At 44.2% G+C, this 279,422-nt stretch overlaps 18 protein-coding genes and 1 long non-coding RNA gene across 33 annotated transcripts in view; 11 read left to right on the plus strand and 8 right to left on the minus strand.

The window, feature by feature from the left end:
- RND2 (Rho family GTPase 2) overlaps positions 1–15,348 on the plus strand; it is a 15,868-nt gene extending 520 nt beyond the window's left edge. The window contains exons 3-5 of the mRNA XM_005531488.2: positions 9,911–10,020; positions 13,077–13,211; positions 13,938–15,348. Coding sequence (XP_005531545.1) covers positions 9,911–10,020; positions 13,077–13,211; positions 13,938–14,186 — 494 coding nt within the window. The 3' untranslated portion in view covers positions 14,187–15,348. The remainder of the gene's footprint in view (positions 1–9,910; positions 10,021–13,076; positions 13,212–13,937) is intronic.
- A 17,129-nt stretch (positions 15,349–32,477) lies between these two features.
- Positions 32,478–52,298, minus strand: BRCA1 (BRCA1 DNA repair associated). Of its 5 annotated transcripts, none has more exons than XM_088067911.1 (22): positions 51,977–52,298; positions 51,474–51,573; positions 50,976–51,029; positions 50,549–50,629; positions 49,943–50,031; positions 48,908–49,053; positions 47,960–48,062; positions 46,994–47,039; positions 46,380–46,522; positions 42,588–45,929; positions 41,870–41,955; positions 40,152–40,330; positions 39,806–39,972; positions 39,010–39,326; positions 38,294–38,381; positions 37,846–37,923; positions 37,336–37,376; positions 36,672–36,755; positions 36,234–36,288; positions 34,967–35,040; positions 34,509–34,569; positions 32,478–33,486 (listed from the first exon to the last, which is right to left on the minus strand). In XM_088067911.1, the coding sequence occupies exons 2-22, from the start codon at positions 51,551–51,553 to the stop codon at positions 33,383–33,385; spliced, it is 5,418 nt and encodes a 1,805-aa protein (XP_087924037.1). In that variant the 5' UTR covers positions 51,554–51,573; positions 51,977–52,298; the 3' UTR covers positions 32,478–33,382. The 5 variants fall into 5 exon arrangements, with proteins under 5 accessions (XP_087924037.1, XP_087924038.1, XP_087924034.1 ...); XM_088067912.1 differs by having other exon boundaries at positions 47,960–48,059; positions 51,811–52,298; XM_088067908.1 differs by having other exon boundaries at positions 51,811–52,298.
- A 353-nt stretch (positions 52,299–52,651) lies between these two features.
- On the plus strand, positions 52,652–71,035 carry NBR1 (NBR1 autophagy cargo receptor). Of its 5 annotated transcripts, none has more exons than XM_005531490.3 (21): positions 52,652–52,825; positions 55,049–55,111; positions 56,412–56,430; positions 56,811–56,833; positions 57,646–57,840; positions 58,353–58,427; positions 59,497–59,714; positions 60,721–60,885; positions 61,360–61,566; positions 62,214–62,373; positions 62,894–63,181; positions 63,602–63,754; positions 64,217–64,292; positions 64,611–64,721; positions 65,509–65,691; positions 65,813–65,947; positions 66,266–66,626; positions 66,909–67,006; positions 67,533–67,602; positions 68,305–68,410; positions 68,802–71,035. In XM_005531490.3, exons 1-21 carry the CDS (start codon positions 52,667–52,669, stop codon positions 68,973–68,975), a joined length of 3,039 nt encoding a protein of 1,012 aa, XP_005531547.2. In that variant the 5' UTR covers positions 52,652–52,666; the 3' UTR covers positions 68,976–71,035. The 5 variants fall into 5 exon arrangements, with proteins under 5 accessions (XP_005531547.2, XP_087924200.1, XP_014115658.2 ...); XM_088068074.1 differs by having other exon boundaries at positions 68,805–71,035; XM_088068075.1 differs by lacking the exon at positions 52,652–52,825 and adding an exon at positions 54,626–54,646.
- A 727-nt stretch (positions 71,036–71,762) lies between these two features.
- DHX8 (DEAH-box helicase 8) lies at positions 71,763–86,055 on the plus strand. The gene is made up of 23 exons (XM_005531491.3): positions 71,763–71,891; positions 72,884–72,969; positions 73,568–73,640; positions 73,977–74,062; positions 74,658–74,767; positions 74,859–75,170; positions 75,462–75,606; positions 76,065–76,268; positions 76,597–76,684; positions 77,012–77,109; positions 77,613–77,760; positions 78,063–78,244; positions 78,642–78,836; positions 79,034–79,219; positions 79,702–79,912; positions 80,231–80,412; positions 81,089–81,229; positions 81,463–81,618; positions 82,390–82,527; positions 82,941–83,069; positions 83,884–84,080; positions 84,222–84,401; positions 84,894–86,055. The coding sequence occupies exons 1-23, from the start codon at positions 71,780–71,782 to the stop codon at positions 85,111–85,113; spliced, it is 3,579 nt and encodes a 1,192-aa protein (XP_005531548.2). The 5' UTR covers positions 71,763–71,779; the 3' UTR covers positions 85,114–86,055.
- Positions 86,056–88,449: 2,394 nt separating this feature from the next.
- Positions 88,450–102,051, minus strand: ETV4 (ETS variant transcription factor 4). 4 transcript variants are annotated; one of them, XM_088068156.1, is made up of 12 exons: positions 101,704–102,051; positions 101,534–101,627; positions 101,379–101,426; positions 97,901–97,954; positions 96,050–96,161; positions 95,386–95,532; positions 94,815–95,056; positions 92,937–93,011; positions 92,771–92,839; positions 92,227–92,399; positions 91,146–91,247; positions 88,450–90,501 (listed from the first exon to the last, which is right to left on the minus strand). In XM_088068156.1, the coding sequence occupies exons 1-12, from the start codon at positions 101,746–101,748 to the stop codon at positions 90,280–90,282; spliced, it is 1,383 nt and encodes a 460-aa protein (XP_087924282.1). In that variant the 5' UTR covers positions 101,749–102,051; the 3' UTR covers positions 88,450–90,279. The 4 variants fall into 4 exon arrangements, with proteins under 4 accessions (XP_087924282.1, XP_014115606.1, XP_087924281.1 ...); XM_014260131.2 differs by having other exon boundaries at positions 92,227–92,396; positions 101,534–101,630; XM_088068155.1 differs by having other exon boundaries at positions 101,534–101,630.
- Positions 102,052–121,391: 19,340 nt separating this feature from the next.
- MEOX1 (mesenchyme homeobox 1) lies at positions 121,392–126,807 on the minus strand. Its single transcript, XM_005531493.2, has 3 exons — positions 126,354–126,807; positions 122,335–122,507; positions 121,392–121,514 (listed from the first exon to the last, which is right to left on the minus strand). The coding sequence occupies exons 1-3, from the start codon at positions 126,805–126,807 to the stop codon at positions 121,392–121,394; spliced, it is 750 nt and encodes a 249-aa protein (XP_005531550.1).
- A 2,036-nt stretch (positions 126,808–128,843) lies between these two features.
- Positions 128,844–143,483, plus strand: LOC106628628 (uncharacterized). Of its 2 annotated transcripts, XR_015774648.1 has the most exons (4): positions 128,844–129,133; positions 131,881–132,147; positions 136,638–136,739; positions 139,899–143,483. It is a non-coding gene; the product is annotated as an uncharacterized LOC106628628 (long non-coding RNA). The 2 variants fall into 2 exon arrangements; XR_001332037.2 differs by lacking the exon at positions 136,638–136,739.
- A 2,903-nt stretch (positions 143,484–146,386) lies between these two features.
- On the minus strand, positions 146,387–158,289 carry SOST (sclerostin). Its single transcript, XM_005531494.3, has 2 exons — positions 151,125–158,289; positions 146,387–148,193 (listed from the first exon to the last, which is right to left on the minus strand). The coding sequence occupies exons 1-2, from the start codon at positions 151,342–151,344 to the stop codon at positions 147,772–147,774; spliced, it is 642 nt and encodes a 213-aa protein (XP_005531551.1). The 5' UTR covers positions 151,345–158,289; the 3' UTR covers positions 146,387–147,771.
- A 149-nt stretch (positions 158,290–158,438) lies between these two features.
- On the minus strand, positions 158,439–168,822 carry DUSP3 (dual specificity phosphatase 3). Of its 2 annotated transcripts, none has more exons than XM_005531496.2 (3): positions 168,665–168,822; positions 163,057–163,283; positions 158,439–159,684 (listed from the first exon to the last, which is right to left on the minus strand). In XM_005531496.2, exons 1-3 carry the CDS (start codon positions 168,706–168,708, stop codon positions 159,479–159,481), a joined length of 477 nt encoding a protein of 158 aa, XP_005531553.1. In that variant the 5' UTR covers positions 168,709–168,822; the 3' UTR covers positions 158,439–159,478. The 2 variants fall into 2 exon arrangements, with proteins under 2 accessions (XP_005531553.1, XP_005531552.1); XM_005531495.3 differs by having other exon boundaries at positions 168,636–168,822.
- A 17-nt stretch (positions 168,823–168,839) lies between these two features.
- Positions 168,840–175,068, plus strand: LOC102107133 (ras-related protein Rab-18-B-like). The gene is made up of 7 exons (XM_005531497.3): positions 168,840–168,995; positions 169,083–169,138; positions 169,259–169,320; positions 170,826–170,898; positions 171,855–171,973; positions 172,846–172,912; positions 173,727–175,068. The coding sequence occupies exons 1-7, from the start codon at positions 168,931–168,933 to the stop codon at positions 173,900–173,902; spliced, it is 618 nt and encodes a 205-aa protein (XP_005531554.1). The 5' UTR covers positions 168,840–168,930; the 3' UTR covers positions 173,903–175,068.
- Positions 175,069–175,446: 378 nt separating this feature from the next.
- MPP3 (MAGUK p55 scaffold protein 3) lies at positions 175,447–198,284 on the minus strand. Of its 2 annotated transcripts, none has more exons than XM_014260198.2 (19): positions 198,208–198,284; positions 195,300–195,404; positions 193,955–194,073; positions 193,399–193,476; positions 191,330–191,410; positions 190,657–190,797; positions 189,650–189,731; positions 188,746–188,831; positions 187,235–187,309; positions 186,080–186,276; positions 184,412–184,476; positions 183,231–183,251; positions 181,459–181,500; positions 180,842–181,006; positions 180,067–180,147; positions 179,675–179,768; positions 178,831–178,939; positions 177,878–177,997; positions 175,447–176,950 (listed from the first exon to the last, which is right to left on the minus strand). In XM_014260198.2, exons 2-19 carry the CDS (start codon positions 195,322–195,324, stop codon positions 176,771–176,773), a joined length of 1,761 nt encoding a protein of 586 aa, XP_014115673.2. In that variant the 5' UTR covers positions 195,325–195,404; positions 198,208–198,284; the 3' UTR covers positions 175,447–176,770. The 2 variants fall into 2 exon arrangements, with proteins under 2 accessions (XP_014115673.2, XP_087924047.1); XM_088067921.1 differs by having other exon boundaries at positions 175,447–176,953.
- A 4,028-nt stretch (positions 198,285–202,312) lies between these two features.
- On the plus strand, positions 202,313–213,806 carry LOC102107505 (G protein-activated inward rectifier potassium channel 1-like). The gene is made up of 3 exons (XM_005531499.3): positions 202,313–203,186; positions 209,643–209,859; positions 211,712–213,806. The coding sequence occupies exons 1-3, from the start codon at positions 202,536–202,538 to the stop codon at positions 212,281–212,283; spliced, it is 1,440 nt and encodes a 479-aa protein (XP_005531556.2). The 5' UTR covers positions 202,313–202,535; the 3' UTR covers positions 212,284–213,806.
- A 1,884-nt stretch (positions 213,807–215,690) lies between these two features.
- On the minus strand, positions 215,691–218,710 carry LOC102103033 (acrosin-like). The gene is made up of 5 exons (XM_005531557.2): positions 218,625–218,710; positions 218,263–218,475; positions 217,210–217,475; positions 216,789–216,934; positions 215,691–216,375 (listed from the first exon to the last, which is right to left on the minus strand). The coding sequence occupies exons 1-5, from the start codon at positions 218,708–218,710 to the stop codon at positions 215,818–215,820; spliced, it is 1,269 nt and encodes a 422-aa protein (XP_005531614.2). The 3' UTR covers positions 215,691–215,817.
- A 4,558-nt stretch (positions 218,711–223,268) lies between these two features.
- On the plus strand, positions 223,269–227,597 carry LOC148182461 (ubiquitin carboxyl-terminal hydrolase 42-like). The gene is made up of 12 exons (XM_088067898.1): positions 223,269–223,413; positions 223,849–223,920; positions 224,017–224,140; positions 224,287–224,354; positions 224,513–224,583; positions 225,142–225,224; positions 225,472–225,583; positions 225,963–226,103; positions 226,316–226,416; positions 226,798–226,868; positions 227,201–227,440; positions 227,533–227,597. The coding sequence occupies exons 1-12, from the start codon at positions 223,269–223,271 to the stop codon at positions 227,595–227,597; spliced, it is 1,293 nt and encodes a 430-aa protein (XP_087924024.1).
- Positions 227,598–228,614: 1,017 nt separating this feature from the next.
- Positions 228,615–233,958, plus strand: LOC148182462 (ubiquitin carboxyl-terminal hydrolase 17-like protein 6). Its single transcript, XM_088067899.1, has 12 exons — positions 228,615–228,756; positions 229,183–229,254; positions 229,351–229,474; positions 229,621–229,688; positions 229,847–229,917; positions 230,473–230,555; positions 230,803–230,914; positions 231,294–231,434; positions 231,647–231,747; positions 232,129–232,199; positions 232,532–232,956; positions 233,755–233,958. The coding sequence occupies exons 1-12, from the start codon at positions 228,615–228,617 to the stop codon at positions 233,956–233,958; spliced, it is 1,614 nt and encodes a 537-aa protein (XP_087924025.1).
- A 4,258-nt stretch (positions 233,959–238,216) lies between these two features.
- Positions 238,217–242,561, plus strand: LOC148182463 (ubiquitin carboxyl-terminal hydrolase 17-like protein 6). Its single transcript, XM_088067900.1, has 11 exons — positions 238,217–238,361; positions 238,792–238,863; positions 238,960–239,083; positions 239,230–239,297; positions 239,456–239,526; positions 240,082–240,164; positions 240,412–240,523; positions 240,902–241,042; positions 241,255–241,355; positions 241,737–241,807; positions 242,140–242,561. The coding sequence occupies exons 1-11, from the start codon at positions 238,217–238,219 to the stop codon at positions 242,559–242,561; spliced, it is 1,410 nt and encodes a 469-aa protein (XP_087924026.1).
- Positions 242,562–247,219: 4,658 nt separating this feature from the next.
- On the plus strand, positions 247,220–254,553 carry LOC148182464 (ubiquitin carboxyl-terminal hydrolase 17-like protein 6). Its single transcript, XM_088067901.1, has 14 exons — positions 247,220–247,244; positions 247,821–248,024; positions 248,452–248,523; positions 248,620–248,743; positions 248,890–248,957; positions 249,116–249,186; positions 249,742–249,824; positions 250,072–250,183; positions 250,563–250,703; positions 250,916–251,016; positions 251,398–251,468; positions 251,801–252,225; positions 253,024–253,111; positions 254,414–254,553. Exons 1-14 carry the CDS (start codon positions 247,220–247,222, stop codon positions 254,551–254,553), a joined length of 1,725 nt encoding a protein of 574 aa, XP_087924027.1.
- A 6,215-nt stretch (positions 254,554–260,768) lies between these two features.
- LOC102113969 (olfactory receptor 10C1-like) lies at positions 260,769–261,704 on the plus strand. The gene has a single exon (XM_005533997.2). It carries the CDS (start codon positions 260,769–260,771, stop codon positions 261,702–261,704), a length of 936 nt encoding a protein of 311 aa, XP_005534054.2.
- A 12,985-nt stretch (positions 261,705–274,689) lies between these two features.
- The window catches only part of LOC102113787 (histo-blood group ABO system transferase 1-like), a 7,259-nt gene continuing 2,526 nt past the window's right edge, over positions 274,690–279,422 (minus strand). The window contains exons 4-6 of the mRNA XM_088068152.1: positions 278,645–278,689; positions 276,785–276,919; positions 274,690–275,493 (exon numbers count right to left, since the gene is read on the minus strand). Coding sequence (XP_087924278.1) covers positions 274,827–275,493; positions 276,785–276,919; positions 278,645–278,689 — 847 coding nt within the window. The 3' untranslated portion in view covers positions 274,690–274,826. The remainder of the gene's footprint in view (positions 275,494–276,784; positions 276,920–278,644; positions 278,690–279,422) is intronic.

A 279,422-nucleotide genomic window follows, 5' to 3' on the forward strand; every position in this document is an offset into this window, starting at 1 on the left:
ACAGCGAGAGAAGCGGCTGCGAGCGGGGCCGGAGAGGAACGGGGAGCGGGGACAGTGCTGCTGGAGGAGGGAGACCTCGCCTCGGGAGGAATGCCCCGGCCTGGTATTGCCACAGAGCCTCTGGGGTTCTCCGGCGTCTTTTTGGCTTGGTTTGGTTTTGCCTCTTCGTGTCCTCAGTTGTGGTACTGCGCAAAGCGTCGGGCACAGCTGTCTCAGCCCAACAAGACCCGTCCCAAACTTTGTGCCTGCTCGTGCCTCAGTGGAAGCATGAGTGATGCAGAGCTAATAGAAATATTGGCATCCCACAAAGTTCACATGCACTTTCTAATTTACCTTTGGATCCTTTGGTGCAGGCAGTGCAGCTGAATGCTGTGCTCTGCTGATGAATATACATCATGTGCTTGCTGATGCTCTTTCCCCGTATTCTCATAATTTCTGGCATTCTGATGACAAATGAAGTTGTCTCAGTGTCCAAGAGAAGTAGTAAATTAAAACATAATCTAGGACTTTCTTTTCCTGTTGTTCATTCAGATTCCTTGCTGTAATTTTACATTCATTAAGTAACAGCTATAGGATCAGCATAGCTCTACCTAGAGTAGTGGCTTTACTGAGTCTTGGACTAGCTCAAACATGTAAAATATGTTGGAGTCTTCTTCTGGAGCTTCCTGACCCAGGAGACCTTGCTTTGCTGATTTTTATTCCTGGAGACAAAAAGGGAATTAGCTTTAGCTTTGCTCACAAGCTGTGTGCTGTGATGTGAACCATGAGGACACTGTCTCTGGGGGCAGCTGCTGGGGCTGTGGATGAAGTTGGCTCTCAGCATTTGACCAGGAGCTGTGCTGGAAGCTCAGAGTGGTGGAAGCCCTTGGAGGGTTGGTGCTGGGCTGATGTGTGTTTGGAGACTCTCAGACGTGGCCACAGTAAAACCATCCTGGCTGGTCTAGCTTGTTCACCCCCATGGCTGGGGGAGTTCCAAACCCTGGGCTTCTGCAGCCTTGGAAGGGGATGTGCTGGGTTATATTTGATGGGCACTGAACGGCTTTGCTCTGTATTTGATATAAAAAACTTCATCTTTGGAGTGTGTGGAAGCACATTTGAAGCATTGTTTGCTTTTCAGGAATTCTCCAGAATGATTTGCTTTGGTCTTACAAATGTTTAAAGAAAAGGACATGATAAAAAGTCCTTAAAATATGTATCTGACACCTGCATCTGATGGTGTCACACGTTCATTTTTTCCCCTTGTGACAAAAGATGTTTTTCCAATATTTGTCTCTGCAGCCAAAAGGAAATGGGCTTTGATTCTTTTTTGTGCTATGAAAAATGTCAGATCTTTTTAACAGCTTTGCTGTAGATAGAGTTCATGAGGTAGTTTTCCAGATAAATCCCCTTTGATTTGAAATACACCAGAGCTAGTTCTTAATAAACAATCCTGCTAAGTGTTATACAGCAGTTTCCCCTAGTAATCAAACTGAAATTTTTAGCTGTAGACTGCAAACTGCTGTTGAGTTTCCACTAGCTTTCAGAGGCCCTTATAAATGGGAGCTTTGGCAAAAGAAGTTTTGCCCAATAGTGAGTTGAACCAGCTGAGCTGAAGGGATCAGGACTAGCTCATTGCTCCCCCCATGGAGAATGACAGGCATTGGTGGGCATTTCCCTTCTCTCTGTGCTACCTACTCTTTCTTTTAAGCTGCTTTTCATGTAAGGGTTTATTGTTCATGACAAATTCCATCCCAGCAAGAGTGAAAAAGGAGATGTTGAGAAAGGGGCGGTCCTGACATGAGGAGGGGAACACTTTCTATTTTAAATGCTCTCTATCTCTTAGATAGCTGTTTGGAATTGAAATTCCCTGAGAAATCAGCAGAGACATGGAGAGAGGATGTGAATATTGTTTTTTACTTTTTTTATTCATTTCCCTTGCCCCATACTTAGCTGAGGAAGCACTTGGAGACTCTGGAAGCTGCACAGAGTGAGCTGAGCATCACCCAGCAGTGGGTGATGGGGAAAGTGCAGTCTGACCTGGAAAACTCCCTTTCTGATGACTGAGTGTGGCTGCAGTCTACCTGGCCACTCAGCCATCCCACTGGCAAGCCCTGTACAGCCCAGGGTATTGTCTGCTCCCTGTGTCCTGTCAGCCTGGCTGATAGCAGTGTGTTGGAAAATGCAGCCTTTTGAGCTGAATTGACCCCTCCTGCTAAGTGGCAAGCACAGGCTGTGACATTGGCAGCTGGCAGGCAGGAGCTCTCATTAGAGGAATATTGACAGAGTGGATGGAAGTGATGGAGAACTGAATGGCTCCCAAATTGTATTGAGACCTCTGATTTTCTTTAAATGTCTTTTAACTCTTTGTCTATTGGTAAGGTTTTCTGGGACTGGAGGGTGACTCTGGAGAGTTTCCAGCACTGAGAATCTTTCACAAGGGTGAAACCTGTGGTGCTCTGACAGAGCAAATGCTGGGACTCTGCACTGTCTCAAATGTGCCTTAGATCTAGGAATGTACCAGGGAGAAAATCTCCTTGTCCAGAATCTGCAGGAGAAGGACTAACTCCTAACCCTAACCTAGGAGGAGGAGAACACTAACCCAGGTGCTGGTTGCATTTCATGTTTGTTTCCCTTTGTGTCCCAGCTCAGGACAGACCGTGGGAGTAAAATTGCTTCAGGTGCCATTTCACAGCATGTCAGGAATGTCCCATGCCTGCTGTCCTGTGGAAAGCCTGTGCTACAACCTGTTTGCTAAAGCCTCTATTAAAAAGCAGTTTGACATCTTGTCTGTGAGAGAAGGGGTGCAGAGCCTGCAGACTGGATGCGGTAGACATGGTTGTAGCTCCTGTGGCCATGCCCTGGCACCTCTGCTCATGAGCCTTACGGAGGACAAGCTGCTTTCCTGCTCTTCTTGTTCCTCTTCTGGCAAATTCTTTTGGCTGCCTGTTGGCTGAACACACTCAGCACAGAAACAACTCCTCTGCACAGGGCTGGTATCTTGTGGTGGGGGAAACTCCTGTTCAGTCGGATGTCTGAGGGCTTGGGAGTGCTGTTCCCAAAGGGCTGGGTGCCTCCCAGACCCGGAGTGCCTGTGCCCCGGACCCATAAGGAAGAGCTTTATTCCTTGCAGGTGGAGGAGGGTGGATGGCTGGTGATCATTAGCGATGCTCTGCAAGGAGTGGGCGAGTTTCGAGTTTCGTTTGAGCGCGTCAGGTCTGGGAGGGAGCCTTGTTACCCCAGGCGTGCAGGGGCAGGGAGGTTCTCTCAGCAGTGCCATGGGAGCAGGGAGTGCCCGTGGGTCTGCCCAGCTCCGGGAGCCCTGAAAGTGGAGCCACTGAGGTGCTCAGCAGGTCTCTGGCAGCGAGAGCCTTCAGTGAGCAGGCTGACCTGCTGCTTGGAGTGTTTCCCACCGTGGCCTGGCATTGCCAGTGAAGCCGCTGCCCACACGGGACTGGCCCAATGCCCTGCCTGTTCTGCAGAGCTTCCCTGGCACTGGGTGCAAGCAAGGGGAGAGAGCAGCTCAAGCCATGCTGCTGCCCAGTGCCTTGGCAAGGCCTGGGTGTGGCAGGTCTGAGGCTTTACCCTGTCTCTAGGTGGACTTTTTGTTAGGTTTCTGATTAATAATGGTGAGGAATCTACAGTTTGCCTTGCAGCCTGGACTGAGTTCTTTGCTTTTTATTCACCCCCTATGCTGGGAGGCTCTGCCTACTGTGTCTGTGGCCTCAAAGTGCAGGCAGGCAGAGCAGGGGGTGACCTGAGGCCATTGAGCTGCTTGATGCATCTTTTGCTGATGCAGATTCAGCTGCAGAGTAGAGCTGCCTAGTTCTGGTAGGAGAATCTTTGCCAATGCTCAGTGGGAGACCCAGGCTGGCATTGTGCCTTGCACAAGGTCATTGTTGCCTTGGAAAGCTGCTGGAGGGGGCTTTCCTTTGTGGACCATCAGGATGCAGCGTGGTCGAGAGTCGCAGTGTCTGCTGCAGCCTGCGGTGTTGCAGAGGTCAGTGCTTACAGGTTCAGCAGTGCCCTGCTCAGCTCACAGCAGAGGAGCTGTGTGGCTGCCAGCCTTCCACAGCCACTGTCTCTTCAGCAGATGTGCTTTCAAGACAAGAATAACACTGTGAATTGCAAATCCCCCTCCGCCTTCCTCTTTGCCTGTACTCAGCAAACAGTCTGCCTTGGAATGGCCTGTGTGGGAACCCACAGGCTGTGATAACAGATCCTTCTTTTAAGGGAACTACTGAGGAATGTTGATGAGATTAGAGAGCTGAAAGGGGCTGAGTTTAGCAATGGCATCTCCATGGATGCTGTGGCTGTCTGTGTCTGGATTCCCAGTGTGCAGCTCCAGGATTGCCATGGCTGCCTCTTCCAAAGTGTAAGAACAAGTTCTGTCTCAGAAAGAGTTCAATGCTACTTGCACTCTAAGGCAAAGAGAAAATGTGGAGCTGCCCTTTCCATACCAAAAGAGCTCCTCCCATGCTTCCTGTTCAGACTGAGAGCCTAAAACCAGCATGCTTGTGTTGTGCCTCAGCACAAATACGTAGTTAATCCTAAAAATACATGCAGCTGGGTCACATTCTCACACAGGTCTGTAACCAGTCAGACAGAACTTTAAAGGGTTGCAGCAGAAATGCTGATACTGAATTGGGTGGAGGATGGACCTTTGAGAAGACATGACAGGACATGACAGGGCAGGGCAGTGCCCAGGAGGATCATCTCTGGGCTGTGCACAGTGTTGGGGGCACGCTGCAATACTGTGTGGCTCAGGGGTGGAGGCTGGTTCTGCTGCATCAAGGGCAGCAAGCCCTGTGGCATCATCCATCCTTTGTACCCTACAGATCTGAGAGGCCCAGCCTCTGTGGGGCCATGGGATGTCCTGGGGGATATGGGGGTGCTGAGGAACATTACTTTTAGTGGCAACTAGCTGACCCTGCTGGCTGCTGTGACCTCATGGACAAGGAAGGATGTTCTGTGGAGTGGGTTTGTTCCTAGCTCAGGTGCAGGCCCCTTTCCCACAGCCCAGAGGTGATCTGCTCTCTCCTATGCTCTGCTCTTCCTGCTCCTTTTGCCCCAGATTCTGAAGATAAAATCTCCACTCTATTAAACTTTGCAAGTGTACAGGCCCAGCCTTCCCTGTGGGAAGAAACCTTATCTGGCAGCCAAATGGTTGGAGAGGATCTCATGCTTGTGAACAGTAAACCTGAAATGTGCAGCATTGCACCAAGATAATGGTGTTCATTCAGCCCTCAGCCGTGTTCCCCAAGGGCAAGCATGTACTGGCTGTGCTGCAGGAAGCTGCTGCCACTCTTGGTCCTTGTTGTACCCTGTAGAAAGGCTGACAGGCAGGTTGTGGCAATGCCAGCTGTCCTTGTGACACGGCAAGAGTGCCAGGAAGGGACTTGTGACCCCCATTGTTCTCCCTGGTCAGCTGCTGCAGGCATGACTCTGAAAAGGCTGGGAGGGCTCCTCAGCTGCAGACCCAGTCCTCCCATTTCAGACACTCCGTGATGCTCCCCCAGGAGCCAGCAGGGACTTCTACAAGGAGCTTTCAGGGACTCCTCACAGTTGCTGGAGGGAACTTTGCATCTGAGCAAGCTTCTCTGGAGCACTGGTAGCTGCATATGTGAGACAGGACACAGGACTGGGATGAGGCAGTAGCACTCTGTGCCTGTCTGAGCTGGGGATGCCTCCACCGGTAAATCCAGCAGAACAGCCTCCTCCTGAGGGGCAGGCTTCCAGTAATAAGATCTGGAGAGGGGCCCAGAAATGCCACCTCAGCCTATGCAAATACCATTCCCTTCATCCTGAAGGTATGCCAGCTGGGCTCTTTAGTATTTCACTAATTTTTGTATGTGCATTGTAAGAATTAGGAGCAGAGGTTAATTGTCCAAGCTGATGAGCTGTTTTGTTCAGTCGTGCACTTCCCAGAGGAGTGTTTATTCTATGTCATAGAGCAGTTTCCTCCTTTCCTATGCTTCAGGGGTTTGCAGTGATGTTGCACAAGCAAGACAAATGTCAAAGTTCAGCCAGGACAGAAGGTTGTGGAACCCCTGGGGCTGTTGACTTGGTCCTGCTTTGGCAGCTTTGCCCCCTTACCCTGAGCTTGGCTGGACCGTGGGTGGGATCTGTCTGGCAGAGTGGACATCCTCTGTCATCTCTAAAGGCTGGTGCTCATCTGTCACCTCTGTGTGGGGAAGTGACCCAAAACTTGGTGGTTTGTCAGTGTAGCCCTCCAGAAAGCTGGGATGAATTTCTGTTTCATTCCACGAAGGCTGTTCTTGGCACTCCCTGCAGAAAGCAGCATGTGCCTCAACATTGCTGGCTCTTTGGGGAGAGTTTACAGTGAGCCCCCCAAGACAAGTGTGCTGCTGAGAAATTTAGGTCTTGGCAGTGCTCATCTCTGTTTTAAGCCAGAGCTGGGCTTTAGGAGCCCCTTGCAGATCATGGCTCTGCAAGAACACTGGCTTTCCTGGTTTGTAATGCCCTATTGTTGGATGGAGGGTGCCTATGTGAGGAGTCTCATTATCTCTAGAACAGCTTATAAGGAGCACACAAAGATTAGCACAGTGTTGGTATAGATGAAACAGCATATTTCTGTTCCCTGCCCAAGAGTGGCATCTCTGAGCTGCGGTGCCAGGCATTCCAGGATCCAGCCAAGGGGAAAGAGGAACTACTCATGCTTGTATCCACCCCTGAATTTCAGACAACTGTGTGAATTTTATTTTTAAGCTGGTTGTAGTCTTGCTCCAGTTTTCTCTTTAATCATGAGATGCACTTAGGTCCTGTGTCTTGCAGACCTGGATGCCAAGTGGGAGAATGACTCATGCAGTAAAGGAAGGCAGAATCTGCAGACACACCAGCCTTGGGCTCCTGTGTGTGTTTGGAATTGCCAGACTGTGGGTCTCTGGAGTGTCCTGCTGGAGTATCTGCAAGGGGTCAAGTGCTCATAATCCATACAATTGAAGAGCTGGAGTTGAAGGCACTGGCTTTTTTGGGTTGTTTAGGTGGGGTTTTTGGGGTGTTTTGTTGTTTGTTTTTTTTTAATTATCATATGTAATGAAAAAGTAATAGATGCAAAACCTAGAAGATTAATCACCCAAACAGAATTTCCTGATTCAGTAGAGCTGTCTCCAGAGCAAAGTGGGGATTGCCTTGGCTGGGAGCAATGCAGCTCTCCTGCCCCACAGGGCAGCACTGACTGTGGGTCCCCATTGGTTTCTGTCGGTCTCCTGAGGTGGGCAGAAGCTGCTGCTTCTGGCTGTGAGCTGAGGTGCCAGGGCTGCCCCCTGCTCTTCGGAGCTGGAGCAGAAAGTTAATGAATGTGAAGCAAATCTTGATCTCATTAAAAAGATAAGGTTCTTTACCTCGTGCTTCCCTTCCCTCAGCTCCTCCTGCCAGCACAGCAGTCTCTCCTCCTGTGGTCCCAGGTGATGAGAGCATGATTCCTGGCACGATTCCTGGCACTGGGATGAGCTGGTGGGGGTCTTGTGGGATAGTGGGGGGCTGCAGCAGCGCTGGGACTCTCTGCTGAAGGGCTGGCTGGCTGCTGAGGAGCAGCAGGTTGCTATGATACAGTTTGCTGTGGCAATGTCTGTGCTGAATGAGCCAAAACTACCCCTACAAAAGGAGCATTCCTTGGCTGGGAGGGGGTAGATTTATCTGAAGTGTTTATGTAAAACTGAGAAGCTGCAGGGAGAGGATGTGCGTGGGAACGTTTCCTCCAGCACCAGGGCCCCTGTCTGGAGGCAGACACCCCTGTGTGCACGGGGGAGAGGGCAGGGCTCACATAAAGGACCAGGCTAATTCAGGCATGCGGATCAGCACTGGATCTCCCATCCCGTCCTGTCCTGTCAGCCCATGCCAAGCACGAGACAAAACCCCGTTCAAAGGGGAGCTCAGCACTGCTGTGCTTGGTGCTGCCTGTGAAAGCAGCCGTGGGTGAGCAGGGCTGGGTCCTCTCTGTGCCATGGGGAGTGGTGTGACTCTGCCAGGTGTGAACTGCAGCAGTGGGAGCCCGAGGCGAAGTCAGAAACCTCTGTGCCTGGACACTGGATCACGCTGGCTCACCGTGCTGCCTTCTCTGGCATCCCTGTCCCCCGAGCTGTCCAAGATGCCGCAGGGACCGGCTCCTTTCCATCAGGGAACAGGACTTTGCATCTAGGAAGAGGGCTGGGCTCTGCAGAGATCAAGGTCTGCTTCTTCTGTGCTTCCCTTCCCAGTGAGTTTGCAGGGACAGAGACCCATCTCTCCCCCACAGGAGCAGGGTTGCAGGTGCCTTTGCTCCTGTGGGCTGGCTGTCAGAGCTGGAGACACCTGGAGCCAATTTTTCTGGGAATCCAATTGCACATCAAATTCGGGGCATCTTCCCCTGACTGTGTGGGAGTGGCAGGGGCTGGGCTGGTCAGAGCCCTGGAGCTCTGCTGTTGTTGGTGCCATGGTCTGAGCTGGATGGCCGGTGTCTCTGGCACTGGGCAGGGTTTGGGAAGGCTCCACAGAGTGCTCAGCCTGCCCCATGCGGGCTCTGGGCAGAGGCTCTGCTCCCCAGGGTTAGTTTTGCAGAGGGGCCCGGGGTGTTTGCAGAGCACCTGGGGTGCAGCACTGTGCTGGAACTGTGCCCCACTCTGGGCTGCACCTCAGCTGGGAGCCCCTGTGCACACAGCACCTAGGACTGGAGCTCCTGCAGAGAATCAGCCCTTTCTCCTCTCGTGCTTAGCCCAGGCAGATTTTCATCCTTCTGGAAACATAAGCCACCATCATCCATAATTCATCAGGTGCTGAACTTCATCAAGGAGCCACCTGACACCTGGGCTGTACCTTTCTCCTGGGGTGGGAAAGTGCCAGGTCCAGACATCCCAAGGAGCTGCAGCAGGGAAACATGTCCAGCTCCTTTGGCCTAGGGTGGGCAATCCTGCTTTTGGGGGAGGCAGATTCAACAAGGACTTTGGTGTCTCTGTTTCTTCTTTTCATAAATAAACATCTGCTTCTCATCCCTCCAGGAAGTTTAAGTAATTTGTCTTTGTGATATAAAACCAAAACAGTGCTTTTAAGTAGCAGTGAGCTGATTGCTCCATGGCTGTTTGCTGAGGTGTCTGCACTTGCCAACAGAGTGCAGTGCAAATAAAAGCGCTATGGCACAGTGGCCTTACTGCCTGAAATTTGCATTGAAGGTGTGTGCCTGCGCACGTGTGTGTCGTAGAAGCTGTGCAGGATTCAGGCTGGGCTCTTTGCCTGCTCACAGAATTCCTGTGGAATGCAGAATCATCATCATCATCGCCTTCACCAAATCCTGCCACTTCTTCTGTATACCAAAAAGAATCTGACTTTTTCCAGCGCAATTTCAGACAGAAGGCAATTTGTTTTTACCTGTCACAAATTCCCACAACCTATGTGAGCAAGCTCTCGTGTGTAAAGATGGCAAGGGAGGATAAAAACCAGCAGTAGCAGATTCCTTGTCTTCTCTCAGCCACACCTTTCCCCTGTTAGTGGTGCAGCACTGGCATGACAAGTGATGGAATCCAGGCGTGAGTGCTGAGCTGGGCGCTCCTGCGTGAGCAGCATCCCCAGCAGCACGGCTCCACCAGCACCTGCTGCTCTCTAGGAAGAGACAGGGATGCAAAACTTGCCTCTTCACTCTGTCAAGGGGTAAATACAAGAAAACAAGAACAAAACCTTTGACTTTCATGCCTAAACAAAGGATCTAAAATCCTCTGCCAGTCAAACTCTGCTGACCCTTACGGTATGTGGTCACTGGTCCAAAGCTCGGGTTAACATCCTTTGTTTTTAACAGAGCGGTCTGCATCACGTAGCAGTGTCCCCAGTTCTTACTGGAATTAAATCTCTCTGCCTGGCAGAGCGGGCTGAGGGGCTCAGCCTGCCTTGGCCCAGGAGTGGGGCTGGGGCCCGCTCACCATGCTGCTCCTGCTCCTCTCCACAGGCTCGGCTTATTACGACAACGTCCGGCCCCTGGCCTACCCTGACTCGGACGCTGTGCTCATCTGCTTTGACATCAGCCGCCCTGAGACCCTGGACAGTGTGCTCAAGAAGGTGAGTCCCCCAGCCCTCGGGCAGTGAGAGAGGTGCTCTGGGCTCCCTGTGCCCTGGGGCTCTCCCCAGGGCTCAAAACTCCGGCCCTGCTGGAGTTGGTGTGCTCAGGGGAGGAGGTCAGATGCTCTACTTGGTCTGTGCAGAACGCAAGATATTTCCATTTGAAAGGAACCTATCGAATGCTGGAGCTCCTGGCAGATTGCAGTATGTGTGTGGGGTCTCTCTGTGTTCACACATACAAATGTGGGAACAGAGAGAAATGTGGGGTGTTTGTTCTGTTTTCCATTAAGACCTGGGAAGGTATTATGGCTCACTGTTAGCAGAACCACCAGTGACTATGGATTGCCTGCAGCAGCTGAGAAGTAGCCCCTGGTGCCTGTTTCCAAGCAAGCAGAGTGCTCAGCTTTTTGGCTCTCCCTTCAGTTCAGCATCTGCATAGTAAAAAAGACAGCAATCAGTTCTCTATAGCTTGTCAAGGAAAATAATGAGCTGTGCCGCTGAATTTCAAGCCCGTGAATGAATAAGATGAGATGGCACAATGCCACTGGCCTGGAGAGCAGGCAGGACCCGAAGCCTGCCCGTGCTCTGTGGGAGCAGCTGAGGGTTTTCTACCTGTACCTCAGTGCCAGGGCAGGTCCCAGAGAGCCTCACAGGGCTGGGGATCTGCTGTGGAGCACCTCTGGCTGGTCTCCAGTGGGTCACTTCTGGGAGAAGGTCCCACACAAGGCTTTCCTCTGAGATGGAGGGAAGTCCAGCAGCTCCAAGTGCTGCTCAGAGGAGTGAGGGTAAGTGGATTCCTGGTGGATTGCATCCCTTGGTCCTGGCTGTGCCCTGCTTCCTTCCATGCAATTCAGGGAGCTGTGGTTCTGCTGTGCAGGAAAGCATCTGGCAGCTGCATCCTGTCCTGGGGGGAGCCTTGGCTGGCATCTCATCTGTGACACTCTGAGACACCAAAGCATGAAAAGCACCACAGAGCAGTGGCTCCCGTGGCTGTTCCTCCTCAGAGAGCCCCAGGCTGCCAGGGCTGCAGTGGCCACGGCCTGAACATGTCACATTGTACTGGCTGGCCTCTTGGCCTCTCCACATTTTGCCAAATGTTGTGCTGAAGCAAGTTCCTCTTACTCAGCTGCTGGGAGGGCTGAGAAGTGGATCTTTGTCTCAGGAGTGTCCTGGTGAGGGGACAAAAACCCTTCAGATAAATTGGTCAATGGCTCAGTGTTGGCTTCCAGAACAGGTCCCGGGTACCAAGCAGGCTGGGTGGAGGGAGGGTGTTTCATGTGGCCTCAAAGAATTCACTGCTCAGCTTGAGAGTCAGCAGAATAATAATGCAAGTGAATCATTTATACCTTAATGAAATACAAACCCCTCAATAATTAGGTGGGGCTGGGAGTTATTTCTCTCTGCACACTCTTCGTGTGAGTCCACCCTGCTCAGTGCATGGCTTTCCCTGTACAGCCTCACAGATGTTTTGAGTGCTGTTAGGCAATGCTTTTTTGATATGGTAACTTAAAATAAACCCTAAATCCCAGGGGATTTCTTAAGTGCCTCTGAGTAGATGCCTTGTTTCCTTTGGTGCAGGCTCACAGCCTTGCTGCGGTGAGAAAAATTCCTAAGACACCATGAAGCTGAAATGGGTTTTAGCTTGTGATATCAGGCAAATAAAGAGAATAACATTTCCTGTTCAAGCCTCAGGCAAAAATTCAACAGAGGAAATCTTTATTAATGCTGCCCTTCTGATGCTGGGCTGCTGTGCAGCATGTACAGTTGAAGGGGCAGAGCCATCTGAGGGAGTGCAAGCAAGCAGCTCTGCCTTTCATGCAGAGCAAGTTTTCATGGAGTGGTGCCTTGGTTCTGGTAAGTCTTGACAGCACAGCAGGTTTTGGGCTCCCAGAGATGTCAGTCATGCAGGAAGAGGGTCACAGCTCTGTCCATAGATGAGGGAGCCCTGTGTCACCACAGAAGCTGTGACCTCTGCCAGGTGTGAACAGACACTGTAGCTCAAATCCTTCACATAAATTAGGGTGCTTGAATTCCAGCTCCAAAAGAACTGGATCTGTTCACTGAGAGGTTGTGGAGGCTTTTGGTGCTCTGTGGCTGCAGCACCATGATCTCCAGCATGGAGCTGGGGCTGGGGTGCCTGAGTCATGTGGAACCAGTGTCCTTGGCAAGCAGATACCTGAAGATACCTAAGACAATCTCCTGAGAGAAAACGAGATTTTTTCATATTTTGTGCACATTTTTTGGTCTGATACTGGTTGTATGACATTTGGGTGGTTCTTGGCACCCCCTTCCCCATAAGGTTGTGGACACTGGGCTTGATGGTTTGCTTTTCTTTCTGCTTCTAATTGCCCAGGATATATGTTTAACCACCAGTTATCACAGTAGGAAATTGCTAATTCCGAGTGATGACTTCAGCTGGGGTTAATCTCTATTTATTATCTGCTTCCTACTTCAGTACCACTAGATAAGTAACTGGGGCATTGACATGCTGATGGAGCTGTGCAGGTCTTCCCCGGGGGAGGTCACAGGTGATGGATTTATTTACTGCTGCAGACACATCTGACATCAGGCATTCACTTTGGGAGCTCTGAAAGGAGCCATTTATATCAAGGACATGGATGTTTGCCCTGACCTTCTCTTTCCATTGCTTCAATTCTTAATTTCCCTGCCTATAGCTATGCTCTGAATATCATAATGTCTTCAACAGGTGTCTCCCAGTAATAAATAATGTGTGAGTGTGCAAAGAGCTCCCCACTGGCCATGTTGACCCTTGGGGTCCCAGATCTGAGCACCAGACTGTGTGGTTTGTTGTTTTTCCACAGCCAGGACTGGCCTCCCCATGGCCTCACACAGGGCACCACCACTTGGGTGGGGCAGGTTTGCAGGGCATAATCTGGAGCAGGCGAGCATAAAGTTGTCCAAAGGGTACTCTGGCCATTCCCATCCATGATGGGGGCAGTCATTAAAGAGCCCTGATATGCTAATCAGTGTTTGAACAGTTGTGACACCCTGGTTGGAAAAGCCACACACACCAAAGCCTCTCCTTTCCTCTGCAGTGGCAAGGGGAGACGCAGGAGTTCTGCCCCAACGCGAAGATTGTGCTGGTGGGCTGCAAGCTGGACATGAGGACAGACCTCAACACTCTCCGGGAGCTCTCCAAGCAGCGCCTCATCCCTGTGACACATGAGCAGGTGTGTTTGGGCAGTGCTCAGGGAGGAGAGAGCTGTGCTCTGTGAGCCACTGCACCCAGGTCTTGCTCTGCAGCTGGTTTGGTCGTGGCTCAGGGGCTCGGAGCTGCTCATGTTTACAGCACTCTTGTCCCCAGCTCTGGAAAACCCTGACTCATTCCTGATGCTCTGCTGAGCAGCCACCCCATTAGTAGCTAAAAAGTTTCCCCTTTTTTAAAAAGCAGGTGGAAGTGTCTGATTGGACAAGCTAAAGGGGGGGTGTTGTCCTTCTGCATCTCCTAGTTTGGTGCAGCTCTTTCTGCTCCCAGTGATTCTCCTGTGTGGTTTCTGTGTTGGGACAAGACTGCAGGGGGAAGAAACCACAGCTGCTGCCAGAAGCCTCCAGAGGACCCAGCAATGTCTCCAGGCTGGTGACAGACCCAGACTCTGGTGCAGGGGCAGCTGCACTCTGTGCTGGTGACTGTCCAGGCAAGGGGGGCTGCCCAGGTGTCTCAGCTGCAGGGGTGGCACTGTGTGAATGACAAAGTGCCAGTAACCCAGAGCCCAGTGGTCGGCAGCACTGTCTGCTCCTCACCTCTGGAGCTCCCACAGAGCCTTGCACTGTGTTTCCAGGTTGCCAGTGGTGCCACTGTGCTCTGGCAGGGCTGCTGGCTGTGTGAGAGGCTGCTCCTTGGAGAGCAAGGTGTCCTAACCTTGTTCCCTGTTCCTCCTGCTGTCTCTGGCCTGCAGGGCAGTGCGCTGGCACGGCAGATTGGGGCAGTGGCCTACGCAGAGTGCTCCTCCAAGGTGTCGGAGAACAGCGTGCGGGACGTGTTCCATGTGACCACGCTGGCCTCGGTCAACAGGGTGCACAAGAACTTGAAGCGCAGCAACTCCAAACGGGGACTGAAGCGGGCGTCACAGATGCCTGGCAGGACAGACTTACTGAGTGACACGGAGATCAGGAAAGACCGAGCCAAGAGCTGCTCCATCATGTGAACAATGGGCTGTAAATAATGTGTGTGTGTTGTCCATTTGTACAGTAACTGGCTGAGACAAGGGCATGGCTGCAGGAGCTAGCCTGCCTTTCCAAAGCCTTTTTCTCAGTCTCTAGGGCTGAGCAAAGGTCCCAGCTGCAAGCAGGGCTGCACGAGTCACCCTGCACTGTGGAGACTTCTGGGCTGGCTGCTGCTGTACAGATTGCTTGGGATGAAGGAACCACTTGGCAGAGGAGTACTCGGGTGCTGGAAGGTCTGTGACGGGGTGAAACAAAGTGAAAGGGAGCGATGCCGTGTGTGTGTCACCCTCCTGTCCCCACAGCCCAGCACACACAGTGTGGGGTGGGGGCTGTGTGTGACCTGGGCTGGAGAGAGGAGGGGGGGGATTGTGAGCAGCAGAGTGTGATCAGGAGAAGGTATTCCTCCAATCTTCCTTTAGAAGGGAAATGATGTTTGAGGTGATGCTGCCCTTGGCCAGGCTGGACAGCAAGTGCCATGGAAGGTGCAGGTCTGGGCCAGAGCTGGGAGGGAGGGCACCCTGGGAAGGAACCTTAACCTAATGAAACACCACAGTAGTCCACCTCCTGCAAGAAAATAGACAGATGTCTCTTTCCATGGTATTTTAGGTACTTGAACTGCATTTGAAATGCAGCTGAGTGGATCTGGCTCCAAGGGAGAGGTGTGTCCCAGTAGATGCATCCTGAGCATCGTGGTTCCCTTCAGCAAGCAAATGCCCCTGGGGAGCTTTGTGAGAGCTGCTGACACCTGGGCACTCCCTGGGCTCTCCCCACTGTCCTGCACACACGGCTCCCAGCAATAACTGCAATAACGACCCATATCCTGCTCCCCACCCATTTCCAGCTGCAGATTGTGTTGCATGGTGCTGTGTTTGTCTGGTAAATGATGAGAAAAATGACTTTATGCATATCTGCACCCTGTCTCTGCTGTGGCAGTGGGAGAGGAGATGTTCCTTGCCCTTGTGCCTTGATGTCCTCCCAGCATCTCCCATTGCTTCTGCTGCTGCCCTCTCTGAACGCCTTTGATGACAGTATTAGCCTGGGTTTAATGTCACATGGACACTTTATGGAAAAATAGAATCTGCTCTGTTGCCAGATCCAGCTGTGTCTGTGGGCTACAGGAAAAATAAACATCATTGGAAAATTTGTGGTGCTCGGCTGTGTTCATTTTTAAGTCAAACCATGCATCCTCTCAAAATCCCTTACTGCCCAACTTATCTTTGCATCCTAATCTCTCTCTCTAGCTCTTGAAATATGCTTGTGCATACCCTTCACTGAAAAACCCAGAGGACTCATCTGCATGTATTCATTTTGGAGCTGAAACACCTGCCTTAAATAACCTCTCCCTCTGTCCCAGCTCCTTAAATATTGTGGAGCATTTGCAGGTTGTCTATGCCTGATCCAGCAGCCTGAGCAGACAGGAGCTGCCTCTGTCTTCACTGCAGCAATAGCTTTTACTCAATATTTTGTGTCTGCTCTCACACCCAGGTCTTAGACTGCAGCAGCATCGTGAAGGCATTTTGGGGCATTGGAGCTGCTGATTTACCAGGACAAGAAAAGCTCCATCAGTGACTGGGCACTTGTGCTGTGTGCAGGTTGCAAGAGCATGGAAATGCCCATCTGCAGTCTGGGAGGAGGAAGAACTGAGCAAGGAAATATATTGACAACAAACCTCAGCATCCTGATGCTTTTCTTGCACTCTCTAGATCCCCCAGCGCCTTTGCAAACATTTTTGAAGAGAACCAGATCCCTGCTTGGATGGTAGCAGTCATTGCCCACTCCTCATAACCAGTTTGCAGTTGTTCTCACCATCCACATGTCACACAGTCACTGTGACTTCCTTCTTCCCACGTACACAAAGCAAGTGCATTCCCTTGTACTGTGCTCTAGCATCTTTTAGTCTTTTGAATTTATTGTGGCAGTCTCTACAAAAGCAGTTGCTGGGGCACTGATCAGTTTAGATGATCAGAGTAGATGGGAGTTCATTGAGAACTCAGTCAGGCATTCCTGAACAAGGCTGGTCACAGTCAGGGGAATCTGCAGTGCCCACTCCCACAAGATTTCCCAATAAGGGAAGTAGGACATGGAACTCTAAATTGCCTCTATGAAGAGGCAGCTGCATTCTCCGTGGTCTTCCCTCTGCCTTTCATGGCCATGTGACATCTCTGCACATCCAGGTGAAGCTGCAGTGCCACAAAAGCAGCTGCTGTTTGGGGTTACACAAAAAGGATGGGATCTTTTTTTAAAACTTCTTCTGTTCTCATTAATTTATTTTCTGTACTGGAGGGCAGTGTCATTTCTAACCCCCTCACACCCCACTCAGCACAGCTCTAACTGGCTGGAGGCCTCTGGTATGAAATCAGGATGTTGGAGTGAAAGTAATTTGTGCCCAGCTGCTTCTAGAACAGCCAAAGAAAAGATGAAAAATAAAAAGGTGTCATCCAAAAAATAAATGTGCATTCTGCCAGAGTGAGCAGGACCAGACTCAGATGCAGACATGACCAGAGTAGATTTGGACACAGAAATGTGCAGCCCATGAGAAGTTAGTGAAAGCAAAAATGCAAATGCTGCCACAGCTGAGCTGAGCCCAAACATGCACCTGTCACACTTGTGTACATCCCAGACATCCACTGCTTGAAGCCTTCTTTGAAGGCTTGGGCTTGTGGCTTCAGAGTGGGATTGAATTCTGGGCAAATGAGTGTCCCCATCCCCTTCTCTGCCCCTCCTCAGGGGACTCCAGGCTGCTCTCTGCAGACACACTTCAGCAAGCAGCTTCATCTTCTGGCACTTGCTTCTCCACCAGCTTTCTTGTCTCTAAAGAGGGTTTGGACTCCCACAGAAGCTCATTTAACCAGACTTTTCAAAGGAGTTCCTCACTCTCCTTCTCTACAGAGGAATAAACAAGACAAAACAGGAAGCAAAATAAAAAGAATAGAGAAGGCAAAAAAAAGCCTGAAGCAGGACAGGAGAGCCACAAGCACAGAACAGACCAAATGAACCCATTGTTGGGTCCCTTCTCCTCCAAACCAAGCTAGAACTTGTTGGGAGAAGTCTGGGAGTCTTTTGTACATATACATATACATATACATATACATATACATATACATATACATACACATATACATATACATATACATATACATATACATATACATATACAGTGGGTAGAAAAGTAGTTAATGGGACTTTAGGGATTTTCCCCTTGTCAACATAGGAACCTCCTCCAAAGAACCTGCTGAAGTTAACAGCAGGTAATTTGGGATAAAGAAAGCAGAGCCAGATGTGTGGGGGATGTGGCCATGGCCCCATCCCAAGCATCAGAGTTCCTGCTATAAAGCACCAGGTGACCCAACAATGCCACTGGAGGCCAGGGTGTGGGATTCTGGCTTCTGCAGCCATGGGAAAGGCTTGTGGGGCCAGCCCCAGGGCCTGCTGAGCCTGCTGGGTGCAGGGAGGGCACCCAGAGCATCTCCTCTGTGTGTAAGGGGGGATCCTGTGCTTGGACAGCACAGGAACTGTCCTGCTACAAGTGGGCAGCTTCATGGTCAGCTGGGGATGGAGTTTGCCTGGGATACCCTGGACTCCTGCATCAGCAGTGGAGGGAACCAGGCTCCCTAAAGGAATGACTCAAATAGCCAAAAGCAGGCACTGGTCTCAGTTCCAGCTGAGGTCAGCTGGGAGTGCTGGAGCAGGTGAGAGCTGGAGCAGGTGAGAGCTGGAGCAGGTGAGCAGGTGAGAGCTGGAGCAGGTGAGAGCTGGAGCAGGTGAGAGCTGGAGCAGGTGAGAGCTGGAGCAGGTGAGAGCTGGAGCAGGTGAGCAGGTGAGAGCTGGAGCAGGTGAGAGCTGGAGCAGGTGAGAGCTGTCTGTGGCTCACACAATGTGCAATCCTTGTTCCCTGCCAGGTGCCTGAATGCCAGCTCCACTCTGTGCCTGCCCTGGCGAGGGACAAGCCTTGGACCCATGGCACAGGATGGAGGAGCTGCAGTGCAGAGCTCCAGAGCTCCAGGAGCTGCCTGGCAAGGGCAGATGAGTCAGCACAGGAAAGAGAGAGACAAAAACAAGCAGATGGAAGAAATGGAACTGACACATGAAAGACACAGCAAGTGAGGAGGACTTGAGGCCCCAAATTAGTGCCTGAAGAGAAATTAACGAGCGACACTTCCAGTGCAGGTGTCCTGCCAAAGAAAGCGTTCCCCATCCATGGGGAGCATGGAGCAGCTCCCTGCCAGGGACAGCCAGCCCCTTTGGGCCACAGCAGAAATTGTTCTGCTCCAAAGAGTGATAACTTGTTCATCCTCCTCCAGCCCCAGGGTGTCTGCAGGGGCTGAGGAGGAGGGCAGCAGTGTGGGCAGCAGTGGTGATGCCCTGTGAGGGGAGGGCAGGGCTCATGGAAGGCCGTGGCACTGGTCACCAACTCTTCAATAGTCCTTTCAGTAGGTTGCTTATGAGAGATATTCACTATATGGCAAGAAAAAATCTCTTCTGACTCCAATGTGGGCTTTAAGTGTTAATTAATGGACACCTTCCAAGTCAGGATAACATTACGGTGACAATTCTCTGTCAGCAATCCCATCTGTACTATCTGCTGTTTAATGTAATAGCTTTGACCATAATGAGTTTAAATTATTGAAAAGAAGTATATAAAGCCTTTATTAATAATTAATAATGTCTTCCCGGTGTGTTATTTTAATAAAGCTCCATGACCTGTAAGATTACCAATCAGGGGACCCAAGGGAAAAGGAAGGAGAAATAGAAAGAAATCAAAAGCAGCTAAAATTCCATTTCTTCTGCAACTGCAGCATCAGGAGTCTAGCACTGAATGTTTGATACATGTATGTATACATATATATATATATATATATATATACATACATATACTGATACTTACTCATGTAACAAAATGTAAGTCATCCCTCTGACTTCACCCATGTTCTTTATTGCAGCTCTGAAGTTTTTAGGCATGCTATTCTTCCAGTATTAGAGTGCATCTTTCTTCAGTATATTTTGTAATGTTTATATCCACTTCCAGACTGTTTAGACTTTTACCCTTTCAGGAATTAAATGAGATCCCTTGCTCCAAAACCATCAGCCTCACAATTTTAGTTCTGATTTGACCTTGTAATTTCCAAACTCTATTATTTAATTATATATATATTTTTAGTAATGGCAGGTACCCCTGTACCTCTGGATACATGCATGTCGTGGTTGACCCATGAAAGTCACTCACTCACTCACTCACTCCCCTCAGCAGATGGACAGAGGAGAGAAAATATAACAAAGGGTTCATGGGTTGAGATAAGGGCTGGGAGAGGTTGCTCACTAAATACCTAAATACCACTCACTAAATACTGTATACCACTAAATACCATCAAGGGCAAACCAGGCTCAACTTAGAGATATAAAGTGACTTTATTGCTAACAAAATCAGACCAGGAGAATGAAAAAATGAGCCTTTAAAAACACTTTCCCCCCACCCCTCCCTTCTACCCCAGAGGTGCAAGAGGGCAGGAAATGGGGGTTCTGCTCAGTTCATCACCTGAGGCTTCTCCCTCTCTCAGGGAGGGGAGTCACTGGGGTTCCTCCCAAGGGACAAAGTTCTCCAGGAGCTCTCTGATGTGAGCTCATCTCACAGACAGCAGCTCTCTGCCACCTGCCAACCTGAGCCCCAGCCACGGGCAACACTCCCCCCAGACTGCTGAGGCATGGGTCTCTGTTCCACAGGAGCAATCCTGCAAGGACAGGCTGCTCCAGCCTGGGAGCAGGGCCCTCTCTCCATGGGTGTCCCACGGGATCACAGCCTCCTCCAGGCATCCACCTGCCGTGGTGTGGGGCTCCTGCACAGGGTGTGGGGGATCTCTGCTTCCCTGTGGATCCCTGTAGGCTGTGGATGGATCTCTGCATCTCCTGAGGATCCCCATGGGCTGAGGATGGATCTCTGCATCCCCTGTGGATCCCCACGGGCTGTGGATGGATCTCTGCATCCCCCATGGATCTCCATGGGCTGAGGATGGATCTCTGCATCCCCTGAGGATGGATCTCTGCTTTCCTGTGGATCCCTGTGGGCTGTGGATGGATCTCTCCATCCCTGAGGATCCCTGTGGGCCTGAGGATGGATCTCTGCATCCCCTGTGGATCCCTGTGGGCTGTGGATGGATCTCTGCATCCCCTGTGGATCCCTGTAGGCTACAGAGGCACAGCTGTTTCACTGTGGTCTCACCACAGCCTGCAGAGGAATCACCACGGCTCCAGCACCTGGAGCACCTCCTGCCCCTCCTTCTCCACTGCTCTTGCAGCCTGCAGATTGTTCTCCTCACATGTTCTCCTGCTCTTCTCTAGTCACAAATCTGTGCAATAACTTTTGTTTTGGTTTCTTCTAAAATCTGTTATCACAGAGGTGCCACCACCTCTTTCTAATTGGCCCAGCCTTGGCCAGCAGCACATCCATCATTGGAGCCACCAGGGCTTGGCTCTGCTGAATTCCAGCAGCTCCTCACAGAAGCCACCTCTGTGCCCCCTCCACTCCCAAAAACCAGACCATGCAAACCCAATATAATGCACTTCTGTAAGGTTGATTTTATTGTTCCAATTATTACAACACCTGGACAGCTTTGAGTGGCTGTAGGATCGATTCTATTTAGCAAATGTTTGCATTAAACACATTCAGGCAGAGTCTTTTCTGAGATGATCAGTCTGTTTATGGAAGCACATTTGAAAGTGATCCCACCACAGGTGAGTGTAAGAGAAAGCCAGAAGCCAGAGCAGATGAGACCCCAAGGAGACCAGAGCCTGTCACCTCTGTGTGCCAGGGAGGATGCTGGCACAGGGGCAGGGATGTGAGGGCTCTCACTGGAGCCTGGGCCAGGCTGAGTGCTCAGAACAGCTCAGCTGAGCTCCTGACTTTCCCCCTGGGTTCAGATGGTCAGCACAGCAAACAGCTAACAGGGCATTCTCTTTTCCTGCCAAGAAAACACATCTTGCTGCATGTTTACAGCAATGAAATGTTGTTCCCAAACTGGAAATATTACTTTTTGCCCAGACTTTTTGAATCTGATGTGTGCAAAACTTTAATGGCCTTTACATCCACAGTGCACAAATAAACAGATCACCTCTGACAGGGTTTCCATTTCCATTCCAAGAGAAATAGACCTCAGTGAAATTCCACAGAGTGGCACTGATGCAAACCTTCACACCCAGCAGGCCTGGTCAGTCTTCCCCACACAAGCAGAAAACAGCTGAGCCTGTTTTCTCTTTCTGACATCTCCTCCCTGTCAGTCTCCCAGTTTGTATTTCATTGTCATTTCTCAACCCACCACAAGAAAATTATTCAACAAGGCAGATACCTGTGGAGAGGAGGGGATGGAGAGCCTCTGGAGCCAATGGGCCATCAGGAACAGCCCAAGTGGATCAATGAATATTTTCCAATAGTGTCAGTCAGCCTGTGATGAGGAAAACAAGGGGAACAAGGACTGGGAATTATTTTCCCAGGCAGCACATGACAGACACTCACCATGGCACAGGGATGTAAAGACAGTAGCCCATGGCAAGGCCTGGTCTCTGCTAAGTTCAGCAGCAGCTGTCAGGTTAATCTTTTACCTTCTCAGTCCACAGACTGACTGTTCTTTAATAAATATCTTATTAATTCTCACTGAGTTCAGCAAAGCATCAAGAGTGAGTCCCTGACAGCCACAGGGCAGCCTGAACTGACACTGCAAGGAGCCTGCTCTTGCCACAAATTCCTGAGCACAAACTCAGTGCAGCTCTGTTGCTGAAAGCTCAGGAGTGGTTAAATCCTCGGCAGTAATTTGGGGTGGAGCAGGACAGTGTAGATGGAAGTGGCACAGCCCTACTGCTGTGTGGGAAAGAGTAAAATCACAGAGTCACACAGTCAGGTGACATCACTGAGCCTGTGAGCCTTGGAAAACCAAGATCCAACCAAATATTCCTGGTCTGGCTTCCACTGTAACCCCTGTGATGAGTTATTAGTGATGAAAGATCTTTCCAGCAGCCCCCAAGTCCATTACCAGGACCCCAGGGTCTCATCCTCAGAGTGATGCCTGTGCCAGGTTTCTTACTAACTGTGACCTTCAGAGGTCACAGCTTCAGCTTTGAATTGGGCTACTGGAATGCTATTATGTCCAAGAGAATCCAGAAATTACTAGATAGAAATTTGTTCACAGCACAATTAAATATGATCACAAAAAGAAGTTTGTCACATGTACCAGAAATTCCAAGCAAAACTCAAAATATTTTACTTGTGTCCTGACTTTCTTTTCCCTTGGGAAAAAAAAAAAAAAGAATAGTTTTATCATGCTTACTGCCACTTGGCATAAAAATCACAGTATTTAATAATTTTAGCAATGTCTACCTAAAATTATTTTAAACTTCTGAGAAAATCTTCATAACATTATTTTGTAGTGATGCTGTGGCAAGAGGATTTGTGCAGAGCGCTCTGCTGATCCATCCAGAGGTGGATATTAATTATTGTTGATTCTCAAAGCACAGGCAGGAGCAGTCAAACAGCAAAAATCACAGACTAAGGACTCAGGATTGTTTACCTGTGATTTGTTGTGCTTCACTTCACGGCAGAACAGCCTTTTTAGCAGTTTTCAAGTGTAAAACACATTGATAATGTGCCCTGCTTGAAGTGCAAGAAGGTGAAACTGAAGGCAGGCTTCTCTCTGCATCCAGCTCCTCTGGGCTCCCCAGTCAGCTTCAGCTCCAGATTTCACTGTGGGCTTTGTCTGGAGAAGGAAAATCGGTGTGAGATGCTGTGCAATTCCTGGCAGAAGGGGATTAGCTCATTAAATGCCCATCAGGAACCTCCTTCAGGTCCTGGTGTTGCCAGGTGTGTTTTAAGGAAATGAAAACCAGAGAAGCCATCCTCCTGGGCAGCTGGGTGATAATTTGTGAGCAGAGTGAAGCCAGGCAGTGTTTTCCATCAGCCAGGAGGCAGCAGGAGCTCCCAGGGTGGCAGGAGGAGCAGCTCTGGCACCACTGAGGCAGGAGCTGAGAACAGCCAGGAGCAAAGGGCTGCACAAACCCCACGGACTGGAAACCACAGAGCGCTTGCAGCTCCCTCCTGAGTGTGTCAGTGCTGCTGAGCACTGCAAAGCCGTGAATTTATCCTTAAAACCACTCTAGATGTGTTTTCCGTGCTTATTTCTATCCTTAAAACCACTCTAGATGTGTTTTCCGTGCTTATTTCTATCTTATTGCCCTATCCAAACCCTCTCAGTTTGTGTCTGGTAGTAAATGTGTGCTCCTCAAGCTGGGCTTTTCCTTTTCCACCTAGCCTACCCTAGGACTTAATTCTGGGTTTAGGGTCTCTAATTTGATATTCATCTTAATTATTTTAATTAATTATTTTTAATTATTTAATAAAGAATTCGTATTTATATTAATTATTTATATTAAAAATGTAGAATTCTCTTTCAGAAAGAAAGAACAGCAAGAAAGCTCTGCAGGCAAAAATAAGTGGAGGTTCTTACTCAGACAATTCTTTTCAGGGGTTCCTGGAGCTCAGGGCAGTTCCCCCTGCCTGTATCCCCTTGTGAAAAACGAGGTTCACATAATTTTTATAGAATTTAAAAGTTTAATAAAAAAGACAATTAGGAGAGAAAAATAAAGTAAAGTATACAGATACGGCCGGGTGTCTCTGCATTCACCTCACTGACAAAGGATTGTCCCTTAAAAACAGAACCCTGCTACATATCCATAAATTCTCATACATATTCACACATTCTTCTCAGGATCTTTGGTGTTCTTCTGATTAGTTTTCTCTTGCCCCCTTCCCAATAGATCAATCTTCTTGGTGCCATGGAGATTTACATTCCCTGATACCATAAATGCAATAAATTCCTCTCCCCAGAGCTCTGGTCACTGCTGTCTTCATCTGGATAAGATCGTTTACAAATGCAGGAGTTCTCCAGCTATTTTTTTTCCTCAGTCTTTGGGTTATACAAACAAAAGCAGTTTTTATTTTAATGCTATGCCATAACCTAACATATATGTATTATACCACAATTTCTAAATTTCATCAATAACAGAAATAAAGAAAACTATATTAATACAACAAAATTTCTCATTCTTATACACATAACATTCATTTTAATATTTGCCAAAAGCCAACTATAATAATAATAATATAAATGTATATAAATAATATAAATAATAATATAATAATATAAAATGTATCTATAACACCCTAGCAGCCAGGGCTCTCTTGTGGGACATGGCAAGGGCAGAGATCCCTCAGCAGGAAATTGGGAATTGAGGAATTGTCTCTCACAGGAATGGGGGGTGTTAAACACAGCAGCAGCTTCAGTTTAGTGCAGATGGAGAGCAGGGTCAGAGCTCTGCAGGGAGAGGGCAATGGGGAGATGGTTTTGGTGTGTGGGGACTGCAGGGTGGGGCTGCAATTCCTGTTTGTAGGTGGATGGGAAGGGAGCAGCACGAGAATCCAGCATTGCTCCCAGCTCTGAACATGAAGCTTCCACAGTCGTGACAAACAGAAAATTGCTGAGCTGCCCAGCTCAGAGTGGATCTGAGGCCAGAAGGAGACACTGGGGCACCTGGCAATGGCCCTGCCTTGTTTTTCAGTGACCAACCATAAAATTCTTTCCTCTGTCACATCAGTGCCCTGCTCCAAGCAAAACCCCCATGTAAGAAATGACAAAGAACCACTGATCTAAGGTGAAACTGAACTGAAAGTAGTGAACCACCTGTCTTTTCCATGTGTTTACTCTGACCCTAGCTGATTTCTACAGCTGTCAATTAATCACCCTATTTCATTTAATCAATCAACCCATGGTAATCAATTTAAATGTATGTATGTATGCAAAATGGCAAATGCTTCCCTCAGAAAGGGCCTCAGGGGAAAGTGCTGTCAGCAGCCATGCTCTGCAAAGTTTCTTTCATTTATACAAGTGAATAAATACAAATGCTGAGGACTTCGGGACCTGAATATTAATGCAGGTAATTAAACATGTTTTTTTTCTGGCAGATGACTTCATGCCAGGCCCTGGCTTGGAGGGGCTCCATGAACAGAACCTCCTCCCCAAATCTCTTGCTCCTGCCTGGGTTGCATGAGTGTATTCTTGGCCCTTGATTTATCCCCACAGAAAGGTGGGAAGGGGAGGCACAAAGGCCATCATTAGTGATGTGCAAGACACAGATAAAATTTCCTCCTTCTTTTTGACTGTGCTTGTTAATATCGAGGTCACGGAACGAGCCCAGCATGGGGGTTTGAAATCGTGACTGAGCCTGAAGCATGGTTCCTGCCGCCTGTAGCTGTTCAGGGACATGGTGTGGCTGTGGGAGTGGGCAGAGCAGCCTCCAGCCTGCTGCAGTTCACCCTGGGAACCCTTTCCCAGCCAAGTCTCTCCCAGTGGAAATGAGCAGGACTGGGCTTGGAGCCCCTTGGAGCCCCAGGAATCCTCCTGGGCTCTGGTGGCGCTTCCACCGCAGCCTGCAGCAGCGACCCTGGGCTGAGAGGAGCAGTTCAGGCTTGGGCTGCTTTGTCAGAATCCTCTGTAATTGTGGGGAGTTACAGCAATGCCCTGCAGGTCAGGGTAAGTCTGTCTTTACCCGTGTGTGTTTTCCCCACAGCCAGTCAGATTCCCAGCTCCTAACAGCACAAAACATTTCACTCGCCGTGAGACCAGGGCAGGGGAAACTACAACCCCTGCAGTCTGGGTGCTAGAGTCAAATTAGGATTAAGAAGGGGTCAGTGGTTCTCAGAAAACTGCATGGTGATCAGCAAATTAATGAGCTGCTCCCATAACCCTGAGCTGTCTGTGCAGGGCTCTGCCAGCACAGCTTTGATTAGTATTGCCAGCACACTCTTGCACAGACGCACGGCTGGTTGCTTGGCTAAGGGCTGAGACAATTCAGTCTCCTTTCCCCCTTCTCTGCAACTCTCAGGAGAAATATTAGCTGCAAGACTCACCACACAAATCTCTCTTAAATTCACTGGCTACATAGAAACTTTAGTTTATCATTTAAAAGTTAAAATTGGTATTTCTGTGCTTGGCTGTTCTCAAGGAATGGGCACAGGATACACCTGCACCCCTTATAGGGAATGGCACTGAGTTTTTCCCTGACACAAGGGAAAATAAGTTTTCTTCATTTGCTAATCTAGAGAAAAAGTCTGGTAAGGAAAAAGGGCATCCTAATGTGCAATGGGATCAGGTGCATGAGCTATAAAATCTTAGTTCCCCAGAGCAGCAGCAGGAAGGCAGCTTTTCCACAGTCAGCCTCTGGGGTTCTGTGTGTCACTGCCCCCCAGTCCAAGGAAAGGCTCTGGTTCCCTGACTTGACAAATAACCACAATCACCAGGTGAGAAACAGGCTATAGAAAATTCTTTGATGTTTTTCCTCACCCACACTCGGTTCCAGCCGTGATGACAGTCTGTCAGTACTTGGCTCCTGATGAGGCTTCCTCTTCCTCTAAAGTATAAACTTTTGATATGTGTTTGTCTAATCCTGAACTGGTTTGAGGTGTTTCTCTCACCAGTACTGATGATTTTTCTGCAAGACATTTCTTAAGCTGAAATAAAGCCTCAGTAAATCAAAGTCCTTCAAGCCAGGAATGAGAAATATGTGAGAGTGCAAGCAGGGGGGGAAAGCCTCCACACACCTCCTAAGAAAGTCTCTAGAGACGTTCTTATGAATAGGGGAAAATGAACAAAGGAATTAAGAGCTCATGGGAAATGGCTGACCCAGCATCCCTACAGGAGTATAAATAGCTGCCCTGATTCACTGCATTCCCTTTGGACCAGTCTGCCCTTTGTCAAATCTTGCCTGGTAAGTGCTTGAAAAGGATCTTGGCAGCAGCTCTGCCAGCTTCAAGAGAGGCTTATTCTTAGGGATTTCTTCCTTTTCTGCACCTTTCCAGCTGAAGGGCTGCAGGAGCTGCTGTGGCTGGCAGGGCTGAGCAACCCCAGCACAGCTCAGGCTCTCGGAGCCCTGCCCTGAGCAGAACTGGCTGCAAGCACTGAGCTGTGCACCAGCACCAGCTGGAGCTGAAATGGTCTTATGTGGCTTAGCCATGGCATTTTAGCAGCATTCACCAGCAGGACACAGCCACATGCTGGTGGCTTTTCTATCTCTGGCTTGCCCTTCAGCTTGTGAAGGTTTTCTGGCACAGTGAGACGCAGATCTCTGACTTTCCAGCCCGACACAGATTCCCATTTGCTGGAGGATCAGCGAGAGCCCTTCAGGCCATGGCAGGGCACTGCTCTGCTGGAGAGGTGATGCTGTGAGATGGGTGCAGGTGAGTGCTCAGCAGGCAGCTTGGAAAGCCCTGGGCACAGGGGAGAGCTCTGCACACACTGCAAGGCACAGGCATGGAAATGCTGTGGTAATGAAGCAGCATTCCTATTTCTGGACTTTCTGGTTGACAGGGAAGGGAATTTGGAGGTTGCTCAGGTGCAGTCTCAGATTTCACTGGTTGATCCAGGCTGCTGGATCGTGACCTGTGCAGTGAGTGCATCCTGCCAGACAAAGCACAGCACAGGGAGCTGGGACAGCTGCTTCTCCAGAGAGGCAGAAGGATGAGCTGTGCACCTACACAATATTTTGTTGATCAGTAACACAGCTCCAGGGAAGCCAGCTCTCACACTGTAGGGTGCCATCCCCACAAGGAACAGAAGGAAAGAACTCTTTCTCTGTACAGCTTGATCCAACTGAGCACAGCCTTCCTTTTGAGCTTTTCACCCAAGAATTAGGTACTGACCTGGGGAAGAGAAAAGAATCCAGTAAGACTAAAAGTTACAATAACCAGACTTGTAAGTCATTAAAAAAAGTAATTCTACCAAGAGTTTCTCCTGCAGCCTTTTGACTTCTGACAATTTCAGTACTGGATTGTTCCTCTGCAGCTGGGTTAAGGAATAAGGATGTCACCCTAACATCCAAAGCCCATGCAAGACAGATGACTGCCTTGAATTCTACTCAGGCCTTCCACCTCTCCAAAGGCTGAGTGCTGCAGGATTTAACTAGTGAACAAGGAGGAAGAGAGAGCCTGGCTGCTGATCTGAAGGTATGATTGTGTCACATCCTGCTTTAGGGAAAAAGACTTTGTGTTCTGCCGAAAATCCAAACTTTACAGTAAATCACCTCCCAAAAGCTTTTTTTTTTTTTAAAAAATAGATGTTACAGCAGCATTTGACACATGAATAAGCCACAGGCTGTGGAACATGCCCTTCCTCAGGTGCCTGTGAAGATAAATACCTGTTGCCTTCCACATCTTACCAGCACTCTCAACATTAAAGGCTCAGAGCCTGATGGGTTTGGAATTTGCTCCCTTTGCTTTGCAGCAGAACAAGAACTGCCCTGCAGAAGTTCTCTTTGCATTAAAAGCAAACAGGAATTGATGCTTTTCCATCTAAGCTGAGGTTTAGAAGGGGTTGGGTGGCAGCTTCACTGTTTGGCCTCAGATCACACCCAGTTCTGTGAGCCAGGTGAGGTCACGGGCATTTCCTGCCAAGGGGGATTGTTACAGATTATGCACAAGTTTTTTTTTTATTTATTTTATTTCTTTATTTATTTTTTATATGTTTTATTCATAACATCAGAAAATAAAACCAACACCAGACCCAAGATGAAAATAATCCCACAGAAACAATAGAAAAGCAGGGACAGTAATACCCAATCAGGAGAAATGAGCAACCCCACCTGCAAAGTGTTTTAATACCCAGAATTTATTGATAGCTGGGGCTGGCCCTCACAATCTGGACAATGCCAGCACAACTCACCTGCCAGCAGAGCACAAATGGCTCAGACACTTTCTAAATCAGGGAAGTCTGAGGAATCTGTGCTCCACTGTGGGGCTGTAGAGAAAGACCCAGCCACACCACACTGCAGCCCTGCTGGAACCCAGCTTTCCCTTCTGGAAGTTCTGGGCCATACTAAACACACCCCCCAAATTCTGCCATCCATCCCATAGGCAGGGAACTCCCACTCGCTCCTGTAAGGGGAGTTGAGTTTAAATAAATCAAAGATGCACTTTTGCACTAATTTCCCTTCCCAAACCATAATGGTCTATGAAATGTCACAGCAGGGAGTGGAGCATAGAGAGCTTCCCCACACTAAGCAGAGAAGAGAGCCTGCTGTGGGAATCCCAGCTGCTGTTTCCTTCCTTTGCCTCCTACATGATAAATGGATTTGCCACTTGAATATTCTTTTAGAGCAAGCCTCACAGCAGCTCATTTACAATTGCATAATGATGAGTAAATGCATTTAAAATCTCTCCACTACAGCAGAGAGACCAAACCTCTTCCCACTTCCTTTGAGCAGAAGCTGCTCTCCATAACCTGTTAGGGGTGTAAAAGGTGTTTCCTGTCAAACCACCACAGCCATCTTCACCTTGTGTGAGTCTACAAACCAGGATGCAGAGTGGGAAAAAGTGTGCTGGCACCATCCTGCATGCTCAGGTTGTATTAAAAACATAATTTGGCAGAGGTATTAAAGATTCTCAATTATCCCCCATCCCCCTACAGCTTTATCCTTCTTCAGGCTAGGCAAACCCAGCACGTGGGTTCTTCCAGCACATCTGTCTGCTGAGTGCTGGGCAGGTGTTTCCAGTGGCAGCAGCTGTGGTTGCAAGACTGAGAGTTCTGAGCAAGGAACCAGGAGGGCAAAAGAGAAGCAGCAACACGGTTCAGTGTCAGGCAGAGCAAGAGAAAGACAGCAGAGGCACTGCTCTGACATTTCAGATCCAGATGTGCTCCACTCTGTTCCAGGAGACAGCCTGCTGTTTGTCCTTCTAAAGGTCACAAACTCCCCTTGAGAAGCACTAGAATCCTGCAACAAAATTCAACATTGCCAAAGGCAAAGGGCTATTAACTATCAAATTATTTTTACTTTATGCTCTTTAATTACCCCCTCAGTCCACAAGCTTGTCCCCATGGCTTCAGTCTGCAGCCTTCACAATAGTTATGAAGCAAAATCAATCACAAATTTATCCCAACAACACAACTGGAACCCAAGTGAACTCTGTCAGTGCTCAGCAGCAAAATGTAAAGGACAGTCTGAACTGGGAACAGGCTGCTGCCCTCCACATCATCACAGCTCAGAAGAATGCAAGATAAAGTTATGCCTAATTAACACACATTAGAAAAAAGTTGTGGACAACTTCTGCTTCCCTGTCCCCACAGCTTGTGTTCCCACAGCAATACTTCAACTCATTTGTCCTGGTGAAAAGGCAGAAACAAAGCCCCAGAACATCTCAAAAGCTTTGGGCTGCTCCAGAACTCAGGTGCTACACCAGACAAGATCCAGGATAAATATTCCTGAAGAGCCTGCCTGGTACTACAGCTGTGATTGTTACTCTGCAGAGCTGAAGGCTTTGGTGAAGGACAAGAGAAAAGGGCATGGCCCAGCCAGGCAGCAGGTGAAAATGTTCTGGTGAGGATCAGGTGCTAGGGATTGTCACCTCGGGGGAAGGAGAAGCAGCAATGCCAGTGGTTCTTACACAAAGGCAGCCTTGCCCTGTGCAGGTCTGCTGGCACTGGCTCAGGATGTGCTTTTGTGTGGAAAAATCAAGCTGTGAAAAGCCAGTGTCCATAGAGGAGGCAGCACAGTCCTGCAGCTTCGTTAGAGAGAGGCCGCCGGGCCTCCTTCAACCCCAAACTCTCCCTTTGCCCATTGAGGTGCTGGGAGGTGCAACCTTGCCAAAAATGCCTTCAACCTATTCCCCCTTGAACCTGGATTTACCCCAAAGTTCAGAAACTCGGGCTTGTGCAGAGCCTTGCCTGGGTCAGAAGTGAGACTGCCTGGACTCCATAACAAACCTGCTGGAGGGGGTAGAGACACCAACACCCTCCCAAAGATGTTAACACTCACCTCTCACCCCTGGAATTGTTTGAAAAGACATTAACACTCATCTTTCCTATCACTTTGTTGCCCCAAAGTAGCAAATCCCTCTCCTTTGCTTTAAACCTAGTTAAGCAATTAATAGCTTAGAGAGAAGGTGAAGGAAGGTTCAGTGTCCCTGGTGTAGCTTTGGGAACCTGGGCTCAGCCTGAGCAGGGTGCCAGCAAAGGCAGGGCCCGTGTCCATCACATTCCTCCTGCAGCTGGGGCCAGCTGCTGCACCTAACACACAACTCAGGCTTCTGCAGCTTCACTGATGCATGGAGAAAAGCTGAGCTGCAAACCCAGAGCAGTTTTAAACACAGTCCTGGTACTTATTTGATGGCAAAGCCTCAGGCAAGCACAGCAGGCACCAGCCTTTCCTGGGCTCCCTCCCTGCAGGGAACAGGATCAGCAGCCCAAGCTGTGTGTGCAGCCCAGCCACACCTGGAAACTGCTTCCACCTCAGCTTTCCTACCCTGCAAAGTGTCACAAATCTGCTCTGGCACATGAGCAGAGAAGAGATGGAGCTCAATCCTGATATACAGAATGACCCAAAGAGTGCTCTGAAACTCCAGGTGCTGTGGCTTTATTACCAAAGCTGGAAATCTGAGTGGAGAAGTGCAGATGGATTGCAGGAGAGCCCCCATCAGCTCCCCTTGCACTGCCTGCTCCTCTGGAAGCATATCTGGGCTTCAGATGTTTGGGAGTCATTCCACTTCACTCAAACCTTACATGAGCTGAAGATCACTACAAAAGTTCACAGATAACACTTTACAGAAACAGAGCTTCCACAGAGCTAAGTCACCTCCAAGGAGGAAGAGCAGGAGCAGCACCATGGGTGTCATCCCTGTGGACAATTATCCAGCTGGAGCTGGTACCTGACCTGACAGAAAGAATCTTTGCATCAGTATCTGGGGGACAATTTCACAATGGCCACAGCAAAGCAGTTTTGCTTGGCCTTTTCCCTGCATCTAACAGGCAGTATTTAGTCATTGCCTCCAGCTGTCCTTTGAAATGTAGATTACAAAATTCCCACTGCCAGCATGGGCTGTGGAGATAAGAGGAGCATCAGGCTGCAAGTGAGGCTGTGCTGAGCAGCCTGGTAGCTCTGGAATATTGTCACACACAAGGAAAGAGCAGCATGTGGCAAATGCTTCCAGCTCTCCCAGTGCCAGCAGCAATGCTTGATCAGCCTACCTGCACTTGGCAGCTCTAAGGAAGTTGATAACATTCACTTCTCAGGTTGATAGCAATTGCAATTCTGATTGCGTCTCTGAAACTCCCATTTACATTTTTTACTTTCTCTCCTAAGTCTCCACCTCCTTCCCCATTTCAGGAGGTTGGACTAAGGTATTTTTTCACATATGCCTCAATGCAGAGACCGAGAAACTGGTTCACATAGAAGCTAAACAATTAGGTAAATACTTGCCAAAATAATTTTATTTCTTTTGTGTATTCAAATATTTATAAACATACTTTCTCTAACTTTCCAAGACAGCAGCATCTTACCACAAAACAATTTTCTGAACTTAGCTACATTTTTTTTTCTCTTTTTAAACAAGCAGCTCTGCTCTCAAAGTACAAAATTAGGTATGAAATTGAATTGCTTGGCAACAGAAACAAGCAAGATATTTTCTTTCATAAAAAACCTATTTCTTTGCAGCCTCATTTTATAAGCAGAGACTATTATAAGCAGATTCTTATTGGGCTTATCATGGGTCACCAGGATACTAAAATGCTTCTATTTGTTATCCTTTCACAGTGCCACATACACTTGTCAGAAATCAGCCTGACAGTTCCTGGTTTTCAGCTTTGCCTTCTGTTTACCTTTCTGGGGACCATACCTGAGGCCAGGGTTTCTGGATAAGGTGAGCTGGCACTTTGAAGCACAACAGGAAAGCTATTTGTAGAGTTTTCAACACAACCATAATTGATCAATGGCCAAAGCTGATGCACTAATAATCACAAAACAGTATTCAGGGTCTGTATTTAAGCAAAATGAAAATATGGAGGTTACTCCAGAGTGCAGGAGTTTTAATGTATTTAAAGTATGTTGTAATTCAAACCCTGAGCCCAATATTCCTCTTTTAAATGACTGTCTCCAAAATGTCCCCAAGTGTCTAAACAGAAACTGGCTGCAGTGGCAAATAATATATCACCATTTCTCTGAGGTCATATACTACATTTTCTAACCTTCAAAATTAGTTTAACATTTATAATCTCATAGATCTTTAAGTTAATGCAGAGCTTTAAAGAACAGTAATTCCACCTTCAGATAGTAATGTTGTTGAAGTAATTTCATTATTGGTAAGAGCTGCTGTTCACCCTTAGGACAGGAGGTAAGCACTGAACTCCTGGCACTCGTAGCAAGCCACGCTGTCCAGGACCCATTCCCGAGTTACCACAGCAACGTTGCTCTGCTGGTGGATTGCTGCAAGACAAAGACACAAATAAATGATGCAGCTGTTATCAAGGAGTCCAAACAAGGTGAGTCCACTGATGTCTTTCAGAATAAGCTGTTTGCTTTATCTGCAATATTTTAAAAGCCTTGATAAAAACCAGACGCCTAAAAGCAGAGATGTGGCACTACCATTCCCTTCAGCAGGGCAGGTACTGCTGCTGCTCCCAAGAGAAGAGATATTTGGCCACTGGCCAAGCAGGAAGCAGTGAACAGCACAACATAAACACTAAAAACAAAGGATGCAGTTGTTGTCTTTTAATTTAGGATCTCAGTGACAGAGCTTTGCTTCCTGTCTGCCCAGACACACTGAGTATGTGACAAGCAACGAGCCTCACTGAGACAGAAAATTACTGAAGTGTTTTCAGACTGTTCTTCCTCAATCCAGGATCTTTCTATTTTCTCATTTTTCCAGTGCCATGGAAACAGCTGGGTTTTTTACATCATCATCCTGCTGCACTGTTTTGTTGGACTTCACTGTAGCCTGACTACTCCCATTCCTTCCAGAACCCCACTCTCTCTGAGTCAGGCTGGAACACTTGCATTTTCAAAGTCTCTTGGTTTCCCCCAAGCATTTTGCTTAAAAGAAAAAAATGCAAAACTACATCTGTTAAGGCTTTTTAACATGACCTTTTCAGACCAAGGGAATCTTGTTCCATCTGAGGCTTTCTCAGAGATCTTACTGGTCCTCCAAGGACACCCTTCCCTACCTTTTAAGAACTAGTCAATTAGAAAAGTTTCTGTAAAGCTGATGATACACAGAGGACAACTGAGGCAATAGCTTTTGTCTGTCAGAGTAGCTTTTAAGACTATTGCTGGTTCCTTGAGACAGTATATTTTGTCCTTCAAGATTTTTTTTTACAAGATATTCCATCTTCAGATGCAGTAGAGTTTTGATTTCTCTACAGCCCTCTGATATTTAGCTATTAAAAGGACAGATGTAATAAAGACACTTGATGTGTATCAGAGGGCAGCTCAGGACAGTGTTGCTTTACCTCTATAATCCACGTCTTCCTTCCAAGCATCTGGCTGCACAACCACAACAGCAGTAGAACTCTAGGATTTTAAGATAAAAAATAAAATGTTATTGTTGTCTGTCCTTACATAATTCTCATATTTATCTACAGAGAGCAACAACTGGGCTAATTCTGCTTCAGAGTTTCACTTCAGAGGAATTTAAGTAGTAGAGGGAGAAAGTTTCTAAGATTCTTCTGTGATTTCTCTCCAGAAATGCTGTGACTACACTCAGTCACTAAAAGGCTTTTGGAGCTGGAAAGCGAGGCTCAGAGCTGATTTCAAGACAAATGAATGATCTGGCCAACACCAATCATTTCTCCACTACCAGGGAGCCTCATCTCCCAGTGAAGGCTGGCCAGACCTAGAACCAAGGGGCACTGGCAGGCTGTGCAGGCAGCTCTGGGAACTGGGAGGGTAAAAACTCCTCAGCACTTACTGCTGTGTGTGTGAACAGGTCAGGCTGCTTCACCACAGAGGCACCACAGAGCTCCACCATCCACTCCAGATGCTCTGAAGGAATCAGATGAAATCAGTCAGTTGTTTATGTCACATACAAGCTGACACTATTGCCTAAGACCTTGTGTGATTATTCCAATTCACAAACCACCAGCATTTGAAAGAGATGTGAGCCTCAGTAGGAAAAGAGTCCTTTCACTGTCAAACCTGCTAGGGAACATCAACTCCCTCCTCCCTCACCCCCTAGACAGGTCTGCACTAAACAAAACCTTAAAAAAGAACTGGAGCATATGCCCAGAACTTAAAGTCACAATTTATTTCCTCTTATCATAAGGATGCAAGACATGAAATGAAAATTAAAAATGAGAAATTAGAACTGTGATTATTTCTATTAACAAAAGTAGCCAAAGTACTTAATTTGCACCAATTTATTGAATTGAAGAAGATTAAGTCTCTGAAGTATAAGAGCCACAACTGAGGATCATTGCAGCAGGTGAAAGCACTGCATCTTTTGCAGCAATTACTGTAAATGTCAAGAAACATAAATATATTTCACCCAGTGAAAAAAAAAGTTTTATTAGACAAATCAGAGAGTATCTGCTGAATAAGCCACATAAATGGGAAGTCAGGTACAAATATTTTAAGTAAAAAAATTAAAATTAAAGTTTCAAAAATTTGTAGCACACTTTATTAAATTTTAAAAGTAAAAAATAAAGCTATCCTGAACAGCTTTTTCTTTTTATATTAACTTCTAGCTTTGTTGTATTTCACTTTTAACACTTGCTCCTATTGACAGAAGACTACAATAAGGTTGTGTCAACTGCTAGAAAAAGGATACTTAGGATACTTCTTCTGCTTACTAAGACAGAAGAAAAAATGCTCAAATATGAATGATCCAAAGCATCACTAACAACTGCCAGGCAGCATGACATTGATGCTTTTCCTTCAGTGCTACAGAATCAGAGATAAACTAGATAAAAGGCCTGGTTTGAAATGCAGAAAAATTGCCAGGGGGTTGTCTGAGGACATCCAAACAGAAGAAAACACCATTTCCACTCCCTTTGGAGATAGAACTGGATAAAATTACTTAGCTACACTTTACCCCATGTAGGTATTTTAAAAGTTACAGAGGAAAAGAGGTAAAAAATCACCCAAGAAGAAGTCAATGTAAAATTCTGGTGAATGCACAGTGCCCCTCCAGGTATTTTTATGTTAATCATTCATCCAACTCCACTAAAATGACACACCTGTAGTCATATCAGTGAAAGGTCCACAGCAACAGATCTCAAAGCCTTTAAAGATCTGAAAAGCAAGGAACATGTTAGAGCTCATACAGGGTTTTTAAAGGACAATGCTTTGTATGCTGTTTTCACTGCACTTCCAGGGTTTGTTATCAAGCCATGGCTATTTCACAAAGCATATCCAAAGCTCTTTGTCCAAAGAACATATCCAAACCTACAAACCAGAAGAATATTAAAGAGAAAGCATTCACTCCAAGCTTAGTGAGCCCCTTCAGAATATCTGCTCTGCTGCTGACAGAGCTCACCTTTCATGTATAAAAATGCTTAATTTGTACAACTCTGTGTGTACAGAACAGCAGAGAAATTGGAAGGAGTTCCAGATACTCAGCCAGCACAGCCACACATCTGAAACAGTCAGAGTTTGCATCCCTGATGTGCTTGTACCTTTTCAGTCAGGGCCTGTCTGGCCCTCTTAGGACCTTGATGGTTTCGCCCATTGATTACATCTCCTCTGACTTCAAAGTTCTCCTGGAACATAACAAAAGCAAGGAATCTGAAGTTAGAGACTGAGAACACTTTCCTGTCAGAGAGTTCTGCTTCAAAACAGGAAGAGATGTCAGATTTCAGAGCTGAAAATCTATGAGTGTGTTCAGAATATGAATTAAAAAGGCTTTGCAAGAGAAATGCTGGAGTAATGAAATCCCTGCAGCAATTTTTAAAGAAACAAATTATAGTCCAACTGTATAGTAGTGTAGCAAACTAAACAAAAGAAGCAGCACACACCACTTTCAACATCACTTATTTCAACAAAGAACAGATCTTTTGCTCTATGCTATAATCTATTAATATCAGTAGAAACACTTGTAAAAATACATCTACGACCTGTTAAAAAATAATAGGGACTCATTTTGCCTTCAATACCAATGAATGCATAGGGCTCAAGTGTGGCTTTTGGTCCTGGCATTTGGTAAAACTAGAACTCCAGAGCTAAAATTCCATGTTAAATGTTCAGGCAATATCTGTCTATACAATGCAAATAAACTCCTAAGTCCATCATGTAACAGCATTACTTAACCATTGGACATTTCACTCAAGATAAAAGACCTACCTCATCCAGTATTCTTCCTTCTTTAAAAGACTGAATTATCCCTAAATAAAAAGATCAGAACAAGTAATTTTATCCAGGAAAATAGTTCTTCCACTACTATTCTGACTTCATTGTTATATTAAATTGAATGTATTTGTAGTAAAGGAATACAGTATAACACTGAAAGTACTTAAAGAATTTTTTTACCATTTATAAATAATACTAATTTTACACTGATTGATGCCATGCATCACCAAGATGAAAATTAAGAGGTACAAAAGGCTTTTGCCACGGTGGGGAGCAATCCAGTGTAGCTATCTGAAAGCAGAAAAAGTAAGAGTAATTCACAAGAGTAATGAGCTTGATATTGCTCCTTGTTTGTGTTTCTTAATTTAAAGTATTTAGAAGAAACACTGCAAAACATCAGAAGACAAGACATGAAGAGATCCTTCTTCTTTACTGTAACAAGTGCAGACTGCATTCATGGTAGAAGGACAGAGAGCATTTATGTCCAAAACCAGTTATACATACACTGATAACTAACTACCCATTTTCCTCCTGCAATGCCCAGGAAATACTTCAGAGTCCGTTCACACACCAGCTCCTCATCTGCAGAGCAAACAACAGTAAGAGCTCTTTAGTTTTGCCATCAGCAAAAAACCACAGGCCAGGGTATTTCTGTATGTAAAAGCAAACATTTTTTGCTAAGTGCAGCAGCAAAATATCAAAGCTATACAAAGGTTCCAGAAACAAATATCAACTAATATTAACTTTGAATTACACATGGGAAAACTGCCCTCACACTGATTCTGTGAAACAGAATGAGAAAAACTCGCAAGCTTAAACAAAAAACTCACAATAGAGAAAACAATCAAACTTGTTAAATTTATTGCTGCCCTGTCTGCTTGTTGGTTAGACTAAAGGTAAAATTCTAGACTGTCTGTCAATAGAGGATTTGGTCCCCTAGCTCCCAACAAACCTGTTTTCATTATGACATGGGTTGTTCCTTCAGTAATGTGATTAGATAAAGTGCTCTGAGTTTTTTTCACAAACTTCTGGACCACCAGCTGAAAAGTAGGTAAGAAAATTAACAGTCAGCAACAATTTTAAACCTCTCAACAGCCCCAGTTTTAAGAAGCATAATGTAATAGGATAGTTATTTTAAAGTAACAGTTTTATGTGTTGGCATACAGAATGTACATTTCCTTGTCAGTTTTGGCACCATTCAACAGACTGAAATAATGCAGAGCTCTTGGTGTTTTATAACCCAAAAGCCAAATCCTTCTGGAAACTGAGGGCAGAAACAGGTTTATTAGCAACTCAGGATTACTGCTTATAGAAAAGCCCACTATGGGTCAGAATTTGGGTAAAGCAGCATCATCTGAGAACACTGAACCAAACACCCCCAAACAGCCCCTCCCCAGCCCCAAGGCTTTCTGCAAGTCCTCTGGCTTTGTTATCATGTGTTTTTCTCCCAGACATTAGGGATTGTTTAAAAAGTGTAAATTTCATTAAACTTAGCAGTGCCATTACTGGCAGCATTCTCACTGTTTTGGAGTGAAAGTTTGACTTCAGTTGCTGCATTACTCACCTGCAATTCCTACCAGATTAGCTTTATTGTACTTAGAGATTGAGGACTAGAGTGGTAATCAGGAATTATTAACTAGTGATCTCAAAATTCTGGAATTTACTTACATGCTCACTGTGATTCAGACCTGATGCCACAATTGACATTTCTTTCCTCTTGGTCACAACTGTGTAATTTTTTTCCCCAGTTGCATTGTGCAGAACAGGTACAGGAAAGCATTCACTTCTCTTTAATTTGTGTCCTGGGCCACAGCTTTTATCAGTGTTCTGAGCTACAACAGGCTCATCTGTGGCTTCTGCAGCTTGAGGGGTAAAAAGCCTTACAGAGCAGGAAGAGTTATCTGGACACTGGGTCACATTTCCAGAAAGTGATGAGACAGATGCACTGTGTTGCCTGGTCCCAGATTTCTTCTCCTTCGAATTTTCTGAAGGAAAAGAGAAATTACTCCTTGAGAAAACTGCATCTCTTTCTTGTATTCATGGTACAAGGCTGTTGCTGTCTCTTCTAGGTTTAAATTCTTCAGTTACTTCCTCTCCTTATGTGTTTATTACTTCATCTTTGCCCCTATTGTTACTTTTTCCTGAGCTATAGGCAAGACAGTAGAACACCTGTGAAACTTTTAGCAGCATATTTGTCAGTGTCTGAATTTAGAAGATATTAAATTAAATTTAGAAGATTTAGAAAAACCCCTATTACAGTCAAAATGCTGCCACACCCCATTTGCTGGGCAACCATGCAGCTGGGCTACCAAACAAAGCAGTAACACCTTCTGAAAATGACCAGGAACATAAAAATAAAAATCCTTGATTTACAGGAAAAAGTTGTATCCTGCTGATATGTAAAAACATGGAAAGGAGAAAACCACCAGGAATCAAAATACACTGGGTTTCTCTTGAATGTTACCTTCCTCAAGCTGACACTGCCTGTGTTCTTGCACTGCTTCCTGCACAGGTTTTGTCTTTTCAGAGGGAGTTTCCTTCTTTAGAACACTGTCGCACTCAGGGCCTTTCTCCAGATCTGATCTCTTTGTTGAAGAGGATTTAGAAGATGGGAGAACCAATTCTGGAGACCTTGAGAGAGGGAAATTGATTTTAATAGACTTTTCACTCTTATAAGTATCAGAAAAATGTAGTAACAGTGTAACTACTGTATTTTCCCAGAAGCTCAGAGATACTTAATTTAATTTTTTTTAATAAAAACTTAGAAACAAACATATAAAAACCCCAAAACGCCAAACAAAACCATTGACCTGTTTTTTCCTTCTCTCATTTGATCTGTTTCAAGTGCCTCCTCAGTACTGGAATGTGGCAGCTCCCTATGGACAGGTAAAACTTCACAGCTCTGACTTCCATTCTGCTTTAGCGCTGCTTCAAGCACAGCCATTTCTCGCTGAAGTTTTCTCAGGCTATTTTGCATAGCATTCTTCTGCTGCAAAAGAGGCACAGGAATGCCAGCATAAGCAAACTCAGGATTAATTTCTCTAACAAACATTTGAAAATTAGAAATAGCAAAATAGTTTTGAATTAAGTCTTTGCCACGTGTTCAAAAGGTGACTATGGTGCTTTTACTGCAACAAACAGTGCACACATCCCACATCAGAATCAAGAACACCTAAACAACCACACACTCATTTTGCCAGTCAGGTTATTTCAGTTTAGATGTCTCAGATTTTAATCAATCAGAAAACAATACAACTCCTGCACCAATTTATTTGAAAGTAATTTTGTCTGAACTCCATTAGTAGCTCAACCTATGATGTTCATTATTAAGTATTAAATTGAATCTTCATTTTCCACCATTACTAAAAGCCCCAAAGATCATTTAAAGCACTAAAACATTTCATAATATTCCTCCTTATGTTCCCCCTCAAAAATTACATTACATGATCAAAAACATGCCATAGGCAGGTCCTCATAAGAATAGTTCAGGGTTTCAAAGGACCTTTTTAAAAACCAAAACCCTTCACTTTACATGATGAAGCAATTTCCACAGAACTGAATATTCCATTTGTAGCTCCAGCACTGGCACCATGTGGAGCCTCTCTGTTACTGAACCCATAAAAACCATAAAAACCCCAAGCAAACAGAAAACAACACTACCACAACCCAAAATCCCTCATCCATGCTGCCATTAACCCATTCATCCTAGGCACATCCTAGGATCTCCATCCATGAAGCTACAGGAGGAAGCAATGTCCAGCTGACTACGTTCTACACTGATGCTGTGAATAGAAGAAGCACCCACAAAAAATAAAATAACTTTTCTTTGACATGCATAAAGCCCATAGGGCTGATAATGCTGAAGAGACAGCTGGCATAAGACACCTTAAGGTCACACAGGACCAAGAAAAACACCAAAGCAAAACAAAAAAATCCAAGTCCCTAACCCTGAACTAAGCCCCCAGCCCATATCACCCAATACATAAATTCAGGCCACTGAGCAGCAGGATTTTAACAGCAGATAAAAAATACTCTGCTAGACACACCTTTCATTAGGCACTGCCTGTTGGGACTTGTATCTATAATATTCTAATACAGAATTATTTGATTTAATCTTCACACAGAGAAGACAAGTATCTGTGCTTCTAAATATCATATTGTAACAAATCTAATCCTTATCACCAAATCCTTATAATTTCCTACAAATAAAACTTTCAAATATAGGAAGCTGAAATTTCCAGCATTGGCCAAGTGTAGAGATGCATTAATTAGCATCTCCCACAATTAAGCCCTGTAACCTATAGCACACAACAAACTGGCCATTGCAGTGTAAAGTCACCAGGCAAGGAAAAGTTGGACAAATAATGGCATAGAAGCAGCTCTACAGTTCTTCATTAACTATGCTTTTGTAAGTAATTTAGTGACAAAGAATTATGATGAAAGAAGTTTTCCACTGTATTGACTTCACAGCTTGCTTATCTCCTGGAATGCAAACTGCTTCTGGCATTCAGTGCATAAACTCACCCACCTGTGTAGTGAGGATTTCCCCCTGAGAGAATGGCCCACAGGAATCTTCTACAACACTTATTTCACTGTCATATCCAGATGCTTCACCTTGAAGAAGATGAAAAAAAAACTCTCAGGGTTAAAGAAAAAACCACACCAAACAACAACAAACCAACATCATCCATCAGCTCTCAGCACATAGAGGTTTTAGAGAACTAATAACTAGAACACTAAAGTGAAAAGTTTTTAAAATGTTGAAGTTAGAAGGACCACACGTGACAAAGTAAACAGAATTCAGTGTTTCAACAGGGATGAAAGAGTCCTAAATATTTACAAAGGCCATAAAACCAGCAAAATATTCACTACAAAATTCTACAGCAAATTTCAACAAACATTTCATCTGGGGAAAAAGCCTGGATAGGCTGAAATTCTGCTGACAATGCAAATATCACATTGCAGTAAGAGAACAAGCATTTCCTTCAATTCAAACACGAATTCCCATCTATCAGTCTCTAGTGCCCAGTCTGTTCATTTGTGCTCTGAACAAAGAACACTGGAAGAACAGAACTTTCAGGAAATAAACCACTGAGGGTTTTTTGTTTGATTGTTTAAGGTTCATACCTTCTTCTAGAAGAGCAAGCACCCCTTAAATACAGAGCAAATTTTCCATGCAAACACCAAAAGCCTTGGTGTAAGGACATAATAAACACAGCTGTAGAGAGAAAAATCTTGGTTTGTACCTAGATTTGCTCCAATGTCTGGAAATTCTAGACATTCATCTTTGGTTGTCTTCAGCCCTCCGCTGCAGTTCTGAGAAGTTTCTTTACTGTCGTTTACACTGCTCATTTGTTTGGACACATGAGCTTCTGGTAAATGTTTCTTCAGTTCTTGTGCTCCATTAAGTGGTTCTTCAGACACGTTGGACTGGGAAGAAAATAAGCTGACAGAGCATTCTGACTCCTGGCTTGGTGAAACACACACATTACTTAGGGCAGCTTCAGGCACTTCCTGCACAATATTGTCATTACTCACACTGTGAGGCAACACATTGGGACTCACTGGACACCCTGCCACTGAAGGCTCTGCCACAGATGACATTTGTTTATCAGTCTGCAAAGGTGTGCTTGCTGATTTGCTGAAGATTAATGTCTGAAAGCATGGTAAGTCTTCATCCTCACAGGACTCTTCATCTGAAGATGGCAGTTTCTGCACTCGTCTTCGAGACTTTTGAATACCTCCAGATCTTGGCCTGGAATTTGCATTTCTCTTGAGCAGTTCTTTTCCCAGGGCATTGTCACTTTTTACAAAAACTGCAGATTGTTCTTTCCTATCAGTTTCACATAAGCTGCTGTTCTCCTCAATATCAGTATCAGAGCACAGCAAGCCATTAGGGGTTTCAGACAAATCTGTGAGGTCACGATTCTCTCCAAGAGGTTCCTCCTCTGCAGCTGAACACTTGGGCATTGCTGTGCTAACAGTATGGGCTGCTTGTTCTTCATTTCCCTTTACAGGAACTACTACTTTGCTACTTTTTGTTCTAGTGACTTCACAGCTGATTTCAGCAGGGCTTTGCTGACAAGTTGCAGGACAAATTATTGATGTAGATTGAAAATGTAGAACTGGTCCTTTGCAATCAACAACTTCAGTCTTTCCTGCCTGATTGATTTCTGAACTGAAGCTGATTTCCTGGCCTGTGTTTAAATCATTTTGTCTGGAATCATCATCTGTGTTACTCTGACCACTTTGGCTTCCATTACTTTTGATGGGATTCTGTCTCAACTTACTTTCTATCCCTATCTCATTTGACACTGGCTTTTCATTGCCCTGCTCTTCTTGTAGCAATCCATTTTTGTGCTCAGTCTGAGCAGTCCCTACTCCTGCTGGTGTCAGAGTCCCTTCCTCTGCAGCCTGTGAAATGTCATCCCTGTGTTCTCTTGTGCTGACAGCAAAGCAAGGCACAGGATCAACATGGGCAGACTCACATGTTTTCTCTTTCTCAGAAACCCTGCTCAAGTTTTGAGCAGCTGCTTTCTCCTCTTGTAAGCTTTCCAATTGTAACTGTTTGCCACCTTTATTTTCTACCTGAGCAGCACATGATACATCGGAGGTTTCAGGAGGAGGATCTTTCACTGCATGTGCCTGCCTGGGAGTCTGAAAAAGGCTGAAGGAGGAGCGCTTTGAATGCCTAAATATATTTCGCAGATACTGTGTGTCCAAGTCACTGTCCTCAGCTTCCTTAGTCAATTCCAACACATTTTTAGCCATTGGCAACTTTTCAGTTTTCAAGTCCCCTGGAACATTTTGTGAATCATGCTCACACTCCTGGGAAAAAGCAGTAGGTGATTCAGTCACCTCTTCAGTCTGGTGAGAAGTAGTTTTCCCAGCAGACACTGAAGGAAGTTGCAGGAGGAGAGGGCTACCTAGTATTTCACTGTCTTGAGAACACGTATCAGGCACAGTGGAGCCACAGTTTGAAGGCTGACATGAAGGATTGAACAGACTTCTCCCAGTTTCTGCAGTGTCAGATAAATTCTTTAGACTAACCTGCATTTCATTTGCTTCCAGATCACCTCCCTCCAAATTAGTGACTGGCCTGTAACTCAACTCATCTTGAGGCTCACACAGGTCTTTGCACTCAGCAGAGTGAGTTGCCACATTCCTTTGGTCTCCAGAGACAGACCTTCCACAATCACTGTTTTTCTTTCTTGCTCCCTTTACTCCTTTCCTTGTTTCTTTTGTCATTTCTTCAGAAAGTAACCGAAGCCTTCTGCTGCGTCTGACTGGATTTTGCTCAGAATCAGCTTTCCTGGGCTCCCCACTGCTCGGATAGCTATCGATCTGTGGCTCAGCTGGATCACGGAAAACAGAGCTTCTATCCACTACTAACTGCAGAGCACACATATTTCTACTAGAATGCTTGCATCTTTTTGCTGCAGAACTTCTTTTTTTGGTGCTTTTCTGATCACAGTTATCCATTTCTGGTTCCCCATCACAGTGCTTGGTAGTGACCTTGTCAGAAGCTTTCTTGCATGTGGGTTCCCCTCCCTCCTCAGGTTCTGTTAGTGTCTTATTTGCTCTATTCTGAGAGAGGTGACTCTCATTAACAGAAACACTTTCATCACATCTGTTCTTTTCAGCATCTCCAAGGCCCCAGTTAACACTTTGAGGGCCCCTGTCTGCTTCTTCTGTATTTTTTTTTTTCTTTATGAAATCCTCAGGTTGCAGGACACAGGTAGTCTTCCTCTTTTGTTTGAGTCTGTCTTTGCTGAAATCATTCAGGCACTTTTCAGCAGCCACATCTTCCTTTCTCCTAGTAGGCAAAATGTCTCTCAAGGTAGAAGGGGCATTTGATTTCCTCCTTCTGTTGTTGTATGTTTTCCCAAATATTTTGCCTTTGATGTCTTCTACTGTTTGTTTTGACCACCTCTTTTTTCCTTCCACTGCTGGAATTTCCATGGAATCTGCCAAAGGGTCAGTTTTTTCTGAAATACAAGACCCTTTATCTGATAAACACAGTTCTCCTTCACCTGAAACATCAGCTGATGCAGCAGATTCATCCAGGGAAGAACTGGAAGACAAAATTTCATTACTTTTTGAAAACCATTCATTGACTTTCTGAATGCTCTGCTTCAGTCTCTTCTTGGAGATTTTATTCAGGGTGGCAGAGTGAAGTGTCTCTGGCTGTGGCAGCTTCTCCAGAGGAAGTTCATTGTCATGGGAAGAGTCATTCTCAGGTTCACATGCCTCTACAGCTTCCATACTTTGTACATCAGCATCCATTTCCTTGCTTTTATCCAGCCTGCTCTCTGAGCTGTCTTCTAAATCAAACTCTTGGCTTTCACTGTTGTACTGGGTTTCCTGTTTATCCATTTCAGCTGTGTTCTTTCTGAATGATGTGTCCCCATCCACTGTGGGACTGGCATCACCGGTCCTGTCACACTGCTCTGGGAGCAGGTCTACAGCAAGGATATTTAAAGCAGAACTCTGGCATTCAGTCACATTCACTTGGTCAGGTTTGGCACATTCAGCAATGCTCTGAGTGCTTTTCTTGCTCAAGCATTCCTTTGAGAAATCACTTCCACCTGTTAGATTTACAGGTATAATAAATTATTAACCTCTATTTTACACACACAAGCACAATAACAAGCTTAATGACTACTTTGTTTTAAAAGAACTGCTCTTATTTCCTCCCTAACCAGAATATTGCACTGCACAAATCTCCCTCTAAAGAAAGGCAAAAAGATCATTGCTTTTTCATGTGTAATCTGGCTCATGTAGAATAGTTTAAGTTCAAGATCAAGATACTTTTCTTCCTTTCTGTTCCTGTACATAGAACATATCCACATTTCAAGTATCTAGGCTACAGGAATAGTCTAGTATTAGCTGTAGGCATCACAGAACTACATTACACAAGATAGCAAGCATATATATATATATACACACACACACACACACACAATCATATGAAATAAAAATGTTAACTTGGGTCTCTTTCAGGCTTAGTCACCTTTGTCACCAGAATAACAACACACCTATGACATTTGGTAGCGTTATTTCTTTGGCACACAGCTTGTCAGGCTGTGCATTGCAAGAATTTTCATTCCCCTTCTCAGCACTCTCAAGTTCTTCCAGCCTTTCTTGAGAAGAAATCTGAATTGCTACTTTGTCTTCAAACCTGTAAGGAAAGGAAATCTGCTCTCATTAAGATAAAACCATAATAGATAGAATAGAAGATGATACTTATTTTTTTTTCCCTTTTTGCTCTCTGAAATAGTTTCTGTAGAAGTCAAGCTACATTACTGACACTGACTCTCACCACAACCAGATTTCTTCAGTGATCTAAAAGAATCTAAAAGATTCTCTCTTGCAATCTGGAATTCAGTATTTACTTTCTACAGCACAGTGCCTACCTTTCTATGAAAGATCTATGTCTGCAATAAAACACTTAAAAAACAGTTTTAAAGCATTTAACATGGCAAACTGTTGGAATTCAGCTACCCATTCTATCCTCATGCCCTCCAAGTTGAAAATCATTTGTCAGCTTAAGAATTATATCAGTCCTACACTAAGAAATTAGAACACAAGAAATGAGAATATGGAACAATTGTGGCTAGAAAATATGAATTCCTTAATCACCTTTACTTACCCGGTTTTGCTTGCCTGTTTGAAAAACTCTTCAGATGATTCAGAGCCTGAAAAGAAAAAAATCTGTTACTCTGGTTGGAATCATTCAGAGAAAGGTGACTTGCCAAATTCAGAGGTTATCATTACATACATGCCTACTCCTTCCCAGAGCTACACGCTTTCAACTTTTAGCAGATGAAACCAAGTTCAATTGTCAAGTATTTCACCTAATAATAATGATTTCTATGTATAACTATCTACATGGCTCCAGCATAAAACTGTGTTTAAATAGAGTTACTGGTAACAGACTGGTAATAAGATTAATTAGCTAAAAGTTACTTTCTAATTTCTAAATTTATACACGAAACAGCTAGTATTTAGAATTTTGAGCTGAAAGTCAAGAGAAATATATTCAAATGTCTCTCAGAGATCCCTTGATCCTGGCAGATGCAATAAGGAAAATAGTGAGGTAACAAACTCTACCCATTAAAAGCAGCAATTCCTTCCTTGAAGGAACAGCATAAAAAATAAGCTATGCATGGCATCTGTCTTGTTTCTCATAGCAGCCAACACCAGACAAAATAAAATTCTGAAAAGCTAGGATAGATAGCAAAAAAAATATTAATTTTTTTAAGATTTCATTCTTATTTCAAGCACTGGTGACAAGGCTTAGTTTCTTCAGAAAACAGTGGCTACCTTTAGCTGTAACAGCTATAATTTTTTGCACATGTGTAAAAATCTTCTCTGGATCTTGTACACCAAGGCTTAAGGATTCATTACAGCAGCATTATTTGCCATGATATAATAAATTATGTAAAAAACCCTTTTGATTTACCAATTTGGAATTGTCCATAATTTGTCCTTTTGTTGTCATTTTGGGTGTTAAGGAGAAATTAGGGCTTATAAAGACTTTGAACATAATCACCTTTCATTACTTTGCAAGCATTGTACATAGGATCAATTAGTGTGGCTTTAAAAGAGATCTTACCCAACTCTATGTAAGTACCCTTTTGAGAATCAGATTTCTGGGGTTTGTTTCTTGGGCGACACATTTTGGCATCTGTAAGCTGAATATTCACACTAGCTTCCTGCTGACAGGAAAATAGAAAGGAATAGTTATTTACAACAGTGGGGTGTTAAAAAAAATCATAGCTATTTAAACTTTAAACAGAAGGCTGACATAATTACTTAGTTCATATGTACTGGTAGCTTCTATGCACACTACAATACAAGTAATTTATCATATTGACATCAGTAATGAAGTGTGTCAATAGAAACAATGTATCGTGCATTTAACAGATCAAATCATTAACAGTGTGATCTTATTAACAGTGTGATTGCGTATTGCCAAACATTCTATTCAGCATTAAGCAGATGAAAACAGAAACAGCATGCCATGGAAAGTCACACACACAAAAATTACCCCAAGCTGGGTAATGCCTTATGAATCCTAAGATACAGGATGTTAGATAGTTATGATCTTACCCCTAAAAAGGTAAAAACTCTACAAATAGCAAGACAGCCTCATGAAACAAGCAGGTTGGACAAATTTTCAAGCCTAGTTTCAGTGACAGACTGTGTTATGGCAGCATTTTATATAAGTTCCGGTAATTTTATGCAAACGTCTTTCTCAAGAAGACAAGATTTCATATATATATATATATATATATATATATATATATATGTATGTATAAATGTACACATACTTGTGTATATCATTGTATATAGATATGTATATTTTTATACATACATATCTTTTTGTCTCATTGAAGACAAAAATATATAGATGCCCTTGTCCAGAACATCACTCGGGTCAAACAACAACCTGAGATCAACCCAAAATCTTCCACTTCATTCTTTTATGTATATGCATATATACACATTCCAAATACATTTTTAAACAATCCACGGAAATAAAATGGGAAAAAACAGTTACCAAGGTTAAGTTTTCTTGTCCATTTCCTTTAGCACTTTTTCTCCTGTTTCTGAAGCCTTTACTTTGGATGACAGAACTTTCTTTACACAAGGACTCAGCAGCAGTGACTTCCGTGGATGTTTTATGAAAGTAATGACTCTTTAAAACTAAAAGATATTATTAGGTTAAAAAAAAAATAAATTATTTAACAATGAATATGACTCAAGTATTATATACTAATAAAATAGACTTGTGTATACTCTGTGCACTTAATGCATATACAGCTAAAATGTTTATCTAAGAAAGAAATCTTGTTGAATTGCTAGTCTGATAATTCTTTCTGATCACTCTTCAAATAGTAAGTAAAATCTTGATCCTGCCAACTAATTTTCTCAATCAAATTTGGTTATATAGATAATCTAGCAAGAGGAAAATCTAATTCTAATTGTTTTAGAATGTCTGAGCAAGTCAAAAAGAATTAAAAAACAAAGTCCATTTTTTATAGCAGAATATACAAAACCCCACCATCTGCCCCAAGCCACAATGTCTGGTTTACCAAAATATAAACAGGGACATGTCTGACTTTCCAATACCCTAACAAGACCCTAAACAAAGCACTTATTCTAGAAAGGGGAAATTTGGATTCCCTGAGGATCCATCTGAGTGGGATGAGTTCACAAACAAAGCTACAGCACCTGCTAATTCAGGCTCTGAGACTAACAAGCTGAAATTGCAAGGCTGGGCATAATCAAAAGCAGGACTTTTCCTCACAGTTACAGATTAAACATGATTTGATACACATTCATCCATGTTTCAGGAACTGAACATAAGATTGGCTAGAGTCATCAAACACAAACAGTAAAACTCTTCAAGAGGTTTTTCTAAGAAAATCTTGGAAACTTCATGGAACTTATGCTTCTACATCCAAGAAAAAAGCCTTTTGATAATTCTTCCCATAATTATTATTGCACAATAAATGGGATACCTTAAAAATAATCATGATATGTCAAAACCTTATTTAAAAAAAAAGTGGGGGCATACATTTACAATACTTACACTTCACTCCAGTGTCAAGCTCAAAAGCACGGATTGTTTCCAACAATCCTTCAATTAGTTGCTTAAATCTGGAATTTTCTTTCAGACTTCTGAAATAACATCAGTAATTCAGTCATTTTAAGACAAATGAACAGGTTAACTGTATAAGTAAATATAAATAAGTATATTTATAAATATAAATACTTCTACAATTTTGGCTGAAGCAAAAAAGGGGTAAAACTCCAAAGTGGAAGAGGAGACAATATGAAAATGTTGCCAAGGAATAACAACACAATTCCCCCAAACAACCATTACCATGGGAATTGAAACTATCATGAAAGTGAACTTATGGTTTTCTCATATAGGTTTAGAAGAGGAGTCAGGATTGCAAGGATTAAACACCAGTATAGCAGAGACATTTGTTAAGAGGGGTGTGTTCACCTGTGATCACTTGGAAAAAGCTCACATTGAGGTAAGATACTACATTTACTCCTTTAGAAATAGACAGCTTACTTATAAACACCTTTTCTTCTATATTTCAGTCTTATATTTTAAGCCTACTGTTAGTCTTTCCTCAGAGTTCAAACACCTCACCCTCCAGCCCCCTCACAAAGATGCATTCCTCACCTCTTGCTAACTTCTGTCTTACACAGAGGACACTCTACCACACCTTTCTTCTTTTTGCTGATATGTTTGAATATGCAGAACCTAGAGAGAAAGAACACTTGTGATGGTAACAAGAAAAGGATATTATTTTCCCTGAGTATGCACATTCACCACTTAGTGAATCAAGCATGCATTCTTGTTCCGATGTTACAGTGAGTTAACTGATCCCCTCTGACACATTTGTAAGCTGCAGTTCTCCTACAGAATTGACTTTTTCCCCTCAAGTAGCTACATGTGAAGTTATCAAAACAGTATACATACATGATTAGCACTGAAGAAGCATATATGACAATTAAAACCAGAATATATGGAATTAAAAATTACAAACCCAAAACCATTATCTATGGAAATTAAAAACTGCATTGCACTTGCAAGTTTTCAAACCTACCTGCAGAATATGTGATCGCATTTTGTTGAAACAGGCTCTTGTACCACATCCAAGCTACAAAGAGGGAAACAGAAACAAGAGCACAGAGGTTATACACATTGGGGGGGTAGATTTCAACCAGAACCTTTGCTATTTCAGCACTTGATTGCACTAAAGAACTACAGACCTTGTTTACCTTTCAGAAACAAGAGACAAAACCCACATGGCTTTACAAACAATAATCCAATCAGATAATTTTTTTCCCCTCACTGAATAGAGGACTGACACATTCAGGTTTTAATAGAAAAGCAAAATTTACTAGAATATAAGAACAAAATACAAGTTTTTTTCTTGCACTTTCTCATTTGAGCCTTACAAAACATCAGTATGTTTAATCCTAAGCACAAATCTCTTTGCTTTCCAGCAAGCCATAGAACTGTCAAAGTATTTTAAAAGAAACGAGAGAAAAAAAATACACCTCCAAAAAATTAACTATACTGTTATTATTCCCTCACATACCATATTGGGCACTCCAAGATCTTCTGCATAGCTGAAAGCACATTTTGTACTTGTCCAATAGTAATCACTGAGAAGTCCATCCTTCACATCCAAAAATACTCTACAGAAAAAAAAAATATTATCAGCTTTGTTGCTGCAAAAAATTCTGCTGCCTCCTATGACTATGCTCTCTCCCACACCGCCCTCCTCTAGCTCCACAATGGCATCAAATACGTTGCTTTTATTGCTTAAAAAAGTTATTTTAATACTACACTTATTAAATACTTACTTTAAAGCTAAGTTTATTACTTAAAGCAATACTTTATAGTACAGAGGGGTTCTTACTCTGAACGCTTACAGATAAAACTAATTGAGTGTCTTGTCGAGAGCGCACAGAAAGGGTTTATTCAGGTGAAGGTCAGCAAAGACGCAGAGCACAGAACAGCAAGAGCGAGGGGCCGGCAAGATGGCAAAGCACGCAAAGCCGGCGGCAGGCAGGCTTGTGCAGAGGAGCCCGGGCGTACCCACACGGGCCAGCACCGGGGAGAGCCCACAGCAAACGTCGTAAATCCTGACAACAAAGAGAAAGTGCCCGAGCTTCCCGGCGCGGCAGCTCGGGTCCGGCCCTGCAGAGAGGCCTGTCCGCAGGCACGGGAGAAGGGAGAGCGGGCAGCGCCGGTGCAGGCAGCAGCGATGCGGTGAGGGCCAGGGCAGTGCCGGCGCGGTCAGTGCGGGTGCGGGTGCGGTGGGTGCGGTCGCTGCGGGTGCGGGTGCCGGCGCGGTCAGCACCAGGCCACAGCCGGGCCCGTCACCCCTCAGCCCGCTCCGCGCGCCGTCTTTCGCGCCCTTCCCGCCCCGCCGCGCGCGGCCAATCCGGGGCCGCGGGGCCGGCGCGAGCCCCCGCAGCGCCCTCTGACGGGCTCCTTCCGCCTCGGGGGGGCGGGGCCGGCCCGGCCTCATCGCCCGTGCTTGGCCGCTGATTGGCTGCCGCCGCCGCCACGTGATCCCGGCGTACGCCAGCGCCGCGCGGCGCAGTCGCCGGACGTGCGTGGCCGCGGTGCGCGCGCACGCGCCCGGCTCTGTTTATTGTTGTGGTTCCGCGGCCCTCCTGGCTCCGCCCTCCGACCAACCAGAGCGGCGGGGCGGATGAGTGGCAGGCGGCTCCGCCAATATCCGCGCTCAGCGGGAGCCCGGCCGGCCGCCCTCGGGCCGCCATGTTGTGCCTGTCGGGAGGGCTGGCGCCGCCGGCCCCGGCCCCGCGGGAGCGCGCCATGGAGCCGCGGGTCACCCTGCGCATCACCTGCCGCCGCGACACCCGCACCTTCCTCGTGGCCGACCCAGCAAACACGACATGGGCCGATGTGGAGGCCATGGTGAGCGCAGGCTGGCCGTGGGAGGCGGAGCGGGGTGTCCCCCGCGGGGAGCCGGCTCGGTGAGGTGCTGGCCGCGCCAGCCAGGCTTCGAGGGCCCAGCGTCTTCCAAAGCGGTGTCCCGCATTTCACAGGCTGTTAGAACTGCTGGTGCATACGGCTGCGATCTTGATTTATGCTTTTTCCTTAACAGTAAGGTTTACTGCTGCTGTGTGCTTAGATTGACGTGAACGGCCTGGTTTAGATAAAGATTCTCAAGGGCCCTTATTTTTTTGTGTGAGCAGGTGGTCTTAGCTGTGTTCTTTGCCCTTTTCCACAGGTATGGGCCCTTAGTTTGGCTCTGTATCCCTCCGTAAATTACATTCTATTCCTGTTGTTTTCTATTCTTATTGAAGTACCTTTGGTGAAATGACACACGTCTGTCGCTTTTCTGACGGTTTGTCTGTGCTCTCTGGGGTACTGAGTCACTAATACATTTTGTTTGGTCCCTTGGTTCCCCGAGCTTTGTGTGTGCTGGTTTGGGTAGAACAGCGCCTGACAGGGCCGTGCATGTGTGGGCAGTTGCTTATGAAGGTCTCTGTATCATGCACTTGGTATAGATAAGAGTTTGTTTGGGTGCTTGTTTTCAGGGCTGTTTAGTGACAATTCCTGTATTGGCATAGGGTGAAATTGTGTTGTAAAGATTCCCTTGGCTATGATGAAACTGACATTATTATTATTTATTATTATTATTATTATTGTTGTTGTTGTAATTAATTCTGTAGCAACTGTTCTATTTTTTTAGCTTGCTTTCAAAGTCCCATCTGAAGAGATCTTGTTGCTGTTTTGTTTTCTGTCTTTCAGCTCTTTTTCTGGCTAGTATATCTGAATATACATATAAGGAGGGTTTTGCTTTATGAATTGCTCAAGTTCAAAATTTGAACTGCATCATCTTCACTTGTTGTATTTCAGTCCTTTCAAAGAGGCAAGCACTGGTTCAGTCTTAAAATACTGAATTTACTTAGTGCAAGTAGACCCTGCAGGAATGTCTGAGCTGGTTAGAATCCTGCTTGCATCAAAGCTGGAAGCAGATTACTGTGTAAGCACTGTACTGCCCTTAATCTTAGGTATTCTGAGAGCCAGGGTGTGTTTGTTCAAGGTGTGGTGTTCTATTACAGTGTTTCCCTGACCAAAATAGAACCATGGGCTGTCTCTGTTGTATGAATTGCTGTTTCAAGGGAGTATCAGTTAAACTTGTGTCTTTCTTATATTTTGATATTTTATTAACTGTGTTTGATGTTTATAAGGGGTAAGGTGAACTCTTGTTCTGCCTTGAGTTTAGGGGAACAATCTGTGGTGCTAGACCATGTAAGTACAGAGCACAGTTTCTTCCTGACAAAACAAGCTGGTTCTCTCACTGCACTCACACAATTTGGGCTGTGTTGCTGGAAGAACAGCACGTTCTTCCAGAGCACGTTCACTGCAGAATGTGTCCGTGTGTGCCCTGTGTCCATGTGCTGCAGTGGGACTGTGTAACTCCCCCAGGCAGCCTCTCCTGGCTGAGGCTGCTGCTGTTGTTCTCTTAGGTCTGGGCTAGCAGGACATGTGTCAGTTGTTTCAGAGAGTTTCTGTTGGGAAAAGTGAAGCTTTTGTTGGAACCCGGTACAAAAATGTACAGGAGCCTCAAAGACTCAGCATATGGAAACAACTGCTTTCATTTTATAGTTCATTTGGTGCTGCTCATTCTGCCTTTTTAATGTAAAATGCAAAACAACTGCTCAGCTTTAGTCTCTGAATTTTGATAGGCTGAAAAAACACTGATCACCTATTTGAGCTATCTTCCAGGTACTTTTTAATGTAAAAGATGGAATTTAGGGATTGTTTGCCTTCGCCTTCATATTTTGCGGTGTTTACCATGACTGAGTTTGTTAACCCTGAGCTTGTCCTCTTAGAATGGGAAGGTTATTATTATTTATTTTGGAGTAAACATTAACTGGGCAAGGTGGAACAGGAAAGAAATTTGTTTATTCTTTTCATTAGGGGAAGTTAGTAAAACTTGAAGGGAAGGCACTGGGAGGAGTTCAACTCCAGAGGAATGGATCTGGTAAAACAGTGTTTGCTTCAACTGAGAAACTGAACAGAGGGATAGAAGGGTTTTAATGTTACTCCAAATTAATAATCACTAGTAACTGTGGGCTTCTGTAGTTCTGCCTCACTGTGGTTTTGTGTTCTTTCTTTTCATTACAGGTTAAAGTTTCATTTGACCTGGACAACATTCAGATCAAATACATTGATGAGGATAATGATGAGGTAAAATACCTGCCACCCCACCCTCCCAATAAGTCAGCCGAAAAATGATTGGTGGCAGAAATGACTTTCTGCCTTGTGATGATTTGTAGTGAGTCCTTCAGAAGAGTCTGTTACGCAGATGGGGGTGGGGGAATGTTTGCCTTTTTAATAAGAAAATAGCTGATAGTCTTGTAGTTTTAATGCAGCATACATATCTTAAAATACTTTTTTAGAAGCTACTGCCTTTCTTTTTCTCACCCTGTTGAAACACCCAGTGGTTCCCTGTGCTCTGAGGGAGGAATGTTTCTGTTGAGGATTTTTTTTTTTATTATTAACGAGAATAAGGTAGTTGTAACTATTTGTGTTTGCAGCTGTGGTAAAGCCCTCTCTCTTCAATCTAGAGTCCTTTCTCTGGAAAACGTAGGTCCTCTGTCATTAGCATACGTTTGCTTCAGTGATCTGGTGTACTCAAATCCTCTGCTTGCTTTATGCAATTGCTGTAATCTCCAAGCAGATTATTGACTCAGAAAACAAATTGGTTACTTCTAGTTGTCCTTGTTGAGTAACTTCCTGCTTGGCACAGTCTCACCCTCTCATATTATTTTTGTTTATCTGGAGATTCAGAGGGGAGTGTTACTCTCACACAGAAAGGACCTTTTACAGATACAGTGTTCCACTGCTTGGATTATAGCTCTACAAAATGAGATGGGGGTTCTTCTTACTTTCTTCCCCTAAAGGGAAATGTCAAGAAGCTTCCAGTAACATTTCAGAGAATGATTCTCCCTTTATTTTCCAGCCTGTATAATATATAAATACATAGATGCATCTATGAAGGCTTTTTCTGAAATACTGAGCAAACGTTGTTCAGAATCCTGCATTGCTGTGGAGATTAAATAGCTTCTTGTGTTAGTGACTTCTATGTGCAGAATTGATAAATAAATTTCTTTAGAATAATGGGCTTATGAAACATTTAATTGGTCTTTTGAAATCCTTAACTGGGCAGTTAAAACAACTGGGGCCAAGCTCTGGACTTGTGCAGTGAGCCCAGGGGTACAGGCAGTGACTTTCTGAGGAGAGCACGCTTGTTCTGGGTGCCAGCAGTGCCAGAACTGCCTCCTGTGCCCATCCAGTAACAAACATGGGCTGCTTCAAAGCACCACAGCTTTGGGTAATGATTAAACATGGCAGCAGTAACAAATGTCTAAACGACTGGTGTTTTAGAAACCGTGAATAAAAGTATGTTTATTCTGAAGTATGTTAATTTTAAGAGAATTGCAAAATTGGGTCTGTTGCTCTTGTTCACTGTTACTTCTCTTTGCAGGTCTCTGTGAACAGCAAAGGTGAGCTGCTGCTTTATTTATTTACAAATCAAGAAAGAGACCCCAACTGTTGCTTGAGTTTTTTGAAGATGCAGTTGAGAATGCTTGCTTTTTTGATATTTGTATTTTTTATATGATTTGGCGTCAAGTTCTTCCCAAAGGAAAGAATACTTGATCCATAGAAACAAATTGGAAGTGACTGAATTAGTAGAATGTTGTGGCTCTTAGCTGTGAAAATGTGTGCTTGTTGCTGTGTATACAATTTCTTGCACTATTTTAAGAGAATTTACAGAAGGTAGGGGAGGCCCCTTGTCATAGAAGGGTTTTTAAATACTGTGTGCTAAACTTACATCTGTTGTGCAAGATAGGGGCCATTCACATTTCTTTCTATTTTTCTTTAGAGGAATATGAAGAAGCTCTGAAGGTAAATGTGCTCTTTGACTTTTTTCAATATATTCATCCTTCTCCAATTAGAGTTGGTGTATCTGAGAAAAAAAAATGGTATTACCTGGCCCAGGAAATCAGAATAGCTGTTTTCTAGCTTTGGACAGTAGCTTGAATGTCTTATTATATTTTTCTTCCATCCTGGTTTATGTTCATTTTTATAAGTTAGTTGAATATGCAGTTGGGATTCAGGACCTTGAGCAGCAGTGGGTTGGTTAAGAGACTGACTTTCTCAAACCCTTCAACAGTAATCCTATATTTGGAAATATTGGGCTTTAGTGAAACCCTTCAAAAATCTTGCCACATAGACTCTGCTGCAGAATACGTAATTAAAACTTAGTCAATGCTTAGTTACTCTATAAGCAGTTAGACTAAATAAGATTTGCATTTCTTTATGTTTCTACTTTACATTATTAAGTCTTCCAAAACATTTTGCTCATGGTTTGAATTTCAAATCTGAGAATTTCAAAATAATCATAAATTGCTGGACACAATCTATTGTTTACTGGCTCCTATGAACACTTTATTGTAGGCTGAAAAATTCCACTAGAATATTTGCATGACTATCTTGGCTTTTAATAAACTTTTTTAATAAGCATATTAGTAACCTCTCAGATGTAGAGCATCAACTGACTCTACCTTGGCATCTCTCTCAGTTTTTCATTTTGTGTCTGTTAGTCTTTCCCCACCCTTTCCCCAAACTCTCCAATGTAGTGTAATACTGTATTTTTACAGATTTTTAATCCTGATTATGAGTGGAAAACATGGTGTATGTCTGTACTGTTTATTTAGATTGCAGTTAAACAAGGAAATCAGCTTCAGATGAATGTCTATGAGAAGAACTCTTCTCGTGGTTTGCAACAACATGAAAAAATTGTGACAGAAAAGCTGGTGCTTCCTAAAGATGAGAAGAAACCACTTTTGCATTCCATGCTAGCTCAGGGATTTGAGGAAGAATTAAAAAATAATGAGGAGATGACCATTCAGGTAAGAGACTGAGCTGCATTAAAGCAAAGAATTAAAAAATGTAATTCACTTTGTAGACTTATTGTCCTCTTTAGTCATACATAAAACTGAGTTCAGAAGCTGGTCTCTGTTTTCAGTTACCTGCACCTGTTGAAGCTCACCAAATAGTCTGAATGTCTTCAAGAGGATAATTTGATGCTATCTTTAGAAATACAGGTGCTTTCATGTTGCCCATTGTTAGGTATTTTGATAAATGGAGCAATTCATCTCCTGAAGCCCTCATTGACATCTGGTAACTTCTGGTTGACTTGACTTTGGTGTGTAATTACACTCAAATGCTAATGAGGCAGAAATGGTTCAGGAAAATGTTAGTGGCTATTTTGTGTTGCTTCTCTACTGTTTTCTGAAGAACTTTGAATATTTTTATATAAAGACACTTAAAAGCTATTTCAGCAGTTAACTTGCTGTGTTGGGGTTTTTTTCAAAAAATTTGCATCCTTTGTGTTTATTTTGTTGTTTATTTTTTTTCCCAGCAAAAGTTAAATCAGACCAGACCAGAAATCATAAATGAAAATCCTCCAGAATGGTTTACTAGCTACTTGGAAACAGTAAGTGTATTGTCTTGCAAGTTTTGGTATACTTAAATACATAAAAAGTTGTGCATGGAAGAGATCTTTGTGATGCCTGACTCTGGACGTCTGAACACTCTTGCCATCAGGACTTGTGGCCAGGTTCTTCATGAGAACTAGATGTCTAACTGTGTCTACAGTGGAAGGGTACCTTAAAAAACACCAAAACCATGAACTTGGTCCATACAGTTTGTGAAAAGTGGAATGTTTAGTTTATGCATTTGATTAGCTTGAGTGTAGTTTTAAGTAGCTCCTATAACAGAATCCTTGTGGTGCTCCAGACAGCCATAGGAATTGCAGACCACTCATTGTGGGAGAGCATGGAACAGTGGTGCTCTTGTAGGCTCTTGATTGCCCAGTTTCTGCAGGGCAATACTTTTGGTTTCCTGTGGTTGAAAGCAGAGCATCTGATGACCTTACTTTTCTTGACTTTGAGAAAATACTTTCAGGCAGCCATTGACAATAAGCTACAGGTTAAGATGTGGATGTTAACTTGTTTTGAACAGTTAATAAACATCACTGAAAAGCAGTTTGATATCACTGCAAAGAATTCATTAGCTAGCAAGTTTTTGAAATTATGTGCATTTATCTTTAAGCTTTTTTCTCTAACGTCTCCTTTCCTTTGTCACCTATTTATACAAACTAAAAATAGGGGAAATTCATGGTTACATTTAAAACACTGATGGGCTAATCAGACCTTAATGGTAGAGAGTCCAGAGGGGTTTGGGAGTTGGGGTAATTGTTTTGGAGATGAGTTTCCTTCCCTTCAGGCAAGCTTATGGAAGAAAAACAATATTGTAAGCACAAATGCGTGATTTTTAACTTGACTTGACTTCTTAAAAGGTCTGGGTTGGTATTTTCTAAAATAAAAGTCCTCTCTGCTGAATGTGGTATTTGTTTAATTTTATGAAGAGTGTGCTGGGGGTAGGGGAAATGACTCTGAAGTAGTCTGTGACTACTGACAGATTGGGAGACTTGTGACAATATAACTCAACTTTTCAAACTTAGTAAGTGGCTCTCATTCATGACCGCTTTAATTTCTTTCCAGTTCAGGGAACAAGTAGTTAAGGAGACTGTTGAGAGGCTGGAGCAGAAGCTGTATGAGAAGCTTGTTCATCGCAATCAGCCTCCAGATTTCTGTGAGAGCTCAGTTCCAGCAGCAGCTGCACCTTCAGAGAGCCCGTTGGGGAGCAGCAGCCCGTGTGACTGGCTGATCTCCTGCTGCAGCTGCCAGGCTCGCATCGTTGGGGTGCGCTACCAGTGCAGGTAGAGTGTGATGGGAGTGGGAGGAACCTGATGTGCACAGCCTGAGAGTGAGTCTGAGAAACTGCCTTGGGCTTAGATACTCCCAGGTTCCTAATCTGCAGCCTGCTGTAGAATGTCTGCTATGTGTCTCACCAACAGCTGATGTTCTCTCCTGTGGTCACTAGACTTTATCTGCATAAAAGCAAGATTAATACTATTTTGGGAAAAGGCAATTGTTAAAGTGTGAGAACTTTAGTACGCTGTATTCTCAATGGCTTCTCACCATATCTGCATAGGACATGCAGTAATTGTAACAGGAAATGTTTTGTTTGGTTAACTAAACAAAAAAAGCACGGCTCGGAACTGCTAGTCTGTTATAGTTGTTTGTTTGGTTCTTAGAGTCAGTGAGACTAAGGTAGGTCATACTTTTTTTAATGATTGTACTGTTGTCTGTCTAAAAATATGAAGTAGATTTTGATGAATGTCTCAAGTGAGGTGTTAAAAGTGAGAGTTTTATTTGAATGAGGCAATTGCTGTAAAGACCAGCAGTTTGGGATTAGACAGAAACTGTGGATGAAATGCCAACAGTTTTTCTTTGGATTTTTTTTTTTGCTGTCAGGAGAGGACAATCTGTTTTTTATCAGCCTTGTTCCTGGAGGAGCAATCTGCTTTGCATTCCTGAATGCTTGTTGACTTAGCCTCTGTATTTTCATAAGTATGGTGCTGTTTCTGGCCCTGGATTTTGATAAAATGTACTGCCCTTTGTAGCAACAATTTTAGTCACTTGTGCTAAAGGAAGCATCAGTTTTTTTCCAATATGTGTTCAAAGAAATGGGAACTGTGTTGCAGTTTTTCCACGAAGAGAGAGATAATCATGTAGGTATTCCACATGGCTCCAAATACTGATCTATAAGTGAGACATCCAGCTGCTGTCACTTGGGAACTACTTACAGTGATGGCATGATACAAAGTTTCTCAGCAGAAATTCTTTGCCTCTTGATATCCTTCTGTCTTTTCTGCTTTGCAGCCTTTGCCCAGCCTACAATATCTGTGAAGAGTGTGAAGCAGGAACATATGCACATGATCCAAACCACGTCTTGTTAAAGCTGCGCAGACCCATCCCCTGTGCTGCTGACAGTTACAGCCTGGCAGAGCTCTCCCCACGCCTGCCTGCTACTCTGGAGCAAGTCAGGTAAATGCTGGCAATACCTGGCAAGATTGTCCTGATTGCAAGTGAAAACACTTGTGCTGGAGTTGAGGTTCAGCTTTTATTTTATTTTAAAGATAACAAGAAATGGAAAGGGTACTCAAACTTTCATATGAGTAGTTAAAAATAGCGACATACTCATAAAGGGCCTAAGTCATAAATCGTACAGTGTTTTTAATAACAAAGTAGAAAAGACAGACTTTTGTGTCATAGGTGGGTAATAAACTTTGAGAACTTGCTTTTTCTTTGAGCATTCTATGTCTGCCTTTTTTTTGTTCTTTCAGCGACCATTCAAAGTAGTTCCAAAAGCAACTGTGAGGATGTTCTTTTAAAATCATTTGGTATCCAGTCTAGAAGTGTGGTATATTTCATGAAGGGCTTCCTTGAGACCAAGACTCCATTGGCTAGAAATAAATTCTGATCAGTTTAATGTAATAAAGTGTGTTAATTGCTTTGCAGACTCCAGAAGCAGATGGACAAAAGATTTCTGAAGGCAGAGAAGCAAAGATTGCGAGCAGAAAAGAAACAGCGAAAAGCAGAGGTCCGAGAGCTCAAAAAGCAGCTAAAATTGCACAGGAAAATTCATCTGTGGAACTCTATCCATGTATTGGAAACAAATGGCTCACCTACTCTGAAATCTGAGAGTCTCCAGCCTAATACCTTCCTGTAAGGCTTGTTAACTGAGCATCTGGTAGTTGTGCTGTCTGACCTTTTGTTATGAGACCAAGTTAAAGTAACAGGAGGAAGGTTATGAAATTGCTCATTTGAAGTATGATTTGTCATTTGACTGTATGAGAATTCTGTCTAAATGCAATTTGCAATGTAGAATGGTTTTAGTTGAGAGGAGGGAGAGTAGGAGAAAGAAAAAAAAAAAAAGGGACTGATGGTTATTACCAGAGACTTAGTGATTTATGCAGATTTAGGAGGAAGGGGAGTGCCTAGGATTATACATACACATGCATGCTCATACAGCATAAATTAACATTGCTGCCAGTTTTAAAAAAGTCTGTATCTTCCTGCTTTATTGTGTCTGCATAAAGTCAAGTACATTCTGTATATTTATGTTCAGTGCTATTTCTTTTTTACTTTAATGTGCTCTTAAGCTGAGGTTCATTAGACAGCAGCCTTTGCAGGCAGCTACTCTGCATTTCCCACTCCCTTTATGAATATGCAGTGTAAAACTTGTATAGTTTGTTTATTTAATTCATCCCTTCCATTTAGGGTATTTAAAAGCCAAATTAACATTAATCAGCAGCTGAACTTCCTCAGTTTTGGTGTATTTTGTTTTTTTTGTTTCCTCTCTCCAATCCCAGGAATCCTAATCAACCCTTCCAAGCAATTGTCCCAACACTAAGTGCAGTATTTGTGGATGAGAATTTGCCTGATGGTACTCACCTGAAGCCAGGAACAAAGTTTATCAAACACTGGCGAATGAAAAATACTGGCAATGTGGAATGGAGCTCAGACACAAAGGTATCTTGCCTTAGCTCTTCCTTCTACAGACTAAAATCATACTGGAAGATAACATTTGTATGTGAATTCTCTGTTAGGATCTGTTCTCTGTTAAGATTTCCTTTGGCCTGTTGATTCATAGCTGGGAATTCTGGGGCAATAAGCTGTGCCAGAATCACTGCTGCTCTTCACAAGTGTAGACTATAGGAAGAAAGCAATTCAGAATACCATCACTGGACATGTTTCCCATTAATAGTGTGTCCCCCATGTTATTATGGTACAGTTTGACCCTGTTTACAACAGCTCTTTTGCTTTTCTGACTTCCAAATCCCTTTGTTCTGCGAGTACCTGCATTTGTGTTGAAAGATGAGGCTATCTTTGTGTTGGTAGTGACTGATGTGGGGATGTGTACTAGCACCTTGTCTTCCCCATGCCTGGTATCTATAAGGCCTTTCAGCAGAGCAGCCCTGCTTCCTGCTGCCCACACTTGGCAGAGAAGCTTGAGAAGTTAACTTTTGGCTTTTTCTCTGGTCTATTTCAGTTGAAACTTATGTGGGGTAATCTGACCTTGGCATCTGCTGAGAAAAAAGATGTGTTAGTGCCATCCCTTCCATCTGGACAAGTAGGAACTGTTTCAGTTGAGTTTGTAGCTCCCAATATAGAAGGAACTTACACTTCTCACTGGAGACTGTCGCACAGAGGGGAACAGTTTGGGCCAAGGATCTGGTGCAGTATTGTTGTGGATCCCTCTCCAGCTGCTGACTGTGTAGAAGGTGATTGGAAGGATTCTGACTCCTGTCAGAAGAGCAGAGGTTGCACAACCAAACAGGCAAGTCACTCACCTGGTATTTGGGGCAGTTCAGAATTGCCTTGGAGAAGGAGCATTGTGTATTATTTGGCAAAGTATTCCTATCTAACTATTCCAGGGGATTCTTTTAGCTGTTTGCTTTTAAATTTATTTTTAATAGGAAGGAAATATAACATATATTGCATTTATAAACTCTAAAGTAGTTGTTCTTTATGACAGGTATGACATTAGCTATCAGTCTGTTACAGCTGTTTGTCTTCTTTGGTTGAACTGAAACACTGCAGCATTTCTCTTTGTTAGGTCTTGTCCTTTTAGCTCTGTAATGAATTGATTGAAATGTCTTTCAAATTACTTGTGTGTTTACACAAAATTCAGGCTTTAGATTCCATGTGATCTTTTATTTACTGTGGCTAAGGGGCTTCTGGTGTTTTGTTTTTGCAGGATGCTTCCTTAAAGACAGAAACAGGTGCTCAACTGATAGGTGAAATTGCAGAGCAGGCTGAAATATCTCTGCCAACTATTCCTTTAAAGATCAAAAATCTGCCAAGTGAGAGAGAATTTTATATCCCATCTGTTGATCTACTGACTGCACAGGTAAAGTGTTAAAATTCAGGTAGATGTAAAGAAAACCACATTGGGTTTGGTGCCTAGGTAGGTAGGTAGACATCTGTAAGAATAAAGCTTCTGAGCTCTAAAATTGGCCACTGTTTTCGGAAAGAGTATATTGCATTTTATATAGTGGAGCTGTTTTCCCAAACTGGTATTAGGTACTGTCATTATGTGGAGGGTATGTGTAGGAAAGATTAAGATTCTCAAAAAAGACTCAGTGCTGACTCTTTCTCTGGCCCTAACAAGGGAGTTCTTAGCTTTGTCCCTTGCTGCCCTAATTTGTGCACCATATTCAATGATGTAAATGTATGTTGTGGGAAAACTGCCCCCTGAGGTCGTGTTGAGGAGCAAAGTGTTATTTGTATATCAGTGGGGTCTGTGCTGCCAAGTACAGATAGGATGCAGTTTCAGAGTTTGCTCATGGAAGCTGTGTGCTTTTTCCTGTAGGATTTGCTGTCGTTTGAGCTGTTGGACATTAATATTGTGCAGGAATTGGAGCGAGTGCCACACAATACTCCTGTTGGTAAGGCTCCCGTATTCTGTGTGCTCTCTAGAGCACAGATCGCTATCCTTTGTGTTTTTCAGTCTTGGCTTCTTTTCACCTTCATATCCCCAAGAACATAACATTCCAGGTGTTGAGGAATGCTGCCATTTTCTTTGCACAGCCAGAGGCAGAGTAATGCAAAGCTAGTTGCTTATTCCACCAGATTATCTTGCAAAATAACTAAGTTTCTTCAGTCTTGAAAGAATTTCCCTTAAAAAGAATAAATTTTAAAAATGTTACCTCATGGAGGCTCCTTCTCCTTTAGTGCCAATTGTCTTTCCTCCCTGTGTTTTCCAGACATGACTCCATGCATGTCCCCTTTGCCACGTGACAGCCCCTTGCTGGAGAAACCTGGCTTAGGTCAGATAGAGGAGGAGAACGAGGGGAGTGGATTTAAACTAGTGCCTGGTAAGCAGTAGTCCTGAGGAGCTTGGGGGTGAAGGGAGGATATTGTCACTTCTGTGTAGTCAGCAAACCTGATGCCTAAAAGGAGTTCTAACTACTGTCTTCCTCTTCCTTGGAAAAAAAAAAGTAAATGTTTGGCTCATAAGCCTGGAGTCTGACACTACATTAGTGATTACAGAGGTTGGAGTATAATATATATAGATTTGGAAATAGCAATCATAGAATTGCAGAATGGTTTGTGTTGGAAGGAACGTTTAAGATTATTCAGTTCCACACCCCCTGCCATGAGCAGGGACAGCTTCCCCTATCCCAGGCTGCTCCAAGCCCCATTCAGCCTGGCCTTGGATACTTCCAGGGGATGGGGCAGCTACAGCTTCTCTGGGCAACCTGTGCCAAGGCCTCCCCACCCTCAAAAGGAAGAATTTCTGCCTAATATCTATCTAAATATACCCTCCTCCATGTTAAAGTCATTCCCTGCTGTCCTATTACTGCATGCCTTTGTATGAAGTCCTTTCAAATGCTTCTTTTGATTTATCTGACCACTAGAATTGTTGGGAGAGTTTAACAATCTGCCCTTTATAGACTAGGTTGTACTCCAAACACTTCAGGTGTGTTCCCCATACTTCTCAATCACTTCCACATTCAGCTTGAGCTGAATTTAAAAATCTTTCAATTTTTAGAAGGAATTTACACACAGAGTCAATATTAGCTGTGGCTAGTCTAAAAAATTCTTCATATAGTTACATTTCCTTGTTGTTGTGGTAAAATCTGTTATGTTTCCCTTTCCAAGGAATGGCAGAAACCTGCCTTTCTGTGGACTCCTCTGTGGTGACAGTGAAAGCTGAACATGCATTGAACCAGGAGGAAGGGGAGGAAGATATGAGTGGGACTCAGTTTGTCTGTGAAACTGTAATTCGATCTCTGACCCTGGATGCTGCACCTGACCACAAACCCCCACAAAAAAACCCCAAAAGTAAGTACTATCATTAGTTGCCTACTCTGGCTTGGTGTATTTGCAGTCAGACATGAGGCAGAAATTGCTCAGCTCAGGTGCTTGATACCATTTGATTGTTTTTCCTGATTGGTTTTATTAGACTCCTTACAAGCATTGCAAGACACCTTCAGTTGCAATATGATAAATGAAGAATCTCCTATGATAAATACTAATTCCACTTCCAAAAAGGAAGCAAAGATTCATCAGTCAGAACCAGTGACAGAAAATTCCAGTGGTAAGTAAAATGGGTTTGAATGCAAGATAAAGTTGTAAAAAGATCATGTGTAAGAAGTTTAAGTTCTCTGTATAGCTCTTGCTCCTGGGTTTACTAGAAGCATTAATACCAGCAGTGTATTTGCATAGGCTTAACATTAAGATCTGTTACTCTTCACATATACCCTCCCCACAAAAGGGAAAATTACACCATTAATGGCAGCAGCTAAGGTTTACACTTGTTTCTAAATACTTGTCTTTTACAACTGGGACAATTCTGTCTCCATTGTTGTCCAAAGAAAATAGACTATGGTTAATACCTCACTTTTTTTCCTACTAGGGGATCTTCCACTGTCTGATGAGAGCAGAAGCCCCAGCAGTGGTACTGGCAATTGTGATGAAGAGGAAGATGATAAAGATGATGTTCAGAGTCAGTGCTCCTCTGCTTCCTCAGAGGATTATATCATTATTCTCCCAGAGTGCTTTGACACCAGTCGGCCGTTGGGTGACTCCATGTATAGTTCAGCTCTTTCTCAGCCTGGTTTAGAAAAGGCAGGAGAACCTGAAACAGTAGCAGAGAACACAGAAGGAGGAAGCCAGCCACAGATCCAGAGGGTCAGTGATACACTGACAACTTCCCCAACATTGGCTGCAGGACCATTAACCCCAGGGACTGTGGACAGCTTACCCCAGGCACAAAGGTATGATTTGGGGACAAGAACAAAATGGTGATGCTGGTATTGCTGTAAAGTCTGCAAGGTCTATCACTTTCCAAACAGGAATTGTTGTAACAACAGTTTTATCATATACTGAGGTAAATGTTCTTAAACCCTGCAACTTTTTATAGAGCCTGTACTCACCGATGTGGGTGAGTGCAAGGGAGGGAGAGAGAGGAGCATGTGAAGTTTTTTCTGTTGACCATAACTTATTTATGTGTGTACATGTAGAATAACAATACTGATGTTTTTGCCTTATGTTCTCAGGAATCTTTCATCTCTTCAGAATTCTATCTTCCAAGAACCAAACACACCAGCTTCAGAGAATATCTCTTCTGCTCCTCATGATCAAATACAAAGAGAAGGTATTGACAGTATTTAATGAAGGGTACAGACTATGGCTATCACCTTTTCCTTATGCCTAGTATTGAATTTGATGTCTTGTTTCTCTTTAGGAGAGCAGAAAATCTACCAAATAAAGATTTTAGTTTTTCTCTGGGTGTTAAACTTTTGCTATATGGATGTTGCAAATAAAGAAATAATTTGCTTTGTGGATCAGTTAAGAACATCTATTATAGGAAATGGTGAGAGGATACTCAAAAGTACTTACAGGCATGTGGAAAATTACCTTGCTCTGGAATTAATGAGCTATGCATTTAAGCTGCTGTTACAGTCACTGAGACAGCAGCTCCTCTCGTGTTAAACACCTCTGATGAATCAGTCATATGGTTCTGGAAATCTTCTGACTGCTTTCACTGCAGTACCTGGTCTGCATAACTAAACTCAGAGTATTAGTGTTGGACTGAGATAAACTTTCTGCTGTTTATGTATGTGTTGCATTTCTCCAGCTTAACTGTCTTTAACTGGATACATTGACATTTGCTCTTCCAGACCCCAGCGGTGAAGATAATCATGGGCCAGGATCTTCTGCATTTCTCACTAAGTTCTCAGAAAACCCAAGGTAATGAAGCTGAAGCTGTGACTTCACAAGCACCTTTTTTTGACTGAGAACAGTTTAGACACCTAGGAAAAAGCTCTGGCCTACAGATTTCATGTAGTCATTAATTTGGAGAGAGGCCTCCCTTCTTAAAGCAAACATGTTATATTTTCATAAGATCTTGGTTTCTACTTGTGCACAAATCAAAAGGATGCAGAACTGGCAAGCCAAAGCTAATGAAGAGCTCAAGTTGAATGCTTGTAAAATTCTGTGTTTTTTTAATCAGGAAAATGTCAGCATTCTTAGAATGGGGATTTTACAAGTTAGCTATAAAGTTGTCTTAAAATACTGAGACTGGAGCAGTAAGTTAAAACGTTGAGTAGAATATTAAGTAACTTAAGTATTAATAGAAAACAAATAGAAATTACTCTACCCTGAATGGATGTGTTAGTGCACAGCTTTCATGTAGGTATGTTCTTTTCTAGATGAGAACATGAAACTCTTTACAAAAGGTCACTTCATGGAAAGCATACACCCACAATTTAATAGAAGGTGTCAAGAAAAAATAATGAGTTCTTGTATAGCTCATTTCCCAAAGATTACTGATTCCTTTGGATCACAGGCTGTTGTCTCCAACAGTCCTTGCCTCAACAGGCAGCAACTTGCATTTCACTAAAAAAACCCTTGGCTTTACTGACCCTAAAGCAGCACCTGCTCTCTTCACAGGTACCCTCAAGGAAGCAGCATTGCTGGAGAACTCATGAAAGGAGCTTTGTCAGTCGCTGCTTCTGCCTACAAAGCATTATTTGCTGGACCACCCATTATTGAACAGGTGAATGTCTTTCCTGTGTGCTGTATGAGTTTCATAGAATTAAGACAACCATAAATGTATAGGTGCATATTTTTTAAGTGTATCAATATGCTATATTGGAGTTAATGTAAAATGTTAAATTTGATGCTGTCCCTTTGAGGTTTGCTGCTCTCAGCAGACTGGGAAATCCATGCTGTAGGGATGGAAGCATGTCTCTGGTAGCATCGTGTAAGAGTAGTAACTCACCTTTCTAAGTGAGCAATAAAGGGGATTATAAATGGCTTAAATGCCATTTAAAGGCCAGAAGAGCCTCTGTGCCTCAGCTTGAGCCTAGTATAATGCAGGGCCTCTAGTTCAAATGGCAAAAAGTAAATTAACCTTTTTAGCTTATCTTACTGTCTTTTATTTTCAGCAGCCTGCAGCTCCAGAAGAGCAGACTGCCACTCTGCTGTCCAGTCTGTGTGAGATGGGATTCTGTGACAGGCAGTTAAACTTGAGGCTGCTGAAGAAACACAACAATAACATGATTGAAGTGGTAACTGAATTGCTTCATATCAGTAACAGAGACTGGTGCAGTAGGTGCTAAACCTGCCTGGCGGAGAAAGGAATAGTCTTCATTGAGTAAACTCTAATTAAAGATTGCAAGAGTAGCAGGCTGCTCCTCAGCTGCTCTCTGTTTGGAGGTTTGACTTAAAATTTTGGCTTTTCTTTGAGCATTTGACTTCTTTTTTTTTTTTGTTTTTTTACCCTCATGGAAATGTCAAACAACCCTTGTGGCATCTCTTGAAATGGAATTTCAGTTACTATTTGAATCTCATAGTTAAATGAGTAGACTTTAAATCTAATTTCAGATCAAATCCTTTTACCAGGGAATCATGTAGAGCTAAACTTTGTACTCAGATGAGAACTTCCCATTTTATTGTGTACACACTTTTTCTTCAGGCAGCTGGAAATTTTTTGTTGGCTTAGTTAGCTTTGGAATAGAAACCAGTGTAAAATGTAGTCCTGCTTAATTTACAAGAGATGCCTGAAACTAGGAGTTTCTTCTGAGGATTTAGTAATTGGTTTTCCAATGTGTGATAGTAAACTGACAAATTTAAATCTTATGAATTATTCTAAGAAAAAGAACTTACTCATAGAAGAAAGCCATCTTATATCATCAAATGACTTTTGAAAAGTCTGAAAGTGTAACTGCAGTTAAACTGATGAACACCAGTGAAGTTGTTGCTTGCTGTAGCGGAATGAAGCAGGAGAATTACCACCAGCAATTGAATCAGTAATGATAGCGCACACCAGATCTCTAACAGTAGAAGTATAACCTACATAAAATATTTTGTTAAAAACAGAGTGTAAGGGTAGGAAAGGCTTTTCTAGGAATCTTTACAGGCTCTTTGTAAAAATATTAAAAATTTGACCCTTACCTTTTTTCACTACTAAATGCGAACATTTTACTCTGTTAATATCACATTAAAAAATGCAAGAATGTGTAGGAATCCAGACCTGAACTTGAGTACAAATTTTGGTAATGTTCAGGAATGGAAAGAATGCTTGAAGCAGGGATCACATAATTTTACATTAGAGTTTGAAAAATGCATTAACTTAAGCACTTTCAAATGTACAGTCTCCTCTGATGGTTTTAGCTGGTCCTGTGTTTCCATAGCCACATATGTAGAATTCATTTTTCTCGTAAGATTTTTTAGAAGCCTGTATTTAATTTGGAAATCTAAGAATTCCCTTCTAAATATGCTGAGAGATTTGATTCTGAAGAATGACAAGAAATGAGCACCAGACACTGCTGTGCAGTGGGGGTATCCATAGATAACTCCTCAGACTTCAGTCCCTCAGCAGGTGACAGTGTTGGTTACATTCTTACTTTCAAGTAAACATTTTTCCTTGCTGTAGTAAGAAACCATTGATTCTAAAATATTTTATATTATTCCTGCTTCAAACTAGTGTTCTGTTTTGTCACAGTATAGCTGAAGCAGTGTCAGTATTGTGGCTGACCAAGTTAGCAGTAATTTTTTAAAAGACTTAGTACCCATAGAGATAAAATACCATTAAAATAGTTCAAGAAAACAAATGTATCATACCACTTTCATTTTAAACCTATTTTTATAGATTGTGGAAGATATACTCTTAAATGCTTATTTTGAAATACAGTAGAGGTATTTTGCAGTGTTTCCCATCTCTCTGTATACCAGTACAACTGTGTGCTGTGGACCAGTTAAAGATCCTTCTGTAACTTTCCACCTTAACTTGGGTGTGTTGTTTTGAGTAGCTTTTGACTAATGCCAACTCTAGAACAAGGAGGAAAGCACAAGGGTGAAATGCAGAAGCTGATGACACTGAAGCAGTGTGGTTATTTGCTTGGGTCTCAGGCCCAGCAGGACCCATGTTTGCCGTGCATACCTTCGTACTTGGAATGAATTCACATGTTCTATGAATTATAAAACTAAAACATTTGAGGAGGAACACTTCATTGCGGATTGAAATGGCAAGTGTGAGATGCTATTCTCTTTAGGTTACTTTTTACTAGAGTTTAGATGCTGTATGCTCTGGCTTAAGATAGATATATTTCCGTTGGCTTTGTATATTTTGTTAATGGATGCATGATATAATTTATAATATATTCTATAGAGCAGATGAGACCTCTGTATCTTATTTCGGGCGAGCGCAGCACCTGGGGCTGGGGTTTGGGATGGGGTTCCTAGCCCTGCTGCCTGGGGCTGGGGTGTGGGATGGGGTTCCAAGCCCTGCTGCCTGGGGCTGGGGTTTGGGATGGGGTTCCAAGCCCCGCTGCTGCCGGCTTGGGGCTGGGGTGTGGGATGGGGTTCCAAGCCCCGCTGCTGCTGCCTGGGGCTGGGGTTTGGGATGGGGTTCCTAGCCCCGCTGCTGCCGCGGGCTCTGGACCAGCGGGGGCGGTGGGCACCGCAGCCAAATCTGTTCGCCTGCCCTGGCCTCCCTCGCCCCTGCCAGGAGCACACGGCCTGTGCCCTCAGCTCCTTCGGCCGTGCCCGGGGCGGGCCTGCGGGGCCGGGACAGGAGCGGGGCTCGCACTGAGCCTTCTCCTTCCGCAAGACCCGGGTGCGCTCCCGTTCTGCTCTGCCCGCTGGGTGGCCCCGAACGCCACACTCGGGGTAGCCTCAGCTCATCGGCCTTTGCTGGAGACGCCTTTCCGCTTTGGCTAAGGAAAGCTTTCACACGGCAGCGCCGATTCACCCAGGCTTGCAGCCCACCAAGACTCAGTGCCCAGCAAACCCCGCCCGCTTCCGGTGTCCCTCAGGCCCCGCCCCTTTGCCCCTCAGGCCCCGCCCCCGTGTCCCGGTCCCGCCCACCCCGGTTCCGTCACGGCGCCGCTTCCGCCGCGCCCCGGACGCGGCCGTGGCGGCCATGGCGGAGCTGGCGGCGGCCGAGGAGCTCGCCAAGCTCGAGTACCTGTCGCTGGTCTCCAAGGTCTGCACCGAGCTCGACAACCACCTGGGCATCAACGACAAGGACCTGGGTAAGCGGGGCGAGCGCGGCCTGCGGGCACCTCCGGGCCACCCCCGGACACGGCGGCCGGTGAGCATCGCGTTCCCGGCGGAGCGCCGTAGTAGCTCTTTCCGTGGGCCCGGATGCGTTTTGTGAAGGTGTTTTTCGAATTTAGATGTTAAACCCCTTCATTTTTCTTAAAAAAACCACCTGGTTAGCCTGAGGGAAGGGTTCGGTTTGGGTGGCAGGGAGGGAGAGGAGCAGGAGCTCCCCGCAGCAGCCACAGGGGCCTGGCTGGTCCCCGCACCCCCGGAGCAGCTTCTGTCCCCACGTGCAGTCCTGTCCTAGTTTAGGGCAAATTAGGGAGGAAAACTCCAAATGGGGATTTCCCCAGGGAAATGCCCCCTCCCCACCAACTGGTCCGGGAAAGGGAAAAAAAAAAATTCCTTGGAGAGAAGTGGAAAAAGCTGTTTATTTAAAAGAAATTGAATAATATTTAATAATAAAACCTCTCGCTGTTCGATGGGATGGCAAGTCTAGGAAGAAAAGTCCTTTTCATGTGGTGTAGCTCGGCTCTCTCAGGTTCTTATCAGTCCTTTCGGTGCTGGAAAGTGCCGAGGCCCAGGCCCCGGTGGGCCACAGGCCTGAGCTCCCGGGGTTTGGCTGGGTGTTCAGTCCAGAGCAGGTTTGAACAGATCCAAGAAAAGGAAAAAAACAAAGGTCCAGGGAACTCCTCTGCCTCAGCTAGCTAAAGCTAACTAAAAAACCAGAGAGAAGCTCCATCCCGCTGTCTGTCCGTGCTGCAGACACCACAGTCCAGGAGCGGGATGTGTGGGAGTGATGTTTTTAACCCAAACTGCGGCTTCTTCTTCCCCCTCTCTTGTTCTCAAAGCCAGTCTTAAAGGTGCAGAACTTAATATATAACAAACCAGACGATTGGGGATACCAGTATCATAAAGTCACCCCTACAAGTCCCTACACTGCTTTACTTATTTCAGTTTACTTGATGCTTTTTCCTCACAGCTGAGTTTGTGATAAGTCTTGCCGAGAAAAATACCACATTTGACACATTTAAAGCAGTTCTTCTGAAGAATGGTGCTGAGTTCACTGTAAGTGACACCTGAATGTTATTTATTTACTATTCTTGTTGTGGTATGTTTTGTAGAGCTTTCTGTTGTAAAGAGAGAGTTGTGAGGAGTTACTAATGGTTTTCTGCAATTGGAAAACTACATACTAATTTGCTTCTGATATTCCTGTCTCCCCTGCCTTCCCCTCCCTCATATTTTTTAAAACTTTTGTAGTCTTTGAAAAGTTCCTGAGAACTCAAACTGCTTATTGTTATGTTGAGCATATAAAACGTGGAAGAAACAACTTTTTATGAAGGCCAATATTGTTGTAAGTTTTCTTATGATGCTTATATGCTGTGTTTATTGATTCCTCAGGAATAACTGTAGTTGGATTAAATAGGTGATTAAAAAGGATTAACAGAAAAGTAATTTAGATGAAATTATCTTTGTTTTTGAGTTCAACTTCTCCCTTTTTACGATGTACACAAACTCCAGTGACAGTTTCTAAAAATCAACCAGCATCTTCAGAATTGAGGGGCTTTTTGCCCTGTGAATAAACCCTCACTTTCTAATGTGCTTTCTAATAATGAACGTGTTGCAATCATTTCTTGAAGTATTTTATTGACTTTTTTTTTTTCAGGATTCCCTCATTAGTAACTTGCTACGTCTCATACAGACAATGCGGCCTCCACCAAAACCATCCAGCAGCAAAGGTACGTGGAGCCAGTGGCTCAGTGCTTGGTGAGGCTGATGCAGTTACAAGTTTTAATCTTGTAAGGCAAATCCTGTTGTACCATGCATCCTGCTGTTGGTATTCTGTGTCTGCTGCTCATTCAGTCTTCACATATTCACTACTAATGAGAATTTTGTTTGAAGGAAGGTAGCACAGTATTCCTTGAATTGAGTCTCTGTAAAAGCTGTATCAACCTTTGTGTTCAGTTGAAAATTAAACTTTATATTCAGTTATGGAAAAATCAAAAGGGAATTGTTGTAGCAGTTCTGTGTTTCATTGTGCTTTTTCTTTTTTTCTTTTTTAATCTCAAAATTAGAGGCAGTTGTCAAACCCAAATCAGAGAAAGAGAAGTTGAGGGAGTTGTATCCAGCCCTTTGCAGGCCAGACAATCCCAACATCAGGGTAAGGTGGTCATTTCAGATTTCTTTTGTGACTATGTGAAAACTTATTTTTTTTTCCCAGTTAGTTCCAACCTTTTTTCTCTGTTTAATGCATGGATAAATGTGAACTTTGAGACATGAAACATGGAAGAGGTAGAAGGCTGGTATTACTGCACATTGTCAAAAAGAATAGCTGTTAGCAATTACCATGTTGATACTATATTGCAGAATATTTTGAAGATGAGACTCTTGTGACATGAAATTTGTAGCCTGACCTTCCTTACATAATATTTAAAGTAATGATATGTTACAAACTAATTAAAAATGTTGTCGATTCAGTTGCTGTGAGGGACTTGAATTTGTATTTCTGTAATAACTAGGGACATTGAGGTTGAACTTTCTATTGTATCAAAGCATAATTGTCTCAATTTTGTGGCCAAATCAGGAGAGTGCTTTATTATTTTCTTTCTTTATCACATATTGAGTCTGATTTTCTTTTATCTTGTGTTCTTTCTAAATACATACACATATGATGATAATTCTGTAGATTAATACTTCGTGACAAGCTTTTTATCAGCCCTTTTGCAGAAAGGGGTAACAGTTTTCTGTTCTTGCAGAATATGCTGGATGAAGATGATGTGAAAGTGGCAGCTGATGCCCTGAAAGAACTTGAAGCTCTGATGCCTAGTGCAGACAGGCAGGGCAAGCAGAGGAGCAGCGACCATCGGTGGGTGCTTGCGTATCTGGGGGGAAGGTCTTGGCTGCTGTCATTGCCTGAGGTGGAAATCCACTGCAAAGATGTAATTTTTGTTTGTTAGAGTGAAGAAAAGGAAGAGGAGCCGAAGTCGTAGCAGGGACAGGAAGCGAAGGCACAGATCTCGGTCCAGGTCTCGTTCCAGGACTTGGGATAGGAGCAGGGGAAAATCCAGATACCGGTCAAGGAGCAGAAGTTGGAGTCCCAGTAAGGACCGCAAGGATCGGGACAAGTACCTTGAGAAGAGCCATGAGAGGTGGAGAGACAAGCACATAGACCGTCCACCAGCTGAGGAGCCTTCCATTGGAGACATCTACAACGGCAAAGTCACGAGCATAATGCAGTTTGGGTGCTTTGTGCAGCTGGAAGGACTAAGGTACCCTTTGAAGTTTACAATAGATCTGGTACTATTTCAGCTGAGTTCTCTTTTCTGCTAGTACCTTAAAGGTGATGAGGCTACCAGCAGGTATTCTAGGCTTTGAAGGACTGTTTCAGAAAAATAAATTTGACAGCAAATAATAATAAAATTCTCATTACAAAAACCAGTTTGTGAACAATTTGTACACAATCTGTTAACAGCAAAATATTTTAATATAGATTCTGAGTGATCTGAAGGGCTGTCAGAGTAATAATGTGCCCCTCTTGTGCCCCTCTGTTTCACTCCCAGGAAACGTTGGGAGGGTTTGGTCCACATCTCAGAGCTGCGAAGAGAAGGACGGGTTGCCAACGTTGCTGATGTTGTGAGCAAAGGCCAAAGAGTGAAAGTCAAAGTGTTATCTTTTACTGGATCCAAAACCAGCCTGAGCATGAAGGTACAGAGGTGCTAAAATTCTTAAAACGATGCCTCTTTTTGCTATTTTTCACTCTTTTTGATGACAACTAATACATAACCATTCAACTGGGAGTTAAAAACTGAGTTACTGTTCTGTATTACTTTTTTACTCATTTCCTCTAGGTTCCTAGTTTTACTGCAGTGTTCCTAACAATTTCTTTACATGATTATCGAAGAGGCAAGGCAAACCTCAAGGTGTTGCTGTTTGTCTTCCTTTTTCAGTAGGAGAGAAACTTCTAGTTTTAACCTAAATTATTACTATTGCCAAGACAGAGTAGAGTGTGAGGATGTCTTACCCAGCAGTAGCAGCTGAAAAACCTGAAAAGCCTACAAAACAGGATTTTCTGTGAATGGGCTGTTACTGGCATTAGAAAGCACCAGAGTTAACAGATGAGGAGAAGTGTAGAGCTGATTGATTAATCAATTCACCTAATGTAGGATGTTGATCAAGACACTGGGGAAGACTTGAACCCAAACCGTAGAAGGAACCTGGTTGGAGAAATCAATGAGGAAACATCCATGAGGAACCCAGACAGGCCCAGTCACTTGTCCCTGGTGAGCGCCCCCGAGGTGGAGGACGACAGCCTGGAACGGAAACGCCTCACCCGCATTTCAGACCCCGAGAAGTGGGAAATAAAACAGGTGTGTGCTGCATTCAGGGAAATGGGATGTCAGGCAGTAAAGTTGCCAGGGAGTTTAATGAACTAGGATACAGCTCCTGGGTTAATTGATTCTGTAACTTAGTCCTTAACTGTGAATTGCTGTCTGCTGATTTGGTACTGTTTTGGTGCTATTTGGAGTAACAAAAGGATGTTTTGGTCAGAGGTTGGATGAGCTGGGGAGAGGTGTGCCAGGATACAGGACCATTCCTTTGTTCCTGTTTTACAGGAATGGGGTTAGAACTGAGTCACAGGCATGAGTTGTGTTCGGTCATGGTGATGTATTCATGTTGTATTCATTCTGTTCCCAGATGATTGCAGCTAATGTGCTTTCCAAGGAAGAGTTTCCTGACTTCGATGAGGAGACTGGGATTCTTCCTAAAGTTGATGATGAAGAAGGTAGTATTTCCCAGTATTCTTATTGCTGTAAATTCCTTGTCTTTCTGGATGTATTTTGATTCAAAAAGATATTGATGATAGAAGTAACTATAAAGCATCTCACAATTTGCTTTGTCATCTTGTACATTTGGAACTCAGGTTCCTCTGACTTTATTATTAGTGGCATTTGGATGTGCCCTGAGCATTTTTATTTGCAGTGTTTTCTCTTTTAAAGCTGTTAAGTACCTCATAATCAAGAATACACTGAAGGAATTATTTGAAGAGGCACTTTTGTGTACCTGAAAGATATTTAACTTTTCTGTAACAATTGTCACTTGTGAATTTTAGATGAGGATCTTGAGATTGAGCTAGTTGAAGAGGAGCCACCATTTCTTCGAGGTCACACCAAACAGAGCATGGATATGAGTCCCATTAAAATAGTAAAGGTAAGAGATTTCCAGGGCTAAAACAAATGTACTTGATTAAATGAAAAAAATATTTGTGAATTTAACAACCAATTTCCCACCTGCACGTTACTGAGAGCCCTGAAAACTGTAATCACTGAACTGAAGCTCCTTCCAAATAAAGCTGGGTTCTAACTTAACTGGTGACTAGAGTGGAATAGTGGAGCTGAAATGCCATTTTGCACAGGTGTGTTAAAACTAAATTTCTCTGTCCTGCTTTTTCTTATCATTTGAAAGTAGAAGGTAATAAAGAAATACTTTTCATTGGTTGTGCCCACAGTCCTGAGTGGGCAGTGTAAGGATGCTCCATATTAGTTATGACTGTGAAAGCTCATGAGGCAAGCCTGATGGAAATATCCTGGAAATCTAATAAACAAAATTTAACATTTATAAAGCATTTTAGAAGGTGCTTCTAAAGGATGGTGACAACAAAAAGATAATTGAAGGAATGGTAGTGCTTGAAGTCTTTTCTTCTTGCTCTCCAGAATCCAGATGGTTCCTTGTCCCAGGCTGCAATGATGCAAAGTGCTTTAGCTAAAGAGAGGCGAGAACTTAAACAAGCCCAGAGAGAAGCAGAGATGGATTCCATCCCCATGGGCCTCAACACACACTGGGTGGATCCTCTCCCTGATGGTATGTCTGAGCACAGGTAAACTGTGCCTTTCTTGTGCTGCTTGAGGAGCCCAGGAGAAATGTATTGATACTGTGTTTATCTGCCACACTTTAAAAGTGAATCAAAGATGAAATGCTTTTCTACTGAAATGGAAATAGTAATGTCAAGGGAAGTGTACAGGTATATCCTGTAATTGTGAGGGTGTACATGTAGGAACTTAAAAAGCATTTAAACACACAGAATAGAAGGCCTGGATGATGGAGCAGGATCATCAGGGTTCTGTGCTGTGTGAATCTGGATGTAATGATGGTTTATTTTCTAGTGGATGGAAGACAAATAGCTGCAAACATGCGAGGTATTGGGATGATGCCAAATGATATCCCAGAGTGGAAGAAACATGCATTTGGTGGCAACAAAGCTTCTTATGGTAAGAAGACACAGCTTTCCATCATTGAACAGAGAGAGAGTCTCCCAATCTTCAGACTGAAGGAGCAACTGATACAAGTAAGTCTCATGAAAAGATATTCTGGTTTGAGCAAGCAGTAATTTAAAATAGTTTTGGTATAGCTTTTTTGACAGCTGATAATTTTAAGTGCAGAACTTTATTTCATGAAATGTATTTTAAAGTACTATATATATATGTATACTTTAATGATGTTCCAGATATTTATTGATGTAAGTCAAAATTGATACTAAGATCATGTGAGCAAGGGATAAGTCAGCTGAGCAGATAAACACTGACTTGATCAGTAGGAATATTTACATGATTTTTGGTCTGGGTCAATTGAAGCAAAAGCAAGAGCTGCTCAATCTAGTCCCAGATAGCCCATGCTGCTTTTGTTTGGTTTGTTTTGATTTTTTAAAAATTTTTGACAAGTTTATGTTTTCTGACCTTTTCTAGGCTGTGCATGACAACCAGATTCTGATTGTTATTGGAGAGACAGGATCTGGGAAAACAACCCAGATTACCCAATACCTGGCTGAGGCAGGATATACCTCAAGAGGAAAGATTGGATGTACTCAGCCTCGCAGAGTGGCTGCAATGTCTGTAGCGAAGAGAGTGTCAGAGGAATTCGGTTGCTGCTTGGGACAAGAGGTGAATTTCTACATTGAAGAACATGTCAAAATAAGCATGAGGAAAAGTAGGAAAAATCAGTAGTGGATCTATTTTTTTTTTTTGTGTGTCCGTTTGTCTGTTCCCTTGTAGGCTGTGAGTTTGTGGAATAATCAAAGTGGCAGTTAATGAGGCTGATAATTGTGTAACTTTCATTTCTGTGCAACTCTTCCTTCCAGGTTGGCTACACCATTCGGTTTGAAGACTGCACCAGCCCTGAGACTGTCATCAAGTACATGACAGATGGGATGCTACTGAGAGAGTGCCTGATAGACCCAGATCTGACCCAGTATGCCATTATCATGCTGGATGAGGCCCATGAGAGGACCATACATACAGATGTGCTCTTTGGGCTCCTGAAGAAGGTAATGTAGCACTGGATTTTTACTGCTTTCAGTGTCCTCTGTGTGGTTTGGAGACCACAGGCAAAGGTGAAGTCCCACAAGTCAGGTTCATAGATTTACTTCAAGAGCAGATGCTCTTAAGGTTTATGATCTGAATCTTGGTGAAATGAGCCTCTGTGTGAAGGCAGAGCAAGCAAAATGCAGCAGAAACAATAAGAATTTGCCTTCCTGGATGTTCATAATGGTGGATGAATAGGGGAGTGTTCTTGGTTTGTTCATGCTTCCCTGCCAAAAGCTTTCTTGTGATAATTTTGCTAAGGGAGGCTTCAAATGGGATCTCAGTGGCCAGTTTTCTGAAATTCTGGGTACTGGGATGAGCTGCCCCTCTCCTCAGACATTAAAACACCTTGTATTACTGGTTGTATCTGTCTGACTTTGGTCAAGTGCCATATTTTAATAGTTCCAAAGGCAATAAATGACTTGAGAACTTTGTCCTCCTGCAGACAGTCCAGAAAAGGCAGGACATGAAGTTGATAGTGACATCAGCAACGCTGGATGCTGTGAAATTCTCTCAGTATTTCTATGAAGCACCAATCTTCACAATTCCTGGCAGAACATACCCGGTAGAAATTCTGTACACAAAAGAGCCAGAGACAGATTATTTGGATGCCAGTCTGATTACAGTAATGCAGATCCATTTAACAGAGCCACCAGGTGAGTAGAGAATGGTTTTGGATTATTGGTGATTTAAAGACCTCTGAGCAAGGTCTTTCTATAAGTCATGGATCATGTTAGTAATGTGAGCAAAATGCTGTCAGACTGTTCTTTCTTGTTTGCAAATAGGGTAACTAAAATGCTGAAAAAGTTGGGTGAAAGACTGAAGTCTGTTTCCTCTGGCTAAGAGTTGCTGCTCAGGGCTAGCAGAAGTGGGGGATCCTCATAAATAAAAAAGATGAGGAATGGGAATATGGTGATGCAGCAGTTGTACTAAACAGAACTGACTGTGGCTGTTTTAATTTACTTCCTGTGTAGGTGACATTTTGGTCTTTCTAACTGGCCAGGAAGAGATTGACACTGCCTGTGAAATCCTCTATGAGAGGATGAAATCTCTAGGACCTGATGTTCCAGAGTTAATTATCCTACCAGTATATTCAGCTTTGCCCAGTGAAATGCAGACCAGGATCTTTGACCCAGCCCCACCAGGGAGCAGAAAGGTAATTTCATCTATGTGCCCTTTCATCTTCTGCTGATACATTTTAATAGTGGGGTGTATTACACTGCTGAAAGGATACAGATTTTGGAGAAAAGACAATTTACACCTTAAAACTTATTTACTTTCTGTATATAGCAAGTTATCTAAGCCTTTGAACACGTGTAAAAACATCTGGTGTAGCAAATCTCTGTGTGGAATGTATCTTGGTGTGTTATTTAATGCTGTCCATAAAGGAAATTAACTTCAGTAAATCCAAAATCTAAATACAGTTCCTGTAGAATGGAGGTAAGTAAATTTCCTACCAAACAGCTTGTGAATATCTAGAGATACATTCTCAGGAAGATTTTTCCCCAAATACAGGTGGTGCCTAAGTGATAGGTAAAAAAATCTCCCTAAAGTCAGGGCAGTCTGCTTACAAGTTTCTCTTGCTTTTAATGTGGATTTTATCATGCTCTTTTCCCTTTTTGCCCAAACTTTAAACAAAGTGAATACTTAAAACCTGTCCAACTTTGTAGATAACATCTTCTGTTCCTTGTGAACACATTTCTTCTTTCAACATTAGGTGGCAGGGGTTGCATTTATACCAAACTGCTCATATTATATCAGTGATGAAGTTGAGTGGGGTTGGCTTGGCAGCCTGATACAGAACTGGTGCTGACTCAAACTGTGATTTGCAGGTTGTCATTGCCACCAACATTGCAGAGACATCTTTGACTATTGATGGAATATATTATGTGGTTGATCCTGGCTTTGTGAAGCAGAAAGTCTATAACTCCAAGACTGGAATTGACCAGCTGGTGGTGACACCAATTTCTCAGGTAGATATTCTGTGTTTGGCTCTCCCCGTGGGTGTTGTGTATCTTGCCAATGTGGTGTCCAAGCTGAGGCAATGAGAAAAGCACATTTTTATAGCCCCATGAGGCTGTGCCTACAGAATATGTACTTCCCTGTGTTGTATTGAAAGCCTTTCTATCAATACAAGTAAAATTGTGAATAACCATTTAATTTTACTTGTTTTCACCTGTTCACTGAGATGCCTTGTTGTCTTTAGGCTCAAGCCAAGCAGCGTGCAGGAAGGGCTGGGAGAACGGGCCCAGGAAAATGCTACAGGTTATACACAGAACGTGCATATAGAGATGAGATGTTAACCACCAACGTGCCTGAAATCCAGAGAACAAATCTGGCCAGTACAGTGCTCTCCCTGAAGGTAGGTATTTCACCAGCTTGTAGCAAGCCAGCACAGTAAGTGTTTCAATAAATGAGTCTCTGCCTTTGAGAATTAGTGCTGTAATTTCAGATCCTCCCTTTCAGAAGGGAGACTTCAACAAAAGCAGTTGTCAGGCACTGGGCTTGCTCCTGTGTTTTTCTATTGAGGGTTATTCTGTTGGATATGAGTTTCAGCTGCACTGAAAAGTTGCTTACAGAGGTAGGAGAAACAGAAATCTCAAGAGCAGTAACATTTTCTATGTAGGGTACATTTATATGGTTAACAGATGAGACACAGAGCTTTAGAGTGGGTTTAGAGCTGCAAACTTGGGCATGTCTAAGTGTGTACCACCCCTCTGGAAGTCTGTGAACTGGATTAACCCAGTCACAACTGGGAAAGCTGCTGCCTTTCCCCTTTCTGGGAACATACTGAACGTCCTGTGGAGCTGTCAGGCCACACTGCCTTGCAACACAGGAAATCTTCAAAAGCAACATTTAGCTTATGTTTCTCTTCAACTGAATCATCTTGCCTGGGGGATGTGTGGAACAGTACCAAGGAAACAGACCAGAAAGCTGAGTAGTGCAGGAATACCACGGGCCAGTGCTCATTATTTCAAGTGCAGGAAGGCAGCACCTGCAATCAGGCTAAGGACATGAGGCTGGGGTTGCCTAAAGTTTTGTAGTGCCTCACTGTTTGGCGTTTTATCTCTGGCTGGAGTTTGTCATCTTCCTTCTGAGTGTTTCAACTTGCCTTTTCTCCAATCCCTTCCAGGCTATGGGCATCAACGACTTGCTGTCCTTTGACTTTATGGATGCTCCCCCCATGGAAACTCTCATAACTGCCATGGAGCAGCTCTACACCCTGGGAGCTCTGGATGATGAGGGGCTGCTCACTCGACTTGGGCGCAGGGTAGGCAAAATAAAATACCTCTTACCACTGCCTGGGTTGCCAATTTTCAGGGGATGACATGAGAGCAGTTACAGCAGGCCTTGCTTTGCATTGTTGGTTTCCTTTTGCTTGTGGTTTATTGGTAGCTTTTCATTTACCACAGTTACATACCTTCTGCTTTTTCAGGAGCAACTAGTGCTTCTCCTTAGTCATAAGTTTACTTTTATTAATGTCTCAAAACTTCCTGTAAGTGTTGGGATATTCTTGTGATAGTGAATACAGACAGATAATTTGCTTAATGTTGAGTAAAGTTATTCTGGGTCAAGCAAACATCTTTGGAAAGTAAACATGTGAGAAAGGGCATTGCTTTCTTTTGCACTGAGGAGATTCAGGCATTTTCACTGACTGAATGCCCTGAAATGTGTTTCTGGCAGATGGCAGAATTCCCCTTGGAGCCTATGCTGTGTAAGATGTTGATCATGTCTGTGCATCTGGGGTGCAGCGAGGAGATGTTGACCATTGTCTCCATGCTGTCTGTGCAGAATGTGTTCTACAGGCCAAAGGTGAGGAGCTGAGCCAAGGGGCAGCAGTGCTACAGTCTGGGTGGGTTTGGTGTGAATGCCTCAGGGGTTAAGAGTGAGCATATTTGCCAAAAGAAACCTGTGATTTGGTCAGAATATTTGCTTGTGCATCACCACTCTCATGTTCCTTTTCATTTAAGGGCCTGTAGCTGTGCTGTTGGCAGTTTCTTTGCAGATGGGCAGGTAGAAGGGAAAAGTCTTAAAATCACTCTTGCATTTCCCAGCAAACACATACAGCCTAAACCAAGTCAGTCCCAGCTCTGGAATTCAGGTTGCATTTTCAGATACACAGAAAGTATTTCTTCATGGCACCTCTATCCTGTGCTGCTTTCTTTTAAGTCAGTAAGCAGCAGGCTCTGCTGTGGTGGGATCAGGTTTGTCTTGGATCCATTACTTCTTCTGCAGGGTAGTCTGTTAACTTCAGTTTTGATCTATGTAACTGCAGCATTTGATTAATGTTTTATGTGCAGATGGGAGAGGTGAGTGGATAATCAGGCTCAAACCTACTGCTTCAGCACATTTCTTGATGAATAACAAGTTATTTCTAGAGCAGTAAGAAAACCAGTTAGTGCAGTGTGTGCATATTCTTCCTGCAGTATAAATGAGCCATTTACTTTGATGTGCCCTTTTAAAAATAGGGACTGAAATAGAAAAAAACATTCTGTGTTGTCTTAATCTTGTGTCATCTGTTCATGACAGGTTTAAAACCTCATGACAGGGAACCTGTGTCATTCATATTGCCCAGGGATTTTGTTTGTGATGTAGATACCTGATTGATATATGTTTTATGTGTTAGGATAAACAAGCACTTGCTGATCAAAAGAAAGCAAAGTTCCATCAAACAGAAGGTGACCACCTCACGCTGCTGGCTGTGTACAATTCCTGGAAGAATAATAAGTTTTCAAATCCCTGGTGCTATGAAAATTTTATCCAGGCCCGATCCTTACGGCGGGCACAGGACATTCGCAAGCAGATGTTGGGCATCATGGACAGGTGAGCCTGTCAAAGAGGACAAGTACTGACTTTGTTTCTTGCTTTCTTACATTGTAATAGCTAAAGAAAATTTGCTAAACTGATCTTGGTAGCTGCATCCAAATCTGGAGAGTTCTAATCTTTTTCTCTCTCGTCTGGCAGGCATAAGCTGGATGTGGTGTCCTGTGGGAAGGCAACAGTTCGGGTCCAGAAGGCCATTTGCAGTGGCTTCTTCAGAAACGCAGCAAAGAAGGATCCCCAGGAAGGGTATCGGACACTCATTGACCAGCAAGTTGTCTACATCCACCCATCCAGTGCTCTCTTCAACAGGCAGCCTGAGTGGTAAGGAAGGCAATAGCATGGAATTTCCTGTTTCTCTTGGACTTTTTAACAGAGAAAGTCATGGTGTGTGCTGTTTGTGGAGTACAGATCTGAGCAGAGGCTGCTGATTCCTTAGCAATCAGCAGACTGAGAAAAGTTTCAAGTCTACTTTTGTTTCTTTCTGCTGCTGACCTTAGTGCCTGTGCAGAGATGAGACTGACTTTTGGAGCCAAGGCCAGGCCTGAAGTTTGCAGCTGTGTGTTTCTTTATTGTTGAAGTGAGTTTAAAACACTGAGTGTTGAAGAGGGAGAGAGCATTGTTTTAAATGGAATGAAGGAATTCTGTGCTGAAGAGTAGTTCTGAAGTAGGAGAGGGAAAATAGGGACAGCTCCTCTGGATGGTTCTAGAGCCTGCACTGGAGCTTAAAAGGTGCAAGCTTAGCTACTCTAGCCCTTGTCTTGTTGCTTCTTGTTAGAAAAACCTGATTTCCAGAACTGCTGTCCCTTTTCACAGGGTGGTGTATCACGAGCTGGTGCTGACCACCAAGGAATACATGCGGGAGGTGACAACCATCGATCCTCGTTGGCTGGTGGAGTTTGCCCCAGCTTTCTTCAAGGTCTCTGATCCAACCAAGCTGAGCAAGCAGAAGAAGCAGCAGCGGCTGGAGCCCCTCTACAACCGCTACGAGGAGCCCAACGCCTGGAGGATATCCCGTGCGTTCCGGCGGCGATGAGCTCGGCTCCCTCCTGCGCTCTGGCTGCTTTCATATTTGTGGGACTGGGACCTTTGCACTGTTGCCAGTGTCCTGGGAGACAGACATTGCCATAAAGCTCACCTGTGCAATGAGCTGGTAGTCAGCCTTGGCAGAACAGGAGCTCAAGGGGCACCCCAGATGTGCTGCAGCGGCACAGGCCACTGCAGCCTCTCAGAAATAGGTCTTGGAGCACTTTAGTGATTCCCCTTTTAAGAGACAAAATTAACACTCAGAAGTCTGTGTACTGAGCTGAACAACACAAAAAAATGGTGATTTAAAACTGGTTATTCACCAACCTGACTGGGTTCTGAGTGACCAGACAAACAGAACTTGGAATAGTTTGTGTCTTCACCCTGCTAAAAGGGATTTATTTCTATTTAACGTTCTTGGTCAGTGACTGCTTTTTGGGAGCAGCCTCTTCTCTGTTTTACCAAGTTTATGCATTTCCCCATTCAATGTAACTATTTGTCTTTTATTTAAGTCATCTGTGGTGAGATATTTAGTATCTCTGGCTTTGGGATAAAGTACGAAAAAATCTTGAAACCCAGCTAGAATATATTTGGACAATGGCACAGGTCAGACTGCCTTACCCTTCATCCCCATCCCCTGGGTGCTGAAGGGTTTATCAACTCGTAATTACCACATCCCCTCTGCAGCACAGTTCCATCTGGAAATGTAAGTGGTTACAAATGTTTGGACCTTTTGGAGCATATGCTTTATTTTCACTTAGAATGTTTGGTGATATCACAGCTGTTAGGTTTTTGTAATAGAATGAGCTTTTACAGATAAATGTCTGTAAAATTTGTGTACCAGTTTCTTGTTTTAAAAAGAAGTTGACTGCCCAGTTTGTGCTATATCATGCCCAAACTATCTGTAAAATACTTTATTTTGTGGCTAACAGATGAAATTTATTTGACTCCATTGCTGCAAAAACCGTATTTTTTTTTTCCAAAGCTGGGACATTTGCTAAAATTATTGTTGAAAGGAAGATAATCAGGATGACTGGTTGTTTTACACAGTGAACTGGAAGAATGTTTCACACTGAAAAATAGCTATATTGGAACTACCTGTCTGTACAATGATGAGCAGGGCTGTTGTTAAATGTCCTGAGTTTTCCCTCATGTTACATCATCATAAAATTAAAGGGAATTACAAAGTTTGTAAGTTTGGACTCGGAGAGTCAAAGCAAAAAGGACAGGAATGGAAGTGCCTCCAAAACATGCTAAAAGCTAATTTAGGGAACTAGAAACAGGTACCATGAAGCCAAAGCTCAGCAAGCACTGAGGTGTCATGAACTCTTTCAGCTTATATGCTCCCCTGAAACACCTTCCTCTCCTGCTTTGCTTTCTCACCTGATACTTTCCATAGTTCCCTAGAGGCCAGGAGAATGGTTATTAACATTCTGAGCAGAGCCTGGGAAAGCTTCAGAAAGCTGCTCTTTCTGAAGAAGGCAGGCACAGCAAAGCCTTCAGGAGTTTACAGCTCCACCAGAAGCTGTTGCTCTGTGCTGTGCACTGCTGAGGCCACATCTCAAATCCTGCATCCAGTTTAGCCCCTTCACCACAAAAAAGATGTTGAGGTGCTGAAAGTGTCCAGAGATGGCCAGTGGAGTTGGGGAAGGTGTTATGATGCAATTGTTGGAGAGATGTTTCTGCCTGAATTAAGATGCCAACACGACCACACGCTGAAGTCAATAGTAGGGTTATTTAACTGCAAATATGAGGTAGAGAAATAAATATGAAAAGGAGAAGTGGGGAGTGAGAGAATTAGAGTGACAGAGAGACAGATTAAGTAAAAAGCTATTCATGTTGTGGATCCAGTGGTGTCCCATTGATTCTCTTCTTCTGGTCTTGGTGGATCCACAAAACATGGGCTTCAGAGGGTTAATAAACATGCAGGTGTGGATGGGAATGCCCATGCACTTTCCTACTGGGGGGACAGTTCTACACTGGCTTTTACAACAGACTGGTTCTCTTGCAATACTTGTCAATCCTGTGCAATCTTCAGAAGTCTGGGGCACTTTGGGGGGGTCTTTGATGACTTGTGATCCCTTCCAAGACTGCCTTTCATGTGGATGTGATCTGGGGATGGGCAGTGTGTTTTACAACAGAGCCAGTTTGTGTAAGGGAGGACTCTGCAGGGGCTGCTTCTTACCTGCCTTGTAGCCAGGGGATGGGTGTTCCCCCTTTGTTCCAGACCTTTGGAAATTGCACTCAAAAACTCCCTTCCCCTTTTGCTTGGGGGGGAGAATGTGCAAACCTGGCCACGGCAAATGAGTCTGGGCTCTGCACCCCTGCTGTTTTTTGGGTTGGCCTTTCCTTGTGGATACATCCTTCTCCCCCAGCCTTGTTAACTGCACCTTAGACCTGAGATAATTGGACAATAGGACCATCTTTATCTTATCTCTAGTTCCTGTTAGGGGTCCTGTTGTAGGGAGTGGGGTGGGCTTTGGTGCAGTTGCTTCTTTGCAGTTTGCTAGAATGGACAAAGCCTTTGGGTGATTTTAACCAAAGTTTGAGCCATTACCTATTTTAATCTCTCTCAGAAGGGTCTGGAGCACAAGTCTGATGAGGAGCAGTTCTCACTCTCTACAACTCCCTGACAAGAGGTTAGAGCCAGGTGGGTGTTGGCTTCTGCCAGTGGTAGTCCAAAAGGAAATGGCTTCAAGCTGTGCTAGAGGAAGTTTTGACTGGATAGTAGGAAAAATTCTTCATTGAAAGGGTTGTCAGGCATTGGCACGGGCAGCTCAGGACAGCAGTGGAGTCACCACCCTGGAGGGAATTTAGAAGGCAGGTAGATGTGGTTCTTAGGAATAAGCACAAGTTCTCAGTTTCTGAGTTGTGTGGGAGCTGTTTTATCTCCTTCATGGGAGCTCCTGGTCATTTTCAGGACCAGCAGGAGGACTTTTTAGGACTCTATTACTCCCATACCAGTCTAGGTGAAGTGGAAATGCTGAGTGTATTTATTGACTCCCAGCTCTCTGATCTGGATGTTATGAATCTCTGAGCTTTGGAGGTGACTCCCCCTCAACGAGGGGAACCTTACCTTGCTGATTCCTGGAACTGCTTTGTGGCTGTTGATCTGTTGCCCTGACTTGAGAAACCTGAATGAAGTGTGCAGCTAAAATTGCATTGAAATGTATGAATTTACTCCCTGAATTCCTGTTCTGGAAGCAAGGGCAGAGGGCTACCCCAAAGGATACTGGATAAATGTAAAGTCTTTGGGAATCCTGCAGTTAGAGGTGTCAAAGCTGTGAGCTGGTACCAAGGACAAGTGAAAACCAAGCTCAGAAAGTAAAGAGGATCAATCAGTGAAGTTGTGCTGGCCAAAGACCAATTTATTAGTTGTAGTATTTTTACACTCATAAATAGTAAAGGCAGTTATACCAAAGGAAGGGTTCCCCTCCACCCTCATTTCTGGGACAGCACAGGAACCGTGCTGGCCAGGGAGGTGCAGGGCAAGGCAGGAGGGTCAGGAACTGTCAGAACAGCAAGACTCTGCACAGGGCCTGCAAAGGCAGCAGCAGAGCAGACTGCTCTGAGGACCTGGCCTCTCCTCAGGCAGGGAATGCTGCCTTTCATGGGTTGGCATTAGCCATGCAGGGGAGAGTCATCAGGGGATATCAGGCTTTCAGTCAATATACAGAATTTTTTCTACAGGCTACCATGCTGGCAGGATTGACAATGCTCTGTCTTCAGCAGCTGAAACATCAATCTGAAGCAGTGGAAACAGACTTTTTCTGTATGAATACACTGTACTGCTCCTTGTCTAACTGGGAACGTGGTGGAGCTGCTAATTAAAAAATTTAACACATCTTAATCAGGATGTAGTGCCCATTAGAACTGTTTACTGTGGTGGAAAACCTGCCAGTTTAGTTAAATTGCATGTGCTGCATTGGACTGCAGAGAGAGCTGCCTTTTCCTCACATCCGAATTCCCCTCAAACATGCAAATATTTGGGTTGAAGTCTGAATTCCTATATTAAGATCTATGTATGGTTTAGGTTACTTTGTATAGCATTTTTTAACCACACCTCCACCAGGTTCTTCTCTTGCCTTAGACAATTCTCTAGCCAAGGCCAGGATGGGCACACTTATTTTTTAAACTGTGAGAGTGTCCCATCATGATGTGAAAAAGCCAGGGAGACTCGAGACATCTGAAACATTTTTGAGACTCTGCAGAAGCATTCAGGTGCTACTGCTCTCCATTTACATCACCATCATAACCCTGGAAAAATGTAATGCCTCCTTACCTGGGAGAGCAGCAGCAAAGCGTTCCACCAGGAGCTGCCAGAGCCTGGCAGCTCTTCAAATATCCTGAGAATGTTTGTTGAAGAAGTTTTAAAGTTTGGAAAAGCCACACCACTACACTGAACTGGTGTCTCAGGCCTTGCTGCTTCCCACAGTCCCTCTACCTGATGGAGGCATTGGCTTTGATCTGTGCCCCAGACCAGTGCAATCACACTCCTCTGTTCCCCAAAATGGCTTTGGGCACGTTCTGATCCTGGCCATCCTCCACCCACCCTGCTCAGAGTGCCTGAGTACCAGAAACTCCTGGCACGAGCAAGGAGGTGAAAGACAGGAGCGTGAACCCTACAAGACAATGAGTACTCCTCAAGGAAGGCCCAAGGTCTCTGACCATTGTCCTGCAGCCAGCCTGGGAAGAAGGCTTAACTGGCCTTTCAGAGGGAGTTCCTCTGGTCAGAGCTGAAAGCAGGTCATACAGAGGTTCAGGACAGGTACTGGAGGAATGGAGGCAGCAGCAGCATTGTAGCATTCTCATATATAAAAAAAAAAAAACCAAACCTGGTGGGGCAGCATCCTGTCCTCTGCAATGAGGGGGATTGTGAAGGTGTTTGATACGTCTGAGGCACCAATTACCTGATCTGCTGCTGGAGCTGTAGCTCTGCTGCTGGGATATCTGCACAGCTGAGAACGTGCCCCATCCTGACATAGAGAGTTTTACCACAAGCACACAAGAGCCCTGTCTGCTGTGAGGAGATCACCCACTTGTGTACCTGAGCTCTTGTCCTGACCAAAGCAGGGGTCCAGAGTTGGGTGCTGGCCTGAACAAATGCTGACACCAGTTGAACACTAACCAGCCATCTCCTTCCATCCACAACCACAGCACAGCGCTCCCAGCAGTGCTAGTACGTGTAGCCTTTGCTGTAGAGCTCTGGAGGGAAGCTCCCAAGCTCTGGCAGGTAGGAGCCATTCTCATCCAGGTGAGAGAGAGGCACCGTGTCCTCCTCGCTGACCTGCCGGTCAAACTCTGCCTTCAGCGCCGGCCGCTGCTGCTCGGGGAAGGCCATGGAGAACAAGGCTTCAGGCTCACACACAAACTTGTACACGTAGCGCTCCCCAGCCACCTGCAGGGACAACACCAGGGCAGCTGAGTGCTGCAGGCCCAGGGGCAGCACCAGGGAAGGCTTGCAAAAACATCTGCCTGCCCTGAGACGTGGCAGTCAGAGTTGTACATTTCTCCTTGTGCTGTCCCCTGGCTTCTCTGCTGCTCTGACCTCCCCTGGAACAGCTCCTGGGAACTGGGATGCTGCCAGCTGACACTCCCTGACCTGGTAACAACAACAGCAGCAGGCCCTGAACAGTCTGTACTGTTACACCCCCAATTATCTCTCCAGGGCCCTGGGTGTGCCACAGACCAACCCTACCACACAGGACCAAGTTCCAAGCAGCCTTTCTCTCACCAGAGGAAGGAATGATTACATCTCCTTGAAGCTGAATAAATTCCAACTCTCCTGACTGCAGCCATATACAGAAAAAGAAAGAAATCATAATTCCCTCTTTGTTTTATTTCTCCTGCATTGCCTACATTCAGCTCCTTCACAGCTTCTCCATTTAGCTACAGCAAAGAAGTTTTGGGGAGAGCAAGCCTGGGATCCCTGGCTAGCTCAAGGACATTCTGTCTGTAGGACTGCTTGTCTCAAACAAGAGAAGCATAAAGTTTAAGCACAAAGTTTAAAGCATGAAGTTTCCTCCTACTTTGCAAACTGACCTTCTGCATGATGCCTTTCTCATAATAGTAGCGCAGTGATCGGCTCAGCTTGTCATAGTTCATGGCAGGACGGTTCTTCTGGATCCCCCACAGCCTGGCCACCTGCAAATAAAGCACCAAAACTCTGGGAATGTCTGTGAACCCAGCCCAAGAGAAAAGAATGCTCTCCAACTGGTTCTCTTTTCACAGATGGTACCATGACACACACAAACATTTCAATAATAGACTCATCAATAATTTAGCAGCTTTTTAACATGAGTGAACTCAAACACTGTCTCACAGAGAAATTCTGGCCACTACAGAGTTCATTTGCTGTCAGTACTCTGAAAGCTTAAGGATGCTAAAGGGCCTCTTCATCCTATGTTACACGTAATTTTCAAGGGTCCCAGGTTTATCAGGAGCCCAATCCTGAGGGAACACACTGGTAGAGAGCTGTGCCTTCCTACTCCTACATGATTTTCAGCTTTATCCACAAGACTCTGAAGTCTGCTGTAAGCTGATGACAACCTGCCAAGACAACTCACTTGCACTGAAAGTGCCCATAAATTTTGATATGTAGCAGGAACAGTGCTAAATGCAGCTCTAATTGGAACAAGATATGAACAGATATTAATGGACATTTCTCCCCAATACTGTCATGTATCACTGGGTGTTTTTGGAACATGGCAGCATTTGAAATTACACTTCAGTGAAAGTAATTTTGAAATAAAGGCAGGCTAGGATATATCTGCTTCCAGATTCTTATGAAAACTGCAATCAGTAGGGTTCAAAACTCCAAACCTCAATGTCAGCCTCAAGTATGGAGCATGAAAATACAGCACAGGTCACTGCAAGCTTGAGAGTGAAGTGTCCAGGGAAATGGAGGCAGTGGATAATTTGACTCACTGCCTTTCTTAAACCTGATATTTGTGTCACTCAAGTGTTTTGACCTCTTCTGAAAACCCTGACTTGCTGCAGGGTCTAGTGAGTACGACTGGCAGGCAGAAGCTCCACAGGGCAGAGGAAAAGCCACTTGAGAATCTGCAGCCCCAGAAACAGTGGGTGATTTCCCTGAGCCTGTAGAGAACCTCAATGGCTTCACCTCCTCTGGCTCAATCAGCTTGAACTCCATTCCTCTGCCAGTCCAGGCAATGAAGTGGGAATTGGTGGGATTGTCCAACAGAGCCACCAGGAACTGCCAGAGCTGGAGCGATCCCCGTCTCTGGTAGGGGGGTCCTTCCCGGTACCCTCCACCTTCCTGCTTGATGTCTCCTGCTGAGAGGAACAAACAGGATGTTTCTAAGGAGAACAGTGCAAAAACCATTGGGGAAAAAGGGGAAAAAAATAAAAAAAGCAGCACATTTCACAGTTTCACAGATGTTTACCTGGAATATTTCAGTTCGCATACAACAGTGGCCAATTCACAAGCAACTCTTCCAAGAGCAGCTCTGATATATATCACAATTAAGCCACTTATGCTAGAGGGCCTGGTTGCTGCTAAGAAAGCCCAAAAAATGGAATTCCAAAAAGCTGGGTACAAACAAACCTACAAGAACTGTAATGAACTACGTAGGCACCAGTCTAGTGGCTGGCTAAGATGAGTAACCCTATCTTACACCAAAACTCCAAGCCATTCTTTCTCCAACCTTCAAATTTTTCTGGAACAACACAGACATCATCAGTAAAGGACCTCATCTGCTTGTCATAGCTGCAGCCTGAAAGAGAAAGCAGCATCAGCAGTCACAGCCAGCCAGGGTGGTACCAGAGGACAATTCAGGGCAGGGAAAAGAAGACAGTCTCTGCATTTCTTACCTAATGTATCTTCTGTATTTGAATGGCTTGGGTAACTCTCAGTGTTTATGTACATGGAAGAACAGTCAGGAACATCTACAGAACAATTAACAAACTCATTTATTTAAAAAGCACAGGTGGCAAAATTATCTTGCACTGCAAAGGTGGATGGTGAGTGCAGCTGTCCAACCAAGGTCCTCTCAGAGCCCTCCTGAGGGCTCAGCCTGGTAACTACAGCTTCATCTGCATCATCCTTCCAATCATGAATTAGAGCAGAAAGATTCTGTGTACCACACACCATCCTTCAGAGCAGCCAGGACAGCCAGCCAGTCACCTCTACATCACTTTCATACAAAATCATGGACAATAGGCTGCATATGAACCTCTCTCTCATCTCAGTTTAAGATAATTACACACTTTTCTGCTGTTTTCCCAGGTAAGAAGGCATTTCATTTTTCCAGGGTTATGATGATGATGTAAATGAAGAGCAGTAGCACCTGAATGCTTTGCAGACAGAGTCTCACAAATGTAATTTCAGATGTCTCAAGTCTCCCTGTTTTGTTTCACATCATGATGGGCAATTCTCACAGTTTAGAAAATAAAAAAGAAAAAACAGCCTTTGTTAAAAACAAGCAGGAAGTCTTTTCCTGTTTCTGTGTGTAGTGTATAGTGCTGTCTGTACACTGCATTTTGTGTCTCCTGTATCAAATTTATTTACTGTACACAGCTGTAATTGGGAGCTTTGGAAAGGTTTATGTTACATTTCCCTCACACACCAATGTCTGGCCATTGCTTCCAGCAGATATTTTGCTGATGCTAAGGGAAGTAAACTCTGAGCTGACAGACTGGGTGTTATTACAATCATAAACTACTCACAAAGAACACATTCCTATCTTCTGGGTTTGCACATTTTCTGAACAGAAGGACCCAGTGAAAGAGTAATATCAATATCACAGTGATACCCTCATAGGAGCTTTTTATTTATGTGTTTATTTCTGCTAAAGGAAACAATTCAAGATGCCCATTAAAATACCAGGAAACCAGAAGTACCTACATTCCCTCTGGAAGAGGATATTGTGATCTCAGGGTAGTGAGTCTTTGGACAGATCTGCCAGAAAAATAGGATTTATCCTTTGTGGAAAAATAAGAGGATCACCTAGTGGATCTGGCATCTAGAGAGCTATTTTTGGCATTATAAACTTTTTTCTCGTCATCCCCTGAAATCTCTGCTCTTGTTCCCATGGGAAGTAGCAGGTGGAAGCTGATCCTCCAAGGGACACCAAACAACACCCTGGCACTGAGCTGAGCCCACCCAGAGCCCCCTTCCTCTGCCAGAGCTCAGAAAGGCCTTCTGCTACAAAGATCCAAGGCACTTTTTCTGTGCAAGGTCCAACATATTTGATTCCTTCCTCTCTGCTGCCCTTTACAGACCATTTTCAGCTCAGTTTCAGAGCTGACCTCACTTATTTTCTGCAACATTCCAGCTCACAAATTCCCCAAAGACAAAAAACTCCCTGTGAAACTGGCAACACCCCTTTCTTCATTCCTGATGGTGTGAGTGTGCTAATCATGAATTTTGAGAGTCTCCTTATTGGCTACATACTCCCTTGGGTGGGAAAACCCCAAACTTTAATCTGCTTTGAATGGATTTAACATCACCTTCTACCTCCCATCTTGCAAAGGCTTCAGCTCTCTGACAGAAAGCCAAGGTGAGTGTCCCAGCCTTATCTTGGCTGCAGTGAAGAGACAGAACTGTTTTATTTCCCTGGTGCCACCCCCAGACAACACAAACTCCCCATTCCCAGCGGGTGCTGTGCCAAAGCTCAGACAGCAGCAGTGATGGATGCTCACCCCATTTCTGCCTGCTTCACACAGTCAGGAAGAGCCAGTTCTGCCTACCTGAGTCGTACACGTAATCCACCTGCTCCTGCTTGACCACCACAGCTGGGAACTGCTGGCTGCTGCCTGCCTGCTTCGCCTGCTCGTACTGCGGCTCCTGCTGCTCCTGTTTGAAGCCCTGCTGGGGGTACTGGAGGCAGGGCTTGGGCAGCTGGCACTGGTAGGCAATGGGGTCCTGCTGGGCCATGCCCTGGGAGGGTGGGAAGGAATGGCACATCTCCACAGGTGGCTGATACGAAGAGCTAAGAAAGGAGAGGATGTGAGAGAGCTGCTTTCTCAGCCCTCTGCTTTCAGCTGAGGGACAGAAACTTCCTCAGCCCATTACTGGAGCCTGGGGAGCTCACTCACAGCTGGGACAAGGAAGGACCCCAGAGAAGGATCTTACACAGCCCATCACCCACAGAACGTGGCAGGGTTAAGGTTATGGACATCAAACCCCAGGCAGCAGTGGTGGGTTCCACAGGAGGGATCCTGTGCTCGCTGTAAATGAGGGAACACTGCAGCCCTGCCTCCTTTAACCACCAGGGAGGGCAATCCCTGCCTGTGGCTGCCTCCCCTGGCAGTAACTCACCTGTTTTCACTGAGGTATCCACAGCTGGATGTGGAGTGGGGTGGCCCTGCAGGGGTCAGGAAGCTCCTGTCCTGTCTGGGGAACTGTTGGAGCGGTGGCTGAATCAGGACTCTGGGGCTGGGGGACTCTCTGGGTCGGTCATAGGCACTGGAACAGCCAAACAGATATTGCAGCATTTCAGTGCTCCAAGAAGGACTTGTGGCAGCACCTGGAACATGTCAAGTGTGCTGTCCCCACCCTTGGGCCAGAAAACCCCAGCATAAACTCCCTGCTGTCTCGTTGTTCACTGACAGCAGCAACCCTGCAAGCAGAAAACTGGGGAAGGTGTCTGTGCTGGAGAAGCTCAGACAAGTGGGGTCAGGTGTGGGGCAGATCTTGGAAAGCAATGGGGAGAGGCAGGTGGTAGATGTCAAGCTTGCTGAGTTTGAGGATGGCTGAGCAACAGGGAGGATAAAAAAGGGAGAATAAAAAGGAGGCAAAGAGGCAAACCCAGAGCTGATGTTCACAGGCTGAGCCGCCCATGGGCAGTCCTGGCTGGGGGCCAGAGCTGCTGAGCTGTGCTCAGCAGACAGACAGGGCTGCTGTCACACTCTCCATCAGCAGCTAATGCAGAGCACTTGATTTCAGAGCAGCTCCTGTGCCCTGTCTGTGGGAGCCACGTTACCTGGCATAAAGGCACTGCTCGCTGTTGTGCTGGAACGGCTGCTCGTGGCTGCAGGGCTCCGAGGGGCTCTGGGGCTCCTCTTTAACCTTAGCAGGAGGACTGTGAAAGGCTACTGCAGGAGAGAAAGGAAAGATCAAATTGACACTTTTTTTCCCTTATGGGGAGCTGTGATTATCAGGCATTTCCAAATGCAGGAGTCCCCTTGCTGAATCTCTGCTATGCTAACAGCAGCACCCCTGAATGTGGGACTGGGAAGTCTCAGAACCACTCAGCTCATCCAAAACACTGGTGACAGTCCAGGGAAAAAAAAGTAAAAAGGTTTCTTTCCATTTTCAGTGCACTGGTCATGGCAAGTGCCTGATGCAGACAAGGAGGGATATTTCTGGGCTTGTCAGAATTTCATGAATAACAAATGTGGGTCGCAGTTTACAGCACCAGCAAGTGGCATGTGGGTGTTTACTTCTTGTGCTTCATTCAATCCAGCAGGGGACAAAACTTGCTTCATAGTTCCTCAGAAAGGCTTGTCCTGGCTGAAGGATGGGCTGAGCATCTTCTACCATTGCCTGTGGGCTCTGCTGCTGCTCTGAGGAGGTCACTGGCATTCAGGAAGGAAAGTACCCAGAAAGGTACCTAAGTCTAGGCTACTTTTTCAAATTAGGGAAGGATCAGCCCTCCAAATCCAAGCTGTAATCTTTTAGTAAGGCCATCTCCAGTCCTTCATCACCAGCTTACTCCCACCTCTTTATGTCCCATGGTGCTGCTGTGTCTGGGATTTTCAGCACTGTGACTGTTTTTAAGGATGGGAAGGAACATCCTGATCCATTAACACCTCATATTTTTGATGAGTTTATTTCAGGAGTGACCTGAACCCGACATGCACCAGCCGTTTTTAAGCCACTTCTCCCTCACATCACGGACTAAGAGCCCCTTCAGAAGCAAGCAGCTGGCTAAAGGGCCAGAAAAAGGGCTTTGCTGCCTCTCATGGCACAGGACACTTCTGTTATAAACATCCTCCCCCAGAATTAATTCTCACACCAAGAGGGGGATATCTGCCCCTTCCCCCTCAAAAAAACCATTACTCCTTTTGTCTGCCTTTGGCTTCATCCCACACCAGAAAAGCCCATTTTGCCAGCACTCAGAGAGCTTGACAGACTCGATATACACAAATAAACCCACAAGATCCCGGAGCTTTCTGCTGTTCCTGGCTCCCATGGCTGCTGCCACTCGGAGCAGAGGAGCTCCACAAACAGCTCTGGGCACTGCCCAAACTGAGAGAGGGGAGAACACCTGGTCTCCACACACCTGGGGTGGATTCAGCATTCCAGGCATGACACTCCTGCATCTGTGCAAAACCCAGGCCCAAGGGAGGGCCAGAAGAGAAAAGAGTTTTCTGTGTCTGTTTTCTTGTCAATGTCTGGATGTATGCAGCCTGTCTGAAAATGCTGATGGATCAGCTGGGTCTCAGGGGGGAAAGAACTGCTCACTCCAGGATACTGAACTGTATGGAATTTTCAAGAAGCTGGATTTGTTATGAGCAGCCAATTCTTTCCAGCCCCTAATAGCTGGAACAGGCTATCACATTACACCTGACTCATTGATGCACTCAGGGTGAAACTTGGGGCCATCCCTCTCCTCAGTTCTAGGTCAAAAAGAGAAAGAAATAACATCTATGGCTCAGAGACCAAGCTGTGCTGCAGGGCCACGTCTGGGGAAAGGAGGAAAACAACAGCAAGCAGTAAAAGTGTTTAATTTCAGTTTACATGGGGGAAACTGCCTGAGGCAGGGGGGAAAAGGCACCAGAACTTGGATTTGCCCTTCCCCAAGAAACGTGAGCATCCCCATGCTACTTACAGTTTTCTGAATGGAAGTCAGGCACAAATTGCTCATCATTGTCTGGAACCTGAGCTGTCAGGAGAAAGAGGGAGGGAGGAGTTACTTTTGGCACTTTGTACAGTATAATTAACACTAAGGCAGAAATAAATCTGTGCAGGAAAGATCTGAGCTTTCTGCAGGGATGATTTTAGTGACTAAGGATAGTTTCCTTTTGGGATTAATGAATACATGTGTGTCCTGGGACAAACCTTGGGGAGAATCCTACCCCTGTTTTATAACTTTAACAATTACTTTTACATCCTTTTTACTGCAGGGAAGGGAGAGCTTGCAGCAGATTGTTGTTATTTCATAAAGCCTGTCACTGCTGCTGAAGGAAATGCTGCTGCTAGTACAAAACAGACAAACCCACAATTTTTGTTATTGCAGAGTGGACAACAGATTGCACTCAGCTCTAAAACAGAGGTGATGTAGTCAAAATTAAGGGACATAAAGGACAAAGCCCACTAATCTCAGCTGAAACTAAGCTAGACTAGACATGCCAAAAATAAACCTCAGGGAGTATCACTGTGCTAACAGGTGGTGAAAAAGAATGGAACTGGTCAAACCCTTCACTCTGCAGTTGCTGCTCCTTCAAATAACCTGTGTGCCAACAAACTGGAAATGTAAACAATACAAGATGGGGAACTGAGGAAAAAACATCTACAAAATTCATTCTCTGAATTAGCTTTGAAAAGCGACATGGAAACAGAGGAAATGACAGGGATCATATTGCATGAGCAGAATTTGAATTTCCCAGCCTTGAGGCTCTCCATGGCATCACTGGTGATGTCACAAGAGAATTAAATACTGAAAGCAACAGGCTGCAGAGCAGAGGTGAAATGAAGGGCAAGGCTGGAGTGAAAGCATCTACCCTCACTGCTGGGCAGTGATGTTTGCACACAGCTACAAGCCTGGGCTACAAGTCTAAAGAGACATTTGCCAGAAGACAACTTCAATTTTTATATTCACTACCTACTTCATATAGTTGCAAACCAGGTATTTTCTTGTTCTCCCCAAACCAACACCGGTACTTGGAAGACCTGGGATAATTAATGAGACATCTAAACCCAGCTCTGGTCTTGTTCCAGTCAGACTGCAACACTGACCCCACCATTTCCCACACAGCTTCCAAGAGCTGGAACACTGGAACTTAAATTTTCTGCCTAAGGACACCTGGAGATGTGAATCTGCTCCTTGCATCCATCACAGCACCTGCCTGTGCCTCTTTTCTCCAAGGAAATTTTCTTTTGTTTGTTTCTCTGAATGCTTCTATAAATTATTTGGCTCAGAGTTAATTCCATGCAGTTACCAACTTGGTAACACACCCAAGTCTGCCAGATCCTGGTAAAAACAGTGCAGAGGAAAACTGGATTTTTAGTAACCAGGCCTAGGATTTCTCAGCATGAGTTTCTTTTAAGAGCCATCTACAGGCAGAATAATTATTTGACTCCCAAAAAGAGAAAACAACTGTTAACTGACACTACTAAAAGTATTTTTAAAAGATAACAAAGAGATACACCTATGATTGAAATCACACAAATATATGTAGTGACACACAAACACATATATATAGATGTATATGTGGTTTAAATTCTTTAACATTTTTGGCTGATGCCTTATTTCTAGTTTGCTTCATTCCCTTTTATTTAAAAAGCAACACAAAAAACTGTACATAAATAAATATTTTTTTTTTCTAAATCAAATGTGATAAGGGAAAATAATAAATAACATATTTATGTTTTCCCTTTTTCTTCTGCATTGTTTAGGAAGGTACTCTTCAGTGTTCTGATGCCTTCATCTCTAGAACAAATGTTGACAGGGAGGCACACACAGGACATTAGTAAAAAATATTTTCACCATTCAGGAAGATATTTTGACATAGTGATGAATAGGAAAAAACAACAGTTTGCTTCAGAGGGTCATTTTTCTTGTTACAAGTCTGGAAATGGGAGCAACCATGGGAGAAGCCAGTTCCTCTATATGCAGACTAAAATCATAAATTATAATATTAAAACTTATGTTGAATTTCTCAGGGGTTTCACTGGGGCTCTGATTAGCTATTAGCTATGAGCTAATGAGCATAGCTATGCAAAATAATAATAATAATAATAATAATAATAATAATAATAATAATAATAATAATAATAATAATAATATCTCTGCCTATATTCCAAAAACATGCAGTAAGGTTTGCATTATCATTTACTAATCCTGGCTAGAAGCAGAGCATCTCTTTCTCTCCGGTGCTGGGAGCCCACGTGTGACCACAGGGGACTTAAAACATCCTACAAACACTCAGATACTGTAAGAGATTCCATGGAAATTCTTCAGATTGATGAGCTAAAAACATTATCAGACATGAGAAAAATCTAAAATTGAGAGTCTACCAAAAATCAGTTCTGAGGCAAACTTATTGGCAGCTCGAGTTCTTCTAAGATTTGAAAGAAATCAATCTCCTGCACATTCAGCAGCTCAATTACACGACCAGCAATTAATACCTATTTTCCTGCTCTGATAAAAGTTACGTGAATATTTCAATATGGAAACAGCCTGCAGATAACTCCTGCTGCACCTTTACAATCCTCACCCTCCTAAAACACTGCCTGATCAACCTCACCTCGTTTCAGCTCAGCTTGAAATGAACATAAAACTTCTGATGTTTTTTCCTTAATAATCTTCCTTCAAACATCTTTTTGAAGGCTTAAAAAAAGAATTGTTTGACAAGATTCTCCCTCACTTGTGGTAAAATTAGAGGAAATAACCCCGCTCAAAACGCCACACATATTTTTACATCATTATTGTTAAATATTTTTAAGTACCTAGACCACAATAAGTACTTCTGTATTTATCAAGAGTCTGTACTCGAGGATGTGTTTTGAATTTTCTAGAAAATGGATCATCTGTAGTACTGGAATTAGAGCAAAATCACCATGTTTAGAACTAGTTTCACTTGGAATTAATGTGACTCCCTGGCATTCAAAGTTTTCCTTGAAGTTCAAAGTCAAAACAATTAAGACACCAAACTGAAAAGTATGTAAATTCCAGGAAGGTCCCCCAGAAGTATTACATTAAAAAAAAAAAAAAAAAGGAAAAAATAAAAGGAGAAAGAATAGAACCATTTGGTTCCCCAAATTAAAAGCCTACTTTATTGTTTAAGAAAATATCAACGTTCTGGCAACCAACAAAGCTAAGTGACAAATTAGCATAAAATCGAACCAGCTACAAATAGCCTGAAGCGAAAATTGTACCCAGGAAAGTGGGCCAGCAGCCAAGTTCCATTCATAAGCAAATGCCCAGCACAATGGTGTCATTCAGCGTCTTAATTTACACAAGCCAGAAGTTGGCAAGTCTGAAAAAACCACTTTTGTTTGGAGCCCAGCAAACACAGCGAAGGAGCGGGGCGAACCTGAAAAACAACTCGAGCAAAAGCGAAGCAGAGCTGGGGGAAGGAGCCTACCTTCAGTGAGCCAGGTCTCCTGGAGCTGCCTCAGGTCGTGGAAGAGCTCTGCGGGGAACGGGCGGGACGCTGAGCGCTCCGGGCCCGGCACCGGGGGAGGCGCCGCTCCCCGCCCGGCCGTGCCCGGCCCTCCCTCCGCCCCAGGCCCCCCTCACCTTCCGAGTCCTGTCCCGGCGGCACGCCCGGCTCCCCGGGAGTCTCCGCAGCGCCCAGCACGGCTCCGCCAGCGGGCCCGGCCCGGCCCGGGGGCTGCTGCGGGAGGAGCGGGTCAGAACCGAACCCCGGGCGGAGCGGGGCCAGCCCGGAGCCCGGAGCCGCCACTCACCTGCGGGAAAGTGAACGGCACCTGCTGGTCCAGGTACCCCTTCATCCTCCTCGGCGCTCCCCGCTCTCCCCGGGCATCTGGGGGGTACCGGGGGTGGGGAGAGCCGGGCCGGGCCGGGCGGGGGGGCCGCCGGGGGGCGAGGTCCGCAGCAGCGGCAGAACCGCGATCGCCGCCGCTCCCCGGCGCTGCCGCTGTCCGGGAGAGGCGGCGACCGCGTCGCAGCTGCTGAAACTTGGAATTCGAGGAGGGAGCGAGCCCGCCAGCCCCCGGCCGGGACAGAACCCCGCTCGGGTCGGGTCCGGGTCCCGTCCGGAGCCGTCTCTCAGCGCCGGCGGCCCCGGCCCACGCGGAGCCGCCCCGTGCGCGCTCCGAGGCCGCCGTGGGCCCGGGGCCGGTCGCCCATTGGCCCCTCGCTCACGGGCCCGGCTCGCCCACTCCTTTGTTTCACCGAATTTGTGAATGGAGCTCCGCGTCAGGGCGCGCCCGCCAATCCCCGCTCGCCTCGGCCGTCACTCATTGCCGGGTGGGCGTGGCTTCTGCACCGAAGGACCAATCACATCGCAGAGCTGCGCGGTTCATTCACCGCCGAGCTCCCATTCATAAAAAAAACTAAAATTCCGCCGAGTTCATTCATGAGCGGCCGCCCCGGGCTCGGGCCCGCCCTGCCCCTCCTCTCGTTTTCATTTCATTCACTCTCTGAGCTCATTTTCAAACACTCTTCACGTAGGTTCAGTTCTCTTCTGAGGAAGTTTCAGCAAGAGCTGGAAGAAATCTCACACATCCAACAGGAGCGAAAATAATTAAAGCCCTGGCTACCAAAATCAGTTCTACTCATGCAAATGTTAAGGGACGAGACCATTAAGAAACAAACAAAAAAAATTAGTCTTGGGATTTGCACACTAAAAAAAAGTGTATTTTTTTTCCAGATACCAGATGCTGTCTCCTGGGCCCTGTGCATGCATCCAGTGTTTCTTTTCCCCCAAATTTCTCCTTTAAAATTCCAAGATACTATATAACATTTATTATTCCTCTTTATCCTCCAAAAAATATTAGTGACAGGCAGGACCTGGTGATAGTAAGATAATCATTCATGGAGTGTTATCTTCTGGAAGAGAAATAGGTACTCAAGAGAAAAAGAAAACAGGATAGTTATCTGTAAGGCTAAATGGAACTTTACATTTTTAATGTTTTCTCTAGATCTCACCCCTCCCAGTTTCCTGTACTGCTCTGCTTCCTGCAAAGGGGTGTCTGTGAAGTTTAAGTACCTAGTCAATGTATATTTGATATTTCTGCTAATAGGCTACAAGTCCCCTCTGTGCCAGAGAACCTGACTGACACAGTTCATGCCTGTGGGAGCAGAACCACACCTGTGAACTGCCAGGGAATTTCCATCCAACACCTGCACCTGCTCCCACATCCTCAAACATTCTACACGTGGTCAAATGCAGCACAATTTCAGCTTACTCTGCTTTGAGAAAATCACTGAAGCATGTGAATTAATCTAAATTTTTACTTTTACCACATTTTTTCCTCCTCCTTATGATTTGTAGCAGTCTATTGGGGCTTTTAATTGTAATCCAGTTTTATGGGACAACTGTGAGAGAATATTTCTCCTGGTTAGATTGTTCTTACAAAATTTATGCTTTTAATGTCTTATGAAGTCTAAGTGTTAACACACACTCACGTGCTACCCTTACTAGTTAAGTGATAATAAAAACTTGTTACTGAGATCTGACTTCAATCCCTGGCTCTGCTCTGAGCTCCAAACAGGATGGGATTTTCTGCTGTGGGATTTGTTTACTCTGTGATGTTCTAATTTCCCATCCAGCTGGCAGGAGCAGGAATGTTGATGTCTGAGGAGCCTTAGGTCTCAGTTGTCTTTTCACTCCTCTGTCACTGTGCAGAGGGACTGGACACTCTCCAGAACACAAATCTGAAAAGGAGCAGCTGAGGGAGTTGGGTGGGCTCATCCTGGAGAAATGAGGGTCAGGGGAACCTTCTCATTCTCTACAAGTGCCTGAAAGGAGGGTGTAGTGAGGTTCATCTCCCAGGTAGAAGGGATAAGACGAAGAGGAAAAGGCCTCAAGTTGTGCAGGGAAGGTTTCCATTGGATATTAGGAAAAATTTCTTCATTGAAAGGGTTGTCAGGAATTGGATCAGGCTGCCCAGGACAGTGGTGGAGTCTTCACCTGTAGCAGGATGTTCTGCCTGGAGTGGGGGTGAAACAACTCAAACTTCAGCCTATTTGCAAAGCTGTCAGTGGGGAATGGAGAAGGGAGGGATTTACAATGTTTCTGGTGCCTGGCTGTTTGTCAAAGTTCACCATCCTGACAGTGAGATGAAAATGTGGCAGAGCTGGTGAAGTACCTGATGAAGGAACCACCAGGTGACATTACAGATATTTATTTACCTGCTGAGCTGACAGATGGCCTGGGGACTTTAAGAGCCCAGTCCCACCTTTTGACAGCAGGTTCTCCTTAGATTGTGTGTGGAAATCCCTCCCTGGACTGGGGATGGCTCTCAAGCTCACTCCTTGGCTGAGTGAAAGAGTTCTTGGTCTGGGTGAGCAACATCAATCTCTACTTCATAATAGTTTTGGCTTTAATGTAATATTCAATATTGTTTCAAAAATAGTGCACTACACTGTATTAGTAGTTATAGCTAGCCATACTGTGCAGTAAAAAATTCTGATGAAGATATTTTAGCCTAATCATTATCATAATAAATAATTTATTTTTATATTAATATACTTGATTTGCCATCCTTAATCCTGTGGGACAAAGTTGTATAAAGTTTCAATTACACTACATAATCCTTTAGATATAAACTGCTGACAAAGTTTTGGACTACTTGATCCAACAGCACCCAGAGTCCTTTCTGGTTAGGAGTTTAGAAAGCCAGGTGATCCTTTCTGCACCTCACAGTCATTTGTACCAGCCAGGCAGTAATGCCATCTTTTAAATTTGTGGGTTTTTTTCTCTGACAGAAATGTCCTGTCAATGCTATCAATGGCCTTTTCTATTTCTATGTCACATTTGTTTTCAAAGGCTGGCTAATCATATGTGAGCAATTAATGTTCAGGGTGATTATTTGCCTTCCATTATTTTTTTAACTTGAGGTGTTGAGTGTGTGAAGAGTTCAGATGTGATACATAAACCAGAGAGCTGATTCTTGCTTATAAAGTATTAGCAACAGATTTATTCCATCATTGTAACACACACTGCCTGAGGTGTTTCTTCCCTGGACTTACATTTTATTTTTCTTAGTCACCAACTGAATTTTGTGCCTAATCCTCCTCCCCCTCCTGTGTCCATCCCTAAGGTTTAACTGTTTCCATTTATTGTACTGGTTTTAGAATCCCCAACCCTGAATTTCAGCTGCATCCCCTGCAGCCCACAGCAGCTGTGGTTGGTGTAATGGAAAGCTCTCAGACAGAGATGCTGACACAGCCAGGATCAAATGACAAATGTCTTAGAAAGTGACACACTGAAAGTTGAAAAAACCCTCTCTGTACTATAGAATGGAGCATGAACAGACCTGCAGCTTTATAAAAATAATAACAAACAGCTGGATGAAGAGCTCAGGTTCCTTAACATCAGCCATGAAATCAGCCCAGCTGCTCTTCAATACCCCTTTGCTGCTCGAGCAGGAATATCACAAGTAAGGTGCTGAGTTTAGAATTTCCTATTGTTACCAACCCTGGAGCTGCTGCAATACCTAAGGAAACACAGAAATCCCTCTCTGTAAACACCTGCCAAGCACTGCTGAGCAGTCCCAGCTCAGCCCAGCAAAGCACATCCTCTCACTGCTTCCACCCTGGACAAACACCCTGTCTGTGCTTCTGCTGTTTCAGTAGCACACACCACAGGGTCTGCACTTGGACTGAGGGAGGGTCAAGCCCTCGCTGTCATTGAAACTGTGGGAAAGACAAAAATACCCTTCAACAACTTTTTTAGTGTTAGAAAATCAAGGCATTACATTATTCTGGCCAGGATGTGCAACAGAAATCATTTCATCCACACAGAGCCTGGGCTGTGCTGAGAAAATCATTCCATGACACATGAATTTTATTAGATTTTTCAGATGCTTACAGAGAAATTCATTGCTTCAATGTTCATCTGTCCTAAGTTAGGTAGTTCTCAGTATTTGGATTTTTATTGGATATGTGTTGGTGACATTGCACCTACCAATGCCAGCTTTGCTGTCCCTGCAGCAGCCTCTTGTTAATCTTGGAATCTCTGGAATTTTGAGCCTGTGCAGCTGATGAGGTTGTCAGTAAAGGCTCTGCCTTTGAAGTTTGTGTGATCTTCCATCCAGTCTGACTTAGGCCAGAATCCTAATGAGGATTTTCCAAATCAGTGTGATCAACAAGTCTGCTAAAAGAGTGTGAAGCTTGGTAATTAACCACCAGACTGCAGAGGGGTGCTGGGAACAGCAGAAAATGTGAGTTTTGACTGGTAATATGCAAGCTGCTCTGCAATCCCCTTCCTGAGGTGTCCATCCCTGAGCATCCTGGCTGCTGCAGCTGTTATCCACAACACTGGAACACGGTCATAAGCTCTCCCCTAAGCCTTTTTTTCCCCCTCTCAAGAATTAAAACATTCAGTTCTCAGCCTTTCCTCATGTGGCAGCTTTCCAGGCTTTGGATCATCTTTGTGGCTCTTCTCTGGACCCTTTCCAACCTGTCCACATCTCTTTTTTTTCTTTATAGCAGGGATCAAAGCTGTATTCCAGGCATGGCCTGCAGAGTGTTGAGAGGGACAGTGAGAGCTCTGGCAGTGCTGGGGATGTCCTGGTTGATGCAGCTGTGATTTCTCTGCTGCACCAGCACTCTGCTCACTCATTTTCCTGCTCATCCCCCAGGAACCTTTCCACAGTCTGGAGGTTTCCTCATCCTAGTTAATTTTGAGACAAAAAGCATAGAAAAGAAAGGTTGTGCCCAACGAGGCCCAGAACTGGATCTGGCATAATCAGTCCAGGGGAGATGTGAAGTGCAGAGAAATCTAAATTGCAGACATGGATTATTGACCAAAGTTTGAAATGCACAGAATGCCCTCCTGGTAGGAAGTTCTCTTTCTCAAGCCTAAATATATAAATCACAAAGGTTGCTTTTGCTCAGTCTCTTTCTGGAGGAGGATCTATGGTAGTCTGAGTTATTTACTTGTGGCTTGAAATTTGTGTTTTATTTTCAAGCTGTTGTATAAGGGCAATAGGATGGGAGATTTCCACCAGCTCACAGACCTTTACTCATGAGACTTGCCATGCTTTTCAACTCTGGGTGACTTTCTCCAGTGCAGGTAAGTCCCAGTAGGAAAGGAAGTGTCTGGGTTGGTTTCTTGCACTTTTGTGGCCATCTGAGACACAGCACAGACTCTTGAAAGAACAATTTTGTATCATCTTGTGAATAAAACAGTCCTTTTAAGCATTCATGACAGCCACTTTTTATAATGTTCTGAATGAGAGAAGACATTTCAGGCACTCTGTCTACAGGAAGGAAGCAATTATTTTATTAGCACTTTGAGAAATTAACTTATGTGAATTATGGCAGAATAAGTTTAGCAAAATGCTATAATGTAAGAAAACAATTAAAAAGAGTTATATAAGGTTGGGTGGCTTCTTTATTCTGATAGAGTGTGCAGTTAATTGATTGTCACATGGCTATAATGTACCAGGACAGCTGTGAGAGCAAACAGAGATCTCTGCTCAGGAGAGGAAGTGCAGACAAAGGGCCAGGTCTTGTAGGGAAAAGGGAATGAGCAGTGGGCTGTCACCCTCAGTTCCTTCTCTCTGTGCTGTGGAAGGAGAATAGATAATAAGATAGATAATAGAGAATAGATAATAAGAGAATTCTCATAAAGAGAATGATAGGGAGTTCCTCTGTCCTTCAGTTTCCACAGCCTGATGCTGCAAGATCACTCTTAGTGCTCCTCATGACTGCAGGAAGCAGAAAGGCTTCAGGGTTGGATTCCAGAAATAAGAGAAGCAGAGAGGCTGCTCCTGGCAGGTTTGGACCAACTGTACTGTTCCTGTTCCTTTCTGAGAGTTCTCAACATTCTGTAAACCCTCTTGGCCTGTTGGTCAGACAGTTTTTTAAAGAAGCTGGAAGAAAATTATATCCTTTCTCATAAAGCCATTGCACTTTGTTTAGCACAAAGAGAAGCATGGAGTTTCTAGCCAGGAAAGCAGCTGTGTTAGAGGAAAGGAAATTAAGCTAGAAGTACCAGTTACAAATCACTTGCATTATTGCTCTGAAGAGTCCTTTTCTTAAAATCTGTGAAATCTTCACTTGCTGGTACCCACAGATTTTACACTATGCAGTATCACCTCTTCTGCTTAATTTTTTAGCCTGGCTTGCAGCTTCACTGGGGTGCTTTCACTTCCCTGCACCACCATGAAACTCAGAAACAAATCCAAAAAGCTCAACTGGTTGGGTGTCACAGAGAGCACCCCCAGGAGCAGATGAGGACCACGTGTGCAGCTCTCCAGTGTCTGGGGCTGGCAGAAGAGATGGGGCAGGCACTGACCAGCAGGAATTCTGTCTGGATCTGGGTCAGCTGGCAACTTCTGTGCCTCAGTTTCTCACCTGCAGAGGGGCAAGGTAGTTTGTTACTTCATAAGAGACACACAATTAATTAGAGCCTGCAAAGTACACCACAAAGGGGAAAGTATTGGGTTTAATTCTGTTGCAATGGAGGTTGTAGTAATTATAATTGCAGTAATTGCTTTCTTATGAAAGTTTGGCACCTTCATTTCTCTAATGACAGAAATCACAGCAATTTCTCCTTAAATTCTATCTGTTACCCTGTAAAACAAAGGTAGTGAAAGATGCACAGGCCATCACTCTGCAAAGCACTATGGATCAGGGAAAAGGCTGGAATGGGATCACAGCTGGAGCAGCACGAAGAACAGGATGGAGCATGGAGTGTGCATTGTTCAGGAGTCAAGAGGGAGTTGTACCTTTTTGCAAGGCATATGAAGAAAGAACTGTCTTGATTATCAATTTGTGTTTCCAACAGACACAGTCCTTCATGCAGGAAAACACAGCAGTGAAACAAAGCAGTGAAGCATCAAAAGTGAAGAGTGTCAAGGGAGGACTCTTCAATGTTAGTCAGGTAATTTTTCACTTTAAAAAAAAAATCCCTTAAAATATTATACAATTAAAATTAAAATTAAAATTTTAAAAGTAAGCTCATTTTGCTTTGGAAGTGGTGATCTCCCAGCTCCCTGATGCTGGCTGGTATCAGGGTTTTGTGGGACTACAGGGATGACCAGAGGCAAACACAGAAATGAGAGGAGCGAGGTGCAGATTTTGTCAGGAGCACTTCTCCATGCAGCTGACCTGGGACACTGAAATATAAAAACCAACTGAGGTAGTTAGATGGTAAAGAGGGTACTAAGTAATTAGCAAGCAATCAAGACAGGAGAGAGAGAACTTCACTTGTAGAAGAGTGTGCAGAGCCAGGGTACCAAAGCAAGACTCACAGCTGTTAGCAGGTACTAGCAACTTGGGCCATTATGGTTGAAGTAACCACCAATAAAATCTAATCAATGAAATCCCTTTTAAGTTGGTTGGATCAGTGACCCAGAAAATAGCTCCCCTGCAGAAAAGGAAATGATAGTCTATAAAGTGAGAACTCAATGGGAAAAATCTATTAAAGTGAGGGAGCTATAAGGAGACCTTTGGTGTTAACTGAAACCTTTTGGAAAGAAGCCACAAAAAAAACTCGGAGCAGACTTTTAACCCTGCAGCTGCCACCGTGCCTAAAAGTGCTGAGGCCTGTGATGGTGTCACCAAAACTGCAGGAAAAACAAGAACTCTCCAACAATGTTTTTTAGTGTTAGAGAATGAAGGCATTATTTTATTCTGGCCAAGATGTGCAACAGAAATAATTTCATCCACACATTGTGTGGGTTGTGCAGAGGAAATCCTTCCATCACACAAGGTTTTCACTGCATTTTTCTTGTCCTTATACAGTTAAAACCCAGGGAAATTCATTGGTTCAATGTTCATTGGTCCCAAGTTCCACAGTTTGTAGGGTTTGCTTTCCTATTGATCCCTTCAGCCTTGATGTTATTTCAGTTCTCATTCTTTGTTCATTTATTGATCTTTTCCCAGACCTGCTGTCTCTGACCATGCCAGGGGTGATGTTTGGAGCTGATGTTCGTTTATGGTTGTTATCTTTAGTGTATCTTCTGTGCTGCTCCCATCTGCTGAGATGTTAAGCTCATCACATCCTGAGTGATGAAACAGTCCTTTGAAAAGAAATATAAAATTCTTTTCCCCCAAGGCAAAGGTGACTAAATTTACCAAAACCAATTAAGTTTTGTATCATTTTCCAACAATGGGGAGGGAAGGATGCAGCAGCAGCACCTTTCAGACCCAGCTGAGGAGTTCTCAGAGTGGATTTTGGAGTATCTAAATGCTGGGAATTGAGCTCCAGGAACAGCCTCATCCCACAAGGCTTTGAGCTGATATTTCCCCTGGCCAAGCAGTGGATTCAGTGTGCCCAGAATTACCACTCAGCTCTTTTGTACCAAAGGAGGCATTCAAACCCCAGTTAGCAAGGCATCCTGAGCCTGGGGCAGTGCAGAAGATGAATCTGATGGACCCAGGAGTGCATTATGAAGGAAAACACAAATTCAAAATATCCCACCCAACAAACTTGGGAAAAAAAAATAATCCATTTTTCATAGGATTCTTATTTTGGTCCAAAAAACAGCTTTCTGTTGTTTACCTATAGACAGTATTGGCTGATTGCTAAGACAAGAAGACAAAAAGTAGAATCTGTGCCTTGGTTTTTTTGACATATCAGTGCAATTTCTGATATGTCTGAGAAGCTAAATGGGAATCCAACAGTCCCTGGAATATAATTCAATAACAATAAAACTGGGAAAAGCATCTTGAAACAAGTTATTAACACAGACCTCCTGAAAATCAGAAAATTCAGAACATCCTATGCATTAAATTCCAGCTAAGATTAATTTGATTCAATGACTTTATTATTTTTTAAATGCTAGGCCATCCCCATTCATTATCCAAAAATGAAGAGAAATTCACTGATGCAAAATAAGTCTAGTATCTAGGAAAATTTTTTATCCAGAGCTAGGTCTTGATAATCAATATAGACTTCATTCTTGCATATAAATCACAGTAAAGAAGCTGAGACTATCCATGTAGAAGTAGAAGAATCAGTCAAATGTGTTTTCACATTTTCAAAGTATTGGAAGTAATACAGCAAATCTGCCCCCAGGGACACTTAGCCCTTTTTACCTTTGTCTTCACTTGCTACCTCTGATTTTTTTTTATTCCATGTAGGAGGAAAAGAGATGGGGGGGAGAAAGCTTCTATGCAATGGAAGGCTGTGTGAAAAACATGTGTAACCTCTGCTCTTTTTAAAAGTGGTGAGAAAAATCCATGTAATTACAATTTGAGAAAACTTTTTTTCCAAAGAACCTGCCCTGGGAATGGAAGGTCACTGAGCTGCAGGACCTGAGCTATTTCTGCCTGCAGTAATCATCATATTAAATCATTATATTAAAACTTCAGGTTCTGAAAGTCTGAAAAGAGGATCCTACCTTATCAGAATTTTACCTTCTTTTTTTGAAAGTTGTTTAGTCCTGTTGTTTGGCCAAGTAGGTTTGCCAGGGAGAACTTGGTGAGGGGAAGGAGTGAAGAGCCCATTTGGAGCACTCAGCATTTTCTGAGTGAAGCCCCTGCTGGGCTCATACTGCTTTGCCAGACAACCTGGTGTGTACCATACTGAAAACCTAAAGATAGACAAACATAATATGTGTTATATATGAAATTAACGTTAAATTCACTGTTTAAAAGCCATTTTAAATCACACAAATGTGCCTCATACAACAATCCACCCTTGTTCTGAAGAAGTAAATCGTGTCTCCTTTTTTTGGCTCTGGATATATTTATGTGGGGCAAGTAACCTGATTGTAAATATTGATGAAGACACTTGTCCTTTCACATTTGACACCTTACATGGCACTGGCCAAGAGATGGGGAGGGGGCAGCTCTGTGTGCTTTGGGGTGCAGGGTGGGGAGGCTCCTGAGCAGCAGGTGCAGAGGAGCAGCTCAAAGCACGTCCTGCTGCAGCTGCAGGCACTCCTGCACCTCTGCCAGATCCCATCCTTCACCTTCTGTGGGAAGGGCAGCAACAGTGTAAAAATTCCTCAGCTCTGAACTCAACTGAAATTACTCTTTCTTAGGAGCCCTAAAGAAAACAAGGATCCAAATTTTTGAAATAAACCTTTATTTTTCCTTATAGTAGTTGTCAGCATGTAAGAGTGTTTCAGGGCTTGCTTACAAGAAAAATTAAAACAAACACTAATTTCTCAACCATTTCTGGCAATATTTTTAAAGAACCTACCAACAACTTCTGTTTGTCAGAGTTTTTAGTGTAAACTCATGCTAGTGAGTTGGCCAGATGCTTCTTAGGGAACTTTGCTGTCAGCTCATGTTATTGCAGCACTTCTTTTCAGAGCACTGCCCTTCATGAGAGGCTGCAGTGGCTCCTTCTGAAAGTTGCAGAGGTGGTGGAGCACAGGGCCTGACAAAGCCCAGTGCACAGTGGCAGAAACTCAGCAGATTCCTGCCTTGCTCTGAACTTTCCCTCCTCCTTTTCAATTCTGTGGTGACAAATTGTCCCACCCTGGATGCAGCACAGGGTGCACCAGTTGAGATGGTGCCTGGTCTGTTGGTAGGGATGGAAAACAGTTATTTGGACCATTATTCAGTCCTTTTTTTGCATTCCCTCTAACATCTGCAGTCACCCCAGCTCATCTTTCCCTCCTTCCAGAGCAAGAACTTTGTTCTCTAACAGTGAAGGCATCTCTTGCAGCAATCCCCATGCACAGCAGAACCTCACAAGCAAAGACAACCCCCCGTGGCTCCTCTTGTTTACTCCAGCAAAGAATGAAGTGATTAAAGAGGCCAGAACATACCTTTTCTCCCCAGGATACACAGGAGAGGCACAGCTGAATAAATACCCTGTGTTATTACAGTCTGCTTGCCTGGGAGTTAAACTGCAGGTAGCAAAGGGCTCTGCCAAACGCAGCCTCTGCCAGTCCCACAGATGAGAGCGAGCCAGGAAGATTTATAAGGGCAAAGGCAAATTCCTGGAGTTCCCTGTGCTGCAGCTGGAGCTCTCTGGGCTTGCACTGAGTGCAGGGAATATCTCAGCCTGATGCTCTCCTGCTCCTGCAGCACGTGCCCTGGGATGAAGGCTCTGGGATGCAGCAGAGATGATTCCAGGCACACTGGTTTGTGCCTTGTCAGCCTTCTCTGCCCTCCCACAGCATTTTGCACCCTTCTGTAACAACCACTCTTTTTCCTAAGAAGCTTTTACATGTTTTGAGCTCATATCTATGTGGAGTGTAAAGACACTCAGAGGGGACAGGAAGGTAAAGGATTGATGCACTTTCACTGAGCTGGCAGGTTAAGGTGTGTGTGAGTAAAACTGTGTTCAATAAAAAGCACAGAAACCCATGGAGAGGGTTATAACCTCCACTCCTGGGACTGCAGCAATTTTTCTTTCTCTCCTTCACTTTCTCTGCCTATTTTGATAGACATTAGCAGAATAGAGATGATTTTTCTACTTTGAAAAAACCAAACAAACCAAATCAGTCACTGCTTTCAGTGGGCACAAGAGTGGCTGCATCTTGTGTAATCAGAAACAGGCCACAAAGTTAGGAAAAATGAAGAAGCAGAGTCCTAATTAGGGAAGAAACTGTGATTTTTTTTTCCCCCCAAAGAAAACCATTATTGAATAGTTCTATTTTCATGTTCAACTTAACTGCTGAAGTGTGATAAAATGCTCTGAACTTGAAAATAGAGTGACTCTTCTCTAATCCTTTTCTAAAGTCTACAAAGAAAAGAAAGATGTTTGTTTCAGATGTCCTGCAAAAGGCATGGGGGGACCTGCTGAAGGCTGCACTGCACAGCCACTGATGTGGGACCAAACTCCAGGTTCTTGACTGATGGAAAAGCATTTGCCTCTATTTTTCAGTGAGCCTAACTTGCTAACATGAGCTGGCTGAGTGAACACAGAGACTGCAACTGGGACAAATCCCAGCTTCCTCTGAAATTTCCAAACTTTTTTTTTTTCTGTCAGATTCCAGACAGATGAAATTTCCTTGGCATAGACCTATTCCATCTCTCCTCTGAATCACAATAAATCTCGACTTGGAGGGTAACTGATCAAGAGTGGGAAGAGAACCTGGCTTTGTGTTCAGATACAGCCTCATCTGCCCACCAGCTTGCCTCCTCCCATGGGTCCTGCCTCTGCTACTACTCATTTTCTGGAAAATCCCAATTTCAATTTGATTCCAAAGGTTGCTGGGTCCAATTGATACTGTTGTTTGTATGATAAGTGTAAGGAGTGAGTACATTCCTCAGGTCATAAATCATCTCAACCTGACCCCAATTAACTACAGACCCTGGATTTAATTTCTCTCAGTTCTCACCAGTCATAACAAATTAGGTCATTCTGTGTCAGTGAGACACTGGAGCAGACACCACTGGGAGCACCACTGGGGATTCTGGTCCAGTTCTGCTGCAGGGAGAATGAAGGAGACAGAATGGATCATATCTTCCTTTGCTTTCCAGATAGGAGTCATGGCATTCTTGGCAGCATAGGTAAAGGATTTTCATAAGGATACAGGAAAACCACAGATCTATAAGTTTTATTTAAATTTTGCTCCCATAAGAGAGTGAGGTGATCTTTGACACCTGTGGCTGCCTGCCTTGCACAAAATGATTCAGTTGTACCTTGTGCCAAGGTCTAGCACCCAGTCAAACTCATCATGAGCTCAGATTTGCGTTACAGACACCCAAAATGTCCTTCCCTCTTGAAGGCTCTTTCATTTCCATGTGGCACATGGCAAAGGCTGCATGGGACCTGTAAAAGAGACTGTGCTTCTGTTTGCAAAATGCACTGCTGTGGAGCTGATGGTCAACAGTTTCCTCAGGTCTGAGATATTCTTCTGAACTGGTACAGCACCACTGAGAAGGGTTCAGTTTTCTGTGGAATAAGACCTTTTTGAGCTCAGTGGGATGCTAGAAATCGAAAAGTCGCGGAGAGAATGCTGAACCTGTTGTTCCTGAGGCTGAGATTTATGCCTTGGATTTGAACAGGAAAATCCAAATGACTCTTTCTTATAATTCACTGCTTTCACTGTGTTGTTTTACCAACAACGTTTATCTTGTTCTTTTAATGTTATCATAAAAGTGCAGTAACAATACAATAATGGTGAAAAATCTAAAATTCCATCCCTAAGGAAGGCTAATCACATCAGTTCACTAATGACAACCAGCATGAGAATTGAATTAATTCTTTTTGTTTCCAATTAAAACTACCTGCCTTTAACCCTGTTTTATACAACTGACTACTTCTCAATTGAGTAATGTAGTTTTTATTTGTGAAATCTCATACTATTAAATGCAATGAGCTCATCCTTTTTCTTGGCGTCACCTCATCTTGATTCTGGCAGAGACACAAAGAAATTACAGCAGAGAGAAGACTGTAAAAAAGAGAGATCATTTTTCTCCTGAAAATAATGCTAGTCAAGTTTGCCCTGGCAACTGTGAAGGAAAGTGAAAATTCAAGCCCAGTTCCATATTTAAAGTTATACACAGATTACAAGTCCAACATTATTACCCTTGCATTGTTTTCCATATGGTGAGTTACATTTTTCCTACCTATTCATGTATTTAAAAGATGTCAGAGCAACTGCAACTAGAAGAGATTTTTTTCATTTGGAAGTGATTGTAACAACAATCACTGAGTCCAACCACCCGACATCTTCAGGGCTGACCAAAAGTTAGAGCACATTACTGAGAATATTATCAAGTGCACTGAAAGTTCTAGAAAGTTTCAGACACAGCTTCCTCTGCAGCTACTCTCTCACCTAGTTACTGCCTGAGAAATCCTCACAGTGCACAAGAAGCATCTATGATGTGTAAGTAATGGGATAATGTGGGCCATATTTCATCTCTTGAAGAAGATCAATATTGAACCAGACAAGGACTCAGTTCCCTCAGTTCCCCCAGTTCTCTCTCTAGTGCTTTTCCAGCACTGGGCAAGTCCCCACTTTCCAGTTTGGGAAGGAGGGTACATACACATGACCATTTTGGTTTTCTTCTTGATAATTGCCTATTTTAAATGACAGAATGTCTCTGAGACAAGGCCTGCTCTGAGCCAAGCGCTGCGAGGCTCTGGTCTTAAATATCTCATGGTGCTACAAAATGCAAAGGGAAAATGGATGGGTTTCCAATGAGTTTCCTTCCCTTATGGCTTTCTTGGACTTTTTAAACAGCTCTGCCAAGATTGGGAGGCTTGTTTTTTCCAGAACTCTTGTAAAGACACAGGAAGAATTTAATTATTGCAGTAGAATGACTTTTTTTCATGCTTATTTATTTAATGTTTGAATAGTTGAAAATGTCTTCTCAGTGTGTGCATTAAAGACTTCCTGCCTGGAGTGGATGAAGGACCCTGAGCATTCACAGGATATAAACCAGATTCAGACTGGAACCCAGCAGTATAAACAAGTCTTCAGTGCATACAAGAACCCTTAAGTCTTGTAATGTGAAACTTATTCCAGTTGTGTCTGTGTTTTCTCCTGCAAATAAACCAGAGAGATGTGCCTAAAAAGTTTTCCTGACGCAGACAATTTCTCACCTCATTATTTTTAATAGATTTATTTTTTTATTGAGATACTTTAAAGAAGTTTATAACTTAATCCAGCTAAATACAGGCGACTTGAAGACAGCAAGTAGCCTGACACAAGTCCATGTTGCCAGGGCTCTTAAGTAAGAGGCCTCATTTTATATTTTGTGCCATTTCTAGGTATAATCATAGAATAGAGTACTGGATGTTTGTGTACTTGAATGAAGATTGTCCTCTTGAGCTCCACTTTTCCCCAGAATCACCTTTTCAGTTAACTTCAGACAGAAACAACTGTTGATAATTATTATGGAGAGTTATATTGCTATTTATTGGAAAATAACTTCCAGTCCAGATTCAGGGGTCTGCCCTCCTTAGCTAAGAAAAGTGGATGGAGCAATTAAATTATATCTGATAATTTTTTTTTTTTTTCTGGATTGGAAACTGCAGAGATTCTCAACAGTTACATCACTTTTCTTGATCATCTCTCATGAAAGAAATAAAGAATGGAAAGTGTTGAAATGTAGATATACAAAAGCATCGAAATATAGAAATATAGAATTAAAAGTAGATGGAGGTACAAAACTGCTAGGATGTTTGTGGTGAGTATTGAAAGGAAGAAACAATCCTTTTTTTGGGTGTCTTTACAACCATCAACTTAACTGGAGCATTGCTGGGCTAACACTCACCTGGTGATGAATTCCTGGGTATAGGAAATACTTCACACGTGGCATTCTGGGTGACAGATTAACCTCAGGTATGAGCATGGGCCATAATAAACCTTCACTGAACTAAAAATTAAAGGCTGTAAGAAAGCATGTCAAGTCACGTGTCTGTGCCCTGCTCCAAAGCCAGGGATATTCAGCAAGGCTTGAAAAACTGTTTTCTTCTTTAATAAGGAAAGAGAAACACAACTCAAAGCTCCATGGTATGAAGTCACCATCCTCTCTGTTACTCACTCCCATTATCTCTTCTGCAATCTGGTCCCAGAGGAGCTTCCAGACAACCCTGGAAGCTTATCCCTGTCTAAGAGTTATTTAAAAGAATAAAATAACAATTATGGTATAGAGGAAGGGGACGGTGGTGTAAGAGTCTGGTAGTGTATGGAAATCCTTCCTTCGTGCAGAAAGCAGAACAATGTGGCATTGTGTGTGGGGAGGGTGGGGATGGGGAGCCAACACCTGGACCCAGAGCTGAGGGGAAGCTGCCCCATCATAACTCACAAATACAGCCTGAAAGGCAAGAGCCTGAGCCTGAGGTTATTTTACAGCCACACCAGGCAAGTTCCAGTCAGACAAAGCCCTTCTGCTGTAAGCACTGAAAGAAAGTGAATTTCCTGTCCATCTGTCCGGAGGAGCTGTGCGGGTCCAGCACGCTGAGCCCAGTAACTAAGGCAGACTTGAAGGGGCTGTGCACTCTCCTCAAGGGAAGGGAATTATCTAAAATTTGAGATAGTGGCTGATGAAACTTAATATAAGCACTGCTAGAGGTGGGGGAAGAAAATAGGGTAATTGAAAAATGGTGTGTTCTGTAAAATGCCCTGATTTGTTGTGTGTGCTTGTTTCCATGTGTAGGAAATTCTACAGGAAGTAGGATTTGTAAGCTTTGCTCGTGTAAAATGTGTCCCAGTCAAAATCTCTGGCTGTGAAATGTTTGCTAAAGGGCTCTCTTGTTTCCCAGACAGCGTGAACTGGAGGGTTTGGTTCCTTATTCACAGCAAATCTATGACATTTTTTACTGTGAGGGTGGTGAGGCCCTGGCACAGGTTGCCCAGAGGAGTTGTGGATGCCCCGTCCCTGGACACATCCAAGGCAACACTGGACTGGCCTGGGGTTGTCTTTGGAGTTTAAGTAGCTCCATTGACTGGAAAAATCACTGGCTTAAAGCTGCAGAATGGCATGGAGCAACTGAGGACTAACAACAGAGGAGTCATAGGATACAGAACCTGTAAAACAAATAAGGGCCTCTGCTCCACTGGCATCTGGCTAGATAGATAAAGAGTCCATAAAGTCTCTGGCTCTAAGGAAAGCACTTCTCTTGCTCTGTTTGGAAGAGGCAGCACAGATACAAAGGGCTCCAGCACATATTTTTGTGTTTATCCAGATATCCCTGTTCCCTGTGAGCTGTTTGCACTGGCAGAAAGTCTCACTGCTCTGCTTGCCTGTGCTTCCTGGGGAATCCCTGCCAGACTTCTCTGATGCCATGGGCTGATTGTGTGCTCAGATTATTTACTGAGAGTAAGGCATGGAAAACATTGCCAAACATCCCCAGGTAGCTTCCCTCCCTTCTGTGAGGAGAATAGAGCCTGATGTGTATTTCTGAGAAAAATAAGTGCCGGACTTTGCTCCCAGACCACAGGCCTTCCCTGGAAGATTCTTGGCACCAGAGGTTCAGAGGTCAAATGCTTTGATGTCAGGAGTGAAATGTTCCTTCTCAAAACACTAAAATCTTAGAGTGAGCAGATGGTTTAATGAAGAAACTGCCTAAGCACAAGACAATCTCACAGGTGACTCATAGCTTATTTCTCAAAATTCAGAGCAAGGACTTTTTAGGAGCTGTAATTACGGGTACAGACCGAGATCCCATTGATCAGTTTTTAAGTAAATTAGGATTCATTATGCTACCATTGACAACTTACTTGAAAGGGAAGATTTATTAGCCTCTCCTCTGGATGGTGAGCTGGTTTTGGTGTATGTTAGTAGCCAAGAGCATGAAAGTTTTCATCTCAAAATAAGCTGCTCCTGCAGGTTACAAACTTTCTAACCACAGTGGAGAGGAGGTGATGTACAGTATTAAATGGCTTAAGAGGTTACAAGGATAGAGGTAAAAAAGAACTCCTGATTTCTGTTGGTGATTTCTGTTCCAGGAGAAGAGGGTAGGATATCTGAGCACCAGAGTTCTTCACAAAATACAGCTTTCTTTAGCCTTTGCCAAGAGCCAAACTGAGTTTAGTCAGAAGTCAAATCAGAAGGTACCAAGGTTCAAGAAGTAAAGCCAAAAACAATTTCTGTTCTTAAAGATACAGTAAACCATAGCTTCTTCTCATCTGTGCATTTTAGCCAACTAGTTTTATGTCACCTGAGTAGTGAGATTATTAACCTGTTTCTGACATTAGGTTTGCTAACCAAAAGAATGGTGTTCTCTCATTGTCCACCCTTATCACTGCTGAAGTAACTGGGATCTGACCATCTCTGTACCACCTTCCATTTAAATATCTACCAAAAGTGTCTCAGGAGGAAGCTGAGGGTATTTTTTCCTTAACATAAAGACCTGAAGAGACAGGGGTAGGTCTAGCTTGGAGAGAGAACTTGTGTGCCCCTAAATATTATAACTGATCATATAGTAGTTATTATACTCACAGAATTTACATGGGTTTTCATCCACGCTGTGACTGCAGGTTTGTGGAAGGACCTGTGTGAGACATCCCTGATGCTGTTTTCTTAGTTTGTTTTTTTTTTTTTTTCATGGGCAGAGGAGTGTTGGCATTTTGTTTTGTGTAACTTTGTTGTTTTATTGTTTGTGTGTTGTTTTTGAATAAAGTGGATAAGAGCAAGTAGTGCAGTATGGGAAACCAGACAGTAACCAAACTCGCTTCCTCAGTGCTGCTCAAACTGCTCAAGTTTCTTTAGTTTTAAATATTTCTTTTTAAAAATACTAATTCTTTTAAATTGGTTTTGCATAAATATTTACTCTAAACTGTTGGTTTTTTTCACCTGTCAATCAGAGTTTGGAACTCTGAAGAAGGTATGTTTTCTCTTAGTAGATACAGTAAGTACAATAAGCACCTCTTTGAAAAGAATACAGCATCTCTTAAAAAAAGAGAAGTTGATATTTATCAAATTTGAGGTCTTTTACAAGTGGAATTACCACTAACAGCTTTATAAACATAGAATCCAGATATACAAATTCATACCCAGCATATCTACAGTTCACAACAGCAGTGCATCAGAGTAAGGTTGTAGCTGCAATTAATGGTTACATCTGAAATATTTAAACCAAAGTTTCAGTATTCTCAATAGTCATGATGTGGTACACTAGTGTAAAATTCTGCTTAAAATATAGCATTAAACAAAAAAGATACAAGAAATGGGAGCAGGCACTATGCTTTTCTAAATCATCATAATTTTATACACTACAAGTGCTGGTTGAAAGCGGGAATTTGAATTTTAATTTAAAGTGGGAATGTTCTTCAGTGTTCTTAAGACTTCTGGTGGTGCTGTGGCAGTTTATTGGAAAAACTTGAAACCAAAACAGTGATATTTTAGCTGTTGTGTTGAGAGTTCAATCTCTGCTGTGCCTGCTGGGACATTTGGTAATGAATGTTTTGAAAAATAATATTTGAGATCTAGCAATTTAGTTTCAGTTTTACATTAAGCCTGGATGAAATCTCCCTCTGCAAATTGCTGCCATCAACAAGGCACCTACCTTTTTGGACTGTCAGTGTGAAAGCCATCTCTTCTAAAACTGGTGAGTAAACTTCTGTGTATGTGCGTTTTCAGTCTCACATTTTATTTTGTAATCTTATTGCCTAGTCATATAGGTGTTCAACTCATTTTGCAAGAAAAAACAGTGACTATCAAAGTATTTATTTCTCTCCAAGAAGGGCACAGGAAGATGTGCATTGTCAAGTCCAAATGCAGAACGAATAGGTGTGACCAGGGAAATAGGTGTGACCCCTGGATGAGAATACAGCTGCATATGCTGACTAACAGTCTGGATTTTCTGGTGAGAGTCTCTGTTTTCTATTTGGTGTTTGTTGTTTTTTTCTGTAGACACATCTGTGGTAGTAAGACAGTTCGAGAGACAAAAATCAAAATCATGCTCTCCCTTGGCTTTTTCCCCCCTGTGCTCTTTAATTGCCTTGGTAACCTCAAGCATCATGCACCTTTTAAAGACTATGGGCTACACGACTGGGGCAGGCAGGGTGATCTCATTGTGTAGCTGATTCTAAGCAGTTGCACCCACATTCCAATCAATGACTTTCTCCAAACTCCTCTCCCATTGCTGCAGGGACTAGTCAGAGCTGGGGGAGGCAGCAGAGTCCACATCCTCTGTGTCATGTTCGTGTGGGGGCACTGCTTGCCCACCTTTAACACGTTTCCACTTCATTCTTCTGTTTTGAAACCATACTTTGACCTGGGTGATAAAAAGAAAATAATTACTTGTTGACTCAACCTGAGCTGTATAAGCAGAGCTATGCATATGTGTGTAGAGAGATGATTTGTGGAATTCTAGAAGAAAAGCTGAACAGAGCCTCTCAGGTTTGACTAATCCTTTATGGAACAATTCTTTCTAAAATGCTCCACACAGATGTTCCTCTGAAACCCTCAAAGGTAGTACAAGTGCTTTGCCTAGAATCTGTCTTCATGTCAAATAAGGCACAGTGCCTCTCATATATTTTTAACATCTAGGCCATTCAATCTAATGCTTTAGGATTTTTAATTTGCCTCACATAATTACACAATTGTTCTGCTGTCCACTTAGCCTTGATAAGGAAACCTGGACAATGAGATGACAATGAGAGAACAGAAATACCTCTTTCCACCAAACTCTGTATAATTGTCTTTCTTTATCATCTCAAAATACCACCTGACCCAGGAAGAATGCATGTATCAAACATTCATTTGAATAATTTCCTGTTAGTCAAAGGTGATATCCATATCCCATATGTAAACTTTGATATATCAATATGTACCAATGAATGGTGATAAACAAGAACTCAGTAGAGACCAATTATTACCAAGGCTATCTTTAGTTTAGAGAAACATAACTAAATTTATTAACTACTTACAAAAATGTGTAACGAAGGTGTCTGAAAGAATGTGGAGGTTTTGTTTTAAAATACCTTTGTGCCATTGCAAAAGCAGACTCTTGAGTAACATATCTGGTTTTTAGCATTAGGGAGAAGTTGTGGGGGAGGAAGAAGGAGCTGGGGATACAAGGGTTTGGAAAGTACTTGTCTTTCGGTGAGATCCAGGTTCACAGCTATCTCGTATCTCCTGAGCCTTGTCAAGTAGTTGTGGTGGGCAAATTCAGCTTCCAGCTCCCGCAGCTGCTCCTTAGTGAAAGCAGTCCTTTCCTTCCGTGATTTGCTGCTGCTTTCTGCCTTATTGCTTGAGTTCTGGCTCTCTAAGAGGCAAGCACACTTGTGTAATTGGTGGTTATGTTGATGTGTGTGAACATGTGCAGTTGCAGAGATCTAAACAACTCCTTGAAGTGCTCAGTGGAAGCTTTAAGATGTTTTGCTTTATGCCCCCTTGAGCTCAGTATGACTGAGTTGTGTTGCCAGCCTTGGTTTTGAGAGGACAGAGGTGGGACAGCTCAGTCAGGATGGGGAGTGTTGTCAGAATTGCCTGGGTCTGCACAGTCACAGAACAGGAACTGTGGGAAAGAAGCTCTCATTCCTTGCTGCCATTGCATCGAAAGAGCTTCCTTCCCCCCATTTTAATTTTTATTCCTTATGTACATATTTTCATCCTCCCCTGATCTACCATGCAGCAGGCAGCCAAGAACATGCAGCATGCAGGATGTTAGGAGTGTTTGGTGCCCAGCTTTGGTGCAGGACATAAGAACAAATCACGCAGAGAGGACCCTCAGCTGTGGTGCATGGCCTGGAAATACTGGGGATGTGAGGCAGTAAAACAAGCAAAACAGAGAAGTTGGTTTTTGCCCAGGCCCACCTTGAACACTCTTGTGTTTTAACTTTTTCTAATCCTTGCTAAATGAAAACTACAAGCAGATCTGGTGTCTGTGTACATGACTGGCCTCAGTATCATCCTTGTCGTTGTGATGCCCTGAAAAACCTGTTTGCTATTTGTGTACATTTCTGCAGTTCAGTCAAGAGTCCTATTTCAAGGCCAAATTTCAAGCCATAGCCAAAGTGATGCTGTACCAATTATGATAAAAAGCAAACACAAACTGACTTTGCCTGAGACTATGGCAACCCTTTATCATTTTTTGCAATCCTTTCTTTTTTTCTTCTTCTTTTCCTTTCTTTTTTATTTTTTTTTTGTTTTTTACCTCCTGTGTTTTTAAAGTTGGTGCTCAAAGAATCTCCAAGCAATGCAAAGAAAAATGCATTTCCTTTAGTGAGCAAAGTCCAAACTGCCAGTGTTTCAGGGACTCAGTTTTGTGAGTTCCTTGATGCTTTCTCCCCTCTTGCTCCTCTTGCTAGATTCCCTGAACTAAACATGCTAGTAGCATTTTTGTTACGCTGAGAATGAGTAAATTAATTTTTGTGTGTAACCAGTAGGCAATGGAGTTCTGTGTGTCCTAGTGTAATATTTATAAACAGAAATGATAAGCAAAATGGTAACAATTTTGCCTAAACGTGTTTTTTTTCAGTATAAATGAACTTAAATTCTACAAACGTCTGCAAAAGCTAGAAATCAATCAACTAATATTTTTATCCATGATGTGCAGCTTCATCTTCTGGGTGTCATTTTGGGGGGCCAAAGTAGTAAAACTGGAGAAATCTGTGAGGTGTGACTGTGGACTTGGTGACTGAGCTGACCTGATCTCTGGCCATCAGAAGTGGAACTTTCCATTCCAAGGGAATCAGTCTGGTTTGTTCCATACTGGTTTTGCTGCTTCAGAACTCCACAAATAAAGATGGGGAATGTACAGGAACAAAATTCCAGAAGTTTCTCCCCATGACTTTGCCCTCAGTTTAACAATCCCCTTTGTTCTCATCCCTTGCAGCACAGACACGCTATCACATTTCCCAGGGGCTCACAAGTGTGATTTGGGAGGGAGCAGTGGGGAATCAGGATTTGAAGTGTGGATCTCTTGCTGGGAACTTTGCCACCAGTCCCTGGGCATCCCCTGGGGTCTCTGCTGCCCTCACAGACTCGTGGAGGCTGCAGCAGCTCTCCAATGCCTTCAGCACATGGCAGAAATGATAAACAAGTAGCTAAAGCAAAGTACACGGGAGTTCATCACAGCCCTGTGGGGAGGATTCCCTTTCCAAGGGGCAGTTTCACTGGTCTGCATCTCCAAAAGACAATGGGAGTAATTTAAAACGAGTATTTGGATATTTCTGGGAGCAGAGTAGGATGTGCAGCATGGAATCTGTCATGCACACTGCGTGCCACAGGGTATTGTCAAGAGACATAATGCTTGAGGTTCTGTGAGAGTCCAGAAGTGGAAATGTGGCTCAGCTGCTGCAGTTTTGACTACAGAATGTGAGAAATGACAAATGTGTGAAAGGACAAATCATCTTGGGCAGGTTTTTCCTACTGTACTGCCAGTTTAAAAAGAAGAAAGGAGACTAAGGAGAGTTCAGGGAAGTTCAGGGAGGAAAGAGGGAAGTTTGGGAAGGGAAGGGAAGGGAAGGGAAGGGAAGGGAAGGGAAGGGAAGGGAAGGGAAGGGAAGGGAAGGGAAGGGAAGGGAAGGGAAGGGAAGGGAAGGGAAGGGAAGGGAAGGGAAGGGAAGGGAAGGGAAGGGAAGGGAAGGGAAGGGAAGGGAAGGGAAGGGAAGGGAAGGGAAGGGAAGGGAAGGGAAGGGAAGGGAAGGGAAGGGAAGGGAAGGGAAGGGAAGGGAAGGGAAGGGAAGGGAAGGGAAGGGAAGGGAAGGGAAGGGAAGGGAAGGGAAGGGAAGGGAAAAAAGATGCTGCTTAGGAACCAAAGGCAGATATGTGTCTCCCCAAGGAGTGTGTCTCCTTCCAGGATCCCAACCAGCTTCAGTGCTGGACTGAATTTAACAGCTGCCTCTCCCCAGGGCTGCAGTGGTCACTAGAGGGTGGAACCCCAGACCTCTCAGGGATGTCATTGCTTACAGCTCCCTGAAAGGAAGACCGTAGGGGACAGCAGCAGGTATGAAAAGAAAATGCAAAGTAGTAAGAGAGAATAAAGGCACCTTTTTCTTCTTGAAACAGGGAGATGTGCTTTGGAATCAGTCTCTTTAAGGATAAAGAAATCCCTCTAATGTGAATAAGCTGAAATCTGCTGTTTACCTGTGACTTGCTGATGTTTTAATGAAAGTGTTGCTCACTTTTTAAATAATTACTTTATTTAAACTTCTTTGCATTTGAGAAAATTTTACCTAAACATCCTTTTTCAGTATAAATGAACTTAAATTCTATAAATGTCTGCAAAACCTAGAAGTCAATCAATTAATATTTTTATCCATGCATTTTCTGCCTGTGAAATGGGGCTACTGGAAAATATTCTCCACTTGGGAGCAGGACTGTGGGAAAAATTACACTGTAGCTTGTATGCTTGAATGCTATGGCATTTGAATGCACATAAGCATCTTAAATTTTAACAACTTCCTTAAGAAAAAAACAATTTTATGCATATTTCACAGATTTGGATCTGAGATATCAGCAAGTTAGAGTTTGTATAACTATGAAATTATTGATATTTACACTGTAGAAAGAATGTGTTTTCCTAGCCAGGATGACACCATGAAAACCATATACATTTTCTGCATTTTTGGACATTGTACTGATAGGCAAGCTTTTAGTACCTCCTGTTTTAAGGTTAAAATATTTAACATTTAGTGCAACCAAATAGAATTTATATTTAAAGGAAGACCTTGCCTCTTGTACTTCTTCCCATAAAATGAGATGTCAAATTCCTAGTATGACATCTCCAACTACCACAGGCAGCTCAAGATGAGGGATCTTTGCTCTCTGCCATTCTCTCTTGCACAGAAAAATGGCAGGTGTGAATGTATAATTCCACATCCCAGGACTTTCAGTTCTGTGTGTACATGCCATGTGATTCCTGTTCAGTGACAGCAAATTGTGCTGGTGAGTAAAATCCCTAGTTCAGCACCCAAGATCTGCAGGAGTGAAATACAAAGACCAGAATAAGAATGAGACAGTTACAGTGATGTTACTGTCTAAAGTTGCCCCGGTCAAGTATTATGAAATTTTTGCTCATCAGCTTTCTTTCTTAACTCCCAGTCTCACCACGTGTTCTCATTCCATCTCCTGCACTCTACCACAACCCTGATTTCACATCACCTACCTGAGCTTTCCTTTTTCCTTTTGGAAGGCTTTTTCTCACAGTCACTTGTAGGATTTGCTGGTGCCTCATCATCTTCATCCGCACCCACAGCCACACTCACAAGGCTGGGGCTGCTGCTCTCTGACTCTCCAGAAGCCAAGGCCAGTCCTGGATTTATTCCTCTTCTGGCCTCAGTTGCTGCCAGGTGCCAGTCAGAGTGCTGGAATGAGGGATGCTGCTCCACAAGTGCCCGCTCTTCCTGTGGAAAGCTGTGGGGAGCTGTCACCAGGCAGGAGGCTGAGAAATCGGAGTAAGCAGCAAAATCTGATTTTTGCTGGAAGGAGAATGGTGCTGCTGCTGGATAGTGGCTGAGCCCTGGAGCTGTGCTCAGGTCGGTGTGGGAGCTCCTCACACACCCCCAGAGCAGGGTGGGAGGCTGTGGGCTGCGCATGCAGCTGCTGCTGCTGGGATCCATCTGCTTCCAGTCCTGTCCACACCTCAGTGCTCCTGGCTGGTGACAGCTCAGCCTTCAAAAGCAGAAGAGAAGCAGAGGGAAACTCTTCCAAATTTTACAGAATAGATGTCCTCCCTAAACAACAGTTTGCTTGTGGGTTTGATGCTGTTGCAGGTTTGCTACTTCAGGAACTCTAGTTCTAAAGGTCTTCATTGCCCTGACTGGAGCTACCAGATTTCTGCAGGGATTGCCATCAGTTGCTTCCTTGTGAAGTGCCGGGCATGAGTGAAACACTTTTTAAATACTGTGCTGGGGAGACAGTGACAAGTTTGTGAAGTGAAATGTGAGTGAGGGGAGGGAGGGGTTAACACACATACCCTCAGCCCCTCCAACCAAAGCAAAGCAGGCAGCTATTAATCATCTGAAACCTTATATGCACATCTAATGGGATTTGCAGATGGAGCCTTTTAAAGAAACAATGTCTGTATTTTTTTTTTTTTAAGGGAAAGAGCAGCACACAAAAAAGTCTTTAATGTTTCTTTGTAACACTATGAAGTTATTTTTATTGCACTGTTAACAAAATTCTCCATCTTGGGTTTAGAAAAAGCCCTAAAACAGGATTCAATAGATACCAAATTTCAAGAACTAAAGTGGGAAATAGAAGTAAGAAAGAACTCCACTAATTATATATAATTTAATGCCCAATCCTAAGGTTAAAAAAAAAAATTATTCAACCTGGTTTGTACACACATGCAAGACTTTGAATGATGTTTGTTTATTTAGTTAGATTTATAACACATGTATTTGCTGAGAGTTGGAGTTTGCTACCAGTGACAGTTATTCTTTCTATATTCTACTTTCTAGGGAATTTTCAACACACCCTCCTGCAAGGAAATCTCCTGATTTTATGCCAATGAAAGACATTGTTAATCTTTTGTTGAACATTTTATAGTTTTTCCTAACAGAAAGCAGATTTTTTAGACCCTAGAGCCATCCCAGCAGAGAAGACATTAACAGGGAATCTGTTCTCAATCCCTTTTTGTATGGCAGCTGAGAATGCCCCAAACCCTTCTATGCCAGGGTTACTGCAACTCCTCTCAAGGCTGTTCTCCATATTTTTAATGACAATTTACGTGTGCATGTGTTCCATGTTTCCAGAATCTGCTTACAACCATTTCAAATGTCCCCCAGGCCTGGCTCCACCTTGTGTGTGCCTCCTTCCCTTCTCCCACCGCTGCTGCTGGGTTTTCTCAGGAGCACAGAGATTTAACAGATGTGAGGTCTTCATTTTTCACAGGAGCTGAAGTGATACGTTATTTTGGGTTTTGTATAGTTCAGAATTGTAAAATTTCATGGAATCTGGGTGAGGTGGGGAATACATTTATCCTGTTATATCTGTTGGTTTTTAGAACTTGGCCTTTTTCAGGAAATCAAATTATTTTAGTTTAGATCCTTCTGAACAAGAACATCAAATTCCTTTCTATCACAGGAATCTAATTTTTCATGCAGAATATTCAATATCTGATAGCTAATTCATTCTCTAGGAAGAACTCACCTAAATACTTAAATCTGTTGCTCTGTTGCATTAAACAGTAAACATTTAAAAACATTTCATATTCACAGGCAGGAGGAAGACTCTCAGACTGCTCTTTTTCTGAAAGGCCAGGCTATGATGAATTTGTGAATGCTGCAAATGTCTCAGGCACTGGCAGAATCTAAGTCAGAGTCCAGAAGGTTTTGCCAATGCAGAATATTTAATTTATATTCTGTGTGTGTGTTGTCATATGTATAACACTTCACTTATAGGAGTTACTCGGTGTTTGTGTGAATTCAGACTAAGTCTGGTTTTCAGTCTAGAAAAAGATCTATTTGATCAGCAGACATTTGTCCTTGCAGGGATAGAAGAGAAAGCAGGATTGTCCCTCAGGCTCACCGGGGTCAGGATCAGCTTTCGGCCTGCAGCCAGGAATCCCCTCAGGCCCGAGCAGGGCCTGCCTGAGCCCCCGCACATCCAGTTCCAGTTTAGGCTGCTCGGCCCCCGATTTCTAAGGGAGCTCTCCCCGCTGTTCCTGCAGCTTCAGCTGTGGGAAAAGGACCGGGGTGGCCTTTCCCGACGTGGGAACCCTGCGGTCCCGCGGGGCTCCGCAGCCCGGGCAGCTGCCGCTGTCACTCGCGCCTCAGCGGGGGCCGCGGCACCTTCGTGACACTTCACTCCTGAAACAACAGCAGCCATCCCCTCCCGCTAAACCCCGTTTGTTGGCTGAGGCAGCCACCTTTAACCTTCGTAAAATCAACATCTCTGCGGTCAAGCACTGAAAAACGCATGGGAAAAATGGCACGGATGGAGGTGGGTTTGTGAGGGGCGCTGCCGTAAGCAGCTGAAGGCTGGGAGACAGAGATTTATCTTGGAGGTTTTTATCTGTCCATTCTGGGATCTCCGCAGGTGAGGAGCAGACACAGCAGAGGGCAGGAGAGCTGGAGAAGGGACAAGGACAACCACAGCAAGAACCTGTGGAGGAGAGGAGAGAAGGGAGAAGGGGAGAAGGGAGAAGGGAGAGAGGAGAGAGGGGAGAAGGGAGAGCTCCAGCACTGGGAGAGCTGGGGAGGAACTGCCAAGCATCTGTCATATTGAACATTTCAATAGTGTTCTCAGCCTTTCTGGAAGAATAAAAGAATATAAGAAGTGTAAAGCTTAGAGTAATAGAGGCAGGAAAATTTATCTCCTACCAACGAAAGGTAAAGAGCCACGTGATTAAAGAATACTATTGAAAGACATCAGATATTGCACAAAATGTCATGAAGTGTTAACTTGCATTTTGATGTAGTTTCATATGACAGATTAGTCGAGTTTAAAAGGCCTGTATTTGCAGGAAATCAGTATTAATTTTTTGATAATTTGAAGGAGAATATTTAGAGAGGAAGTCTGTGTTCCTTCTTAAAAATAAATAAATTTAAAAGTGGCTGTTTTGTAACAGTGATATCACAGTTGTATGATACCTTTATCTCTCTTCTCCCTAAACTTCTAAGAAGAAGTTTTCAGTCAATTTGTAGGGAATTTTGAAGCACAAATTTATATGTAATGTCAGAGAAATAGTATTGAAGAGAAGATGCCAAACAACCAGCTCCTCCATCTGCAGTCATATAATGAATATCTGAAATTAAGTGAGTAAATAATGCTTTTGGCTCCGAAGACTTTTACCTAAAACGTGCTGAGCCGGAGTGTCTGCCTTGCTCTGCAGCTGGGGAGCTGGCATCACCACCAGCAGCATTTCTAATTTAATGATAATGTTTCCCTTAGCACTAAGTCAATATTTCCGGGATTAATTAAATATGATGGCTTCACAGTAGTGAAGAAAAAAAAAAGAGAAATCCTGATTCAGGTAGAGGAAACATCAAGAAGTGTAAGAGACACTTACATGATAATTTATCTTAGGACAGAGAGCAGTAGAAGCAAAAAGCAGAAGAAAGAGGGGGTCAGCTTTAAGTTTGCAGAAATAATAAAAGAAAAAAATACTAGCTGGAAGCTGCTGTAATGTTACATAATGTTTTGTTCCTAAAAAATTGACATGAAACCCTAAAAAAAACCAAACCAAAGCAAAAAATCAAAAGGTTTCAAATCATTGAAATTGGGAAATTAGACACAATAAATTCTATGATGGGTAGAAGCATACATGTTTTTCATGTACCTTGGCTATCTTCCTACTTAATTGGGATTTTTTTTACACTATTTGTTTAAAACATTGTCTCTTGGTTTCTCTCTACTATTAAAAAGTGAGTATGAATGCAAATAGAAACATATTTATAATATTGAGTGAAATTTAACAATTACAGGAAGCAAAGCATGTTCTGTTTTTTCAGCAGCTGTGTGCTAAAGGAGCAAAGATCTTGGCTTGCAAGTCTAGACACAACTTCTGTATTCCTTCCTTGTCTCTCCTCTTGAAGTTCTTTTTGTGGATTTGAGGCCCAGTACCGTGTAAAGATGAGGAATATCCCTCCCTTGAAAGGTCATAAAAGGAAGTAGTGTCTCAGCTACAGCATTAATCCTTAAGACAGGAAAGACCATTTGCCAAAAATTTTGATAAATCATCTTTTTTTTTAATGACTCCTGTCTTTATGTTATGCATGCTATTGTAGCTATTTCATGGAGAGCTGAATGTCCTTAACAAGGCCCAAGGCAGCAGAAACTTTCTCTTGAAGCAAGAATATTTTGTAAGTTCAGCAAAGGAACACAGAGTTTGACTGGCAAATAGTTTGAAAAACACAAAATTAGCTCAGCTTTTGGCAGGTTGCAAAACTTCTCTGTTCTTTTCATCAGATGACATGAAACAGGAATCATGCATCCCCAAGGAACAGAGGGGAACAGAACACTCAGCCTTTTAAACCATTTTTTGTGGATATAGATTAGCAAATCTACACTTAGAATTCAGCTTGTGGTTCATATATTTTGAGGCAGATCAGAATGCAACATTTTCATTTTGAATTTTTGCTGTATTAAGAATCCCATATGTTTCTGGAGATTCTAATAAATAAGTTTGTAGGATTATCTGACAAGTGAAAAACTTCTACATTTCTTCAGTGCCAAGAGGTCTGCACTACTTCTTTTGAGATCACCCTTTGCCAGTGCCTTTACCATTGTGCTCTTTGATCTCCTTCAGTGGAGCTAGTTTAATTAAAGGCAATTAAATGAAAATTTTGTAAAGGATTTTTAGAGGAGCCAGAATTGTTGACTGTAAAGGATTTTTTTTTTTTTGCCTAAATTATAAAAACATTCATTAAGTTATTATTATGTGAAATGTAGTCACATAATGTTTTGAAGAGATCAGAGTAAATTCCAGTATAAAAAGTGTCCTATGTGATTCTGTCTAGTAATTAAAGTTCAGTCAGGTGCCATTTTCTTAGGGAATTCTGAAATCACAGAACACATTGTGTTGCATTACACCTTAGAACTAGAACAACAACGACCTGTTTCTGTTCAGTTGAAATTCTCTTTTCCAGGAAGTTCTGCTGTGAAGGAACTAATTGTTATGGTGGAGTATCTCCCTCTATTGGTACATTTTTAAATGCAATGTAACTATGGTTTTCTTTTCATTGCAGGAATTTCACTGGTTTTGGAACACTGTAAGATATGCAGCCCATGAAAAGTGAATTTACTGTCAGCTTCTGTCCTGGAAATAGAGGTCCTGAGGGATGGAGGTTTTGAGAGCAGAGGTTATGTGCTGGCCTCCCTCGAGGTGTTTGTAGCCTAAGCCTTGAACCAAATTTTCATTGCTGCATTGCCTGATGATCTGTCCTCCACGAGGTTCCAAGGCTACAGAAAACTGTTCCTGATGTGCAGCATATGGATCTTTGCATACAGAAAAGGTAAGTGAATGCAGCATCCTCATGTTACATGATTCATCATCATATCACCTTATATATGATAATCATTCATTATCATATATAAACTCCTTGGTTTATATGTAGCCAATAGTCTATAAAACTTTTTCCTCCCTGAATTTTTGTGTAAGTGTGCTGCTCATGAGCACAGTTTGCTTTGGAAAATAATTTACAGAAATCATTTTAGCCTGCTGCCTTTGCATGAAATAGCAATTTAGAAATTTTCAAAGGGTACTTTGTTTTCACACCACGAGGTGGAGATGTCTCCCTGCAATTCTGGCTAAAGAAAAAACTGGGAAGTTGTGTCCTAGTGAGGTATAAAGAAAACAGTGCCTTCCCCTCCCCTCCTTCCACTTAGAAATAAAAAAATAAAATAAAATAAAATAAAATAAAATAAAATAAAATAAAATAAAATAAAATAAAATAAAATAAAATAAAATAAAATAAAATAAAATAGTAAAAGGCTAAAAGTGTGAAGATGCTTTCTCAAGGACCTCCATTATTCTTTTGGTTTACATAAAAAATAATTTAAAAAAGCAAACCAAAACAAAAAACACCTGAATTGCATCACCTGTCCATTGCTTGGTGAATCTGTGAATTTCCATGGATTTTCCACAGTCTGTTCCACAGCCCCTTGGGCAGGATTTGCTTGCCCAACCTTCATGATGGAGCTTCCAGCTGAGGGGCAAGAAAAACCAGCGAGGAGCCCCTTTGTGTGAAGGAAGCCCACGCCTGGGCACAGGGAGCTGTTGATGAATTCCCAGCTGTTCTTGTAGGAAAGACCAATGCTGAGGTGTAGAACTAACAGGAGCACACGAGGTCAGACACCCCACACTGCAGCTAATGGCAGAGGAGGAGGGAAATCCTGGCTTCAGACAGGACAACTCAGGATTTATGAAAAGAGAATTTTGAAGACTCCTTTTTGTGATAGAACAAGCTCAGGAGTGGGGGCAGATCCAGACTCCCTGAGTCTTGTGGGGCCTTTGGGTGCAGGGACAAGGCTCTCCCAAGGTTTGCTGAATTTATGCTTCCCCTCTCCCTGGTTGTAGTCCTTGCCTTGTGGCTCTTTCCTCATTTGGTTTTATTTTATAACTTATACAACGCAGGGCCCTGCAGCAAATTAGAAGTGTTTTTGCCAGATTGTTGTCTGGGGGTAAGGGGAGATGTTAATTTTCCTCTGGTCATTGGGCTGTTGCTATTGTGGGAGAAATGTGTGTGAGGAACAGAATTCTGTGCTAGAAGGTGACTGTGACAGTCACTCCTGTGGTTTGGTGCTCAAAGACAATGAGGCACCATGGTTCCTGCTGTGACTCAGGATGCAACAGTTATGGTTTATGGAGAAAAAATTTGATTTTCACATTTTCTTGAGTTCTTTTTAGTTCCATGCATGATTAAAAACAAACAAACAAACAAAAAAAAGGTAAATTTTTTCTAGTGGATGTTTTATTTTTTAAAGTATCAAGCAAGTGGCTCCCCCCAGAAATTAGCAGTTTCTTCAGCTGGAATGGTCTCTGTGGTTGCCATGACAGTGACTGGCAGGATCATGGCACAAAGGTGAGGAGCCTGTAAGTTGGAGGAGGCCTCATGTAGGGTTTGATTGATAGAAAAAGTGATTTTTAGCTTGGTAAGAAAGAGTGTGAGCAGTTCCTCCACTTGCCCCTTGCTGGGTTCCCAGGGCCTTAAGCCCTCTAGCAAATAAGGAAGTATTTGCCCAGAAGCTATGAGAACAGAAGCAGATCTAAAAAAAAAACCCCAAAAACCCAAGGAATTCTATTTATTTCTGAAGGACTCAAAATTGAAAAAAAAAAATAAAAAGGAAAAGAGCTAAAAATGGGGTAAAGAGGAGCTACCGATTCCAAAGTCTGTATGACACTGTGACCAGCTGTAGCTAGGAGGATATGGGGCTCCTGACAGATTGAAACACCCTGGCATTTGGGTTTGAGTTGGATATTTGTCTCTTGGCCAGTCAGTCTGGCTGGTTAACATCACCCTCACTCATCAGAGAGAGCCCTGCAAGATCAGGTTGATGCCACAGGATTCCTTTTCTGATTCCCACTGTTGCTTCTTACCCATGTTTTTTAGGGGACTCTTTAAGATACAAAGCTGCTGCACCTGTGCATGCTGTAATTAACAAATCCTCAGTTCCCCATTAGTGGTAAAGGTCAGTAGACTGGTAAGGTTCACTGGAAATGAAAAATCTTTGACTGAATTTTTATTACTATAATGTTCTTATTGTCAAATCTGCTGAACATATGCATCAACCACAAGTTAGAATGTGTTTGTAGGTCTAACATAATATTCCCATTAGCAGCTAGTGAGTTCTTAGAAAAAAAATAAGAGGGGAAACCATGGAAGAAATACTTTTATGATGCTTTGTTTATGTTTGCTGGTGTTGTTTCAGGCCTGTAGAAGTATCTCAGTTCTGTAGGTCAGTAAAATGTGGGAAGAAGAGTGGGAGATACACTTCTGCTAGCACAGAATCAGTGAGGGCGGAAAAGGCCTCTGAGTCCAGCCTGGGACCCAACAGCACCTCATCAGCTAAAGCACAGCAGAGTGCCACGTCCAGGCCTTCCTTAAACACATCCAGGGATGGTGATTCCACCACATCCCTGGGCTTCCAAGGTCTAATCACTCTTTCTGTGAAGAAATTCTCCCTCATGTCCAGCCTAGACCTCCCCTGGTGCAGCTTAAGGCTATGTCCTGCTGTCCTGTCCCTGGTGCCTGGGAGGAGAGGCTGCTCCTTTCAGCCTCCTTGCAGGCAGAATGTGATTTATGCTTGTGATTAAATACATATTTGATAAACAGCTGGAGCCAAGCTATCAGGATATTGTAATAATATTCCTCTTTTTTATTTGGCAGCAATCAGAAACCCTGGTTTCTAGGCATGAATGACCCAAATCATAAGACATTTTTAACATGCAAATGAATGTGGCTTCATCAGAAAAGGTGGGAAACAGGGACCTGAAAGCTAAAAGGATTTTCCCACGATTTCCACCATATAGCTGGAGGTGTCTGTGTTACATCTACAGCTGGAATTATATATTCAGGAGCTCAGCACTCAACAGTGATAAATTGTCTTATCAAGTTGTCTGTTCTGCCACTATAAGCCAACAGCAGGAGAAGACTTAAAGGCCTCAGATATCTGCTCTGTTCAGTTCTGTGCTGGGCTGTCATTCCAGAGCAAGTAGGAAATGGCCAAAATTAAACCAAACTGACATTAAATTCACGCTTTTAGAATACTGTAGGCTAGGCCTAATTAGTAATTACCACTTATTTATTATGAACAAGTAGAATTTTAATTAGGCTGATTCAAGCCTCAGCTACTCCCTCAGATTGGACTGGTAATTAAGGTAGTTCTTGTACTAGTAATTATGGTTTACCATGAAATTACTCTCCCTTCTACCCCCAAAAAAGCATCGAATTAGCCATGAGTGGAATTATATTTATCATAGGACCCTGTGCAGTAGAGACTTTGCAAATAAATACAAACAATTAGAAAAACCACTCAGAGTGCTGTGCCAGCACAGTAATTAGGGTTTGAAGGCAGGAATTTTTGCTGAAGCCAAACTGGCTGGGTTGTCACTCAAGAGAAGCAGCCCTGAGGGAGTGTCCCCAGCCTCTGGCTCTCCTGGTCCCCTCCCAGGAGCTGAGCCAACAGGAGGAACAATGCAGAGGATAGAGTGTTCTACCAACATGATCCTGGAGCAAGGAGCAAACTTTGTGAATTCACCAGCTTGGTGTTTTCTGAGATGTCATGGTGACCCCAGTGGGTGACTGGCAGATGACCAAGACACACCAGTACAAGGCTGGTGCAAGGTATTTCAGCAAACAGAAGTGTAAACAAAAGGGTAGCAAGCATAAGCTAAGCCTGAATTCTTCCCTTGCCCAGAGAATTAGAAAACAAACTTATTTTCCTAATATTTGAATTCTAGTCCCTATAGCTGCAGTCATTATTTCAGTGACAATTTTGAAGTGTTATGCTCTTGTACAGGCTAAGGAATAAATCAGTTTCTGACCTTCTCTCTCCTCTTTCCTTAAAAAAATGCATTTGTCTCTGGCCTTGTAGCCAATGTGTAGAAATCTGTGCCACAGAGCTTTGGACTTTCAGAGATGGAATAACTATCCCCCTTCATTATCACTTTAACACTGGAAGGCCATCTAGAAATCAGTTGGGTTTATGTATCATCAGTAGGAGATCATGGACTAAATCCTAGTATAGATTTTAAGGGCCACTTTAAAAATAAACTTTTAAGTTCGTAGCTTTGCCTCACACAGTGTACAGAAATAGTGAACATTTTATGCTCCAATTTGTTTAACCATCCAAATATGCATGAACACATTGAATTTCTTTTAGAACATGAAGAATTGTCCCTAGTTTAAAATGTTAAACTTCTTCTAACCATAGAAGCAAAGAAAAAATCATCTTCTGTTTGTAAGTTCTCATACCTTGACCAACTTTGGATCTGTGTTTGCAGGAGTGAGAATTGCCTCTCTCCAAAGATCATCTTCTAACCACAGGAGTCAGTCCTAGGCCTTCAGATGACTGTGAGGTTGGAGTTTTGCCTGAATTATGATAGGTAATGGTACATTTTCCAATCTCCTAGGTTTTCAACAGAGTTAATGCTGCACAGAGTCTTTCTCTTTTGGAATTTGCTCTCTGCTACTGTTTCTTCTTAGGCAGTTAGCATATCTAAGGACTCCAGCTCAGTGTGGAAGGCAGGAAATTCTGTATTTGTCCAAAGCAGAGCTATACAGACACTGTGGCTTTCATACCAGAGTAAGATATTGAGGGATGTTTCAGACAGAATTCTGCCACAAACTCTCTCTCCTGCAATACAGCACTGGCACAAGAAAACCCCTTTTTTTCTTCTGTGTCATCTGCCACAGACTTTTGCCTGGAAGCCTCCTTCCCTGGGCTTATACCAGCAGGGTGTTCTTATTTGAGAGGCATTTGATTCAATAGTTTTGTGGAGTAAAAATCTATTACCAAATATAAAGGGTAGAAGAAACTAAACAAATAGAGTCTTACAATAGAAATGTTCATGTGTTTGTACCAGTAAAAAGCACTTGTACTCCCACTGTGCATGCCTTAGATTTAATCTTTTTTTTTAAGAGGAGTAATTTCCCCTTTTCTAGAAAGTAGAGACAAACAGAAAATTAACTTTTGGTGCACCTGTCATGTGTAACCACCATTCAGGGATGAGTTACTAAATAGATTGTTAGCTACTGTTTGCAAAACAAAGAGAAAGAGCTAGAAAATGAAATGTATTACATATATTCTCCCCTGTTTATTGTAATGATTTTTATCATGTGCCAAGGATTAGAAAGTAATCATTAAGGACTGATATTTCAGTAAAAGGATTATTTCTCACAGTAATCTATGGGGTCTTTGTGTCTTGAGCACATATTCATTAATTTCTCAGAGTCTAAAAAATGCACACAAATTGGTCTTCCTGTGCCTTAAAGAATTAAGTTTTCAGGATAAATAATAGGTTTGGAGAAAACACCCAAATCCTCCATTTGCTATCTCTAAAATGAACACAAGAAATATAGAATACAGGGAAAAGAAGGGTTTGCCCATCCTCCTTCTGTCTGCAATAGAGTCACTGTATGTGTCAGGGATAAAAGGGATAGTCGTAATGATTCTGTTCTTTCTGCCACTGAAGCATACAGAGGACAGTAAAATTTACTGACATATTTTGGAAAAAGAAATGTATTATTTGAAATGAAGGGTGGATTGTTCTCTATAAAGTAATGTGAAGAAATGTGGGGGTTTTTTTCTTTCTTTTGTTTTTTAAAAAGAATACCTAAGTTCCAGTCATGAGTCTAAGGCAACTCTTTTTTTCCATTTCACTTAGATGTGATTTTTGATCTTGAAAGGCCTTAATAATACAGTGAGGAATGCAATTCAGGGATAGGCTGTAGAAGTGAGTGGATTCTGAATGGCATAATAAATAATTAAATTACAGTTATTAACAAAAATACTTGCCATTAAAGGAAAATAGACTGAGGATGTCCATAAATTCCCTTCACCAGACTTGCATAATTTATGTTGACAAAAGAAGGCTCATAATAATTTGTCCTCATGGCTGTAAAATATGACATGATAATTCTTCCTATTTCAGTAAGAACAATCTACCATGCAGACAGCACAGAATAGAACATTTGTATCATAGTAACTCAAACTACCAATTTAAGTTAGACAAATGAAAAAAAATAGGTCCCAGCCCACACACTGTGGCCTGGCACAGAGCAGCATCCAAAGATGAATGCAGATGATGAGATTAATTTGTTGGGTCCTTACTTATCACCTAGAGCCTGAGGCTCCGTATATTCTGAGGTAATTTCCTGATGCATGCCCAACGTGCTATTTCAGCTTGGCTCCAGCCAAACAGAGCAATTTACTGCAGCCAGAAGGGGCCAGAATTACCACATCTCTCATTATTAAAATGCACTCACAGTTCAGCTCTTTGACACCTGAGCCTTAGGTCTGCCATGGGCTTCTGCTCAGGCTGCCACGTGAAAGGTCTCTTTCCTGTGGTCCATCTCATGCCTGTTGCTTTTTGTCCCTGGGACATTTTATACAAGAGGATCTCACAAGCTCTGGTGCACTGTTTTCTTGTTTGCACTTATCTGTGTGTTGGTGTTTGTGCATGTCTTCTCTTCATGAAATTTGAAAGAGATATTTCCCAGTGCTGCAGCAGCTCTCCTGCACGTAGGGTCAGTCTAAGGGACAGAGCTGGGACACCTTACAGGGTCACACTGCCATATGCCACAATTGTCTTAACTGTTTTCCTGATCAAAGTGTGCCCTGAATCATCCTGGTGGCTTTAACAAATGCCTTAGAGAGCTGCAGATTAATATGATTCTTTAAAGGCAGCCAGCAGCCTTCTTCTGCCTGGGAGGTTCTGGCAGTCCCTGCAGGAGTCCATCCCTTCCTGCTGCCCTTCAAGGGCCGCGCATGAGGCAGCTCCATCCGTCAGCCAGAGGTGCCTGCAGAGTGAACACAGAGATGCTCCATCATTTGTCTTGGACAGACACAGGGAGCTCTGTCTGCAATCACAAACTGACATGAAAATTTCTCACAATTCAGTGTATTGTACAGAGTAAATAGAGTTCAGTTTGGGTTTTTTTTTTAAACTTAAATAATTTAAATAATAATATCTGTGGGCTCCTGTTTCCCTGTGTGCAGTTCCTGGCATGCTGTGTCCCTGACGAAAGAGTACGTCTAATAAACTTTTTATTTTTATTTACCAAAAATGGATTGTGTTTGGAAGTGTCTCTATCACACTACATCTTTCATTTCAGTTGGAATTGTTTTTTCCTGCAAATTGCTATTAAGAATCAAAGCATTCACAGAGAGGAAGATTTTTAGGCTTGACTGTTGGAAACAAAATATTGCATAGTACCCAGAGCCATTCTGAGTGTTCCTACATGCTGCATGTGATTTCAAAGAAAGATGAGCAATTTACTTACACTGGACTAGTTAGTATTTAGCTTTGTTATATGAAAATAAGAAATTGCTCTGATGACCTTTGAAGTCAGTGAAAAAGCTTATTTTGACATCATGATCTGACTGCAGTGTTTCCACATTTCTTTGCTCATGGAAGAGTCTTCCTTGTTGTACATTTAAAATGTAGTGGTAAATGTTTTCTGGTGAACTCAATAATTTAATTCTCCCCAGCAATATTGCTGGTTGATTATCCACCAGGCTTGCATGTGCTTTTGTTTTACAGGACATAAATAGCTGCCCAGTCCTGGGAGCAAGATAAGATGCAATTCTTTGAACTGCAGGAAGGACAACACGAGTGAGTGACAGCAGCAAACCCGTGAGACTGGGGGAGACAACTTTAATTTATTTGTACAGCATGCACATGGAAGGGTCCTTCCCTCCTGTTTGGGTAATGATAAATGACAAGATGTCGACAGTTATTAATTAAACTGCCTGGCATAGCAATGTACATGATGATAAGACCTAAGAAATGTGTAGCATTCCTCCTACCCCATCATGAGAATGAGGCCCCTCCACTGTTCTCTGGCACAGCAGAGATTAGACTAAAGCATCAATATTCCACTACAAGCTGGCTACCTAGTAACTGCCTGAACACAGGGCCCTAAAAATTGAAATTCTCCCTCATGTGATGTGTAGTAATTAAACTTCAGCATTCTTTCTGCAGGAAATGTTTCTCCTGTGTTGTTCCCACAGATTGTGCTACAACAACAATTTTAGCCCCATGAACTATTAACCAATTATGAAGGGATTTTCTCAGTCTGCTTTAACTGAGGATCAAAGACAAAACCCAATTTTTTTTCTTGCCAGTTATTGTAATTTAAGATGCAAAACCAAGCATGCACAGGACTCAAGGGTTTGGTCAGTCAAACAAAATGGACTTAGTAATTCAGATCCATTTAAACTTTTCTGATTTGCCTTGCTAATATTCTATCTGCTTTTCTTCCTTAACAAACACATTGCTACACAATTGCAATACATTTACTATATTCTACTTCTATTTATTTCTTTCACATCCATATCATTTATGTATGTGCTACTTGGAGCTAAGTGTGTCTGTATACTGCCCAGTAACTCAGAGTAAAATTTTTGAAAATTTACTAATTTTTAATTGCCATGGGCTGCAGATGTGAACAATCCCTCTGTAATTACTGCTAAATGTTTTTATTCTGACTGATTAGTATGGCTTTTTTGGCCTTTCTTACATAGAAGATCTTTTTTTAAACTACAGAAATGCAATCTGGGTGATTGTCCTTTAAATACTGTCTTAGGAGCCAGATATCAAAAATCAGTACAGCTGCACAGAAATCCATATCAGTTGTAGTTATCTCTTGGGCATGACTTTCCTCTTAGTTATGTTTTTGGGGTTTTTTTGGGGGATTTTTTAAAGTTTTTTTTCTGGACCAGCCTTTCACCAGACTTGTGTGTGAGGTCTCCCTGAAGAGCCAGGTCCAAATAAATTTTGCCATAACTGTCATTTCCCTAAAGACCACCCATAAAAAATGTTTTAATGAATGCCCTTTGGCCTGTGCCATTCTATCTACACTCTAAATATATATTAGAATTTATATTTCCACTGTTTGTAAATTCAAGGTCCATTGGCATGTCTATATGTAACACATACTTCAAAATAATAGTGGTGTTTTTCAGTAAATACAGGGTGATGGCACTGCTGACCAGACCAGAATTACAGATTTGAGGGCTGTGTAGCTTAAAAGTAAATTGGATGTGGGCTGAGTTTATTGCTCACATGCAAACTGCCAGCTCAGACTGTGCTACAAACCAGTTGCACACATCCAATGGCCCCTTTGAGGTTCCAAACCCCCAAAATAATGAAGAACTAGTTAAAATCCTTACAAGTTAGACAGACAACACTCCAAACAGAAGAAAGGGATCTGTCTGAGGGTGTGATGCTTGGATTCTGAAATTATGCCAGTTTTCCCACTAAGGATGTCCTATTCACTTACTCCTATCAGTGGACAATGCTCCATTGAATATTTGCATTTATTAACACTTTTCATTCCACAAAGTCCTGTTGTTCCACTGCAAGTGCAAGTTCAATCCTTATGACTGTTTCTGACTTCTCAATGACATATTAGAGATATTACTGAAAAGAAACAGTTCTAGAGAAAAGTATCTTTTCCAATTGGCCCATTTTTAACTCCTAGAAGGAGTCTGGCCACCTCTCTGATTTGAAGATTAATTTATTTGGAAGCCCATACTAATTGGTGATCAGGCTTAAATACACACATATTTTCACTGGAAGTCTATGCTGTTGTTTGTCCTCTTCCTCCCCTCAATAATTTCCTGATAGCACTACTTTTGTTTCTAGACATGCAGAAATTCAACATGAGTGAGAAGTTTTGGGTTTTGAGCGCTACCCTTAATCTCAAGAACAATTTTAGGAGAAAACTATCACTTTTAAAACTAACTTCTCCTGCTAATTTGACTAGGGAAAAAAATAAGGCCCTGCAAATAGCAAAACTCTCCAAATGGGAAAGTAATTACCTTAAATTAAGCCTTATTTCTGGTTATAAAAAAACCCCAACAAAACAAGAAACCAACAACCACCCAATTCTAAAAGCATGTTGGGCAGACTGGAAGCATTAGAGTTAAATACTGGCCAGTTTTTAGTGAAAGGGAAGGAAATAGACGGGAGGAAGGAAGGAAGAAGAGATTAGAGAAATTGAGAGATGTAAATAGTCTCAGAGGAGCCACCGTGTCCCAAAACCTCTCCTAAGGGAAGTTTTTACACCAAAGAATCTGGAGGCCTGAATGAAGAATGACATCACTTATTTATTTAGCCAGAGCTGAGTTGTTTTCTTAATTGAAATAAACTCATGCTGCAAGCATTAAATTGTTGGTGGAGTGATAATGATGTCTGTTTAATTTAGGGGCTTGATAACCATGAAATAAATGCCCTGTTATTCCTTGGTCTGAGAGTATATTTAAATTGCCTGGAAAGACATGAACTAGAAAGCTTGAGCCTTAGGGCTAATGCTCCAACAGCCTGATGTGGGAGTCTTCAGGGGGGAGATGCATGACTTTGGATTTGTAACTCAGTCAAGGATTTGGGACTCAGGACTCAGTCAAGGATTTGGGGTTACTCCGAGATGAAAATGATGGTATTAGCCTTGTGGACACCATGAACAGACCAATGTGTTCTCAAGTTCATAAGAAAATTCCCAATTTCTATCTAAAGTGAGAGTTCCCAGGTGTCATGACAGGCCCACTGGTATCAGTTGTAATCTGAGTGGCCAATATGGGGCACATCACACACTGCCTCACCTGGGAGGGTTAAAATGGGTGTTTATGGCTCCAGAAGAACTTAGAGCAGACTTCCAACACCTAAATAGGGTCTACAGGAAACATGGGCAGCCCTCTGCATCAGGGAGTCAGGGGACAGATGGAGGGACAGTGGTTTTAAACTGGAAGAGGGTTAGATTTTAGGAAGAAATTCTTTACTGTGAGGGTGGTGAGGCATTGGAACAGGTTGCCCAGAAAAACTGTGGCTGCCCCATCCCTGGAAGTGTTCAGTTATCTGTACACTGGGATGTGGTAAGGGTGAAGTGTTTTAAAGGCTCTCTTTGTGTTTGTTATGTTGCAGAATTAGCAGGGCATGTGCTGATGAGTTTTACCTCTATTCAGGTTTTACTGATTAGTTTTATTGTCCTCTTTTTATAGTGAGAACTTGTTCTCATAGAAGAACAGTGAAAGCTTTTAGGATTGAAAGAAAGTTCAGGATGCAGCATGAGAAATGGTTTACAGAGACAGAAGAATCAGCATTACTTCCCCCCTTTGCTCTTCAGACACACTGTGTTTGTTTTACTCTGCCCAGAGTAAAATTCATTTTGGTGAATAATATAAAAAAATGCAGCAAAGCCCCATATTCCCAATTTAGTGAAATGACAACAAGGCATCATGAGCCTTGTCCATGGAACTCTGCTGCTTGACTCTCCAACATTCAGTGATAAAAACTGTTTCCACAATTCTGGGAAGAAAAATATCAATCCCTTGAAAAAACTTGGACTTGAATTGTCCTTTGATGGCTCTAGGACTGCAAGGAGAGCAGCTGCACTGTTTTGTGTAACTAAATTACATTGGCTGCATGTGCTGCAAGTTCTGCAATTTGTGCTGGCTTTATTTTAAATGCTGAGTTATTTTAGAAGTGGACTTCCATTACTGGCCTGTCAAGGGGAGTTCCATTTTATCAAATTTCAGGTTACAGCTGCACAGCATGCTCAATCCAAACTCCAGCTACATATAAATAATGTTATGTGATAATTTAAGGCTTTCAAGGCTGTTTATTATAGAAAAGTTGTTCTGTGTGCCCATATGCTGCACTAATTTGAGTGAAACAAGCTAATTATAAGTTGATGTCATATGGCTAAAAAAACACATGTTTATTCTGTCCGTATTTCACAATGCTGACTTTCTCAACCACACTTGCAGAACACACATGTGATGTGTATTCTGGGCCTAGGACTTCATTGGACAAAGTTATTCTCTTTATTGAGAAATTTCTAATTAAAAAGATGAACCTTGTGCAAAATCTTTGGGGCCTTGTGGATACCAGCAGGGTCCTTCTTCTGCTGGTGGGTTTATTTTTCACTGAATAATAGCAGAATTGTATTTTTGCCAGAAAAAGAAATGAAATAAGCACAGTGACTATTTTAAGCCAGTGAGTGTATTGTAGAGAATGTGCCACAGTCTACACAAATTGTTGGGAATAAAAATGGGCAGAGTGGGAAAGCAGAATTGGAGAAATCATGAATTCTGTCTGAAAAAAGTGATTTGATTGCTTTTCTGAGGTCTGTCCATTATGGCATTGCTAGTTCTGACAGCAGCTGGCTCCTGCCAAGGGAAGGTAAAAGCAGTGACCTGTTACTATTTAGACCTCAGCAGCACCTAAAAGATGCACAGTTGTGCTGTTTTATTGCAAAAATGACACTGCAGACATTGACTCTTGTTTGAAGAATTTATGATTTCAAAGTAAAATTATCTAATGCTTTTGTAGAAGGAGCACACAGCAGGTCACTGTCCATTCTTTGAAAAGAACTGAAAGTATATAATTTTGTGTAAAAGAGAAACTCAAATTTCCTACAGACACTTTCTGAAACCTACAGTTAGGGATGCTACCTCCTCTCAGATTATGCACATCTATATTAGAGGTTAACAAAACAGAGGGTGATTGGGAAAATAATTAAATAAATAAACAATCCCAAATTCTCTGTCTGAAAAGAACCCACATGGGTGTGGGGGTGGAGGAGAATGTGGCAGTCTACCTCTGAAACATCCTATATTTTGATTTTTCCAGCTGTGAGCAAAACACTATTTCCTATCCCTCTCCTGACAACATAAATTGCAAAAGTGGTGGTTGGAGGTGACTGTTTCAGGAGTAGGATTACAGAAGACCAATCATATCTGCAGACTGCTCATCTCATCCACCTTTAACCTGTGGTAAAACCAATGAGAAATCACTGCAAACAGGATGGGTGTTGAGAGGAAATACAGCAGTAAAAATGCCCCAGGACTCTTCAGCCACTGGGATTCTTGTAAAAGTGTTTATAACTTGCAAAGAACAAATCCTTACATTGTGAGTCAGAAAAATGCAAGATTCTGAGTGGCAGATTAACAGCAGTGCTAATTAACATTGGCACTTTTGGTAGACAAGAGCTGTATGGGACAACATGTTTTTTGGGCTAAAAGGACCTCTTCTAGGTGAGATATTTGGGAGAAAGACATTAGTGGTACACCTGAAGCAGGCCTGATGCTTCTAAATTGCCTGAAACCCAGGATGAAGACTGAGATGAAGTGGAGCAAGTCTCCTTCACTGGCTAATCACAATCAATATTTAAAAAACAATATTTCATTGACTTTAGATGCTTGAGAAACTGTGGAACAGCTTTCCAGAGAACTGAACTGCTTTTCTCACTTCAGCAGGGCTTGCAGGTGCTCATACTGAATTCTGAAAATTAAACCCCAAGTGTCAAATTCATGAAGCCAGAGATAAGTCTGGAAAATGTTGTTGCAGTTGTGACAATGGTTTATTTTGGGTTTTTATCTGATGTATCAAGTCATAGTAAGGAAAGGACCACTTAAATACTGGTTGACTTGAAAAAGCTGCTCACCTTTACATCTGCACTGAAAGCCCTGCATGCTATGTGCAGGCCAAGCTCAGTTTTCTCTGACTTTATTGGAAGATGTTTCTTAAAGACTAAATGAAAATGAGCATAGGTCTACAATACTAAACTGTAAAAAAAATTTACCATTGCTTAGCAGCACTTGCAAGGGGATTCCACACTTCTTTTTATAATATTTTTTTTTTTTATTAAAAAAACCTGAAGCAATCAGATTTCAATCAAGAACTCTTGATTGAGAGTTCACAGATTTATTGTTTTCTTTGGTGGCTTTATCTGGTTGTGATCATGCAAATCAGGAAATGTTCAGGGGAAGCAGGAACGAGAATACGGAAATAATTCTGAGCTACTCATCTGCCCAGGAAGACCTTTTCCATGAGGCAGGGAGTTCCAGGGTGGAGTTTCTTTGGGGATGTGTAGGTTGTTAGAATTAAGGACCTCAGCACTTCTGATCACAGAAACTGGACTTGACACCCTGACTGTTCTGTAAATCCCTGGCTTTGCAGGAATCAGCTTTATAGTGTAGCTGAAAATCAATGAGTCTTTCTATAATTAATCATTATTTCTACTTTATTAACAATGTATTTAAAATTAAAAATAACAGACAAATTTTTTAAAGCAGTATTACTTCTCGTTCTCTACAAGTTAAAACATTGCATAAATAATTTCTGGGAAAAAAAAAATAAATACGTAATTCATTCTCTGAAATGATACCTTTTCTCTCTAGATTCTGGTCCCACATAAAATAACTGAAAAATCTATCAACATTGCAAATTTCCACAGTTTATATTATTTCAGCATAAATTCTACAGGACATATGCAGTATGTGACAATTACTTTCTAACAGTATTCTTTAATGTAAAAACACAAACATTAGTCTGAGTGTTGAGAAGCTAAGAAAAGGAAAGTTGCTGCCAAACGAAAGCCTTATCAAAGCTGCATATCCTAAAGACTTTTCTAGAGGAATTAATGACTCAGCAAAGGCTCACTTTTAATGCAGAACCACCACCTTTCTCACAGAGCTTGGCTTGCACAGTTTTAGTGCTACAGAGTGTGTGGCCAGATAATCCAAACTACAGACTAGAAAATGTAAATGGACGTATCTAAGCTGATATTAAAGACAAATGTGTTCTAGGAAATAAGGAATAATCAGTATCTTCTATGTTAAACTAGGTATAATGTTAGCTGTTTACAGGACAAACATCAGAGAGGTTATCCAGCTTGAGAGGAGCATCTTTTTCATAAATCTGCTCCATTTAGAAGAATTTATTGAATTGCTCAAAGTATTGTTCCTAAATCAATAGGGTTTTACTTGCCAAATCTCAGTTTTGAATTTGTCAACCCCATAATCTTTTAATAAAAAGTATGAAATAGATTTGTCACACTTCTGTTTTGAGAACACTAGTGTCATATTTTGATTTCTGTGTTCGAGAGGAAACACCTGGCGCATGAGGACATCTGATAGTGTGTTAATTTTCCAACAATTTGATTTCATTCACCATAACCTGAAATCCCTGCTACCCCTAACTTTCTACAGCTCCTTTGGAGAGTGCTAACTCTCCTGGTGCTTCCCTAATTGCAAGCTTGTCCTGCATCATTGTCTGGGAAAGGAATCTCAATATTCTTTTCACATAAAGTGAGTGGAGGGGTTTCTAGCAAAGCGTGATTGTCACCACAACAGCTTCACTTTCCTCTGCCTTCCTACTCGTACAGGACACACAAACTCCAAGGACCTCCAAGGGGCACCTGCAGCTCCCTCCAGCTCGCTTTCTCTCATCCTCTTATCAGACCATAAATGCTATAATCTGATAGATTTTTGCCTATGTGAGCCTTTGACCCATCTTAGCAGAAGGAATTGGAACCTACTGCAGTCAGAACATCGTGCTGTGGCCTCTGAGTGCCTTTTGATGGTTCAGAAAACATCCAGAGCTGCTAGTCCGTGTCACCCAGAGCCACCTCCTAATAAGCATTTTCCAGCTCGTGCTGGTTGGATTTGCCGCTCCTGGCTCTGGAGAGATGGGGCTTCTTGTTCTTCTGGGGCCGGGGGGTTTCCTTGCCAAAGTCCTTGAGCTCGGACTGGTTGTGGTAGCGAGTGTAGCGCTTGCACTTGCAGGACGTGGCCGCTCGGAATTTGTAAGTCCGAGTCTCCTGCTGGGGACAGGCCATGAGGATGCGCTGGGTGCGGGTGTGAGCAGGGATGCAGCGGTAATCCAGGGAGCTGTGCCTCCACCACTTGCCCCTGCCGATGGAGTTGGGCAGGAGGTGCGAGGGCTCGCACTGGCCCGAGCACAGCAGCTCCTTGACCGGCTTCAGGCTGCGGCACGGCCCGTCCGTCACATAGCGCGTGGTGCGCATCTCCCTGCAGCTGAACTCGGAGGCATCTGCGGACAGGGAATACATTAATTGCTGTTAATTCCTCCGTTCCTGTTAATTCCTTTATTCCTGCCTGCCTTCCGGGCCAGCTTTGAGAAAGCAGCCACCAAACCCCCCACGCCGCGGTTCCCTGCGCTGTCGGTGGGAAGGAGGAACGGCTTGGGGGAATAAAGGTGTTTTTAAGGACTTATTTTACTTCTCATTATCCTCCTCAGATTTTGTTAGTAATAAAGTCACTTTGTACCTCTAAGCCAAGCTTGTTTTACCCTTGGAGTGTTTTTCTCCTGGTTCTTAGCTCATAAACCTCCAAGGGGTACCTCCAGCTCAGTTTATCTCATTCTCTTATCAGACCATATATGCTATAATCTGATCGATTATTTTTTGTTAATTTTTCTCTCCTCTGCCCAGCTGGGGCAGGGAACAGTGAATGAGTGGCTTTCATGGGTGTCTGGTGTTGTGCCAGTGTCAAACCACAACAGTTCCTGCAGCAGATCTCTCTCTGAATGTCTTGAACAGAAGGTTTTCAAGAGAAATACCTCAAAAGGCTCACTCATGCAGCTCCTGACTATTCAGCTACTCCAGTTGTAGGACCCTTGAATAACAATGTACAATCTGGTGAATAAAATCCACCAGGTACATTTCAGATTTAAATTCTTTTGCAACAACAAAAGTGTTCCTTAAGTGATTTTTAGCTTGCATAATGTGTTCCAGGTTAGAGAAATCACAGGTAATAACAGCACTAAAGAATTCCCACCATTCAGGCCCCAGCTTTTCCAAGTTTCCTACTCTCTGTGGTAATTCCACATGTTCCCACATATCCCCCTCAGAGAGCTAGAGGCATCTTCTGGCTATGAGGAACCTTACAGATTTTTTCCTCTCCTTTTTCTCAATGGATAACTAGAGGCAAATGATGCATTAGAAAATGTAAAATTTCTTAGTATTAAGTACTTAGAAACTTTCCAGTTGTAGGAACTTTTCCCAGAAGTGTCTCTTTTCCCAAATGACATCTTTGGTTAATTGACTTGTTGGGAAGACACAAAATTTGATTTTTAAGTGTTTATCAAATAACTTCATCTAGATAAACACATTAATGTTCTTCTCTTAGTCAAAAGGGCACTTTTAACTCAGGAACAGAACTTGTAGTAGAAGCCTTCAGAGGTCAGCTCACAGAGAAGGCTGTGTCTGTTAAGCCCATTGTCCCCACTGTGTACAAGGTTTAGTTCAGCAAAAGAGAATTCTGACCCTGAATCTTTAGTGACAGAACAGTATTTGTACAGATATTTCAATTTTTGGTTTTCCTGTGAAGTACAGAAACATGATTTTCAGTGCTCACATTTATATTTGTCAAAGTATGTATATATTTTTCAAAGCACAGCTAACAAGATTTCATTTTTTAAAAGTCTGAAGTTCTGCATCAATGAAATTAAGCAACCTTTGTCAGCTGTGACAAAAATCCTGTCAACTGAATTCCATGTGCACTTTAGTCTAACACTAAGTTCCCTAACCATCTAAGAAAATGATGTCTGTCTGTAAATAAAAAAATGTGTTGGAGAAGGTTGTACCTCTATAATGTTCAGACAGTTAAATATCCAGGCACGTGCTGGTGATATATACAGGTGATATTATGTGCATTTATGTTCTGCTCTGTAAATGTGCAGGTGCAAAATCACCCATGGTCTGGTGCAAATGTTCCAGAAATGTCTGGCCACTTTGGATCATAATTTTGATTCCTTATCTTAAAGATGCCAAAACAAGTATGCAAGACCATTGTGTATTTTAAACAACTACCCAGTCTCCTTCAGCCTTTGATTTCTTAAGTTAAGTTGTTTTCCACTTTGAAAAATATGCACGAATCAGTGGGGCAGGTTCCCAGCTGATGTCAGAGTAGTAAGAGGCTAAAAAAGGAAGGTATTCACATGTGCCAAAAACCCCAACCTGCTCTGACCTGATGGTTCCTGGGAGGAACAGAGTGCTCCCCCTCTGTTCAGGAATTTAAGGACCTTTTAAGATCCTTTAAGAACCTTAAAATCATGAAAGAATCTTTTAAGATCACACTCTCAAAGGTATTATTTTTTTTTTTTCCTTTCTTTTAAAATACTGTTAACCCATTGGTTTTAAATACCTTAATGACAGCTGCAGCAGAAATTCACAATTGCCTTCCAGTTGTCCCCAGAAAAAGCAGGCTGGCTAAGATCTACAGTGCACAACAGTGGAAATTCTAAATTTGATCTGTGGCTGTGTTGCTCTGTGCTTTATGCTGTGTGTCTGGAGGACCAAGCTTGCCCTATTTTCCAGTGGAAAACTTTTTTAAAGCTACCTTTGTCTGGTGTTAGCCTTCCATCTTCTGTGTTCTCAAAAGGCTGGTGTCTTGCATCACTGCTAAAGTTAGATATTTGGTCAAGTGCAGTGGCAATGTATCTTGAAGCAATTTTGGCTGCTGGAACCTGACTGAAGATCTGTCTGTCAGCAAAGGACAGCGAGCATCACACTTCTCTCATTTAGCTGAACACAACCTCAATGTGCCAATTTTGATGTGTGATCTTAGTCACAACTGGTGTGGATGTTCCTAAATATTATTAATTTATATTATTGTCTTCACTGTCAACCCACTCCCCCATCCTAATAATAAAGAGGGAAAGATAACTTGTGGTATTTCCTCAGAAAACACAGAGCAGTGTTAAGTAATATCTACTACAGGTTTTATGTATTGGAGTCATCTGCAGAGAGCAGCTGGGCAGAGAGATGATGTTTGCATCAGTAAACTCCAACTTTTTTTTTGTTATGTTTATATTCATATTTCTTCAAGAGTAGATGTAAATCCCTATCACTTAAGGCAGTTGGACCACACCTAAAAGTGTTAATAAACAAATATATATGATAACAAGCATTATTTTATAAATTGCTATGATCCAAAATGGTAATAATGATATTTTTCTTACCGTTAAGCTCTGGAGCTTGTTGTATGTGTCTTCCTCCATGTTTTGCCTGATTCATTGTGTTGTTGTTGCTGAAAGTCGGCTCCATCGGGGTTTCTGTATTTTCAGTGATCTCAGGAATGATTTCTGTAGCATCATTTTTAAACATCTGCCACCCTTGCACAGACTGAAATGTGATTTGTGTCACGACACAGACAGCGCACACAGCCCAAGAGATCTGCATGGTGGCAGCTCACAAACCAGCTTTTCAGCACCCTGACGCTCTCAGATCCCAGGCAAAGGCACATTATTCCCCTTTTTAAAATCCCTTTTAGAACCAAGCCAGCCAATGACTATACAAAGTGGGAAGGGCCAGACAACTCATTCATCTCAGCTTTTGTCAGTGTGAAATAAAATGGGTGTGTGGGGGTGGGTTAGTGACAATATTCTACAACTTTTATGCAAAAAACCTCTCATATCTACCTAATTTTTGAGCCTGGCAACAAATGGTGATAGACAAGACCACAATGAATTGCAACCTGACAAACCTTTCTGCAGTTTTTTCCTAACAATTGTGATTAAAACCTGCTTCTGCCTCCATCCATATTTGAAACTTGGCTGTTGTGTTTTCCAAAGGTTTTTCAGACTTTTAACATTGTTGTTACTCCTCTTCTCTTTGCTGTATAAAGTAAATAAATCTAGAAACTGTAGCTCAGTAGTTCAGTCTCTGCAGGGCAATGATTAGGGTTAGGGTAGCTTTTTCCCTCCCCTTTCCAAAACGAAGAGCTCTACATTTTGTTTCTCAAATATACTGGAAGAAGTAGGGAAGAGCTTCATTTCAATATGAGAAGTCGTTGTGTTTACTTTTCCTTAAAAATAGTTTGCTTGGAATATGTTTTTAGGTTAAACAGCCAGAATGTTGTACATCATAATTTTTGATGTGCTCTTTCTTTCTTTTTAACTCTTTGAAAAACCCACCTAACACATGTTTGCATTTGCTTTAAATTCATTGCATACTACTGTTTCTGCTGCCATTCCGTGAAGTGTTGAATACAGGACATTTGCTCATTTTAAACACAAGAACTTGGCCAGCCATGATTTCCAGCCATGATATAACCAACAAAAAAAGAAAAATGATGACTTTAGGTCTAGGGCATTTATGCCTAAGATGTATTCATGTATCATGTTTCAAAATCTCATCTATGGTATTTTTCCTTGCAAAACCAAGATGATAGTGGTGAAAATATCGGAATTTCCATGTCTCAAAGTCACATACACTTTCAAGTGATTTGCAAATGATGTTAGGCTAAATTCTTTAATCAGAAAGCATCTCAGCCTTTAGGAAGGTTAAGATACCACACTGAGCTTGTCACAGTCACTGAAAACAAAACATTTTCTTAAAGCAGTACAGGGACACGTGTGTCACTGCCATGCTTGTCACAGACTTCCTCATGAAAATATTTCCTGTAGAAGAGATCTAAAAATGATTCAGTCTGACTTTCTCCTGTGACTGTAAGACTCAGAATCGTTTCCAATCCATTCTGGCATGGAATGGGTACAGAAAAGAGGTGTCACCAAATTTAATGTGTAGGTGTGGTGTCCCTTGGTGTGCCCTGGATGCTGAACAGCAGCAATGACCTGGTGACATTTCACCCCTTCATCCCCACACAGACTGATACACCCAGCAGGGCACCGTGGTGCTGAGTGAGCTTCAGCACAGCTGCTCTCTGCAATGCTCCTTTCCTGAAACACTGCTGTCTGAAATGTATTTTAAGGTGCTTTCCTTCCTAGTCTTTTGCTCAGCCAAAAATTAGAAATCAGCATTGTCAGAAGTGCTCTCCTTTCCAAATAATCCAAGAAATGTCTAAAAGAAATCATGAATTGTTTCATACTACAGTGTGGCCTTACTGTCAGTTCCCCTTCCTCCTTTCCTCCAGCCCACACCTTAGGCATCCAACCATCCCAGAAATTACTCTGTTTTTATGGAGGAATCCAGCATACTACTTTCTTTCCACAAGACTTTTTCTCCTCAGTCAGGATATATTCTTAACACATTCTTTAATACAGGCTGCTGTCAAATCATTTGCCTCCAATATGGTGATTATCTTTTCTCTATCATCATCATCATCATCATCATCATCATCATCATCATCATCATCATCATTAGTGGCACTGATTATCTTTCATTAGCTTCCTCCTTTTGTCAGAGCAGTTAATGATGGTCTCACAAACACAGGAAACCAAGCTGCCAGCCATTGCAAATGTTCTTCTAAGCATAATTTTGCCTACCTACATGTAGTAAATGTATTTTTGGCTTAGAGTTGTGAAGGACTTGAAGGACCAGGAACTAAACAAAATTTTGGTGTTATTTTTGTCAGATAGGAATACCACGATGTGTGGGTGTTCTCCAATAGAGCCCTTGGCCAAAGTGACATCAGAGCTTGTGGCAGCTCAGAGTACAGCTGAAAAGCAGAGCAGGAGAGTAGAACAAAGCTGGGTGCTGGTAATCAATTAATCCTTGCTACCTCTTTACCCCCCTGTTTAAATGCCTTCAAAATTGTATGTATTCAAAACTCAGCTTCTGTTATTTTCTTTTCATGTAATATCTGCCTAAAGAATATTTCCAAAAGCTCCCATTGTCAGTGTAGGCCTACTGGAGAGAACCTCATTTAATCAACTGTCACATAAAACATAAAAATCTCCTTGATGTAGCTTCTCTCAAGTACTTAAACAATCAATCCCCTGTATAAATTGTTTTAACATTTATCTGTATAACCCACTTGGAGAAATAATACCAAAACAATTTCTGAATGAAAAAACCAGAAGCTGTATTTAGCCTGTGGCTTAAAATTTCTGTCCATAAACTGGGAGGCAGCCTAATAGATGCCAGGAATGAACCCAAATATCAGACATTCAGATTCCTTAACTACAAAAACATTCTTTCACACACTGTAGCTGCTAGCCTGCTCACAGTCCTTTCTGCAGCAAAGCAGACATGGTCTGTGCTGCAGTCTTCCTAAAAAATTTGCTTTTTGTACTGTTAATGAAGCACAGGAAAAAACCCAAAAGAGTTATCAAGGATAGAGTGTTCTCAGAATGAACCCTCACTACCAGGGTGGGACTGATACCCCTTATATGCAGAGCTGAGCTGCTCTTCCCTTCTCTGAGCTGAAAAATTCCATCCTCAGCCACGTGTTGTGGTTTGCCCACAGCCAGGAGCCAAATCCACTGGGACTGGGGACAGAATCCCAAGGATAAAAGCTCACGGGATGAGATAAAGACATTCTAATAGAAAAGCAAAAGCCACACATGCAAGCAAAGCAGAGAGGAGTGAATTCCTCCTGTGGGCAGTCGTTGTGTTCAGCCACCTCTGGGAGAGCAGGACCCACCCTGTGGAGCTGTTACTGGGGACGAATAACACCACCACTCCAGGCTGTACATGCTGAGCATGGTGCCAAACGGTCTGGAAGATCCATTTGGCCCCTTGGGTACAGCTGTCACAAGGTGTCTCCCCCATTTTCCCACCCCCAGCTCCTCCCCAGCAGAAAAGGTCTCAGCTCTGTGTCAGCCCTACTCAGCAGTAACAAAAACATCTCTGTAAGGTCATCACTGTGCTCAGCACAAACCCAAAACACCCTGGGAATAAAGTTAACCCTACCTCAGCCCAACCCAGTGCTCTAAGAAGGAATCAGAGACATCAGGGGAGCAGGTTCAAGGAGTTAATTTGCATCTTGTACTTAGCCTTTGCTAATGAATTCATTGCTGCTGCTTCCTGAACTCAGGCATCTGAGCAACTGAAATGCTGCCACTGCAACACTACAATGCAAGGAGATAAACTAAACCAGTTTCTGAAATCTGTCACTTCCAGCTTCAGGTGCTCACTCTGCCCACACCTGGGCCAAAGGGGTCTGCTCAGCATCCAAGCCCGAAGCTGTACAGGTGCAGCTGTGGACTATACCTCAAACTTCACACACTGCCCAGGAATTGTTTTTGACACAATTTTGCTTCTCAAACAGTTGTTTGTTTGTTTGTTTGTTTTCCATGATGCAGCCTTTCCCAATCATCTTTTAGCTGTCTCAGAAGAATTCTGCAATGTCACACACTACAGAGTGAATACAACAGGCTGAATGTCGTGATGTGATCTCCTGCAAGAAGCCAAAATAAATGGATTCCTATTCTCCTGTCAGAGACTGCTAAATCATTCTGGTGGCTTGTCTTTTTCAGTGATAAGAATACACTGGATTTACACCACAGCACAGTTCAGGCATTCTGAGATGACTCTCCAGGGAGGACTAACAAGCCTACAGCTCCCTCTGGTGGGTCAGCCAGCCAGCAACACCAGCATACAGGAACTAAAATTAAAAAACACAACCAACACTTGATTATTTCCAGGATTTATTTGCAGAAAACATTAATGGGACACTAATTCTCACCAGCAAATCCTTAAGAGACACCTCTCAGGTTTGTTCTATTTCTAGCTGTACTCACTGGTGAAGCCCAGAATGTAATTTTAGAAAAAGCTTCTGTGCTAAACTAAGAAAGACACCACTAGATAGTCTCTTTGTGCTAAAAACATCATAGTAAACTAGCAGAACTAATATAAAAAATAAAAGAAGGTAAAAAGTCCTGCTTCTGTTTCTGACATCAGAGATTTGATTAGTTCTGGACAACAGAAGGCAGCTCAATGAAAGTATCTAAATGATGAAAATAAACATTGCTAATATTCTTTCTGCTGTTCTTTGCTGAGGAGGAGGAAGATGTATTTGACACAAATTTTTCAACTCAGAAACATTCATTATTGTTATTATACATGGTGCCTTTCACCTCCAAGGCCTTTTAAGAAGATGAATTCTCACATCACCAACCATAATTAGAAAAGGGGGTCCAATTTTAATACAGGCTTAACACCCAAAAATGGAATTACAATACAATGTTTTGTGGCTGCTAGTTCTGCATTCAGATGCCATTAATTCCAAGTTTGAAATAACTTCATGAAACGTTCATTTTTCAGCAGAGCACCATTGTCTCATGAAGTCTTTCTGGCAGTACCTGTGGTGCAGAGCTGCATGTCAGGTACAACCCCTATCCACGCTGTAGTCTCACTGTACGACCAAAGGATGATGAAAGAACTACAAAATCTTATTTTTGCTTTCTATCTTAATTTTTAGTTACAGACTTCTTTTCTATACTTATTCATCAGCTAAGAAAAATTTAGTTCAGTGTGAGTGGGTGAATTTTACATGGATCATCATTTTGTCCATCTGGACTTTCATCTTTGTTCCTTGTCGGAAAATATGAGTAGTTTTTCATCTTTTCTCTTCCCATCCTCTCTAACTTCACTAACTCTTAAGTACAAAAAACCCTAAGCTGTTGCATTTTCTTTCATTGGGCTAGACTTTGCATGGTAGAGATGTTTGTTCCATGAGAGATGCTTATTTTATAGAGACACACTGCTTCTCCACACGCTACCCACACAAAAATTACCACACTGCTATTCATATTAATATAAACATATTAATGTAATTCCTGATTACACTATTTCAGCTGTGGCCAGGAAGTTTCAACTTCAGAAGTAGAGTGTTGCTGTTTGCAACAAACAGTTCTTTTAAAATGTATCTCCCCAAATTAGCATTCTTGTAAGGAAGATCTCACAGCAAAGTGCAGGTGCTCAGCAATTTCAGAGGAATAAGAAGTTCTATTTCTTCCAATACATTCTCAATTTCATATTACATGGAAAGGAAGCTCTCATCCCCATGTTTTATACAATCTTTCCTTCTACAATCAGGAAGAGAAATTTAGAAATATAGAGCATATAATTGTGGATTAGAGGCATACAAGATCTTTCTGGGCAGATAAAATGTGCAGAGGAACTTGCAACATGGCTGTACTTGGAGAGCAAGACTGAGAGAAAGGGTATGATCTATTAATGGAGCAGTGATCTGACATTTTAACTATTTTTAGTCTGTTCTAAAAGCAGAAATGGTTTCATTGCTGAGTTGCCTATCAGTAATTTTAAATATGATATCCTCTCTCACTTTTAAAACCAATTTATGTTGTCTTACTTCTGCCTCTCCACCCTCATATTACGAAACATTTGCTAAATCAGTTTTGTTCTACCGAGACAAATGGGCCAGTTACCATAAGAGTGACCAGTGTCCCATGAAGCAAAAGATTATCTTCAATGTAAGAACACATTCCCCTCTGTTTTGATTTTCAATATTTCTTGATGCTTACAAATACAGAAACATCACCATAAGGTAAACAGACTCAATTTTAATAAACCTTTCTGGTTCCAATCTGACAACTTCCAGCTTTCTTACAATCTACCCAAGAGTAACAAAGGTCTAATGGTTTCTTAGCTCTTTCATGGACTGGAATTTTGACTTCCAAGTAACAGGTGAAAGATAAAGTGCATCCACATGAATTTCCCTTTTCTTCCTTATAGTGCAAATAGGTGTTAAGAGTACATGGTGTGAGACAAGACAAAAAAAAATAAATATCTATGTTTAAAATAAAATTTTTAAAGGGTAGTTTATAAATTAGATTGCAGTATGAAAAGTCAGCATTGTAGAAAAGGTAAGGCCAGTATTCCTATTTCTAAAGCCACTACTCCTATTTCACATAACATTAAATTAGTAACTAGGAATTTTGAAGAAGCAATTAATCTACTCCTGATTAAATGGATCGATGGGAGAAAGCAGACAGGTATGTAATTACTGGAATTGACTACAGCTTATTACTACGGAACCATCCTGATTCAAAGCAAGCACTGGATACTGAGTGACTCTGGAGATGTGACAGGGACACCACGTAGAGTGTTCCTCAACCATCACCTGAAGGACACAACAGAGAAAAGGCTCCTTGATGTGGCAGTTCCACCCTGTGGAAGGAAAAACAGTAAGACTGGAGCTCAAGCTCAAGTTAAAGTTAAACTCACCTTTGGAGTTTAACTTCAAGAATGTTACCTTGCTGTACAGAGCTTCCACTCCCATATCTCCAAACCACAGAACCCCAACAACAGGAGTACAACAATGCATGCATGTCCCTTGTGATTCCTGATTACTAAACTGAGTAGACAAAACTACATCTGGGATCACGTGTTACCAATACAGTGTTTATGTTTAAAACACTGTGTTTCATCCTGGAACTACATCAAAGCACAGGTGATAATGGAACAGTCACTCTGGTTTCTGATGGTTTAACCAACAATTCCATTTTGCAGTGGGAGATTATTTGCATTAACACAGTGCTGTAACTCACAGGTACACATTTACACACCAAGTCAGGCACAGTGCAAACAAAGCTCCCTCTCCCAAAGCTGCAATGACTCATTTCATCTGTAGTAAACAGCATCAAGACATCATTTATTTGAATATAGTGTAAATATTTCCTACACAGTGTGGTACATTACAATGCTCATTTCTAGTTAATGATACCATGCAAGCAATCCAAGAAGTCAAGAGTGTTCTTCTGCAAAATGCTTTGTAAGCACACCTCTGCCGGAAGGAATCTGCTCGTGTGGTCATTCCACTCTGTGTTACTGAACAGTGATAGTAAAGAAGAGATAAAGACACTGTAATTCCATACAAGCTTTGAAAGCCATTATATTAGTATACTTAGTACTTAATTATACATCCACCACAAGCACGTCTAAAGACAAATATTTCTTCCTTTTTCAAGTTCTTCCCTCAGCATTTGCTCTTGGCATTTTTTTCTAGTATGCTTAAAAGAGCATTAAATAATAGACCATTTAATGTCCAATGTAACAGCAAGAGATAAAAAACTATTCTTGGAAACATAGTGTGCATGAAGCATGGACTCTGAATGGCTTTACTATCACACTGTGTATTGCATAAATCCACACAAAACGCTGCATGCACTTCATTTTCCAAGTGAATGCATCTGTGCAATTGTATATATGCTTCCCATTCCTTGAAGCTCCTACATTCAAACTTTAGGCACCTGTGTGCATGAAAAAGAAGCTTTAGAAATTACAGTGCTCCTGCTAAGAGTGAGTGATGTGTTGGGGCTTTTGGGAACTGGTGCTTGGGTGGGATTAAAGACAAAGCTTAAATGAATCACATTCAATGTCAATGCAAACCACATATGCTATGGAGTCTGCAGGGGGTCTGAAATATGTGTGAAGACAGCTGTTATCACTGGAGTTATCACTCTAAAAACATCTCTTTATGGCAACAGCTCCAAACAGTGACACAATTTTGTACCATCTTGACAGACAGTCACAGAGTTCAAGAAGGATACGCTCACTAGACAAGCAGGAATTCTGTTTCGCTTTAGCCTGGTGGTTGCAATTTGGGTCTCTAAAGCATCCTCTAAAGGTCTGAGAAACTTAAAAAGCAACACTGCAGTGCTGTGTCCTAGGGCTTGAGCTTGCCCTCCTTCAGGAGCCGCTCGTTGAGCTGGCAGAGCTGCCTCAGGAAGCCGTCGTTGGGGCCGATCTCTCGTTTCTGCCGCACGGCGCAGAGCGCGCTCCGCACGTCCATGCGCTGCCGCAGCATCAGGTACGCGATGACCAGCGTGGGCGAGCGGCTGTAGCCCTCCCGGCAGTGCACCAACACCTGTCCTGCAGGGGACACAGGGTGGAATACGGCTCTGAAAAGCAGCATGAAATAGCTAGGATAGGAGGTGTATTAATATTAGTCCTTTCACAGCTCGAGAAGGGTGAGTTCCAAATGCTACAGGAGACATGCTGGAGTTGGAAGAAAGGCGCTGTTCGCTCTGCTAGGAGCTGCACAGGCTGGGACCAAGGGTAATGCAAAATTAAAAAAAAATAGGTTGCAAGTCAAACAATTGCACTGAAACGTATTTGCTACTATATCACAAGAGTCAAACTATGTCTGTTTACTGTACTTCTCCTGCCTTTGGTGGTTTTGACAAGCTTTGCCCCTAAAGATGACCAGTACCAAAGAGCACAAATAAATGAAGTTTAAAATACATGGAAAACAAATATGCTGTTTGCCATGTACTGCATCTCCTCAAAGATATCCAGCCTTTCAGCTGCATTGCTGCCAACTGCTGCACTAACTCCATGCTGCATCACACCTGGCCATTTCTCTGGCTGTTTATGAAGCCACATTAACACTCAGGTAGATGAAGCTGCCTACTCTGCAGAGATGAGGCAGAAATTGCTAACCAAGCTGTTTGACAGCACCAATAAAATTCTTCCAGCTGATTGATTAGGGAACTCATTCTACATGTTAGGTGGGTGTATTGTGTTTGCATGGCAACATTTTGGTGGTGGTGGGGGGCAAAGGGGTGCCTTTTGTGAGAAGATGCCAGAGGCTTCCCCTGTGTCCAAAAAAGCCAGAGCCAGCTGGATCCAAGGATTTGCCAAAGCAAAGCAGTGATAGTGGTAGCACCTCTGGGCCTCGAGCACCCCAAGCCCTGGTTCACAGGCTGCAGGTAAGGCTGGAGCTCTTCTACACTGGGGCCATGATGGAGTTGTGGAAACCATTGGGGGCGAGGCCTCGGCACTGGGGCTTGGATCTCTGGACACAAGAGCAGACTCAGACAAAGCTCTGAGCCCTGGGGGACCCACCTGTCCCAAAGGGAACCACCACAGAACAGAACCCGAGAACAGAGCTCTCCCCAGCCATTGTCAACATGCCACACTGGGCTAAAGACATAGAGCCCACTATAGGAACTTCCAGGAGGCCAGGACTCCTTCAGGACCTGCCTCCACCTCCCCCTGCTCCAGCTGGAGCACAGGCCCTGCTCCCTCTCCCACAGGTACTTGTCCCTGCTCCTGTCCCCACCAGACCTCACCAGGAGCTGCCACTGGCCTTGTGCCTGTCCCCTTGTGCTGCTTGGCATGAGGAGGTAGAGAAAATAGGGAATGAAACTCAAATTGAAAAGAAGGAGGGGTAGAGGGAAGGTCTTTTGAGGTTTGGTTTTGTTACTCATTCCTCTACTCTGATTTGATTGGTATTAAGTGAAATTAACTTTCCCAAGCTGAGTCTCTTTTGCCTGTGATGGTAATTGCTGGGTGATCTCCCTGTCCTTATCTTGACTCAGGAGCCTTTTGTTTTACTTTTCTCCCCTGTCCAGCTGAGGAGGGGATGTGCTGGCATGGCTTGGTGGGCACCTGGTATCCAACCAAGGTTAAGCCACCACATGGGTAAATCCTACAGCGAGGTATCCAGAAATAAAAAAGCAGGCCACTGCCCCCTTGGAGAAATCTAACCTGATTTTACTGTTTCTCACCTTCTTCCTCTTTGATCTGTTTTTCCAGACACAGGAATTTTCTCCTTCCCAAATGCAGTGGGACATGTAGACCAAGTCTGCTCTCCAGAGTAAATTGTTTTTTGAGACAAGAAAACAGCTGAACCATACTCACATACTCTTATCATAACCACAACTTGCTTTGAATCACACCAACAGAAATCCTGTTACCACATTTGCCTTAAACAGCAAAAGCTTCTTAGCTCAAGGCAAATCACTAGCATGGTAAAAGAGCTAAAACAATTAATTTTCAACATTTCTTGAGAGCCTGTAAGTTAGCAAAATTTAGATTCTTGATTATATACATGGAAGAGAATTGACTCTTCAGCAAATAGTCAGAAGCAAAATGGTTTCTAGCCTTTCTCTGTGAAAGGCAGTGTCTGAGGGGCTGCCTTCCAGACCTGCAGGATACCAGACCTGCCCTCCAGAACTTCATGCATTGCAACACTAAAATGAAATTGAAGGAGAATACTATTATGTTCCTCTTCACTATCTTTATTCTACACTTCAACACAAAACAATTTGCAGTAACCAGTTAATCTTAAGACTGGCTCCAACATCACCCAGCTCCAAGCTCCTCTTTGTTTACCACACTAAAAGAACAGGGGTGGGTGTGGTAGACAACTACTAAGACTGAAAGAATCAGCAAATGGAAGTGCTGCAAATTCAGAATGACTTTGAATTTACTGACCCTGAAACTATTGAGATTAAAGTGAGCAGGTACAGTCATGGCACAGCAAACCTTTCTCTCCTCTTGCAGCCTGTTTCAGTGAGTCACAATGCTAACTGCAAGAGGTGTATTTAATTTTTAGAATTTTTCATACTGCACCAAACTGGATGTAGAATTTATTTCCATCTGTCAAAGCCCACATCACAGCTCCAGTACCCCTTTGCCTATTTCAGAGAAACAACTTCTTCAGTTGTGGGAATTCTCATTCCTCCCATTCAATGCTCAGTCACGAAGCAAGAAAGAAATTAAGCATGAGTAGAAATAAGTGAAATGTTGAAATAGTTAGACAACACAAACACCATCTGTCCCACTGCACTGTGTCCTAGGACTTCTGCTCTGAGGAAACACAATACAGAGAAATGTGGCAATAAACAACATTGCAAATATGACCTTCAACTTTCCTGCAATCCCAGGAAATAAAAGAGGCAATCAACACATAAAATAATGTAAAGACTTAAAGTAATAAAAACCATAGGGTGACAGTCTCTAGTCTTACTGTACATTTAGAAAAAAAAACATGTAACAGGCTATGTGATTACTCTTCAGTATCTGTATTACTTGTATCACTTCTGCCTTTAAACTGTTATTTTTAATGTCCTTAAACAACTTTTAGACCCTTAACTTATTTTTAAAAAAATATTTTGGATGTGATTTAACATTTCTAAGGAAAAATAAAAACATCTCCTCCCAGAAAGAAACTATAATAAGATGCAGCAGCTGTTTCCCATTTCAAAGTCACTCCTACAGTGACAGACTTCCCTCTGCCATGTACTGGATCCCTCCATGTATAAACACAAGACTGAGCTGTTTTACTGTGTATCTGTTGTCTTATGTGTATTGTATCATTGATTCAGGGCCTTTATCTGAATTTTTCACTCGGTTGTTCTGTTTACAATATGAGCAAAGAACCATTTTAAACAGCAAATTGCTAAGAAACATATGCAGTGCACAGAAAACACAGAAAGGTATATCAGTTTGCCTTACCATCCTTCTGGGAAAGGGCTTTCTCAATAAAATCAGCTGCCTCCTCAAAATAGCGACTGAGGTTAAATTCCTGTGTATCGTTAGCTTTAATGCCATGGTATCTGATGCCTGTGCCTTCATAGAACTCTGCATTAGTGTTCACATGCATGAATGATTTCCCCTCTGCTGCATTCAGAACATGGGTTATCCCCAGACGCTGCAGCCTCATAATGTTCTTGGCTATGAACCTGCATGACAGAAAGTGTCAAGAAAACGATTAGAATTTGGTGAATCATCTCAGTATTTAGGTATTGATAACCAAACCCTTTGATTTTTCTGTTAACAGATGCCAAATATACTGTGCCCAAAAGTGAATTAGCCACAGGTTATAAATTCACACAAATATTCAGAGCCATGGTCACTATTTGTGAGAATGCTGCTTTCTTGGCTGATGACTGAGGAAAGCACACATGAAAGTGAATCTGCATCTGTTAGATCCTCCAAGGGGATAAAATAGTAACTTTCTGAACATAAAATTCTGAAAAGTAGGAAAATAACTGGAGACAATAACACATTAAGTTCTAAGATTAACCATTATCCACATAAAAACAGTTATAAAAAGCCTCTACTGTCAGGTATCAGTGTTGCAGAACTTGATAAGCAGTACTTGCTACTTCAGCAGGCAGTCCAGCCAAACTGACATTTTGGGGGGCAATTTTAAGCACTGTGAAACAGCACTGACTTCTTATCAGGTCACAGGAAGAAAGTAACTGATAAATGTTACTGCATCTTCATAAGACTCATCTGAGGGCCACTAAGAGGTGTAGTCCTATAGCCCTGTGCTATTCAACACCTTTGAAGTCATGGGAAGATCTGTCAAGGCTATCCAGAGGCCAGCAACACAGAGATGTAACTCCGTCTTTGAGACTCAGTGTTCCTACCACAAGTGTTAAAATTTTCAGTGTCTTAGCTGAAATCAGTATCTGCATGTGAAAGAATCCACATGAGTGATGTTTAAGATGCTGAAGTGCTTAAGAAAGCACTCAGTACTTTTAGGTCAGCTAAGTCCTTTCTAGCTCCTCAGTTTTACCAATAATTGTAGCAAAACCAGGAATTTCCATCTTTAGGTGGCTAAAAGAGTGACCTACCCTATTAATGAACAATTGAGCTGGATGCTACCAATCATGCCTTTCAAGCTTGATGATGATAATTAATTAGATCCAGTAATAATGCCATAAGCTTTGATAAAAGCTCCAGGATGCACTATGGCAAACAACCCATCTGCTCAGTAACACAGCTGACCATGCACAAATCTCTGCTCGTGCCCTAGAACGCAATCTATAGTAAGAGGAGCCAACCCTTAAGTAATATCAGGAGATCATTGACTCCTTTTTGCCATAAACCCACTACTTTTCATTCTGAGTCTGATTATTTCCATATGGCAGTTGCAATACTTCTGTCACTTTCCTGGGAAGAAATAAAACCTCTATGTTTTATCACACTGTGTGGTCTCCTAGCAAAATTGAAGCCCCACTGGTCAACATTAGCAGAATGTGACAGAAAGCTTTGGCTGAAGGATAACTCAGTTCCTACACATTTTGTGAAAAGAGGTAGCCTAGACAGATTGTTTTTAAAAACAGCTTTCAGTATGTGTCTAACTGGATATGGGAACAGAAATATTTTTCAAAAATCTCCCTACAGCTCAACTCATAAATTGAAAATACAAGAACTCTTAATATTAAGCTGAACTCCAGATAAGCATTTGTGCAGTACCATTCTGGACAAGTTTCTGTGAGGTGGAATGCATCCAGGGCTTTTGGCTGGACACTTAATCTAAAAACTTAAAATAAACACCCAAATTAGTCAGTTTACATCTATATGAATCACTGAGTCCATTCACTCACAATTTTGATGTAATTCAAGGCCATGAATATCTTGAGAATTCCTTTCTTCCTGATGACTGCACACCCCTTAAATTCTAGTGTAAGCAGATGAAGACTTATGCATGACTGAAGCTTCTACATTTTCTGCTGTCTGTGCCAAGCAACTATGGCAATGAACCAAATATTTGTAAGACTTCATTACCCAAACAAATGCTGACAGATTTTCCATCTGGCAGGACATCATCTGTGCCAGGGGAGAAGTTTCAGTGTCTGGAGAATTCTGCTTTCAACACAAAAATCCTACAGAGCAAGGCCAAACCAAAAAGTGTTAATTCAGCAGTGAGTTCCTATGCTTAGTAGGGTGAGAATATGGTTTAATTAATATTATATAGATCAGCATATATCTGACTGTTCAGCATCAATAGGAACTCCCATCCTGAAATCATGGCTGAATCTGGCAACAGACTGGCTTCCCTGGAGGCAAACTCATTCCCAGTGAATGATTTTTGCAGATTTTACAGACAATTTTCTTACACAGCTAGAGGTGAAAAAGAGAGAATTTGTATGCCATTTGTTACTCCTTTTCCAAACAGTCCTTGGATCTCTCTCATCCTTAACATTTCATTCCAGCTGCATCATGTTGGATGTTGAAATGCTAGCTCCTTCAAATAGCAGAGATGCTAACATCAGCTTCACCTGGTTCCTGAAAAGCCAGAGAAAAACTCCAGAATCTTGTCCATTCTCAATATGGAAGATTTAGAGTTTCTTGTCCTGTGAGTAACACCAGTAAGAAGTGTTTCTTTGGAACAGAGATGTATTATTTTACCAGCCACAAAACACAGGTTTTGGAGAACCATTCATCAGCAATTAAGGATACACGAGGCTATGAACTATTGGCACATGGAATTATAAGCAAATAAACCAAACTTTTCATGGCAAAAAATGCCAGCCTATTAATACATTTTAATTTGCACTGTCCTGCACATGCAAAATTGTTTCCTTACCAACAGTTCCCTTTACAGTCACTGAAGTTAACATGAATTTTGAGAGTGCCCTTCATACTCCTTACAACACATCTGCAATTCCAGCACATTAAGAACAAAGAATTGCTTCATGGGTTACCCACATAGATTAAAACATACAGAAAAAAGTAAGATTGGGTATTCAAAACCAGAACGTTTTTACCAAATACAGTTCTGGAGACATGGCCAGAATTGTTACAGGTTTCCAAGCATCTGGGAAAAACCCTACAAATTCCCTAAATCATCAGTTCAGAAATCTAATCCTGCTCATTTTCAGGCAAAACACTGGTTTTAACAAGAATGGGTGCTCTGGATAAAAAGCCTCCCACCCTCCACTGTGCTGACTTCTCCCTCTTGTCCCTATTTTTATGTCACCTGTAACTCTGATAAAAATTAATTCTGTCCAACCCTTCTGGGCAGATGAAGATGTTGCACTGAAACACATCTCCATTTATACAGAAACACAAAATGATGTGCACTTGCAGTGCATGCCAAATTGTTATTTTGCTATTGCTTGAAAAATATATAATTGTGCTAGTCTACCACCTATACAATTCTTGTTTTAGGGATATTACATTTTTACTCTTGTCTTCACAAATCTTTTTGAATCTTCTTATGAGGTTAGAATTGCCTATGGTGATACAGAAACCCCTAATTTTCAAAGTATTTTATCATTTTATCTCTGCATTTTCACTGATTTTGATTTTCATGTATTGCTTGGAAGATTGATGACTTTGGCTCTGCCTGCAACTTGAAGTCACTTGATGGATAAACTGTTACTCTACACTATGACCCAATTTAATCTCATCAGCCTCAATGTCTCTATGTTGTCATTTTTGTCTAAAGATGAATTACTCTTAAGGAGAGACAGCAGCATCCCTGTGCAAAATATCCTAGAGGTAACCAACAGAAGTTTCTGAATCTCACTCAGAGGTTTGAATTTTTTCCTGGGAGCTCCTGTTCAAATTCTATTGCTTTTATATCATGTATTGGCATTCCAATCCCCCTACTCTGGCTGCTCTGTGAATTTTTGTTGTAATAAAACGTCTGTTGCTTGTCATCCAAAATGTGACCCTATATTGCACACAACAAATGTACAAAAGCAGGACATGAAGCTTGAAATTATGTTCAAGATTTGTATTGTTTCAGAATGACTAATATAGCAAACACTACTTACAATGCAATATATACCACAATTCCACTTGATTGAAAAATCTTCTTAGGAATTAATATTATTTCCAGTTTGAGAATATCGAAGTTCACCATGCAGTGACAAAATCTTAATGGAAATCCATCTATTCAACTAGACCTCAGCATTACCTTAACTCTCTGTGGATGCTTCAAAGATCTAAGATTGCCTCTTAAGTCTTGACAAATTAAGATTATCTGCTCCAATTGTGAAATTATTTTTTCAGCCACAAAGTTATTTCTTACTTCTAGCTGCCCTCCAGAATTTTTCAGCATTCTTTAAAAAACACTGACAATACAACTGCATGTTTTCTGTTTGTCCAACTAGCAGCAGAAGTGTTCTTACGCTAAAAACTGCACTACAGATGTTTTTTGTCACTTACTACATAAAAAGTCCTTCTCAATGGTCAAGATTTCCACTAGACAGAGACTTTCCACTGTGCAACTTATACATGCATTATCTGTTCTTAGACACCCTTGAATTTGAACACATTAAAGTCCATACCCTATAATTAAAATAAATTACTGAACAATGGAAACAACTCTGTAGTAGCTATCTACCTTCAAAGTTATTTTTAAGTTATTTACTGTGCAAATCAACTTGCAAGCTATGACTTCCTTTTTTCCAGGTAACTGCTACAAATATGAAGGAGATGGTGGCTGTCAGACACCATCTGGCTACTGAGAGAATGATTTTAGTCCCATCTCTGGATGTGCATGTCCTGCATCCACTGGCAGTAACAAATATCATTTGGTTTGGCTCAGAAGTTAGTGACAACCTATGATCTTGACCTGTACTTCTTTAGGAGGTACAAACCTAAAACAAGAACAGGGATCCAGTATACCACACACGTATAAATATAAAAAAAAAAGTCAATCAACAAAAAGAATCACCAATATCGCAGGGAAGAAATGTACAAAGATGGACCAAAAAGGGGAAGGAGAATCAGCAGGACAGGACAGTAACAGATAACTGAAACCATGACGTGATGCAAAAAATAATCCCACAGGGCCCGCTGAGATCCAGCAGATCCCGTCCTGCAGCCTGGCTGGAAGCACCGGGAGCTGCTCGGTGACCGCCCTGCCCCTCACGGCCCGGCCCGGCCCCTCCACCCTACAGACACCGCTCCCGGCCCGGCCCCTCCGCCCTCCGGACACCGCTCCCGGCCCGGCCCCTCTGCCCTCCGGACACCGCTCCCGGCCCGGCCCCTCTGCCCTCCGGACACCGCTCCCGGCCCGGCCCGGCCCCTCTGCCCTCCGGACACCGCCCCCGGCCCGGCCCGGCCCCTCTGCCCCCCGGACACCGCTCCCCGCCCGGCCCGGCCCCTCTGCCCTCCGGACACCGCTCCCGGCCCGGCCCCTCCGCCCTCCGGACACCGCTCCCGACCCCGCCCCTCTGCCCCCCGCACCCCGCTCCCGGCCCGGCCCGTCCCCTCTGCCCTCCGGACACCGCCCCCGGCCCGGCCCGCTCCGAGCCCCCGGCCGGGCCCCGCTCCGGCGCACTCACGCGTTCCCCACGTGGATGCGCGGCACCACCTCGTTGCTGTGCGCGCTGGGCAGGCTGTAGCAGCCGCTCTCATTAGACAGGAGATCGTTCAGCTCCTCCACCGAGATCTGATAGTCGGCCATGGCCGGGCCTCCGCCGCCAGCCGGGAGCCCCTCGGCACTGCGGCTCCAGCCCGGGCCGCCCCCGCCCCCCCCGGCCCCGGGCCCGCCTCAGAGGCGGGGCCGCGTCAGCTGCCGGGGCCGGAGCGCCGAGAGGAGCGGGCGCTGCTCCGGGAGCGCGGCCCCGGCGGGGCGGGATGGAGCCCGCGGGCCTCACGCTGAAGCTGCTGCTGGTCGGAGACAGCGCCGTGGGGAAGTCCAGGTGCTGGCCGGGCCGGGCCGGGCCGGGCGGGGCCGGGCGGGGCTGGGGGCCGCAGCCCCGGGCTGAGCCCGCCTTCTCTCCCCACAGCCTCCTGCGGCGCTTCACGGACGGCGTGTTTGAGCCGCGCCTGATACCCACCGTCGGTGAGCCCGGAGTGAGCCCGGCCTCGCTGGGCCCCGGAGCCGTGCGGGGAAGCGGGAGGCGGCCGCCAGGGCAGGCGTTCGTCAGTTCCTTCTGACGATCCTCCCCTTCTTCCGTCTTAGGTATTGATTTTAAGGTGAAGAAAATGGTGGTGAAGGGCCGTGCAGTACAGCTGGCCATATGGGTAGGTCTTGTTGCAGACAGATGGGGTTATGTTGGGTTTTGAGAGATGTGCAAGCTTCAAGAGCTCCTTGTTGTTTCTTCCCTCTCTTTTCCTGCTCCTCCTCTCTCTTTGTAAAGTCTGCCGCATGTTTTGATTGTATACTTCGGCTGCAAAGCTGGTACAGCAGTAGTTGTAGGCAAACAAAAACACTTCTAAAAGCTCCTTCTGTCCAGGTTTGGGACTTCCTTTAATTCCAGGAGAGGCTCTGAGTGACCTTTGCTGCGCTTTCTCAGGCTCTGGGAAATGTTGAGCTTTGGAGATGTCAGCATGCGGGAGAGGCGAGCATGCCCTGCCTGTGTGAGCCAGGAGCACAGAAATGGATAAAAGCAGAGAAAGGCGATGCTCTGGGTAATGAGCTGGGTGATTGCCCATAGGGGATGTATAGGAGCTCTGGGTGATGCTTTATTTTGGTTAAAATCATGCCCAAAAATCCCACAAACCTGTTCTTGAACTATTTAAAGGTTGATTTAGACTTATTGGGAAACTCAAGTATTTGTCCTGAACTTCCTGATGCTGTATTTTCAGCCTCTGCAGACTGAAATCAGATTGCAGCTGTGTGATCAGGATTATTTTTAATATAAAACATTTAATTCTTCTAAGTAGAATGAAAGAGCCTTAGTAAGGAGGGATTTTATATGTATGGTCATAGGTATTTGAGAAAGAAAATGCCCTTCCTAATTAAGTAATTGGGACTAAAATACAATCCCTAGTAACAATGAACTGAATTAGGTAAGTATATTCCCAGTTCTAGTTTCTTTTTTTTAAACAAAGAATAAATAAATTACAATATAACTGTTAGTCTGTCAACTGTGAGCTGTACAAAAAAGGAAATAAATTTTTTTCCAAAAAAAAATAATTGTGTGATTTGTTGCCTCCTTACAGTTTGTTTTGAGGGTCTTTTTGAATTTCATATTGTACTTAGTACCTTGCTTATTCTTACTTATTCATGAGTTTAAGAGAGACATACTGCAGTAATAATTGAATAAAACTACTGATCTTAAATTTCTTACCTACTTAGGTTTGTAGTCTTGAAGTAGTTCTTTCTAACTAGATTTGTCTTGTGGTAAAGGAGCAGAGGGAGATGTTTGGAACCTCTGTCTCCCTTCCTGCAGAGTCTGTCACTGGACAATCAGTTATTCCCCATCTCATTCAGTTCAGCTGGTTTTAAACCCATCTGTGTGGCTGCTTGCCTTTGATGTATTTCTGTAAAGTCCTTTTTATTTTCTGTTACAGGTGTCTGTTTATCCTTTTTACTTTGACTCAGGTCCTCTCCATGCTTAACCATTTTCTGCTGCTGTTTTCTGACTGCTTTCCTCATTCTTGCATCTTAATGTTTCATGTAGCCTTACTGCTCAGAAAATTTTTAAATTTGCTCATCTTGTTTAGTTTAAAATACCTTTTATTTTTTTGTTGTTTTAAATGTATTTGATGTTGTGTGTTTGGGGTTTTTCCCCCTCCCTCTGTAGGATACAGCAGGACAGGAGCGTTTCAGAACACTGACTCCCAGTTTCTACCGAGGAGCTCAAGGAGTAGTTTTAGGTATGAAATAAAAGGAAGAAAAACATGATTACAGAAATTCTGGTCTTTATTCCTCCTAAATGTGCATGCCATTGCAAAAGGAGGTTATTGAAAATAATCAGAGGAATAAATATGGTTTTTATAACATTACTGCTTATTAGCTCAAACACTGAGTGTACAAAACCACTGGCAGGAAATATACTGCTTCAAAATATTTTAAATTAAAAAGAGATGTCATGTTGCAAGCTGTTGAGTGGATGAATTATTAGCTTTGTAGTTATTACTTGGGTGGTTTTCTGGTAATAAGGCTAATCAGGGGTTGTGTTGTGTTCTTTACCTCGTGATGTTTTTACTTCTTTTGTTCCCAGAAACTATTGATGTGATTATTGTGATTATAGTAAGACTGAGGTTTGTACACAGAGCCTGGCTAGGCCTTTTCTGTGTGACAACAGCAATTGGAAAACAAAGGGATTCTTCTTTTCAGGGTTTGAGAAGGCTAACCTTAACTTTGCTGTACAAAATATTCTTTCTATGATTTTTAAACCTTAGTGATTCATATAAATGCAGTTATTAAGTTACCAGTGCCCAAAAGTAGCTTTTAACTCAGTCCATGCTTTTAGCAGCAATGTGTGTGTGTACTTATACAGAAAATTAGGTGACAAAATACATTTTAAAACACTTTAAAAATATTCTGTGTGGCCCAACTCAGCACTACCAATAGGTAGAATAAATTGGTAAATCTGATTTTAACTCGCAGAGGTTCTTGTGTTCTGTAATCCTGGAGTGATTTGGGTGAGCACAGCCCAGTGTGTTCCAGCTCTGGGAGCAGTGTATGGTTGGTGCCTGTTTCTGTAGCTCCCTAGTACCTTTTATTTTTTCCAGGCAGTAGTTAGGAAGTGTGGACTAAGTTCTGCCACAATGAAGGAAACACTGTCCAAGACTCTACAGCTGTTAAGCTCCTTTTCCTCTGTTCTCAGTGTATGATGTTACAAGAAAAGACACTTTCACAGGACTAGGAAGCTGGCTGAGTGAGCTGGAAGTGTACACCACCAACAGCAGCACTGTGAAAATGTTGGTTGGCAATAAAATCGATAAGGTCAGTTTGGGAATGCATCCTTTTGCATTCTTCCCCGAATTATTTATTCATCCCAGTGTGTAAATGTGAGGTAAGTGCTGTAACACAGCTCTTGTGCCAGGAGGTAATTTACTCAGCAGCTGAGTTGGGAAGGCTCCACTTCTATCAGTTTAGAAGCAGATATTGTTAAAGATTTTAATAGAAGCTTTCCTAGAGAGATGCAATTGATGATATTCCTTTAAGATGGTGCAAGGCTCTGCCCAAAACCTGTCTGACACTGAACCTAACTGCAGCACAGCTGCTGCTTGCTTTCTGAGCAGACTGACAGTGGTGGGGAAGGGGAGCTCAGCTCTGGGTGGATGTAGAGTGTGCATCCCTGTGGCTGTGAGGTGCTGCTGGTTGTTTCTGGGCTGTTCTGGCACATTTAGATGCCTATTCCATAGTGAGGTGCTTTGCTCTTGCTTTCAGTGTGGCTCTCCTGAGCTGGGCTCTGCTCTGTCCCTTCCCAGTGTGCCCAGTTTCAGAAACTTTCATGGGCCTTTCTGGTGTGGATCTTGCTTCTGGTTGATTGAGAGCACAGCAACACAATAATTTCCTGCTGATTTGGCACAGGCTGTGGTTCTTGGGGTTGTGTTGGACTTTGCTGATCCTGGTGGGTCCCTTCCAGCTCAGGACATTCTGTGATTCTGTGCTTTGATGTTGCTGCTGTTCAGTTTGACCCCCTGCCAGCCAGCCTGGCAGTGAGCTATAGAGTGGGAAAATCCGGTTGATGACACATTTCTTACATTTTTACACATTTTTTCCTTTCAGCAAAACCTCATTTCTGCACTGCTGCTTTTCTGGGTACTTTTTTAAAGTGGCAGGTGTAGCTTATCCTTCATTTGTCTCTGCAGCCTGACCGTGAAGTAGAGAGAAAAGAAGGGCTCCAGCTTGCTAGGAAACACTCACTGCTTTTTATAGGTATGCACCTCTGGGGCAAAAACTTCTATATTCAAATCTTTATTTTGGTATTGCCAAGCATGAATGTACAATTGTATTTCAGGTTGATGGGTTGCTACCTTTTTTTTTTAATACCTAATTAATATGGGTTCCTTTTGCTGTAATTCATATTCAGGATGTAGGTTTCAGCTTCTGCACTGACTACAACTGGAAGCACTTTTCTCTGAAACAGATTTACTGTGTATACTGTACAGGCATGAATTTTATATTCTCTTGAAACTAGCAGGATTTTTTAATTTAGAGCCCTGAAGACTGAATTCCTTACTGGAATTCCAGGGTCTGCAAGAACCCTGGCTGATCTTTCATTTCCAAGTTTCTGTTGCAGCTACATAAAAGACAATGTTCTTAGAGCAACAATAAAATGTACAATGTGAAGATACAAAGGTGGGGAACACACTGAGTTTCTAAAGAGAAAGTTTCTTGAAAAGATTTCTAGGAGAAACCGAAACACATAAAGGACAACATGCAATTCCCTCTGTATTCTTTATTTCTCAGCTTTGTTATGGAATAATTATCTTCTAGATTTACTGTCAAAACCTGAGAACAATTTCTTTTTCTCCATTATGGAGATTTCTTTCTAAGTGGAAAAATGTGATTCTTCAGACTGGGATGTATTTCTGTTTATCCTTCAACTTAAGCGTACCTTTAAGAGAATGGAGAGGAGGTTCACTCATTTAAAAACTCCCATCTTCTCCCTGCTCCCAAAATAAATTCTTACTCAGTGGAATATACTCCCTGCAAGTAAGAGAAAATAATTTTTTCCCCCTTCCTCCAGAGACCAGTGCCAAGACACAGGATGGAGTGCAACATGCCTTTGAGGAACTGGTCATAAAGATCCTGCAGACTCCAGATCTTTGCGATAAGAACACAGTGAAGAAGGGAGTCCAGCTCATGGAATCTTCAGCACAGAAGGATAAAGGCTTGTGTGCTGCCCACTGTCCACTTACTTAAATGTACAGGTGGCTGCTCTGCCTGACTGGAGAGAACATGGAAAAAAAACAACGGGTGGGGATGGGATTCCCAGCACCAATCTGTGCCATGTTTGATGTGCCATCAGTTGTGCAGATCCAAAACACAAACTCATTAGCAAAATACATTTTTATTTGTTAACAAAATACAGTTTCTCCTTCCCTTTTGCACAACTGCTGTTTGCAGGTATTTTTCTGGTAGCTCAGATTTTTTACTATTAAGCCATAGTGCTGCTTAGAGTATTGTGCTCTTGCTGTGTGACATTCAACATGGACTTTTGCTGGAATTCCTGCCTTAGCATAAATAAGGTGGTATTCTGGATCATTACTGAGAACCTTCTCTTCCCTTCTGGCATGGGAGGCTTTTAGTTGCCTTCATGTAGTTACTCATCAGGAGTTACCCTGAGCAGTGGACATAGCTTCCTGGTTTTGGATGGTTTTAAAAAGTCAAAATTGCTCCATGTCCCCAGAAAATAATGTGTTACTAGTTAATTTTAGGCTTGCCATGAAGAGGATGTGTCTTTTAACACTTGTCAGGAAACCCCCCTGCTTCCTGTGCAGACACTGTAGGTGACCCTGTGCTGTTTGCACCGAGGATCAAGGATGAAATCCCCTCCTCACCCCGTGGCTGTGGCCTGGCAGTCACTGTGGTTCTCTGCAAACCACACCCTCATCCTCTTCCAGCAACCACAGTGATTAAACTTTCATAGAAAATGTGCTGCCTATGGGAGACATTCCATTAGAGTGACTCTGTCCTCCACCAGTCCCACTATGAAGTTACCTTTTTGTCTTTTACACTTCTAAAATGGCAATATTGTATTTTGCTAACTTACATTAAAATAACTAAAAATTTAAAGGGTATGTAACTTGTACCTTGCTTGTTAATGCATGTTTCTACTGTTAGACTATGTTAGATCATGAAGCAAACACACAGCTTTATTTACTGCTAGTCATGCAAAATATTTTAAGATGTTATGATAGCAACCTTGCTTTAAATAAATTCTGACCCTTACCTTTTTAACTTAAATCTGAATCTTGTAAATATGTTTGTCTTGCAGACTATAAAAATCTGTTTGTAACCTGAAATACAGACTGAGGCTGAGATCAATCTGGCCATTTATTACTTTCATAAAATGGTTTAGTTTGAAATGCTGTTTCTGAAATAGTTTTTTTAATATTTCACTCAGCTTTTCATAAGATCAAGGTACATCTGTCACAAATTGTCTCTCTAAGAAGCCAAATCCCTTTTTGGGGGGGTGTGCTGGCACATGGTTGCAGAGCTGACAGCCCACTGCAGGTGGAGGAGTCCTTGTGCCACCAGGCTGCAGCACTGACAAGTGCAGGGACCTGACTGGGAACAGTTCTTGTTTTTGTAGCACTGGGAGCAGAACCTCAATTCCCCTGGGCAGGACCATACATGAAATTTGCCATTTGGAGAGGATGGATGGGGGTGGAGAAGATGGATGGGGGTGACTCTTCTACACAGCGTTTTAGGCTTGACATAATGTAGATTCAGTGACACTGGTATGTAAGAAATGTGCTTTTAATATGCAACTTTTAGTTCTGCTAAATGTAGTGGAACAGGAATAACATTATACTGTTAGATATGAGGAACAAGACTGGTACAGCAAAGGTCTTGTTTAAAGGGCACAATACACAGGAAACATCAGACCTCAGCAGGCAAGTGAAAACAGGAACTCTAGTTACAGCTAACATGCACCTGTACAATGCTCTCCCCTTAAATCCCCCAAGTATAAAGCACAGCTACTTCCAGAATCAGCTCTGCATCTTCCTAAGACCCACTCAAAAATATTGTATATTCAAGTCTCCTCAAATATATACAAGGTCCTCTAACAGTTTTCTTCTTCAGGCCAATTAGATGCTCTGCAAATCTTTACCAGATTTGGAACAGAAGCCATAAATGCTGGAAGGATGATGATTTTGAGCTGCAGCTCCTCCTTTTAGTGCCCTTTTTGGAGCTGTTCCATTGGTGTCAAGGCTGTGTCCCCACCAGCTAGCACAGGCAAAGATGTTTGCAGAAACAAAGCTTCTAAACTGTCCTATTTTAGAACCATATGCAGTTGTTTTCACATACACTATAAAAATCTCTGTTTTATGAGCTGGCCAGTCATACAGGTACACTCACAGGTTGTTTTTGTGACTGGGAAAGTGGGCATAAGCTGTGGATGAGCAGACTCACACCTGTGACCTGTGCAAGACAACTTGGAGTACTGGGAAAGGTGATGGACATTAAAAAAACCCTTCAACAGCTGACCTAGTTCTTAGTGCCGAACTGGGAAGGATTTGCAATTAATGGTTCTGTGTGAAGGGCAGCATGTTTTGCTGGCCAGCCAGCCAGCTGAACTTCTGAGTAGCTGGCATGGTGTTACCACTCTCCAAAGAACACTTCCCACCCAGCTGAAGGAACTTGTTCCCAACAGGTACTCTGAGGTTTTAACTCCAGTCACAAAATTTGTGGCTAGAATTGTGGCCAAAGGTCAAACCTTCCATCTTGTCAGTGTCCCAGCACAAAATGCTTTGGGTGTGTGGGAGCCTCTGTGAAACATCACTCTAACAAAATGCACTATTTCCAGTCTAAAGATCAGTAGAAGACTGGACTGGCTTATTGAGCCTGAGTATTGACTTCTAAATGACAGCTGCTGTTCAAAATTCTGACTCAGAAAGGCAGTGTCAGCTTGTGACTTTGTTTAGTCTTTCCTCATACAGTCTTTATTTATTGCCTTCTAGGTAACACCAGCAGTTCTGAAGCAAATTCAATGTACTTCCCTTTTCTAATTCATGTATTTACAAAGCATTTTTATACAGTCTTTCCCTTAAACATGGTAACAAGCTATGACCTAACCCAGCTGACTGGCACCCAAAATGAATCCTTGTTTAGTTTATCTAAAACAGTTTTCAGCTCGTTACAAGCACTCTGGAGATCTTCTTTCACCAGTACAGTGTCAATTAAATGGCCATAGTGCTCTTCAATGAATGCTGCTGAATTAATAATTTCTTGCTGTTCTTCATCCTGCTGATCAACACAACATGTTGGTGTGAAATTTACAGCATGTCCTTCTGGTTACTAGCATTTTAAAGTATCTTAGCACAATGAGTCATCACTCTGAGAACATGTAACAAAAGCTGCTACCATTAGGAAAAGGTATTGAAGATATTAAAACTGAGATCACAGAGCATTATGCTACTGGCAGCTGTTCCAAAAAATGCAAGAGGCCTCAGGGAAGGGGGGAAAATATGTTACAGAAGGGACATAAAATGGTTATAGTTCATTTTATGTAGTTAAAGTTGCTGCCTAACCCAAGATATGGGAAGCACACTCCTCAAAAGCTGAAAAGGAATGTTGCATACACTGTCCCGAGTTCAGTATTTTTGAGGGCTTACACAAAAACTTACCAAGTGACCTAAGTTCTGTAACATACATTTAGAGTTCAGGTTACCCAAAGCAATGACATTTATGTACTCAGTTCAGATTTACACATCAGCAGTCTGCAGCTGATCCAGGTTTGATCCTCATCAGACATCCACACACTGGGTTTTGTGTGCACACCACTGAAATGCTGGCTGACACTGGTGTGGGTGTCACTTTGGGGATATAAGAAATAGCTGCCATCACCATCTGATGGGGCTGCTCATCAGAAATGTAAAATGATTGCTGGTTTATCTGAGCTCAGCAGCAGCTGCTTCTCCTGGCTGCAGCCTTGATGAGGTACCCAGATCCATATGGAAGACTGGCACTTGGCTTCATGTGACTTTAAGACTTGAGTATACAAGGAATAAAAAAATCCATTCTGAAGTTCCATCTGAAAGGCTACAGGACCTACTTATTGCCCCACTTTAACTCTTGCTATAAAAGAGGAGATCCTTCATTTACTAGAAATGCTAGCCCAAATACTCCTTTCATGTCTAAAAAGAAGAGATTAGAAGCTGGAATACTTACAAGGGGGGATGAGATTTCTTCTGACATGTGAGATTTTACATGTTTTTTCTTTTCTGAAATGAGAGGCTTCACAAAGATAACATAAGGCTTAAACTCAGGAGTCCTCAAATGCTTTACTGCCTGTGAACAGAAGATTTTTGTTACCAGATTTCTTTTTGCTACATGTCAATGACAGACCCAAACTGGTTTCAGTAGTTTCACTAGTACAGGCTGACACACTGTGCTGTGAAGTCCTGTGTCCTACACATGTGACCTCAGACATCTTTTGCTCTTCAAACAAAGGCTCCTGCCAGTGTCCTGGCTGGCACAGCAGAGTGCATGGAGCAAGGCCTGAAAAGCACTGATTCCAAGGGACAAAAAATACTGAGTAAAGTATAAAAAAACCTGACTTCATGGACAAGTTATGGTTTGCTTCACCTAAGCAGCCAAACACTGCAAATTTTAAACTTAGAATTCATCTGAGGTAGTACCACAAGCCTTTTCCTAGCCCAGTTACAAAATCTGGATCAAAACTTCAAATATTAACTCAAGGCATGAAGGTATGAAAAGCAGGTCTATTGGCACTGCTAACAATGCTCCTGTCCTGGGGTGATTGATGATGTTATTCTGTATCTGCACCCAAAAACTGGTACTGTATCTTTGAGATCCTACAAATGAGAGCCTTGGGTGGCTGTGGGTGTGCTATGGCCAGCATTTTTAAAATCAGAACTAGAATGAAAAAAGCAACGATTTTCCAAGTATTCTCTCTAGGACCTGAGCAGGCTGGGCCAGGCACGCACATCAGTCCTACAGCAAGGGAAAGTCCCACAGTGAGGACTCCTGAAGAGACATCCAGGCTGTCCCAGCTGGACATGTAGGAACTGTAACCACTGCACTGCTTCCCCAAGAGCCCTATTCTGCTCAGGCAGCAGTAAATCATATTTGCATTCTTTAAAATAAGCTGCAGAACTTACTTCAGGTACCACATCCACCAAACAAACCTTCTTTTTTGCCATCACAGACCGGATTGCTTCCAGACTTGTACCGTACAAGTTTTCTTTGTATTCTCCGTGTTCCACAAATCTAAAAAGTCAAAACATTTTTAAATACCAGCTACAAAAAATATGAAGAATATTTAACTTAGAACAGTTGATAGCAGTTTCATGAAGTCACAGCAGTCAAAGAGGGAGGAGAGGGGCAGAAAACCAGGGGTGTGTGGGTAGGAATTTCATTTTTTCCACGTTTTTTTTCCTTGCTTAGTAGCAATTCTTCATGTATCACTAATAGCTCATCAGCACTACTGACAAAAAGGGGAAGGAGAAAGGATATTTTTTACAGAAAATAGAACAAAGCTGGCAAGGAAATGGACTGAAATTCTCCCATCTTTTGGGAGACTAGTAAAAATCTGAACTTTGAGGAAACATGCTTGAGCTCACAGAAAGTCTGGTATAACCACAGGCTCACTCTACCACACACTTTCAAGGAGATTGGGGAATAAAACTTTTTACCCATCATATTAAACTGAGAGTTAGCAGGCCCAACTAAGTATCTATCACTTTCACCAATTTTAAGACTTATGGAGGTTTCAATTCTAACTCAGGATCCTCAAATTAATGTTATTCCTTAATTGCTTCCAGCTAAATGTTTGAGTTTGCTCCACGAGTCCAGACTCAATAAAGAGGTTTTTACTTAGAAAGCTGAATCCTCCTAATATACCTTGTCCAATTTGTCACCTGATTTTGGTATTCATGTGATGTAAAACTGAACAAGCAATATTTTTAAATAGTAAATTATACCAGTATTTTAAAATTAACTCACTTGTTTTGCTGCACATCTGTCTCAAAGGATTGCTTAGAAACAAAATTGTATTCTACTCCCTCTCTCTCATGACTTTTCCTTGACCTTGTTGTATCTAGAAGAGAAGGGAAGCAAGACATGGGAGATGTATCAGCCTTTGCAAATGTTTTCTCTACTTAGTTCCAGTCACATTTTCACAACCTCAAACAAGAAAGTTACACAGTGGCAAATTCAAATGAACAAAATATAAACACAGCATATTACAATGAGAAAAAAAAATTGAAGTCCTTCAAAATATGCATATAATCAATAGTCAGAACACAAATTATCATTAGTGCAGGTGGAATGATATTCATTAGACAACATTTATGGAATAAAGATGCAACAAACACAAGTCAGTAAATTTTACTCACGTGGAACTGCAACACCATACTCCTGGGGGTTCTCTGACACAACTTTTTGCTTCAGCTCACTTAACTTGGCCCCCAAACAACCTAATAAAATAAAACTGACTGATAGATTTCTGTGTGAAATGAAACACAGCAGAAAATAAATATAACAGTTTCACATAAATAATATGATTCAGGAGTGTGCTTGAAGAAACCTCTTCATGAGAGAACTCATGACTTGCTCTGCCATATTCTGCTTTGAAGAACATCGTCAGGAACAAATTTAATTATTTGAACAACTGCTGGACAATCGCCTGGCAGACATTGAATCAGAAAATCTGTGATCTTAGCAGTCGGTTCTAGGAGATACCTTTGAATTTTAGGGCATCCTGAGAAACTGGCTTAGCACAAGGCTGATAATTAGAATTAAAATTGCATGCAAAATCTTGTTAGATAATTCTAGCATCTGCCTCTTCATCAACAGTTCTGACAGCCTAAGTAAACACTGGAGTGAAAACCAAAGGAAAGTGAATCAGAAAAATCAGAAATAGTCCTGCATCATTATTTTTAGAAGGATTTGGTGAGTTTGATTCCTTGTTTTGTTTTTTTTCCTTTTTTGTTTTTTAATGTAATTTAAAATACAAGAGTGAGTTCTGACAAAAACCAGAAAAATATTTTTTTAAGAAAACTCTAGAACCACAAAAACCCCTGAACCAAACACCTAAAAAAAGCCTCTGGAAGTGCAGGGTAAGGGAACAGGGAGAAATGTGAAAAATTTTGAACCAACTGGGTATCTTACCAATCAAAACCACCAGCCTCTGCTGCTCACCAGGCTGCTGCTGATATTTTGTGACTTCTTCATATGTCAGGAACTCTGCTCCATCTGCCTGCTCTGCTTGCTTGCCTTCATTTGCATTGTTTTCCTTCTCTTTACGACTTAACCTGAAGCTCCTGCGTAAACCAGCTGTGCAGAAAACAGAAGATACATTGACATGTCCCCACTTATCCAGATGTTCCAGCTTGTTCAGCTACAAGTTATTGTCCTCAAATGTGACTTATTCCCACAAATTTTGTTTATAATCAAATCAGCATGTATGTACTCAGATTATAGGAGAAACATTTGCATATGGGACAGGAAACCTAACACCCCATCTATACTAAAATCCCTCTCACACAACTTTAACTGCCAAATATTGGTTATGCCAAAGTCAGATTATGCCTCTTCAAAGAGAATCTGTTTATGATTACAGTTTATGAATGTATGGGGAATTAATTTAAATAGTCCAGCGTTAATTTTTTAATGTGGAGGTGGGTTTTTTGGGGGGGTTTATAGTGGGGTTGTTTTGTTTTCATTTTGGATCTGGGTTTTTTGTGGTGGGTGTGCTAGGGAAGAGGTGGAGTGTTTTGGTTACTCACCTATGTAGTGTCCATTGAAATATCCTTCACAGTCACAGTCCTCTGTAAATTAAAAAGCAAGGAAGTGGGGGGTAGGGCACAGGGAAAGGAGAGTGAAAGGGAGGAAGGAAATATCTTAGACAATGTGTGTGATACAAGTCTGGCTCATTGGCAAGGAAAGAAATTTTATATCCTGCATTGTTTGCACATCCATTTTTAACATAATCATTGCTGATACCAAAAAAAATACTTCCCTTGGCTAGTGGTTTATATTTGAAAAAATCCTTGACTTTGATATTGAACTAGAGGATTTTATATCTTGGTATTTACAGTGCCCAGAGTTGATGCTTTTCAGCATTCATGACATTTGATTAGTGCTGCTGGTAAAAGTATGATACTCAGGCTTAAGTAAAAAAGAAGTCTCCACAAACAGAGAGCTCTTTTTTAAATGAAGACCTTTATAAATGAGTATGATTATGCAAGGAAGTTGCCTCTTCTGATATTTCATTATCATGTGGGCTTGAAAAAGGGGGATCAGAAATGATAAAGATGAACTCTAACCCCCTTCATTTTGACCAAGGTAAATTATCATTGCTTGTTAATTCTTTATTAAAAAAATAAAGATCTGATGCTGTACTGGTTTAGATTTGCCAATTTCATTTCTTTGGTCATATGCATGTATGTAAAATAAGATATTAAAAACCCCAACCTGTCCCTCTTCAAATTAGAACCACCCCCAAGGCCCATAAAAGTGTGCATAATAAAACCATGATACTTATCTGCAAAAAAATACACTGCAATCCTAAGACAAATACTGAGTTCTCATACTTCCTGAAAGAGGGATGCCTAGTTTGTTAACATTTAGGCACCTGTGCCCTTGCAATATTTACAGAACTCTACTCATTTTGAGGTGGTGGTGTATGGGATAAACCCAATCATAAGCAAAAATATATAGCATTTATACCTTTCACCAAAGGTGCCAGTCAAGAGAGGGCTTTGTTTTTAATGAATAGTTGCATGCAGGTGTGTAATCATGCAATGTCAATGTGTACTCCCAAAACATTCTGCCTACATTTTGAAAAAATAGAAACATCAATCCACAGCTAAGATCAGAGCTGTTCTGTTTGTTTATTTCTGCTGTTCAAGGCAGGCTCTTTCAGACTCGTGCTTTGACAGCTGGCCATGACTGCTATACTCTAATTACAGAATATGATTAGTACTTTCATCAAAGTTGATGGAATATTAATACTTGGAATATGAATATCAACAAGCAACTGTAATGTGAAAAAAAAAATAAAATCACAGCATATGGAATTCAACAGGGAATATCTGATATTTGGAAAGGCAGCTTGTACATGATATAAGCTGCATAAGCCCAAGAGAGTTGCTCATAATGAAAATAATACAGAAAACAGTCCAAATGAACAATGAAGACAAATCACTTAGGACTGACATGGGTGCCCTAAAATGTTAAACCCCAATATTTCTTATTTTTTAAACATACCAGATACAAAGACTGCATTTAACTTGCAAGTCTTTGAACCTCACTCAGAAACCTACAGAACATGTAAACACATCTCAGAAGATAAATCTTTTCTCTTGAATTGGAAGCAAATTTGGAAGTTACCATTACTTAAGTCATCAATCTGAATTATATTGATTTAAATAATAATTCACAAAGAAAAACTCCCAGGAACAATATATCTATTGTTCCCTTTGGAATCATAGCAGTATTTTAGAAAATACATTGGCTGTTCATATTCAGACAGAAAGTGAGTTAGGAGAGCACCTACCTTTGTCAGAAGACTGATCATCTATAGTTAGCATGAAAGGCAGAGTTGGGATGATATTAACAGATGGACAAATAATTGAGCAAAATTAGAGCAAATGGAAAGGAAGGTTCTTTTGATTTAATTTGCTTAACAGGCTTTTCTATCTTAAATGAAGTACTGCAATACAATACCCTCCTTATCAACTGATGAAAGAATTCTGGGCTGAAATGTAGTTATTAAAACCAGTTATCAGCTTAATTGTTTTGAAAACATCTGAGATAAAGCTTAAGCAGCACTCCTTATTACATATCTCCTAATTTGAATGTAATGGAAACTAATTTGGAAAAGCTTCATTTAAATCAGTAATGCTATTTTATTACTTGATTGAGCATCCTCCCTCCTTGTAGCTCGAGAATATCTGTATCTCATCATGCACCAAAGGCAGAAATTCACCTCTAATACTCAAAAGGGACCATTTCCATAATCCTTGTCTACATGAGGGTGGCACAATCCTGGCTGCACACAGTCACAGGCTTCCCCCCACACCAATAGTGCCTGTGCTGAAGCACCCAAGAGCAACAGAAACACATTTTGGGGTAATCACAACATCTTCAGTTTTCCAGCACTTACTAACAATTCCCTCACAAGCAGATGTTGTGAATAATTCAGTGACAGAGACTTCAGAGCTGTAAACAACAATCACTCTCAAGTCTACTTAATACCAGCTCTCTAACATTAAGCCTGAAATACAGATTGTATTTCCAGCTCCAGTGATTTTTATTCTCCTTAAAGCTACACTTTATTTTCATGAGTTTAGAGTAGCTTCATGCACTCATATAAGAATTTTGAGAAGTATGCATTGGGTTATTTTTGCAGCTTTCAAGTTCCAAACCACAGAAAAAGTGTGAACACTAGCAAATTTTAAGGCATCAGAATATGAAAGGCCTCATGTTCTTGAGAGCAGGAAGAGAGGGACAACTATGATTTTTTAAAACAACAAGCACTAGCAACACTGGATAAAGCTCAAACCCAAATCCTCCGCCGTGGCAGCTTGTGTCCATGCATATCAACCAATGGCAGATTTTATTCTAAATATCAATCAGTGGTGAAATACACTCAAACACATCATTATTGGAATAACAGAAAAATACTGAGACCTTAGTATCAATTAAAACATCACTGAAAGAACAGAACAGACTTACATAATGGTTTCTTCAGAGTTCTGGCATTCTGCAGAGTGCCTGCTGTTCTCCTGTAAGTCAGTCGCCTGAATAGGAAATAACTGTATTTTAGATATGTAAACTCAAAATTATAGAGAATTTATAGCATGTTATACACATAGAATAGAAAATAAAGAATGAAATCGTACTTTTTCTTAAAATATTTGAAATGTCTGATTCAACTATTTAAAAGTATGACTTAGATTGTTACTGGTAAGGGAATGAAGATTCTAAAACATTTTATGCTTTCATATACCAGAGCACAGAAATCAATAGGTTATCAATCCATTTTTTTTTTCTATTTCCCTTTTGCCCACATGATCTCTCTTTGCAACATTAAGAAAACCAGTTAACCTTTGTCCAAAGCAGTCACTGCAGCTATGCACACATAGAAATCACCCACCTTCTTCCAGATCAGTTTGAAGTTTTCTGTTATTTACTAGTAAACAAACCAAGCCACCCAGCTTGTGTGGTAATGTAAGAACAGAGTATCATGTGAAATTTTCTTAAGTGTTAAAATCACAAACCAGATCACAATTCCTATTTGCTCAACACCTCCCACCAAAAACCCAACACCAAAACCACCCCAACAATCCAGCACAAAAATCAAACACTCAAGAAACTCCTTGCTGTTGGCAATTGAAGCCACAATTTCTTTCCAAGTGGTTTTTTTTTTACAATATTTATAACAGACATAAGATGCTGCTCAGGCATTTACACAGTCACTCAGGGGAAAGACACTGAAACAATTTCTATATTCCTACTTTTCACATGTTTACATGTACATCTTTTTACATGTTTACAACGTCTCAAAAATGGAAAAGACTGCAGTGCAGCACTGCAGCAGCATTTTTTGACATATATGCATGACCAGGAAGAAGGAAACAGCTGTTGAGGCAGAATTTGCCTAATGTTTCAAAGGAGCTTTCATGCAGTGGAGCCAAGACCTCAATTAGAAACCTTATGGAAATCATGCAGGCCAGCAACAGCATCAGCCCTGTTCAACTGTTAGGTACCCCCTCTGTAACACCTACAATCCAAAGAAGACATTTATAGTGATTTGCAGTAAGAATCACAAAGTGAGACCAGTAGCTTAAAACAGGTTCCTTCTCAAATATAGGACTTCTGTACTATAAAGACAGTAACTGAGGGATATTTTGCTTTAGAAGCTACACATATCTTGCTGTGAAAACACAGAATCTTCAAGCTCTAGAAGGTATCTCAGTCCGAGGTAAATACTCTCTTAGGAGCCAAAAGAAAGATCAGGTATTATGTGCATAAATTCAAAATAATTACAGTAAATCTGTGGAAGTACAAGGCTGTGAAACACACTGTCTCCACAAGCCAAGATGGTTAAGAGACTGATATTCTGCATTTCATTTCATACGTGTTTGTTTAGCAAGTGTGTCTGTCCTTGTGTTACAAAGCTTTAAGACAATGACAAAATACCCAAATCAAGCTAAAAAGTTTATTATATCATTGGAGAAGGTGAAGCTTTTTAGCACTTTCCCCTGAGCAGCTGTATTTACCCTGGCATGACCATGCCCTTTATTTTCTGTGGAAAAACCCCAGCACAAAATCAATATATCAATATAGTGACACTACATACATGTGGAAGACAAACAATATCTGTAATCTTTGCTGACAAACCTTTCTTGAAACTGTTTTGAGGGGATCAAGCCTGCTCTGAGGTTGGTATCCCCAACACGCTTGGCTTGCCACCACGTGGGATCATCTTGACTTACAACTTCCAGCACGTGTCGTCTTTTGAACGGCAGCCCAGCCTCCTGGCAAGGAATGGCTCTGTCTTCTTTGGGGTTATAGCAGAAAAGTGCCCTCATAAACACCTTTAAAAGAAAGTTAACATGTCATTTCTTCTTGTCCTATCTGGAATTTCAAATATCTGCCCTTGAAAGGCTTCCCCCAGTGCTAACACTGCTAACTATACATATACTTTATCCCTCCTTCAAGCACTTTCAAAATACAGACATCTAGCAGCTTATGCAGAAAACTAAATTAACTTCCCAGCACATACCCAGTAATTATATATCATCATTGTGGAACATGAGACTCAAAAGACCAAAGTTCCAAGAAACACAGATCACAATCTACATTAAGTACAAAATACAACACAGAAATGGTTGAAAAAAAAATTAGGGGAGCAAGAGAACAATAAAAATGGATTTATGGCAAAGTTGCCTAGTTGTAAAGACTGTCCTTAAAATGTTCCTTGAATGCATCAAGATCTACTATTCAACTTTGGATTTGTATATTAACACTATTTAACACATAACAGCAGAACCACTTCAGAAAGTGATTTGTGAGCTTCAAGGAAAAGTTCAGCAAGCAAAAGCAGGGAAGCAGAGACTGCCAGAGGAATCCTATGAGGGACCAGTCGAGCATTAAGTTACTGCTGATCAGGTAGAGCAGATGAAGTGGGCTGATGCATCACATGGTGAATGCAGCTCTGTTTGTAGAGAGGTCCATTTTCACTCAAGTGAGTGGCAAAATGCCCAGAGATAATGGACAGATTGCAGCTGCCATGGTGAGAGGAGACAGCAGAACACTAAATTTAATTACACAAATGAAAAAAGAAGAGGCAGGATTTCAGAAATGTTATAAAAGAACATGTGCCAAGATGCAGAGCAGAAGAGTCATGCAAGTAATTCTGCTGAAGAGAAGGGTACTGCACAAGAAAGCACTCTCCTCTTTGTAGCTCAATTATGTGTCTGGCACTTCCACTGGAGCAGCAGGAATGCTGCATTTACAGGGATGTAAAGATGTGCCTCTGTTTCAGCTGCATACCTTGCTGTCTTTCAGACGATCTTCTTCTTTGATGGCTGGAATTATCTTTAATGTTATTGACCCTCGAGACTGAGCCTGAGAAAAACAAAAATGTTTTTTTACTTTGAAAGCAGGACAAGGATACAATGCAGACTATTCAAGTTAAGGAGCTAGTAGCTGTCTCCTTCTCAGAACTCTAATAGGCCAAGCTAATCCACTATTTAACTGCATTACAGAGAATATCAGGATGTTCCATGACTCTACAACAGTGTTTTGCCCATGGAGACATCCACAGCAGCTACTTGGCTAAAACATATTAAGACCTGCATTAAAATTCCTATGTTTGCTTTTAGCAATTGCATTAATTCCTATGCTACAGTTCACAGGACATTGAATACTTCTGTGGCTTTAGTACAACACTGACTTAAATTTTTGCAGACCAATGATTTTAAAGTGCTGCACTGAAAAATGATTACTCCACTCCATAGAGTGGCTAACTTGTTAGTGAAATGTAAGCATCTACAAAATAAACACCTACTTTCACTCTAGAAATCTTTGCTAGAAAATTACAATTATTAGTTACAGTAAACTAAAAAGCACTTCTAGGTCCTTCAGAAATCTAGAATGGGTTTATCATATGTTTTAGATGCCTTATTTTGCATGAGATGAACTGTGTTGTAGAGAAGCCTGCAATTCTGCACAGATGAAAAAGCAAACACAGACAAACATTTGTAGCTTTTCTTCAAGAAATAAACCACAAAAAGGAAAGTGTTACACTTCAAGCATTAGCTCACATGGGACATATGTAATTAGAAATTACACAGGACAGATAAATAGCATCTCAATATCCCCACAGATAAAATTTACACTTTACTATTTCAAACTGGTTTTGATGCCCTTGGCCCCCCCAAGTTAAAAGCAGTCATTGGCATTACTTGGGATTATTTGATCTAAACTGAAATTAGGTGATGGAATTGATGGCAGTCTCCTTCCTGTGTCCCTAACTCCACACCAAGACAAGGGGGAACCATGCCACAAGAGGGAAGTCAGAGATAAAGAAGCTTAAAAGCCACAACACTTTCTACCAAGATTTGTGGATATTCATGTTAGAGAAGCTTGAAGCAAGGAGTTGCTCATGTCACCAGGAAGCTGCTGGTAAAGAACAGACTGACAGCTCTACTGAACACATGGACAAGACTCTCTTCAGCTTCCTAACATACCACATTATGAATCATCTTCTAGGAATGTATTTATAATTTGCAGTTTGCTTGTCATAAACAAAGCATTAAAGGGAAGTTCTTGACAGAGCAACATGTTAACTTTGTATTTGTATCTTACTTGGTACCAATCCAGTTCGCAGAAGTTTCTGAAGTCAAAAGGAGAAGACTAATCCACTGGGAGAAGAAAAACTCTTAATGCAAAGACAAGCAGGGATTGCATCTATATTTTAAACTCATGGTTAAATTTCATCATCTACTGTAATTACTAGATCACCAAACAGAAAAGATCTTGAAATGAAAATCAGTGCAGACCAAAATCTGACTTATTTCTTCTGGTCGTTTGTGAAGCACAGTAATACCATTGACTTCTCTTAGTTCATCTCCAACATGGACAAGACCTGGAAAGATGGTAAGTAAATTAAAATAGGTCTAGAGACTGGAAAGCACTTCTCCACTGATGTCCAGCCTAAGTCATTAGCAGGTACTTCCTCTCCTCCCTCATCCAGACTGATGGATTTAGTACCAAAGCCAAGTGCCTTTGTTGGAAATGTGCCTCACAGCCTCCTGCCTTTATTCCTTATGGCACTTTTTTCCCATGCAGTGCAGTCTCAAAGGAGAGCAGCATGCAGACTGGCAACTTGTGGCAAGGTACTCTGGAAAATCACTATTTGGATCAGTATTAAGTATGCAAAACTGGAATAGTTTCATGAGTATGACCAAATCTTATGAAGTCAGGAGACATGCTGCTGACTGTAAGGGCAGGAATGACATGTCTGTCAACTGACAGATCAATACTTCACACTCACAGAAAGAATGCTAGACTAATTTTTTTTTTTTTTTAACAAGCCATGAAGAAGTTCTACAAGATTTATGCTTATTTATTCAGTTCAATAAGAAATGCTGTACTTGTCATATATATAGCTACTGTTAACTGACATTAAATAATTTCTCAGTAAACCAAACAGAAAACAACACATGATACACTGAATAAACCAAGCTATTAGATTAAAGGTAAAAAACATTCTTTGCTTTCCTCCAAAGCTCAAACATACTTCTTCCATCTCTGATTTCATTTTTTCCTAATGGTCATTTTAATAAAAAACATATGTAACTAGATTAACAGATCACTGATGAAATACAGAAATGCTAAGAGCATGCTTAGGAAACTTCAGAGGTTTACAAATGCAACTTCAGAAATGTACTACTGCAATCATACCACTGCGATCAGCTGCACCACCTCTCATGATCCTTGCTACAATCACAGCTCCTGTATGTTCATCTCTTCTGATGGTAGCTCCCTGAAATAAAACATACCCCCCACCCCAAAAAAATGTAAGAAATTTGCCCTGAATTCAGCAACCAGTGAAATAATGTTTATGCTATTATGTCTTTTAAACTGGAATTAATTTGTTCTACGGATTTCCTCTTTTTCCTTTATGATTTTCACCATTAATGAAGTTTTGCCCATGCCAAGTGATTATGGGAAGGTGCACCCACCTTCCTTGCTGCTGACTTTTCTAAGTGCTTACACTTCCTGCATTATTGTGGTCATCAAAGTCACTCAAGCGTGCAAAAGAGCTTATTGTAACAAATTCTTTCTCCTTCTCTTCTGAATCTTTATACAAAACAGTCAGCATTTTTATATGTAAAAACAACAAAAGCCAAGTAATTAGATTTTTTTTCCTCTTCCTACCTCTGCTGGCAATACACAGCTTTAATCAGGAATTCAGTCACTGCTCCCTTCTACTACAGTGATACACAAAAAGCAGATTTCTTTCCCAATACAACTGTTTTTCCTTAGGAAATCTGTTCTTCCATTTCCATTTGTATAAAATTAGGACCTTGACAATATAATGCTTACATACAGGTATCAGACATATTCTTACCATACATCACTGACTTCATGCAAGTGAATACATTAAGTCATTGAATGTATGAAAAGAATTAATACATATAATCAGTACAACTGCTTCAACATACAGTTTCTTCAGTTTTCCTGTGCTAACTGGGATTGTAAACCATGCCCATAAAGCACCTAAATGCAAAATTGTGAAGGTGCATTTATCAATTACCAAATTATTTTTTATGTTACTTTACAAGCTTCAGAACACTCCAAGTTTCTGAAGCCTACTTGATGATATCTTCAAGTATTTCCTCCATACTCACAATAACACTCTTGCACTATAAAGTTTTATGAGTAGAGATGGGTGATCTAATATGTACCAGGGGTTCTTTATTTTTCACTAGCCGAACAATTTTCACTGATTCCTCATCAAAATCATCATCATCAAAATTATCAGGTAGAGGTGGAAGAGCTGGGTCAAAGTTCTTCTGTGCTACAGTGTCATGTACTACAAGCATTGCCTGCATAAAGGAAATAAAAGACAGTAATGTAATGGAGTAGTACTACAATTCCCATTCTCATGATTCCAGTATTATAGAAAAATGAAACCTCCTCCTTTCTGCCCTCACCACAAATCCTCCAAAAAAGATTTAGCAATCACCTTACCCATCATATAAACTACATACTGGTATATATACATATACATAAAATTCATACTGGTATATGGCCATATTTAAAATAAATACAGGCAAGAACAAAGCTCAGCCAAAAAAAACTTAAGGGGACTATGAAAAGCAAGTCTCCTTTTCTGGTCCCTCAGAAAACAGTAAGGAAGGGAGGAATGGAAGACAGCATGGTGCACTATGCAGGAAAGCTGTCTCTTTTCAATTTCCTTCACTTCCTAAGGTCTGTGCAGGAAATCCCTTTGGAACTGAAGTTTGCAGGAGGCTTTTCCTTTCTCCTAAGGAGGCTTCTATGTAACTTTTCTGTTACAAAATGTTCTATTACAATTCTGCAAAGGCGTCTCATTAAGGTCCCCAATGTGGTTTTTACCCTGAGATGTGGTGTTGACAGAAGCTGAAGCAGCTCTTTTTCTTCATTATTCACTGGTGCTGTCTGCAACTCTTCTATTACCTTTAAAATAAAAATTTACAACCTCAAAATTAAAGGAGTCCACCAAACAAGATCACGTATTTACATTTCTGTTGAGTGTTTGCTAACATCTATCATCCAAGAAAGTAGTGTACACAAATCAAAACTGATCTCAGTCCATAGAGCATAAAGCCTGAAAGAAACCAAAGTTTCTTCAGCTATTTTTATCAGATAGCACAAAAGACAACATTAGGAATCATAGTCCCTAAACATACATTTTAAGAGTTATTCCATCAATATAATTTCAGGAGCAAGTTCTGAAATTTTAAATTCTATATAGAATAGGCAAATGATACCTGAAACAAGACTCTTGTGCTTGTACTGTTTGATAAAAGACTTTAAACCTTTCTGCAATCATCTAGTATTACCTTTGTGGAACGTGCAACATAACTTCCCTTGTTCCCCTGCAAAACCTGGATACCAAAGTATGCCCTGGAGTCTCAGCATTTTAAACAAAAGATTAGAGAAATAATGGAGGCACTTCTGCACTGGGCTGAGTGGGTGGAAGTAGAGAGAAAGCAGGGGAGAGAGAAGGAAGGGAAAATGGGATAAGGCAAAAGAGATTTCCTTACCTGTTAAGAGTTCTAAACAGGCAAGTCATATAGTTCTATAAAAAGCTTCTCTGCTATTCTGAAGATGGAAATTTTATATGACTTGACAGGTAGCAATGCTGAAACTTTTGTGGAGGTGGTACACTGCATGTGGGAACAGGGAGAGGGGATGCGCTGCACGTTAAGGTGAGACACTGGGGTCTCCTGACTTGGAAAAGGGAGATATTCCAGCTCCCAAACCTTCCTCTGCCCCTTCCTACACTATGGTAGGTGCATGTAAAGAGCCAGCAAATGCAGAGTAAATTTCACTTCACAGACACATGGCATCGTGTCAGACACAAATCTAAGACACAACTCTGCTCTGTGAACAGACTGGGGCATGAACTGATTGAGAGCAGCTCTCAGGAGAAAGACCTGAGGATCCTGGTAGATGAAACATCAGATACATGATGGCAACGTGTGCTTGCAGTCAAAAGTCAACTGTATCCCAGACCTCATGAAGAGAAGCAGGGCCAGCAGGTCAGGGGAGGTGACCCCATCACCGAGAGCACAGTGGGCAGCTCCAGAGGCCCCAGACCTGTTCTAGTGCATCCACAGGCGGATCATGAAAATGTTCAGAGGACTGAACACCTCTCCTAGGAAAGGATGAAGCAGTTGGGATTGTTCAGCTTGGAAAAGAGAGGGCTTGGGGGAGATTTTACTGCTGTCGTTCAGCACATAAAGGAGGCTTACAAGACAGAGAAAAGCTCTTTAACAAGGCCTGTAGTGACAGGACATGGGCCAGCAGTTTTAAATTGAAAAAAAGCAGATTTAGATAGGATATAAGGAATAATTTTTTTTATGAAGAAGGTGGTGTGATGCTAGAACATCTGCATGATGAAATGCTGGAAACAGCTGCTGGAAACAAAGCTGCCAAGAGAAGTTTGGGATGCCCCACCATTGGGAATGCTCAAAATCAGGATAAAGAGGGCTGTGAGCAATCTGATCTAGGGAAAAGTGAGCCTGCCTCAGATCACTTTTCAAGGTCCCTCTGACCCAAACCACTTTGTGTCAACAGCAATGCTGCCTGGGTTGTAATGCTTTTAAGTCTGAATACAAGACTGAATGCTCAGCTGGGATAGCCTATTGCCAAGACAGGTCTGAATGCTTTTTGCAGCCTCTTCCTTAGGAAGGTCATCAATAATATCCTTTCCTTCTACCTGAATGTGTCCATCTTCACTAGACATTCAATGACTTGGTATTTTTGAGCTCTCATTTCCTTGATTAATCACAGCCAACAGATTACAAAGATAGTTGGGGAAGATAAGAAGTATCTATATGTTCTATATGTTCACATATAGCACAATTGCAAAGCTTTGATTTGTTAGAAAAGCAGGCTTAAATAATAGGAAAATCACAAGACAAGAAATTTTTACTCACATCTTCAACTAATCCTGCTGCACTATGTAAAACAGGAGTTGGACTCTGTCTTTCATAATGACGCAGTTTTTCGTGAATCTGAAAAAAGATAATTCAGGGATATTTCTACAGAGAGACACAAAACTTTCTAAATATACCTACATTGAAATACTTTTCTATTTAAGGCACGTAATTTATCTGAGAAAAATATTCTCTCTTAGGGTTATTTTTGTTTTGTTTATGAGTCTTTTAGTTTTCTTTTTGCTCATTGTAGTTTCAGACAGTCAGAAAATCTGTAAAGACTTTAGGAGCATAATGGAAAAAATGAAGGTATTTCATACTACTTTTTAGCTACAAGGCTACTGTATCTTCATTTTAGCAAGAAGAGTAGAAAAAAATATTTCTGAACAAAATATGCTAATTGTCCAAAATTATTGTTTGTTCTTAAACGTACATATGCTTTGGTTGGTACAGAATTCTTTAAAAAAGTTTGGCAAAGCAAATGGTTGATAAATCAAGGGAACAGAGAAAAAGTAAATTGTAAGGAGAATGTACATAAATAAATATGAACTTTTACCTTCATGAGGTAGCTGAGACTCCTTTCACTGAAGACGTCCCTAAGGAATCCCATTTCCTCTTTATGATTTGAATCAGGTCTTAGCTGAGATGTCAAAAGGGCCAAAGTTTCATGCAATCCTAAATTTAGATTCAGGACAGAACAAAAATATTGCACACAGCATTTCTCAAAGGACCATCTACTGCAGACTTAACAGCCACTACAGTTACTTGGGCACCACACTGGTGATCACCAAGTTTGCAGAGACTCGTGTTGATCTTGTGTTTATCTTGTGTTTATTTATAAACTTTGCAGCACTCCCTTCATAAGTGGCAAACACAGGAGCATATTAAGGCAAAAGCTAACAAAGCAATATATATTTTTTTAAAAAAAAATCTTTCATGTTTCCCACTTCATGTTTATTACACTGTTTCCTTCTTACAAATTGAATTTTTAGTGCCACAGCAAGCTCTCAAAATGACTGAACAATCTTCTTTGTTGCACAGGTAGCAGCTTTACTTCCCCAGTAACTTTGCTTACAAATGTTGTCCTGCCCCTTCTGCTTCTGAGGCACCTGTAAGAAGCCAGGTCTGACCAGAGGAAGAAAGGACAGGTGTAGATTTCCATTGTGGTGGAATCAAGGCCTGTGGCTAGTTTTCTAAAAAGTGTTTAAATCACCAATATCCAAATCTTGCAGTACACAGGGCCAGAAAAATACCAGATTTCTCCTAGTGAACAATATCTGGGAAGACAAGACCAAAACAAAATATGAAAATAAAAAAGAAAAAAAAAAGGGGGGGGGGGAGGGGTTTTTAAATCTATTCCTGTGGCTATTCTCTCCATGAACCTTAGAGTGGATTTTGATCCAGAAGGCTCAAACTCACTCCTACTTTAACCCTAAGTATCATTTAATATCTCTGACTTTCCCCTGGGCAGCATACTGGGGAAGCTGGCAAAGCAGCCTTGAACAAAGTCATTTATTTTAAGTTAAAAGGGAGGGTATTAACAAACCTTACCAACCCCTGTTCAGAAAATATTAAGAAATGACACAGCAAGCAGCAAATCTATATGGGCTGATCTTTAATATTGAGAGGTCCAACTTTGCCTACAGGAGCCTATCAGAATAGATTCAGGTCTATCAAAATAGATTCAGGTGCTCTAGGATTCTTAGGAAACTTTCCTCACAAACTTTATTCATGTTCACCTTTTACACTCCACCTTCCTTCTTGTAGGTAATTGCTAAAAAACTCCAGTTGAGTGATCTTAATTCTATTACATTTTACTCCAATTTGAATTAATTTTATGTGTGAAACACCTATGATAAGATTTCAGTCACTGCTCTGTTGAAAGCATGTATTTGAGTTACCTGAGTCCTCCGAAAGCACTGGCATGGCTTTGTTCTTAGAGACAAAAGTTCAACTAAAACCAACTGAATTGTTTCTTCTTTCTGGACTGTGATTCAGAGGTAGTCCTGAAATAAACAAACATAATACCTAAGCTCAAGCATGCAAGAAAAATGTCAGGCATGTAAAAATAGCAATTTTTCAAGTTTTCAGCTTAACCTGAATCAAGCAGAATTCTGCAGTTATTCTGCTATGCGAGTAACAAAATGAAGAATATTAGGTTATGTAATAACCATATTGTATCTTGGATAAAGCTGAGGCTAAAGAGAATATCTGTCAAGAGAGGTAGTTTTAACAGGTCTGGATAACTGTCTGAAAAAACAGAAGAGAAGGGATGTTTAAAAGCACTGGAAAACTTCACATGCAGAAAGAGAGCATGAAGGAAGATGAAACATCACAAGATGTGCTGGGGCTTCCTAAAAGCACATCTCAAAGAAATGTCCAGGTCCCTGGGGTTCTGATGAAGACCATGCCACAGTTACATGCAGCTCCTTAAAGCTGGCAGGACTGTCACTCTACCAACCTTGGTCACAGGTACTAAGCATGTTATAAAAAATAAAGCTACTCCCACTGCTCAGAAATTGCTTTAGATATTTCTCTTACAGATTTCTCTCATCACTGAGAGCAAATTACTCCAGAGTAATTTTTTTTTTTTAATTTAAAAAAAAGCAAAACTGAATCTATGTGTATAATTGTCAGTCCAAGATGAAACATTGTGCTTCAGGGCACTTACAATCTTGTTCATGCTTATAAAATTCATTAGACTAATACCTGCATAAAAATAAACTTCCTTAACAGCACACATACTCCAACTCCTTGTTGAACACAAAAAAAGATGCTCTTTGTGTTTCTATTTGTAGATAAGTCTCTGATATTTTGACTGAAACACGTTTGATAGTCTTCCAAATCAAATTTTCTTGAGATTAGATGCCTGAAAATACCATAGTATTGCATGGCAAACTAGCATTTACTTACTGAGAATTTTCTAGATTCCTGAGTTTCTCTACAACATAGTGAAATATTAAGCTCAACAGTCACCTGTGTTTTACACCCTGTATTTTCTACCACTACAATTAATTAAATATTTAATTAATCCATCTGGGCATCAAAACATAACTGGAGTTCTCTAAGTAAATAAACTGGGTGTTGAAATGTCACTCTAATCCATGGATTGTACACCAGTGCATTATATATACCATACCTTCATTTAGACACTCCTATTACCTTTTGCTTAGAAGAAATAAACATTTCACTCACAAACACACACTTCATGCCAAAAGAAATTTATGGGCCATTCATTCAACTGCTTTGGTTCCTTGACTAAGGCATTTCATTTGACACATATTTGTATCTTCTCAAATTATTAAGAAATAGAACTTTAATTGCATGCTTCATCTTTGCATCAATGTGTGTTTCCTACAGTCAAACCTATTTAGCACCAAACCCCACGAAAAGCCAAGTTGTTTTCCAGATTCTTAGTGAAAAAAACAGCCCACACAGGACTCTTGAAAACACACATTTCAGCATCTTAAAAACCTGACAGCCAACTCAGGAGCAGCAGAATTAGTCGAGTTAGGCACAGCAATCAAAATGGAGGTTTCCCCTAGAGGCATCTTCCATGCTCTGTAAAAATCCTGTTACACAGAACTGCCTGGAATGAACACTCCAAAGAATGAAAAGCATTCCATACCTAGGGCTGGCTCTCAGAGGTATTAAAATCAACCCCAGCATGTGATATTCTGTAAGATGGGTCTCAAAACCATGAATCTGTTCTCTCATCATTATAGTACCAATAGGCTCAAATACACTTTTCCTCTTTAAAAATATCTATCTAAACCTTAATTCATTTTTCAAACATATCCTTGCCCAGCTGCTCCCCAGATTGAATGCCTGAAGCACCTTTCTTACCTAGAAAAAAGTCTGTTAATACTCGGAAAGGGCTAAACAAACTGAACTTATGCTCGCCATGGGGTCAAAGCAGGAGATGAAACAGAAGCGTAATATGACACATCCCCATTAATTTGCAGAACAAACCTATCGTGATTCACATGTTTACAACATAAAGCTTCTGTAATGCAGATTGTTTCATTCAAAGCTGTAGCTGCTTTCAGAAAGCAGCTGCTGTTTACCATTTCACATCGCCCTAGCAATTAGGTCAGAAGACACTTCAGGATGCTAATGGGGCCATAGGTGATTGCTGATGGCCACACAGCCTTTCTCCTCCTATCTAAACCGGAGTGAAGCTCTTTCGCAGGGTAGCGTACCTAGCACGGAAAAAGCCACGACTCTGCTGGCTGACCGAAGCATGGATAAAACCACACATCGTTCCCTGCTGGGCACCGCGGGGCCGGGCTCTTGCTCCGAGCGCCCAGGTCAGGGGGCAGCTCCCGGCCCAGCGCTCGGGGGCTCGGCGGGCACCCCCCGGGCCATGCAGGGACCCTCCTGACACCCCGCGGCCAGAGCAAACCCCGCCAAGGGCTGTCCCGCTCCGAGAGAGCTTTATGCGAGCTCCACCGAGCCCGGCTCCCGCCGAGTCTGCCGGAGGCGATACCTGCGGGCCCACACCTCCTCACGGCTCCACCGCCTATGGAGCGAGGCATCTCCGGCCCCGAGCTCCCGCACGCCAGCAGCGAGACAGCCCTGCCCGACCTGCTTCCCGAGCAGCCTCCGGGCCCAAAACCCCCAGGGACGGCCTCGGGCGCTAACCCCGGACCGCGCCCCAAGCACGCCCAGCAGACCCGCGGCCTCCCTCACGCCTCCAAGGCGGCACCGGAGCCCGGCCCGATGCGCCGCAAAATGGCGCCGCCCGCCCGCCCGGCTGTGCAGCCCCGCGCCGCGCCCCGGGCCCGGCTCTGCCCCCGCCGCCGTTACCTGCGGGAGCGGCCCGGGCTGGGCTCCTGCGGCGCTGGACGCTGCCCCGGCCGGGCGCGGAGCTGCCCGCAGCCTGCTGCGCACCTCGCTCATGCGCCCTCAGAGCCGCTCCACGCACGCCTCCCTCGCTGCCTCCCTCCTCCGAGCTGCCGTGGCCTGCGGGGCGGCTGGATCGTCCCGGGGCGGCGGTTCGCAGCGATCGGGGTGTCAGCGCCCCGTCACGGTCAGCGCCTGCCAGCTCCGCTCCGGGGATTCGCCCCAGAGCTGGCGGCTCCGGCCGCGGCTTTCCCGGGGGAGCTCCGGGTGGACCTGGGCGCTGCCTCGGCCCGGCCTCCAGAGACCCCTTGTTGGAGTCACCCTCGGGGACTGGCTGGAAAATCCAAAATGCCAAAGGTTTAGGTCCAAAAAAGGAGACAGAGGAGTCCTTCAGCTTCATTCGAATAACGGGAGAGAGTCGACCGAGGCACATACCCGCGGGTTTTTCTCTCTCGGGCTCTCAGAGGGTCCCTTTTATCCCAGCCTCTGTTTAATCCCAAACCCCCGGGCGCACGTTGCCCCTTCCTTTCCCCATTGCTGAGGTACCAGGAAAGTGCAGCCTTCCCGAACCGCCTATCCCATTATCCCCCCTTGAACCTGGCATTTCACCCCAGAGTTCAGAAGATGAGCCTTGTGCAGAGCTGTCTATCTCAGGAGCCAAGCTGTGTGTGCTCTGTAACAAACCTGCTGCCCAAAGTTCGCAGAGACCTTAACACCCAAACCTTCCCCCATCAAATTGGTTGTGAAGACATTAGGACACATCTTTCTCCTCAGCACCCAGTGTGTTCACAGCTGGCTTTTGCCAGGTGTGCTGTGCATGGCAAGACTCAGAGGATGCTGCAGAGAGTTTCTGATTTTTTTTGTTTTAGGGGGATTCGAAGTGTGCACAAAAACAACCTGTGGCAAATTGCGCTGGTGGGTGTTTGGTGCCCGGGAATCAAGGGAGCAGAAGCTACAGCACAGGACAGATGGCAGGACATGCTCTAGAAGGCATCCAGGCCTTAAAGGTGGAGACAAAAATCAGCACTCAGTGAAGGGGGTAGCCAATGGACAGACAGACAGAAAAGGAGGGTTACTAAAAATCACAGTAAGAGGAATGACAGATTTGTCTTTACAAACAAGCTGTGGGTCTGCTGGTAAATAAAACTAGCACTGGGAGATGAAAGAAACAATGGAAAGGATTCCACTGATTGATGAATGGAAAAAAGATATTTGCCTTTACAAACAAACTGTAGGTTTGCTGATAAATTAAATTGTATATTGAAAGATGAAAGAAACAATGGGGAAAAACAATAAATTGCGTAAGAACTAAAAATGAAGAAGGAGAGTTATACATTAGAGGGGAATATTAGGTATCAGACATTTCAGGAAGTCTGTACCTCTCAAATACCTCAGCTAATGGGGAAAGAGAGAGGGACAAGCGGCCGGGAAATTGGGATAAGAAGGAGGCTGCGTCCTCCAAAAATTTGAGAGACCCCAGGGGAATGCCCCATGGCCTCTCCCTTTATTCGAATAAAGTAAAAGTACTTCTCTGTCTCCTTTTTTTGGACATAAACCTCTGGTGTCTGTGGATTAATTTTCCTGACAACAGCAGAAGATCTGCTAGACTCTGCAGAGGTAGGTTGGGATTTTTTTCCAAGAAAAGAAATGGTATGATTTAGGAAACAGGCTAGGAACAGATGAGTTTTAGCTTGCAGAATACTCTATCTATTCAAACCTCAGAAGTCCACAGCAGTAAGGATAAGACAATCTATTATTCACTTATCAGATGCAATACTAAACAATAATTTAAAAGTATAGCTACATTGGACAGCAAAGCTCATAGGAATAAGACATCCTTTAAAAATATGTATGTACATGAAGAGTAGTCTGCAGCACAGAATGTTACTCTGAAAAGAATAACCAAGCTATTTATCAAAGCATTCACTGAACATGATTTTGTGCTCTACAGAATTTAATGTATAAGTAAATATTATTTTCTGCAAAGTTATTCATAAGTGATGCGTCACTATGTGATAAATTCCATTAATACAGACAAAGTAGAAATGATTCCCAGTATTCTAAGGTTCACCCAAACAAAGAATAATGTGAAAGAAAATAATGCTTTCCATCTCCCAAGCTACAGAGGTGCTTTCATCTGCATCAATCACTGCTGTGACTGTAAAAGTATGGGAAACCTGCTAAATTTATCAAAACAGAGTGACAAAGACATATAGAAACTTGTCACCAGGCAGCTTTGATCATTGTTAAATAACTTTTCATTTAATCTGTAAAAATTCATGTATGAATAAAATTTCTTAAGTCACAGTTACACAAGTAATTGCTATTTCTTCTTGAAGTTGCCAGTTCTGTTTCTTGACACTTAAGTTCTCCACTGCAGATGGTTTAAGGTTTTACCATGGGTGGTTTTGCAATATTACTAAATGCATACAGGATCAGCTGGTTTCTTCAGATAAAAGTTTATCATTACAAAAGAAAGTCTGCCTAAAATCTAGAAGATAAAAACATTGGAACCTATGATTACGTTTTCCAACTCTAGCATCAGGCTGAAAAGGGGAGGGGAGGGGATGGGAGGGGAGGGGATGAGATGATGCCATCAGGTTTGAGTGACTGTACGAAGTACAAACTGCAGTGAGAGCAAGGCAAAATGCAGAAGCATTCCTCAAAAACATGAGAATCTCCACTGCAGGCAGGGAGATTTGCAGTAGCTTAAAGATTCAAGTTTAACTGTGGTACCCATGGCCTTTAATGAATATAACCCTTAATCTCTTGGTAAACTGCATCAACTTTGTTCAGCTTGTCTGAAAGGAGCCTAGTTAAACTGGGATTTATGCCACTGACAGCAAATAAACCCCAAAATATTACCCTCTCCATATGTATTTAAAAATGCTTGTTTATGCTTTAGCATTTGGTGAAAATACTGAGATTAAACTTCAGGCAGATGAATACTTTGTTCAGTTCCCAGTCTAGGACTGAAGCAAAACACAGTTGCCATCTATTGCAGACTCATCTAAAATCTCAGTAACTGGAGGCTATGGTTTTGTAATGACAATGCTCTGTTGAAAATCAGGAGTTGAAATGACTGACCTGAATGATAATACTGTTCATCTACAGCTGAGAATTAAAATACAAATTATTTTTGAGAGACGTTAAAAATAATAAATGTGGTGGAGGAGAAAATCGGCAGCATAGCCCCATTTTGAGCTTGTAATACCTTTAAAATTTAACACTGCTGGTTTAATATGTCCACCAAAAACAGGAGAGCTGTATTGTAGTCGCTTAAGCTTCTAGGAAAGGGTCTTTGGAACAGTTTCTCTGTGTTAAGCAGGAATGCCTAGACACAATTACAGTCTAATCCGATGGACCAGGCTTCACTATGGTAAAGGCTATGGTTTACTTGGAACACTTGTTTTACGTGAAATGCGGACTGAAGAGTAGCACATTTGCATTTCTTCGTGTAAGAGACGACCTACCTCACGATTTTCCTTTCAAATTCCTCCTCTCAGCGGAGGGCTCGGTGTGACATTGTCACTGTCGCCCAGGGCAGCCGAACTGCGCTGCCGGGCGCTGGGGTGACCCGACCTGTGCGCGGCGACCCCTCGGTCTCTCCCCGAGGGTCCCTGAGGCGGAACGAGGCGTCGATGGCACACGGCTGGCAGCAAAAAGCCGAAAAACCCGCCGGCGATCCATGCCCGGACCCACCGCTGTGTCCCCTCCGGGCCCCGCCGCCCTGTCCGCCGGAACCCGCGGGGCTCGGCCAGACTCCCCCGGCGCTGGGACCCCCGAGCCCCGGCTCGCCCCAGCTCCAGCCTCCAGCCCCGAGCCCCAGTCCCCAGTTCCAGCCTCCAGCCCCAGTTCCAGCCTCCAGACCCCAGCCCCCAGCCCCAGCCCCAGCTCCAGCTCCAGCTCCAGCTCCAGCTCCAGCTCCAGCTCCAGCTCCAGCCCCCAGTCCCCAGTCCCAAACCCGACTCTCCCCGCCCCGAGCTCCGCCCCAGCCCAGCCCGGTTCTCCCCGCCCCAGCCCCGTTCACTCCGCCCCAGCCCAGCCCGGCTCTCCCTGTCCCCAGCCCGGCTCTCCCCTCCGGCTGCTCGGTCCTGCCGTGCTGTGCCCGCTCAGGTCGCGGCTGCCCCGGTCCCTCCCGGCCCTTCCCTGCCCTGCTGGCGATCGGGCAGCGCCGCTCCGGCTCCTCGGGCGGATATCCCGGTGCTCCCCGAGCCCCGGGGGCTGGCGGCTCACCCTCCGGCCCCGCAGCATCCCCGGCGTGCCCGCCGAGCCCCCGGGCAGCCGGCGGCATGTCAGCCGTGCGGAGGAAGTTCGGGGACGAGTACCAGGCCGTGGGCCTCGCTCGCTGCAGCGCCCGCAGAGAGCGGCAGCGCTTCGTGGACAAGAACGGGCGCTGCAACGTGCAGCACGGGAACCTGGGCGGCGAGAGCAGCCGCTACCTCTCCGACTTCTTCACCACGCTGGTGGACCTCAAGTGGCGCTGGAACCTGCTCATCTTCCTGCTGACCTACACGGTGGCCTGGCTGGTGATGGCCTCCATGTGGTGGGGCATCGCCTACCTGCGCGGTGACCTGCACCAGGCGCACGGTGACACCTACAGCCCGTGTGTGGCCAACGTGTACAACTTCCCCTCCGCCTTCCTCTTCTTCGTAGAGACCGAGGCCACCATCGGCTACGGGCACCGCTACATTACGGAGCGCTGTCCCGAGGGCATCGTGCTGTTCCTCTTCCAGTCGCTGCTGGGCTCCGTGGTCGATGCGTTCCTCATCGGCTGCATGTTCATCAAGATGTCGCAGCCCAAGAAGCGAGCTGAGACCCTCATGTTCAGCCGTGCCGCCGTCATCTCGCAGCGGGATGCCAAGCTCTGCCTCATGTTTCGTGTGGGCAACCTCCGCAACAGCCACATGGTGTCCGCCCAGATCCGCTGCAAGCTCATCAAGGTGAGGCCTGGTGACACCGGGTGGCACAGGCGACACGGGCAGGGGTGGGCACAGCTGGCGGGGGGCTTCCCCCTGCTGCTGCTGCTGCTGCTGCTGCTGCTGCTGCTGCTGCTGCTGCTGCTGCTGCTGCTGCAGCTCTGCCCTGCCCGGCAGGGTGAGAGGATGTGAGTGAGGAGCGCTGTGAAGGACTGGGGAAGGTTTTGGAGGAGCTGTCCGCAGCAGGAGCCATGAAAGAGCCAAGCAGGCGTAGGGGAAAACCGTCTCATCAGACTGAAATGCGCTCCCAGGGGAATTTCAGTGGATTGTGAGGCTGGCAGAAAGCCGCTTTGGTCAGGATGGATGCATGTGTCAGGATGCAGGACAGCTGCAAGGAGGGGTGCTAAGGCGTGCTTCTTTATAGATGATGGCTGGGAATAAGGAATTGATTTGTGGTGGTATTAAACCAGGATAAAGGTCAACCTTGACCTCCTCTTCTTCTTGGGGAGCTCTAACTTGCAGTCCCTTATCCCAGTGTTCCAGCTAGTGACCTGACAGCATTTCAGAGGGATTGTATAGATGCTTTAGTGGAAATAGCCTTTGATTGTCACCAGTATCTGTTTATTAATCACTGACAATGGCCAGTATAATTCAGAATGCAAGAAAACTGGAATTCAAGTGAGATCATAAAAAAACCCCCAAAACCCAAAACAAAACAGCAACCCCCCCAAAACAAAAACAAAATAAACTCGCCCACCAAAACAAAATAAACAAACAAAAAAGAAACAAAAATCAAAACAAAAAACCCAGAACAACCAACAAAAAAAAATTATCAGGACAAAAGAGTTTGGCAGTCACAAAAGTCCAGAAGATAAATTGAACTGGAGTAGAATGAAGAAAATCACTGAACAAGACTAAGCAATCTCACAGTAGCTGTGACTTGTCAGGGGTTCATGCTTGCTGAGATCTGTGAAGCTCCTCAGCTGTTAGAAGCTGGATCCCAGTGATGACATTCATTTCAGGATATCATATTTGACTGTTATAAATGTTCTGTTCTCTGTCTGGTAATTCTCTCTGGCCTTTTTAATAATCTCCATAAACAAGCATGAAGCAGTAAATGTGAAAGGTTCTTTTCCTTCTGTTCTGTGCCGAATGCCAGACTGAGCTGTTAACTTTCCTTGCTACGGAATAACACTTAAAATGGAGAATCTGCTAAGATTTAAAAATAAGTTGTGTGTGTATATATATTTTTATATATATATATGGGAACAAGCTGTGAGGAGTTACACTGGAGCAATTTTTGTAGGAATTGGAAAGCCAACTGAATCACGTTTTTTGTTGTTTTCTAGCAGAAATCTCCTCTAAATCTAAGTATTTAATTCTAGCATTCAAAATGGAATGTAGATCAAAGTGGAATAAAAGTGGGGTCACCTTCTGTTTTTACAGAGAAGGCAACTAATTTTCTTTTGAAATAAGACACCAAATATACAACCTGATGTCCTTTCTGCTGACAATTCTATTGCTACACGATGCTGGTAATCAGATGATTGGGACAGAAAACTGAAGGACATTTGAGGGACCCTGCCTGACCATTGTGTCTTAGGATAGCTGTTTTGTAAGCCAGACAATCAATCAGTGAGCAATTCTTGATTTATTTTTTTTTGTATGATCATCATGCCCATGTGTTGTATTCCAAGATGTTTTGTGACCTTTGACAAACACAAGGTATGAACAGAAGAAGATTTAAAATTAAGCAGTAGCTGCCCCCTCACTCCTCACTGAAAGGCGTGGTATTAGTTCCTGTGTCTTTCTGTAAATCCTTGTCACTGAACTGGACACACCATTCTAGGAACCTTTGGTGCCCTTGAATTTCCATCAGCTGCTTTGGAGTAGCTTTGTGTGTCCTGTAAACTTCCAGTGAATGTGCCAAAATTTATTTGCTATCTTCAGCAAATCCTTTTTGTGGTTTGAGCTCTGGCCTCTGTACTTCCCTGCAGTGCTGCTAGCAGCTGACCTTGCTACACTTCTGCACCTGACCAGGTAGCCAGAATTGTCTTTTGTACTGGTGTCACAGTGAAGGAATGTGAAGAAACACATCACATTTTTGTACTTGAGCTAGGAGATCTATTTAGTAGTGAATGGGGTGTTTTGCTCAGACCAGTGGAGCTCTGAGGATTTACCTTTGTAAAATACACTAAGTTTTTCTGAATAGCATTTACTCAGTGTGATTCATGCCCTGATACATTCAGTAGAACACAATGCTGCTGCCACACTGGGCTGCCTTTTCTTTGGGTCCAGAGGCTGGGCAGCAGCATGGCAAAAGGATATCATGCAAAAGTCTGAGGCTCTTTTTGGACTGAGTTGTGAGGAGTTTGGAAATCAGTTACAAGATTGTGTGTGTTTCAGCAAAATCTTTTCCAGAAACCCATGTCTTTCTAGTTTACACTGAGTGCTACAGAAGCTGGAAAAAGCAAAATCCTGGGGCAAGAAATAGAAAAAAACAACAAAACTACTTGGAATTAGCTGCTGAAAATGTGCTACTTCAGGTCCTGGACTTTTTAATGTCACAGTGAACTGTATTTTTCTGCCTGTTGATTCCTGGACCTTCCTAGTGTGCCTAAGGCAGCAGCCACCAGTATGGCAATCAGTATTGATTTTATAAAACTCAATCACAATACATATTTGTACCTTCTCTTAATGTGACTGCATATATCACTGATAAACAGGATAGTGTTGGTGTGTAAAGTCATCTATGCAGTGTTTCAGCTAGTATAGGACATTTTGATTCAGAAAGTTGAGGAATGTAAAATCATCATAGCCTGTTTTAAACAGGTGCTAACAATAGTTTTAAGAATACAGTTGTGAAGCATGATAGCCCCAGAGGCAGTGAGCTTTGGGTTAGAACCAGCAGGCACATGTTCTTTAGGCTGTGCTTACTAACAGCTTTGAATAAGCAAAAAAAAATTGTAACAGGAAGTTTGGAGATGGCAGGTGACAGGGACTGGAAATAAGTAAGAAGACCCATTAAACTGTGATTTCAATAAGCTGATAAGTAGGGCAGAAAGTGCAAAAAACCAAGTTTTTTAATATTACAGAATTGTTCAGATTGGAAGGAACTTGAGGAAGTTTGTGGTCCAACCTTCTGCTGAAAGTATGGTGAGCTAGGAGATCAGACCAGGTTACTCTGGGCTTTTTCCATTATAGTTTTGGAAATCTCTAGGAAAAAAAAAAACAAACCTCACAGCCTTTCTGGGCAAGCTTTTCTGCTGCTTAGCTGTCCTCATGATGAAAATGTTTTTCTTCAATCCAATCCAATCCAATCCAATCCAATCCAATCCAATCCAATCCAATCCAATCCAATCCAATCCAATCCAATCCAATCCAAACTTCCCTTGTTTAAGCTTGTACCTGTTGTCTCTCATTTCTGTTAGGCACCTCTGTGAAAAGTCTGTCTCTGTCTTCTTGATCAGGTTCCTCTCAGGTTTTGAAATGTTTCTGTTAGATCCCCTCTATGTCTCCTTTTCTCTGTTCTGAACAAGCCCAGCTCACACAGGTCATATTTATAGTATGGGGCAACCAGACTAAAATAAAAAGTAGCAGCAATCCTAGGAATTATGTATGGTAGAGCTCCAGGTATAGTGTCACAGCTGAAAAACTCCACACAAATCTTCAACAATATCAAAGTAACAAGATCATATTGTTCCAGTAATATAAAATATAATAACACTTCTTGCAAGCTGATAGTCTGAGTGGGGGAGGAGCAATGAGCATGTTTAGCATTTTCTAGATTTATACATTTCTCTACAATGTGCTGCAGTGTTAAGCTTGATGGTGCTGCATCTTTTGAATCCAACTTTTTCTGCTGCAGTGCTTAATTAGTCCACCTGGATATCAAAACATAATTATGTGAGTTCCCTAATGAGTGAATGGACAGAGGGTTAATAATAATATAACTGCATCAAGTCCAGTTAAAGGGAAATATGCATGTTTATGAATAAATAATGTTTAGAAAAACAAAGAGAATGAATAAAGGATAGGAATGAATATTTGAAGAGCATGATGTATTTGTTCAGACACTAAAATAGACTAAGTGGTGATGCACTGGAAGTTTGCCTTGTAATAAAAACCAAAACAAAGATCCAGAAAGTTAAAGACACAAGATTTTTTTTTTTTTCCCCCCCCCTTAGATGTGAAAATTTCTCTTTTGGAGAAATTCTCTGATTCCTTTATAGATTATCTGTCTGACCACATTTAAATTGCAAGCTAGGGCTTGTAATTGTGCCCTTATTCAACATGTATTATTGTTGTGAACTTTACTTGTCTTTGTGTTATGTAGATGGTCAAAACAAAGAATCATAAGTGTTCTTTCTAGAGTTATTTTATAGTCCTGTGTCTTGTTTTCTGATCCTCTGAGTAAAGCTGTATATGTAAAACAAAGGTCACTGGCTAGGAGGCTGAACCTATTGGGGCTATTAAGCTCTCTTCATTCAGGTTAACTTATTTTTTATTCAACAAACAATTTTTTTAAAAAATCCTCCATGCCCTGCATAAATCAATCCTGTATGTAAGCTACTGAATACCTCAAACACAACCTTCTGCTTTCTCCCAGATCTGTTCCCTCTAATCATCCTCGCTGGATTTGTTTACTATTGAATGGATTTGATCGAAGACTCTTCCACAAAGAAAAATGGTGTGTAGATCAAACAGTTCTTCAGTCAGTCAGGCAACAGCTTGTGCAAAAGTGCACATTTTTGTCTAGGTAAATGTATTTGATGAAGCTTTGGGACAATTTGAGATTTAGATGTTGGTTCATACAGCTTTGGAGCAAAGATCATACCTGGGCAATCAGTTTGTGCACCCGCTGCAAGAGCAGCAGCCAGGCAACAAAAGCAGCGCTGTAGTCTGCAGCTTAGCTCTGCAGCTTGCCTCAGGAAAAGAGAAAAGATGGTTTTGCAGGAGGCTGATTCCACCTTTGCATATAACAGAGACTGTCGTGACTGGTATGTAGCAGCAGTGTTGATGGCTTTTATCTCACAGCACTTTTATGTTTCAAATCATAAATAATTTGTGAAAATGCTTTCACACACAATCAGCTGATATTTGTCTTCATCAGTAAAAGATAAATTGACTCTTGTCCTCCTGTGCAGGGGAGAACTTTGTTATTTAGACAATAAGGATTTTTCTTCCTCAGTGGCAAAACAAACATGTAGCACATAGATGAAATCCTGGATAGTATTTAATAATGAGCTGTACTGCAGCTGCTGCCTAGCTGGTTTTGTAATCTCCAGTAAATATCAGACAGTTACAAAGTCAGCATTTCTAAGGTACATGTGAGGACAATATGAAGATAGACTATTTGCTTGAGGATTTTCTTTAAAGACAGAAACTTTCTTAAAAGAACACAGTCAGATCCAAGTTGATGGCAAAACCTGCTGCCTTTGGCTTGCTTTCAGTGAACAATGTTTCCAAGCAGTGGAACCAGTGCATTTGTCAATACAAATGCACAAACACAATTAAAATTGTTTATTTATTCATTTATGATAGTATAACTTATAACAATATGTATTTCTTTATAATCAGTAGTCATCTTCTTGAAGAGTTAAGTGCTTTTTAATCAAACAATAAGAAGAAAAGATTTTAAATAGGATTTATATCAGCTGCTAATTTTATAAAGCTTCTAATTTTGGTGGGTAATTTCCACTAGAGACCTTCAAAGCAATCAGGTGAGGAGCTGCCTGGACAACTGATGTAACTTTTAGTTAGACTTTGAATACCAGGAAAATTTGAATACCAGGAACCCTATGGGGTAGAGAGAAGCTACCATATCAGTATTTTTATTAGACCCATGAAATGATGGGAGGAAAAATAAGACACTCAGCTTAATAATAATTAAGGATAATATGCAGTACGTGGTACATGCAAGGGATGATAGCATCATCAGTATAAATTCAGGTGGTTTTGTGAAAATGCCACTTATCAGATGTACTGTACAATTGCTGTGGTGTTTACCTTTGAGTTAATACATCACAGTGTCTGCCAAACAAAACTTAGTAACATACAAAACGAATGGAACGTGAATTCAAACAACAGAATAAAATGTGCCCGGCTTGCAGATTTTGATCTCGTTAACAGGAACTTTTGCCACAGGATATTCATGTTGAACATCCAGTACAAGGCATGTAGTGTGTGACATGACATTTTTGTAAGTGTATAAATACATGTATTTATATATTTATATGTGTGTGTGTGTGTGTCACAGTGAAGTCTGTAGGTGGTGATGAGATCTACTGGCATAATAAGAAAAGTCAAAATTGCTCTTGCACAGCAGCCTCACAGTATTTAGCATTACTTACATCTCCATTATGAAGCCTGCAGACCTAATACATGTAGCTGATAATGTGTTGGATGAGGCAGGTTTAAACTTTATTGCATTATGTTTTGCTTCACACAGTGATTACTAAATCATCTTTTTCTCTTTAGTCCAGACAGACACCGGAGGGAGAATTTCTGCCACTAGATCAGTGTGAACTGGATGTTGGATTTGGAACTGGGGCTGATCAGCTGTTTTTAGTTTCCCCTTTAACCATCTGTCATGAAATTAACTCAGAGAGCCCCTTTTTCTGTCTCTCACAAAGATCACTGAGGAGTGAGCAATTTGAAATAGTTGTCATCTTGGAAGGAATCGTTGAGACTACCGGTAAGACATATCTGCATGCTCTGATTTTTAGTCCTTGTTTTCAGTGCTGATATTTTTAGCAAGGCAGCTGTTAGTCCTGGATGCTCCAGCATATCCTGCCATATGCTGCAGAGCTTCAGTGGCTCTTCCCAGCCAATAGAAACCTCCTTTCCCCACAGGGCTCTGCATTGCCAATTCCCAAAGTGGCCAGCAAGAGACACAGCCTGCCAGTCTTTGTGGAGCAGCTCAACACTCTTACGAGTCTTCTGTTCTAAGGACCACCACTCTGAAAGAAAGTTGAACCTTAAAAGTTGCCAGTGCTGCAAAATTCCTTTCAGCCTAGTTTGCACTGAATTGAATTCAGAATAAGAGATCCAGTTTTACTGCACAAATACAGACCTCATAGTCACAAAGGTTGTAGGAATACGTGGTTATTGGCAAATATGAGAAGGGTTTTGTTTCTTTTTTAAATTTGGGTATGGTGTTGTCCAGATGACAGCTGATCTTGTGGTGTTTTGTTTTGAGGACTCAGTTCTTTTACGAATCCCATGAAAATGGGTTCCAGTTATACAAGGAGCTCTTCATCAACGATCCATGAGTACCATTAAAGTCCAAATCATTCAGTATGCTCATCAGCATTCTGATCTTCTTCCTTCTTTTGAGGATTTGTTAAACTTTGATTAATCAGAGAGCTTTCTTGTCCTTTCTGCAAGATTAGCAGCTGCCTCATGCCTGCCTTGGAAAAGTGGTGTCCCTTTGGTGCAGCCATGTGCAGTCATCCTTGTCTGGTTGCTCTCCACTTGCTGGCTCTAAACAAATACACAATCCACTGGGGCAGAATGCTCCTTCACATTGAGTATGGCATCTTTAGATCCCTGCAGAGGCCTCATCTTACCCTGCAACTGAAGCATTTATGTGAGATAAGCATGTATTCATAACCTCCCTTAATGCAATTACCTGTCTGGATATTTAAAGGGAGACATTTTACACTTGAGAATCCATGTGGCAGTAACTAGAGAGCAAATCAGAATTTGGGCTTACTGACTTCTGATTCTGCCTCTGGAGACTACCATGACAGGAAGTCTTAAAGTTCTGCTCACCTGGGATATTTGTATAAATGATTGTAGGTCCTGTTGTGGTGAGATGGTAACAGATTTTCCAGCTTGGTTAGAACATATTTTAGCTGTGAGTTCACACATTTAAATGCTACTAATGATGTATTTTGCACCAAGTGGAACAAAGTCTTCAATAACTTTATAATGCCACCTGTGTCTGAACATGAAAGAGCTTCAGTGTCTATGCACAGCTTTTGTCTTGACATACTGTTGGGAGAAAAAGTAACACAGAAAAAAAGCCTACAGAAGAAATGCAAAATTACCTTTTTTATTTGGCATTGTCTCCCCCAACACCTGATCCTTGCCAAAGGATTCTGTAAGCCTCTGCCAAGCAATAGTTCTTTCTCCCAAAAACCAGTATTACTTATTCTTTCAAGGCTGAATTGGGATTGTTCAGCCTGGAAAAGGGAAGCTTTGGGATGACCTAATTGTAGGCTTCCAGTACTAGTCATGGTGAAGAAAATGAAATCTGTCCCAGCTGAAACCAGCACGCAAGCTAATACTGTTTTAATTTTACATTTTGCTTTGGCTTGGTTGCAAATCTGCAATATTTGCTTAAAAATCTAGTCAGTCAATTAGAGGCACTCTGTTGACTGTCAGAAGATTGTCTAGAAACAATTCCCCATTTTATAATCCATAAAATTATTGGCTTTATGCCTGTGACTGATTTTTATCTGTCAGCCTTGTCATGTATTTTTTGTCCCATGTGCAGTCTCCTTGCTCACATTGGAATGCCATTCTCCTGTCCATTTCCACAGGAATGACGTGCCAAGCCAGGACCTCGTACACAGAAGATGAAGTCCTTTGGGGTCACAGGTTCCTCCCAGTAATGTCTCTGGAAGATGGCTTTTTCCGTGTCGATTATTCTCAGTTTCACGCCACGTTTGAAGTCCCCACTCCTCCTTACAGTGTTAAAGAGCAAGAAGAAAATCTTTCCCAGTCAACTCTCTTGAACAGTCCTTTTGAAAAGAAAACCAGAAGAGAACAGGTTTGTCCGCTCGACTGTGCCGATATTACAGGAGAGAAGAACAAGCTCCCTGCTAAACTTCAGAAGATCAGCTCGAGGAAGGAAGGCCTTCCACCAAGAGCCCTGAGAATGGGTTCCAGTAACATGGAGAAGACTTCCAGTACTGGAGATCTCTTGAAAATTCAAGAAATAAGTCCCATCTCTGATGGTGAAGACAGTGATAACAGGATGCAGCTTAAAGCCTTAAAAATAAATGCCAAGTCTCTGACTCAGTCTACCAGCGACCTCGAGTTACAGAAGGATTTTCCAGGTATGGGTGCTCTGGAGGTGAAACTGGAAGATAATTTTCCTGCCAAACTTTGAAAAATGAACTCTGATCACTTCTTTTAAGAGCTGAAGAAACAGGAGCTGTTGCTGATAACTGCATTGGAGACTGCTGCCCTGAAAGAGTTGTTCCACAGTAAAGTCACAACTTGGCTTTGCTACTTTCAGGAAGAATGATCCTTTCTGTATAATTGTTCTGTACAGATCCAATTTAGGTAGCATAACAGGACCTTGAGGGGCAGGAAGGTTACCCCTCATGCCAAAGAGATTCCTACCCTGATGATATTTATCAGCATGCTCATTGCAAATCTCCCCTGTCTTCCATGTGTGCAGATAATTTTTCACAAAGCAAGGATCAGATGCTTATCACAGAGCAAAATGTTCAGAGATGAAACCTAGAAGGGTGTAACAGCAGCTGAAAGCTGGTTTTGTGCAGCTCAGATCCTGGACTGCTCCTGATGTACAGAACACAAGAGGAAAATGTGACACTGCTCATTCCTAGTCCAGTTCTCAGTGACCCCGTTGGAAAGAGACCTTCCTGGTGCATCCTTCTTTCCCTGTGACTGTGGCACACTCCCTCTGTGCTCCCAACATCTCATCCATGATCATTCAGGTACAGGAAGCAGTGTGCAATAACCATTTGGGTCATTTGACCTACGTGAGCTCTTGTAAACATGAGGATCATTTACCCTGTCCAAAATTAGACCTCAGACCAAATTTGATTTGGTGGATCACATGCTGAATTTTAATGACCATATCACCACTCACTGTGAAGGAAACTTCAGATGGTAGCTCAGCTTCATGGCATGTTTTATACTGCAACTACCTGAAATTGCAGTTTGGAGACATTGTAAGTAAATAAATAAAGGCAAAATGCTAAATAATGCTCCATCATTACACATCTCAGAGTTTTACTAATGGATTGTAGTCTTTTGATGTTGCTGATTTTCATTTTGGTACATTTGCCTTCTCCATTTATATATGACTCTCAATAATTTGGTAGATTTGATATTTATTGCTATTCAGCTCAATCCACCTCTGTCTGTGAGAGAGGCTTTTCCTTTCCTGGTTGGTAGTAATTATAAACACACCCTGCTGTTTTGTAAATGGTGTTCAGTGGGGTGTTCATCACCAGAGCATTAGCAAAGCACTCTCCAAGAGAAGGATCAAATTCTGCTCTTGTTATGTGGACAAAAGTCAGTCAAATTTAAAGGGGTGGCAGTGGCCATGTTGTTTGGCAAAGCATTCCTTGGTGGTAAAGTGATGTATCCAAGCTAGGAATAGCTTGGCTTGCAGAGCTCGCTATTTCTTGCTTTTGATCTGTCTTCAGTGTGAAACTGGAAAATGCTATTTTATGCAGGGATAAGATGTGCTGTTTGTTGTTGTTTATCTGTTCTCAACGTGAATTTCAACAATATATATGTGCTAAAATCTGTATTTTCATTTATCAGCTGTATTTGTATGGAGTATTTAGATGACAGCATGAAGTCTTAAATGATGATGACTCTCCCTACTCTCCAGAACTGCCAAAATTAGTATAAAATAAAATTACATCCACCTTGGGTCTCAAGAATTCTTTACTGGAATGTGCATGTGTGTGTTGACAGCGGAGCAGCTCCAGAAGATGAGGCCCCATCTATTAGTGCAGTGGGATTGTGTTGCTGTTTCAGTGTGGAAAATAGGTGTTCTCACTTGGAAGGGGAAGATCAGGGAAATCCTTGTATCCTGACACAGTTACTTTGAGAGCAGAGACATTTTCCACTTGGCTCTTCCCTTGAGGTGGTTTTGAGCACATGTTTCCTTCTTTTGCAAGCCCACACCTCCATCGTGTGGTTGTTTTGATGGATGCTGACAGTGCCCAGGAAAAAGCCAAGAGTTTTTCTTTCCTGGCACCGTTCTTGTGGGAGTAGTTAATGAAAGGGGTTCAGTTCTGGATCCTGGCTCTTGGAGACTGATCCTGCATAGACCTGGGAACACAGGTGAGTCATTTGTTGGCTCTGCAGTTTATAGGCTGCAAAAGTAAAGGTGGATTCCAGGGCACCCCTTTCTTCTATAACATTTTCTGTGGGGCCATGTGCTGAGTGTTCTTAAATTTGTAATGCACTCTGTAAGACTGATGTGTGATGCAGTTTGTTAGCTGCAATGGGGAAAATAAAGGTACCACTTTTGAATCTAGGCTCTGCAAGAGTGAAAGGATGTGATGGTTCATGCATCTGAGCAGGAGGTGCACAACTCCATGGGGTGTCCTGCTTTTTCCAGGATGCGAGTTAAAGGCAGAGACAGCAATAGGTTATTGAGAGGGTGCATTTTGTGACCAGTATTTACACTTGATACAGTTAATTTTGGTTCAGAAGCTGTGCATGATTGAAAGAATGTGACAGTACATTGAAAGGAAAGCTCACAGCTCTTTTGCATGGTGTTGCTGAAATCCTTCAATGTGAATGTGAAACACAGCAAGTGTTTCCTTCTCTTTTGTTTCCAGATAAAATTTTCTTTATCTTGCCTTCCCTACCCGTGTTTCGCCTGCCTTGCATACAGTTCCCTTGCCTATCTTTGCCTTAACCTCCCTTGCCTTGCCTACCCCTCCCTTCTCTTTCCTTGCCTTGCCTATCCATCCCCCACTGTGACTTGCCTGCCCCTTTCTTGCCTGACTTTCTCTGCTCTGCTTTGGGGAGCTGCTTGGCTCTTGAACAGATGGTGCTGTACAGTGCTTTTGGAATGGCACATGGACCTTCTCAGGGTGACAGAGATCTCAGCCTTGCATGTACAGCCTCAGAAGCAGAATGAGGAGAAGAAGACTCTGAAAACACTCGACACTGAGGAGATGCTGGTATATTTTAACTTTACCTGGAAGATAACCCAGCATTTGCTCTCCAGCCTTAGCATGGAGATGTGGCTTCGTCAGAGAAAGTGGTAAAGATGCTCAGTGTAGGGAAACATTGAGGCACTTTGCCAAAATATTCATTATGTGTTTGAGAGATGTGGAGTCAGTGCCAGCAGTCTCTGCAGGGAAGCTGCAGACAGTTCAGGATGGATCACAATATAGGAGGTGCCACAATGCTCTTCTGTCTCCCCACTGCTCAGAACTTCTTGCTCCTGGTTGTGGAACTCCTCCTCAGCCTGTATCTGGCCAATCTTCAGCCTTGAGTCTTTCTAGGATGGTGTCTCCTGAGTCATGAGAGAGTCCATTTTCAAGTCCCACACCTAGGGATCCCACTAATGAGTAGCATAAAACAATGTTCCCAACTGTCCTCAAGAGCTGTAGCCCCCCATGACCTGTGTTCCCTTCTCCCATCACGGCTTCATTTTGCTGGTGCCTGGCTTGGGACTCCTTGCCTTGCACAGGAGACTGAACTGGACTGCTAACACATGCTAACAGGCAACTTAGTTAATAGGCAACTTTATTTCCACAACTAAATCAATTTCAGCATTTGTGTTCATGCAGAGGAGGATGATGGGCAGGACAAAGGACACCTTTGACCCTGAGATTGCCTTTGGATCAGCAGGCACTGCCCTGGTATGAAATGGTCACTGTCCACTGCAGCCTGCTCTGGATCCTGTTCATCCTGCTGCTCATGGCTTTTTTCCCATGAGTTCCTGCAGCATCTGGTGCACCTGAGTTAAGAATTCCACCAGTACCTGGTATGGTCGTTGAGCAGGCAAGAGATATTGCGTTGGCATTGGCTGCTCAGAGGGGGTTGAGGTCAAGGCTGGCTCTGGTGCTGGCGTGGCTTTCACAGTTGGGTGAAGAGTGGGTGTAGAGCAGCCTGACTCTGTTGGTGTTGGCTCTGGCTGCTTAGAGGGGGTTGAGCTGAAGGTTGGCTGTGGCGTTGGAGTGGCTGTTACAGTTGTCTGTGGATGTGGAGTGGGAGTAGAGCAGCCTGAGTATGTTGGTGTTGGCTCTGGCTGCTCCAAAGGGGTTGAGATACAGGTTGACTCTGGTGCTGGAGTGGCTTTTACAGCTGGGCACAGGCCCATCTGGACCAGAATCCAGTTGTAGAAGTGCTGAGTGGAGGTGTAGACTCCTGGCCGTTTTGCTCTGGCACAGCCTTTTCCCCAGCTGGTCACTCCAACAAGCCAAAAGTGGCTGTCACTGTTATCTTTGCAGACCAGAGGCCCTCCACTGTCACCCTGAGGGAGAGAAAAGAGGATTAGGGTGCTGTTGAGTGGCTGCTGTCAACACAAGAGGCTTGCTTCTCTCTTGCAGCCCCTGCCACAGCTGTGTTCCTGGCACAAAATGGCTCTGCTCAGGTGCTGGAGTCTCCAGTACCTTAGCTGGGAACAGGGTGGGTGTCTGTGAAGGCCCCTCTTGTATCTGCACAGTAATCCTGGATGGGCAAAGCACAGATGATTCAGAATCTGGACCTCTGGGCTGCTGAGAGCACTGGATGGGCTTTCGGGCAGAGGGGGAGGCCTGGGGAACATGGGCACTTGGCAAGGAAACTCCACCAGTGGAGGGTACCCAGGGCTGGAAAAGTGATTTGCCAGGCAAAGCACGTGGTGATGGGGTACCTTTACTGCTGGGCTGCTCCCAGCATTCCTACCTGGCAGGTATCCATGCCACCCCGTGGGTAGCCAGCACACAGGTTGTGGGTGTGGATGGCCCCAGCATACCAGCGGCTGCTGTTAACGAGATGGACATCCAGGAGACGGACCTTGGCTTCCTGCAGGACATCACTCACACGCTGGGCTGTGAGCACAGCAAGGAATGAGCTCCCAGCAGCTCATTTACAGTTCCACTCCCCTGTATGGGGCTGAAGTCCCTCCCTAGGACTTGGCTTTGCTTCTGGAGCAGCTGTTGAAGTGCTGTGTCCTTTCTGTCTGCCTTTGGGGAGTGGGTCAAGCCCACCTCTCCAGAGGCATACATCCTACACCTGAATTTGGCCTCTGCTGTCAGGAAGCCCAGCCCATTTCTCTGGTGTGGCCAGCTCACCCTCAGGGCACAGGCCCTTTTTGGGAACTCACCTTTAGCACTGGCAGAACCCCAGCCAGCAACGTAGCAGGTTTTCAGCTCTGACACTGTGAGGGAGGCGTTGGGCACACAGGCAAGCTGGACATAGTCACTGCACTCCACGGGCTCGTCCAGCTCCAGCAAGGCGATGTCGTTCTGCTGCGAATCAGCCGTGTAGTGCTGGTGAGCCAGGAGCCGCTTGACGTGGCGCACCTGGGCCTCGGGGCCCAGATGGGTCAGCTGGGTGGCTCCGATCAGCACACGCCACATGGTGACATTCCTGCAAGGCACAGAGAGGGGTGAGAGGGAGCAGAGCCCCTCTGACATCATGTGCTCTTGATGCCTTAGGATTTTAGCTTTTATATTCTTCATATATTTGTAATCCTGCGATTCTTTAGTGTGTAACTCTAAACTCCATATACAATGTTTGCTGCTTATTTCCCATTTTGGTCAGACAAAACAATTCCTCTTTAGGCCTGGGAATCAAGGACACCTCACTGCCTCAGGCCCTGAGAGATGGAAATGAGTGACTTGAGTGGTAAGCAAACTTGGGGTAAATGACTTCATTACCTGAAGCTGTAAATGGAAGATTAACCCCCAATATGCAACTGGACCAAGCTTATAGAAGTACGAAAATCTGTGACTCATTGTCCACTTTTTGGTGTAGCCCCTGGGGGCAGGGCTTTGTCTGCCTGAAATGTACCTGAAGGCCCTTCAATAAACAGAACTGCTTTTTATTACCTTGATTTTGTCTGGCCTCTGTTTTTACATTGTCCCAAAAGGCATCACTGTAGCAGCTCAGCACTTCCCTGCCTTCTGCTTCCCAAGGCAGAGAGGAAAGCAGAGCAGTGAGGATTATGACTGCCCTAGCATGCCTTAGGCTCCAGGAATGCCACATGGAGGCTGCTGGGCCGCAGTGGCATGAGCCCAGCTTTTTGAGCAGTGTCTCAGTTGGGATCTGCGGTGCCGAGGCACTGGGCACACTGCAAGGAGACAGGAGGGGAGCAGCATGTGGTGCTGCAGGCTGGGCAACTGTTTGTGTGGTGTCATTCCTTGCTCCTCCTTACCTGGCCTGGAGGAAGCAGTGGGCTGCTGTGAGGACCCACTGTGGGCTGATGAGGGACCCTCCACACGTATGGCCAGTGCCTATTTTCCTGGGGTCCTGGATGCTGACAATCCAGGGCCAGGCACCCGGCTGGGCCCCTGTGCCAGCCATGATTCTGTAGTCAGCAGCTATGGAGTCGTAGTCAGAAGCCATGGGCCGCTGCCCACAGGTCCCTCTGGAAGCACAGAGTCATTACTGCCCTGCCCAACAGCTGCTGCTGCTCACACTGGCTCTTCAGCACCTGGGTGCTGGCAAGGAGGCTCCCACATGGGGTTTGGGGTGTGGAATGGGGGAAAAGCACCCTCCCTGAGCCTGGGGCCATACCGGCAGGTGTCCCAGGTGCCATGCACAGGCCTGTACACAGCCAGCAGGATGAAGAAGTACAGCAGATTCATCACTGCCAGCAGCATCTGTCAGCTGAAAAAAACAAACTCTTGTTTCTTCCAGTGTAGACACGGACCCGAGTGCCTGCAGCATTTGCATTGCCTGTGGCATCTGCAGCCCTGGGGCTGATGTCACAGAGTGGGTAGTTCCAGGTTCTGGGCATGGTGTTCTCAGAGAGCAGGGAAAGGCCACAGCCTCAGAGAACCCCAGAATGTTTTGGGTTGGAAGGGGCAAAAGGGGTCCCATACCTGGCACCTGCAAAATGACACCATGGGCAGACAAATCTGACACAAAGAGAAAGTCACTCCAAAGGCGGTGCATGTTTTCCCTTGAATTATAAGAGACAACAAGAAAGAAATGCAAAAATAAAAAAAGCAAACACATGATAGGAGAGGCAGGTGAGCATCTCTGGTTCAGGAATTACAAAATGTACTCAATTGCAGATTGTAGAAAATGATCCTGGCATGTACCAGCAGCCAGCACTGCCACCTGAACCCAGCATCCCCTACTCACTGCCCCACAAGTTTACAGGACCAAAGCACCAGTGACCAGCTATCCAACTATCCAACTTAGAACCTGCTCCTGGGTTATGCAGCCTGTGAAGAAAAATAAATTCGCTCACTAGAAAATGAACCAGATCTGAGCTGGGCTTACTCAAAGCACACTAAAGGCAGAGGTGGGTTTCTCCGTGCTCTTTGGGAATTGGCACGTGAACCACAAAGGCAACCAAAGAGAGATTCTCAATTCCAGGGGCACTGCTGAGCACAGCCTCTCCTGACTCCAGCTGGGCTCCAGCCCGTGAGGTGACCTGTGCTTCCAAGCAGAGGGGCCAGAGCCTCTGACCTGCATTGAGCAGGTCTGCCACAGCTCCGTGTCACACTGAGCACTGCAGTGTCCAGCCTTCCCCTGCTGCAGCCAGTCCCTTCCCAAGCTGTTCCAATCTCCACCTCCACCTTCCAGGGGCATCGAACGCTGTTGAGCACATCCAGTGCTCCCTCTGACCTGCAGGGAGAGGAAGATTCCCTCATTTGCCGTTGTGGCCAGTGGCTCCTGTCTGTGACAGATTTTGTGTCCTGCTCGGTGTCCCCCTGCACCGGCCAGGCTGGCTCCGTGCTGCTGGGCCTCTCGCGGTGCCTCTGAGCAAGGCTCCAGCTGAGCTTTCAAAACAGCCCCAATTCCCCAAAAGAGCCCAATACTCCTGCGTTTCCCCCGAGAGGGCTGAAGGGCCCCGGTGCCAGCCTGGGCAGGTTCCCCTGAGGGGGCAGAGGGGCCTCCTGAGGGGCCCTGTACGCTGTTGTGTAGAGGTTTGTAAATCTCAGACTTGTTCCCTGTGGCGAGAGGGCAGCCGTGTTCCGGGCAAGAGGGCTCGGGGCCATGCAGGAGCTGGAGCAGTTCCCACAGGAGCCCCACCTTGCAGCGCCGGCGGGCACAGCTGTGTCACAGCTGAAGTGACATTGCCCACACAGGTTTTTGGATCCTCATCTGAGGCTGCCGTGGGACTTGCAGGGTAAAAGGGCAGTTGTTGCCTAGTTGGAAGTGAGGCTGAAAACATAATTCCTAAATTAACATCAATGCAAATGAAATAAATTGTTCCAGTGCTGCAGTGGTGGTTCTGGTCCCTCCTGCCTGTGCCTCAGGCTCTGCTCTCCCCAGCAGGAGAGTGTTTGGTGGGCCCTGATCTCCAAAAATCTCCAAAAATCCATCTTTGCTGTTGCAGTGTGTCACTGCCTTGTGACAGAACTTGGTGAAACTTGCTGGCCCAGGCTGGGCAGGGGCCAAAGCAGCCAGTTCAAATAGGGGTGATGCCTTTTGGGACTATGTAAAAACAGAGGCCAGACAAAATCAAGGGAATACAAAGCAGTTCTGTTTATTGAAGGGCCTTGAGGTACATTTCAGGCAGACAAAGCCCCCACAGGGGCTACACCCAAAACTGGTTAATCTTCCATTTACAACATCAGGCAATGAAGTCATTTTTCCCCAGTTTGTTCTCCCCAACTCACTTTTGTTTCCATCTCTCAGGGCCTGAGGCACTGAGGTTTCCTTGATTTCCCAGGCCTAGAGAGGAATTCTTTTGTCTGACCAAAATGGGAAAGCATCAGCTGACATTGTATGTGAAGTTTAGGGTTATACACTGAAGAATCTCAGGATTACAAATACACAAAAAATAGAGAAGCTAAAATCCTAAGGCATCAGGGGTGAATAGCAACCAGCTGCAACCTTGGAGCACGAGGAGCACCAAGTGCCTGACTGCTCAGAGGCTGCTCAGAAATGCAGGCGTCCAGAGCATAGCCCCAAACCACGTGGGTCAGGTGCAGCAGGAACAAAACTGCCTTCAGCAACCTTGAGTGGCAATCTGGCTAAAGCTTTGTCTGCTCAAACCTAGCCTAAGCAAGGCTGGAGGAAGAAGTAAATGTGAAGCTGCTAAAAAGCTGCCCAAGAGAGGGAGCAGCTGTGTGGGGGCCTGGCAGCCGAGCTTCACCCAGCGCAGCCTTTAGAGGGTCTCTCTGGTGGTACCAGTCCAGGGTCAGCCTGTGGGTGTATGTTGAGGGCAGATAAAATTCACTGGAAATGACCCTGTGAGAGCTTGTGTGCTTTGCCACATGAGTCTCAGAGGCACAGGACTGCGCCTGGGAGGAGTGGATCAGAATTCCCCAGCAGCCTGTGTGGCAGACAGAAGTGTGAGCAGGCTTGTGACAGCTGTGGGCAGGCCTGTACTCATTGGGCTCTGTGCTTTGGGGAAGGAGTGGCAGCTCTGCAGGCAGTGAACCCCTCTTCATCAGCAGCACAGGGGGAGTTCCGGCGACTTCCACCTGTGTGAGGAGCCATGTGGGTTCCCGTGGCCAGGAGCCATGTGGTTCTGTGACCTCAAGGGGACACATCCCTGTGTGGCCCCCATGTCACAGAGGGGCAGAGATGTGGCACCTCTCCAGTGACAGTGAACTCACCTACCCAATGCTCGGTGGGCTGAACGCAGGAGAGTGAAGGAGCTGGCTTTCAGGATCAGTCAGCTGCTTCCTTTGCTGCTCTTTTGTGCCTGTCTTTTAGACAAGTATTTGGACAAGTAGTTAGACTAGCTAGACAAGTAGTTAGCAAGTAGTTAAACAAGTAGTTAGACAAGTAGTTTGACAGGTAGTTAGACAGTATTGTATAGTGTCCTCTTCAGCTTTCATCCTCTCAGAGGTAAGGATGATTTGACTCTTGGGATAGCTCCTAGAGGAAGGAGATGTGGGATAAAGTCTAGGCTGATTTACGCCTTCCTAGTTGAAGGCTGAGCTCCTACACAGTTGTAGGCTGCCCAGACACAGGCTAGGCCAGCATTCTTACTGGCTGATTCCCTTTCCTTTACTATAGCCTGGGATACCTAAGTAGTCTGTAGTAAGTGTGTAGTAAGTAGGTAAGTAGTGACTGTAGTCTGAGGGGCTGGGCTCGGCCCAGAGTGGCAAAAAGGCCACATTGGCTGCCAGAGGAGGGGAAGTGAGATGGAAAAAGGAGAGCAACAAAGGCAGTAGTTAAGTTAGTGGCTGAAAGCTGGTCAGTCCTGTGGAGGAGGTGGGAAAGCCAGAGAGCTCTGCTGCTGATGCAGTGACTGCAGCAGCAGCAGCAGCAGGAGCAGCAGGGCCTCTTTAGAGAAGGTACCATGCACTGGAGCACTTCAGAAGGACCTTTGAAGCTCCTGTGAACTGGGGCTCTGTCACTGGTCACAAAGATGGGAGCCTGCAGTTCAGCAGCTGGTACAAGCAGCACTGAAACTGTTGATGGCAAATGCTGTTCTCTAGGTTTGATTTATTTGGAGTTTTTATACTTTTGGTGAGCTAGGGTAATTTCTTTGCAATCATGTGATGGGATTGACACTGGTCTCTTTCTGGAGAATGTCCTGATGTCCTTGGTCTTCCAGAGCTTTGCCCTCTGTTCCTGAGAGACGCAATGGCCACAAGAGGGAACGATTTCTGTGAGTAACGGGTTCACTGTCAGGTTTGGACCTTGTGAATCCCCAGACAAGTGACATGACTGGTGGTCAGATCCCAGAATGATGTGCTCAGAACCCAGAGTGAACTCTGGGATGTTTCCTGAGAGCAGGCAGACTGACCCAGGTGTTTATGTTTAGTGACAGGAAAGCACCTTTTGTCTCTCCTTTCTTAGTACGCACAAGACTTTGAAACAGGATTGTTTATAGAGAGGTCTGACATCCTTGAGTTACCTTTTTTTTTTCAGTACTTGAATTTTTTCAACAAGTTACAATCAGTTACGACCAGGGAAAACTTGACTTGGTAAATCCAGTCTCCAGCTCTGGTGAGAAAGGAAGGTACCCCGAGGCCCAGAAATCAGAGTTGGGGTCTGTTAGACTCCTGGCAAAGTAAGCAGGGGAACAGACTTTTCCAACCCAGTAAATTTCAATGGCAGCTCTAGACTTCCCCTGACATGGAGTTGAAGGTTTGAGCTGGTTATCCTGGCTGCTTGTGTAGAAAAGTCCAAGTTTAAATCCGCTTCTGTACCTCGTCTCTTTTCAAATGGAATTTCTCTGCAGTCATTGCTGAGGGAATAGCTCCCCCAAAAAGGATCCTCTTTCCACCGGAGAAGATTTGCATGGTCTGGCAGCAGCAGCAGCAGAGTGCTGGAGCGGGGCTCTTCAATGTGGGCAACACGTGCTTCCTCAACGCTGTCCTGCAGTGTTTGACCTACACCCCGCCACTGGCCAACTACCTGCTGTCCCGAGAGCACAGCAAGGCCTGTGAGTGCTTTTGGGAACCTCTCCTGAATATGTATTCATCAAATACCAAAGATTCCCAGAACCTGGAATTAGATTTAGGAGAACAGCAGCCCTTTGTCAGCCCCATGAGTTGATGTTCTTTGAACACTCAAGCCTCTATAGAAGCCACTTGTCCTTGCCAGCTGTCTTACCCTTCCTGAAGACACCTCTTTCTAGCTGCAAGTCTTTATTCGGGCAAGTTAAAGCCTCCTGGCTTATTGCACAGAAATCTGTTGGTCCAGCATCCCTCTTAAGAACATTTTCCGCACACTAAAATGTCCTGGGATCGTTGGGTCATTGGGAGGAGTGGAGTATTGCACTGGTGTGAAATAGTGAAAGAGGAGGAGGAGGAGGAGGAGGATCGCACTGCTGTGGATATTTGGCTAACCTAAAGACTTTCCCTGTGTCTCTCTTCAGGTCAGCAGCAAGGATTCTGCATGATGTGCACCATGGAAGCACACGTTAACAAGGTCTTGCATTCCCCTGTCAGTGCCATCGTGCCTTGGGCTGTCCTCAAGGTTTTTGGACGTAAGTCATGGCAGGTGACATTTTGACAGGTTTTCTTCCCTTTGTGTATGAGAAGAGGACAAACTTCTTCTTTCTTAGGCATAGGAGAACATTTTCAGCTGGGTATGCAGGAAGATGCCCATGACTTCTTGTGCTGTACGGTCAATGCCATGCAGAGAGCTTGTCTGAGTGCCAGCAGCGAGTAAGCACAGGGCAATCACCCTCACAAAGCTCGGAGCCCTTTGGACTGCTTGATGTGCCGCCATCAAGGGAAACCTAAACCCTGGGCTTTCAGGCCAAGCAAAACTCTTGGAGGAGATAACGCTGTGTCTTATCACTTGTTTCCAGCTTGGACCTCTCTTCTGAATCCACTACCATCGTCCATCAAATATTTGGGGGCTTTCTGAGATCCAGAGGTACGTTTCCACAGCTATTACTCTCCTTGACATTGCCCGTGCCCTTCTGTCTGCCTGTGCTCGACACTTGGTCCTGGGACTGGTGGGACAGGTGCAATGTGTAAATGGGCAATGCCAGTCAGCTTGCCATTGCTGAGCATTTGGATTTTCCCTTCCAGTCACCTGCTTCAACTGCAAAGCCGTTTCTGACTCCTACGAGGCCTTCCTGGATGTTCCTTTGGATATCAATGTAAGGGGCTTTGCGGTTGTGCTTCAAGACATCCCAAGGCCCTGCAGCAGCTTCCCAGAGTCAACACATTTGTCTTAAAAATATAGCCTGTGAACACAAGAGGTCTTGGTTGTGGGTGGGAAGGGCAATGGATAGTGTCCCCCTGCAGAGGCTGTGGCACTGGGCTCTCTGCAGGTGCTGTTTTTAAGCAGCTGGACAAACAGCAATTATCCTCTCTGCACCCTTGATACATCGTCATCCTTCTTCTCTTTGCCTGCCCTCCCGTAACACCTGTCTGGCTCCCAGGCTGATGGGTTGAATTGTTTGCACCACTGATGCCCCTGAACACTGTCCTTAGTTGAACTGAGCGGGGGCACAGGGACAGAGCTCTTGACAGCTCCAGGAGCTGCTGGGAGACGGGGAGGTGTTCAGCGTCTCACTCTCTTTCTGCCTCCTTCTGGATAGGTTCATGGTGGGTCTCTTCAGCGTCAGCTACAGGGCTTTTCTGGTCAGCTTCTGGGAAATGCTTGGGTGAGGGCATTTCCTGCAGCTCAGTGTGCACATTTCTCACTCCTCCAGGCAGCCTCGTCCCTCACTGCAGCTCTGGAAGAGTTTGTGACACCTGAGCAGCTGGACGGTGAAAACTGCTTTAAATGCAACAAGTGAGATGATTACTAAGAACATCCAGAGTAAGACGGGATCCTGTTGGAGTGGGCTGCATGTCATTGAAGAGAAGTCATCTTTCTGTGCAGGTTTACTGCACACAGATGAGATGCAGCTTTATGCAACTATGGCAGCGAAGAGCCTTAGAATAACAAAAGCTGTGTGAGACGGGAGAGGTTGCCTGACCAGCTTGGGGGAAGATTGGGTGCATTTCAGCACTGGGCTGTGTCTGTGCTTGCTTTCAAGGTGTAAGGAGAATGTTGCTGCCTCCAAGAGGTTCACAATCCACCGTGCACCCAAGGTTCTGACGGTGTGTCTGAAACGGTTTGACTGTTTCACCGGCGGGAAGATGAACAAGGTGTGTAACACAAGTGGTGTGAAGCTTTCTTTTCCTAGAGTAGATTTCCTAGAGCTTGTCACAAGCCACTCGTTAGTGATGTTAGTTGTTGGGTAGTAGTTGTCTGTAGCTGCGGGTAGTGGTATGTAGTTGGGTTTGTTGTGTTCTCTCCTTGGGAGAAATGAATTTCCTTGGGAAGACAGGCCAGCGCTCTTCTCCCACAGCGCTGCTTTGGCCAAGAGCAGTTTCCTGCCGCCCAAGGCATTACACCTTGCTATACGAAAAAGCAGCTGCTCATGAGCCGCAAAGATGTATTTCCACACCTCTGGCCCCTGGATGTGGCAGGCTATTCTCTGTCCCAGGTCAGGGTCACCTCTGAGCCCTGCTGGTGTCTCTGTAGGCTGTGGAGTACCCCGAGTACCTGGATCTCCGCCCGTACATGTCCGAGGCCGATGGAGAGCCCCTCTATTACTCCCTGTATGCTGTCCTGGTGCACAGTGGCTACAGCTGCCATGAAGGACACTATTTCTGCTACACAAAGGTAAACAGCAACTTCCTTCCTTCCCAACGAGGAGAAGGCGTGCTGGGGAAGAGGAACTTTCCTGTCGCTATTACCGACAGCCAAGGTTTTGGCCCAGAAGGTCTCCTTAGGGGCTGCACTGGATTTCTTCTGGCACACTCTTTGTTAGGTAGTTTTCTGCCCGTGTTTTTGGTGAGAAGCCATGCAGAGATCCTTGCCTTTATTTTTCACAGGCCAGCAACGGGCTGTGGTACCAGATGGATGATGAGTCTGTGGAGGTTCGTAGCATTGACACAGCTCTCAGGCAGCAAGCCTACCTGCTGTTTTATGCCAGGTGAGACAATGGAACAGGCTGCCCAAAGAAGCTGTGGGTGCCCCATCCCTGGAAGAGTTCAAGGCCAGGTTGGATGGGGCTTGGAGGGGCCTGGTCTATTGTAAGGTATTCCTGACCATGAGCGGGAGTGGAACAAAAGGAGCTTTAAGGTCCCTTCCAAGGCAAACAAGTGTGTGAATTTATGGAATGGAGGCTGTAGAAGGTAGAAAGATGAGGTTTTGCTGGGACAGGAGCAGGCCGGGTGGGAATACTCTGGTTGACCTTTACATTTGTGACCTTGGCTAAGTCTCTCTGTCATAGAAACCTCTCTGAGAAAATGACTGAAGCCCAGAAGAGGCTGCAACAACAGCCCTAAAGTGAGATCACTCTTTTTTTCTCCAGATGCTCTGATCTGAGGCTTGGAGAAAAGGCTTCTTCCTCGCTGGCACCATCATATGCGCCATCCATCCTCAGTCAGTGGGCAGCCTGCAGCAAGCAGGTGGCTTCTGTAGTCCCACAGGTTTTGCCTGACAGGACAAAGGTAACTGGGGAGGAGGGTCAGGGCACCACAGGAGCTGTGGATTTCTTTCAAGGATCTAAGCATTTCTCCCTTTTTCCCTGGCACCCTGCAGCATTCTTCACAGCCACAATGCTGCTTCCTGTCAAAGCATGCCACCTGCATCCATGCCATTTGTGTGCCTTTGGCCCTTTGGCCTTGGCAGCCCTCCAGAAGGGCCTTTGGGAGGCTCTGAAATGTGCCCTCCCAGAGCTTCTGGGGCTTCCCCACTGACTCTGGCCCTTTCAGGAGAGAAGGGCAGGAACTCTGCACAGCTCTCTTTCCAGGACATGGTGCTGAGTGTGGAAGACCCTGGCCAGGAGGAGGCGCAGAGCGGATCCCCACTGTGGGGCAAGGATGCCGACAGCTGTTTTTTGGACACCGCAGACTGTGATGACGCCACAGGGCCTCCTCCAAGTTGTGGCAATGATCCCATTGATGCTGCAGCTTCAGGGCCTTCCAACAGGAGCTTGGAGTCGGCCTGTGGACGTGGGGATGCTTGTCAGGAAACCCTGCTGATACAGCAAGAGACAAGCAGTTCCGTGTGGAGCGGCTACGACCTCCGCAGCCGCTTTGTGCAGCACACAGGCTTCAACTCTTCATCAAGGAAGAGGAGGAGGGAGACAACGAATTCTCCCTGTTGTGACCAAACTCCTGTAAATTGTGCAGTTCCAGGGCCCTCTAGCACCAGCCTGAAGCAGGCTGCCATGCTTCGGGCTGGTCAAGAGCAAATCCAGCCTTGGTGGAACGAGCAGAGAAGATCCCCAGAGCAGGGCTGTGACCTCCATGGCCACTCTGGGCAGGGCACAGACCAGCAGCCCTCTCTGAGCAAGAGGAGGAGAACAAGTCCTCCAGGATGTGACAAAGCCCCAGTGGATAATGCAGCTTCAGGGCCCTTCAACATCAGCTTCCAGCAGGCTTGTGTGCTCAGGGCAGCTCGGGAGCAATTCCAACTGAGGCTGAGGGAGCAGAGAAGCTGCCCGCAGCTGGGCTATGATTTCTGCCGCCGGTTTGTGCGTTTCTCAGCCCACCACCGTTCTGTGAGGAAAAGGAGGGTTTGTGTGCCCCAGAGACGCAGGTCAGGGAAGCACTTAGGGCACTCTAGGAGTGCTGGTGGCAGATTGTGGCGCTGGCTGAAGCAGAATGGGAAATTAACACACCAAGTTTTAGCAGAGCTGTCCATGTTTTTCTACGCCCATTCCCAAAGATGAGGGAACAATTTAGTTCAATGGCTGATGATGCCATCGACTAGTCTAGAAGGTTTTAATTAGTCTAGTCTAAAAGGCTTACTAATTCCCAGGAGGAAGTGAGCACAGAGAAAGGAGACCAGCAAAGGCAGTAGTTAAGTTAGTGGCCGAACGCTGGTCATTCCTGTAGAAGAAGGTGGGAAAGCCAGAGAGCTCTGCTGCTGATGCTGTGAAAGCAGCAGCAGCAGGTACAGCAGGGCGTCTTCAGAGAAGGTACCATGCACTGGAGCACTTCAGAAGGACCTTTGACGCTTCTGTGAACTGGGGCTCTGTCACTGATCACAAAGATGGGAGACTGCAGTTCGGCAGCTGGTACAAGCAGTACGTCGTCTCTTTTCAAATGGAATTTCTCTGCAGTCATTGCTGAGGGAATAGCTCCCCCAAAAAGGATCCTCTTTCCACCGGAGAAGATTTGCATGGTCTGGCAGCAGCAGCAGAGTGCTGGAGCGGGGCTCTTCAATGTGGGCAACACGTGCTTCCTCAACGCTGTCCTGCAGTGTTTGACCTACACCCCGCCACTGGCCAACTACCTGCTGTCCCGAGAGCACAGCAAGGCCTGTGAGTGCTTTTGGGAACCTCTCCTGAATATGTGTTCATCAAATACCAAAGATTCCCAGAACCTGGAATTAGATTTAGGAGAACAGCAGCCCTTTGTCAGCCCTATGAGTTGATGTTCTTTGAACACTCAAGCCTCTATAGAAGCCACTTGTCCTTGCCAGCTGTCTTACCCTTCCTGAAGACCCCTCTTTCTAGCTGCAAGTCTTTATTCGGGCAAGTTAAAGCCTCCTGGCTTATTGCACAGAAATCTGTTGGTCCAGCATCCCTCTTAAGAACATTTTCCGCACACTAAAATGTCCTGGGATCACTGGGTCATTGGGAGGAGTGGAGTATTGCACTGGTGTGAAATAGTGAAAGAGGAGGAGGAGGATCGCACTGCTGTGGATATTTGGCTAACCTAAAGACTTTCCCCGTGTCTCTCTTCAGGTCAGCAGCAAGGATTCTGCATGATGTGCACCATGGAAGCACACGTTAACAAGGTCTTGCATTCCCCTGTCAGTGCCATCGTGCCTTGGGCTGTCCTCAAGGTTTTTGGACGTAAGTCATGGCAGGTGACATTTTGACAGGTTTTCTTCCCTTTGTGTATGAGAAGAGGACAAACTTCTTCTTTCTTAGGCATAGGAGAACATTTTCAGCTGGGTATGCAGGAAGATGCCCATGACTTCTTGTGCTGTACGGTCAATGCCATGCAGAGAGCTTGTCTGAGCGCCAGCAGCGAGTAAGCACAGGGCAATCACCCTCACAAAGCTCGGAGCCCTTTGGACTGCTTGATGTGCCGCCATCAAGGGAAACCTAAACCCTGGGCTTTCAGGCCAAGCAAAACTCTTGGAGGAGATAACGCTGTGTCTTATCACTTGTTTCCAGCTTGGACCTCTCTTCTGAATCCACTACCATCGTCCATCAAATATTTGGGGGCTTTCTGAGATCCAGAGGTACGTTTCCACAGCTATTACTCTCCTTGACATTGCCCGTGCCCTTCTGTCTGCCTGTGCTCGACACTTGGTCCTGGGACTGGTGGGACAGGTGCAATGTGTAAATGGGCAATGCCAGTCAGCTTGCCATTGCTGAGCATTTGGATTTTCCCTTCCAGTCACCTGCTTCAACTGCAAAGCCGTTTCTGACTCCTACGAGGCCTTCCTGGATGTTCCTTTGGATATCAATGTAAGGGGCTTTGCGGTTGTGCTTCAAGACATCCCAAGGCCCTGCAGCAGCTTCCCAGAGTCAACACATTTGTCTTAAAAATATAGCCTGTGAACACAAGAGGTCTTGGTTGTGGGTGGGAAGGGCAATGGATAGTGTCCCCCTGCAGAGGCTGTGGCACTGGGCTCTCTGCAGGTGCTGTTTTTAAGCTGGACAAACAGCAATTATCCTCTCTGCACCCTTGATACATCGTCATCCTTCTTCTCTTTGCCTGCCCTCCCGTAACACCTGTCTGGCTCCCAGGCTGATGGGTTGAATTGTTTGCACCACTGATGCCCCTGCACACTGTCCTTAGTTGAACTGAGCGGGGGCACAGAGACAGAGCTCTTGACAGCTCCAGGAGCTGCTGGGAGACGGGGAGGTGTTCAGTGTCGCACTCTCTTTCTGCCTCCTTCTGGATAGGTTCATGGTGAGTCTCTTCAGCATCAGCTACAGGGCTTTTCTGGTCAGCTTCTGGGAAATGCTTGGGTGAGGGCATTTCCTGCAGCTCAGCGTGCACATTTCTCACTCCTCCAGGCAGCCTCGTCCCTCACTGCAGCTCTGGAAGAGTTTGTGACACCTGAGCAGCTGGACGGTGAAAACTGCTTTAAATGCAACAAGTGAGATGATTACTAAGAACATCCAGAGTAAGACGGGATCCTGTTGGAGTGGGCTGCATGTCATTGAAGAGAAGTCATCTTTCTGTGCAGGTTTACTGCACACAGATGAGATGCAGCTTTTTGCAAATATGGCAGTGAAGAGCCTTAGAATAACAAAAGCTGTGTGAGACAGGAGAGGTTGCCTGGCCAGCTTGGGGGAAGATTGGGTGCATTTCAGCACTGGGCTGTGTCTGTGCTTGCTTTCAAGGTGTAAGGAGAATGTTGCTGCCTCCAAGAGGTTCACAATCCACCGTGCACCCAAGGTTCTGACGGTGTGTCTGAAACGGTTTGACTGTTTCACCGGTGGGAAGATCAACAAGGTGTGTAACACAAGTGGTGTGCAGCTTTCTTTTCCTAGAGTAGATTTCCTAGAGCTTGTCACAAGCCACTCGTTAGTGATGTTAGCTGTTGGGTAGTAGTTGTCTGTAGCTGCGGGTAGTGGTATGTAGTTGGGTTTGTTGTGTTCTCTCCTTGGGAGAAATGAATTTCCTTGGGAAGACAGGCCAGCGCTCTTCTCCCACAGCGCTGCTTTGGCCAAGAGCAGTTTCCTGCCGCCCAAGGCATTACACCTTGCTATACGAAAAAGCAGCTGCTCATGAGCCGCAAAGATGTATTTCCACACCTCTGGCCCCTGGATGTGGCAGGCTATTCTCTGTCCCAGGTCAGGGTCACCTCTGAGCCCTGCTGGTGTCTCTGTAGGCTGTGGAGTACCCCGAGTACCTGGATCTCCGCCCGTACATGTCCGAGGCCGATGGAGAGCCCCTCTATTACTCCCTGTATGCTGTCCTGGTGCACAGTGGCTACAGCTGCCATGAAGGACACTATTTCTGCTACACAAAGGTAAACAGCAACTTCCTTCCTTCCCAACGAGGAGAAGGCGTGCTGGGGAAGAGGAACTTTCCTGTCGCTATTACCGACAGCCAAGGTTTTGGGCCAGAAGGTCTCCTTAGGGGCTGCACTGGATTTCTTCTGGCACACTCTTTGTTAGGTAGTTTTCTGCCCGTGTTTTTGGTGAGAAGCCATGCAGAGATCCTTGCCTTTATTTTTCACAGGCCAGCAACGGGCTGTGGTACCAGATGGATGATGAGTCTGTGGAGGTTCGTAGCATTGACACAGCTCTCGGGCAGCAAGCCTACCTGCTGTTTTATGCCAGGTGAGACAATGGAACAGGCTGCCCAAAGAAGCTGTGGGTGCCCCATCCCTGGAAGAGTTCAAGGCCAGGTTGGATGGGGCTTGGAGGATCCTGGTCTATTGTAAGGTATTCCTGGCCATGAGCGGGAGTGGAATAAAAGGAGCTTTAAGGTCCCTTCCAAGGCAAACAAGTGTGTGAATTAAGGAAATGGAGGCTGTAGAAGGTAGAAAGATGAGGTTTTGCTGGGACAGGAGCAGGCCGGGTGGGAATACTCTGGTTGACCTTTACATTTGTGACCTTGGCTAAGTCTCTCTGTCATAGAAACCTCTCTGAGAAAATGACTGAAGCCCAGAAGAGGCTGCAACAACAGCCCTAAAGTGAGATCACTCTTTTTTTCTCCAGATGCTCTGATCTGAGGCTTGGAGAAAAGGCTTCTTCCTCGCTGGCACCATCATATGCGCCATCCATCCTCAGTCAGTGGGCAGCCTGCAGCAAGCAGGTGGCTTCTGTAGTCCCACAGGTTTTGCCTGACAGGACAAAGGTAACTGGGGAGGAGGGTCAGGGCACCACAGGAGCTGTGGATTTCTTTCAAGGATCTAAGCATTTCTCCCTTTTTCCCTGGCACCCTGCAGCATTCTTCACAGCCACAATGCTGCTTCCTGTCAAAGCATGCCACCTGCATCCATGCCATTTGTGTGCCTTTGGCCCTTTGGCCTTGGCAGCCCTCCAGAAGGGCCTTTGGGAGGCTCTGAAATGTGCCCTCCCAGAGCTTCTGGGGCTTCCCCACTGACTCTGGCCCTTTCAGGAGAGAAGGGCAGGAACTCTGCACAGCTCTCTTTCCAGGACATGGTGCTGAGCGTGGAAGACCCTGGCCAGGAGGAGGCGCAGAGCGGATCCCCACTGTGGGGCAAGGATGCCGACAGCTGTTTTTTGGACACCACAGACTGTGATGACGCCACAGGGAGGAACATGGGCCCTCCAAGTTGTGGCCAGGATCCCAAGGATGATGCAGCTTCAGGACCTTCCAACAGGAGCTTGGAGTCGGCCTGTGGACCTGGGGATGCTTGGGAGGAAACCCTGCTGAGGCAGAAAGAGACGAGCAGATCCACGTGGAGCGGCTACGACCTCCACAGCAGAAAACAAATTCTCCCTGTTGTGACCACACCTCCTGGTGACAGTGCAGTTCGAGGGCCCTCCTGCAGCAGCTTGAAGCAGGCTCCCATGCTTAAGGCTGGTCAAGAGGAAATCCAACCACGGTGGAGAGAGCAGAGAAGATCCCCAGAGCAGGGCTGTGACCTCCATGGCTGCTCTGGGCAGTGCACAGACCATCCCTGCTCTCTGAGCAAGAGGAGAACAAATCCTCCAGGATGTGACAAAGTCCCAGTGGACAGTGCAGCTTCAGGGTTGTAGTTCATTTATTTAGTTTGGTTAAGGATTTGTTGAAGCTTGTTAGGACATTCTTCTTCCCCCCTGTTGATTGTATTGGTTAGGCCCCAGTTGTCAGTTATGTAAACCCCTCCTATTTTACCTGAATGTTCCCTGTCAATCACCTTAGGCCTGCTCCTACCCCCCCATCCATCATTGTAAACCCCACCCCTTCTTCCAGAGCCTTCTGTATCAATCAGTTATATCTCGAGGCCCCACTGGTTACTGTATCTTGCTCCCTCCCTCTGTGAATCCCTATTAGTCCGGAAGGTGTGATTCCCTCCCCTTACTCCTCCTCTCAAGATTCCCCATTGGTCTACAGTTGGTACCCTCCCCTGGAGGTCAGGCCATACTTAACTCCTTGCACAGCAATGCTCAGGGCTCTCTTGGACCTGGATCCCTTCGAGTGTGGACGCCTTGTTTCCGTGACTGAATAAAACCATTGCTGGGAACTACAATCCAAGAGAGACTCCTCTGCTTTCTTGTCTCCACACCTGACGCCGTGCACCACAGAGCCTGGAGTAGCCCAAGACACTGGAGGGGTCACTGAGGGAAAAGCCTACTCCCCAGTGATTCCGCACTCCTGGCGTTCACCTGCGCCAGAGTGCAAAGACCACCATAGAGCCAGCCGGAGCTCCGGTGCAGTACAGCGTCACTTCAGGGCCCTCCAACACCAGCTTCAAGCAGGCTCGTGTGTTCAGGGCTGTTCAGGAGCAATTCCGACTGAGGCTGAGGGAGCAGAGAAGCTGCCCACAGCTGGGCTATGATTTCTGCTGCCAGTTTGTGTGTTTCACCACCATTCTGTGAGGAAAAGGAGGGTTTGTGTGCCCCAGAGACGCAGGTCAGGGAAGCACTTAGGGCACTCTAGGAGTGCTGGTGGCAGATTGTGGCGCTGGCTGAAGCAGAATGGAAAATTAGCATTGTGTTTTTTAGCAAAGGTGTCCTTGTTTTCTACACCCATTCTCAAAGAAGAGGGAACAATTTAGTTTAATGCCTGATTATGCCAATAACTAGTCTAGAAGACTTCAATTATTTTAGACTAAAAAGCTTAATAATTCTTTTTTCCTTTTTTATTACTTATTCCTTTATTCTTTCTTCAAAGTGTAAACAATTGTTGCTACTATTGTAGCACAGTCTTTGGAAGCCATAGTGAAGCAATTTTATTAAAGCTAGAAAAATAAAAGTTAATCACAGCCTCTCCTGACTCCAGCCCCTGAGGTGACCTGTGCTTCCAAGCAGAGGGGCCAGAGCCTCTGACTTGCATTGAGCAGGTCTGCCACAGCTCCGTGTCACACTGAGCACTGCAGTGTCCAGCCTTCCCCTGCTGCAGCCAGTCCCTTCCCAAGCTGTTCCAATCTCCACCTCCACCTTCCAGGAGCATTGAACGCTGTTGAGCACATCCAGTGCTCCCTCTGACCTGCAGGGAGAGGAAGATTCCCTCATTTGCCGTTGTGGCCAGTGGCTCCTGTCTGTGACAGATTTTGTGTCCTGCTCGGTGTCCCCCTGCACCGGCCAGGCTGGCTCCGTGCTGCTGGGCCTCTCGCGGTGCCTCTGAGCAAGGCTCCAGCTGAGCTTTCAAAACAGCCCCAAAAGAGCCCCAATTCAACAAAAGAGCCCAGTGCTCCTGTGGTTCGCCTGAGGGGGCCGAAGGGCCTTGGTACCATCCTGGGCATGTACCCCTGAGGGGGCAGGCGGGCCGCGGTGCAGCCTGGGCAGGTTCCCCTGAGGGGGCAGAGGGGCCTCCTGAGGGGCCCTGCACGCTGTTGTGTAGAGGTTTGTAAATCTCAGACTTGTTCCCTGTGGCGAGAGGGCAGCCGTGTTCCGGGCAAGAGGGCTCGGGGCCATGCAGGAGCTGGAGCAGTTCCCACAGGAGCCCCACCTTGCAGCGCCGGCGGGCACAGCTGTGTCACAGCTGAAGTGACATTGCCCACACAGGTTTTTGGATCCTCATCTGAGGCTGCCGTGGGACTTGCAGGGAAAAAGGGCAGTTGTTGCCTAGTTGGAAGTGAGGCTGAAAACATAATTCCTAAATTAACATCAATGCAAATGAAATAAATTGTTCCAGTGCTGCAGTGGTGGTTCTGGTCCCTCCTGCCTGTGCCTCAGGCTCTGCTCTCCCCAGCAGGAGAGTGTTTGGTGGGCCCTGATCTCCAAAAATCTCCAAAAATCCATCTTTGCTGTTGCAGTGTGTCACTGCCTTGTGACAGAACTTGGTGAAACTTGCTGGCCCAGGCTGGGCAGGGGCCAAAGCAGCCAGTTCAAATAGGGGTGATGCCTTTTGGGACTATGTAAAAACAGAGGCCAGACAAAATCAAGGGAATACAAAGCAGTTCTGTTTATTGAAGGGCCTTGAGGTACATTTCAGGCAGACAAAGCCCCCACAGGGGCTACACCCAAAACTGGTTAATCTTCCATTTACAACATCAGGCAATGAAGTCATTTTTCCCCAGTTTGTTCTCCCCAACTCACTTTTGTTTCCATCTCTCAGGGCCTGAGGCACTGAGGTTTCCTTGATTTCCCAGGCCTAGAGAGGAATTCTTTTGTCTGACCAAAATGGGAAAGCATCAGCTGACATTGTATGTGAAGTTTAGGGTTATACACTGAAGAATCTCAGGATTACAAATACACAAAAAATAGAGAAGCTAAAATCCTAAGGCATCAGGGGTGAATAGCAACCAGCTGCAACCTTGGAGCACGAGGAGCACCAAGTGCCTGACTGCTCAGAGGCTGCTCAGAAATGCAGGCGTCCAGAGCATAGCCCCAAACCACGTGGGTCAGGTGCAGCAGGAACAAAACTGCCTTCAGCAACCTTGAGTGGCAATCTGGCTAAAGCTTTGTCTGCTCAAACCTAGCCTAAGCAAGGCTGGAGGAAGAAGTAAATGTGAAGCTGCTAAAAAGCTGCCCAGGAGAGGCAGCAGCTGTGTGGGGGCCTGGCAGCCGAGCTTCACCCAGCGCAGCCTTTAGAGGGTCTCTCTGGTGGTACCAGTCCAGGGTCAGCCTGTGGGTGTATGTTGAGGGCAGATAAAATTCACTGGAAATGACCCTGTGAGAGCTTGTGTGCTTTGCCACATGAGTCTCAGAGGCACAGGACTGCGCCTGGGAGGAGTGGATCAGAATTCCCCAGCAGCCTGTGTGGCAGACAGAAGTGTGAGCAGGCTTGTGACAGCTGTGGGCAGGCCTGTACTCATTGGGCTCTGTGCTTTGGGGAAGGAGTGGCAGCTCTGCAGGCAGTGAACCCCTCTTCATCAGCAGCACAGGGGGAGTTCCGGCGACTTCCACCTGTGTGAGGAGCCATGTGGGTTCCTGTGGCCAGGAGCCATGTGGTTCTGTGACCTCAAGGGGACACATCCCTGTGTGGCCCCCATGTCACAGAGGGGCAGAGATGTGGCACCTCTCCAGTGACAGTGAACTCACCTACCCAATGCTCGGTGGGCTGAACGCAGGAGAGTGAAGGAGCTGGCTTTCAGGATCAGTCAGCTGCTTCCTTTGCTGCTCTTTTGTGCCTGTCTTTTAGACAAGTATTTAGACAAGTAGTTAGACTAGCTAGACAAGTAGTTAGCAAGTAGTTAAACAAGTAGTTAGACAAGTAGTTTGACAGGTAGTTAGACAGTATTGTATAGTGTCCTCTTCAGCTTTCATCCTCTCAGAGGTAAGGATGATTTGACTCTTGGGATAGCTCCTAGAGGAAGGAGATGTGGGATAAAGTCTAGGCTGATTTACGCCTTCCTAGTTGAAGGCTGAGCTCCTACACAGTTGTAGGCTGCCCAGACACAGGCTAGGCCAGCATTCTTACTGGCTGATTCCCTTTCCTTTACTATAGCCTGGGATACCTAAGTAGTCTGTAGTAAGTCTGTAGTAAGTGTGTAGTAAGTAGGTAAAGTAGTGACTGTAGTCTGAGGGGCTGGGCTCGGCCCAGAGTGGCAAAAAGGCCACATTGGCTGCCAGAGGAGGGGAAGTGAGATGGAAAAAGGAGAGCAACAAAGGCAGTAGTTAAGTTAGTGGCTGAAAGCTGGTCAGTCCTGTGGAGGAGGTGGGAAAGCCAGAGAGCTCTGCTGCTGATGCAGTGACTGCAGCAGCAGCAGCAGCAGGAGCAGCAGGGCCTCTTTAGAGAAGGTACCATGCACTGGAGCACTTCAGAAGGACCTTTGAAGCTCCTGTGAACTGGGGCTCTGTCACTGGTCACAAAGATGGGAGCCTGCAGTTCAGCAGCTGGTACAAGCAGCACTGAAACTGTTGATGGCAAATGCTGTTCTCTAGGTTTGATTTATTTGGAGTTTTTATACTTTTGGTGAGCTAGGGTAATTTCTTTGCAATCATGTGATGGGATTGACACTGGTCTCTTTCTGGAGAATGTCCTGATGTCCTTGGTCTTCCAGAGCTTTGCCCTCTGTTCCTGAGAGACGCAATGGCCACAAGAGGGAACGATTTCTGTGAGTAACGGGTTCACTGTCAGGTTTGGACCTTGTGAATCCCCAGACAAGTGACATGACTGGTGGTCAGATCCCAGAATGATGTGCTCAGAACCCAGAGTGAACTCTGGGATGTTTCCTGAGAGCAGGCAGACTGACCCAGGTGTTTATGTTTAGTGACAGGAAAGCACCTTTTGTCTCTTCTTTCTTAGTACGCACAAGACTTTGAAACAGGATTGTTTATAGAGAGGTCTGACATCCTTGAGTTACCTTTTTTTTTTCAGTACTTGAATTTTTTCAACAAGTTACAATCAGTTACGACCAGGGAAAACTTGACTTGGTAAATCCAGTCTCCAGCTCTGGTGAGAAAGGAAGGTACCCCGAGGCCCAGAAATCAGAGTTGGGGTCTGTTAGACTCCTGGCAAAGTAAGCAGGGGAACAGACTTTTCCAACCCAGTAAATTTCAATGGCAGCTCTAGACTTCCCCTGACATGGAGTTGAAGGTTTGAGCTGGTTATCCTGGCTGCTTGTGTAGAAAAGTCCAAGTTTAAATCCGCTTCTGTACCTCGTCTCTTTTCAAATGGAATTTCTCTGCAGTCATTGCTGAGGGAATAGCTCCCCCAAAAAGGATCCTCTTTCCACCGGAGAAGATTTGCATGGTCTGGCAGCAGCAGCAGCAGAGTGCTGGAGCGGGGCTCTTCAATGTGGGCAACACGTGCTTCCTCAACGCTGTCCTGCAGTGTTTGACCTACACCCCGCCACTGGCCAACTACCTGCTGTCCCGAGAGCACAGCAAGGCCTGTGAGTGCTTTTGGGAACCTCTCCTGAATATGTGTTCATCAAATACCAAAGATTCCCAGAACCTGGAATTAGATTTAGGAGAACAGCAGCCCTTTGTCAGCACCATGAGTTGATGTTCTTTGAACACTCAAGCCTCTATAGAAGCCACTTGTCCTTGCCAGCTGTCTTACCCTTCCTGAAGACACCTCTTTCTAGCTGCAAGTCTTTATTCGGGCAAGTTAAAGCCTCCTGGCTTATTGCACAGAAATCTGTTGGTCCAGCATCCCTCTTAGGAACATTTTCCGCACACTAAAATGTCCTGGGATCGTTGGGTCATTGGGAGGAGTGGAGTATCGCGCTGGAGTGAAAGAGGAGGAGGAGGAGGAGGAGGAGGATCGCACTGCTGTGGATATTTGGCTAACCTAAAGACTTTCCCTGTGTCTCTCTTCAGGTCAGCAGCAAGGATTCTGCATGATGTGCACCATGGAAGCACACGTTAACAAGGTCTTGCATTCCCCTGTCAGTGCCATCGTGCCTTGGGCTGTCCTCAAGGTTTTTGGACGTAAGTCATGGCAGGTGACATTTTGACAGGTTTTCTTCCCTTTGTGTATGAGAAGAGGACAAACTTCTTCTTTCTTAGGCATAGGAGAACATTTTCAGCTGGGTATGCAGGAAGATGCCCATGACTTCTTGTGCTGTACGGTCAATGCCATGCAGAGAGCTTGTCTGAGCGCCAGCAGCGAGTAAGCACAGGGCAATCACCCTCACAAAGCTCGGAGCCCTTTGGACTGCTTGATGTGCCGCCATCAAGGGAAACCTAAACCCTGGGCTTTCAGGCCAAGCAAAACTCTTGGAGGAGATAACGCTGTGTCTTATCACTTGTTTCCAGCTTGGACCTCTCTTCTGAATCCACTACCATCGTCCATCAAATATTTGGGGGCTTTCTGAGATCCAGAGGTACGTTTCCGCAGCTATTACTCTCCTTGACATTGCCCGTGCCCTTCTGTCTGCCTGTGCTCGACACTTGGTCCTGGGACTGGTGGGACAGGTGCAATGTGTAAATGGGCAATGCCAGTCAGCTTGCCATTACTGAGCATTTGGATTTTCCCTTCCAGTCACCTGCTTCAGCTGCAAAGCCGTTTCTGACTCCTACGAGGCCTTCCTGGATGTTCCTTTGGATATCAATGTAAGGGGCTTTGCGGTTGTGCTTCAAGACATCCCAAGGCCCTGTAGCAGCTTCCCAGAGTCAACACATTTGTCTTAAAAATATAGTCTGTGAGCACAAGAGGTCTTGGTGGTGGGTGGGAAGGGCAATGGATAGTGTCCCCCTGCAGAGGCTGTGGCACTGGGCTCTCTGCAGGTGCTGTTTTTAAGCTGGACAAACAGCAGTTATCCTCTCTGCACCCGTGATACATCGTCATCCTTCTTCTCTTTGCCTGCCCTCCCGTAACACCTGTCTGGCTCCCAGGCTGATGGGTTGAATTGTTTGCACCACTGATGCCCCTGAACACTGTCCTTAGTTGAACTGAGCGGGGGCACAGGGACAGAGCTCTTGACAGCTCCAGGAGCTGCTGGGAGACGGGGAGGTGTTCAGCGTCTCACTCTCTTTCTGCCTCCTTCTGGATAGGTTCATGGTGGGTCTCTTCAGCGTCAGCTACAGGGCTTTTCTGGTCAGCTTCTGGGAAATGCTTGGGTGAGGGCATTTCCTGCAGCTCAGTGTGCACATTTCTCACTCCTCCAGGCAGCCTTGTCCCTCACTGCAGCTCTGGAAGAGTTTGTGACACCTGAGCAGCTGGACGGTGAAAACTGCTTTAAATGCAACAAGTGAGATGATTACTAAGAACATCCAGAGTAAGACGGGATCCTGTTGGAGTGGGCTGCATGTCATTGAAGAGAAGTCATCTTTCTGTGCAGGTTTACTGCACACAGATGAGATGCAGCTTTTTGCAAATATGGCAGTGAAGAGCCTTAGAATAACAAAAGCTGTGTGAGACGGGAGAGGTTGCCTGACCAGCTTGGGGGAAGATTGGGTGCATTTCAGCACTGGGCTGTGTCTGTGCTTGCTTTCAAGGTGTAAGGAGAATGTTGCTGCCTCCAAGAGGTTCACAATCCACCGTGCACCCAAGGTTCTGACGGTGTGTCTGAAACGGTTTGACTGTTTCACCGGCGGGAAGATGAACAAGGTGTGTACACTAGTGGTGTGAAGCTTTCTTTTCCTAGAGTAGATTTCCTAGAGCTTGTCACAAGCCACTCGTTAGTGATGTTAGTTGTTGGGTAGTAGTTGTCTGTAGCTGCGGGTAGTGGTATGTAGTTGGGTTTGTTGTGTTCTCTCCTTGGGAGAAATGAATTTCCTTGGGAAGACAGGCCAGCGCTCTTCTCCCACAGCGCTGCTTTGGCCAAGAGCAGTTTCCTGCCGCCCAAGGCATTACACCTTGCTATACGAAAAAGCAGCTGCTCATGAGCCGCAAAGATGTATTTCCACACCTCTGGCCCCTGGATGTGGCAGGCTATTCTCTGTCCCAGGTGAGGGTCACCTCTGAGCCCTGCTGGTGTCTCTGTAGGCTGTGGAGTACCCCGAGTACCTGGATCTCCGCCCGTACATGTCCGAGGCCGATGGAGAGCCCCTCTATTACTCCCTGTATGCTGTCCTGGTGCACAGTGGCTACAGCTGCCATGAAGGACACTATTTCTGCTACACAAAGGTAAACAGCAACTTCCTTCCTTCCCAACGAGGAGAAGGCGTGCTGGGGAAGAGGAACTTTCCTGTCGCTATTACCGACAGCCAAGGTTTTGGGCCAGAAGGTCTCCTTAGGGGCTGCACTGGATTTCTTCTGGCACACTCTTTGTTAGGTAGTTTTCTGCCCGTGTTTTTGGTGAGAAGCCATGCAGAGATCCTTGCCTTTATTTTTCACAGGCCAGCAACGGGCTGTGGTACCAGATGGATGATGAGTCTGTGGAGGTTCGTAGCATTGACACAGCTCTCAGGCAGCAAGCCTACCTGCTGTTTTATGCCAGGTGAGACAATGGAACAGGCTGCCCAAAGAAGCTGTGGGTGCCCCATCCCTGGAAGAGTTCAAGGCCAGGTTGGATGGGGCTTGGAGGGGCCTGGTCTATTGTAAGGGATTCCTGGCCATGAGCGGGAGTGGAACAAAAGGAGCTTTAAGGTCCCTTCCAAGGCAAACAAGTGTGTGAATTTATGGAATGGAGGCTGTAGAAGGTAGAAAGATGAGGTTTTGCTGGGACAGGAGCAGGCCGGGTGGGAATACTCTGGTTGACCTTTACATTTGTGACCTTGGCTAAGTCTCTCTGTCATAGAAACCTCTCTGAGAAAATGACTGAAGCCCAGAAGAGGCTGCAACAACAGCCCTAAAGTGAGATCACTCTTTTTTTCTCCAGATGCTCTGATCTGAGGCTTGGAGAAAAGGCTTCTTCCTCGCTGGCACCATCATATGCGCCATCCATCCTCAGTCAGTGGGCAGCCTGCAGCAAGCAGGTGGCTTCTGTAGTCCCACAGGTTTTGCCTGACAGGACAAAGGTAACTGGGGAGGAGGGTCAGGGCACCACAGGAGCTGTGGATTTCTTTCAAGGATCTAAGCATTTCTCCCTTTTTCCCTGGCACCCTGCAGCATTCTTCACAGCCACAATGCTGCTTCCTGTCAAAGCATGCCACCTGCATCCATGCCATTTGTGTGCCTTTGGCCCTTTGGCCTTGGCAGCCCTCCAGAAGGGCCTTTGGGAGGCTCTGAAATGTGCCCTCCCAGAGCTTCTGGGGCTTCCCCACTGACTCTGGCCCTTTCAGGAGAGAAGGGCAGGAACTCTGCACAGCTCTCTTTCCAGGACATGGTGCTGAGCGTGGAAGACCCTGGCCAGGAGGAGGCGCAGAGCGGATCCCCACTGTGGGGCAAGGATGCCGACAGCTGTTTTTTGGACACCACAGACTGTGATGACGCCACAGGGAGGAACATGGGCCCTCCAAGTTGTGGCCAGGATCACAAGGATGATGCAGCTTCAGGACCTTCCAACAGGAGCTTGGAGTCGGCCTGTGGACCTGGGGATGCTTGGGAGGAAACCCTGCTGAGGCAGAAAGAGACGAGCAGATCCACGTGGAGCGGCTACGCCCTCCGCAGCCGCTTTGTGCAGCACACAGGCTTCAACTCTTCATCAAGGAAGAGGAGGAGGGAGACAACGAATTCTCCCTGTTGTGACCACACCTCCTGGTGACAGTGCAGTTCGAGGGCCCTCCTGCAGCAGCTTGAAGCAGGCTGCCATGCTTAAGGCTGGTCAAGAGTAAATCCAACCACGGTCGAGAGCTCAGAGCTGATCCCCTGAGCAGAGCTGTGACCCCCATGGCTGCTCTGGGCAGTGCACAGACCAGCCCTGCTCTCTGAGCAAGAGGAGGAGAACAAATCCTCCAGGATGTGACAAAGTCCCAGTGGACAGTGCAGCTTCAGGGTTGTAGTTCATTTATTTAGTTTGGTTAAGGATTTGTTGAAGCTTGTTAGGACGTTCTTGTTCCCCCCTGTTGATTGTATTGGTTAGGCCCCAGTTGTCAGTTATGTAAACCCCTCCTATTTTACCTGAATGTTCCCTGTCAATCACCTTAGGCCTGCTCCTACCCCCCCATCCATCATTGTAAACCCCACCCCTTCTTCCAGAGCCTTCTGTATCAATCAGTTATATCTCGAGGCCCCACTGGTTACTGTATCTTGCTCCCTCCCTCTGTGAATCCCTATTAGTCCGGAAGGTGTGATTCCCTCCCCTTACTCCTCCTCTCAAGATTCCCCATTGGTCTACAGTTGGTACCCTCCCCTGGAGGTCAGGCCATACTTAACTCCTTGCACAGCAATGCTCAGGGCTCTCTTGGACCTGGATCCCTTCGAGTGTGGACGCCTTGTTTCCATGACTGAATAAAACCATTGCTGGGAACTACAATCCAAGAGAGACTCCTCTGCTTTCTTGTCTCCACACCTGACGCCGTGCACCACAGAGCCTGGAGTAGCCCAAGACACTGGAGGGGTCACTGAGGGAAAAGCCTACTCCCCAGTGATTCCGCACTCCTGGCGTTCACCTGCGCCAGAGTGCAAAGACCACCATAGAGCCAGCCAGAGCTCCGGTGCAGTACAGCGTCACTTCAGGGCCCTCCAACACCAGCTTCAAGCAGGCTCGTGTGTTCAGGGCTGTTCAGGAGCAATTCCGACTGAGGCTGAGGGAGCAGAGAAGCTGCCCACAGCTGGGCTATGATTTCTGCTGCCAGTTTGTGTGTTTCACCACCATTCTGTGAGGAAAAGGAGGGTTTGTGTGCCCCAGAGACGCAGGTCAGGGAAGCACTTAGGGCACTCTAGGAGTGCTGGTGGCAGATTGTGGCGCTGGCTGAAGCAGAATGGAAAATTAGCATTGTGTTTTTTAGCAAAGGTGTCCTTGTTTTCTACACCCATTCTCAAAGAAGAGGGAACAATTTAGTTTAATGCCTGATTATGCCAATAACTAGTCTAGAAGACTTCAATTATTTTAGACTAAAAAGCTTAATAATTCTTTTTTCCTTTTTTATTACTTATTCCTTTATTCTTTCTTCAAAGTGTAAACAATTGTTGCTACTATTGTAGCACAGTCCAAAGAAGCCATAGTGAAGCAATTTTATTAAAGCTAGAAAAATAAAAGTTAATCACAGCCTCTCCTGACTCCAGCCCGTGAGGTGACCTGTGCTTCCAAGCAGAGGGGCCAGAGCCTCTGACCTGCATTGAGCAGGTCTGCCACAGCTCCGTGTCACACTGAGCACTGCAGTGTCCAGCCTTCCCCTGCTGCAGCCAGTCCCTTCCCAAGCTGTTCCAATCCCCACCGTCACCTTCCAGGAGCATCGAACGCTGTTGAGCACATCCAGTGCTCCCTCTGACCTGCAGGGAGAGGAAGATTCCCTCATTTGCCGTTGTGGCCAGTGGCTCCTGTCTGTGACAGATTTTGTGTCCTGCTCGGTGTCCCCCTGCACCGGCCAGGCTGGCTCCGTGCTGCTGGGCCTCTCGCGGTGCCTCTGAGCAAGGCTCCAGCTGAGCTTTCAAAACAGCCCCAAAAGAGCTCCAATTCAACAAAAGAGCCCAGTGCTCCTGTGGTTCCCCTGAGGGGGCCGAAGGGCCTTGGTACCATCCTGGGCATGTACCCCTGAGGGGGCAGGCGGGCCGCGGTGCAGCCTGGGCAGGTTCCCCTGAGGGGGCAGAGGGGCCTCCTGAGGGGCCCTGCACGCTGTTGTGTAGAGGTTTGTAAATCTCAGACTTGTTCCCTGTGGCGAGAGGGCAGCCGTGTTCCGGGCAAGAGGGCTCGGGGCCATGCAGGAGCTGGAGCAGTTCCCACAGGAGCCCCACCTTGCAGCGCCGGCGGGCACAGCTGTGTCACAGCTGAAGTGACATTGCCCACACAGGTTTTTGGATCCTCATCTGAGGCTGCCGTGGGACTTGCAGGGAAAAAGGGCAGTTGTTGCCTAGTTGGAAGTGAGGCTGAAAACATAATTCCTAAATTAACATCAATGCAAATGAAATAAATTGTTCCAGTGCTGCAGTGGTGGTTCTGGTCCCTCCTGCCTGTGCCTCAGGCTCTGCTCTCCCCAGCAGGAGAGTGTTTGGTGGGCCCTGATCTCCAAAAATCTCCAAAAATCCATCTTTGCTGTTGCAGTGTGTCACTGCCTTGTGACAGAACTTGGTGAAACTTGGTGTCTCAGGCTGGGCAGGGGCCAAAGCAGCCAGTTCAAATAGGGGTGATGCCTTTTGGGACTATGTAAAAACAGAGGCCAGACAAAATCAAGGGAATACAAAGCAGTTCTGTTTATTGAAGGGCCTTGAGGTACATTTCAGGCAGACAAAGCCCCCACAGGGGCTACACCCAAAACTGGTTAATCTTCCATTTACAACATCAGGCAATGAAGTCATTTTTCCCCAGTTTGTTCTCCCCAACTCACTTTTGTTTCCATCTCTCAGGGCCTGAGGCACTGAGGTTTCCTTGATTTCCCAGGCCTAGAGAGGAATTCTTTTGTCTGACCAAAATGGGAAAGCATCAGCTGACATTGTATGTGAAGTTTAGGGTTATACACTGAAGAATCTCAGGATTACAAATACACAAAAAATAGAGAAGCTAAAATCCTAAGGCATCAGGGGTGAATAGCAACCAGCTGCAACCTTGGAGCACGAGGAGCACCAAGTGCCTGACTGCTCAGAGGCTGCTCAGAAATGCAGGCGTCCAGAGCATAGCCCCAAACCACGTGGGTCAGGTGCAGCAGGAACAAAACTGCCTTCAGCAACCTTGAGTGGCAATCTGGCTAAAGCTTTGTCTGCTCAAACCTAGCCTAAGCAAGGTTGGAGGAAGAAGTAAATGTGAAGCTGCTAAAAAGCTGCCCAGGAGAGGCAGCAGCTGTGTGGGGGCCTGGCAGCCGAGCTTCACCCAGCGCAGCCTTTAGAGGGTCTCTCTGGTGGTACCAGTCCAGGGTCAGCCTGTGGGTGTATGTTGAGGGCAGATAAAATTCACTGGAAATGACCCTGTGAGAGCTTGTGTGCTTTGCCACATGAGTCTCAGAGGCACAGGACTGCGCCTGGGAGGAGTGGATCAGAATTCCCCAGCAGCCTGTGTGGCAGACAGAAGTGTGAGCAGGCTTGTGACAGCTGTGGGCAGGCCTGTACTCATTGGGTTCTGTGCTTTGGGGAAGGAGTGGCAGCTCTGCAGGCAGTGAACCCCTCTTCATCAGCAGCACAGGGGGAGTTCCGGCGACTTCCACCTGTGTGAGGAGCCATGTGGGTTCCTGTGGCCAGGAGCCATGTGGTTCTGTGACCTCAAGGGGACACATCCCTGTGTGGCCCCCATGTCACAGAGGGGCAGAGATGTGGCACCTCTCCAGTGACAGTGAACTCACCTACCCAATGCTCGGTGGGCTGAACGCAGGAGAGTGAAGGAGCTGGCTTTCAGGATCAGTCAGCTGCTTCCTTTGCTGCTCTTTTGTGCCTGTCTTTTAGACAAGTATTTAGACAAGTAGTTAGACTAGCTAGACAAGTAGTTAGCAAGTAGTTAAACAAGTAGTTAGACAAGTAGTTTGACAGGTAGTTAGACAGTATTGTATAGTGTCCTCTTCAGCTTTCATCCTCTCAGAGGTAAGGATGATTTGACTCTTGGGATAGCTCCTAGAGGAAGGAGATGTGGGATAAAGTCTAGGCTGATTTACGCCTTCCTAGTTGAAGGCTGAGCTCCTACACAGTTGTAGGCTGCCCAGACACAGGCTAGGCCAGCATTCTTACTGGCTGATTCCCTTTCCTTTACTATAGCCTGGGATACCTAAGTAGTCTGTAGTAAGTCTGTAGTAAGTGTGTAGTAAGTAGGTAAAGTAGTGACTGTAGTCTGAGGGGCTGGGCTCGGCCCAGAGTGGCAAAAAGGCCACATTGGCTGCCAGAGGAGGGGAAGTGAGATGGAAAAAGGAGAGCAACAAAGGCAGTAGTTAAGTTAGTGGCTGAAAGCTGGTCAGTCCTGTGGAGGAGGTGGGAAAGCCAGAGAGCTCTGCTGCTGATGCAGTGACTGCAGCAGCAGCAGCAGCAGGAGCAGCAGGGCCTCTTTAGAGAAGGTACCATGCACTGGAGCACTTCAGAAGGACCTTTGAAGCTCCTGTGAACTGGGGCTCTGTCACTGGTCACAAAGATGGGAGCCTGCAGTTCAGCAGCTGGTACAAGCAGCACTGAAACTGTTGATGGCAAATGCTGTTCTCTAGGTTTGATTTATTTGGAGTTTTTATACTTTTGGTGAGCTAGGGTAATTTCTTTGCAATCATGTGATGGGATTGACACTGGTCTCTTTCTGGAGAATGTCCTGATGTCCTTGGTCTTCCAGAGCTTTGCCCTCTGTTCCTGAGAGACGCAATGGCCACAAGAGGGAACGATTTCTGTGAGTAACGGGTTCACTGTCAGGTTTGGACCTTGTGAATCCCCAGACAAGTGACATGACTGGTGGTCAGATCCCAGAATGATGTGCTCAGAACCCAGAGTGAACTCTGGGATGTTTCCTGAGAGCAGGCAGACTGACCCAGGTGTTTATGTTTAGTGACAGGAAAGCACCTTTTGTCTCTCCTTTCTTAGTACGCACAAGACTTTGAAACAGGATTGTTTATAGAGAGGTCTGACATCCTTGAGTTACCTTTTTTTTTTCAGTACTTGAATTTTTTCAACAAGTTACAATCAGTTACGACCAGGGAAAACTTGACTTGGTAAATCCAGTCTCCAGCTCTGGTGAGAAAGGAAGGTACCCCGAGGCCCAGAAATCAGAGTTGGGGTCTGTTAGACTCCTGGCAAAGTAAGCAGGGGAACAGACTTTTCCAACCCAGTAAATTTCAATGGCAGCTCTAGACTTCCCCTGACATGGAGTTGAAGGTTTGAGCTGGTTATCCTGGCTGCTTGTGTAGAAAAGTCCAAGTTTAAATCCGCTTCTGTACCTCGTCTCTTTTCAAATGGAATTTCTCTGCAGTCATTGCTGAGGGAATAGCTCCCCCAAAAAGGATCCTCTTTCCACCGGAGAAGATTTGCATGGTCTGGCAGCAGCAGCAGCAGAGTGCTGGAGCGGGGCTCTTCAATGTGGGCAACACGTGCTTCCTCAACGCTGTCCTGCAGTGTTTGACCTACACCCCGCCACTGGCCAACTACCTGCTGTCCCGAGAGCACAGCAAGGCCTGTGAGTGCTTTTGGGAACCTCTCCTGAATATGTGTTCATCAAATACCAAAGATTCCCAGAACCTGGAATTAGATTTAGGAGAACAGCAGCCCTTTGTCAGCACCATGAGTTGATGTTCTTTGAACACTCAAGCCTCTATAGAAGCCACTTGTCCTTGCCAGCTGTCTTACCCTTCCTGAAGACACCTCTTTCTAGCTGCAAGTCTTTATTCGGGCAAGTTAAAGCCTCCTGGCTTATTGCACAGAAATCTGTTGGTCCAGCATCCCTCTTAGGAACATTTTCCGCACACTAAAATGTCCTGGGATCGTTGGGTCATTGGGAGGAGTGGAGTATCGCGCTGGAGTGAAAGAGGAGGAGGAGGAGGAGGAGGATCGCACTGCTGTGGATATTTGGCTAACCTAAAGACTTTCCCTGTGTCTCTCTTCAGGTCAGCAGCAAGGATTCTGCATGATGTGCACCATGGAAGCACACGTTAACAAGGTCTTGCATTCCCCTGTCAGTGCCATCGTGCCTTGGGCTGTCCTCAAGGTTTTTGGACGTAAGTCATGGCAGGTGACATTTTGACAGGTTTTCTTCCCTTTGTGTATGAGAAGAGGACAAACTTCTTCTTTCTTAGGCATAGGAGAACATTTTCAGCTGGGTATGCAGGAAGATGCCCATGACTTCTTGTGCTGTACGGTCAATGCCATGCAGAGAGCTTGTCTGAGCGCCAGCAGCGAGTAAGCACAGGGCAATCACCCTCACAAAGCTCGGAGCCCTTTGGACTGCTTGATGTGCCGCCATCAAGGGAAACCTAAACCCTGGGCTTTCAGGCCAAGCAAAACTCTTGGAGGAGATAACGCTGTGTCTTATCACTTGTTTCCAGCTTGGACCTCTCTTCTGAATCCACTACCATCGTCCATCAAATATTTGGGGGCTTTCTGAGATCCAGAGGTACGTTTCCGCAGCTATTACTCTCCTTGACATTGCCCGTGCCCTTCTGTCTGCCTGTGCTCGACACTTGGTCCTGGGACTGGTGGGACAGGTGCAACGTGTAAATGGTCAATGCCAGTCAGCTTGCCATTGCTGAGCATTTGGATTTTCCCTTCCAGTCACCTGCTTCAACTGCAAAGCTGTTTCTGACTCCTACGAGGCCTTCCTGGATGTTCCTTTGGATATCAATGTAAGGGGCTTTGCAGTTGTGCTTCAAGACATCCCAAGGCCCTGCAGCAGCTTCCCAGAGTCAACACATTTGTCTTAAAAATATAGCCTGTGAACACAAGAGGTCTTGGTGGTGGGTGGGAAGGGCAATGGATAGTGTCCCCCTGCAGAGGCTGTGGCACTGGGCTCTCTGCAGGTGCTGTTTTTAAGCTGGACAAACAGCAGTTATCCTCTCTGCACCCTTGATACATCGTCATCCTTCTTCTCTTTGCCTGCCCTCCCGTAACACCTGTCTGGCTCCCAGGCTGATGGGTTGAATTGTTTGCACCACTGATGCCCCTGCACACTGTCCTTAGTTGAACTGAGCGGGGGCACAGGGACAGAGCTCTTGACAGCTCCAGGAGCTGCTGGGAGACGGGGAGGTGTTCAGTGTCGCACTCTCTTTCTGCCTCCTTCTGGATAGGTTCATGGTGGGTCTCTTCAGCGTCAGCTACAGGGCTTTTCTGGTCAGCTTCTGGGAAATGCTTGGGTGAGGGCATTTCCTGCAGCTCAGTGTGCACATTTCTCACTCCTCCAGGCAGCCTTGTCCCTCACTGCAGCTCTGGAAGAGTTTGTGACACCTGAGCAGCTGGACGGTGAAAACTGCTTTAAATGCAACAAGTGAGATGATTACTAAGAACATCCAGAGTAAGACGGGATCCTGTTGGATGGGGCTGCATGTCATTGAAGAGAAGTCATCTTCTTGTGCAGGTTTACTGCATACAGATGAGATGCAGCTTTTTGCAAATATGGCAGTGAAGAGCCTTAGAATAACAAAAGCTGTGTGAGACGGGAGAGGTTGCCTGACCAGCTTGGGGGAAGATTGGGTGCATTTCAGCACTGGGCTGTGTCTGTGCTTGCTTTCAAGGTGTAAGGAGAATGTTGCTGCCTCCAAGAGGTTCTCAATCCACCGTGCACCCAAGGTTCTGACGGTGTGTCTGAAACGGTTTGACTGTTTCACCGGTGGGAAGATCAACAAGGTGTGTAACACAAGTGGTGTGCAGCTTTCTTTTCCTAGAGTAGATTTCCTAGAGCTTGTCACAAGCCACTCGTTAGTGATGTTAGTTGTTGGGTAGTAGTTGTCTGTAGGTACAGGTAGTGGTATGTAGTTGGGTTTGTTGTGTTCTCTCCTTGGGAGAAATGAATTTCCTTGGGAAGACAGGCCAGCGCTCTTCTCCCACAGCGCTGCTTTGGCCAAGAGCAGTTTCCTGCCGCCCAAGGCATTACACCTTGCTATACGTAAAAGCAGCTGCTCATGAGCCTCAAAGATGTATTTCCACACCTCTGGCCCCTGGATGTGGCAGGCTATTCTCTGTCCCAGGTGAGGGTCACCTCTGAGCCCTCCTGGTGTCTCTGTAGGCTGTGGAGTACCCCGAGTACCTGGATCTCCGCCTGTACATGTCCGAGGCCGATGGAGAGCCCCTCTATTACTCCCTGTATGCTGTCCTGGTGCACAGTGGCTACAGCTGCCATGAAGGACACTATTTCTGCTACACAAAGGTAAACAGCAACTTCCTTCCTTCCCAACGAGGAGAAGGCGTGCTGGGGAAGAGGAACTTTCCTGTCGCTATTACCGACAGCCAAGGTTTTGGCCCAGAAGGTCTCCTTAGGGGCTGCACTGGATTTCTTCTGGCACACTCTTTGTTAGGTAGTTTTCTGCCCGTGTTTTTGGTGAGAAGCCATGCAGAGATCCTTGCCTTTATTTTTCACAGGCCAGCAACGGGCTGTGGTACCAGATGGATGATGAGTCTGTGGAGGTTCATAGCATTGACACAGCTCTCAGGCAGCAAGCCTACCTGCTGTTTTATGCCAGGTGAGACAATGGAACAGGCTGCCCAAAGAAGCTGTGGGTGCCCCATCCCTGGAAGAGTTCAAGGCCAGGTTGGATGGGGCTTGGAGGGGCCTGGTCTATTGTAAGGTATTCCTGACCATGAGCGGGAGTGGAACAAAAGGAGCTTTAAGGTCCCTTCCAAGGCAAACAAGTGTGTGAATTTATGGAATGGAGGCTGTAGAAGGTAGAAAGATGAGTTTTTGCTGGGACAGGAGCAGGCCGGGTGGGAATACTCTGGTTGACCTTTACATTTGTGACCTTGGCTAAGTCTCTCTGTCATAGAAACCTCTCTGAGAAAATGACTGAAGCCCAGAAGAGGCTGCAACAACAGCCCTAAAGTGAGATCACTCTTTTTTTCTCCAGATGCTCTGATCTGAGGCTTGGAGAAAAGGCTTCTTCCTCGCTGGCACCATCATATGCGCCATCCATCCTCAGTCAGTGGGCAGCCTGCAGCAAGCAGGTGGCTTCTGTAGTCCCACAGGTTTTGCCTGACAGGACAAAGGTAACTGGGGAGGAGGGTCAGGGCACCACAGGAGCTGTGGATTTCTTTCAAGGATCTAAGCATTTCTCCCTTTTTCCCTGGCACCCTGCAGCATTCTTCACAGCCACAATGCTGCTTCCTGTCAAAGCATGCCACCTGCATCCATGCCATTTGTGTGCCTTTGGCCCTTTGGCCTTGGCAGCCCTCCAGAAGGGCCTTTGGGAGGCTCTGAAATGTGCCCTCCCAGAGCTTCTGGGGCTTCCCCACTGACTCTGGCCCTTTCAGGAGAGAAGGGCAGGAACTCTGCACAGCTCTCTTTCCAGGACATGGTGCTGAGCGTGGAAGACCCTGGCCAGGAGGAGGCGCAGAGCGGATCCCCACTGTGGGGCAAGGATGCCGACAGCTGTTTTTTGGACACCGCAGACTGTGATGACGCCACAGGGAGGAACATGGGCCCTCCAAGTTGTGGCCAGGATCCCAAGGATGATGCAGCTTCAGGACCTTCCAACAGGAGCTTGGAGTCGGCCTGTGGACCTGGGGATGCTTGGGAGGAAACCCTGCTGAGGCAGAAAGAGACGAGCAGATCCACGTGGAGCGGCTACGACCTCCACAGCAGAAAACAAATTCTCCCTGTTGTGACCACACCTCCTGGTGACAGTGCAGTTCGAGGGCCCTCCTGCAGCAGCTTGAAGCAGGCTCCCATGCTTAAGGCTGGTCAAGAGGAAATCCAACCACGGTGGAGAGAGCAGAGAAGATCCCCAGAGCAGGGCTGTGACCTCCATGGCTGCTCTGGGCAGTGCACAGACCATCCCTGCTCTCTGAGCAAGAGGAGAACAAATCCTCCAGGATGTGACAAAGTCCCAGTGGACAGTGCAGCTTCAGGGTTGTAGTTCATTTATTTAGTTTGGTTAAGGATTTGTTGAAGCTTGTTAGGACGTTCTTGTTCCCCCCTGTTGATTGTATTGGTTAGGCCCCAGTTGTCAGTTATGTAAACCCCTCCTATTTTACCTGAATGTTCCCTGTCAATCACCTTAGGCCTGCTCCTACCCCCCCATCCATCATTGTAAACCCCACCCCTTCTTCCAGAGCCTTCTGTATCAATCAGTTATATCTCGAGGCCCCACTGGTTACTGTATCTTGCTCCCTCCCTCTGTGAATCCCTATTAGTCCGGAAGGTGTGATTCCCTCCCCTTACTCCTCCTCTCAAGATTCCCCATTGGTCTACAGTTGGTACCCTCCCCTGGAGGTCAGGCCATACTTAACTCCTTGCACAGCAATGCTCAGGGCTCTCTTGGACCTGGATCCCTTCGAGTGTGGACGCCTTGTTTCCGTGACTGAATAAAACCATTGCTGGGAACTACAATCCAAGAGAGACTCCTCTGCTTTCTTGTCTCCACACCTGACGCCGTGCACCACAGAGCCTGGAGTAGCCCAAGACACTGGAGGGGTCACTGAGGGAAAAGCCTACTCCCCAGTGATTCCGCACTCCTGGCGTTCACCTGCGCCAGAGTGCAAAGACCACCATAGAGCCAGCCGGAGCTCCGGTGCAGTACAGCGTCACTTCAGGGCCCTCCAACACCAGCTTCAAGCAGGCTCGTGTGTTCAGGGCTGTTCAGGAGCAATTCCGACTGAGGCTGAGGGAGCAGAGAAGCTGCCCACAGCTGGGCTATGATTTCTGCTGCCAGTTTGTGTGTTTCACCACCATTCTGTGAGGAAAAGGAGGGTTTGTGTGCCCCAGAGACGCAGGTCAGGGAAGCACTTAGGGCACTCTAGGAGTGCTGGTGGCAGATTGTGGCGCTGGCTGAAGCAGAATGGAAAATTAGCATTGTGTTTTTTAGCAAAGGTGTCCTTGTTTTCTACACCCATTCTCAAAGAAGAGGGAACAATTTAGTTTAATGCCTGATTATGCCAATAACTAGTCTAGAAGACTTCAATTATTTTAGACTAAAAAGCTTAATAATTCTTTTTTCCTTTTTTATTACTTATTCCTTTATTCTTTCTTCAAAGTGCAAACAATTGTTGCTACTATTGTAGCACAGTCTTTGGAAGCCATAGTGAAGCAATTTTATTAAAGCTAGAAAAATAAAAGTTAATCACAGCCTCTCCTGACTCCAGCTCGTGAGGTGACCTGTGCTTCCAAGCAGAGGGGCCAGAGCCTCTGACCTGCATTGAGCAGGTCTGCCACAGCTCCGTGTCACACTGAGCACTGCAGTGTCCAGCCTTCCCCTGCTGCAGCCAGTCCCTTCCCAGGCTGTTCCAATCTCCACCTCCACCTTCCAGGAGCATTGAACGCTGTTGAGCACATCCAATGCTCCCTCTGACCTGCAGGGAGAGGAAGATTCCCTCATTTGCCGTTGTGGCCAGTGGCTCCTGTCTGTGACAGATTTTGTGTCCTGCTCGGTCCCCCCCTGCACAAGCCAGGCTGGCTCCGTGCTGCTGGGCCTCTTGCAGTGCCTGTGAGCAAGGCTCCAGCTGAGCTTTCAAAACAGCCCCAAAAGAGCTCCAATTCAACAAAAGAGCCCAGTGCTCCTGTGGTTCCCCTGAGGGGGCCGAAGGGCCTTGGTACCATCCTGGGCATGTACCCCTGAGGGGGCAGGCGGGCCGCGGTGCAGCCTGGGCAAGTTCCCCTCAGGGGGCAGAAAGGGCCCCTGGTTTCAGCCTGGGCATGTCACTCTGAGGAGGCAGAAGTGTGTGGAAGATCCTGGCCAGGAGCCTGATCCCCACTGTGGGGCAGGGAAGGCTGCAGCTGCTTTTTTGGGCACCACGGATTGTGATGACGCCACAGGGAGGAACACGGGCCCTCCAGGTTGTGGCCATGATCAGCATGTGGATGATGCAGCTTCAGGGCCTACCAACAGGAGCTTGGAGTTGGCCTGTTGACCTGGGGATGCTTGGCAGGAAACCCTGCTGAGGCAGAGAGAGATGAGCAGATCCGTGTGGAGCGGCTACAACCTGCACAGCCGCTTTGTGCAGCACACGGGCTACAACTCTTCATCGAGGAAGAGGAGGAGGCAGAAAACAAATTCTCCCTCTTTTGACCAAACCCCTGTTGTCGGTGCAGTTCCAGGGCCCTCCAGCACCAGCCTGAAGCAGGTTCCCATGCTTTGGGCTGGTCAAGAGCAACCCAAAGCGAGGTGGAGAGAGCAGAGAAGATCCCCAGAGCAGGGCTGTGACCTCCATGGCCGCTCTGTGCTGTGCACAGGCCGGCAGCCGTGTCTGAGCAGGAGGAGGAGAACAAATCCTCCAGGATGTGACAAAGCCCCAGTGGATAATGCAGCTTCAGGGCCCTGAACGCAGGTGTTCCTGCGTTTCCCCTGAGGGGGCAGAGGGGCCCCAGTGGCAGCGTGGGCAGGTTCCCCTGAGGGGGCAGAAGGGGCCCCTGGTTTCATTCTGGGCATGTCGCTCTGAGGGGGCCGAAGGGCTTTGTGTCCAGCCTGGATGGGTTCCCTTCAGGAGGCAGAGTGGCCCTGGTGCCAGCCTGGGCAGGTTCCCCTGATGGGGCAGAGGGGCCCCGGGGTCAGCCTGAGCAGGTTCCCCTGAGGGGGCAGAGGGGCCCCAGGTTCCAGCTTGGGCAAGTTCCCCTGAGGGGGCAGAGGGTCCTCTGGTTCCAGCCTGGGCAGGTTCCCCTCAGGGGTCAGAAAGGGCCCCTGGTTTCAGCCTGGGCATGTCGCTCTGAGGGGGCCGAAGTTTTTTGTGTCCAGCCTGGATGGGTTCCCTTGATCAGGCAGAGTGGCCCTGGTGCCAGCCTGGGCAGGTTCCCCTGATGGGGCCGAAGGGCTCTGGTGTCAGCCTGGTCGGATTCCCCTCAGGGGGAAGAGGGGCCCCAGTGCCAGCCTGGGCAGGTTCCCCTGAGGGGGCAGAGGGGCCCCTGGTTCCAGCTTGGGCAAGTTCCCCTGAGGGGGCAGAGGGTCCTCTGGTTCCAGCCTGGGCAGGTTCCCCTCAGGGGGCAGAAAGGGCCCCTGGTTTCATCCTGGGCATGTCGCTCTGAGGGGGCCGAAGGGCTTTGTGTCCAGCCTGGGTGGGTTCCCTTGATCGGGCAGAATGGCCCCGGTGCCAGCCTGGGCAGGTTCCCCTGAGGGGGCCGAAGGGATCTGGTTTCAGCCAGGGCCGGTTCCCCTCAGGTGGCAGAGGGGCCCCAGTGCCAGCCAGTGCAGGTTCCCCTCAGGGGGCAGAAGGGGCCCCTGGTTTCAGCCTGGGCATGTCGCTCTGAGGGGGCCAAAGGGCTTTGTGTCCAGCCTGGGTGGGCTCCCTTGATCGGGCAGAATGGCCCCCGTGCCAACCTGGCCATGTGACCAAACCCCTGTTGATGGTGCAGTTCCAGGGCCCTCCAGAACCAGCCTGAAGCAGGTTCCCATGCTTTGGGCTGGTCAAGAGCAACCCGAAGCGAGGTGGAGTTAGCAGAGAAGATCGCCAGAGTCGGGCTGTGACCTCCATGGCCGCTCTGTGCAGTGTAGGTTCCCCTCAGGGGGAAGAGGGGCCCCAGTGCCAGCGTGGGCAGGTTCCCCTGAGGGGGCAGAGGGGCCCCAGTGCCAGCCTGGGCACGTTCCCCTGAGGGGACAGAGGGGCCCCTGGTTTCAGCCTGCGCATGTCGCTCTGAGGGGGCCGAAGGTTTTTGTGTCCAGCCTGGATGGGTTCCCTTGATCAGGCAGAGTGGCCCTGGTGTCAGCCTGGGCAGGTTCCCCTCAGGGGGCAGAGGGGGCCCCTGGTTCCAGCTTGGGCAAGTTCCCCTGAGGGGGTAGAGGGGCCTCTGGTTCCAGCCTGGGCAGGTTCCCCTCAGGGGGCAGAAAGGGCCCCTGGTTTCATCCTGGGCATGTAACTCTGAGGTGGCAGAAGGGTGTGGAAGATCCTGGCCAGGAGCAGGCCCGGAGCGGATCCCCAGTGTGGGGCAGGGAAGGCTGCAGCTGCTTTTTTGGGCACCACAGATTGTGATGACGCCACAGGGAGGAACACGGGACCTCCAAGTTGTGGCCATGATCAGCATGTGGATGATGCAGCTTCAGGGCCTACCAACAGGAGCTTGGAGTTGGCCTGTTGACCTGGGGATGCTTGGCAGGAAACCCTGCTGAGGCAGAGAGAGATGAGCAGATCCGTGTGGAGCGGCTACAACCTGCACAGCCGCTTTGTACAGCACACGGGCTACAACTCTTCATCAAGGAAGAGGAGGAGGCAGAAAACAAATTCTCCCTCTTTTGACCAAACCCCTGTTGACGGTGCAGTTCCAGGGCCCTCCAGCACCAGCCTGAAGCAGGTTCCCATGCTTTGGGCTGGTCAGGAGCAACCCGAAGCGAGGTGGAGAGAGCAGAGAAGATCCCCAGAGCAGGGCTGTGACCTCCATGGCCGCTCTGTGCTGTGCATAGGCCGGCAGCCCTGTCTGAGCAAGAGGAGGAGAACAAATCCTCCAGGATGTGACAAAGCCCCAGTGGATAATGCAGCTTCAGGGCCCTGAACGCAGGTGTTCCTGCGTTTCCCCTGAGGGGGCAGAGGGGCCCCAGTGGCAGCGTGGGCAGGTTCCCTTCAGGGGGCTGAGGGGGCCCCAGTGCCAGCCTGGGCAGGTTCCCCTGAGGGGGCAGAAGGGGCCCCTGGTTTCAGCCTGGGCATGTCCCTCTGAGGGGGCCGAAGGTTTTTGTGTCCATCCTGGGTTCCCTTGATCAGGCAGAGTGGCCCTGGTGCCAGCCTGGGCAGATTCCCCTCAGGGGGCAGAAGGGGCCCCTGGTTTCAGCCTGGGCATGTCGCTCTGAGGGGGCCAAAGGGCTTTGTATCCAGCTTGGGTGGGTTCCTTTGATCGGGCAGAATGGCCCCCATGCCAACCTGGCCATGTGACCAAACCCCTGTTGACGGTGCAGTTCCATGGCCCTCCAGCACCAGCCTGAAGCAGGTTCCCATGCTTTGGGCTGGTCAAGAGTAACCCAAAGCGAGGTGGAGAGAGCAGAGAAGATCCCCAGAGTAGGTCTGTGACCTCCATGGCCGCCCTGTGCAGTGTAGGTTCCCCTCAGGGGGAAGAGGGGCCCCAGTGCCAGCCTGGGCAGGTTCCCCTGAGGGGGCAGAAGGGGCCCCTGGTTTCAGCCTGCACATGTCACTCTGAGGGGGCCGAAGGTTTTTGTGTCCAGCCTGGATGGTTTCCCTTGATCAGGCAGAGTGGCCCTGGTGCCAGCCTGGGCAGGTTCCCCTGATGTGGCCCCGGGGTCAGCCTGGGCAAGTTCCCCTCAGGGGGCAGAAAGGGCCCCTGGTTTCAGCCTGGGCATGTCACTCTGAGGAGGCAGAAGTGTGTGGAAGATCCTGGCCAGGAGCCTGATCCCCACTGTGGGGCAGGGAAGGCTGCAGCTGCTTTTTTGGGCACCACAGATTGTGATGACGCCACAGGGAGGAACACGGGCCCTCCAGGTTGTGGCCATGATCAGCATGTGGATGATGCAGCTTCAGGGCCTACCAACAGGAGCTTGGAGTTGGCCTGTTGACCTGGGGATGCTTGGCAGGAAACCCTGCTGAGGCAGAGAGAGATGAGCAGATCCGTGTGGAGCGGCTACAACCTGCACAGCCGCTTTGTGCAGCACACGGGCTACAACTCTTCATCGAGGAAGAGGAGGAGGCAGAAAACAAATTCTCCCTCTTTTGACCAAACCCCTGTTGACGGTGCAGTTCCAGGGCCCTCCAGCACCAGCCTGAAGCAGGTTCCCATGCTTTGGGCTGGTCAGGAGCAACCCGAAGCGAGGTGGAGTTAGCAGAGAAGATCCCCAGAGCAGGGCTGTGACCTCCATGGCCGCTCTGTGCTGTGCACAGACCAGCAGCCCTGTCTGAGCAAGAGGAGGAGAACAAATCCTCCAGGATGTGACAAAGCCCCAGTGGATAATGCAGCTTCAGGGCCCTGAACGCAGGTGTTCCTGCGTTTCCCCTGAGAGGGCTGAAGGGCCCCGCTGCCAGCCTTCACATATTCTCCAGAGGGGGCAGGAGGGCCTCGGTGCCAAAGTGGGTAGATTCCCCTCAGGGGGCAGAAGGGGCCCCTGGTTCCAGCCTGGGCGTGTCGCTCTGAGGGGGCCAAAGAGAATAGAAAGATTTGATTTGATGAATAACTCTAAACCACAGTTTAATATCTGATTTCAGGTTGTCATTCTCTGGATGGGGCCCATTCCAGGAAAGAATTATTTGACACAGATAAGCTCAGATATTCTCCACAGTACCACACAAAAAGTACTAAAGGATGTGGATTGCACCCCAGAAAATAACATTTGTTATATGCGTGTTGCAGGTGTAGCAGTTTTCTTCAAGAATACAAAAATTTCTTGGAATTGACCTTCTATTCCAATAATCCATTTACTTCATAGGCTGGTAAGTCTCCCTGAAAGAGATGTCCTGCCTGTGTAAGTGCCAGAGGACAATAACATCAGGAAGAAGAGAAAGAAGAATGAAGTCAAATAGAGTAGCTCATATGCCACTAGGAGGAATCTGTGGTTAATGTTTTTGGAAAAGCCAAATCACCAATCTTAAGTATTTCTAGCTGTGTTCCCAGAGGACAAGAGTCTGTTGGGCATTGACTGCTGCGGTTTTAGGAGTCAGTTATTTTTTTCTCATTGTTTAGGTACAACAAAACTCTTTCTCTGGTTCTCCTGTTTGGTTCTGGAGCAAATAGTAAAGAAAGACCTACAGAGCACTTGCATATCTATTTTAATCTGTTATATACTGACCTTTATTGATCTTGGGCCTGATCTTGCTTGAATTAAGGGATAAGAATTTGATGTGGAGACAAACTACAAAGAGACATAAGAGAATGTCTTTAAAGGCTTTTCAGGAGGAAGGAACACGTGCCTAAGTCATGTCTAACCCTGGTTTTATTATTTTCTAATTAATGGTACAGGAAAGGCCTGCCATGGGAGAACACATCATGCCATCTCAGATAGGTCCTTCAGATTTCTCAGAGATTTTCCTCTGTGGATAACAAGTTTTGTCTTTATTATGTTTCTGTTTAATTAAACAAGGATACTGCACTTCCAAGCTGTCACCATACAGAAGACACCTACATCACATTAGGTGGTTCTTCCCTACAAAATCCCTTTCTGCTGTTCTCAGGAGATGACTGTGATGCAGTTTACAGTCCTCCTTTCTTTTCATTTTCCCTAAGGATAGAAGTGGGCAAATACACTCCTACAGCCAGAGGAAAAAGGATCAGACTGAATGAGGTGTCTTAACACTGGAAATGTGAGTATCAGCCAGTAATTCAAATTTTAATCAATCTCTTTGGCAATGAAAGGGGCATTGTGGTGAGAGAGATGATGTGTGGTTGCTGATGGACTTGAATAATAAACCAAACAACAGCTAAATAAAAAAGATCTTTTAATAGGATACAATAAAAATTGAGATTGATAATGAGTGATTCTTTTGTCCCTTATCCCCAAATGTATGTGGACTGCATCTTTGCTTCACCTTTTTGTTGAGAAAGCATAAATATGGCAAGCCTGTGTGGCAACTCTGTCATGAATTTGGCTGCATTATGAAGTAGTAGTAATTACTGCAAAGTAAAACCAGATCTTGATATTTCTGTAGGATATCTGGGTTTATACAGAAATGCTTTCCAAGTTATATAAAACTAGAGGTGGCTGTGAGTCAACTCATACATATGCATCATATTTATCCAGCCTCTAAAAACTATTCCTTATTGCTCCAATCAGCACTAGCCAGTCTCAGTGGACTTTATAAATACATATATATAGTATAAAGAGCTGTGGAAAAGCCTCTCTTCTACTTCACTGCAGAGTGCTCACAGCTGAAAGCTTTTCCGGGGACATAATAATTTAGTTTTATTTTTTTTCCCTTCTTCCACCACACTCCACAACAGGTAACAGAGAAGTTACCTTTGTTATATTTAAGTGTTGCTACTGATGATTTTGGGACTTGAAATGATTAGTCCATTAAAAAAATATCTGTCATATTTTTTTTTCTTTTTCTACAGGGTAAAAATGGTAGCTGAGCATTTGAAGACATAGTGAAGTATTTAATATGCAAACTTTGAAGGCAATGCTATGAAAGAAGAATCAGTCAAAAATAGAGACAAAAATAAACGCATAAGATTGCCTTATTTTCTTTAGAAACTTTTATAACCTGTTCAGAAGATCTCTTAAAAATCTGTGTCGTTTCTAAATTCTAGTCATCCTTTTGTCTGTTCAAGCAGGCAGTTGCATTTTGATTGCAGATTTGCCTGTTTGCAGCTTCATCAGCTGCTGAACACTAAAACAAAGACAGTTCTGCAAGGTACCAGAGAAGGATGATCCTTGGGAACCTCAGTGGACTGAGTGAATTCAGACTCCTGGGTTTTTCTGAAATCTCTCACTTGCACCCTTTGCTCTTTGTAGTTTTATTATCTCTGTATGTTCTCACCTTGATGGCTAATGCAGTGATAGTTTTTATAATAAACAGTGATAATACCCTTCATACCCCGATGTATTTCTTCCTCACCCAGCTGTCCTGTTTGGATATCTGCTATCTGTCAGTCATCACCCCAACTATTCTTGAGAACCTGATGGTGGGAACAGTAAGTATTTCCAAGACAAGGTGTGCAATGCAAATGTTTTTCTTCCTTTTCTTTGGAGTTGCTGAATGTTTTCTCTTGGCTGCCATGTCCCTTGATCGTTATTTTGCAATTTGCTACCCCTTGCATTACACAGTTATCATGAGCAGCAGGGTCTGCAGCAGCCTGGTTGCTGGAACTTACATTTGTGGAGCTGCTGTGGGCTTAGTTCACACCCTCATAACATTCAGCTCACCCTTGTGTGGTTCTGCCATCGACCACTTCTTCTGTGAGATTCAGCCACTCCTGGACCTGCTTTGTGGCAACACCTTCCCAAGAGAAATCCAAGTCATTGTGGTGGCTATCTTTGCTATTCTGAGTCCTTTCTTACTGATCATTTATTCCTATATTCGTATAATTTACACAATTCTTCACATGGCCTCAGCTGAGAGCCAGCAGAAAGCATTTTCCACTTGCTCCTCACACCTCTTGGTTGTGACTCTTTTTTATGGCACTGCAGGCTCCATGTATCTGCGACCAAAATACAGTTACTGTGCATCTGTGGATAAATTCCTCTCACTTTCTTATTCTGTAGTGACTCCTTTACTGAATCCCATCATTTATAGTTTGAGGAATAAAGAGGTGAAAGGAGCCCTGAAGAAAAAATGGAGAAAAATTAATTTTTCACTCTAAATTCTTGTTCAGTAAAATTAATTTCTAGATACACTTCAGCTTTTGAGGAGGAAAGAGGGAGAAGAGTGGAGATTTTCAGCTGTAAGATGGAGTGTTAGAAGCTCTCAACATTTTGGAGGGAAACTTCTTCCACGTACTTAAGAAATTCTTAAATAAATAAACTTTTTTTTTTTCTTTTTATTTTCCCTGCTATTTTTCAGAAACTTTAAAATTGTGGTTTTTACATAATTCTGACTTTTTGAACAGAAGAGAAATATTCAGGAGCCTGATTTTACTGAAAGAACTGAGAAGAATAAGTTTTCATCCGTTTGCATTTATTTCCTGAGAATGTTTAGTAAATTTGTCTGGGGAAAGGAGAGGACATAATTCAGGCTACAGTGTGGAGCCCAGGAAATTAATGAGGACTTATTATTAATTCTGAGATTGTTATTGGGAAAAAAAAAAGAAAAAAAAGTGTGCAAAATTGCATTCCCATCCCAGTGCCTCGAAGATATTTCTTTAATTTTAGATTCATGGTTTTAAACATGTTGGACCATGTGAAGAACCTAACCTCTGTAACGGCTAATAAATTCTTTCTGTTAAATCCTCAAAACTTAAATGATATTGGAAAGTTAAGGACATGAATAACTCCTTAAATTAATCCTTCATTCCTGGAAATAATTGTAAATATAAGTATCATAAAAGTACAGTTTTATTACTTATGTTACACATTACAGTGTTCTTAATTTTATGTCATACGAATTTTTTTCTTGAGAGTTTGTAATTCCACAGAAAAATTATAAGGTATAACTCATTGCAGAAGGTTGACATGTTTGTTTTTAATCACATCTTATTTTGTTAAAAAAAAAAATTATTAAAACAAAAAAATGCAGATTTTTCAGGATTAATTAAAAAAGAAAGTGAGCCACCAGTAAGAGATTTAATTCATCATATTTTCAAATAGCATCTTTGATTTAAAATATAAAAGCATATTGGAGACATATTTTCTATCACTCTTGATGTAATTAGAAAATAATGTACCATATGACTTGAAGGATTTTTAATTTTTATTAAAATTAAATGTTTCATTTTTTTCATGTAATGCGAGGGTAGGATTGATGTTTTAATTATATTTTTACATTCACTGTACCAAAGATAGGGAGCAGGGATTCAGTGGTCATTCTTAAAGGTTGGACAAATAGAGATTTCAAGAAAAATGTAGAAATTCTGTTGTTCAGGAACAGTTTATTTCACTTTGGACTTACCACATCTATGAATGATGGTTTCGATATCTATCAAGTGACTTTTAGAATGGATTCCTAATAATAAGGAATGATGTTTCTGACATACAACTGGGAGCCACAACTGCTGTAAGAGGTACTCATTATTTTGGAATGGCATTTGTAAGGCAGGTACAGCACTCCTAGACATGTAAAATTATGCTAAACATTCAGTTTAGTCATTAGATTAGCCAAATGTCCACATTTGAAATTGTCTCTATGGTCTATAGATGCCAGCTAGATATTTCAGCAGATTTGGTCACCAGATTCCATTAACTTCTTATTAGTTTTGACTGTGGTGGGCATTCAGACACCTGCCAATAGATGCCTGGGTCTGGAATCAGATTGCACTCCAAATGATTGATACTTATGTGCCCAAACTGTCACAGGATAAAGATAAACCACACACATAAATCTTGGGATCTCCTTTTCCAGGCTTGACTCAACTGCCTAAGGCAGTCTTCTGTTAATATCTCAAACATCCTAGGAAAATCTTCCTGATATTCAGCTGGAATTTGCTGTGCATCAGTTTCTGCCTGGTGCCTTTTGCTGAGCAGAGCTTGGTCTGACCCTGACCACTGACCGCTGCCACAGGGTGAGTGGGAGCTTCAGACCAGCCCTGCCTCAGCACAGATTTTAGAAATGGTTTAAATTTAAGGAATCCCTCTGGCCTGCATCTTTTAATGACAGCAAATCAGGTCTGTTTATAGAAATGAATTATTTATTGAATAACAAGGGATAGCAGATGAACGATCTTAATCAGATTTACTTACTACACAGTATAAACCTAAAGAACTGGTAGTAGATTACAACATAACATAAAACAGTGCACTGTATCAAGGTAGCTATACTAAAGCTAGCAAAAGAAGTAGAAAAAACTAGGAATCAAATGTAAGTTAGCACAGAAATGATGATAATGTACAGATTCCTTCACTTAACCCCACAGGAGTCACCACAAAGCAGCATCCCTACTCATCAGAGAAACTGCACACATTTCCATGGAATGGAAACAGAAGATCTCTGCTTTGTGAAAGTTTGGTGTAGCTTTTATAAAGTTTATAAAGTGATGTGTCTGTCTGAAATCCAGCGTGTTTTCCACATCTCACTCCAACAGTAAGATGTTTTTGGGCAACTGGGAGATGCCAGACCAGTGTTAACCCCATGGGACCAAAATAACTCTACAGGAGAGATTGTCCTGTTGGAGTGATCTGAGCATGTAACAAACAGCAGATAAGCTCTTGTGGGGGGAGATGCCTGCAGATCTCCTGCAGACACTTTTATACCCTGCACAACCCCCTGCAGATACTTTTATAGGCTGGTAAGATCCCCTCTCAGTCTTCTCCAGGCTGATCAGGCCCAGCTACCTCAGCCTGTCCTCATAAGAGGGATTCTCGTCATCTTTGAAGCCCTCCACTGGACAATGACATAATTTGTCATCATGTGTGTCATGTGTGCTACTCCTATGGAGACGTTTCTTGGAAGCTGTAGAGCTCCATAGGGCATCTGGCCTGGAGGAGAGAACACTGAGCTCAGACTTCATTGTGGTCTTCACCATCCTCCCAAGGGGCAGCAGAGGGGCAGGAATCGATCTCTTCACTCTCATGACCAGTGATAGGACTGGAGGAAACGGCTGCAGCTGAGTAAGGGGAGGTTTAGGTTGGATAACAAGAAAAAACTTTTTCACCCAGAGTGTGGTTGGGCACTGGAAGAGCCTCCCCGGGGAAGCAGACTCAGCACCAAGTCCATCTGAGCTCAAGAGGTGTCTGGACAATGCTCTCAGACATATGTTGTGACTTTTGGAGTGTCCTGTGCAGGGCCAGGAGCTGGACTGGGTGATCCTGACAGGTCCCTTCCAGCTCAGGATTTTCTGTGGTTCTATGACCTTGCAGACCTGCCTTTCTGACAGCCTATTTGCCAACATCCTCACAGAACTGACCTCCTGTGTCATCAGCCCTGGACATAATGGGTATGATGCCTCAGGTGTCACAGCAAATCTACTCTGAAATAAGACAATTATTCTTGCATTAATGAGCAGATTATTTTGACCTTAAATTGGGATCAGGAACTAACTGCAGCATCTCAGTCTGCAGTCAATTATAAGTATCTTGAGTTCACCTCTGTCTTTCAGTTTCTCCAGCTCTTCCCCTGTGCCCTTGCTCACATCCCTTGCTGCATATTCCCTCTTCTCAATGAAGTTTCTTTCCAAGACACTGAGTGCGGATGTCCCAAGGCATTAGAGTTTCACCAAGTTTTAACTAGGCCTTTGTGTTTAGCTGAGTCCCTCCCAGAGGAGATACTGGGCTGTAGAGAACTGGGGAGAGGGCCAATCACCAGCTAGGAAAGTTCTGAATCTCAGGAGTGAGTCTAATTGCAGAAGTCCTTGTTAGCTCCAGCTAATTGCTCTTAGCTTTTCACCAAACACAAATATTTCCTTTTCTGAAGGAATGGCAGGATCACTTCAAGACAAATCTAGATGAGACTGGGAATACTGCTCTCCTTTGATGCTTGTAACATCAGAGCTAGAGAAAGTTAGGAATTTTTAAAAATTTCAGAACAGCTCCAGGGGCTGTCACGACATTGCATTGCGTTCATGAGGCCAACGTGCACCTGCCTGGTTTTCCTCTGCCCAGACATTAACAAACCCCAGGAGCAAGGACCAAAGGGAAGCAAGAATCACTTCCCAGCAGGAGACAGAGATCATAGGTATTATTCCTGGCTGCTCTAAGTTCCTTTAACCAAAGCTATTGCTGAAAAGTTCAAAAACACATGCTCTAGTGTAAAACAAAAATATCTCTAATAGAACAAGCAGGGCAGGATGTCCTCCTGTGTCTTGTAGTGTAAAACATCAGTAAGTGTCCTGGAAACACTCAGACTAAACCTCCTCTTCCTCACCATTACCAGTACATAAAGAAGTAGATGAAAATATTTCCTCTTCTAACAATATACTGATTCTTTTTCTTCTCACCAGAATGTCCATGTAAACATTAGGGGTTTTTATTGCTGAGCTGTTCTTGCACAGAGCCGAGGCCTTTTCTGCTCCTCACAGTGCCCCACTGGCAAGGAAGGTGGAAGGAAACACAGCTGGGTGAGAGGGATATTCCACACCACAGGACATCATGTGCAGTATATGAAGTGGGACGAGAAGGAGGAAGGGGAATGTTTGCACTCATGGCATTTGCCTTCCCGAGTAAATGTTCTATCCATTTATCCACTGACCTTGGACATACTCCTCATCCTTTTCTTTCTCTGCTGCCCACATGAACTCTCCATGGCCATACCCATTTTTTATCCCTTCACTGACTCATTTCAGCACATCTGAGGTAACCTATGGATGTGGCCTTTCTAAACCTGTCAAAGCAGCTTCTTCTCTAGTCAACACACTTGACTCCAGTGTCATTCCTGACCTTTGGCACTAGATCACTGCTCCAGAATTCTCCATGTGTTATTCTGCTGTTCTGGCTTTGCCTATCCACTTTGACATGCCTGTATGCTGCTTCAACATTTGCCACACCACTGACAACTGTTATTTCATCAAGCATCATTTCATTGACACCCTCAGCCTTCAAAGTCATCTCAACCATCTGCCCTTGTGCTGTACATTTCTACTGGCCTTTCTACCACAAGTTATGCCAATTTTTGCTTCCCACTCCTCCACCTGAGTCCATCATATGGACTGAAATATGGACTGGACTGAAATACCCCTTCCATGCCTCTCTTCCTACTTTTCCTCCTAACCCCTTAAAAAATTACACTGGATTAAAAAGTTTTGTTCAGCAAGTGGAACTTTGGAACTCAGTGTCATCGTCTGTGCACTACTCTGTTGATAAGCACGCATACAAAACCCTTTGCAGTTCTTCACAGACAGTTTGCAATGTGCATCTGCAGTGTGCTCCTTCTGATGTTTGCTGTGTGTGGAGAAAACTGTTACCAAAATCTCTAGGTACAGATCAGGAAAATGGCCTTAAACATACTCACATGTAAGAGGTTACCAGGCAGACAAAAGAGGTCCTACTTGCCTGAATTAACTGTCTGGGGCAAGTGGATGCATAAGTGCACAGCAGGAAGAAGCGTCTTTAGGGGAGAGTGTCAGTGTTTGTCCTACAGAACACGATCTGTTCCAGTTTTATGAGTTAATCACACCTGAAAGTTCCTCCACATTTGCCTGGGAAGACAGCAGCAAAGGATCTTTGATGAATTTGACTGTAGGGGGCTGTAAGATTCACCTGGGCATATTTACTAAAGCACTGGAAGATGTAAATCTGGCCAAGGACATGGGGGGTAACAAAAAAAGCTTCTGTAGGAACAGCAGCAATAAAAGAAGAACCAGGGAAAATGTGGATCCTGTCAGGAAGGATATGGGGCTGAGGTACCCAACAACTTTTTTTGCCTCATTCTTCACCTGCAAGTGTTCCAGACACAGCATGCAAGCAGCAGAAGGTAAAAGCAGCAACTGGGGAAATGAAGAACCTTGTGCTGTAGAATAAGACCGGGTCTGAACATTAAAGAAACCTGAAGGTTCACATGCCCATGGGACCTGACAAGATAGAGCTGAGTCCTGAGGACACTGACAGAGGAAGAGGCTGAGCCACTGTGCATCATATTTGAGAAGTCACAGCAGTCCAGTGTAGTTCCCATGGACTGGAAAAGGGGAAACATAACCCAAATATTATGAAAGGGATATTAGGAAGACACAGGGAACTACAGGCCAGTCTCACCTCAGTGACTGGCAAAATCTTGGAGCCCCTGGAAGCTGTGCTAAGGAAAATAATGAGGTGATTAGTGACAGCCAGCATGGCTTCACTAAAGGCAAACTGTGACAAATTTAGTAGCCCTCTGTGAGGGGGTGGCAGCAGTGATGAACAAAAGAAAGGCAACAGGTGTCAGCCCCCTGGACTTGGGGAAAAACATCTGACATCCTTGTCTCTAAACTGGAGATGAATGGATCACTTGGATCACTGGTGTGTAAGGAGCTGGCTGCATGGTCACGCTCAAAGAATTGTGGTCAATAATTCATTTTCCAACTGGAGACCGGGTCAGGAAAAGTGATCCTTGCCCTCAGCTCAGCTCTGATGAGGGCACACCTGGAGCTGTGCTCAGTTCTGGGCTCCCCAGTGCCAGGCACTGACTGCCTGAGCTCAGCATTAATTCACACAGAGGCACCAGACTTGAGGGATGGGCCTGTGCCAATCCTGTGATTAACAAGGCCACCTGCAAAGTCCCACAGGTGGGACAGGGCCATCCCCAGCACAGGAATGGTCTGAGTGAGCATTTGAATGAATTGACATTAACCCTGAGGGGAAGGATGTGGGGGTTTGGGGATGGGGAAGCTCTACATGGCTTGGCAATGCATGATTGCAGCCCACAAAGCCAATTTCATCCTGGTCTGGATAAAAACATGGCCATGTAATAAATAGACATGATACATGCTAACTAAATTGTAATTATTTGAAAATTATTATTATTAATATATATATATAATATTATTATATTATTACTATAAAAAGAATCAGTGTTACAAGGCAGATGGACCCCTTTACAGATGTTACATGTTAAAAATAGGATACAGGACGTAGTTTTAAGGTAAGTAATGTCCCAAAATCAACCTTGAGATAGACAAAGTTGGAACAACTTTAGGCATAAGGCCTGAGATTATGAAATGCAAGACTAATTAGTAGAACACAGTGCTTACTTACATAACACAACATGCTTAGTACACACGTGCAACCTGTAAGGTTATCCAGGACAATGAGGATGAGTGTAAACCTTCATCCAAAGACCACCAAAAGAAGACTGAAGACCCCCTAGCAACAAGTGAGGCATGCTCCATGAAGAATAGTGATGTAGAATTTAAGAATTGAAAGTGGGAGGGAACTTACAGGAAACATTAATGAATATGTATAAGCATATAGTAGTATATAAGTTTAATTTGAATTGCTTTGTTTTGTATGTGAGGTGGGATGAGAAGCCCTCTCCATACCTGGTTGGTTTTGCTTATGTTTTAATCATACTTCATTACTGGCAAATTACATACATAAATTGTATTTATTTTTTTACTAAATTGTATTCTTTTACTAAATTGTATTCTTTTATACCAAATTTCTATTCAATTCACTAAATTGTATTAATTTTAATTAAACTACTGTTAATTTAATAGACCTAGTTGTCTGACTAATTTCATTTATAACTGCTGCTGCTCCTGTTGGCTCACAGGCTTGCAATGAATGCTCCGGGCAGCAGATGGAAGCAGCAGCTCGGATTTGCTGAATTTGTGCTGCAGGCACCGCCTGGAGAGACAGGAATGCCAACTGCTAGAGCTGAGTGGAAGGAGGAGCTGGGGGAGGCTGTGTGTAGGTGTTTCAGCAGCCTTGGGAATTGTCACAAGCACTGCTGGAGGCGTTTCTGGAGATGACTTTGTTTACAGCTGGAAAATTCACTGGCAGTGGAGAACAGTGTTGTAAGACTGACCTCTGTCTCCTTAGTTATATTCACTTCTGCATCACAGCTAACCTGCTCTGGCTTCATATTTTGCCCACTACCCCACTCTAAAGATTGCTACCCTATTCTGGTACCTTGAGTTTCACTCATTATTTAGCCATATCCATAAAAACTGCTTTAGAAGCCTGTATTTGCTGTGCCCTGGTCCTGTCAAACCTGACCCACAGCATGAATCTCTATTTATAGAGATTTATTCCATGTTGAGCCATTGATTTACCATGCTAGAGGCTAGGTCATCACAGAGTGATCCATTCTGATTCATCACTGACTTCCTGGCCTGCTCCACCTTATCAGCTTGGCACTTGGCCTGTCCCATCCACAGCCAGTTCTTCTGCATTCACCAGCAGCACTGCTCTGGTCTGTCAGTGTTCCACTGCCCTGGACAGGTTCAGCTACCTGCTCCTCCTCCTCCAGGTGCCAATTAAACTGCACAGCCTCCTGTTCCCAAAGTGAGAAAACTCATTCTTGGGAATTCTTTTGGATGCATCACTCTGAATTTCCTCCAAACACTTGGATGACAGAACCTACCAGGGAGTCAACCTGGCCTCTAAAGGCAGCCAGCCATGATTCCTGTCTTGTGTTTCCTGACTACAAATCCACCTGTATTTCACATTCCTGCAAGTATAAAGAACTTGGTTATGGCTTTGCATAGATTTGTAAAGGCTCTAGGTAGAGCGTACAACCTTATGTATGAAACAGGCACCAATTTAATGCACCAATTTTAAGATTTATTTTTCCATGAGGAGCAGTTTGCATTGACATCTTCATTCTCCTTCAAGAAGTTCTGATGCTTCATGAGCCTTTGTCTTACAGTGCCAGTATTCTCTTAGTGTCAGTTGTTAAAAGCCAAGGATTTCTGAAGGTGGCATGGCTTTTAATGGGGAGACAAACAAGCAGAAAAGAAATGATTCTTATGGAGAGTATAACTTTTACTTATGCCTTACCCTAGTCCATTCAGTTTAACAAAATGACAAAACTGATCTACACCAGCCCTTTGATTTGGTGTGTTGAACCCTAATGCAATTCCTGATCTTGAGAAATATTATTAAGATATAACACAAACATGGTTCCAAAAATCAATCCACTGCCTGATTACATAAAAAAGGGGGGGGGGGGGGAAAGGAAAAAAAATACTGATAGAGATTTGTCCACTTCTAGGGACATAGTACCTTGGTGAGATACATGGAACTTGCTGAGATCTGAGCTCACCCAGTGTACACAGGTCCTTCCCCTGTCTGTGGTCGACACTCTTCTCTAGGGAAAATGATTATGTTTCAATAGAGGATTAATATAAATTAATTGATATTAATAAATGTAATAACATTTGATAATTGATTTGATAATTAATCAAATTAATTGGTTAGTGGGTTAATTGAAAAGGTCTGAAAAGGTTTTCTAGGTTCATTTTTATAATCTGGGATCTCTTTGATCTGAAATTTTACCCTCATCAGAAATGAGGATAGCTTCTTGGCCCTAAAACAGATCAGCTTGGATCCACTCCTCAGGATTACTTTGTCTACTCATGTTTGAAAGCAGTCCAAGGTACTCATGGATGACCTGGGAGAAAGATTTTCTGAGAAAAATATCTCAGTACACATGTTGTAGCCCTGGTCTGACTATAGGCACAGTGAATATCATAGCACTGTTACCACAGTAATAAATAAGAGTGCAGAGAAAACAGTGGAACTATTTTGATTACACAAAAGTGACATTTTACTTCATTAGAGTAAAAACAATAGGATCTGGATATCTGGTGTCCATTCACTGCCTAAAAATCAAAATTATTTACTTGAGTCCTGATGGGAGGAAGAATTCAGACATTATCTTAAAGCTATGTCCTTGTGTTATCTATAATATTTTTTTCTTTCTGCTCTGACCTGGTTTGTTACTGTTTATGCTCAGTTTTAATCCATCAGGTTTTGTTCCAAGTTTGAAGATCTGAGACTAATCCATTACTCTCCTGTGTTGGTCACCTATCCACTGTTTTCTTGCCCAGATCCATCACTCTTAGTTCTTTAATTTAGTTTGTTCTGCCCATTTTACACCCAGTATCTCAGTCTTATTCAAACCTATTGTTTCACTCACATCTGTAAGCCCCAAAAAACCAAAATACATCTTCCTCTGGGCTAACTTATTCATATTCAGTTTCTATCCACATGTCAAGAAAAGAAGTAGATTTAGCATGGATGGAGGAAAAAGTAAGAATGTTGTAATGGCAGTAAATTATCCATATTATCTGAACATGAGATTTAATAAGAACCACTTGATTTGTGAACATGGACACCTGGCTCTCATTCTCTTAGGTGAAATCATGTATTTTCCTCTTACAGGTAGCAGCTTAGCCATGTGTTGAGGTATGGAGGATTACAGCAGTAAGATCTCACCCCACTTAGGCCAAAGAGGTGGCAATACACCTCAGAGCTATCACTGATGTGTTTTAAGAGACCCCTTCCACCTGCCTCATGTAACAGAAACATTTAAGTACAAAGACACTGAGGGGTCAACAGCAATCTGCTCCAGCTGCCAGCCCAAGCCATAATATCCTGACACATACTCAACTTTGTGGAAATCTGGATGCAAATTTTTCCTTTGCAGAGTCTGTGTGGACAAGCACGTGGAGCTGAAAAGATCCTGGACATTTTTTCTAGGTGGTGTGGCCTACTAAGGAATATGAGGAAATGACCATTTTCATTTTTCCTCTTCAATTCTCTTTTAAGCTCTGAAAGGCATCCTGGTTCAGCCTTACTCCTGGGTTAGGAGCCATAGAGACTTTGTGCACTGTTGTAACTTTCTGTTCTGGGCTCTTTCTCCCACATTATCTCAGTGGAACTCTGTGACATATCCCAGCTCACTGCCTGGCCTGACACAATGGTGTCAGTTCTTTGTTCCTTCCTCTCAAGCAGAACCACTCACCATCACCTCCACACATCCTCATTACTGGCTCCTAATAGCTCTTCCTGTACAAGAGGTGCAAAATACCACAGGAGTGAGTTACAACATCCACAACCCACCCATTCCATCTCTGATAATGGAAGGCATTGGCATTGCCAGCAGGCCTGATAATGTGTGTCAGATTGTCCAGGAGGCTAAACCATTTGTTAGCCTTTAAAAATTCATTCCTTGTTACCAGTGGGACGAGGTTTTGGAAGCCAGTAAGGCTAAATCTCACAAGAAGTGTTTATACTGTCTTAAAAGTTAAATTGCAACTCAGCACAGACTCTCTGTTATACCATCCCTTGCAGCCAAGTTTGAATGGAAATAATAGAAAATTACATTTACTCTGGCCTAATCTGTCCTGCTGCATAGTGTTATCCTGGCCCAGGTACAGAACTCTGCTGAAGTTTGTTCTATTCATGCAGTTACAGTACATTTTGCCATGACCCACCTGCATTAACCCTCTTTCCTGGCCAGGTTTAACCCCAGCACAAGGCATGAATTCACATGGTGCAAGGATCAGCCAAATTTTCTTACCTTGATGAGGGCTACTAAGGCAGAGCATTTGGGAGTCCTCATTCACAGCTGCCAACTCAGCTCCTCTGTGCACTGTGTGTTCACTCCTGTCTGTGAAGGTGCTGGGAAAACTGCAGTTTCCAGGCATTGGGCAAGGAAGATCCATGGATAAGAGAGATCCTCCAGTCCTCAGGATGTTCCAGGGAAGTGGGGCTGTAGAACCTGTGGAGGTCTTTGTTCCCCACTGGGGAGTGGGACCCTTGCAGTGTTCTGTCTCCCAAGGGGTCACGTTTCACACGTTAAACCCGTTTGGCAGTGGCAGAGAGTGACTGAGAAATCAGATAGCAACAGAGGATTAAGAGGGGAAATGCTGCAGAAGGAATATTAAATTACCCCTCACCTAATTCAACACTACGTTTTCATTGGACCATCATCAGCATCTGTGATTTCTGAAGTGATTCAAAAGGGCTGGTTCATACCAGAATTTCTCTGAGTCTTACAATTCAATCTGTGTCCCCTTCCATTAATCTAAAATTATTTGATTACTTTTGCCTAAATATGCTAACTCAATTCCCCAGAAGGCTTCAGCTGAACTTTCACATCAGTCTTTATCTGAAAACTCTTCATAGCACACAGATTCCTCTTGTCTGACCCTTTTTCAGTAACCTTTTACTGCCCATTTGAACATTTGAACATGATGTTATCTCCTTGTTCTGCTTTCAAATCTGGGAAACCACTCTTAAGGAATACAATTGCAGTAAAGCAGATAACACCATTAAAATACTAAACAACATTTAAGAGCAATGAGATACACTTTCATAAAATATTATGACAAGTGTACAACCCAGACAAATGAGAGTGTCACATCCACTTCAACCTCCTGCACAGCTTGGTTTGCTCATGTGTCCTAAGTATGGGTCAGCCACGCTACCTGCTGCTCTGATTTGTGTTTAACTTTGTTAAATTGCATTTTTACATCATTATATTTCAATGGAGGTGCTTTCTCTGATCCCTTTGACAGGGGTTCTTTGGACAACCTGAGTTACCTGTTCAGGACAGGAGTGAACAAGAGTAACAGATGGACTTGCTCTTGCTCCTGTGGCACTTCCAGTGGCCCACAGCAGCACAGGGTTATGACTGCAGCTGTGGCACAGGATTGATTTGCCCCAATTTTTTCTTGCGTACATAATTTCCAGTTATTTGTCTATTCTCATTTCTACTGAGAGCAGTAGAAAGCTTAATGAAGTCATTCAGCTAATGATTACATTGCTAAAATATTGCTGTAGCTGAAGATACAGCTAATACCGAAAAAGGAAAGTTGAAAGACTTCAAATATAATCTAATTTTCTTTTGATAGTCCACATACATTTAGGATTTGTAGAATCACACGTGTTTTTAATTTATCAGATAGTTCTATAACTTGAACAATGAGGAAGGGGCTTTCCTTTTGTCAGAAATTAATGAGTAAATGATTGAAGCCTGCTAGTAGTGTATCATTCAAATTCTCAAATTATCATATTGTTAGGACATCTTTTCAGCAAATAATATAAGACAGCAGAAGACAAGTATAATTGCAGACCCTAATCTATGGGGACCATTTGTGAATTTTCAAACTGACTTTATTCAGATGCCTAAGTACTGTCATTTTGAGTATCTCCTTGTCAATTTTGATATGTTCTCAGGATGGCAAGAAGCCTATGCTTGTAAGCATGCAGATGAAAGGACAGCTGAAAAGCAAAAAGTTGAAAAAGAAGTTCCTAATAAAAGAAATTTCTGGGTTTTGTAGTCTCTAGCTAAGGAGACCCACTTTATGGACTAATCCATGCAGAAAATGTGTGCAGTGCAGAGGGAAACTTCCTTTGCCCATTACCCTCAGTTTAGTGGGGCTGTAAAGAGCAAAGGCTTCACATTCTTTGTTTCAGGAACTTGTCTGCACTGGGCACATCCTCTTCACCTGGATGCTGCTGGGGCTCAGCTCCGTGTCCCAGTAGTACTCTGGGGACAGCAGGCGTGTGGGCCTGTGATGCAGGAGGTATTTGTTGAGGTGGCTCTCATGGTGCCACCAAGCCTCAATTCCATTTTCTCTGTCCTCCATCAGCCCTTCAGAACAGGCTTGGGTCAGTTTGTAGACCTCAGACACGCTGCCCCCGTAGAAGCTCGCTGTGTAATGGAAGTCCCCTTGTCCCTCAGGGATGGCAGCTTGTGACTCAGGATGTGTCTCATGGGCGTTGTTCTCGAGCTGGGAAGTGATCTGCCAGGAGCTGATGGTTGCCACCAGGGCATCAATGATCTCCACACCGATGTCTGCCAGGAGCTGGACATCAATGTCCATGGAGTACAGATAGTCCACCTCGTACTGGAACTGGCTGTGGATGTATGAGCTGATGATGTCCATACGGCTCATGGGGATGTCCTGCCACCTGGGGTCATTCTGGACAGGGATGACAAACAGGTGGTTCTCAGGGGCCATCTGAAGGTGAGAGATCTTCTCGGGACTGTCTGTGAACAAGTAGAAATTCACGTGGTGCCCAGCAAGGAAGTACTTGTTGGCAGATCTCATGAACTCTTCTATGAACTGGACATATCTAAGAGACATGGAAAGAAAAAGAATGGAGAGAGGCTCCTCCTGCTGAAGAATGACAGCTTTTCAAATTCATTTTCTTTGTCTTTTTCTATCCATTGCTCCTTACAATGTTAGTGCTCTTTATTTAGCTCAGCTGCTGCCCTTCAAGCCTTTCCCCATGCTGCTGTGCACATTATACCACATTTTAGCTTTCATTTTGCACAGAACACGTGCCTTCCACCCAGTGCTGCTCTCCAACATCACTCCAAAAGGTGAATGCTTCCTCTCATCCCTCCCTGTTACCTGCTCCCTGGCACTCTTTCTGCAGTGGAATATTTTAACTTCCTAGAGAGGAACTTAGAATCAACAGGGAATCATGGAATGGTTTGTGTTGGAAGGAGCCTTAAAGACCATTTGATTCCATCCCCTGCCATGGGCAGGGACACCTTCCCCTATCCCAGGCTGCTCCAAGCCCCGTCCAGCCTGGCCTTGGACACTTCCAGGGATCCAGGGGCAGCCACAGCTTCTCTGGGCACCCTGTGCCAGGGCCTCCTCACCCTCACAGTGAGAAATTTCTTCCTGATATCTGATCTAAATCTATCCTCTTTAAAGCCATTCTCCCCCATTCTGTCACTACCCACCTTTGTAAAAAATCCCTCTCCCACTTTCCTGTGGGGCCCCTTTAGGTACAGGAGGAGCTCTAAGGTCTTCCTGGAGCCTTGTCTTCTCCAGGCTCCACAACCACAACTGTCTCAGCCTGTTTTTATAGGAGAGGGTCAGAATCATCAATTAAATAGTTTTGATTGCTTTGAAATACCTGAAGTCATTGTGTAACTCTTAAGATGCCAGTGGAGATTGAGGGAATACAGCTCTTTACTCAGAAACTCGAAAAAGAACCTCCCCAAGAACATACAAACTGTAACAGTGTGATTAATAATATTACTAGAGCTAATATTTTAACTTTAAACTCTTATGGAAACCCAATAAAATCTCACCTTTAGAGAATGTTTCTAATTCTTAGTGCAGGATAGAGGGAGGGCTTGTTGTTAGAAATGTAGCAGGAGCTAGAATTTTTATTTCAATGGGTCAAAATGCTAGCTATATTTCCAAGGATATTTTCTCTCCTATTCCAAACAATGTCCCAGCAGTTGGCTTACTTTGGAAGGTGACACTCACATGTCACATTTCTCCCAGTCTACAGCTGCTCATATTCAGTCTTTGGAATGTTTCTCACTTGTGCTCCATGAGCAGTATTGCAGCATAACTGCCAGGTGAGAGGTTTAACTGACAAGAAATAAATGACAAACCAATACTTTTCAACAGCAAAAGTGACCACTCCAGTGACCAAGTTCTTCTGCAGATATTGAGCATTCAGGATGTCTCTGTTGAACGTGCCTTCCCAGACAATTGGAGCCAACCATGGTGTCAACACCAGCACATCCTGTCTCCTGCAAGGGGTTGGGAATGAAGGCAGTGTTTAGATGGCCCAGGAAGTTCATGAAGACAAACACAAGCTTCTTCAGCACAGATGTTTACCTCTGAGTTGATCATCCCAGTGTCCCTTTGAAATCACTAAGGGTCAAGAAAGTACTGTCAGCAAAATCTGAGCTGTGTGCCATCTTATCCTGGAGCAGACACCTGACACAGGTGTCTATCCTTGCTTGTCACCCACCAGCTCCTGAGCTGTTCGTGGCTGTCACTCAGAGGCAGCTTTTCACAATCCAGCCATTCCTTAGCACAGAGCACAGCACATCCACCCATTGTTCCCAGCCTGGTTCTTCTGGAAAGCTCTCAGCCCTCAGCTGCTGTGTTCCAAATGTGCAGCTCTCCACCCTGATTCTGGGACAGCAATTGCACCACAGGCTTCTGACTGCACCACAGATTTCTGTCTGCACCACAGATTTCTGATTTCACCACAGATTTCTGATTTCACCACAGATTTCTGACTGCACCACAGATTTCTGTCTGCACCACAGATTTCTGTCTGCACCACAGGTTTCTGATTTCACCACAGATTTCTGATTTCACCACAGATTTCTGATTTCACCACAGATTTCTGACTGCACCACAGATTTCTGACTGCACCACAGATTTCTGATTTCACCACAGATTTCTGATTTCACCACAGATTTCTGACTGCACCACAGATTTCTGACTGCACCACAGATTTCTGATTTCACCACAGATTTCTGACTGCACCACAGATTTCTGATTTCACCACAGATTTCTGATTTCACCACAGATTTCTGACTGCACCACAGATTTGTGACTGCACCACAGATTTGTGACTGCACCACAGATTTCTGATTTCACCACAGATTTCTGATTTCACCACAGATTTCTGCTCCTTCTGCTCACTCCCTGTGTGTTGATGGAAGCTCTTCAGCTGGGCTGTTGATCTCCTCCTCTTTAGGACAGAGCACTCCCTAATTCCTTTGGGATGATGGACAGGTATTTCCCTGATGCTTCTAGGGTGTTGTTTACTGCTTTATCTCTGACACTCAGGAGAACATCCCCTTCCCACAATGAATGGAGTTTAGAGCTCTGCTAATCAGTTCAGCCAGGCTATTTCCAGAGCAGATGTGAGACCTTTCTCTGCTCTGTGCTGAACAGTCCCAGCTCTCTCAGCTTTGCCTAATAGGAGACCTGCTCCAGCCCTTCATCATCCTTTATTAAACTCTCTCCAGTACGTCCATACATCCTTTACTACTTTTTAAATTTTGTTTTGTTTTTTTTTCCTAGTGCAGATGGCTCTATAATAGGCAATTCCAGAAAATAATTTATCCCAGTGACCTAAAATGTTCATTCCACAGGCTTTTACACATCAGGATGCTGACTGTTACCACTAGAAATAGAATCAGCCAAGGCCTCTTGTTTTTTAGCTTCTGAGATGAGTGGTGACAGAGGATAAAAAAAATTAATTAAGGTAAAATGAAACCAAAATATTTTCAGCATTCACCATAATTTCTCAGTTTCCTTTCTGAAAGTAAAAAATGGAAGATTCTTCATCTATGCATTTCTAATGGTTTCTGGAAAAGCTGCTTTTCTAGTTAGACATTCTCTCCCGTTCTCCCATCTTGCTCTCAGCTGTCCTGACCTTTCTGTGCAGTCAGTCGTGTGTTTCTGAGAACAATGGGATTTCATGTTAATGAAGCCAGAGGAGTTACACTTACCATGGAAGCATCAGAGATGTTTCATCTAAGTCTGTTTTTCTGCAACTGAGGGAGAAATAAAAGATACATAAATCCATCATGGCACAGAAGTTTTGGATTTTCTTTATCTGAGAGATGAGCCCCACAAGAGATCTTTCAGTGTTTCAGCAGTACTGCCCTGTGATTCCATGTCAGTGAGTATCCAGACTCCACCACAAACACTATTATATTATTTATACTAGTTCATATACCATGTGAACTACATTTAACAGACTACTCAGCTGGTTTAAGTAGAGCTGAATGCAAATTAATCAGTTTTAAAATGATTTTCAACATGTCTGTTTCTGTGGTGCATCCTCAGAAAATTCAGTTTTACTTCTACACAGTGAGAGCCTGGTCCAGTAATGCCAAACACCTTGCAAAAAGTCTGGATTTTTCTGACAGGCTTATGTCTATAGGACACAGAGCAGAGGTCACTGCTCTCCATTCTCTTTTATTATGCATGTTCCTGCAGATGGGTCACCAGTCTTGATTCCTAGATTTTCCACCAGGAAAAACAGGTTCTGTAAAGTGGAAACACTTACTAAAAGTAACAGATTAAATGGGCTAATAGAGAGAAATTAAAAGAATCACATGTGCACAAAACCAGAAAGATATCTAGCCATATTAATATTTTTTGGGGGTGGTAGTATGAAAATACAGTCTCATACTGGAATATCTTAAATTTCAAATTAATTACAAAAAGAATGCATAGTTTTTGTCATATTGCTTTATTGGCATTAAATATTTCTCCCCTAGT

Source organism: Pseudopodoces humilis, chromosome 29, assembly GCF_049639895.1.
Source record: "Pseudopodoces humilis isolate 2021_Gansu_Grassland_sample_001 chromosome 29, ASM4963989v1, whole genome shotgun sequence".
NCBI classification, from domain to species: domain Eukaryota; kingdom Metazoa; phylum Chordata; class Aves; order Passeriformes; family Paridae; genus Pseudopodoces; species Pseudopodoces humilis.

Bases quoted from the DNA above. Each gene is read 5' to 3' on its own strand.
- BRCA1 (XM_088067911.1), bottom strand. From the start codon at position 51,553: ATGGACTTCTCAGTGATTACTATTGGACAAGTACAAAATGTGCTTTCA. The intron at 36,756-37,335 runs GTAGGTCTTTTA...GTTATGTTCCAG, and splicing joins AAGGAAGAATACTGGATGAG to GAGAACTTTGAAGTCAGAGG. The intron at 36,289-36,671 runs GTACAAGCACAT...CTTGCTTTTCAG, and splicing joins GACAGGCCCTGACTGAAAAG to ATCTTTAAAGGCTTTGAGAT.
- NBR1 (XM_005531490.3), top strand. From the start codon at position 52,667: ATGTTGTGCCTGTCGGGAGGGCTGGCGCCGCCGGCCCCGGCCCCGCGG. The intron at 65,692-65,812 runs GTAAGTACTATC...TGGTTTTATTAG, and splicing joins CCCACAAAAAAACCCCAAAA to ACTCCTTACAAGCATTGCAA. The intron at 68,411-68,801 runs GTGAATGTCTTT...TTTTATTTTCAG, and splicing joins GACCACCCATTATTGAACAG to CAGCCTGCAGCTCCAGAAGA.
- DHX8 (XM_005531491.3), top strand. From the start codon at position 71,780: ATGGCGGAGCTGGCGGCGGCCGAGGAGCTCGCCAAGCTCGAGTACCTG. The intron at 82,528-82,940 runs GTAGGCAAAATA...TGTTTCTGGCAG, and splicing joins TCACTCGACTTGGGCGCAGG to ATGGCAGAATTCCCCTTGGA. The intron at 84,081-84,221 runs GTGAGCCTGTCA...CTCGTCTGGCAG, and splicing joins ATGTTGGGCATCATGGACAG to GCATAAGCTGGATGTGGTGT.
- ETV4 (XM_088068155.1), bottom strand. From the start codon at position 101,748: ATGAAGGGGTACCTGGACCAGCAGGTGCCGTTCACTTTCCCGCAG. The intron at 101,631-101,703 runs GTGAGTGGCGGC...CTCCTCCCGCAG, and splicing joins TGCCGTTCACTTTCCCGCAG to CAGCCCCCGGGCCGGGCCGG. The intron at 101,427-101,533 runs GTGAGGGGGGCC...CGTTCCCCGCAG, and splicing joins GCCGGGACAGGACTCGGAAG to AGCTCTTCCACGACCTGAGG.
- MEOX1 (XM_005531493.2), bottom strand. From the start codon at position 126,807: ATGGATCCCAGCAGCAGCAGCTGCATGCGCAGCCCACAGCCTCCCACC. The intron at 122,508-126,353 runs GTAGGTGATGTG...CTTGCCTCTTAG, and splicing joins AAGGAAAAAGGAAAGCTCAG to AGAGCCAGAACTCAAGCAAT. The intron at 121,515-122,334 runs GTACTTTCCAAA...TTTATCACCCAG, and splicing joins TGGATCTCACCGAAAGACAA to GTCAAAGTATGGTTTCAAAA.
- SOST (XM_005531494.3), bottom strand. From the start codon at position 151,344: ATGCAGATCTCTTGGGCTGTGTGCGCTGTCTGTGTCGTGACACAAATC. The intron at 148,194-151,124 runs GTAAGAAAAATA...CCCTGTCCGCAG, and splicing joins ACAAGCTCCAGAGCTTAACG to ATGCCTCCGAGTTCAGCTGC.
- DUSP3 (XM_005531495.3), bottom strand. From the start codon at position 168,757: ATGGCCGACTATCAGATCTCGGTGGAGGAGCTGAACGATCTCCTGTCT. The intron at 163,284-168,635 runs GTGAGTGCGCCG...TCTGTCATGCAG, and splicing joins CGCATCCACGTGGGGAACGC to GTTCATAGCCAAGAACATTA. The intron at 159,685-163,056 runs GTAAGGCAAACT...TGTCCCCTGCAG, and splicing joins AGCCCTTTCCCAGAAGGATG to GACAGGTGTTGGTGCACTGC.
- LOC102107133 (XM_005531497.3), top strand. From the start codon at position 168,931: ATGGAGCCCGCGGGCCTCACGCTGAAGCTGCTGCTGGTCGGAGACAGC. The intron at 170,899-171,854 runs GTATGAAATAAA...CTCTGTTCTCAG, and splicing joins AGCTCAAGGAGTAGTTTTAG to TGTATGATGTTACAAGAAAA. The intron at 172,913-173,726 runs GTATGCACCTCT...CCCTTCCTCCAG, and splicing joins ACACTCACTGCTTTTTATAG to AGACCAGTGCCAAGACACAG.
- MPP3 (XM_088067921.1), bottom strand. From the start codon at position 195,324: ATGCCAGTGCTTTCGGAGGACTCAG. The intron at 190,798-191,329 runs GTAAAAACCACA...TCCTTTATGCAG, and splicing joins TGTCAACACCACATCTCAGG to GCAATGCTTGTAGTACATGA. The intron at 180,148-180,841 runs GTAAGATACCCA...TTATTTTATTAG, and splicing joins GAGGCTGGTGGTTTTGATTG to GTTGTTTGGGGGCCAAGTTA.
- LOC102107505 (XM_005531499.3), top strand. From the start codon at position 202,536: ATGTCAGCCGTGCGGAGGAAGTTCGGGGACGAGTACCAGGCCGTGGGC. The intron at 203,187-209,642 runs GTGAGGCCTGGT...TTTTCTCTTTAG, and splicing joins TCCGCTGCAAGCTCATCAAG to TCCAGACAGACACCGGAGGG. The intron at 209,860-211,711 runs GTAAGACATATC...CCATTTCCACAG, and splicing joins AGGAATCGTTGAGACTACCG to GAATGACGTGCCAAGCCAGG.
- LOC102103033 (XM_005531557.2), bottom strand. From the start codon at position 218,710: ATGCTGCTGGCAGTGATGAATCTGCTGTACTTCTTCATCCTGCTGGCT. The intron at 218,476-218,624 runs GTATGGCCCCAG...CTGTGCTTCCAG, and splicing joins GGCACCTGGGACACCTGCCG to AGGGACCTGTGGGCAGCGGC. The intron at 216,935-217,209 runs GTGAGTTCCCAA...CTGTGCTCACAG, and splicing joins GGGTTCTGCCAGTGCTAAAG to CCCAGCGTGTGAGTGATGTC.
- LOC148182461 (XM_088067898.1), top strand. From the start codon at position 223,269: ATGGTCTGGCAGCAGCAGCAGCAGAGTGCTGGAGCGGGGCTCTTCAAT. The intron at 225,584-225,962 runs GTGTGTAACACA...GTGTCTCTGTAG, and splicing joins CCGGCGGGAAGATGAACAAG to GCTGTGGAGTACCCCGAGTA. The intron at 227,441-227,532 runs GTGGGGATGCTT...CGCTTTGTGCAG, and splicing joins CTTGGAGTCGGCCTGTGGAC to CACACAGGCTTCAACTCTTC.
- LOC148182462 (XM_088067899.1), top strand. From the start codon at position 228,615: ATGGTCTGGCAGCAGCAGCAGAGTGCTGGAGCGGGGCTCTTCAATGTG. The intron at 229,475-229,620 runs GTAAGCACAGGG...ACTTGTTTCCAG, and splicing joins TGTCTGAGCGCCAGCAGCGA to CTTGGACCTCTCTTCTGAAT. The intron at 230,556-230,802 runs GTGAGATGATTA...CTTGCTTTCAAG, and splicing joins AACTGCTTTAAATGCAACAA to GTGTAAGGAGAATGTTGCTG.
- LOC148182463 (XM_088067900.1), top strand. From the start codon at position 238,217: ATGGTCTGGCAGCAGCAGCAGCAGAGTGCTGGAGCGGGGCTCTTCAAT. The intron at 238,864-238,959 runs GTGCCATCGTGC...GTATGAGAAGAG, and splicing joins GGTCTTGCATTCCCCTGTCA to GACAAACTTCTTCTTTCTTA. The intron at 241,356-241,736 runs GTGAGACAATGG...TTTTTTCTCCAG, and splicing joins TACCTGCTGTTTTATGCCAG to ATGCTCTGATCTGAGGCTTG.
- LOC148182464 (XM_088067901.1), top strand. From the start codon at position 247,220: ATGGCCACAAGAGGGAACGATTTCT. The intron at 248,025-248,451 runs GTGAGTGCTTTT...GTCTCTCTTCAG, and splicing joins CCGAGAGCACAGCAAGGCCT to GTCAGCAGCAAGGATTCTGC. The intron at 248,958-249,115 runs GTACGTTTCCGC...TTTCCCTTCCAG, and splicing joins GGGCTTTCTGAGATCCAGAG to TCACCTGCTTCAACTGCAAA.
- LOC102113969 (XM_005533997.2), top strand. From the start codon at position 260,769: ATGATCCTTGGGAACCTCAGTGGACTGAGTGAATTCAGACTCCTGGGT.